The sequence below is a fragment of the Calypte anna genome, chromosome 24 (genome assembly GCF_003957555.1).
Source record: "Calypte anna isolate BGI_N300 chromosome 24, bCalAnn1_v1.p, whole genome shotgun sequence".
Lineage (NCBI taxonomy): Eukaryota > Metazoa > Chordata > Aves > Apodiformes > Trochilidae > Calypte > Calypte anna.
Genome location: NC_044269.1, coordinates 5,396,313 through 5,601,656, shown reverse-complemented (window position 1 = coordinate 5,601,656; position 205,344 = coordinate 5,396,313). Strand labels below are relative to the sequence as shown.

At 53.9% G+C, this 205,344-nt stretch overlaps 14 protein-coding genes and 1 long non-coding RNA gene across 26 annotated transcripts; 4 read left to right on the top strand and 11 right to left on the bottom strand.

Moving 5' to 3' along the window:
- Positions 1–5,931: 5,931 nt before the first annotated feature.
- Positions 5,932–83,594, bottom strand: DSCAML1 (DS cell adhesion molecule like 1). The gene is made up of 33 exons (XM_030464790.1): positions 83,549–83,594; positions 75,947–76,264; positions 73,977–74,123; positions 33,928–34,074; positions 32,442–32,720; positions 31,724–31,999; positions 30,962–31,258; positions 29,382–29,654; positions 26,658–26,936; positions 26,335–26,454; positions 26,060–26,236; positions 22,546–22,745; positions 22,263–22,359; positions 22,020–22,148; positions 21,470–21,637; positions 21,312–21,382; positions 20,187–20,427; positions 19,122–19,268; positions 18,893–19,048; positions 18,013–18,152; positions 16,624–16,777; positions 16,426–16,543; positions 16,185–16,348; positions 16,003–16,101; positions 14,575–14,763; positions 14,204–14,491; positions 13,968–14,123; positions 13,543–13,573; positions 13,170–13,288; positions 12,817–12,969; positions 12,434–12,628; positions 11,970–12,281; positions 5,932–6,389 (listed from the first exon to the last, which is right to left on the bottom strand). Exons 1-33 carry the CDS (start codon positions 83,589–83,591, stop codon positions 5,932–5,934), a joined length of 6,141 nt encoding a protein of 2,046 aa, XP_030320650.1. The 5' UTR covers positions 83,592–83,594.
- A 6,074-nt stretch (positions 83,595–89,668) lies between these two features.
- Positions 89,669–91,788, bottom strand: FXYD2 (FXYD domain containing ion transport regulator 2). Of its 2 annotated transcripts, XM_030464922.1 has the most exons (7): positions 91,737–91,781; positions 91,464–91,511; positions 90,991–91,029; positions 90,811–90,885; positions 90,200–90,233; positions 90,043–90,073; positions 89,669–89,901 (listed from the first exon to the last, which is right to left on the bottom strand). In XM_030464922.1, exons 1-6 carry the CDS (start codon positions 91,744–91,746, stop codon positions 90,049–90,051), a joined length of 231 nt encoding a protein of 76 aa, XP_030320782.1. In that variant the 5' UTR covers positions 91,747–91,781; the 3' UTR covers positions 89,669–89,901; positions 90,043–90,048. The 2 variants fall into 2 exon arrangements, with proteins under 2 accessions (XP_030320782.1, XP_030320783.1); XM_030464923.1 differs by lacking the exon at positions 91,464–91,511 and having other exon boundaries at positions 91,737–91,788.
- A 1,235-nt stretch (positions 91,789–93,023) lies between these two features.
- FXYD6 (FXYD domain containing ion transport regulator 6) lies at positions 93,024–101,127 on the bottom strand. Of its 2 annotated transcripts, none has more exons than XM_030464732.1 (8): positions 101,014–101,127; positions 95,782–95,841; positions 95,573–95,620; positions 95,376–95,450; positions 95,242–95,278; positions 95,027–95,076; positions 94,892–94,934; positions 93,024–94,644 (listed from the first exon to the last, which is right to left on the bottom strand). In XM_030464732.1, the coding sequence occupies exons 2-7, from the start codon at positions 95,837–95,839 to the stop codon at positions 94,906–94,908; spliced, it is 297 nt and encodes a 98-aa protein (XP_030320592.1). In that variant the 5' UTR covers positions 95,840–95,841; positions 101,014–101,127; the 3' UTR covers positions 93,024–94,644; positions 94,892–94,905. The 2 variants fall into 2 exon arrangements, with proteins under 2 accessions (XP_030320592.1, XP_030320593.1); XM_030464733.1 differs by having other exon boundaries at positions 95,782–95,844; positions 101,014–101,086.
- Positions 101,128–103,977: 2,850 nt separating this feature from the next.
- Positions 103,978–118,065, bottom strand: TMPRSS13 (transmembrane serine protease 13). 2 transcript variants are annotated; one of them, XM_030464868.1, is made up of 15 exons: positions 117,455–118,065; positions 116,287–116,494; positions 114,019–115,155; positions 108,841–109,012; positions 108,483–108,584; positions 107,788–107,910; positions 107,567–107,696; positions 107,263–107,355; positions 107,129–107,172; positions 106,449–106,608; positions 106,190–106,362; positions 105,864–105,962; positions 105,506–105,648; positions 105,226–105,378; positions 103,979–105,100 (listed from the first exon to the last, which is right to left on the bottom strand). In XM_030464868.1, the coding sequence occupies exons 3-15, from the start codon at positions 114,037–114,039 to the stop codon at positions 105,086–105,088; spliced, it is 1,428 nt and encodes a 475-aa protein (XP_030320728.1). In that variant the 5' UTR covers positions 114,040–115,155; positions 116,287–116,494; positions 117,455–118,065; the 3' UTR covers positions 103,979–105,085. The 2 variants fall into 2 exon arrangements, with proteins under 2 accessions (XP_030320729.1, XP_030320728.1); XM_030464869.1 differs by lacking the exons at positions 114,019–115,155; positions 116,287–116,494; positions 117,455–118,065 and having other exon boundaries at positions 103,978–105,100; positions 108,853–108,924.
- IL10RA (interleukin 10 receptor subunit alpha) lies at positions 116,978–120,712 on the top strand. Its single transcript, XM_008492429.2, has 7 exons — positions 116,978–117,270; positions 118,060–118,180; positions 118,303–118,481; positions 118,650–118,816; positions 119,129–119,279; positions 119,399–119,520; positions 119,628–120,712. The coding sequence occupies exons 1-7, from the start codon at positions 117,207–117,209 to the stop codon at positions 120,438–120,440; spliced, it is 1,617 nt and encodes a 538-aa protein (XP_008490651.2). The 5' UTR covers positions 116,978–117,206; the 3' UTR covers positions 120,441–120,712.
- An 894-nt stretch (positions 120,713–121,606) lies between these two features.
- Positions 121,607–129,007, bottom strand: LOC115599624. Of its 2 annotated transcripts, XR_003988546.1 has the most exons (8): positions 128,670–129,007; positions 126,780–126,953; positions 125,892–125,972; positions 125,262–125,453; positions 123,642–123,758; positions 123,340–123,373; positions 122,969–123,098; positions 121,607–122,454 (listed from the first exon to the last, which is right to left on the bottom strand). It is a non-coding gene; the product is annotated as an uncharacterized LOC115599624 (long non-coding RNA). The 2 variants fall into 2 exon arrangements; XR_003988547.1 differs by lacking the exon at positions 123,642–123,758.
- TMPRSS4 (transmembrane serine protease 4) lies at positions 127,765–134,625 on the top strand. Its single transcript, XM_030464870.1, has 13 exons — positions 127,765–127,910; positions 130,621–130,651; positions 130,730–130,843; positions 130,936–131,088; positions 131,186–131,315; positions 132,112–132,213; positions 132,320–132,360; positions 132,848–133,010; positions 133,205–133,371; positions 133,475–133,570; positions 133,649–133,788; positions 133,893–134,042; positions 134,188–134,625. Exons 1-13 carry the CDS (start codon positions 127,902–127,904, stop codon positions 134,197–134,199), a joined length of 1,308 nt encoding a protein of 435 aa, XP_030320730.1. The 5' UTR covers positions 127,765–127,901; the 3' UTR covers positions 134,200–134,625.
- Positions 134,626–135,051: 426 nt separating this feature from the next.
- SCN4B (sodium voltage-gated channel beta subunit 4) lies at positions 135,052–142,065 on the bottom strand. 2 transcript variants are annotated; one of them, XM_030464872.1, is made up of 6 exons: positions 141,951–142,041; positions 141,398–141,693; positions 138,429–138,592; positions 138,060–138,285; positions 137,734–137,932; positions 135,052–137,624 (listed from the first exon to the last, which is right to left on the bottom strand). In XM_030464872.1, the coding sequence occupies exons 3-6, from the start codon at positions 138,528–138,530 to the stop codon at positions 137,531–137,533; spliced, it is 621 nt and encodes a 206-aa protein (XP_030320732.1). In that variant the 5' UTR covers positions 138,531–138,592; positions 141,398–141,693; positions 141,951–142,041; the 3' UTR covers positions 135,052–137,530. The 2 variants fall into 2 exon arrangements, with proteins under 2 accessions (XP_030320732.1, XP_030320731.1); XM_030464871.1 differs by lacking the exon at positions 141,398–141,693 and having other exon boundaries at positions 137,734–137,863; positions 141,951–142,065.
- A 4,382-nt stretch (positions 142,066–146,447) lies between these two features.
- On the bottom strand, positions 146,448–151,725 carry SCN2B (sodium voltage-gated channel beta subunit 2). 3 transcript variants are annotated; one of them, XM_008492408.2, is made up of 4 exons: positions 151,461–151,725; positions 148,930–149,096; positions 148,467–148,677; positions 146,448–148,290 (listed from the first exon to the last, which is right to left on the bottom strand). In XM_008492408.2, the coding sequence occupies exons 1-4, from the start codon at positions 151,528–151,530 to the stop codon at positions 148,091–148,093; spliced, it is 648 nt and encodes a 215-aa protein (XP_008490630.1). In that variant the 5' UTR covers positions 151,531–151,725; the 3' UTR covers positions 146,448–148,090. The 3 variants fall into 3 exon arrangements, with proteins under 3 accessions (XP_008490630.1, XP_030320747.1, XP_030320748.1); XM_030464887.1 differs by lacking the exon at positions 151,461–151,725 and adding an exon at positions 150,018–150,115; XM_030464888.1 differs by lacking the exon at positions 151,461–151,725 and adding an exon at positions 149,194–149,244.
- Positions 151,726–153,344: 1,619 nt separating this feature from the next.
- JAML (junction adhesion molecule like) lies at positions 153,345–159,493 on the bottom strand. Its single transcript, XM_030464815.1, has 7 exons — positions 159,456–159,493; positions 155,967–156,130; positions 155,445–155,670; positions 155,008–155,137; positions 154,601–154,661; positions 154,052–154,147; positions 153,345–153,833 (listed from the first exon to the last, which is right to left on the bottom strand). Exons 2-7 carry the CDS (start codon positions 156,012–156,014, stop codon positions 153,654–153,656), a joined length of 741 nt encoding a protein of 246 aa, XP_030320675.1. The 5' UTR covers positions 156,015–156,130; positions 159,456–159,493; the 3' UTR covers positions 153,345–153,653.
- Positions 159,494–161,244: 1,751 nt separating this feature from the next.
- On the bottom strand, positions 161,245–167,490 carry MPZL3 (myelin protein zero like 3). Its single transcript, XM_030464810.1, has 6 exons — positions 167,363–167,490; positions 166,536–166,702; positions 165,364–165,574; positions 164,582–164,747; positions 163,648–163,711; positions 161,245–161,707 (listed from the first exon to the last, which is right to left on the bottom strand). The coding sequence occupies exons 1-6, from the start codon at positions 167,436–167,438 to the stop codon at positions 161,678–161,680; spliced, it is 714 nt and encodes a 237-aa protein (XP_030320670.1). The 5' UTR covers positions 167,439–167,490; the 3' UTR covers positions 161,245–161,677.
- A 211-nt stretch (positions 167,491–167,701) lies between these two features.
- MPZL2 (myelin protein zero like 2) lies at positions 167,702–172,938 on the bottom strand. Of its 2 annotated transcripts, none has more exons than XM_008492409.2 (6): positions 172,664–172,938; positions 170,639–170,805; positions 169,864–170,074; positions 169,487–169,631; positions 168,996–169,083; positions 167,702–168,905 (listed from the first exon to the last, which is right to left on the bottom strand). In XM_008492409.2, the coding sequence occupies exons 1-5, from the start codon at positions 172,716–172,718 to the stop codon at positions 169,023–169,025; spliced, it is 639 nt and encodes a 212-aa protein (XP_008490631.1). In that variant the 5' UTR covers positions 172,719–172,938; the 3' UTR covers positions 167,702–168,905; positions 168,996–169,022. The 2 variants fall into 2 exon arrangements, with proteins under 2 accessions (XP_008490631.1, XP_030320622.1); XM_030464762.1 differs by lacking the exon at positions 167,702–168,905 and adding an exon at positions 168,908–168,926.
- On the top strand, positions 172,523–178,405 carry CD3E (CD3e molecule). 4 transcript variants are annotated; one of them, XM_030464765.1, is made up of 7 exons: positions 172,523–172,949; positions 174,557–174,929; positions 175,744–175,764; positions 176,310–176,507; positions 177,204–177,350; positions 177,744–177,790; positions 178,114–178,405. In XM_030464765.1, the coding sequence occupies exons 2-7, from the start codon at positions 174,881–174,883 to the stop codon at positions 178,168–178,170; spliced, it is 519 nt and encodes a 172-aa protein (XP_030320625.1). In that variant the 5' UTR covers positions 172,523–172,949; positions 174,557–174,880; the 3' UTR covers positions 178,171–178,405. The 4 variants fall into 4 exon arrangements, with proteins under 4 accessions (XP_030320625.1, XP_030320623.1, XP_030320624.1 ...); XM_030464763.1 differs by lacking the exon at positions 178,114–178,405 and having other exon boundaries at positions 177,744–178,097; XM_030464764.1 differs by lacking the exon at positions 178,114–178,405 and having other exon boundaries at positions 174,554–174,929; positions 177,744–178,097.
- Positions 178,406–179,541: 1,136 nt separating this feature from the next.
- On the bottom strand, positions 179,542–182,313 carry LOC103527264 (T-cell surface glycoprotein CD3 delta chain). The gene is made up of 5 exons (XM_008492436.2): positions 181,911–182,313; positions 180,868–181,080; positions 180,494–180,625; positions 180,063–180,106; positions 179,542–179,828 (listed from the first exon to the last, which is right to left on the bottom strand). Exons 1-5 carry the CDS (start codon positions 181,981–181,983, stop codon positions 179,766–179,768), a joined length of 525 nt encoding a protein of 174 aa, XP_008490658.1. The 5' UTR covers positions 181,984–182,313; the 3' UTR covers positions 179,542–179,765.
- Positions 182,314–182,448: 135 nt separating this feature from the next.
- On the top strand, positions 182,449–193,380 carry ZW10 (zw10 kinetochore protein). The gene is made up of 16 exons (XM_030464850.1): positions 182,449–182,572; positions 182,998–183,132; positions 183,847–183,948; positions 184,136–184,213; positions 184,332–184,491; positions 184,809–184,958; positions 185,589–185,780; positions 186,139–186,302; positions 186,509–186,691; positions 186,979–187,214; positions 187,942–188,013; positions 188,627–188,796; positions 189,265–189,395; positions 189,865–189,996; positions 190,726–190,928; positions 191,931–193,380. The coding sequence occupies exons 1-16, from the start codon at positions 182,459–182,461 to the stop codon at positions 192,049–192,051; spliced, it is 2,343 nt and encodes a 780-aa protein (XP_030320710.1). The 5' UTR covers positions 182,449–182,458; the 3' UTR covers positions 192,052–193,380.
- Positions 193,381–205,344: the final 11,964 nt, after the last annotated feature.

Genomic DNA, 205,344 nt, shown 5'->3' with positions numbered 1-205,344 from the left:
AAGTGGTAGGTGGATGTGGATGTGGGGACACGGGGTGACAGTTCTTGCTGTACGTGGTCTGCACTCGTGTGTCTGCCCTCTGGAGAGCTGTGATGGAAACTACTGGAGCAGGGAGGTCTCTGCTGGCACCCCACGGGTCAGATCCCTCACCCCACTCCTGAAGCAGCTCTGTGCAAGAGCAAAGGGTGGCTTGGAGACATCTGAGTCCCCTCTGAGCCTGCTGGGTCCCTGCTGAGCAGCATCCCTGGGCTGAGGAGCAATGCTGGTGGGTCAGGGGGTGCCTGTGTATCTGTGCACCCCCCTGCCTACATCCCTGGAGAAGAGGATTGGCTTTTTCTGGAATGTCAGTACAGCTTGTGTTGGAGACACCGGGCGATTAGGAGAGCAAAAGGACAGCACATGATTACTCTGCCAAGATGAACACCAGCCCTAAGCTCATTAAGGGACTTGGCCTCTGCCCAGTGAAGGGGGGGTCTGCAGTCCCTGGCTGCTGGGAGACTGCCTGGCATTGCTGCAGAGCTTGGACTTCTTGGGAACCCTTCGGAGCCCCCAGCCATGCTGGGCACCCTGATGACAGCCCTGTTCTTTGTGGTGAGAGCTTTTGGACAGGTGAGTCTGGGCTGGCCTGGCAGCAGGGAGGATTTATTTCTTTCCATTGCCTTTCTAGAAGTGTGGGGGTTATCTCACTAGGGCAGGTTGGGAGGGAGTGTGGGTTTGGTTGTTCTTACAGGCTGGGGTTGCCCAGCTCCTGGCCAGAAAGTGCTGCCAAGGTGCACATTGAGCCTCGGAGCTCTTTTGGGTAGGGAGGAAAGAAAACCCTCCTGTCTAGGGCTGTTCTCTGTTGGGGAGCAGAAAACAAGTGGCAATGCCTGCTGGGCTGTGATCACTGGGGATGTGTATGGAGCAGCAGCTCCTTCTGCTTCTCTCCTGTCCTCTGACCTGTTGCAAACCCGTGTGTCCAGCTGGGGAGCAGCCTGTTCCATGAAGAGCCCCTGCCCTACCTGGTGTACCAGCCCCTGCCCTGGCAGATCCAGTGTGTGAGCCAGAGCCGCCGCAGCAGCCGGGACAGCGAGGTGAGGGGGGGCTCCTTGGGGTGCTGTGGGGCTGGGGAGGGGGGAGCAGCATGGGGCTGGCACCCAAAGGGAGGAGAAGGTTCAGGCAAGGGGGACAGGTTGGGGTCTTTCCCTTGAAAGACAGACCTGGCATCCCAGGTGTGACAGTGTCAGGGCAGGTGCTGGAGATGGTGTGAAAGGCAGCCTGGGCCAGTGGTTGCCCTAAGGTGCTACCAGCACACCTCAGATCTGACTTGTGAAACACAGCTCTTTTCTGCTCCTCCTTGGAGGACTTCTCACAGTTGTGAATGAATTGGTCAGTGCTCTGTACTGCTCATCTAGGGAACAATGGGGAACATCTGGAGGTTTCCAAAAGGAGTGGACAGGGGAAAGCTCGGTGAGGCTGGCTGATCCCCTTCAGAGACTCCCAGCCAGGTAAAAGGGACTGTTCTGGACACCTTGGCCTGGTACAGAACTAATTCTGTTGTGGTTTTGTTCTCTACCTTTCTAGAGAGGCAGGAGCTCTCGGCACAACAGCGTCTACTCCATTTCTGGAGAGAAAGGTGAGTGTGGAGCAGGCAGCCCTGCCTGAGGACTTGGGGAAACTCATGGTGGAACAACAGAAAATCTCCTGGCTCTTACCTCCCAGGCTCTGCCTCTCAGCTGCCATCAAGTGCTCAGCAAAGAGGATTTGAGCTCTGCTATTCTCAGTGCAGCCGGGTGACAATTGGATAATGGGGGATGGAGAGATGCTCTGGGGATTGGAGGGATGCTCTGGGAAGTGTAGGGATGCTCCAGTGGGACAGCACAGGGCCAGGCTGGGTGCTGCTGACCAAGGCAGAGTGGACAGGGTGCAAACACACCCGGGATGTGCCTCAGTGGCTTCCCAGCCTCTGTGTTGGGTTTTTGTGTCAGACAGGGCTTATGGGTGATCTTGTATCTTGTTAAGCAGGGCAGGAGGGAGCCAATTCCCCACCAGGACTCTTTGTGGGGTGTTTTTTTTGCAATTTCTTTTAGGATGTGAATGGGAATGGGTTCAGGTGACAGTGGAGAGTTTATCCAGCAGCATCTGGCACCAGGATTTCTGATGGCTGCTCGGGGGGTGCTTAGCAGTGACACAGTCGCTTACAGGAGTGCTGCTGAGTGCTTTGATTCAGCTCCTGTTGAATTTCACAATACTTCCCTAATGCCACATTAAGCGTGGGGTGGGGAGGGCTCCCATTTGTCAGTGTGAGAGCTTTATTGCTGTACAGTGCCGGGCTTCTTTTCTAATCTTATTTGTGTGTGTGAAAGTAAGTGAGTATCATACTTGGTGATTAAACGTGGGGAAGCTGAGGCCTTTGGGGAGGGAAGCTGTGTAAACAGAGGGCTCAGGCTGCCAGGGAGGCTGTGCCTGCCTGTGCCTCCTGCTCCCTCTGCCCTGGGGATGCTCCCTGGGAGCTGGCAGAGTCGTGGTTTCATGCCGTGGCCTCTCCAGCCTCTTTCACCTCTGTAATGTCACGAAGCCCTCCTGTCCATGGGCACATGGGGGTCAGCCTGGACTCCGGGAGGTGAGCAGAGCCCTGTCCTGCTCATGGTCCTCTTGAGGGCCAGAGGCATGGGATGAGCTCCCTGCTATGCTTTGTTCTTATCCCAGGCAATGTGAGCCCCGATGCCAGCAGTGAGAGCAGGTTCTTCAGTGACCCTTCTGAGAAGGCAGCCCTCACCATCCAGACCCACTTCAGGAGATACCAGCAGCAGAAGCAGGAGAAGAAGTAGACACTTTGGCCACTTGTGCCCTGTGCTGTCCCTCTGTGTTGTCTGTCCTGTCCCCGGGCTTTGTGGCCGTGGTGGTGGTGCCCCTGCTCTCTGGTCTGTAGCTCCTGGCACATGTGCAGCTGTAAATCCTCCTCCATGGGTGTTGGTCTCTGCTCAGAGCAGTTTGCAGACCCTCTTGGTCCTGACCCATCTTGGTGAGCTGGGCTCCTTCTGCAGACAGCCCTTGGGGCAGTGTCCCTGCTGCTCCCAGCCTGGCAGGGGCAGCACCCCAAGGTTGCCCCAGGTTTCTGCAGCCCGTTCCCAGTGCTGGCTTTTGGAGGGTGCAGAGGTGTTGAGGAAGAGGGAACATGAGAGCTGTGAGCTCTGGGCCAGCAGAGAAATGGAGGGAGGTTTGCAGTGAGCAGGGAGAGGGTGGATTTCTCTTTGGATTTATGAGCCCAATGGGTTGTTTTTTTTTTCCCCATTTGCTGTTGAAAGCAGCATTTGGCTTGACCTGGCCTCCTTCCTCTGTGCCCTGTTTAGCTGCCATGGGGGGAGGCTGCTGCTGTGGGGAGGGGCAGTGGGCACTGGGAGCTGGGGGATGCCAGGGTCCTGTGCCTGGGAGATGGAAACTTGGAGCATCTTGAACTACACAAAGCCAGGGCTGGTAAGTTCTGGGGAAGGGAGGGTGGAAAATTCTTGCTAAGATGTAGAAGGAAATCTGTACTAGCCAATTACAATAAAGATGTTTTAATCGGTGTTAATCTGTTCCTCTTTTTATCTTACTAATCCACTTACTCTCCCGGCTCAGAACACTCTTGCCTTTTCTTGGCTCTTCTATTTAAAGTCTGGGATTGGTGTTTCTGAGGTGCTGCATGGTTGCCCAGCTGGGTCACTGCTTTGAGGTGGTGGTGGGCACTTGGCTTGGTTTAGCATCTGTGCCATGTAACGTTTTTGAAGTCTAACGTGCACTGAACTGTTTCTGAAATCCATAGAAAAAGGCTTGAGCAGTGCCAGCTGGCTTGTCAGCACCTTCCACTGAGCTCGGGGAGAGGCAGGACTGGCCTGACTGAGTTGAAGGCAACACCAACCAGGGCAAGACTGAGCTGATTTTGGGGATGAGTTGATGCAGGCTGTGATGTCCATCACTGCTGTCTTTTGATAACCTGTTTTAAGGTAAGAAAGCTTGCTCTGCTTCACAGAGGCTCTCTGAGAGCTGCATGACAGGCTCTTCAGTGTTTTGATTGCCTTGCTCATGGTCCTGGTACAAATGCTGCACAAAGTCCATGCACTCTGTGTGCTCCATTGGGAGCTCACCAGGGTTTTGTGTCCAAAACCCTTTTTAAACTGAATCAGTAAGAGAACTCATGCATAGAGGGATTTATATTAAAAAGCCCAAATGCAAATTAAGTGCTGGAGAAGCAGCAGAATGCAGTTGGAGGCTGCCTCCTTGCTCTTCACATGAATTCTCAGCACATTAGACCCAGATCCTCTTGCCTGGCACACAAGAACCAGCTGGCAGTGGCAGAGCTACTCAAGCTGTGATTCAGGCAGAGAAAGGCCATTTTCTGTGTTCTGGCATGGCTCTGGTCACCAAAAAGCATGATGCTCTGTCTCTAAGGAACGCTTTGCAGGCAAATAAGGTGTTGGTGGGTGTGAAAATATAGGTGGAAAAAAAAAACCAAACAACCCTGGCACTTGGGGCATGATCCCTGACACCTTTCCTGCAGCCTTTGTATTAAGTGTACTCCTCTCCACCCAGGATGGCTCGGAGTGTTACAGAATCATTGCCCAAATTGATAAAAAATAGACACAAGAAATTGTGGTAGCAGCTTGTTTCCTGAGCCTCAGGCATCAGCAGCTGCCAGGCTGTTGCCAAGGCACTCTCAGCTCCACTGGGTTAAGGAGGCACAACCAGATGGCACTGGAGGATCTGCTGAGCAGGGTGACAAGGCAGGCAGGTAAGGGAACTGCAAGCCAGGTATGGAAATCACAGGTAATGTCCCCAGGAACACCAATCCCTGTGTTTGCATGTGGTTTGGGTTGTGCATTAAAAAAAAAATAAATTACAAAACCCAAACCTAGGAAAGAGGAGATGGAGCCAGCAGGTAGCAAGCCAACTCCCTGAAAGGAGGTTGTAGCCAGGTGGGGGTTGGTCTCTTTTGCCAGACGACTTTCAACAAGACAAGAGGGCAGGGTCTCAAGTTGTGCCAGGGGAGGTTTAGGTTGGAGATGAGAAAGAATTTCTTTCTGGAGAGGGTGATCAGGCATTGGAATGGGCTGCCCAGGGAAGTAGTGGATTCTCCGTGTCTGGAGATCTTTCCAAAGAGCCTGGATGTGGCACTGAGTGCCATGGGCTGGGAACCACGGGGGGAGTGGATCAAGGGTTGGACTTGATGAGCTCTGAGGTCCCTTCCAACCCAGCCAGTTCTATGATTCTATGGGGAAGTGATAAAAACACTACCTTAGAAATTACAGATGGCAGTGAAATGGAAGTGTGGTGACTTAGGGCTCAAATGGCACCAGAATCTCCTCTGGAAGGTGCAGTTTGGGTAACCAACAGCTCTGTTAATAATAAAAATATCCTTGGTAAGGAAGGCAACTGGAAGCTGCGTCAGGTGGTGGCTGTGGGATGGGTTTGGGGTCTTCCCTGCTGCTGCCCGGCTCGCTCGACAACGCCCGCGTATAAACATAACCTTTATTGCACACAGCGCTGGGTTTTTTTTCATAGAAAAAGGTATTAACACATAAGCATTTGCAAATTGAAGCAACTCCTGTTGTTTTCAGAACAGTAAAACAGCATGCAATGTCTCGGAGACGTTCCTTTTCAAAACCACCAACAAGATCAGGGAGGAAAAAAGAAAAAAAAAAAAAAAAAGAAAAAAAAAGAAGTCGCTGAGTCTTTCCTTGTGCCCCTTTCAAAATGATGTGAAATATATATATATATGCTTACATATATATTATATTTTTAAATCTGTAACATCAAATTCTTTTGTGCCCTGGTTTCTTTTTCTGTTCGGAGAAGAAGAAAATAGCTTCATTTATACAAAAGAGTCCGTTATGTACAAGTTTGTTAATTAAATAGAAATGCCGCAGGGAAACGAGCAGCGTCCGTGGCGGGCGGGCGGGCTCCGCTGCCGCCCTACACCAGCGTGTAGGACTTGGAGTAGGCTCCGGCGCCCTGTTTTTGAGACCGGCCCACGCCCGATGTGCTCATTTCTAGGAGCGAGTCCCTGGAACCCCCAACTTTGGAGTGCGGGGGCACTCGCGCCTCGCCGGCACCCGCGACCTCGGGGGCGGTGGCGGCGGCGGTGGGGTTGGCCGGGGCGGCGTTGGCGGAGGGCGCCGCAGCGGTGCCGGCGGCGCCGGGCATGGGGAGAGTCCTCTGAGGTAAGGTGGTTGCAGCGGAGGCCGGGGGAGGAAGGCCCAGGGGCTTGGAACCGGGCTCCAGCGTCAGGTGTCGGCCGCCGGCGTGGTAGGCGCGGGCCAGGTTGCGGATGGAAGCCTCGCGCGGAGGCACCACCGGGCAGGCCTCGTGCGCCTCGGCCTTGCGGAAGAAGGCGTCGGACTTGACGTAGAGCGGGAGGTTGCAGTAGTCACCTGCGAGAGGAAGGAGAGGAGGGTGAGGAGCTACGAGAAACGAGGCGCCCAAGACAGCCTGGCTGGAATAAACGATATGAATTTAAAAATATATAATTTCTATATAATATAATTTATGTATAGAATGATTTTTTACATATTATATATTTATATATTACATTTAATAAATATTTATTATATATTGTATTTATAAAATTCATTACATAATATATAATATATACATATTATATATATAATACATACAATATATAGCATATATATATTTTATATATATACAGCATTGTATAATATATAGCATATTATATAATATGTATTATATAGCATATTATAGTATACTATATATTATATATAGTATATATACACTATATATACTATATATACTATCTATACATACTATATATACTATATATAATACTATATATAGTATATATATAGCGTATAATATGTATTATATAGCATATTATAGTATACTATATATTATATATAGTATATATACACTATATATACTATATATACTATCTATACATACTATATATACTATATGTAATACTATATAGTATATATATTATATAATATGTATTATATAGCATATTATAGTATACTATATATTATATATAGTATATACACTATATATACTATATATACTATCTATACATACTATATATAATACTATATAGTATATAGTATATGTATATAGTATATATATAGTATTATATATAGTATATATACTATATATTATGTATTATATAATATATGATATATATAATATATATGTAATATGTAATATATAACATATGTAATATAACATCTAATATGTCATATAAAATATATATAATAATACATAGTTTATTATATATTGTATATAATATAACTATATATAAATTATATATCTGTATACTGTAGATAAAAACATAGATAATGGATATTACAAATAAATAAAACCTGGTCAAATCCAAACAGATTTTGCTGACTTGTTCCAGATTCTTATGTAATTGAATATATTTGAATATGTTTGCATAATCCTGACACATTGAAAAAAAAGCTCAGAATAGGCTGTTAGATTCTGCCCAAATTGAACAAAATCGAGCAGAATTAAATGGCTGACAGAAGATGTAGGGTTGGAATTGTTACCAATATCCAGAGTTTGGGTAGGACAGGGCAAGGTGTGGATAAATCAGTAATATTGTGACACATTGAGCCAATTTCTGCCAAATTGTGTCAGCTTGGCTTGCTCTACATATGGCTCATTAGCATGCCTATGAATAATCATGAGTATTGGCAGAATAAATTAGAATATATCAGAATATATTAGCACACATGCACTTGCTTGTGCTGGCACTACAAAGCTAGCTCAGAAATTGGGCAAAATGGTGGTGAGGTTAAGACAGAAAAGTGGTAAAATGGTAAAAAAAAAAAAAAAAAACCAAAACCCAAAGCAGCTGCATAAATTTGCATATATTTACATACATTTACATACATCTACATACACATGGCAAAGCCTGAGAATTGGGTGGGGTTTGCCACACTTATGCACAAGTGTTCTACTCGTTTTGGTTGCATAACAATGGCAAATCTGGCACAATCAGCGACGATGGCTTAACCAAGCCTTAATGTATGCAAATATATGCAAATATATTCAAATACATTCAAATACATTCAAATGAATGCGTGGGGAGCTTGGTGCTTCATTTTGGCATAACACAACCCACACTTTTGCATAACAGTGGCAAATCTGGCACAATTAGCAGTGATGGCACACTCAAGTCTTAATGTATGTAAATATATGCAAATATATTTAAATTTATTCAAATATATTCAAATCATTTTGCCAGGAGTGTGGTAGCTTGTTCTGGTATAATACACTCCACACTTTTGCATAACAGTGGCAAATCTGGCACAAGTAGCAGCGATGGCAAGTACCGTGCTTCAATGTAGGCAAATGTATGCAAATATATGCAAATATATTTAAATTTATTCAAATATAGTCAAACTGAATTGTGGGGAGTGTGGCAACACGTTTTGGTTCATTTCACTCTACGCTTTTGCATAACAGTGGCAAATCTGGCACAATTACCAACAATGGCACAACCAAGTCTCGCTGTATGCAAATATATTTAAATATATGTAAATTTATTCAAATATATTCAAATCAGTTTGTGGGAGTGTGACAACTCATTTTGGTATATTTCACTACACACTTTTGCATAACAGTGGCAAATCTGGCACAGTTACAAGCAATGGCACAACCAAGTCTTAACGTAGGCAAACATATGTAAATATATGCAAATATATTTAAATTTATTCAAATATATTCAGACTGAATTGTGGGGAGTGTGGCAACACGGTTTGGTTTAATTTACTCCACACTTTTGCATAACAGTGGCAAATCTGGCACAACTAGCAGCGAAGGCACAACCAAGTCTCAATGTATGCAAATATATGTAAATATATGCAAACATATTTAAATTTATTCAAATATAGTCAAAGTAAATTGTGGGGAGTATGGCAGCTTGGTTTGGTATAACGTCCTTCACACTTGTGCATAACAGTGGCAAATCTGGCACAATTAGCAGCGATGGTGCACCCATGTCTTAATGTAGGCAAATGTATGTAAATATATGCAAATATATTTAAATTTATTCAAATATATTCAGACTGAATTGTGGGGAGTGTGGCACCTTGTTTTGTTTTAATTCACTCTACACAAACCCAAAAAACACATGCACACACCAGAGTTGCCACACTCCCCACAAAATTGAATGTATTTCAATATATTTGCATAGATTTACATATATTTGCATACATTAACTTGTGGGTGTTTGGCTCTGCCAAGATCAGGTGCTTGGCAATTTTGCCTGCTACAGAACTGGGTGGGTTTGTTATACCAAACCAAGGCACCAAACTCACCACACACTCATTTGAATGTATTTAAATACATTTGCATATATTTGCATATTTGACTCATGTGTGCTTGGCTGTGCCAAAACCACGTGCTTGGAAGTTTTGACAGATTTGCCTCTGTTATACAACCAGGGTGGTGGTGTGTTATATCATATATAATGATATATATATAATATATATATATATAATATATATATATATATATAATGATATATATATAATGATATATATAATATATATATATATAATGATATATATAATTTGCCCCACTGCCCCCTTCCCCCCCTGCATATATTATGATAAATCTGCATACATATAGAGTATGGAAATTTGGCATAGCTCATTGGGATGGTTTTGCATACATTTGCATGTATTTGCATGTATTTGCATATGCTTGAATGCACTGACCAAGACTTGGTTGTGCCAGCACCACACCACTGGCTCAGAAACTGTGCCAGGGTGTGTGTGTGTGTGTGTGTCTGTGCGTGGTTATTATGGCAAAAAACCTCATTTTTTTCCCCCTCCCTAAATAATCTGCATATATTTGCCTATATTTGCTGGAGAAAGTTGGCAGGGAGAGCTCATTTATGTGAATTAGCATTCATCTGCTTGTGCCTGAATACATTTGCATAAATGTGTATTTACAGTCATTAATATGCACTGACGTGGTTGTGCCAGCACCTGGCTCCCACCCTCCTGCCAGATTTTGCCACATCCTTCAGTTCTTTGGCTGCTTGCCTCTCTTGCCAGGTATTTGCTTGATGTTCTGTGCTGGGTTTTGTCATACTCAGAGCAGTAGACTCTGCTCGTGCCAGATTTGGCCCTGTTTATGCACATTTGCTTGGAATCTGGCACTGTTTAAAAATACAGCTAAATATTCATGAGCCGGGCAGAATACACCAATGTGTATTTGAATATATTTGAATTGATTGTGCAGGCACCACTGAGCTGGCTGGTAATTGTGTGGGCTCTGATCCCATTGTGCAAACACACAGCAGCTGTGATTAAAATCTGGCAAAATCTGCATATCCTGCCAGATCTGCCAGACTGTGGTGCTAGGTTCTGACTGCAAAGACCTGACCTGATTCTGGAAGGCTGTGCCAGGTTTGCTTTGAATTTGGCCACATTAGAACACAGCTAAATATTAATGAGTCTGGCAGAATATATGAATATATTTGAATATATTTAATTCACCCTGCCAGGTTTGGCCACGTTTTTCAAGTGTATGTGGGCCCTGATTTAAATTTAGCAATATCTGTACGTATATAAAGAGTATGGAAGAATATACCAGCATTTAGTTGACTATATTAATATATATTTGAATTGACTGGGCTGGCATCGCTCAGCTGCCTGGCAGTTACACTGGGTTTGGCCCTGTTGCATAAGCACCATGCCAGCTGTTGCTGGATTCTGCCAAATTCTTGTGAAGATCTTGGAATACACTTCAATAGTTTGCACAAGATCAAAGTAGACTCTCAGATTCTGCCCCATTCTGGTTAGATTTTAATTGATTCAAATGCATTTGCATAGATTTTGCCATATTCTAATCTATTCTAATAGAAAGTAGTATATCTTAAAACAGGTCACCAGCTCAGACCAGATCTGAATAGGTTCTGCAAGGTTCTGCATGATCTTGGGTAGATTTGAATGGATCTGAGGAGATTCAATAGATTTTGCCAGACTGTAAACCATTCTAATATAATTTATTTGAGCATACATTTCAATAGATCAGTTCTGCCTTATCTTGGACAGATCTGAGGAGATTTGCATAGATTTTTCCCAATTTGAACAGATTGCTTCCATTCAAGTCTTTGTGAAACTAACAGAATAAGGGGGAAGCAAGAGACATGAAAAGGGCAGTTGATAGAACAAAAGGAAGAGAAATAGAAGGAAAGATGTAGAAATTAAAGGTATGGGAGGAAGAGGGAAGAATGGTAAAGGAGAAGGGAAGCAACCAGGGAAGATTAAAATGAGAAGGGGAAGAGGAGAGACATTGGAAAATGGGGGAGTAGAAAAGAAGGCAATGGGAAAAAAGAGGAGATATGGGAAGACAGGAGAAAAAAATGGGAAAGAAAAAGAGAAGACATGGGAAGATGAGGAAGAAGGAGAAGGGAAGAGTCATTAGATAATGGGGGGAGTAGAAGGTAAAAAAATGGGAAAAAAAAAGAGGGAAGACATGGAAAGATGGGGAAGAAGGAGAAGGAAGAGTCATGAGATGATGGGGGGAGTAGAAGGTAAAAAAAATGCGAAAAAAAGAGAAGTGGAATGGGAAGATGGGAAGAGACATGGGAAGAATTAGTGTAGGAAAGAGAAATGGGAGAAACATGGAAGATGTAGAAGGGAATGGGAATATGGAAAAAGGAGAAATCAAGGTAAAATGGAAGAACTTGAAACAAAAGGCAAATGGAGGAGGAAAGAAATGTGAGGAGAGCAGAAGCAAAGAGATGCAAAGCAAGGGGGTAGAAAAGCAAATCAAGGGGAGGGGTAAGAACCTATGCAGTGAACACACACAGAGGCACAGCAGCTGCTACTGAAAGATCACTGCTGTGGAGAGTGCTCCTCTCCAGCCTTGCACAGCGAGTGTCTCCTTCAGCACCTTTATTCTTTTATTTTTCTCCATATTACACAGCACACAGCCCAAGCAGCACACAGCCACACACAATGCCTGCTGGTACATACTTTTGCTGGCCCGGTGCGGGATGGGCACGGCCACGCTCTTGCCCCGCTCGCTGTCCTGGGGCTTAGGGGGGGAGGCAGTGAAGCGACAGATGCCAGGCTCCGAAGGGGTGCTCATGGAGGTCATGCTGTCGGCGTTGTCAGTGGTGCCGGTGGTCATCTGGTCCGAGGAGCTGTCAGAGATGAAGCACTCGGTGATCTCGAACTTGGCGTGCTGCAGCTGCTCCTCCAGCTTGGCGTGCTCATAGGCACGTGCCAGCTCCTCGTATGTAGACGAGGCGCTCTCCGTCGACACCATGCTGTTCCGCCCCTTGTCTGGAGAGGAGAGGACACATCAGAACCCCACGACTGCTCCCTGGCTGAGAAAATCCCACTGACCAACCCTAAACACCCCTTGCGCAGTCACCCAGGGGTGTCACCCACTCCCAGCCCCTGCAGGGCACCCATCCTGCTGCCCTGCTCCGTACCGGTGTCCTGAGAGAGGCTGGCACTGTAGCTGTCGCTCTCGGTGACTGTGATGCCGTGCTGGGACCCCACCGTCCTCCAGTCTGAGGTGAGGGTCCGTGCCGGGGTGGACGCCTGGCATTTGGTGAGGGTCCACTGGCTGGAGTAGCGGTTGCGGGTGCTGTGTGCCGACTTCACGCTCTTCCTTGACACAGGGTCTAAGGCACAAAGGTGACAGAATCATGGCAGGTCCCGACTGCCAGGACACTGCCCTGTATCCCTGCAGCCCTTCCTGCTCTTTCTGCTTTACCAGCACCTCCTCCCAGGCACAGCCTGCACTCACTCCAACCTTGCTGCCAACAGGACCAGCAAACCCACCCCAGCCCTCAGGGCCACAGCCACTCACTGGTGCCGGGGCGGATGTCCGACATGTCGATGAGGGGCCCCGTGTTCTGGATGAGAGCAGGGTGGTGCAGCGAGACCCCCGTGCAGAAGCTCTGAGGGTTCACTGCCTGGCTGAACTCTGTGTCCGTCACCGGCATGGTGGCTTTGTCATCTCCTGTGGGAAGAAGCTGGAGCTCAGACCCCTCCTGTAGCTGTGGGTCCCTGCTAGCCCCTGCCCAGCACACCCATGGAGCCCCTGGGAAAGAAGGGGACAGCCTGGGGACACCACCAGCCTCAAGGACCAGATGGGACGCTGGTCCATATCCCTTTCCCTGGCAGGTGCTGCCCCCCATTGCAAGAGAGCACAGTGCTTACCCAGCTGCTTGATGCCTTCCTTGTCCTCGATAAGGAGCTGTACTCGGGGGATGTCGATGTGTAGGCGAGGGCCCTGCGGGGGCCCCTTCACCGGCGTGTCGAAGCTGCGGTTGTTCTTGCTGCCAGGTGAGAGGGGACGCAGTGCCAGGCATTACCAGAGAGGTCACTCAGCCCCGCAGGCTCCAGCCTGGGTGCTGGCACCCACCTGCCTCAACCCCCCAGCAGCTCCCGAGAGCACCAGGCTGCTGGGCTACAGACAGACTGACAGAACCTTCCCCACTCTGAGCCCAAGGCAGAGCTGAAGCCTGGGTTTTAAAGTATCCAGGACCACCCCCACTGTTCACTGCTAAGTACCCACAGCTGAGACACCCACCTGATCAGCATTTCAGCCAAACTCTTAGCATCTGTGCAGGAGACACAAAAAAGAAAAAAAAAACAAAACAAGGGGGAGGTTTTTTTAACAGCTGTTAAAGGCATAACTGGATGAGGGGAGATTTAGGTTAGACATGAGGAAGGAATTGTTCACTGTGATGGTGGAGAGACACTTAACATACTGTCCAAAGAAGCTGTGGCTGCCCCCTCGCTGGAAATATTCAGGGACAGGTTGGCTGGGGCTTGGAGCAGCCTGGTCTAGTGTGAAGTGTCACTGCCCATGGCAGGGGGTTGTACCAGGATGATCTTTGTACCAGGATGATCTTTAAGGTCCCTTCCAGCCCAAACCATTCTGTCATTCTATGATAAGGAGCTTGTGCAGGAAAGCCCAGATCCCCTGCATTCTCCCTCTGGGTCCCATCTTACCTCGAAGCCTCTTCAGCCGCTTCTCCTTCCTCTTCTTGCGGATGATGAAGAGCAGGGCCACTCCCAGCGTGGCCAGGATGACGGGGCAGGCGATGGTGAAGAGCTTCTTCACGTCGTCCCCTTCCCCCTGGGCAGACTTGATCGGGGGGATGGTGCCTAGGGCAGAGCATGGGTGGGTGTGTGGGTGGATGGTGGGTGCTCTCAGGAGCCCCCCATCCCCGTGTCCCCCCACTCACTGCCATCGTAGTCCAGCGTGGCGAACTGGGCGCTCTCGTTGCCGCAGCCGGCGCTGTTGCAGGCCTTCATGCGGAGCTCGTACCAGGTGGCCTCACGCAGCTCCGTCAGGAAAACCTCGCTGGAGCTGTTGGTGCGGAGGCTCTGCCAGACCCAGTTGCCCTTGGGGCGGTACTCCAGGACGATGGCGGTGATGGGGCAGCCCCCGCTGCTCCAGCCCTGCAGGTTCAGCCTGGCGTGCGTGGAGTTGATGTGGGTGAAGAGGTGCTGGTCCTTGCTGAAGGAGGGCTCTGCGGGAGAGGCTCGTCAGGAGGGTGGCTGCAAGGAGGGGATGTCCCCGTCCCCCAGCGGGGCCCCAGCAGGGCAGGCTCACCTCTGCCATGGGTCTTGGCCTCGATGATCTCGCTGATGCGGCCAGCACCCACGCTGTTCTTGGCCGCCAGCTTCACCTTGTACCAGGTGCCACACTTGAGGCTCTCCAGCTTGAAGGAGCGCTCAGAGGAGCTGATGAACACGTCCTTCCACTCCTCGCTGTTGTCCACCGAGTACTGGAGGACAAAGCCTGCGGGGGAGAGGTCGGGGAGGTCACCACAGGGCAGGGCCAGGAAGGAGGTGACGGCCACACCCAGACCCTGGCAGTACCATGTCCCTTCCCTGCCCACACGTCACCTGTCCCCAGCACTCGGCTTCACACGGGAGTGTGAAATGTGATGGATTGGTGCCAGGCTGTAACGGGAGAGGCAGAACTAACCCGCTCCCTCGGGAGGCTGCAGGGAAGATGCTTCTGTCACTGCACACCATCTCCTCTCCCTTGAACAGGAGTGTGAGGAAGCACACGGTGCCCTGGGTGGACAAACCTGCTATGCTGCTGCCAACAATATGCCCAATGCCAGTTTCCCAGGGTTGCCAAAGCTTTGGGTGAGGGACACAGGAGTCCCCCAGGACAGAACACCTCTGCCCCCACCGTAATTGCAATACAAAGTCCTGAACTTTTGAGATGCATTCCTAGATCTGGCTCTTTTTGCAGGTTTTTTTCCCTGTTTGCACCTGCCCAGCACCAAGGCTTCCCTGTAGCTGGAGCATGGGGACACCTGGAGCATGGGGACCTTCCCAGGGTGGCACAGTTCTGCCCGTGGGCACAGGCTCTCCCAGCCATGCCAGGCCAGCCCGGGCACCCCTGCACCACCCACCGTGCCTGCCAGCCCGGTGTCTGACACCAGTTATTTATTTATTTTGTACATGCAGCATGTTTTTAATATTTCTAATCCAATTATAACCAAATTTATCAACAGAGTCCGCTGGAGTGAAAGGCTGCTGGCTGGGGAGATTTGCTTGTAATTACTTTCAGGCTTTTAATTAATTGTAAGCGAGGTCTCCTTCCCGGCTCCCCGCTCCCCCCTCTGTGTGCAGCTGTTTCAACGTATAATTCATGAGGTGAATCAGAGCAGAAAGGAGGCTCTGGAAAGAAGGGATGCTCCTGGAGCCTGCCTGGACCCCCTGGCCTGCTGGGGACAGGAACAAGTCCTGTAGTGTCACGTTCAGGGTGGCAGTGATGCCAGGAGACCCAGAGCAGCCACTAGGACCTGAGCAATTCATGTGTCTCTTGTCCAAAGCACCAAACAAGCTCCCTGGTTGGGGCTGGCAGCCTTCCTACAAGCTCAGAAGCACCAACCTTACTCTGGTGCATTTCTGAGGATTTTTGGAGAGGGGGAAACTGAGGCACAGAGGCAAAAGTGCAGTGTGCAGGGGTGTGTCTGAAAATACATGCTGGGGCCATCCCCGTTGCTGGCAGCAGCCATACCTCGGATGGAGCTGCCCCCGTTGTCCCCAGGAATCCAAGCCAGCGTGATGGAGGATGCCGAGGTCTTGGAGACAGTCAGGCGAGGCTGGTCCGGGGGCACTGGTGGGGAGGGCACAGGTCAGCACCTTGCACAGGACAGGCCCACAGTGGTGCCTGTGCAGGGGCCCCCGCAGCCCACTCACCTTGCACCAGCAGGTTGATGATGATGGTGTCAAAGCCCCAGGTGTTGGTGGCGGTGCAGGTGTAGTAGCCCGAGTCCTCGGCTTTCACCGAGCGCAGCACCAGCGTGCCATTGGTCTGGATCAGGCGGTGGCCGTCCACTGTCACCGGGATGGCAGAGTCCTCACTGCCAGGGGAGAAGGCATCAGCCAAGGGGGACGTGGACAGCAATAGCACCCCGGCATGGCTGCAGCCCCCTGGTACCTGTCCTTGGTCCACTTGATGGCGGGGACCGGCTCCCCAACCGAGTTGCAGGGCAGCCTGACGTCCTTCATCCACGGGGTGGTGACGGTGCCTCCGAAGGAGATGATCTTGGCAGGGGCTTGGGGGCAAGAGGGGGTCAGCCCAGTGAACAGCCCCTCTGTGTGGACCCCCACCCCGAGCTGCCAGCACCCATTGTACCTTTCCCAGCAGGCTCGATGGTGACTTTCTCACTGATGTTGCCGCGGCCAGCGGAGGTGACGGCGGCCACCCAAAGCATGTACTGCTGCCCGCGGTTCAGGTGGGCGATGCGGTAGAAGAGCTGGTCAGGGCTGGTCTCATACTCACTGGGGGCCTGTGGAGAGGGAGGTGGGAGAAGGTTCAGCCTCGGCTCAGGCACCCTAGGCACTGCGCTGCTGGGGAAATCTGGCAAACCAGAGCAGCTCCTGGGAATCCCCACCAGCACCCCAGTATCCCCAGTCCAGGGCATCCCTTGTGCCTTCAATGCCACCAGCTGGAGCTGGCCAAGGAAGGTCACAGGTCCCCAGCCCAGCTGGAGTGATCCCTGGGGAGCTGCTTTGGCTCTTGGTGGGTCCCCACCCCCCTGGGCACTGTGGGTTTGTTCCCCAGCAGCCATTCCCCTCTGCTCGGCTGTCCTGGCTGCCGGCACAAACCGGATGGTGTCGTGATTTCTCCAGGGAGAAATCGGACGGAGCCCGAGGAACAGATGGCTACGAGGGCAGGATCTGTTCCCAAGAAAGGACGCTTCACTGGCTGCCCCCTGAGCTGCAGTGGGGGCCAGGAGCAGAGGCAAGCCCTGGCTGGGCTGCCAAGACCCCTCTGTGGTCCCCAAAACCCTGCATGGGCTCAGCACCCGCACTGCCCATCCATGGCATTGGGGCCCAAGCTGCTGTAGCCCAGGTTTGCTGTGCAGGGAAGGGCTGTCCTGCATGGCCCCTGCCCTGCCAGGGCTGGACCACCACGCTGGAGCTGAGACCCCCAGTGCCTGGGAGGGATGGGGCATTTCTGTCTGCAAACACACGCAGGTATCCGCCAGCTCACCGACTCCCAACACACACTCTTGTGGGGCCAGCAGATGTAAATGTGCCCCACAAGCAGGCACCTATATGAATATTGTATAGTATACATAATTTTTTTTTTTTACCCAAATGACAGTTTTGACAAGATGCCAAGAAAACAATATCGGATCCCAGCGGTTTTACCAGTTGCTTTGATGAAAAGATTATGTTGCCCTGGAAACCAGAGGCTCAGATAGTGAAATGAGTTTGAGAAGGAGCTTTTGATAAGCACTCGTCTGCAGACCTCCCATCAACCTCTCCCTTGCGAAGAAGGGATGGGGCCAGGTTTGATTCTGTTTTATTTTCAGTCCCCTGCTGGCATCTCTCCCCTTCAGGAGCCGGCGCTGGGCAGGGCTGATACCCGAGGGAGGGGACAGAAAGCTGACGGGATCACCCTGTGGGACCTGGCTAGAGGGACCTTTGCTGCCACCAACACCTGCCAGCAGCCCGCCCTGCTGCTCCTGCCTGGCCAGTTTGGTGTTCCCCCATCACACCCCACAGATCCCCGTACCGGCTGCCCCGAGCCGGGGCTGGAGCAGAAGATGGTGTACTTCCGAATGATGCCGTTGGGCTTGGCCGGTGGCAGCCAGGACACCACCACGCTGCTGGAGGAGGATGGGACAGCTTTGATGCCAGCCGGGGGACCTGGAACTAAATGCAGGAGTGTGGCAGAGCTGGCAGTGGGAGGTCTCTGCCCAGCACCCCACAGCAGTGCTGGCACCCCGACATGCAATGGCTTTTCCACGCCAGCATTGCGCTGAGACAAAGTGGGAACAGTTCTGCAGGGAAGAGGTCACCTCTCTGTCACCAGGACACCTCTCCACGGGTGGCTCTGGTCGCCTGCCGAGCCAGAAGCAGGAGGGTTAATTGCAGCCCAGGCTCTGGTTTAGAAACCGTGATTGGCTTTTAATGGTGTCTCCTTAATCCAGGAGTGGCTCAGCCTTTCCCTGCCAGCTGCCTCCCAAGCATCTGGTGCTCCCGGGTGGGCAGCAGGGCCAGCCCAGGGCCCGGGGAATCGCGCTGATGGCATTAAAGTAGGGCAGGCAGGGGTCTAAATATTTAAATATCTGCACTTAAGGAAAAGAAGAAAAGCCAAGGGGAAATGTCCTGCCCGTGGCTGTACCCAGAGAGTTCCCCCATCCCTCCCAGCCCTTCCCTCACCAGCACAGCAATACAGCGTGCTGTAGGCACCCAGCTGTGGCACTGCCACAACCCTCTGTGAGGGCAGCAACCCCGAGCAGGTGAGGGCTGTGTGGGGCTGGCTCCTTCCCTTAGCCATGGCTCATGGCTCCACCATCTTGCTTCTAATAACAGGTATTGCGGGTGGTTTCTCAGCAGGGTAAGAGGAGAGCACCCCAGCACACCCCCACACCATGGCCACCACCACTTACTGTCCTCCTTGGTCTGGATGTAGAGCACGCTGCTGCGGGCGCCGTCTCCAGCCTGGGTGTAGGCCAGCACCTGCACGCTGTAGTTGGTGAACTTCTCCATGCCCCGCAGCTCCACTCGCTCACGTGTGGTTGTGATGTTCTGCATCTCACCCCACTCTGTGGGGAGACGGGGCCCGTCAGCTGCCACCCAGCTGGGTCCCCTTGTCACCTGCTCTCCACCAGCGCTCACCTCCATCCATGTAGAGGGACCAGAAGATGACCCGGTACCCCTTGAGCACCCCGTTGAGGGTGCTGCGCGGGGGCTCCGACCAGGAGATCACTGCCACGTCCGAGGTGATGGAGATGGCCCGCACGTTCTCGGGGGGCTGGCTGGGAACTGAGGAGGGGATGGATGGGGAGGACGATCAGCAGGAGGATGCAGATGCCAGGCTGAAAGAGCTCCGTCCCACAGGCCAGTTGCCCCAGTGGCATCCACGTGAGACCCCACCACTCTGCTGCCCCCTCTCCTCTGGCTGCTTGACCCCCTGAGCCACCATGTGGAGCACCAGGGCTGGGTGAACGCAGGCGTCTGCCTCCCACACGCAGCTTTGCTCCTCCTGGGGCACTGAGGTGGGTGCAACCCCTGTGCTCCTGTGGGCAAGGAGGGCACTGGGACACACCGTGCTTCCCCACAAGGGGAGAGCTGTCTGGATGCAAGGTAATTAGATCCTGTTGCCCCATAAGAGGTAACTCTAATTTTTATGAGCATTTAAATGATAATACATCACCATAACAATCCTCTTCGAAAATGATTATTGTTTCATATTACTTAGGTGTAAAAATATAAGCACCATGTAATTAGGGACGGAGTATAATAAACTAATACAGATAGTCCGTTTGAACAAAATTAAGGTAATATAATTATGGAAAAGACACTATTGCTAAAACAGGGGCCCCTGAATACCCCAGGAGGAGTGCTAATGCAGCCAGGAAATGATCATGGTTTGACAGGCTAACGAGAGCCTTAATTAAGTAAGAAAAACTGCTGAGCAAACGCACTGCAAAACTTTCTTCTTGTTGTTTTTAAAACAACTGAGGGACCATTGGTGATCTCTGCTGCAAGGAAACCTCCCTGGCACTTCAGCAATGTCTAAATCCACCTTGAGATACTACTAGTCAAGCCCGAAACCCAGCAACAGGGTGTCCTGACCTCCAGCCACATGTGTGCAGCCCGAGGCTGCTGGTGGGCTGCCACCACCCAAGCTGGGAGCCCCCCAAGCAAGGACCTGGCAGGGAGAGCCATGGTCAGCCTTACCATCCTCCAGCGTGGTGGCATTGATCTCGCTGGACGATGGCCCCGTCCCTGCCCGGTTGAAGGCCTGCACCACCACCCCATATTGAGCAAACTTCTTGAGGTTGTCCAGCGTGTAGACCTCGCTGTCCCCCGTGGCCTTCATCTCCACGATGCTGTACTGCCCGTTGCTGCCTGGGCTGTTCTCCCGGTAGCCAATCTGGTAGCCACGGATCACCCCGTTCTGCAGCTCCTTCTTTGGTGCCTAAGGAACGAGGTGTGCAAGACAGGAGGTGTCACATGGGGTTACACCTCACACATTCCACCTCTCCCTCGCAGCTCTTCCCAATGCTTTTCAGTTTTCTCTCCCCACACTCTTGGGCTAAGGATAAAGGATCCAGAAAGCCCTCAGAGGCCCCCAGGGGGGAGGGTGTTGGTGGGACAGCAGGACGTGCCTGCCCAGTGCCATTCCCCACCAGAGCAGCCCAATGGGAGGAGGAAAACCCCCCACATCCAACAGCCTTAAAAACCTGCGGGGCCGAGTTGAGATCAATCTTAACAATATTTCTCTGAAGCATTAAGAAATCAATAGGGTTGATTGCAAATTTATGTTACAAAGCTAGGGCGATCCATCTTACTGAAATACTCTTAAAACGAAGTGACTTATCTTTCAAATGAATCTTATTTTCCATTAATCTGTTTTTCAGTGCTTAAGAGGAGGGGAGAGAAGCAGGAACCCTAAATTTATTGACTCACCAGTTCATTCCAAAGTCCTAACTTTATAATCAATTTTATTTTTCATTATGCACCTTTGGAAAAATAAATCTGGTTCTAAGTTTTATCGATCTTTGCTCAAACACTTTGCAACCCGGCGTCTCAGTTTTTACATATTTATCCTCTCTCCTGTGGCCCCCCACAGACATCCTACGAGATAATGAGCTTGTTATAAAACATGATTAACAAGGACCCCATGCGATGCTGCACGCCCAGCCTTCAGCTTCCCATTTTGACCAGGAAATTCTTCCTGGCCCTCAGACCAGGATAAAACACCATGTCCCCGCACAAGCTGCTGCCACAGAGGCTTGGGACAACGTTTGGCCAAGCCCCAGTGGCCAGAAGAAGCCCGCATGCCACCCTAGCCCTGCTCACCTTCCAGGTGACCTGGATGCTCTGGGATGTCATCGGCTGCAAGGTGACATCCATTGGGGGCCCATCAGGAGCTGCAGGAAAACACACCCAAAGGAGCATTGGTGGGGGCCGCCCCTGCCCGCCAGCCCCCTACCCACACCGCCAGCCGGGAGCGGCACCTGCTTCCTCCGTGCTGATGGTCAGCTCCTTGCTGGGCTCGCTGCGCCCGATCTTGTTGAAGGAGTACATGCGGATGCTGTAGACGGAGGCCGGGTGCAGGTCCACGATGTTCGCCTGGTTGATGGTCGGGGAGATGTTGCGTGTAGACTGCTTAAAATCCCAGGAATCTGGAAGAGCAGTGGAGTGAGAAAGGAGGATCAGCACCCCAATCCCCTCCTGGACTGTGCTGCACCAAAGGCCGTGCTCAGGCAGGCAAAGTCCCTGAGACTCTCAGGCTTTTGTCCCCAGGCCTGTGGAGAGGTGCCACTTCCCCCTTCCTTGCTGTTGTGCAGTCTGGGTTTGGCTTCTTGCAAATATTTTCGCCTTTAATATTCCCTTTCAAATGCTCCCATCCAGCAGAAATTAACATATTTCATTAATGCTGCTCTCTCCTTTCTTCATCAAAGGAACCAGGATGCACAATATTCCCATGGAGACAGCCCCATGCCTCCCTGCAGAGTCCCCAGCCGTGGTGCTCACTGGGAACCACCCTGGTTGGCCATCACCTACCTGACTTGTTCTTGTACTCGATATCGAACCCGGTAATGATGCTGTTGCCATCAAACCGCTGTGTCCACCGCAGGTTCATGCTCCGGGCTTTCACCTCACGGATCTCCAGCTCCGGGGGGTCAGGGGGCTCTTGGGGGACACATGGGCAGGTTGAGGATGGGAGGGAGAAAAGCCCCCCAAAAGCAGGGGGACCCTCATGGTGAGGCTCTGCACCCCAAGGCTCATGCATGGGGGAGCAATTACCTTGAACAGTGAGCTGGATCAAGCCTCTGTCCTCACCATAGGAGTTGATGGCATGGCAGGAGAAGAAGACTGAGTCCCCACGGTCAGCTGGTTTCAGCTACAACAGTTTTGGGGAGAGACAAGGAGCCACTCGAGAGTGAGTGGCCCCAAGCACCGTAGCCCTGCCTTCCCCTGGCATCGCTGCCCATTGCCACGCTGCACCTGGCAGGTCACCCTCATGTGGTTTTGCCACCCAGCAAGAGCCCCATCAGCCTGAGGGTGTCGCAAGACCCTTGTCCCTCACCTTGAGGGTGGAGATGACCTCGTCACCGTTGTCCTTGGTGGTGATGGCATAGCGCATGTTGCGGTCGGGGTCGATGACGGTGTCGCCCTTCTCCCAGCGGATGATGATGGGCCGCTCGCCCCGGGCGGTGCAGTTCAGCTCCTTGCTCTGCCCCTTGATGGCGATGGTGGTGTTGGGGTGGGAGGTGATCATGGCCGGGACTGTGGGGAGGCAGGGGGTCACCCAGGGGACAGGAGGTGACACCTGCGGCTGCCGGCCCTGGCACAGCCTGCAGACCCCGCTGGCAGGGTGGTGGGTGCTGGTCTCAGCCAGAGGCCAGGCAGCCCGGAGCGGAACCGTTTCGCCGCATTATACAGCTCAGGATCATAAAATAATGAAGCAGATAAATTTTATAATGCATAGCATTACACCGGGGTAGACAATAAAACGTGAAAGACAAATAACCAAGCGCACACTATAATGAAGAGAAAGCCTCCAGTCTGAGACGTGCGGGTATGAATTATTGACTAAGGTTTTACACTCCCGAGGATGAGAGGAAGAATGTTTTCCATCACAGATTTGCATAATTCACTCATATAAACCTGGGCAGAACATAGAGTGAGGTTTCACACCACCAAGGCTGCCTTTGCCTTACAGATGCCAGAGATAATTTTTTTTCCCCATAGCCACCTGAAAATGTGAACCAGGATACTCCCAATAAGGCTGCAGCACCCAGGGGGACACAGCCTGAGTCAGGGATGGCCCTGGGGACAGTGTGTCCCTTTATGCTGGTGTCTGCCTGCAGCCCTGGGTGCTCAGGACCATCCAGCACAGCACAGAGGATGGGCAGCACGGTGGCTCTTTTGGCAGCCAAGCCTTGATTTGCTGGGCACATGGGGGGCTCCCTATGCAGTGGGCACAGCAGAGGCTGGGGGGCAGCCTGGGTAAGCAGAAAAAAATGTAATGCATAAACAAACAGCACTGCTGAGTCCCGCAGTAATATATGATAATGGGAATCCGCAAAGGCAACACACACTGCTCTAATGGGACACCAGAGGCTCTAATGAGCTACGACTTCTCGGCTTTCTGTGGCAATGTAATTCAATTAACAGCTAAGGAAACCTTTCCTCCTGAGCTGCTGGTATTTGTGGGGTGCAGGGCAGGTGCCCACGCGGCCAGGACTGAGCCATGCCCAGGACATGACCCAGCACAGGGCCGGCCAAGAGAGGGATGCTCTGACCCGCTGTGCATCACAGTTGGAACCAGTGGTTCAGGGCATGGGAAATGAGGAGCTACATGAATCAGAGCAAGGCTTCTCCCCACTCCCATCCCTGAGGTCTCTGCCTGCAGCCCACCACCACCCCTCTGGCTCCCAGCATGCACAGCACTGTGTCAGGACACCCACAGCCAAGTCAGATCTTGGCACCATTGTGGGACTTTGCTGTCCCCAGCACCTGCCACCAGGACATCAAGAGGCCACTCTACCAACTGGGTGGGCACAGGCAAAGGGTTTGTGCAGGGCAGAGGGGCAGGACAGCCCCACAGGGCTGTGATGGCCCCAGGAGAGGAGATTGGTTTCAGGCTCTGTTGCAGTGAAATGCACTTATTGATGTTTGATTAAAGCAGCTCCTTGGATGTAAACATATCGGCTCTTCTCAACTGCCAGGGTCCCAGGAGGGCGGTGCAGAGCCCAGAGAGGGGAAACAGCAACATCAACCAAAAGCAAACCTTGATGAACCATGCAGGCAGCCATGGTCCCCAGGGCACCGAGGGGACACCTGACACCTGCCCCACAATGGAACCACTGGGGCTGCTCACAGCTGTCCTACGTCCCTGTCCTTGGAGACAGGGACATTGCTGGTGCTGGTTGCTGGTTTCTGCCCAGCACAGCAGCAGCTGGAGCCCTGTGCCAGCCCTGCTCTGCAGACAGCCTTCCCCCCAGGAGAGCTTTGCCTCCGAAGCCTTCTGTGACTGCCTGTCCTGCCTGTGCCCTCTCGTGCTCCCCTCGTCTCCTGTTGTTAACAAGGCCCTGACAAGGGGCTGGTCCAGCTCACTGGGCAGAGATAAGCCTGGGTACAAAGGGGATTGTCAGTCCTGGCTCACTCTGCCGGGCTGGGGCATGAGCTGCTTCGCAGCTACTGGTGACAACTGAATGAGAATGGTGACAAGGGTGACAAGGGCTGTGCCTGCCTCCCCCGCCCCCCTCTCTCTTGTTTAGAGATGGCTCTGTGATGTTAATTTGATTGCACCCATTTCAGCTTCCTTTCTACACTGATTAGCCAAGTTTCACCTGAAGCATGAGATTAATTCAAATTGCATGGAAGCAATCAGTTATGCTCTCGCCACACAGCAGCAGAGTGACTCCCCAGCCCTAGAACCTGCCCATCTCTTTTCTCCCCAAAACCTTTGACCCCCCAGGGCCACCTTCACTGGCCGGTACCAGCCAAGCTGGCTGCTCTCCTTGCCCACCTGGCAAACAGCCCACATCCCCGGGAAGGGATGCTGACTGCTCCCCTCTCCCTGCTGACCCCCTGCACGCTTTGTTTGGGCTCTGATTAACTTCCATTTAGCTCCGTCCGCAGCGTCCTGACTTTCCAGGAAAGCCAGCACTGATCTGGCTTTAATTGGCCTGACATTTCACTAAACAAACAAAAACCCAAATCCGAAACAAAACAAAGAGCCCCATATAATGCTTAATTGGCTGTGGCGCTCTGTCTCCCTATTCATCCAAACCTTTTCAAAGGCTGTGAGGTCTCCGGGAAATGTAGAAGCACATGCATAATAAGGTTATGTGCTATTCAAGTCAGCAAGCAACCTGTCCTGGGATGCAATTACGGCAGAGAGCGGGGACAAGGCAGCAGTTCAGGCTCCCAGACTCCTGCACGCTCACTTGGGATTAATCGCCTCGACTTTGTACCTGCGCCTTATTGAAGTGTCTTGTTTGAAGTCGCTCGCCTCGATTCATCAGTTGGCAGGATAAATTAAACAGATGACAGGGAGGGGGGCAGAAACCCAGGGAAGCAAAGCCTGGCTGGGGAGGGGAGAAGCCCTGAGAGAAATGTCTACTGATGCTGGGGAAATCAAGCACTTGGCTGGGGGGTAGGCAGTGAGGCGCCGCCCAAGCCCAAGATGCTCTCACACAGCCTCGTCCCCCCCCATCTGCGACCCTGCTCCATCTGAGACAGGCAGGAGCTGGTCCCCACTCCACCATCCCCTTTTCAAGATTTGAACACTCACGGCAGTAACAATCAAAATAAAGAGAGAGGAGCTGGAGATTATGCATTCTACTGATAGCAACAGGAGAAGAATCCAATAATAAGCGCAGTTCAAACATGGTGTCTAACAACACTTCCCAGCCCATCCCTGTCAAATTAGCCCAGCTATTTCCTTTCCTCCTGTATGATGTAGATTGATTGCCTGCTCTTATTAAGGACAAAGTGTGTTTAATAGCAAAAAGGAAGCAGGTCTCTAGAGGAGGGGAATCGATGCCCTCCCTGTGCCCCTGCATCGATCCCGCTTGGCCCCGACTACTCACTCTTCACGGTGAGGAACATGGACTTGCTGATGTCTGTGCCCACGCCGTTGCTGGCCTGGCAGAGGTAGTACCCGATGTCCTCCTCCAGCACGTGGCGGATGAGCAAGGAGCTGTTGGGCAGGATCTGGATACGTCCCGTGAGGGGTATGGGGTGGTACTGCTGGGGGTTGCCGCTGCCTGGGAGGGGACACAGGGATGTAGAGCTCAGCCCAGGCAGAGGAGTGCTTGCAAGGCTCCCAGCTGGGCCCCTCCATGACCCCGGGGCTCACCCCTACCTTTTGCATGTTTCCACATGACTTTTGGAGGGGGGTACCCATCGACGGAGCAATTCAGCACCCCGGCTTTACCATAAATGCCATCTTGGTTGTTGGGTTGGACCACGAAGCGAGGAGGCACTGCGTAATGAGAGAGAGACAAGAGGTCACAGCAGGCAAAACCCCATCAGCTCCTTGCAACTGCTCCCTGCTGTGGGCACACTGCTGGCCCTGCTCCTCATCCTCCTACCTGCTTCTGCACCATCCCTGCAGCCAGAGATAGCTTGACCTCATCCCTTTGCTCTGCTCTTTGCTTTCCACCCTCCCAGCCCCATGGCACTCACCCCGCACGATGAGCTGCCGCTCCCGGCTGACGGTGGCAGCGGCGTTGCTGGCAATACAGGTGTAGTTCCCGTTGTGCTTGAGGGAGACACTGGAGATCTGCAGGGAGCTCATGAACTCCTTGCTCTCGATGGTGACTCCGGAGCCGGAGAGGATGACGTGCCCATCCTTCCTCCAGGTGATGTGGATGGGCATGTCCCCAGAGGAGACCACGCAGGGGATGTAGAGGAGCTGCCCGATGGAGGCTGGTGGGAACTCAAAGGGCTGGATCAGCGGAGGGACTGTCAAGGGGAGAGGCAGAATGTGCTGGAGAGTCCCCCTCGGGGAAAGAACTCCCAGGGGTACACGGGCCACAGCGGGGCTTGGGGGAGATGCTGCTCCGGGAGGAGAAGCAGCCCAGAAACCAAGGCCAGCTTTTGTTTTCACCAGTAAAGTGGCAGGGGAGAGCCAGAGATGTTGCTGAGAAGATGACAGTGGGAAGACATCTCCCACCTGGCAGGGCCACTACGCCAAGAGCAGGATGGAGAACTGCCACCCTGCTCCAGGGGAAGCCCCGGCCGCCCCCTGCACGCGTCAGCCGAAATTCCGCCTCAGCATTTATCTGCTGGCACTGAAGCAATTATTAGATGGATGCTTTTCTTAAAGGCACTGGATTCAGAACCAGCCATTATCTTTCTGATAACTTAATTAGGCAACCGCAGCATCTCTGGCGATGTGGGAGGGGGAAGAAAGCGGAGAGAGGGAGACAATTAGCTTAACAAGGCTCAGCACCTGGTAGACGAGATCCTCTTTCTGCAGCCTCCATAATTAAATTAGCAGGCTGCCAATTGTCCCCTCGGCAGAAAGAAGCTGCCCTCCTGTACAGGTGCAGGAGCAGCTCCTGGCATCACCATGCACAGCCCTGGGCTCCCACCTACTCCCTGAGGTCCCCATGCTGGGTCCCAACCTGGCCAACAGCTCCATGGAACAGTGGGTGAGTGGGACCCCTGGGCTACCAGCCGTGGCAGGCAGGTGGGTGCAGGCAGGGCTGGCCTGCCCCTTCATTAGCTACAGCAACGTGGCTTGAGCTGCTGAAGCCATGGAGCCAACACTGCCTGTTTTCCATAATTAATGAATAATTAATTGGGAATGCACTGCAGTCTATTGCAGAGCAGGGATGGGCTTGTGGATCCACGCCTCCCCGAACACGCCCTGCCGGCCGCTACTGAGCTGCCAGGGTAGGGACAGGCTCCCTCGGCACCAGAGCGTGCCCTGCCCGGCTCCCCCCAGCCAGAGCCTGCTCAGCACCTCTCCCCCAACTCATCCCCCAAGTGTCTGTGGAACAAGGAGCTGTCAGGACACTCTGGAGGAGGCTGGATGCTGGACCATGCTGCTGGGAGGCACAGAGAAGTGCTGCTCCTCACTATGGCATGCTACTCACTCTAACCTGTTGTATTTATTCTCTCTGCTCCACTCTGAGGGTCTTCCAGGGCCTCTGCAATCATTTTCCACAGACCCTTCCAAGGGCTGGGTGTAGCTCTGGCACCCATGCCACAAGCAGAATGAAGCCATCTGGCTGCGGCAGAGAATGAGCCACTGGCCCACACCGTACTCCACCCACCCACCTTCCACAGCTTCTCACTGTCCATGAACTGAGTCAGTAAATTCAGATTCAAAGGGTTGGCTAGCTGCTTCCCAGAATATCTGGATCCTCATCTGAACTTCAGCATCCTGCATCCTCCCAGTGCCAACCCTGTTACTTAATGCCACGCATACACTTCCCAATAGGTGCTCTCTCCACACTGCCTGTCCCATTCATCTCAGGGGAAGAGCAGCCTTTACTCAGCTACGGCCTCTTTGCAAGCCCTGGGGTTGCCCATAAACAGGAGTTTGTACAAGGTGAGGAAAGCAGGGGACACAGCAGACCCCAGGAAGAGATGTCCTTCCACACTGCCCTTAGCCAGGTTACCCGCAGCCTGCTCAGAGAGGAGTGTTAGCTAATCAAGTGGCAACATCTCTAATCAGCTTGATGCACTCTCTGCTAACCTGATTCCTAATAAGAAAATGGTGGACAGGAGGGGAGGGAGGGGGGATCAGAGGAAAATCCAGTCCATAAATGCCCAGCTGGGTGAGATGGAGAAAGACAATTGGCCATCTCCATCCCCAGCGCCGCTGTGTTTGTCTAAATGATTTACTGCAAACACAGAGCTGGCGACGGGCAGGGACAACCCCACAACTCTGAGGAGGGGAGGTCCAGGAGTGCTGCACACTCGCTGCACAATCTCAGCGAGGCACTGAGAGGGGATGCATCCGGCTCAATTCATTAGGACTGATAGCTCCCTCAATGGGGCTGAATAATTGATGGACTGGAGAAGCTTTTAAGATGTTCTGTGCGCTCGGAAGACCGGGAGTATTATTTTTTTAAAAGCTAACACACACAGAAAAACATCAGTGAAGGTGATCCGAGCAAAGGTTAGATGTTTTAATATGGTATGTTTACACCGTAAATCCTTGCTCTATGGCTTGTCAGGGGAAATGGATACGGACTGGCTCGGGGTTGGCTGCAGGCACACAGGCAGGACCAGGTCGCTGCTCCTAAGGCTGCCATGCTGGGAGCTGAGCTCCCATGGGCTGCGGAGCACGGTCCCATGCCACACTTCCCTGCCCCTGTCCTGCAGTAGAGATGTCCCCAGCATGACCTACACAGCCTCTCCATCTGCCCCAGGAAAGCCTCTCCACCTGCTTACCTTTGACAGTGACATGGACGCTCTGGCTGATGGAGAGCTGGGGCTGGATCAGCACACTGCACAGATACTCTCCTTCATCCATGCCTTTCTGGACATCCATCAGCTTCAGAGTCCCATTCTCAAAGACCACTTGGCGGTGGTTATCGGGCAGCAGCAAAGAGTCCTTGTACCACTTGATGGAGTAATAAGGGTACCCAATCACCCTGCAGTTGATGAAAGTGTCCCTACCCGCTACCGCTGTTATGTTCTTCATCGCTCTGATGCTGGGGGGACCTACATATTGGGGAGGAAGGAAGAGGCAGGCTAGGTTAATTCTGAAAGGCAGTTTGGTTGCATGCAGATCTGCTGCTAGTTGAGAGCGAGCTTCACAGGCCACGGAGGTAACCAGAGCAGTTGAGACCCAGTTTTGGGCAAGGAGCAGGCATGGGCTCCCCTCCAAACCCATGTGGGAAATTGAGCTCTTAAAAGGCAGCTGCCAGCATCATGCCAAATGCCCTCGACTAGAGCTGCTACAGGAACCTGACTTCCATGGGCAAATGCCCTAAGCCATCCCTTTCCAAGCCTGGCACTGGCAGGAGGAAAGAAACCACCACCTTGCTCTGTAATTCTCTCCTGAGCCTCTCTGAGGGACTTGCTCCACTCCAGGGCAAAAAACCAATCCAGAATCTAGCCCATTAAGAGCTGTGAGAGGGGAGAAGTGAAACAGGAAACATCCTCCTTGAAAACACTGCTCTGGCTTCTCGTGGCTGAGAGATGAACTTGCTCCAAATTCAGCAGGAAACAGCAGCAAAATTCAGACTCTCCTGGGATCCCAGCCAAAAAGCCACCAGATCCAGTGCAAACCTAAAGCCACCAGCAAGCCCAGCCCTCCAACCCTCTCCCTCTCAGCAGACAAATAAATGCTACCTTGTCTCCGTCTCGCTCCCACCTGCAAGCCTGGAAGCTTTAACTGGTGATTATTGATGGGCAGGGGCTTACAGAACACCCCATGCCCAAGAGCGCTCCCCATAAAGCACCGAGTGCCACGCTCCAGCCCTGATAACACGGTGATTAACGCGGCCATGGCTTTTAGCAGACAAAGAAAACACAGACGTGACAAATCAAAGCTCATTTTCCACAATTTCACGTGCTGCCTCATCATCGTTTGTCATGTAGATCCCTGTGCTGGCGGGTGCTGGGGGGGGGGTCACTGGAAGAGCATGGGGGGGCTGGGATACTTCTGCACCCATCACCACCTTCTCCGTGCAGGGTGTCCCTCAGGGTGGGGCACAGACCTTGAGGTGGGGACTCAGCAGGGTGAGTCGACCCTGCTGAGGAGAGTGCTGCCCTTTTTGCCCCCTCCAAGCCAAGTTCCAACTCTCTGAGGCTTTGGGACTGCTTTGTGCTTCTTAAAGTCCTGCTATAAACAGGAGGGGAGGCTCAGCGAGTGAGTGGGGCAGGAGCCAGGGGCTCGGGGAGCAGGGGTGGGGTGGCTGGGGGGGGCAGGAGGGAGAGGTGAGGATCAGCAGTTGGCCAGGGAACAGAACAAAACCAAAAGCCCAGTAAAAGTCCTATTCTGATATTTAAAAGTAGACAGGCACCTCTTACGTTTATTCGCGCTTGGTATTCGGCGCTGCCCACCGAGTTCCGCGCGGTGCACCGGTACACGCCGCCGTCCTTGATCTGCGGGCTGGTGACGTTCATGTGGCTGACAGTGGTGCCATCAGACATGGTGTACTGGTTGGTGCGGTGCCCGCTGTCCCGCGGGATGGGCTCGTCGTCCAGCGCCCAGGTGACAGTCGGTGGGGGGGCCCCCTTGGCGGCACACATCAGGGAGAACTGCTCCCCGGGGTTGACCACCTTCTCGCTGAAGGAGGAGACGATGCGGGGGGTCCCATCTGGGGGGCACCCGGGGGGAGGGGGGTCAGGGAACAGCAGCCACAGGCAGCAGCAGTCACCCGCGGAGACTCCGGCTCAGCCAGAGAAGGGGGAGCACCAGTTGGCAACACCCGCAGAGGACAGATGCTGGTGGGTACCAGCACTGGCTGGAGGGGACAATTGGCTCAGTAGAGCCCAGCCACCCAGCAGCCTGGGTTGGGGAGGGGACTGCTGGTCAATGGCAGTGCCTGGCCAAGGGCTGGGGGAGGCAAGTCAACCCTTATTTTGGTCCTTGCCTATCCTGGCTGTGCTGTGTCCCTGAGCTGCTTGCAGAGCTGGAAGCAGTCTGTCCCAGGACACTCCCCACCCCTACAGGTCTCACTGCCCTCCAGCCATGCACAAAGCATCCTGGCACACCCTGGGGATGCAGCAGCCCAGAGAAGGGCAGAGAAAAGTCCCTGCTAGCTCTGAGGAAGCCAGCTCACCCTCCAGCATGATGATGGAGAAGTCCTGTGCCGTCTGGGACTTGCGGGTGGCAAAGCACTGGTAGGCTCCAGAGTGGCTCTTCTGCGCGGCCGTGATGAGGAGGGTCTCGTTGCTGATCCCCCGGATGGAGATGTAGTCATCCACCACCACCAGGTCTGTGTTGCGGTACCAGCGGATGACGTACTCGGGGGACCCGCTGAGGGCACAGGAGAGGATGACGGTGCTGCCGATGCCCGTTTTGAGCTTCTTTGGTGTGAGGGTCACACGCAGAGGGTCTGTGCGAGAAAGGGCAAGAGTGGGTGAGGCCCCATCGTTCCCGTGTCCTCTCTGCCCCTCCTGCCCTGGAAGCACCAGCCTGACTAGGTGTAAAATGTCACTGCACGAGGCAGGCAGATGCCTACCAGCTGACACTGTCACCTCCAGGATCCCAGGGACAAGAGGAACCCCTGGGAACAACACATATGTGACCTGCCCAGATGGTGTTTGGCTGGAGATTATTTTATGGAAGTCAACAAAACACAGTGCCAAGGCACTGAACCTAAAACTGGCTTTGCCACCTGAGACACCAGGCTTGGAACTGATCCGGCTGCATAAAACCTCTGAGACTTCCTATTTATAAAGGCTTTCCATTTAAGAAGGCTTTATCCAGCCGTGTCCCGGGCAGCAGGACAGAGCTCTCCCCATTGCCGCACCCTCTCCCACCCCGCTGGCTCTCACCGATGACCGTGAGGGTCCCCGTGACCTCTGCGGAGCCGAAGGTGTTGGTCACCTCGCAGATGTAGGTGCCGCTGTCCTCCACGCGCAGGTCGCTGATGGTCAGGCCCGTCACGCGCTTGGCCCAGCGGCCGTCGGCAGGGAGCGGGCGCCCATCCTTGATCCAGCGCACGGCGGGGTTGGGGTATCCCGAGGCGATGCAGGGCAGCTCCACCAGCCCGCCCGCCCGCACCTCCCGTGGCTGGAAGCTGTCTAGCAGCGTGGGGATGGACTCGGCCGGGTCTGTGTTTGAGGAGAAGATGGGTTCATTTGGCAAAGGGGATGTGGTGAGGTTGCTCCCCGTGACACCAGCACCACAATGACCCCTTGGTGCCACTGAGCAGCTCTCCCTGTCCCCTGCTCTGCTGGACAGAAGTGTTGAACACCAGACACCTCCTCCATGCGGTCAGGGCAGGCAGGGGTGGCCTTGTGTCCCCTGGGACAGCCAGCACTGCCATCTGTAATCTGGGCAGCAGGCTTGGTGAGAGGGAAACCCATCTTACTCACTGATGGGACAAATAAACTCTGCACCGGGGGAATTACTCAAGGTGACACCTAATTGGTGCAAAATACACCAATTCTGTGGCACATTTCAAAATTTACCAGCAAAGAGGCCCATCAGGCAGCTGGGAAAGGAGAAAATTAATGACCAGGTCTCAGGCGTGAAATTAAATTCCTGGGGAAAGAAACCTCTTTCCATACTCCCAAGCAGAAGTAAAATACCACGGCAGGTGAATAATGACAGGGACCAGGAGGGGACTGGGCCAGATGGAACATGGTCATGGAGGGGATGTTGGACCCAGTGGCTGCCCATGATCCTCGGGGTCCTGAGATAGGACAGGGACCCTGAAGTCTTCAAGAGGCTCCATCCCGGCCACTCCAGCCCCTTCCCTACCCCGTGGGCTTAATGGAGGGAGCAAGCACGGGAGCACAGCCCCAACCCGGGGATGAAAAAAGCATATGGCAGGGAGCAGGCGCTGCAGCTGCGCGTGGAGTCGAGCGAACTCCTCCCGAGCGGAGTAATTTGGGCAGTCAGTGGAGTCAGGAGCGCCCCGAGACACCCGGCACTCCGGACTGCGCTGCCTGCGCCGCAGTATCGCTTGCGTGTTCGTCACATCGCGTCAGGCTGCTCACATCGCCGGCTGTCACATCCCATTGCCTCCCACCCCATCGCCTCTCGCTTGGGGTGCCGTGTGGCGCTGCCGCTCGCCGCGGACCGCACCAGGGGGACTGAGTGCTGGGGGGCACTGTGGAACCCCCCTGTGCAGCCCCGACGGGAACTCCTACCCCCCAGTGGGATGTCCCCTCTGTCTGGGGAGGTAGCGATGCCATTGCCCCCGCCTGCACCCCGGGGATGGAGGCAGGGTAGAGGGCAGGCAGGCAGCTTTGGGTACCCTGGTGGGCTCAGGCTCCTCTCTGCCAGTGTTGCCAACAGCCACCCTGTGCTCACCTGAGACCGAAAGTCGGGCTCCATTGCTCTGCCGCGTCTCCCCGCTGTACTTGTGCTTGGTGATACACCTGTAGGTGGACAAGGCATCTTCCTTCTGCACGTCCGATATGTACAAACCTCCGTAAGAAGTAATAAAAAACCTATTTTCTGGAGACACAAATAGAGGAGAAGGGTGAGCAAGCCAGCCGTGACTCAATGCAAGATCTCCCAGGCCCTCAACATCCACCCTGCAGCAAACTCACCCACCCAGGCACAAAGGTGGGCTGCTCAGGGTGTCCCTACACACTCCTGCACTCCCTCGGGGTGCAATCCAGGGGATCTAGCTGAGGCAGCCTGCCCACAGCCCTCTCCCCCCTGTCCTGAGCTCTAGAGTGGCTGCAGAGGGCTGGGCAGTGTGTGGCACAATGCTCCAGCAGCACGATGCTCTGTCACACCACCGCATCACCGCGTGCGGCGTAGCAAGGCAGCAATTAAAAGTGAATCCGTCCCGCTGAGTTAATAATTAGCTTAACTTACTTAGAAGCATGTGCAAACAAATAAGGACTTGAGCTGCTATTTTCGTGCTGGGGAAGAAGGCAGGGGAGCAGGCAGGGCAGAGCAGGCAGGGTAGCCCCCCTCATCCCAGCAGATTTTGGAGCCTGGTAGAAACCAGTGCACAGCAGGACAGTCCTCAGGCTGACCCCTGTAATTCCTCATGAATATTAATAGTCATTAACAGGAGGGCAGAAGACCTGTGCCCTTGCACACTGGAGTGGCCCCATGGAAAGCAGGGTGAGGGGAACCCTGGGGAAAAGCTCCCCTGGAAACCTATTTCCTGCCCCGCTGCCAGTGCTCATGGTGACAGGAGCCTTCACCTGCAGAGTCCATGGGGATCATTCCAGCACCAGCCACCACCCAGCCTGAGCAGAGCTGGGGGTGTCCATCTGCTTGGCTGCACCCTGCAGGCACCAAGGGACCTATCCCAGCCCCTGGAAAGAGGAAAGGGAGGGGGGGCAAGTCTTGCCAGCTCAGCTGAAACAACACACAAATCAAGCATTAATTTTTCATCTCCCATCAAACCAGTAAGTGGGGAGTATTGGCTGCACTGGAATTTGAGGAGGAGAGGGGGAGCCCATTTCCATGGTAACGGGGGCTGCATTTTGCAAAGTGCTCAGCAGCCCCTGTGGCATCCCCTTCCCCACACACATGTCCTTTCGTGGTGAACCACAGCCCGGTGTGCAGACACGCCATGCATCTGCTCCCCTGCAAGCACCGGTTCTGGGGATGCCCTCACACCCCACACCAGCTTTCCACTTTGCACCAGTTCTGGGGATGCCCTCACACCCCACACCAGCTTTCCATCCCAGCACAGCAGCTCCCACTCTGCATTCCCACAAGAGGCAAAGGGCTCCACAAAGGAGCTGGGGCAAGAGATGGGGGGATGCAGGGAAGAGGTTGATGGAAATGGCTCCGACAGAGACCTTGTGCAAGTGACTTAGTGCTGAGTCTGCCAGCGAGATTAATGTTGAAGATTGCCAGATAAAATCCGATCTTTTCTGCCCGCCGGAAGGTGCAAAAGCTTTCCGGGAAGCGGAGGATTTAGGATATCCTTGGCCAGATGGAAGCGATGCACTGCTGATAATTCTTCCAGATTGACTCGAGCCACTGCCTTTGGAAAGGACTTGCCAAAGCCCCCCCAGCCCTCTCACTGGCCCCAGGAGAACATGAGAGCAGGGGGCTCAGCATGGCACATGAAATCCTGACCTGCATCCAGCTGCCTGCAGTGCCCGTGGAACTTCCAACACCTGTCCCAAGGGTCTTCCAATTTCACAAGAAAAATGACAGTCAATGCAGGTTACCAGCTCCGGCTCCATCCAATATAGATTTATAACAACAATGGGGTCAGGCCTTCAGGAGAGAGCGCGTTTTATAGTTCATAAGACTAATGAGATAACTTTCCCTTGGCACTGCAGGGCTGATATTTCCTTACGCAGTCTGCTTTAACTGCTGGAGAATCAATAGGTGCCAGCGGTTATGAATTAGCCATACTCTGAGCACATGCATCCCAAGGCATCCCGGACAAATCCAATAACTGTTTGGTGCTATTTCTGGCTGTGTTTACAGTGAAAAACGGCTCCCCGGGGGGAAGGCACAGAGGGGGAAGCCCCAAAGAACAAAGCTGGAGGTTTTCTGCTGCTGCTGTCACGGCACTTGATCCGGGATGCCATTTTCCTGGCACAGGGCTCACTTGGGGACCAGGAGCTCTGCAAACCCGGTGCTGTGGCACGGGCAGGAGCAGGCAGGGGTGCCAGTCCGCTGCCTACTGCTGGAAGCTGCAGAGCCAGAGATGGGGAAGCAGCAGAGGAGGTTGGTGGAAGTCGGGGAGTTGTGACGAGCTGCTCACCCGCCCGCCCTCCCTCCCTAATCTCCTTTATAAGCCCGGCTCCATCTCCTCCCGTTACAGGATTAACGCCCGTCTCTCATTCTCCTCTCCCAACAAGATTTTACTTCTAATTACGCCGTAATAAAACCGGGCGCGCTCCCAGGGCTTCTTCCAAATGACTTGTCGACACTCGGCGAGATTGGATCCCGCTCGGCCCCGTGCCGGCGCCGCTGCCTGCCGCTCATTAGGCATGCATGAGGGAGAGCTTTAGGAATGGAATTGCATTTAAATGGCTTCGCTGAGAGGGAGAGAGGAACAGAAACCCGCCAGAGAGAGAGAGAGAGAGAGAGAGAGAGAGAGGGAGAGAAACAAAACTCAGGCAAGGTTTAAAAGGAGGATGTCATTGTCACCCCCCTGTCACACTGCTGCCTGGCAGCTACAGTGCCAGGTCCCCGCTCCAGGGAAGGGACAAGTCCTCTGCCCCACGGATCAGCCCTCACTTCCTCTGGCAGAGGAACAACAAGCACCGCAGAGCCCATCCCAGCAGGCTGCAGACCGACCCGCAGGACCCCAGCCCACCAGCGACCACTCCACAACCTCCCTGGGTGGGAATCACCCCGCTATAGCCCTTCCGTAGTGCCCCTTGCTCCCCCATCCTAAAGGACACATTATCTCCCAAATCTTCCAGTCCACGGCACAATTAACATCTCTGTCACTTCACTCTCGCAGCGATGGCTTCACCATCTGCATTTCTCTCTCTCCGGGCAACGAAGGCATACGGGAAGTTCCGATTTTGTGCACGGGAAGCTTATTTTTGGGGGAAGGAAAGCCAAAGGCTGAGTTTTCTGAGCTGCAAACGCCACGCAGGTGGGAGCTGAATGAAGCCAGAGCCGGGATCATCATCTCACCTGAGAGGAGGGGAACCCTCGCTATTTCTGCACCATTCCATATGCGCGGTGCTCCCACCACCTTCCTTGGGAAATGACACACTGGAACGAAGGGGGAGGAGGAATTCCCGGGGGCACACAGAGAGCAACCCCCGCTCCCCCCAACAGGCACTATAGAGGAAAGAGGAGGAATTAACCTCCCGAGGTGGTCCGGAGTCATCTAATACCAGCAGAAAATTACCCAACAGGATGAAGAGCATTACCAAATGAATAGGAGGGGACTAGAGATTTCCATGGCTAATCCTGTTAACGAGACAATTTCTTATCAAACTCATTATGTGCCAGCAAGCGGGGTGGGGGGAGGCGGAGAAGGGGGGCAGGAGAAGGGGGGCAGAGGAAGGGCATGCCATGCAAAAGGCATCCCCAGAGAGCCCCGCAGCCCCCGGGGCCAGCCCACCGCACCCTGCCCACCGCTCTGCCCGCAGTCCCAGCACCATTTCCAAGGGGAGCTCCAAATAACTGGAGAGACATTTTCCACAAAACAGTGTCATCTGCTTCAGCCGTAGCATCAAGCCTCTCCAGGCACTGAGCTGAGGCGGGTACAGATTACGGCAGGCATAAAAAAAATATATAAAATCCACCGAGATAACACTCATTTCAAAAAAGGATTTTTCTAGAGTAATTTTTTTTTTTTTTTTTTTAAGTCCGATTACAAGGAGCCTCGTTTTCCAGGAGGTAGAGAGAGGAAAGGCTTCGGTCTACAGGCTGACATGTGTTTGCTGCTGCTCTGGAGGGCTCAGGAGCTGGCACAGGGTCTCTGCTGATGTCCAGCTCCCGTCTGGGCAGAGCGGTTAATTTATTTATTTATTTATAATTTGCTATTTGAAAAACGACGGAACTAGTCAGATTTCATGTTAATGAGAGGAGAATCTGGATCGAGGACTGTGCAAAAATTTGCATCTCAAAGAGGCAAACAGGAAGTCGCTAAGAATGGCAAACCCAGCACCCGGGCAGTAATGAGGCTGCTGATGCCTCGGGTCTGTCACGCGTTTCCCAGCAGCACAGGGGACCGCAGCCTCCTGCTCACCCTGGACAAGGGACATCACGGAGAGCCCGGGAGACTGGCCACACATCTGGAGAGGCTGTGCCAGTGGCCCTGCCAATGCCAAGGGGACACCAAATATTGTAGCTCCTTTCCTGCCACCTCAGCACCCAGCCCAAGGGCATGGTCAGCACACAGCTCTGCCTGGCCATCCAGCAGACACTGGTGGCACAGAGCAAGCAATCGCTGTCCCCTGATTCTAGAGGGGCTAATTTGCTGCATCTTATCCAATTTCACCTTTTTTTTTTTTTCCTTGGGTTTTGCGGTTGCTGTACAAACAACTCTGAATGGCTCTAACCAAGGTGTTTGCTCATAAAAATCCATCACAGACACCAAGAATGACAGAAATGGAAAACGCTTAATGAAAACAAAGGGGAAAACAACAGGTACTTCAGTCCTTTGCCATCCATCAGCAACTTTGGGTTATTAAAAATATGGGAGGGAAAATAATGCTCACATATGCAATCAAATCCTGAGAAAGCTTGAAAAGACAAAAAGCCACATCGGAGGAAATTCTTTGCCCCCACTTCAGACCGTAGGAGTTTGGCCATAATTATAATAAGAGTAAGGCTGCTGGATAACATGAGAATTATTTTCCCCACTTACATTGTCAAATGATCATTTTGCCCTGCAGTGAAATCTCAATAATTATCACGCCAAAGCATGAAAGAACAAAGAAATAAAAAGCATGGTGTTTCCTTCACGGGTGTTGGGGGGGGGGAGACACGGGGGGGGACCTGGGGCTGGAAGTGTGTCCTTTCACTAATTATCTTCTCAGGGGCTGCACATCCCTGTGCCAACCCCCCAACCACCCTGCCAGAGATGGGGATTGAGCGGGTCAGAGCAGGACCCCCTGCCATGGGACAGAGGGAGGACCCAAAGCTGAGCCTTCACCCCCACCCCAACCCTGAGTGCTGGGGGAGTGGGGGGAAATAGGAGAGAAAGGGGTGAGGAAAAAGGAGGGGGGCACAAAGGAGGCGAACAAGAAAAACAAGACGACAGAACGCTTGCTCCACAGCCCTCGGCTAAATTACAAACCAGTTTACTGAGGTGGAAAGCTGCAGTGAGCTGAGGAGGAATATGTGGAAACCATCTGCAGATTTAAAAATAATCTATTTTACGATCACCCTCCAACATATTCTTTTGCAGAAAGCAAATAGGATTTGTTGTTGTTGTTTTGTGCAAACTGTTAGGGAAAAATTACTAGAAACATGCAGGGGGTTTTGCCTTCTTGAGTACTGAGAGGCTAAATATGCCCTTCCTTATGTTTAGAATAGTAACAGTCATCTTAAAATTAACTTGGGCTGCATCAGAGCTCAAAACAGTTGCAATTCCGAGCCCGCAGAAAGCAGGACAAACCTGCACTGGGATATCTAGTGCTTCTAGCTGACAGATGTCTTCCTACATACAGTAAATATAGGTCGTCTTTTCCTACCCGGAGAACCGTAGATCTTAATTAATCAGGCCACTAGCAGCATATGTAATGATTTTTTGCAGCTTGCTAAGTAAACCTCCCTGATTAGGTGGAGGGGAAGGACGATATGTGTTCAGGGGATCCATCTCCTGACCCAATGCCCTGGCTCCAGCCCCAGCAGCCTGTCCAGCCCTTGTGCTGGGACTCCAGTCACTATTCCACGCTAGGATATCTGTCTAACAAGAGGAGAAGGTACAAGGTCCCTCCTTGCCCACCCCAAAGCCTCTCTGGCTGCCTGGCACAGCCCAGAGCTCGGCCTCAGCCCCGGCAGCCAGAGGGGGTCATTAGGCTTTGCAGAGTAAGCTTCACTCCTCCTCGGAAGCCACTTCTAGATTAAATTAACCCCGGGCTGAGCGAGCCAGAGAAAAATGAGCTAATGAGATTCATGCTGCCTGACAATAAAGTCGCACTGAGCCCCTGGCACAAGGGCTGTGGGCGCTGGGGTGGACCAGGGCAAGCAGCACCCATCACTAGCAGAGGACCCCAGGAAAAGGAGTTGACTGAAGAGGCCCTGGGTGTTTTCACCTACAAGATGCTCAGAGAGCCGCTTGTTCCACACCCTGTGAATTTGAGGGAAGGGAACGCAGAGCCCAAGCAGCAGGTCAGGTCCTCTTGCAGACGGAGTTTCTGCAGCCAGAACAGTGCTTGGCTGAGCAGGAGCAGTGTGACCAACCCAAAGCACAAAGGCTGCTGGTGCTGGGATGCTCCAGCTCTGCAGTAAATGGAGGGAGAAGCTTTCTGGAGCCTGCAGGGGAAAGTCTCAAGGCCAGGAAGCTCCCATTGCAACGTGGAAAACTCGAGAGCTGCAAAGCGCTGCCCTGCACTAGGCTGAAACGAGTCCTGCCAAAGCCAGGACCTTGTCTTGATCTGATGGGAAGCCTCAAAAAGGGAACTCCCGTTGCTAAAATCTTGGGAGTGAAGAGGAATGAGCCCACGCTGCCGTTTGCTGCCACTGTCCCACGTGTCCACGCAGGCACGCGCGGTGCATCCCCTCCTCCCCTCCCTGCTCCTCACCAGGGGAAAAAAAAAAATCAGCGAACGCGACTCGAACAAAGAGCAGAACTTCCTCCCTGCTCATTAGTGCTGCAAAAGCAATAGAAAAAAAATCCCCAGGACATAACCTCCTCTGCTGCTCTGAAGTCTGCATGGCTTGGAGAGGGCGGTTGGGTTTATTCTTTGCCTTCCACCTCGCTCAGAGCATTGGGCTGCACGTTTTGATCAAGGCAACAGGGATGGGAGCAAGGCAGAGGAGCAGCCCCCTCCCTGCATGCTGCAGCATCCACCCCATCCTACTGATAATGATTAAGATGAGGCAAATGGGCACTTCCCCAGTTAGAGGCCCAGGAGCAAAGCCAGACCCTGGAAGGAAAGCCATGCCCCTGGAAGGAAAGCCATACCCCTGGGCTAGCTGACCCCGCACCACCAGCAGCCCCTCTGGGTGAGCACAGGGGACTCACTGAGTAACAGCTCACACTTCACAGGCAGCAGGGAAAGACTCTGGATAGTTCAAAGCAGGATCACAGGAATGAGTTAGGGCTGGAGGAATTACTAAGGAGTTGTGGGATGCAGCACAGTCCCTGTGCCCATTGGGAGAGGTGGCCTAGCCACCACAGGCACAGAGAAGAGAGACTCTGTGTCCTCCTGACAGTGGCACAGCAGTGTCCCCAGCTGGGAGCTCAACTTCAGCAAATCCAACCTTGAAATAAGATGCAATTTCCTAGCAACGGGCAATGAGATGCTGGGGCAGCTTACCAGGAGAGCGAGTGGACCCCCTGCCCCTGCAAGGCTTTAAATGTGAGGAGATGCTGCCACAACACGTTCCACCTGCTGGGAGGGGCTGGGCCATGCCCTGCTCCCCTCCCCCTGGCTCCTACAGCCCCTTGGGCTTGGCTTGATGTGAGGGCTCCCAGAAGTGCCCATCCACCTCCCTGCCAGGACACAGCGTGGCTCGGGGGATGAGGCCAGTGTGGATGCTGTGGTCACTGGCCTGCAGGGTCACCTCTGTGGCCCCTGGCCTTCTGCTCAGGGCTCCCTCCTCCTCTGTACGCTTCAGTGGCACCTTCGTGGCACGCACGGTGCCAGGACAGCCCCGGGGCCCAGCTCCAAAAGTGATGAGAGGAGCAAGGAGGGGCAGGAGCAGTGCCTACACACAGCCAAGCAAGGGGGCTCCTGGCCCATGGAGCTCAACTTGCCCAAGCAGAGCAGAGAGCAGGGCTGCTGGGGACCCAGTCCTGCTGCAGAAAGCTGAGCTCTTGCAGGGCAGGTGACAAGAGCAGCACGGGACAGTCCAGCTGTGCTCCTGGCTGCCACGCAGTGCCCGTGGCACAAGCTCCAGCAGCCCAACTCACAAGCCTCTTAACTCTTAAAAACACAGCAAAGTTCATGCACATCCACTAATTACTCAACCTGCTCCTCTGCCAGATGAATATTGAGGGGAAAAATAATCCACAATGGCTGGGCTGCAATGTCACCAGTGCAGTGGCAGAGGACAGACACGTGGGTGTAGGAATGGCCTCAATCAGGGCACCCAAACCTCCTAAAGTGAGCTGCAGGGGACACTGACACCAGATCCCTCAACAGCCACATGGGACAGCACTGGAGCACACACAGCAGGCTCTGCTGCCTCTGCACCCGGTACCCAGGATCCCTCCCCTGTGTCCCCAGCCCCTGCCATCACCCACGCACGGCACAGAGGGTGGCACAGCAAGGTCTTTGCCAGCCTGTGTCCTGCTCACACTTAAGCCCAGGCTTACGTTCAAGCCCAGGAAATGTCCTGCAATTCCCCTTGGATTATTTGTGGGCTCAGCTGCACACCCTGGGTGCTCTGTGGGGCCAGGACACTCCGTGTCACAGCCCAGGGACAAACCCTGCCATGAAGCAGCCAGCTCCACATGGGGACAGTCACCAAGGCTTGAACACTGGTCAAAATCTCACCAAGGCCAGGAAGGGAGAGGGCAGTGCAAACCATCCTGCATGGGAGCACCCTGGCACCTTCTTTTGCCTCTCTCAAAAACCTTCCAACAACTCTGAATTAATTCTCAGCTATTGCTACGAAAGATCTTGGTAGGGCTTTTAGAGCACACAGTCACTGAAAATAACCCCAAACCAAGAGTAAGCTTTCCAAGTGGCTTAGTCTGGAATTATTTTTCAAACCTCCTGATTTTAGAGCATCTGCAAAACCTCCTTCTGCCCTTCCCTGCTGCAGGACTGTAAAGTTTGCAGGAAGCACTTTGGTATCACACCTCTACAGAAAGCCAGGCAGCTGGAAAGTGCCATCCCAAGTGCCACTACCCGGTGCCACCTCCATCACGAGTCCCAGCAGCCACTGCAGAACAGGGCTGCAGCCACTCAGACCAGAGGAGGGATCTCCCCAGCCTGCTGAGCATCACTGGTACTCCCCAAGCCAGAGCCCCTGCCCGTCCTGAGACCCAGCACTGTGGGAGAGGTGCAGACGGTGCCCAACACCATCCCCACCTCCAGCCCTGATCCCACCCCAGCCAGGAGGAGCCTCCGAAGCCCCAAGCAGGGCCCAGCTCAGCAGAGAGCCCCCAGCTGCCATCTGGACGGATCACGGGATTTTTTTTTTTTTCCATGCAGCTATGAAAGAGGGGGTGGGGGAAGGCTGAGGAGAAACGAGGCTGCAGGATGAATTCGGCATCAATTATTCTAAAATATGCGTGTTAATATGGGAAGGGCTCGGCGGCTGCATCCATCTCCACTTCTGCTCATTGCCAGCATCAAAATGTGACCTGGGAAGATGACAGCAGCTCGCGTCTCACTCACACAAACACGCGCTGGGAAAGAGGGATATTAAAAAGGGAGACAATGCTGCATATTAAAATGCCACAGATGGAGCTTTCTGCAGCCCTTGCAGTCCGCCTCAGAGATTATTGCTGGGCCATATTGTATTAAAAATGGGGGGTGGGTGTGTTATTTATTTAATTTTTAAACAAATTCTATCTCCTACTCGTGCCGGATGGATAAAGTGAGCTCTTGAGCTCCAGCCAGCTTTTCCAGCAAACCCACATGAAAAATGCATTTTCATTAATACAAACTGTTTGCAGTAGGTAAATTAATTCGGGAAATGGTTTTCATACATGGCAAATTATACGTTCAGAGAAAACACTAGACGACACTCTCCAGTCATAATAGAAGCCCTGCCTTCGCTGCAAGGGAGTGGGATTGCCAGGTAGAGCACACGAGCTGCAACAATAACCCCACAAATAAATAAGTAGGAAAGAAAAAAGCAAAGGGGGTCAGTGGTGCCGGGAGGCTGCCAGGCTCCCTCGGTGACCCCAGGATGGCAGAGCAGGATCTGGTCCCACAGCCCCTGTCCTTTCCCACCGCTCCAGCATGAGAAGAGAGGGTGCCACCATGGAAAGGAGCGAGAGGACTTGAGGTCTGAGTGCCCAGCAGTGAAGGACTCAGCGTGGCCATGGGGCAGTGACGGGCACCCTCTGCCACAGCCCAAGCACTGAGCTCCCTCCACACAAGTTTCTGTTGCTCTCACATCTCATTATGTCTCTTTTACCAGTCCGGGCTTCTGGGCTCCTGCTCGTGGCAGGGGGAGCGCTTTATAATTGATGAAATGGCGACGTGCTGCAGCCCAGCCAGCCGACAGCTGCTCTGCACGTAGCCGTGCTCAGGTGCTGTCACGCTGCATTTACCGCAGCGTATCAGAGCCCGGCTGCGTGCAGCAGCATGGGGCCAGCCTGTGTCTCTAATGTCACTCGGCACAGGGTGTTGGGAGCTAGCAGGGTGTTGCTGCAGGTAGCTACACCTCTCTGCCATGACCATCCTGCCCTCTCTGCCCTGCGTTCCAGGCTTATTTCTACCAATTTCCTTCCTGCAGCCCCGCTCAGGAGAGTTGCCTGCTGACTGAGTGGCCTTTCCCTCAGCAGTTCTGGCTCTTCGAGCCAGGGCCCAGCAGAAGGCAGGTGCAGGTATAACACCTTGGGAATGGAGGAACCATCTCAGAGTGATTTGAGGAGCAGAGCAAACATCAATCCCCGCATTTGTCACGGGGAGCTGCGAGCCACAGAAGGAGGGGGCAGCATTTCATAACAGCCTGCCGCATCAGAAAACAAAGAATGATAAAGAATCTTTTAGTCACCTCTTAATTACATATTCCAGGTACATTAAGAAAGAAGAAATGCACCTCGGGTCACTGCCTGTCACCATGACAAAGGCCCGTGATGAGCTCTGTATTCAAAATATTTGCACTAATTACCAGCAGAGCTCCCCTTTGAAAGTGCTGGGAGGGGAGGCTGCTGTTCCACCCGCGGGAATCAGCTCACAGCCCGCGCTGCTTTCCCTGCACTACAGATAAATATACTGCTGTGCTCGTGTATTTTTACCAACGTGCCCGCGTGTGTATCCATGGAGAACAACCTATAAATGCCTAACAGTCATCCCGGGGGGCTGGAGAACAGGAGCAGACGCTGGCAGGACCACTGGGTTTCTGGTGGTGGGAGTGGGTGCTGTCACCCCGGGGCTGCCGCTGCAGCCACAGCTTGGTGGAATGGAAACCAACCCTCTGCTGCTGCAGCTGCCCAGGGAAGGAGAGAAATGCACTGAATGCAAATGGTGACTGACCTTTAATTAGCGCCTAAGAGGCACAAGGGGGAAAAAAACCCATCAGAGCTTCCCTAGGCCCATTCTCATTGCCAAGAGCAGCAGGAACCACAGCGTCCCTAACGTCTGGTAGCTCAGGCAGGAGCTCCCCGAAAACATCCACTCCCTCTCTGCACTACTGCTGAGCCCACCTTGCCACCACTGCTAAGGGATGGGCAAACACTGAGATGGCACACAGGCCCACTCTTCTACCTCCCATTGTGGTGCCAGTCTCGTGGGACTCCACGTTATTTCCCTCGTTTATTGCAAGCCAATAACCCACGCAGCCTCCCTGACACACTGCATCTAACCCTTCCATCCACCGTGGAGCAACCTCTGTTCCTCAGCAAGCATTTAATCTGACTGGACAGGAGCAAAACCATGTAGATATAAATGGGGCAAGGAGAAAATAGCATGCTCCAGGTTCCTCAGGAAAGCATATGGGAACAGGAGGCTTATTAATAAATTCTTCTTTGTTCTGTATTGTCTGTGATAAATAGCCACACTCAGCATCAATAACTGCAAACATCCTTGGGAAAGAGAGACATGCAGAAACCCATCACGCTGCTGAAAGCAGAGAATGGATTCAATTTCAGTTTTGAAGGCAAATTTCACAGTCCTAAACCAAATTATCTGAGGGGGCTGCTGTGGCCACACATGCAATAAATGAGAGGTTATGGCTGCTAAACCAGGAGAACGTCTCCCAAGAGTTGTAATATCTTAAGCTAAAGGACAAGAAAGAATAGCCCCCATTCAGGGTGATGCCTTTGGAAAAATAACAGCTATGTTTCCAGATAAAAAATGTTTTTATTAAGGGAACACACTGCTTCTAGAATGTTAAGGCCCTAGAGATTACTCAAACTCCCACCCCTTTGCTGGCATCCGAAAGCAAATTTCCATGAGATTTTAAACACTGCTGAGACCTCAATAATTTGGGGGTAGGAGGGAAAAGAGAGCAGTAGCAAGAGACATTCCTAATGGCGAAGACATGAAAAACGCAGCTTTATTTTTTGATGATTGCATTAGATTTTTTATCACAGAGATGAAAAATGAGCAGCTACCACCTCCTAATTCACTGCCTGGGGACTCGAATCCTCTCCGCCGCCGTACGAGGAGGCGCGGCACTGAAAGCAGCCCCATGCAGGAAGTGAGCTCCAACTCCGTGGGGGGAAAAGCAGCAAAAGGGCAGGGACCGAGGGCAGCCCAGGCCAGTGGGCTCAGCACAGGGACAAAAATCAGCATTTCCAGGGAAATGCCAGGAAAAACACAGCCCCGCCGTGGGGGTGGCAGCACCGAGGACAGCGGCCGGAACTGCGGACAGCGCCTGCCCTGGGCACGGGAGGGGAGCCCGGGGGTCCCTCCCCATCCCCTCTCTTTTCCCTCCCAGCTCCACGGGGGAAGGGGTCAGGGACCAGAGGGTGGGGTTTTTTTGCACTACAGGGGCTCTGAGCGTGCCTGCGGGAAGGTTCAGCTCCTCATCTTCCTTGTGAAAACCTGGCAGCTGCCAGCGTGTATTCCCACCTACAGATGTAGTGGCTTCCCTGGGAAGCTCCGAGGAGTAGGAAGTGCCATCCAAGATGGTCTGAAGAAGAAGTACAGCCAGCCAGCATATGTGCCACGGATGTGAGGAGATACGAGCAAACATTTTCATTCTTCTGAACACTTTCTCCCTTGAGATTTCACCTGGGTATCTGCAGAAGTCTGCCTATGGCCACAAGCCCCAGGCCACCTTTGCATCTGCAGGTACAGAGAAGCTTTTCTCCTGCCCCTTGGTTGTGGGGCTGCCCTGCTTTGAGCCAGGACAGAACCGATTTTCTTTCCAGTAATTTTTACTGCAGTGAGTTTGTGTGCACACCTGGGATTACTGGCCAAATCCAGCTGCAGCAGCTCTTTTCCAACAACGTGAAAAGCTCAGCACTGCTGCTAACGCTCCCTTTGGGCAACGCAAGCAAGTTTCAGGCTGTTGTCACAAAAGTGAACATGTCTTGCTGGAGTTTAACCTGCCTGAAAGGCACACGTGCTAAAGGAAGCATGGCAGCCTTGCAACAGGGCACACTCCTTTTCTGTCCTGCTAATCCTCTGCTCTGTAACCACTTTTTTTGGTCATGCTTTAACTTAAAGCACTGTGAGTGTGAAAGGATAAAATGCATTAAGAGTTTAATGCTGAGAAAGATAGCAGTCTGACATTTTAATAACACTAATGCTCTGGAATTTGCAGAATTATCATAGTAATGCATATCCCAACACCATTCCTCCACTGTGGTTAGTACGAGCCTACAGCGTATTAAACACCATGGGCTTTCCTCTTGCTCAGGGGAAAGAAATCATCCCTTTCTGTGTGCCCGAGACAGACACTGATACTCCAGCATCAGGTAGAGACATTTTGGTGATTACCACCTGCTCCCTGGTCAGGTTGCAGATAACTCTTCTTCACCCTCTCCCTCCTGGAGACCTGAGCCGTGGTGACAACTAAAGCAGTGCTGTAAAGATACAGAAGCTGCTTCTAACAGGCTCGTTTGTCTCACCACAAAACCAAGCCCTCTGGAACACTGCTTTCATCGTCTGCATCTTCCAGAATCATTCACAAGTCACTGCTTATACATCCTACAGTTCACTGCTGTTTGAATTCCTTGGTCCTTTGCCTGTGTCAAGCCTGAAGTGCATCCTAAACCAGTGCATGTAAATCAGCAAGGAGAGGAGGAAGCTCAGATGACGTGGTAAGGGAGAGACAAATAGGAGGGACTCACTTAAAAACAAAGAGGACTCTTCCTGACCACAGAAACAGGATGGAAAGAGATGACACCAGTGAGCTATACTGTGCCAGCTGCTCGAGCATCCAGCATGGCTGCACGACAGGCCCAGGTCACCTGCACGCCCTGACTGCCAGGATGGCTGCAGGAAATTTTGGGAGCTCAGGGAATGGCAGCAGCTGCCCTGTCCCTCTGTGCAGGGGAGCTCTGTGAGCCAGCAGCACCCACAGCTTTGCCCTCCCCCTTGCCTGCTTTCACACCTTACGTCCAGCAAGAGCAGAAGCTGAACCCACGGAAACACAGGGGCAGTGAGGGGAACAGAACTGAAACGTGTCCCCACCTTCATCTTCTGCTGTCTCTGCTCCCACCACAATCAAAGCTCTGGCCACAGAACACCTGCTCAAGCCCCTGGTTCTGCTTCCTCAGAGGAAGCTGAGTCCTTGCCCTTTCTGCCCCTCTTCTTTAACGTCTAACAATCCCTAAATGGGCTGAGAGCACGTCCTGGTTTGGGCAGTGTTAAACCGTGACAGAGCATCAATCAAACTTGATGTAAAAACACAGATGTATTAAAAAGCTGCAAGCCCACAAACCTGTAAAGAGCACAGTTCAAAGGCTGCCAAAGCCAGGGCACTGGGCAAAGGTAAGACCCAGTGATGGGAGGGAAGGATCTGCTTCCCTTTGTCTTTGAAACACACACAGGCTGCTCTGCAATGCCTGATGGCAGCAGGCACCAGGGCACTTTTTTGGCTTCCAAACTCCTCTTCTGCACACGGGGCCCACACACTGTGATTGGGCTTAATGAGCAAGAATTTGAAAGCCAAGTTCAACAGGGGCTAAAAATGAGCTCAAGTTTCACATGCAAAGTCAAATGCAGAAGTAACAAAGTGGCAGGAAGCCCAAAGAGTAAATGAGACTGTTACATCTTGTGTCTAATGAGAGACACCAGGTAACGCTGGCAAATTGCTCACCTAGAGACAGCATCACTGAATTCCTGATGGATGAACAAGCCTTTTTTTTTTCCCCTCATCAGCACACATCACAGTGAATGATGGAGCATGTTTTTCTGATGCTGCTGGAGAGTGTCACAAGCCTTTGCTAAATCCACTTGTGCTAGGGATGTTTCGTCAGGAAAGCAAGCAGCACTCGGTCCAAGCCTCAGCTGACAGAAGCTGGGCCAGATCCCCACAGGGACACAGGGTTGGCTGACACAGGGTTGGCTACTTGCAGATTGGACCCCAGATAAAACCTGCAGCTTTTTGTGGGCACCTCACCCCAAAATCAGAGCACCCGTGTGGTCAGCCCCAAAAGCTCCATCACTTACACCATCGGCGGCTGCCGGCCGGGGCCCAGCGCTGCCCATCACGTGAGGAGACCTCACGGCTGAGCTGCGATGCGTAAAAGGATTTACAGATGTAAAGCCACATCTCGATAACGCTCGGAACAAATCCCTGACATTCTTCACACAGCTCTGCACTAACAGGTTAGGCTCTAGCAGAGTGGAAACGGCAGCTCCCCGCTCGCCCCGCGCCTCCGTCCCCTTAACCGTTTGAGGCCTCGTCCCCTCGGGAGCAAGGTGGAGCTGGCTGGGTGGAGGCAGGACTCAGCGCTGGCAATTATTCTCCATTCAGGACTAGCCATTTGCATGCAGTTCATTTGTGATGCAGAAAAGCTTGAACCTGTCATTATTGCTTGGCATCAGTACAGCGCTGTGAAAAGGCGCCGCTCGGGACATGCGCACAGTGCTGCACCCGATTTTCTTTAATCTAGGCTAAAATGACAAGGAGAGAAAGCAGGAGGGAGGGAGAGACGAAAAAGGAAATGGGGGAAGCATCCTCTCCAGGAATGAGAGTTTGATTCCTTGACTAGCCAGGTGCCAGTATTCCACTCAGGGCTCCCCAGGTTTGGTTGGGGCTGGCAGAGGGCAGGCTGAGTGCGAGGGTTTTGGCCAGGGTGAATGGGCAGTGCGAGCAGATGACACTGGCCTGGTCCCCTCCATGTGGCTGGAATCTGCTCAACACAATCATCCCCTGGAAAGGGCTGCAGGAGCCACCATTTTGCTGTACACACACAGCCTGGTCACGCAGGAGGTGCCCAGAGCTCACACCCAGCATGAGAAGCTGCTCCTGCTCCCAGCACCTCCTTCCCTTTGGTGGAGAACATCACCTCTATGAATGCTGGTGGCAGGAGAGTCCAGACCTCAACCACGAGAGGCATGGAAAAAAAGTTTCTAGCACCAGCACTGCCCTGGAAACCCTGCAGCCCATGCCAAGCACCATGCCAGTGTCCCAGTGCCAGCGGGACGGCCACCTCCAGCCCAGTCCATGCCAGGCAGAGGCAGCACCCTGATGTGCAGGTGACTTAGGAGCTCAGCTCCCCTTACCACTCACTGCCAGCAGGGAACCCAACTCCCTCGTTACTTTGCAAATGAGCAGAGCTACACATGAATATTAAACACCCCCTCGTTCCAGTCCCAGGGAAAAAAACCCATCTTTGAGAGTCCCTCATTAAGATGCGCTGTCCGCCTGGTACAGGGAGCCCGCAAGCCAATTAAGAAGGACTGTAACAACCCCAAAACCAAGCTGCCTGCCGAGCTCAGCTCCCAGCTCCCCACACTGCCTGAGCCCCAGCTGCTCCCAGAGCCTCTCCCAGTCCCTCCCAGCACTGTACATGACACACTATGGAGCTCCCAGGTGACACCTCGCTCCCAGGGATGGGCCTCTTCCCAAGCTCAGCCTCCCTCTGCCAGCCCCTCGCTTCCAGCGGGGAAAAGGGAAGGACCTTCAGCAAAGTTTATTTGCTGACTTTCAGACACCATTACTCCTGTGCCGCATGGTGGGTAACACAATCAGACAGGCCTGACACATCTCCTGACTCTGGAAGGACTCTTCTCATTCCGTGGCTCAGCCTCCTCCTCCCCGCCAACGCTGCCCGCCCCCACTTCAAAATCAATTTCTATATTTCAGATACAAAGATTGTTTTGCTTGAAAAATGAAGCTGCCCTTCACAGAGGTAATAGAGAGATCAATACCAGTTACATCAAGTTTCCCAGCGAGAGCCAGCATTTTTATCTTGATCCACCTGACGGGGCTGTGCCCATGTCCTGGCCCCAGGTGGGTGCTCAGTCAGGGAGCCCCTGCTCCCCTCAGGCCCCAGGGAACAGCTCTGCACAGGTCCCTCTCCTTGCCAGCGACAGGAGGGGGTGGCAGGAAATGGGAGAGAAAATTGTGGGTATAATTTATAATGCCTCATTAATTTGACAAATGCTGCTTCACGCACATGCTCTGTCAGCCCGTCACTGTCCCAGGAGCCACAATATCCCCAGCTACTTCAGATGGAAAAGCTACCTGCACAATTCTGCTGGTCAGAGAAGGGATTAATTGCCACCAACCCACACAGCAGCTGCACAAGGTGCCCTGGCTGGTGGCTGTGCTCACCATGTGGGGAGGGATGCAGATAGAGACAGAGAAGGCAAATATCACAACCAGCTTCCAGAGAAAGCATTTGACCAGCTGTAATATCTTCTTACTCAGGTGGTTGTGTGGAAGCAATCCCATAGGAAATACTTCTTCAGCAAAATGAAGCTTTTGTGGAAATTTCTCATTGCGGTCACGAACTGAATTCAATTTTGTCTTCATTTGAAGGAAAGTTTCCTTTCTCCCCATCTCCTCTCCTTCCTACAGACCATTTGTTTCTCCGCCGATGAGGCAGGCAGATGGAAAGGGAGAAGACACCTTCTAACCCAGGCCAGAGGAGCAGGAGGGCAGATGCTGCCCCACACACCCCATGCCCACCCGGCACTGTGTCCCCATGGACCAGCATCCAGGAGCTCAGTGCCACGAGGCGAGCGAGAGGAGGAGGCTGGAGAAGATGGATGGGCACAAGGCAGCATTAGCACAACTCCACTGGCTGTGCATTAAATAACTCTTCCAGGGCAGGAGTTCAATGGCAGCACAGAGCAATCAGGGGACAATAAATCCCTGGTTATAAATTCTGGACCTGGACTGTCAGATTATCACCCTCAGTCCTGCTGGCTCCAACTACCCCCAGCTCAAGGAGTGGGAGCTTAGGGGCAAGCTCTGGAGGGAGGAACTTCAGGAAGACCCCAACAGCCATCCTCAGATGCTCCCTAGGGTGTTTGGGTACAAACTGGGGGCAATGCTCCTGCTGGGGTGCTCTAGATGCCACTTCCCCAACTGCCTGGGGAGGGGACATGAGCTGCAGGAGCACACGGTGCCATTGCTTCAACCTTGCTGCCTTCCAGCTCTGCTGCTCGAGCTGCTATTTCCTGCAAATATATTGCACTGTGGGATGCCTGCGATATTTTATAAAGTTAATAACTTTTTTTTAATTGGATGAGTTTATAGAATCGTGTGAGCAATTAACAATAATTACGTTTAAGACACTTAAATTCCAGGATGCACCACAAACACTGGAATATTAAGCTATAAAAACCCTCAATTGTACATTCAAATTACATGAAGGGTCTGTTGGAAGGAAGACACTCTCAGTTTCAAGAGCTCCACTCTGTGTGTGTACAGCAAGGTGATACCAGACATTACAGTGCTCCAGCAGCAGCCCTGTCCCCATGCCTGGCTGTGCTGGCTCTTCCAGGGGGGCAGCCTGCTCTCTCTGGACCCACAGTGGGGTTGGGGACAGCATCACATCAGGTGTCACTGCAGCCCCAGCATCACTCCAGGAGGGGAGTTGGGCCAGTGCGTATTTCATTTGAATCACCAGGTGCCAAACTAAATTATTGATGTAGGTTCTCAGTGACAGGTAAGGCATTTTATCACCAAGCCTTTAATAATGCAAGAGCCATGATCCTTCACGCTGAAATGTCAGGCAATTCTCAGGTTACCCTCGCCATGCCAACAACTTCCCCCAATCCTCCCCTCGCTGGCCAGTGCCAAGGGCAGAGAAGGGAAGAGTGGAGCAGGATGTGACCATCCCCAAGAAACAGAGCTCCCAGGCCCAGGTCACATCCCCCCAGACACAGAAACGGGCAGTTTGGGAGCTGTGAAGACACAACTGTGGCTTCCTGGCTCCATTCTGAGCCTCTCCAGACATGCCCAGCCTGGGGAACAGGGAGGTCTCAGCATCAGCAGTGTCCCAGAGGAGACCAGCACCCTTGGCAGGGGCAGCTCAGCACCCACGTGCCAGAAAGCCCACGCAGACCCTCCCTGCTCCCAGCACGGGCTTTGCTCCAGCCTCAGCGTTCCAACGGCACAAACAGCCTGACATTTATAGGGGGAAGTTTTATTCCTGCTGTAAATAACCTATAATAGTGTAGGTCATTACACTAATTACAGAAGATAATTAATTTTCTGATTCTTGTTGGGCCGCTGCATATTCCAAGAAGAGCTCAGTTCATTACTTCCCGTGCAGTTCTGACCTCCCTCCTCCCGCCTGCAGGACTTGAACACTTGGGCAAGTGGTTTGTGGTGCAGCCACCCCGCTGCTGCCAAGCTGAGCAGGCACAGGGCTTCTCTCCTCCTCCCACCCCATTTACAGACACAGGCAGGGCAAAGGAGCACAGAGGACAGAGCAGCCTGGGGCAATGCAGGCAGCAGAAGTGAATCCCCAGCCATTTCTTGCCTGTTTTTGTAGGACAAAGGATTTACTTTCTGCTATGGGGAGATGGCTCTGGCTGGAGGAGCATCCCAGCACCCGGCTCTCCTGCCACCCTGCAAATCCGGGTATCAGACAGGTTTTAGTGGCAATTAATTGTCATAACCAACACATATCCCTTGACCCGATCAGTGGAATATTATGCCTTAAGTCCTGCTGCAGTGAGCAGGGGCAGATGGATGGGGCTCACGCTGCAGTTTCCCATCCCACGAGCAGGTGCTGGGTGCCTGTGGCCACCTTCCTGCTTGCCCTCACCACCCCAGTCTCACGGGGTGACCTGCCTCAGCCCAGCACCCTGACAGGGAAGCACATTTGCAGTCCAGCAACCCACACACTCTCCGTAGTGGGACTCTGGTGGGTCTGAGCATGCAGCCCCAGACCAGAGGGGCCCGGGCATGGCAGCTGCAAACACACACACCTGCTCTGCTAGCAGAGAGAATGAATTTTTAAAAGGCACGTAAACCCCTGATGCTTCAAGGCATCATCTGAACGCTAAGGAGGATTAGGAGGAAATATCTCCTATGGAAAGCTTATTCCACATGAATTCCACTGAAGGGATCCTTTCATCTCCCCCTGGAGCATCTCTTCCCCTGGCCTGATGTGCCTTGGCACTCGCTGAGCTCCTCTGATATATTTGCAGGCGGCGATCCGCCCGCAGAGGTTGACAGCTGTCTCTGCCACCATGCTGCCTCCTGACTGATGGCAACCTGACAGGCAGCATGACAATGGGATGCCTGTATCCCAGCCAGCCCTGGTGGGACAAGTATCGGTCCCTGGCAGGGTGATGGACAATGATCTATCCCTGGTGGGACAATGGCACAGCCACACCTCACCTTGGCTCCAGCCAGGCTTTCCTTCAACAGGGCAAGAAGCAGCCCACACCTCAGAGGAAAGGAAAGGGTTAAAATGAACATCATCTCCCCTCTCCTTTGCATTAAAAACTGGGTTAAAAATGGCTCTGCTCTACCTATCTTATCTTCTTTGTACTAAAAGCCCTCAAAGAGTGGCAGGTTTTCACGCAGAATTTTCCTGTCTAATCCCCTTTTGTTCACTCCGATACTGGCGTTGCAATACAAACCCCGTCCAGGCGATTTAGGAGGGATTACACGCCCTCAATCCTACAGCATGAGGGAGAAAAATGTTTCCTCAAATCAAATTTTACACAAACTGGTATTTGAAAATAATCAAAGCGCAAATCCCCGCTGCGGGGATTTCTGGAGGGAGGCGAGTGGGGGGTGGGAAGCAACAGGAGCCACTGCACCCAGCCCAAAACCCTGCTCTAGTACCCTCAAGCCCCAGAACAAACTCAGAGAAGACCTAAAAAAAAAAAAAACAACCACCAATGCTGCTGCCCCTGACTGGGGTCTTACGGCTGGGGGACAAGAGATGTGCAGAGCCATGAGCTCTTGGAGGGGCTGCTCCTCACCCCTTTCCTGTGCCAGCTGCAGTGGGGCATGGCCAAGTGGTGCCACTAAAGCCAGTCAATAATTCTGTATCTTCCCCAACCCAACGTGCTCTGCACGCGTGCACTGGGCTTGGCTTTCCTGATGAAATACTGCCGGAGCCGCTCCTGTAATATATATGTCACAGATGCAACCTCACTTTATTGATCTCTCCTAGCTGCTGCTGGGATATCCATAGTGGAATTAATACGTCTGTATCGCCACAAAATAAAATAAAAAAAATGATGTAGAGGGAAAAAAAAAAAAAAAAAAAGGTAAAGCCCATCTGACAGTTTCAATTAAGGGAGCGTGAAAAGCGATTTGCGTAGGAGAGCGGGGCTGGCGGGGGAGCGGGGGGCAGCCCGCGGGCAGCACGACTGTACACTCACATCTGGGTAACTGAAGTGATTTCCTACAGGAGGTGATGGAGGCCAGAGCAAAGCCGGGGCTGGGGCTGTCTCTGGCTGACGAGCCCCCCAGCCTGCCTCGTGCTGGCTGCCACGGCCGGCGTCCGACTGGAGCCACGGATGTGGGGCTGGCTGCCACCACCAGCGGGGAAGTCGCAGCCAAACTGAGCTCCAGCAGAGAGGGGGAATCTGTTTCCCTGCAGAGCCCCCCGTGCCCCAGAGGGATCTGCTGGAGGGAGGCAGTGCTGGAGTCTCCCTGCCCTTCCCACCTCAGCAAGGAGCCAGAGGCATCTCAGCACCCAGGAGGCTCACCAGCCATACGTGGCCCCATCCAAACTCCAGTCCCCTCTCCAGATGGACATGGAGATACCACACGGCCTCATTTCTATCCTCTTCCTCCTGATGAGAAGCAATGCTCTCAACTCCACCATAAAACTAAAAGTCATGTGTCCAGCTAAATCAATTAAGACCTTGTTTGCCACACCTACAGATAAAGCCCACCCGATCCTGGGGCTCACCAGCTGGCTGGACATTTGGCTTCCCCTCAGCAGGATGCACAACAACACACCAGTGCTGAAAAACACTCGTCTAGGAGGGAAGTAAAGCCTCTTCCTAATCCACCCCACCACCAGGCTGCTGGGTGGTCTGCAAAGCCCCTCACCCCCAGAGGAGGGGAGGACAGCCTGCTGCCTGCATCAGCCCTGTGAGGAGGAGGAAGAGCAAAAGCTCCTGGGATCCCAGCCTGATTTCCTTGTAGCACTGCAAAGTGCACTGACAAGTATTGATAGACTTGGTTTCAACAGTTTAATCTTCTCCTTCCCTTGCAGCAGGGCTGCCTGCCCTTAAGACCCTCAAGTTTCTGCATTGGACTCCAGGGGGATAAAAAAAAATTTAAAAAAAAGGTAAGGAAAAAGGGTAAAACACAAGCAGAAACCCCCCCACAACAAACTAGATGCCTCCTGGCAAACCCAGAGCACCACTTACACAACATCCTCACTCACTCCATTATTTATTGCTGCCAATAAATAATGCCCTGAAGCCCAGCAGAACCCAGGGAAGGCTCCAATGGGAATATTCCTATAGCCAAACCAGACCTGGCTTTGTAGCATGGAGATGACAAAGTGAAACCATGACTGCAACAGCAGAAATCCTCCTGGAAGAGGTAACTCCGTGATGAATCAATAAGCAGGGCAATGAAATTGCTAGTAATTATGCTTACTGGGAAGTCGTCTGTCCCGCCCAGCACTGCCTCTTTCTTCACTCAAGGAGAAAAAAATGTCACCAGATTAAAACAATTCTCATCTCCAGCACCAGCATGAAAATACAGTTTCAATGCAGAAGTTCCCATCCAAAACCAGCCCACCCTGGCCCCTCCACACGTGTATGGCCAACTAGAGGTGGGTGACAGGTCCCTAACACCCAAGCTCTTACCCCTGGACAAACCCAGGAGCCAGATCCCAGCTCTGCTTCCATAGACACAAACCAAACTCTGTGGGGCAGACTCTGCCCTGCCTGACAGCCTCACGGGACCCAAACACTGCCCCAGCCCCTCTCCCAGACACTTTTATGGATGGAAAAATAACTTCCAAGGGACGGGAAAGCGCAGCTGGGGCTCCCCAGCACCTGATCTCTGGACAAGACCAAATAATTCCTTTTGGATTATTTCTGCCTGACTGGCTCCAGGCCACATGCAGCTAATCAATGCCCATTTATCAATCAAGCCCAATCAATCAGCTCTGCCAGGGAACACAGTGCAGGGAGGCTCAAATCCCACTGCCGGCTCTTGAGTGGGCGAGCACGTGGCCGGATTAAGGAGGGTGTAATCTGCTATTGGGAGCACACAGCACACCAGGCTGGTGCCAAAGCTGGCAGGATGCTGCCCTGCCAGCAAGGACAGAGTGAAAAACGAAATTAAATTCCTGCTGGCCAGGAGCCAGCCCGGTGTGGGCTCAGGGAGGTGCGAGGGATGCCTGGAATGAAGCCCCTGCAGGACAGCAGCTCTGTCCCAGATGGACACAGGGCTGTGCCAAGGTGCCAGGCAGGGTCAGAGCCACATGTCCTGGAGGGACAGTCCCTGCTCCACTCCCGGGACAAGGGCATCCCTGTCCCCATGAGCTGCACTGCCAGCACCCCGTTCCCTGCCATGGCCAGCATCCCAGGAGCAGCAGGACCCACCAGGCTGGAGGGCTCCCCCCCTTTAATGGGATCTGCCGTCTGGCAATCTAATTCGATCTGGGAAACTAATGAAAGCAGGCCCAGGGCTGCATGGGGATTAGCCCCATCAGCCCAGAGTGGCCACTTCATTGTGCAGCTCCCTGGCAGCAGCTGTGCCCCTGTGTCACCAGCCCCCCAGAGCCATCGGGCTGCATCTGCCCCAGCTGTCCGGCCAGAATCACCCCCCTATCACAGCTCTGACCCCCCCTGGCACAGCTCTGAGACCCCCATTACAGTTCTGAGATCCCCATTACAGCTCTGAGACCCCAGCTGTCATGGGCTGGGGGCTTCCTCACCCACCAGTACCCCAGATTCCAGGGCAAAGAACAAGATCACACAAATAGGGAAGCAAGTGACATTAATACACATTTTCATTTCCTTCAGGGGACATCTCCAGGTTACACACAATTCCACTAATTAAGGCTTGCCCAGCACTGCCTGTCTGCATCCTCAAGGTACCTCATTGGTACCAACGGGCAGCTTCTCCCATGACATTACTCATCTGTCCCCTTCATGCCCCCTTGTTTGGTCCTCAGCCTTGGAGGGATGGATCAGCACCCCAGGAGGGATGCAGGAGTACCCCCTGGATCCGGGCAGCCCCCACAAGCAGCAGCCCCTGCCCAGGGGCTGGACACGTGCCCAGCAAAGCTCCACAACTCTGCCACACAGGAAAGGTGCTGAACGTGACGGGTAAATACCTGTATCAGCAGGGATTATCTCCTCCTGCCTGCAAATATTTGCTCACCAGAGCAGATACAGCAGATGCGAGTCAGACCTTCAGCCTTACACACGCAATCACCCGCACTCCTGAAGCTCCATAAATCGCGCAGTGACCAAAGGTTGTCAGATCTGTTTATGGCTCCAACACGTGGGCTCTGCAACTGCCTGGGTGCCACACACCGGATTCAGGACTGTCTGCTCGTGCTCCACTTCACACCCATGGCTGACACCGCCGCTGGCACCCAGGGAAGTTTCAGTATCTGGGTCACCACGGGGCAGCCTGGCACTGCCACCTCTGAGGGTGCTCGAGATGGGTGGCATCAGCACTGGGGCTGGGCAAGACCCCCAGTAAAGGTTTGAGTGGGTGTTCAGACCCATACGATGAAAACACCCCAAAGCAAAGGGGTGGGAGGGTTTTAATGCCACGGAGGAATCTCCAAGCAAAAAGTGCTGGCAAAGAGCTGAAGCTTGAGGAATTACAGCACTGAGCCACCCGGGAGGCATGGGTATTGACTTAGACCCGAGCCTTTAATAAGGCAGCTAACAGCCCTGCTTCCACATTCATCCCTGCTACACGCTGAACATGCCCCACACCACTCAACATTCCTGCTCCAGCACACACCAGGCTCAACCAAGGGATTACCCAGCCTTGTAACTACAGCTTGCCTCTTTTCCCCTTTCTTCCCTTCTTCTGTTCTCCTCAGTGTCAGGTCAAAGCTGCTCTTCCCTCGCCAGGTTCTCTGCTTTGTTGGTGGATCACAGCGTACCTCGGGGTCCCTCCTTCGCTCCCGACTCCAGGCAGATGCCTCCTGCCCTCTCCTTTTGTAGCATCCGAGGAGCTGGGCACCACAGCATTACCCTTTCCAAGTAATTTTAAAGAATTCACCTAAATATCTTTGCCACTAGCAGATGGGGCTGGAAAGCTCCAAAATTCTGCCACCTGCACCCCAGGGACCAAGACCCTGCACGGCTTCCAGATTATCCTCACGGTCACCCCACACAAACCACAGCCACCAAGGGGATGGGGATACTTGGGCAGGCTGGTGGGCACAGGACCCCACCTCCCTGCACCCACCAAGCGTGCGGGGGGACCCATCCTCCACCCCGACCCCACTGCTGGGACCCAGGGGCTCTGGTTCAGGGCGATGGCTCCAGTGCCAGCGGCAGAGCCCGACCTCACAATCCAACAGCTGCGCTGAAATACGGCAGTGGGAAGTCCCCCGCCGCTCCCTGTGTAGCATTTTATCTTAATAACATTTTATCTTGGATGACAAGCCTGTGTAATGTGGTTTAAAAGCCACGGCTGCGCTGACACCGTAGCGGGGAAAGGAAGAAAAGCTCTTTTCTCCTGTCTAATACATTTGCTAAGGTCACAACTTTAAAACCTGGCGCTGTATCTCGCTCGCCATGCTGGGAGGATGCTTTGTAGAGCAGCTCCAAGTAAGCAGTGGGGAGCTCCAAACCTGCTCCTCCCTCCTGCTCAGGGCTCCTGCAAGAAAGGCTCCAGCTCTCATTCCCCCTTCTGCCTTTTTTTTACTGGGGAAGGTCTTTCTCCCCCCACCCCCCCTGCTCTGTGCAGTGCCAGTGGCTTTGAAGGGGTAACCATGAGGCTCTGCTGCATCCCAAGGCTGGTGGGATGCTGAGCCCCACTAGACCTGACCCCCAGGGCTACACAGCAGCCCCAGGGGCTGGCAGAGCTGGGGGTCCCACACCACTAAGTCCTGGGGCCAGGAGGAGGACACAGGAGGGTTATTAATCCCCCCCCCCCAGCAATCTATCCCTCCCCAGAAACTTCTGCTGCGGTAAGCACTGCAGCACTGTGGCACTGCATCGTTAGGGAGAAGCTCTTATCCTCTAATTGCCAGCAGCTCTTCGAAAACGTGACAGCCTCTGCCAGCTCAGAACACACCCGGCTTTGGGTAATCATCCTCAAGGCAAAGGGTGCCCGAAATAAGGCATAAAATAGATATTAAAATAGAGAGGGGAACACAAGCACATGGACGGGGTGACTTGAGGAGAGGTGAGCATCTGACCTGGGAAAGGAGCAATGAGGGTTAAGCTCAGGCAAATCCTACGCACAGATTGTTTTTCACCTAAAACATCCAGATCAGTGGCTCACCCAACACAGCCCAGCAAAAGAAACAGGGCAACCCTGCCCAGGAGTGGGACCAGGGTGAGCAGGCAGAAGCTGAGCCCCACGTGGGGCTCACAGCATGCCAGGAGCCAGCAGCCTCTGCCGAGCCCACCCCACATGTGCCACTCTCTGGTGGTGCCCCAGGAGGGACAGGAATCTCCCCTCACCCCAGCCTGTCACTCTGTCACCTCTGCTTTGCTGTGACACACAGTGGAGCCCCAGCTCTCAGGACCATCAATTATTCACCTCTGCTATTTCTGAATATTGATGTTAAAAGCAAAGCTCCCGCTTGCCTCCCACCTGCATTCCCAATGGGATTTTCATGCCACAGGGACCCCAGCTCCCCAGAAGCCATCAGGCACGTCACCAGGGCAGGGGGATGGTGGGACCCCAGCTGCCACCAGCAGCTTCCCCAACACCAGCACTGGGATGTGCACCCCAGGGTCAGCATCCCCTCCTGCCTGCCCCATTGTGCCCTCCCACTCCCCAGGGTTTCAGCCCAGTTGGGGAGCGGGTTCACAGAGTGGAAGGAGGTGTCTAACGGAGACAAAAGGAGCTCGCTCTCCCCCTCTCCTTTTTCCAAGAAACTATTTGTAAATCACCATGTCCTGCTGCTGTTTATGCACTGCCCAAAGCATCACAGCAGCAGGCTGTGCCCACACCATGACACTGTCCCTCACCAGCACAATCTGACAGAGTTTAGGGGCTGGAGAAGGAAAACAGAGAACAATGCACCACTCTGAGAGCAGCAGAAAGAAAAACAGCACAAGACACAAGCCCAATTTGTCTGGCCACAGCATTCCAGTAATCCCACCACCCCATTTCCACCTCTTGGTGCCCTGGGGCTTGCAGGACCTCACCCACTGGTGTGGGACCCCAACCACAGAGCTCTGGCAGCAAGCTCTGAGCTGAGCTCAGCCCACACCAGAGCCACAATGTGCCAAGAGGTCAGAGGCACAGGGGACAGTGGGTCCTCCTAGCAGGACAAGCCACCACCCCATGCCAGCGATGCTGGGCACGTGGTAGGTGCTGGCTGTGTTATTTAGGATCTGTCCTCATAAACTGACAAGGTAGATGTCAGCTCCACACAGAAATCTCATTTGCAGAGTAATCCTTTGCTATCTTGGGCATTTTTTTTATTTTGCATTTCTGTTTTATATAGCCTTGTTTATTGCACTGATATTTCATCCTGCAGATTCATCTTGGATCATCGTTAAGGTTCCTCCCCAGCTTGCAGAGATGCCTCTGCTCATCATAAAAATCTATGTCGAAATTTCAGATTAATTAAAAGCTGTAAATTGCACAGCCAGATGCGATAACTCACATCTTCACCCTTCCAAAAAACAAATCACAACAAAAATTAAAAAAAAAAAAAAAAAAAAAAGGAAAAAAGGAAGATGAGGAGAACAGGAAGGCCTCTCGTTTTATAGCATGGCCAGTCCCCTCAAGATGTCACACTCGGCCTAGAGCCACCTCACTCCATCCTCACTGTGACCAGCCAGAGCTTCGCTGCCCTCAAGAGCCCCGAGGGGCAACTCACATGTGCCAGGGAGTTGTGCTTAAAAAACCCTCCAAGCTTCCATCTTCCTCGCCAGTAACAAGGACGTGCCTGTCCTGCCAGGATGGAGGAGGAGGATGTACTCCAGCCCCACAGCCACCACACTGAATGCTGTGGGGAGCAGAGCAGCCTTGCTCCCCCAAACCCACCTGACCCTGGGAACCGGGGTGACACTGGTGGGACTGGATCCCACCCCACCGCCTGCACACTGGAAGGGGACAGACGCCACTCCCCCCAACACGGGGACCAGGGACACTGCTTTTTGTGCCCAAGGACATTCAGGCAGCCGTGACCACCATCTGCTCGCTGGCAGAGCACAAGCCAGCTCGGGCTCCGGCGCAACTGCATTGCTGTAGCTCAGCATGAGGGTCGCCCAGCACTCCCTGCACACCCCCAGGCTCACCCCAGCACCATCTGACAGGCTCTCCACCTACACCCCTCTAGAAGGTGATATTCAGTGCCTCCAGTTCCCAGCTGCAGCCACCATCCCTCCTCCAGCTGGTGCTGCCCCCTTCCCATTGCTCCACAGGCATCCCGTGGTTCCTGAGCTCCCACTGGCCACACATCCCTTAATGCATTTCTTGGTCCAGGGTTGGGAGATGAAGTGCACCATGGAGGGCAAGCTGATGGACCTGGATCTGCTGCTCATGCCCAAGTGCCAGCCCTCAGCAGCAGGATGCTGTCTGTACCCATCACTTGGACTGGAGTCACAGTACAGCAAATGTGCTCCTCCTGATGGGGAGCAGGAGACGCTGGGCTGTCAGAAGGTTGAACTCAACTGGCATCATTCTAAAGTGGAAGGTGCAGCAGGCACACAAAACAAGGCACTTCCAGCTTCCCAGGAAGGGAGTTTTGCTTTTCCTTGAAGCAACCACACCAGGAGCCAGCCTCGGGCCCAGCCTCTCCTTCCCCTCTCCTTCCTCCCAGTGCCTGGCTACAAGGATTAAGACTCATTTCCAATGAAGTTTTCATTATTTTCTCCTCTCCTTCTTTATTCCCAAACTCATTTGCATTACAAAAAAATTAAACAAAAGCTGCTTTTTGAGTCTCCACTCATTACTCCCATTACATTTGTTAACATCATTATCGTCAGCTGAAGATGGCAACTATTATCAAATGTTGCAGTGCTTCTGTAGACCTCTTGCTATATTACTCTGGAAAATTGCTTTAATGCTTATGCTTTTAGTGGTTTAAAAAAAACCAGCTATAGCATTAGAAGCCATAAAGAAGATAAAAAAGTGCATCATTTGATAATATGTGCATTTTTCCCCTCTATGCTGAAACATAAATGCATGGTGGTGATGCAGGATGCAAAAGCTTTTCCTCCACTGAGGTGAGCCACCGCGGATCCTCTGACCTGACCCTGGGATCCACCTCAGCAGCTCCCCCCCACCTTCCCAAAAACACTTTTCCTCAGGAAAAAAGTACTGCAAGAAGAGCTGGGATGAGGAGGAGCACCTTCCAACTATGGTACAGTTTGCTTTTGTCCAGAATTCAGTAAAACAGATTTTGTTGGAAAAAAGAGGCTGAAAGGGGAGGAAAAGCCATGGAGCCACTGGGGGAATAAAGCAGTCTGTGATGGCTCTTGCAGAGGGAGGGGGGTGAAAGGGGCTCAGGAACTGGCTGCAAGAGCCCCTGAGGATGCTGGAGCAGCTCCAGAGCCTATTCCATACCCTGCGAGGGGGGTGCTGGGAGTGTTGGGAGCCTTTAGGCAGGAGGGATCAGCACTGGGACAAGAGAGGTTCTGCCAGCTTTGGGACACCAGATCATGGAGCTGAGATGTTCATTTTAATTAAAACTCAAAACCTGGGAATTCAGAGCTCCACCTACAACCTCGGGGATGCACCCAGCTCCCCAGATATGAAGCCACACATTTCTCTGGGCTCTGCTTAAAGCCAGAGAGGGAGAGAGCCCACAGCACACATACGGTGGGACACGAGCTCACCCCTGATCCACCCCGGATCCTGCCGGGTGCACCTCTCCCCCAGGAGGTGCTCAGTGGGGTAACCATAAAGGATGGGGTTCTGGTCTCAGTGCCTCTGGGTTTCCACTGGAAACCAAACTGCTGCCCTGCAGGGTGCTGGTGGCTGAGCACAGATGCTGCTTGCACAGCCCACCCCATGCCCAAGCCCCCACGTCCCAGCACCAGCCCTGGCTGGCAGCGGCTACCCAGGAGGTCAGAGCTCGATGGGCTCCCATCGACCAGCTAATTAATCTGAAGCAAAACAAACTGAACACATGTCAAAATTTACAGCCCACAGATGACACCAGGACCAGCGCATTGTCAGGGCTGAGGTCTCCAGAGGTGCTAAACCCTGCCAGCAAGCAGTGGGCAGCGTGGCTCTCCCCAGGCGCCGGCCATGCTCCACGGGCAGCACGTGAAGCGTGACACCCAAATGACCTGCACTACCCACCCACCCAGGCAGGAATCACACCGGCCTGTGATGGAAGTTCACGCTTGGTCACCCAGCCCATGAGACCCACACAGAGAGATTTAAATTATCGCTTTGTTTTCCATCAAGCTTTTGGTGTTGATTTAAGCTGCCCAAACAAATAATTACGGTCTTATCTCCATCACGCAGCAGCATTAGCTGCAATTCATCATTTTTAGTTTCTTTGTTTCATGCACCATGTATTTATGCAGAAATAGAGAGGAAATGCAGCCATTCGCATTTCGTAGGACGCTGGCATGGCGAGATGCTCTTGGCAGCAGAGTGGGGATGGGCATTTGCTTAAACCTGGTCTCAACTAGAACAAAAACACAACCTCCAAAGAACTCTTCCCTGAAGAAAAAAGAAACCCACGTGTCTTTTTAACAGCTTCTGGAAATCAGATTATTGGATCCACAAAGCTGGAGGTACAGCAGTGATGCTGGATGAGAGAGCACGCAGATGTGGAAAGGGCTGCACCCAGGACACCCCCAGCTGCAAACTGGGCACCCCCAGCACCAGAGGAGCTGAGCTGTGCTCCAGGCTGTGCTGGACAGATTCCTGGAGGAATCCTGACACAGGCACTATAAAACCTCTCCTTCCAGAGGCAGACAGAAGTAACTCTACCTCACACACAGTCACTAGATAAGACACGACAGGTCATGCCAGGGCTCTGCCAGGAAGGATCACAGCGATGGCTCTGAAGTGAATTCTCCACCCCGTCAGCCTGTTGTCCACATGCAGTGGCCGGGGCTCTTGGTTAAAGGTGGGGATGTGCCAGGCTGGCTGAGCCGTGTCCAGCAGCACCAGGCAGGTGTCAGCGGGCCAGAAGCAGAGTGGTTTCACCTGCAGAAGCCACCAATAACCTCCCTGGAAGGAGCTGGGCTCCTTGCACCCCAAGTCTTGACATTGGGCTGGGCACCCATCACCCAGACCACCACCAGCCCTCACCCAGGGGAGAGCTGAGGGACAGGGGGCCATCCCCAGCTGCCTGGGGGTGACAGCAGCAGCAGTGAGCACCACGCTGCAGCTACAGGCACCCACCGAGCACCGTGAAGTTCCCAGCCTGACCCTGCGAGGGAAAGGCAAGAGATGCAAGTCAAAGGGACAGCCAGTGACGTGCACCAAGCAATCTCTGGTGGTGGCACCAGCTTTGCTCGCCTGCAGCACACCGCTCCTCCACAATGCAAATGAGATCTGGTGTGCAGGGAGAAGAAGCTACAAGTAATCAGTCAGGGGCAGAAGCAGGCTCCTGGTGTGGAGCTGCTCACCTCAGCCACGATCACAATTCCCCAGTGATGGGGAAACAAAGACCTCAGCTTCCTCAAAAGCTCTTGGTGCTGCCAGCCCAGGTTGGGTCAGTTCCACGTGCCCAGCTTTGAGTGGAATGAGAGGATTTGACCATCTTCCCAGACAGCCATGACCCCCTTCAGTCATGCCTGGGTGCTTGGTGGCACTACCACAGCCACCCCAAGAACCAGTCTTTGCTTACCCCAGACCCAAAATGACACTTCCAGCACCAGGCTGGCTTGGGCAAGAGGAACCTGAGCTGAGCACTGCCTGGGAGGGACACCCCATGCTGGGGACACCAAGCAGTGAGGGGGCAGAGCAGGGACAGCACCCGAGCAGGCAGGGAACCAGCTGGCTGTGACACACAAACCACAGGTAGAGCTCGGCCATGACACTTCATAGTTTCAGAGCTTCTTTCAGTGGAAAGCCACAGAAACGGGCAACAGAGGCTCTGGAAAGGAATACTAAGCACTGCAGAAATAAAAGGTATTGCTCAAGAGAAAACATAACAAGGCTGAAACCCAGCATGGTGCAGCCTTCAGATGAAATGGAGATGAGCTGCGAATGAATTGCTGCCTCTGAAGGGAATTTCTGGCTTTTTAAGGAGGGAGGGCACACACTTGGCTCCTGCCCTCACCCATCAGCTGGTGGGCACCTGGGCAGGGTGGGACACAGTCCATGGACACGGACCAGGGACCATGCTACGGAGTGAAGGACAAGCAGGTGACCTGCCATCCCCAAGGAAGGACCTCCAGCCACTGCCCCAGCTGTGCAGGGGTCCTGCCACCCCCAGACCTCTGGCACATCCCCTTTCTCAGTGCCATGTGGTTACATGGGAATCTCAGTTTCCAATTAAAAATAGCAGCCAATTCTAGTCCTTGAAGGTGCAGAAAAATGTGACCTCTAAAAATTCAGAAACTGAAAGGCAAAGCAAATGAGTCCCAAATTTGTCTCTGCTATAAACGTCAATTTCTTTTTGAAAGAAATGAATGTTTTTGATGAATGTTTTCTTGAATGCCTGCTTTTGGCAGTGCTGCCATCTGTGAAAAATCTCTGCCACGCTTGCTATTAAGATTTCATTTCCAAGAAGAGTTCATAGCTGCTTTAATAAATGGTTAAAAGATTGCCAGGAGTCCAAAGGGCCAGCAGCCTGCTTACCACAAGTGGCTTTTGTCACCAAGTAAAGCACCTTTGACTGATAAGCTTATAGCCCGCCAGACCACATGCAGCTTCCTCTGCAACCCTCTAACAAGCAACATTTTCAGAAGCACTTTAGCTATGTCGGGCACTTAGGAACCTAATCCCTATCGACTCTGAAGGAGATTTATGTTCCTGAATGGCTGGCTCACTTCTGGAAGAGGTCCCTGGGTCATGTAGAGCCTTTCAGAGATTTCACCCAACAGCCCCAACTCATTTATTAGCCCTGTAATACCATTCATCAACAAAACCCCACTCGCTCTTGCCCTAGCAAGCTCAAGCAGCCCCTGGGGCCACCAAAAGCCTTGGGAAGGTGCTGAGGGCTCAGCAAGGTCTGAGGAGGCTCTGCCAGCCTGCTGGCACCAGGGCTTGGCAACTTGGGACCTGGAGTCCTGAAATGGCTGGTGTATTTGGAGATCTTGTGCGTGACTAAATCAAGGGGAACAATAAGATCTTTTTCCAGATTCGGCAAACATCAGTATAATAAAAAAAAAAAAAAAATAAAAAAAATTAATTATATGCTTGAACACATGCACCAGAGCAATGCCCTGTATTTTCTCCTAATTGTTCTCCAAGCCTTACAGAGCCACATTTAAATAAAAATGAAGCAATTATTTAAACCGCAATTAAAGACGGAGCAATTTATTTTTAAACCAGAACTATCGTCAGCAGCACAGGAGAGGAGGAAGGAAGGGGAGCAGCGCAGCGGCCGCACCCCTCGTGGGGCAGATGCCACCCTCACCAGGGAGGGCACGAGGGGAAGCTGCCAGCAGCACCCAGGGCTTGTTTCCTTCTAACCATGGGGTTCTTCACCCCAACCCCAGCCCTGCTCATCCCTGGGACCTTCCCCCGGGGAGCTCATCCCTGCCCCAGCCAGGTGACCATCGGAGAGGGTCCCGTGCCAGGAGGATGGAGCATCCTTTAGGGAAAAAGGCTGCTGCTACCCAGGGGGAGGAGGGCTGGGGAGAGAGGGAGGAAGAGAAGGAACCACAACAAAAACCCACCCTCTCTTTTCATAAGACAGCAGAATTTATCAGCCCGCAGCCCTTCACATCTGTCTCCTCATACAAAATGAAAGAGGCTTTGAAAAACAGAGGAGATGAAATAAAGGCGCCTGTGTGAGGAAGCTGGCATTTCTGCCACTGTCACTGTCACCATGGCAGGAATAATGACCGTGATTGTTTCTGCATCTGTGTACGCGCAGGGAGGAGGGGGGGAGGAAGCACACACCCGCAACAACACCATCACCATCATCATCACCATCACCACCACGGCCCTGCGGGGGTGAGCCAGCCAGGCACGTGTCAGCCACCCCACCGGACACACTGGTGACAGCAGCACGACGTGGTGATGGCAGCACGCCGTGGCCGTGACTTCAGCCTGGCCACACGCAGCTCGGGCACATCAAAACGTGGGGTTTGAGGAGCAGGTTTGACCTGAACACCTCACACAGCACTTGGCTTGGCTGCAGCCAGCAGCTCCCTGCAGAGACCGGGGGGCAGCAGGAGTGGAGCTGGCACCCGCTTCACTCTGTTATATGATGAGTAAAAAGGAGGAAGAAAAGGAAAAAGGCTAGGGCAGGGTAGAGAACCTGAAGATGAAGCCACCCCTCTCCCTTCAAACAAAGTTCTCAGAGCTGGCTTGAGCATTTTCAAGAGGGTTTTGGTGCTTTCTAAGCCCACTGCATGGTCACAGACCTGTGCCCAGCATTCACACATGGGGTAGTGATCATGGCATGGGCTCAGGCTGTGCTGATACCTGCCAGGAGCTCACACCTCTGAGGATCTCAACTCTCCTCTAGCAGGAAGGTCTTTGAAATGCACAGAAACATCAGGATTTAGCAAACACTTTCCAAGCAGGGAGATGAGCACAGCCCTAGTAATCCAGAAGGACCCGTGCTTGGTCCAAGGATGGGGTTCGGATCCAGCAGTGGGTTCAGGAGGTGTGTGGCACCATGGGTCATGAAACAGCTGGATCCACTGCAGCCTGAGGACTGGTTCCCAACAGAGAAGCCTCTTGCAAGGATGCAGTGCACAGCCCAAACTCTGCGAGCTCCTCCAGGCCAGGAGTTACCTGGGGAGGTTAACTAGGTTAACCAGTCCCTGCTGCACCCTGAACCCCCCAGCCTGGGTTGCTCCCCTTCCCTGCACACCACCAGAGGGCTGCTCCACAGGACCATCTTCTTGTTCCCAAATTCCTCGCGATTTCCTGAAAAATCACAACTTGCAGTTCTGAGCACCCAAACCTGTCCCAGCACACGGAGCGGCCACGGGAATGGGAGAGCCCAGGCAGATGCTGCCCCTGCAGATCCTCCTCTGAACCTTCACTGCCCCCTTCCCGACAGCACTTCTGCTCCTCAGGGCCACCTGAGATTTATACTCCCAGGTACAGGAGGAGACAGCAGCTCCCAGAACTGCTCCTCCTCTCCATCCTGTGCCTCGTGCCGCATCGGGATCGCGCTCCATCGCCCCGCAGGGCTTGGAGCGGGACAAGGGCATCCCGGGGGAGCACTTCTCCTGCCCCTAAACCCTGCTGGGAACACCCACAAAAAGGTTCCACGGGGGTGGGGGCAGCCAGCCCCCTGCCAGCCCCTGCCCGGCCCCCCGCAGCCTCTTATTTACTTGTTGTAGTCCCTTCTCCCGGCGGGTGTGCATGCGTGTGCGAGATTGTCTCCAACGTGACTCTGCATTATCAGGGCTATAATGAGTCCTTGTTAAAGTGGATTTGATGGAATAATTATATTCCAAAAAAACCTGCGGGAAGGCGCTCTCCCCTCTTAAAGGGCAGGATCATCAAACGTTCTTGCCACATTATTTGCAGTCACACCTTCTGCTGCATCTGCTCCTTTTAAAATCTCTAACTCCAATCTGATCTGAATATATAAATCTGAATTATCACAGCAAAAGGAGATGTGCTCACACCTTTTTTTATCTGTTGCCATGGCGATTAGATAAAATTCACGCCAAGTCTCTGGGGAAGGATGAAATGATTTCAGACAGAATCTCACCCCACTTGGTGAGAATAACGCCTGGAGCTACTTCCCTCTGTAACAGGTCTGGGCACATGTCACAGCCAGAGAGGGTGGCAAGGGGTAGGGGAGAAGCCAGGACACCTTTAGAGACTCGGGATGGACAGGAGAAAAGGTTCTGCAGTCCCCCCGGACAGGGGAGGGAAGGACAATGCTCCTTTAAATCACATCAGCCAGCCAGCCCGTCCCAGGCAGAAGCTGCAGGACTCACTGAAAAGGCCAACTCCTCGCCAGCTGCTTGCCCACTGCTCACAGCTCTCCTGAGCCTCTGCAAATGCTCCATGCACACACACAGGCTCTGCTCTGCCCTGGGGGAAGCAGGAGGTCACCAAAAGCCACAGCCCTGTGCTCCACTGCAGGTGACACCCAGGACAGGGCAGCAGGGTGGCTTCATGCCCAACACGCTCCAAGCACAGGCTGCTTGTTCCTGGGCACCTCTCCTGGAACCAGCTGGGGCTATTCCCCATCCAGACAAAACCAAATAAACACCCTGCCCGCCAGTGAGGATCCCACCAAACTCATCTCCTGACCCCAAAACATCTCACTGACAACAAACACCCCACGGAGCAGTGCCTGGCACCTCGCCATGTTTACTGTCCCAGCATCTGCTCTTCTCCAGTGCCAGGAGGTTGGTGTCCCCCAGAGCAGCCCCATTGATGAGAGCACAATGCTGAATTATCCAGGTCCTGGCTCCTCTGCCTCCTGGACCGTCCCTCCAGCCCCTTGGGGTTGCACCCCAAAACTCTGCCCAGCAGCCTGGAGCTGGGGCCCTGGGGGGTTCATGGGGGGGTTGCAGTGGGACTGGTGTGTGGTCACAGCTCAGGTGTTTCTCAGGGAAAGGCACAGCAGAGAAGAGCACGTTTTGGGATAAGCAGCCACATAGAACCAACAAGAAAGCAGCTGCAGTTTTATTTCCCACATCATGAAACAGCTGCTGAAGAATCCAGTGAACAAACTTGGGCACTGCAGAGACGGGGGCAGAAAGGGCTTCTTGGGTCACATTAAGGTCATCCCCGAACCACCACAAAGAAATTAGCTTAGGTGTTTTTTAAACTCCTAAAAGACAACTGCTCACCAAGCACGTACACAAAAACATCTCTAAAGCTTCACGGAACTGATCTCTTTTTCTCCCTGCCCCATCCTTCTGGCAAGCTTTCTGTTTTCCTTTCAAGAGAAAGAGCTTTGTGGATATCCAGCGAGCAGCAAAGTAGATCTGAGTATCTGCAGCCCTCAAAGGACACGTATTGGGGTTGCTGAGAAAAGCAGCACCCTTAGAAATGCCTGCGCCTTGACAAGTGCTGTACTGAGTTCTGCCAACACAGTCTATCGAGCACACGACACTGAGGCACCAAATAGCAGCTCAGCTCAGGGCTTGCCAGTCCAGTAACACTCACTTGTCTCCAAATCCTGGCTCTCCCATGCCACCCCTGTGAGGCACAGAGCTCTGACAGGCTGGGCAAGAGGGGACAATGGACACTGTCACCTGCCCTTGATGCTGGTTACACCCACCAGGGCTTTGGTTCCCCAGGGACACCACAGAGAGCCACCCCTGACAACAAATGCTTGGTGCTCCCAAGTTAACACCCAACTTGCTCAAGTAACTCAGCACGCTCCCAGCCTGGAGACAGCACATCAAAAACATTAACTTCTAAAAAGCCTTTTTCCACCTGAAGTTCTTAAACCTGTTTGTAGCAGGAGCTTCTCCCTCTTTCCCTGCGGAAAAGGCAGGAGGGAGGTCTGTGAAACACTCTGCTCAGCTCACCATCCTCCCCCAACTCAAATGCACACCAAGATTTATCAATAGCAGCAGATTTGGCACCCCAGCCCAGGGGGTGAAGCACAGCCTCACACACAGCCCCCAGGATCCGCCACCATCCTGCCCAGTGTGGATGGACAGGCTGGGAGGAAAGGCAAGAATGATTTTGATGTGAGCACCGGCAAAGCAAATGGGTTTTTGAAAACCCTATAATTTCTCTGCAACCCTTGACTTCACTAAACACACATTTTTAGACTGCAGCACAGATAGGCATTAAACAAAAATGAGCTGCGCTGATGATGATTTATGTGCGGGATAACCTTCCATAAAGAATTTCTCTTTGATTCCAGGGTAAGTTACAGCGTTGCCAAGTTAACCAAATAACACCCCTCAACACCAAAACCAAAGCAGGGCCCCACAGGCAGAGCACATCCCTGCGACTGCTGGGAGAAATCCTCACACTGTTCCCCCATGGCAGGGACTCCCTCCTCCTCCTCCCTTGCCAAGAACCAGGACACAAGCAGAGACTCACCAGAGGTCAAGACAAGACCATGTTTTTGGTAACAGCAAAGCCACTTTTAGCTCTAACACAAGAGCATTTTAAAAAAATAAGCTTCAGGCAGATACTATATTTGTAATCCAACAGCAAAACATGTTTGCTTGTGTTGACTCTGCACTGTAACACAATTTATATGTTCTGTCTTTAGGGTAATTATTGCTTTAGAATGTTAAAATCGTTCCACTCTAATTAAATCATCATATTAAAAAATCCACTGCCACAGCAAACTTGAGAACCAGTCTGGTTAGGATCACGCGAGTGCAGGGATGCTCGGTGCACAAACCTGGAGCTGAGTGAACCAGGTCTGCCAAGAGGGAATGCAGTCAAGACTCTGCTCCATCCTGCAGGATCTGGAGTGGTGGGACAATCACCCCCTTCCCAGAGAGCCCTGCCAGCACCACATGGCACCACCAAGCCCCCAGCACCGCCGAGCCACCAGCACCACAGGCTCTGGTGCTGCTGGACCTCCCCATGCCCTGGGCACTGGCAGGCACACACCTGGGTGGGCAGAGCATCCCCACTGAGCCTCCTGACACCCCAGGAACCAGTGTCCTGCTCACTGCTGCCCCTTGCCACAGGGCTGTGCTGCACCCAGGGGCACCAGCCAGAACCACCACAGAACCAGACACCCCTCCAGGTGAAGCATTTGGATCCTTAAGCCAAAACCATCCCTGCCAGAGGGATGAGAACAGATCCCTCCCTGTGCTCCTGCCCTGCTCCTGCTGGTATCTGCCCTCCAACCCCACGGCACTGCCCACTGAGCAAGGCTGAGGCTGGAGCAGCCCTGGGACTGGCTGAGCTGTGAGCAACCACCACACACAGAGCTCTGACTTCGGGCAAAATCCTTTAATTCTCCTCAGATCCCCCCAGGGAAAGCAGTATTGATTGCTTTACTACCAGCTTACACACACTGCACGGGGCCGCCAGCGCTGCCATCAATACCAGCTCTGAGAAGGGAGCCAGGAGGTCACTTGGGGACATGGGGACACAGGGCTGGACCCTGTTGTGCTCAGCACCTGCCTGCAGCCCCCATGCTGCTCCCAAACCCACGGCTAGCCCAGCAGGAGCCAGAACCTGCAGTCCCAGCACACTACAGCTCCTCTCAAGCCGCACAGACGTGCCCAGGAGGTTGGGTCCCAGCAGGGCTCCAGCCACTGCTTTGCAGGACACGTCCCATGTTCCAGGGCCAGCACAAAAGGCTCAAGCTGCCAGATGCCCAAAGCAAACCAGCTCGAGGCAGGATGGGGCACAGACACTGCCACACTCACACCAGACATCTGGGAGCCCAGAGATATACAAACCACCGACCACGGCACCGAGGAGACCCTGAACACAACACATCTGCTCCCAACACTGGTGCTTTCCAGCCCTGAGATGGTCACCAGTAAAAGCCTTGGCTTGGGCACGGGCAACACAGCAGAAATTGAGTCTCCACGGCACAAGTCCATGCACAGCAAAGCAGCTCGGATTTTCCAAGAGAACAGCAGCTTCTCTCTTACCTGGGATGATAGAAACGGTGTCTTTCTCCCAGGACACAACACTAACGTATTCCTGCACTGAAGAGGGGATGAGGCACTTGAAGACAGCCACGTTTCCACGCATCGACCTTTGGTCCTCCACCCGAACGGTGTACGGTTCCCTGAAAACTGAGGAGAAAAGCAGATGGTTGGTGGCATGACAGTGCTGGAGGAAAACACACTGCCTTTCGCTGTAATCCCACATTTCCCAAACAAACCAGCCCACCCAGCCACAAACTGCTGCCATCCAAAACACCTCCCCACTCTGCCAGGGAGGGCAGCTGCTCTCCTTCAGGGACTGACAGATTTCCAAGCCACGGCACAGTGGGAGCCGTGAGCTGTCCCCAGGATGAGCCCCGTTCCTCACATCCTCACATCTCTGGGACTGGTGACATGGGACTCCCCATGACACAACCCCCCATCAGCACTCGCTGGGTCAGCTGGGTCCACCCCAGCCTCTTCAGAAAGGCAAAAAGGTGTCACCATACCCAGTAACATAGGCATACACCAACTCCTCAACTCCAAACATAAAACTCAGCGAGTGCAGCTGCCTCCTTACTGTGCCTTGTAGGACACAGGCACCTGGGCATGGCTGTCACAAGACATACATGCATTCAATCTGCCATCAAACAGCCCTTGGCCAGGACAAAACAGCTCAACAGAGCTCCCAGGAGAGAGCTCCTGAGCAGCACAAAGGGGAGGTGTTTTCCCAGGGTGGGAAGCACCCACCAGCACCGCAGCACACGAGCAGGGGAGCTGTGGGAGGGTGACACCACTTCCACCTGGGTTTCCTCAGCTTTCAGGGCACCCTGCTCGGCTGCAAGAGGTCAAGACAGCACCAGGGGAGGGGGTGGCATGGTGACGATATGGGGAGAAGCCCACCATGGAAAGGCAAAGCCTCCACAATCACATGGAGCAGGAGGTTTATTTATGGGCTTTAAAGGCCAGCAGAGACTGTGAGGAGCATCCATCCAGTCTGGCCTCCTGCACCCTGGCTGCCACCACCACTGCCCTGCACTCCTGGCCTTGCCCAAGGGATGATTTCCACAAGGGAAATGTACAGCCACAACCTAAAACTTCCCATTAGCAAGAGCTTAGCTCCTAGAGTCAACCACAGGCTTTGCCAAACCTCCCCAAGGAGCCCAGCCTGAGGTCCCCAGCAGGAGGGGGAAGCAGCTCTGGGCTCTACACCCGCATCTCCTGCACCCCATCTGCTGCTGGCCCTCCTCCACCCAGCTGTGGTTTATGGGTAACCTGAGAGTGCTGGTAAATAATTCACTCTGCAGAAGGGGGTTAATACCAATTTACTCTGCAGTACAAGGTATTAAAATAAAAATCCCTGTAGTCACTTCTGTCGTGTTCCCTCTGGTAGCCCCACTTTTAATAGGTTACATAATGAAGCCATTCCTGGGCTATTAGCCCTCCTCAGCCTGGTCAATAATTTACTATAATGGCTTTTGGAATCGGCTCTTTGCCATATTCCTCCCTTTTTCTTTGCTTAATAAGCCTTGGCGCGCTGAGGCTGGATGCTACGGTCGGAACAGGCAGGCTAGAGGAGGATGGGGGTCACAATGGGAGCCTCCCCATCACAGGCAGAGGTGGTCTGGCTCCTCCTGCTGCTGTGAAAGGACTCCAGGGGCATGTGGTTGGGTGAATTCATGGGAGAGGACCTCTCTTGCCCCAAGGCTGCAGCCACACCTGGCCTCTGTGCGCTCACTGGAACCCCCCAGTCTGCACATCCTGAATCCCCCAGCCCAACGAGGTCCAGTGCTGGCTCTGAGCATCCTGCCCTGCCCTCCACCTGCACGGCATCCCTCAATCCCCTTGCAACACCCAACTCTGCTCTGCAGCATCACCATCCTGCACCACGGTGTCCTCAACAGGCCAGCCAGCAGGCCAGGGAGATAAGCCAGCACCTCATCCAAAACCCAGGACCTGCAGAGAGCTCCTACCTGCTTTAACACGGATATTGGGGCTCCGGATCTTGCCAGCAGAGTTCTCCGCCGTGCAGAAGTAGTCGTTGTCGTGGATAAAGCTGTTGAAGGCTGATGGCGAGAAGGGGTAGAGCTGCAAAGTCCCGTTGGCATGGACATGCCTGATGTGGGGCACATCGTAGATGTCGTCACCTGTGGCCAGGTACCACCGAAGGACGGCGCTGGGTGACCCTGCTGCTGGGCAGGGGATCACCACCCCCACTGTGCTGGAGAAGGTGACCTGCTGGATAGAGTCGTTCACAAAGTAGAGGCTGGTTCCAACATCTTCAGCATGTGCTGTGGAGAAAGCAGAGGCCACAAGGGTTGGGGGGGGACGTTAATAAAGAACTCGCCCATCCCCGCTGGCACAGCGAGCCCCCCAGCACAGCTTCCCCCCCAGAGCCCAGCCCTGAGCCCTGCACACATCAGAGCAGAGCAGAGGAGAATCAGAGCATGGGCTGGAAGCATCAAGGCCACCTTCACAGGCCAGCGCTCCTGCTGGCACCGCAGGCACCTCCCCAGGACAACGAGGGGCTGCACAAGCATGGAGGGAGACCCACGGTACCCCCCCGGCTGCCAGACACCTGTTGGCAACACCAACACACCCGGTGCAAGCCTTCCCCAGCCAGGCAGAGATCTTCCCTCTACCCACACGCTACAGAAGCCCCAGAAGAAGGGCAGGAAAAGTGGGAACAGTGCTGCCCCCCACTCCCAGAGGCAGGGGAGCCCAGTGCCCCCTGCCCCTAAGCCCAAGCCGCATCCCCAGAGCGATGAGTTGGGACAGGCAGGGATTGAGGGCAGCACCCGGGAACAGCTCTCTGGGCTCCAGGAGGAAAACACTTCCCTTCTACACCCGGCGGGAGGGGACCTCTCCACCCAACTCCTCCGGCCTCTCCTTCCCGCTCTCCAGGACCACGAGCTCCCCCTTCTCAACCAAAGCAAGCAAGATTGCCTATAAATAAGGACGAGGAGGCCCCAGTCACTCCGAGCCGTTTGCTTTTTTTAGCTGTGCTCTCTCCGAGTGGGCGGAAGGAGGGGATGCAGCGCGGCCCTGGGCGGGTGTATTAATAGCTCCGGCTGAGAGCACCGCTGGCGCGGCCGATGAGCAGATCACTGCCGTGCCGCCGGCTCACAGCCCGTCACGGGGGACCCTCCACGGCCTCGATTCCCTGCCCTGGGGAGGAGGGGTTGGGAGCAGGGGTCAGAAGGAAAGCCTCAGCCATCTGGACTGCCTCGCAGTGCCGTGGTGGCCCTCTGGAGGACTGGCCACACAAAGCTGCCTCCAGCACCGTGCCAGCCTGCTCCACACCATCCCCAACCGGACCATCCCCAGCACACCTCAGCCCTTCCCAGAGCAGAGTCCTCCCCATCCTTCTCACAGCTGGATGGGCAGCCTCATGCCTCTCCCAGCAGCCATGAAATCACAGGCTCTCCTTCTCCACATGCTCTGCATCAAATTGTCACCCAAAACGACAAAGTTCTCTCCTCTGCCTCTGCTGAGCTCTGCTGTCCCATGGCAGGGACCTGCACTGCCTGCCAGAGCTGTCCAGCACACCCATCCACCCAAGGGATGAGCTGTCTGGCAAGGGCCAGCACTGCCACCACGCATGGAACAAGGGACCTACAGGTCATCTATAGGCATCTTCTATAGGCTATATGCCTATAGACATCTTCATCCCTTTCCCCGGCACCACTGGGTCCCATTCCCTGGGTCCGTGCACTGGGAGAAGCAGACAAAGCCACGTGCTTCTCCTTCCCTGCCAAGCACCAGCAGAAGGATGGAGCAGAGGGCTCCGGCGAGCCCCCACGCCACGCTGCCAGGCTTCACAGAGCCATGGGGCCACCACACGGCCCTGCAGGTGTCATTGTGTGACACCTCCAGCCTGGTTTGTCGGCATGAATCAGCATTTCCCTTCGCCGGAGCAGCACGGTGTGTCTCCCAAACACGTGGAAGAGACAAGTGTGCGTTTGCGGGCAGGGGAAGGGAGACAAAGCGTGCCAGCAGCAGAGCTGTTTGTGGCAACGCCTGCCACCCGAGCAGAGCAGAAGATGGCTGGAGCCAGGGCACACAGCGTGGCAAGGAGCACAGCAAAAGCCACCCTTCCTCACCCAAGAGCATCCAGCTGTGATCAGTACCCCGGCATCCACCCGGCTCCATCCAACTTCTCCAGCCCAGACCATGGCTTGAGAAGGTTCCTGCTCTCATTCGGACTGGAGAGCACCCACAGCCTGGAGGCCCCCTTAGAGGTTGGGAGGTGGGTGAGGGGCTGGGAGAAAGAGTGGAAAAATACCTCATAAACAGAGAAATTCAGATTGCCCATAAAGCTTTTTCAGGTCAAAGGGAGAAACGGATTTTCAATAGAAAATGGGGGTTATGGGATTGGCAATAGTAGTGTGACAGACGCATAGAGTTAAATCCGCATAATCTCCTTTACCATTTAGCATTGAGCACACTCCTAATTCCATGTTTCATAAAACTGTCTCCAAATCACCCGGAGAGATTAAAAATTTAGAAATAGCACCGCAATATTTTTAAACCAGAAATCACTGCTCACATCTGGTCAGATGTGCTGACCCTAACCTAAATATCGAGGGCATTAATTCTCATGAACCTGAAAAGAGGAGGCTGGAGGAGTCAAAACAGAACAGATTCTGCCAGGGAAGAGGATGCGACGCAGGCGCACGGCCCCGAGCATGGAGAGCAGCCTGCCAGCAGCTGGAGCCACGCAATGCCCAGCCAGGCACAGGCAAGCTCACTCTGAAAGGTGTGCATTTCAAGTTAGGAGAGAGCAATCTTCTTAAATTGTAGTAAATTACAACCTAGAGGTACTGAAATATTAATATCTCTATCTGAGCGAGACACTTTGCCACCTTCCCCTCGCAATGTTTATCAGTCTCCATGGCTGGACTTGCCAAACTCCCCTGCCTCCCGTGGCACAGGAAGCCCAAGTACAGCCCTGCTCCACGTTGCACCCCACGTGCTCCTTTGCAAGGCCATGAAGTGTCCCCAAGAGCTGCCACCGAGCTGTCTTATTTCTGGGGGTGGCAGCCTCCTGTCCTCCACACCTCACCAGGAACAGCCTGTCCTCTCCTGGGAAGTGGAACACTGCACTGGCAGCACCTTTCCCAGGATCTCCCTCTTAGGCTTGGTGGTCTGATGGCCCAAAGCCCACCTCAGCATCCCCCTGAGGAAAGATGCTGCCCAGGGACCCCCTCAGCCCAAAGCCCACCCACAGGAGCCACCAGGCACCTCCAGTCACCAGCCATATCGGGCTGCAGAGATGCTATGAAGAACAGCAGGCTAATCACCACCTCACCACTCATTTATTATCCTCATTAAGGGTGTTTGACACCTGCCCTGTTCAAGGAGAAAGCGAACCAGAGCCTGGCATGCACTGTGGGGTGGGAATTCCAGGTAGGTGGCAAGTCCTAATCATTCCTCCCTCCTGCCGTATGACACGGCTGTGACTCCATCACACACCACCTGCACATCCCTAACGCTGGAGCATCCTGTGGCCTTCCCTGGTCCCAGCTTCCTTCCAGCCCTCATCTTCAGGAGGCTTTTAACAGCCTTTTTCCTAACTTGGGGAGTGACCTTGGAGCTGTCAGAGTGAGAAGTGACACCCCCAGCACCACAGCAGGGACAAGGAGAGCAGTGATTGGGATGAGGTGAGGAGCACATAAGGTTGGTACCCATTGGAGCAGAGCCCAAGAGGCACAGGGACCCTGCCCGGGGCACAGCCAGGCAGGGTGCCAGCCCACCCTGGTGGTTGCTCAGCCTGAAGGGTTAGAGCACCATTCAAACACACCACTGGCTCCTTAATGCATCTGCATGGAAATGAAGGCCTGAACCACCTCCAGCTATTACGCCAGCACCCAGGCTGAGGCTGTAACCCTTGCTTGGGAAGAAAACCAAACCTCTCCCCACTTATGTGCCCGGCCCCTGAACCTCCCACCTCAGTCTGATGGAGGTACGGGTCTCACCACCCCATTTTCTGTGCTGGCCCTCAGCTGGACATCCCCATCTCTGCCTCATCAATGAGCCCCCCAGCCTGCCCCAGTTCCCCCAGACCCCACTACTCCTGGGGATGAGGAACAAGCACAGGGACCACAGGCAACGGCCTCTCCCCCCCAGCAGCCACCGACACACCGCAGCCATGCGGAACACCAAGTCTGAGGAGCTGCAGCTGAGTCCCAAGGGGACATCTGGTGACAATGCTGAGCCAGGTGACAGCAAGGTGCCCCCCCCCGGGGGAGGCTGGGGTCTCTGCCATCATGCACACCACAGCCCTCATGCCCGTGTCCCCAGGCAGAGATGAGGATCCCACCACAGGGCTGACAGGGAGGAAAAATGAGGGGAACGGATCAACGGAGCCAGTTCTGAACCCTCTTTTGCCTTCTCCTTCCCCCCCAAGCTGTGCCTGCCCCCTTCCCTCCTGGAGAGGAGCCGAGACAGCCCTTTCCAAGAGGCAGCAGCTGGGGCAAGCAGCAAGCGTCAGGAAATGCTTTTCCTAAATATTTGGTACAGCTCTGCTGGCAGCTGATGGCGGCGATACGCAGATTGGATGTGGAGGGGTTTATTTCTCCAGGATCTACAAGCAGGGAGAGGGTAACTCACCAAACCATGATTATGCAAAACCACGGGGCTGGCTACCATCTCGGTTTCAAAGACAAGAAAGCCTCTGCACCCAAACCTGCCACTGCATGAGCCTCTCAGAGAAGCACGCGGTGCAACGACTGCAGCAACCAAAAACCTTCCTCCTTCATGTCCTCCTCAGAACTCGGATTTATTACCAATCTGCTTATTTAGGGGGTGACAGAAGTTCCCATGACCCAAGGCATGGCTCAGAACCTGCATGCTGCCGTGTCAGGAGAATTCCTGCCACAAAAGAAGACGCTTCCAGTTCCATCCTTGCTGCTCAGCTGCCTGGAAGGAGGATGGAGCACTGCCTGGCCCCCCACTCCAGCATCAGCTGGGCCGAGTGCAGGGCTTGAGCCCCCCACCCCAGCAGCCCCAAGAACATCCCTGGCACCCTGGCACAGTTCCTCTGGAGAGCAACCACACCAGCAAATATCAGGGCTGCCTCTATCAATTTCCACAGCCCAAGGCAGGAGCAGCCCTAAGCCCACCCCACGTGCAGGTAAGGGCTCTGGGCAAGTGGCCACCGCGGCTCCCTGTGCCGGGAAATTTTGGCTGGATGCAGGATGAACAAACACGGGGCATGGCGAGGAGTTCAGCACTGCGGGCTTCTCCTCCATGTGTTTAATGAGGTTTCCATGTTTCATTTCAGAGACAAACGAGCTCTGTGCCACGCTGGGGGGGGGGCGAGATGGGGAAAGAGATTAAAACCCACAAGCGGCATAGTTCGCTGCACCCAATCCAGGGATATAATGTAAATATAATGCCAATATAAATCAGGCAGCTGAGGGATCTCCCAGGCCAGAGATGTTTTCCCAGCCCCAAGCCTCTCAATTTTGACCGGTATGCTCTTCATCACACCGCTCACCACTCACCTCCCCTCCTCCTCTGCCTGGCTGCTCTCACTCGCGCTGCCAGACCGTCCTTCTGCTCAACTCCCCGCTCCTGCACTTGCCAACCACCTATTTCTGTTTATTTCCTAAGCAGAGGAGAAAGAAGCAGCTACAGCCCATCGAGGGATTTCTAAACTTCAGTGGTCCCTTGGATAAAATGTTTATTTGCTTTCAGTCTCTACTTGAGCTCTTGTTCCACTGCAGGAACACATTAAAAGGATGTGCTTCAATGCCCAGAAATATTAAGTATCTGAAAGGTTTATCATGCATTAAGCAATTCATTTTTTTTTATCCTATTATTATAATGAAACTCCTATTGTATTGCCATCTTCTCTTTGGAACCATTTCACTTTAACACTTTCCATCACTGAGACTGTTCAACACTGAAGATACATTTTATTTCTTAAAAAAAGAGAAAACGAGGCCACAAGGAGTTGTGCTAATGGAGGCTTTTAATTTGCTCTTCTCGGAAGAGATAGCTCTGTGGGAAGAGATCCCTTTTCCAAGAAGCTGGGGGTGAAGACATGCAAAAGCAACAAACCCAATGCAGCTCCATTATTTTGACTATTGGGGGGAAAAAATTGTAGCGTCCTCGACACTTATTCGTTTTCAGTTTTGGTTTTTTCCTTTTAGCACAGTAAAAAATGCAAATGTAAGCAAAGCAGATGCTGGCACGTTCAGCTGAGCAGATCCCAAACACAATAGCGATTTTGGGTAAAGCTCCCAAATGCAGCTTTTCTCCAGCTTGAATAAAGCAGCGATTCCATAATTAATAATTGATGGAATAATTGATCACCACCACACAACTGGACAGGATGCCCTATAGAGCCTCAGTAAATATTTTTCATCAGATTAACATTCAGAAAAATGGGTAATGTAATAGGCAGCAGGAGAAGTCTTATGAAAGGAGGCAGCTCTCTCCCCTTCCTTCCACTTTCCTCATTTCCTAAAATTTGCCCCTTGCCGTTCGCAAATGTCAAAAAGACAATTAGGGCAAATGTCATTTGACATCCTCCAAGCAGACAATTTCCCAAAAGGTGGGCACTTCCATCACCACATCTGCAGATCAGGTCATGTGCAAAGAGGCAATTTATTACAGAAACATCATCAAAAATTCCCGCAGAATCGGAAACAGGCAATTCCTTTATGTAACATCGATTGATCGCTGTACCAAATGCTCTGTGATTGAACTACCAGTGTTGTGGGCAGCCCTTTGGCTTGTTGTAAATTGCATCTATAGCAGAGACTCGCTTTAGAGTATTACCTCTATATATTCAGGCAGCATTCACTTAATCTCAAACTTCAAATTAATCTCTGATCTTCAAATGTGCATCTCCTTGACAGGCTTGTTTCATTTTTCCCCCAACCCCCACAGTCTGATTTATACCAAGCCGCTGGGTTACACTTCATACAGCACTCCTGGAGGGAAGGATGCGATGGTTAAAGCATCGCTGGATTTATTCCGTTTTATGGGATTAGCCCATTCCGGCTCTAAGTCATCCCGGCAAGTAGGGACGGGGAGCGCAGGTCTCGGCAGTGCCGCTCTAGCCCCGGTCCCGAATCAGAGGCTGCTCAGTGCGGTGCTTCACCCGCCGGCCCCGGGGAGCGGCTGCGGGATGGCTCCGACCCGGCCCCGCTCCACACGGAGCGCTCCCGGAGCCCCGCAGAGCTCCGGGCACCCCGGAGCGGGCGCTCCGACAGCCCGACAGCACGCACCCAGACCTCGTAAGCTCCGTCACGGCTCCCCCAGAGGGACTCACCCGGAGCCCCGCAGCCCGGGAGGGCGCCCCGAAGGCTGCGACCGGAGCCCCGAGGTTGACCCCCCGCAGGAGCGCACCAAAACCCCGCAGCCCCGAGGTCGGCAGCTCCGGGGGATCGTACCACATCCCGCAGCCGGCTTCCTTCGAGGGGCTCGTAACCAGCCGGTGCCCCAGACTCCAGCAGCCCGGAAAGCCCGGCCGGGCACCGCTCGACGGCAGAGAGAGCCCGACGCCCGACGCCCCCCGCCCGGTTCCCGGAGCTTCGCCCGCCGCCCCCGGGGCGACCTACCTTTCCGCAAAGAGTACAGCAGGAAAAAAGTTACCAGCCACATGCCATAAAGAGCACCTGCGGCCCCGGGCTGCGGCGCAATTGCGGGCGGTGCGGTGCCGTGCGGTGCCCCGGGTGCCGCGCTGCCAGCCCGGCCGAGGTGCCCAGAGCCCAGCTCGCAGCCGCTCCTCCTCCTCCTCCTCCCTCCTCCCTTCTCCCGGCGAGTGGCGTCGGGAGGGTGGGCCGGGCTCCCGCGCACTCCCCGCCCCACAGCCCCCGCCGAACCGGGATGCCCTGCCCGGGGTGCTCCTCTTACCCCACACTTTCTCCTCTCGGGGGTGAGCTCCCCACTGCACCCTCCCCCAGCCCGGTGGGCTCGCACCTGGGCAAACATCCGCGGCTGTCCGCAGGTGCCCCCCGGGGGTCAGCGCCAGCCGGACTGTGCCGGACACACTCCATAAAGCCGAGCTTCCAGCTCGGGGGAGGCTGGAGCTCAGCCACCACTTCCCCCACACCTCCATCTCCCGCAGCAAGGCGGATTGTCCCCTGGGTAAGCCGTGTCCTGGCCGCAGTAGCGTGCCACAGCCACCTAAGAGGTGCCACTAGCAGCTTTCCTCCTCCTGGACACCTTCAGCAGCCTGAGGACAGAAATCTGGTCTTGACAACACAAACAGCCCCAAACTGTGCTGCTACCCTGTCAGGGGACATAAGCAGAACAGGGCCTGGCAGTCTTCATTACACATGCATCCCCTTCTATCCAGCAAATAGCAAATAAATACTAGCTAATGCTTCACTTCGGGGTGTTATTTATCTCAGGCTTAATTCGAGCCTAAGATCTTACTCCCCAAGACTTAGTCGCAGCAAAGCTAATTTGTCTGGACCATTAGAGCAGTTCAGAATGTCTTTTCTTCAAGTGATTATAGCAGGTTTTCTTTGCTTTCCAAAACAGCCTTTCCAATCCCAATTTGTTAGAAAATAAACAGAAAGAAAGACTGAAGCATTCCAATTTCCAACAACATAATGAGTGGGGAAAAAAAACCCACCACCAACAAAAAACAAACAAACAAAAAAACCCAACAACAAAACCCATCACATCATGTGCTGATTTTTAAAAATGCACTGTTTAGATCTGGTGGAAATCTATGGCCTTTCCTCCTCCTCCCTCTCCAAGGATGTTGCTTCCCCTGCCTTGGTGCTGCCGAGCTCCATCACCACCGCCTGCTCAGCCGGTTCCCAGGCCGCCTCTTCCAGCTCTGTCACGGTGCGTGGGTGTCCCCAGCACACAGCCCTCCCACCCCTGTCCCCCATCCCCCACCAAACCCCCCGTTGCTGGCTGCTGGCTCGCTTACACCCCGGGCCGTGCCACCGGCATCCCGAGAGGCGACGGAGCAGCAGCTGCTGCACACCCAGCGCCCACGCATCCCTGTAGGAATCGAGGTGCATTTCAACTGCCACCTACGTCCCTGTACAGATGTTAGCTGATACTTAGCAAGGAAATTTGTATTCAGGCCCATACCCAAGGTAACCAGCAAATCCCAGGCTCTGGGGACCCCCAGACACATGCCAGGATCTGTCCCCCTCCTCTCGAGCAGCTGCTGCAGGATGGCAGCACCAGCCAGCCTGCTAACAGAAATGCTCCAGACACGAAAATGCTACACTATTTCGCTGCCCGGCACACAGTGTGCTGGACTCTTGATGGTTTCTGCCCTCCTACACTCAGCAGCAAATAAATCGGGGGGTTAAGGGCTGGCAGGAGGGAGTGGGGTGGCTGGCGGGACACTCCCTGGCACAGCACCCACAGGGCCCCCCAGATCTCCATTTGAGGCATGCGTGCAGGGCGAGTAAATGCTACTCACAGGTTCATTTGTAGCTCCCTTAGCTGTTCAGCATCTCCAGCAAGTTTCCTCATCATCCCCAGCACAGGGACACAGCCTCCACACAGAGCACTAACCTCTGTGGAAGCAGCACACGAGAAGAAAACAACTACAGGCGGTGCATCACCAGCTCTGGCTCACACTCAGGGAGCCACAGCAAGCCTCTGACCTGTTTGTGCTGTTCACTGCAGCCCCTTTTCCTCCCCCATGGATTGCTCAGCCCAGGCCATTTGTCAGCCTTCCATGCCCAGACGTGCTGGTCTGGCAGTGGCAGTCAGGCAGCCAGGCACCCTCTGGTGCTGACTCCTGCCAGCCCACACCTGCAACTTGGCTCCTACCCAGGAACATCAGCCATCCAACATTTGGACATGCACAGGAGGCATTTGTGCACCTCCTTTGCATGAGCTCAGGCAGCTGGTACCCTGCTAGCATCCATCCCATCAGCTCACTGGATCTGTGTCTGGAGCTTCACACAGCTGGGATCATCACATTAAGCATTCGGGCAGCACTGACCTGCACTTGGCACCAGAGAGGAAGCTCCCAAGAAGTGAGGCCAACCCTGGCACTCTGGGAGAACCACATCTCCCACTCCCTGCAGCCACTGACCTGTTCTCAGGGAGTCAGCAACCTCCTAGAGCCAGCAGCACACCCAGCTGCACAGGTTAAGTTCGTAACAAAGAACTATTTCCCTGGCCCAAACACCACCAAAAAACCAGAGGAGACATTACAGTAGCAAACTCAAAGGCACAGTTCTGAGGCTCAACAGCCCTCCCTCTTGGAGAGGCGGGACCCTCCCCTACAGCAGGGTCTTTCCCACAAATAACACAGCACACCCCACTAACCCAGGCTGCCTCCGCTCACCAACCCACCCCGGCATTTATCCTGGCTCCAGGCAGGAGCTCCAGGCCTCCCACCCGAGCTCCGGGGGTTACGGGGGTCCCCCGTGCTCCTGCACCACGCAGCCAGCCAGCTGCTTTTCCCTAAGGACAGGGGAAACGCTTTATTTTACACTAACACGCAGGAAAACGCCTCCCATCCAAGCACGCCGAGGCGCCCTGGGGCAAACGGCCCAAATGGGGGTCCCGGCAGCCCCCCAACTCCAGTGCCTCCTGCCGGGGCACTCCCCATCTCCCACTCGGCACCGTGCCCTCGGCCGCCCCCCCGGACAAGGTCCCCGGAGGCCGCAGCCATTATCCCAGCAGGGCTACTTACCGGCACCATCCGGTCGCCACAGAGCGCTTCCTTCCCACGCGGCCACGGGCTTAACCTCGCAGCACCTCTCCGGGGTGCCCAGCCGGCCCGCCGCGACCCCTTCTTATGGGCTATGGGGCCGCCATGCTGCCTGCCCGACCCCACCTGCCCCTCCGCACAGGAAACGAGGGGCTGGGGAGCAGCTGGGGCTGAGTACGGGAGCTGCACCTGGGGCAGGGCGGGCTCGCCTGCCCCCTGCGCCCCTCCACGGCACCCCCAAGACTGGCCCTGTACCCGAGGGGGCAAACGTCCCCCAACCTTACTGCCACCCCGCTCAGTGCCTCAGTTTCCCCAGTGGCAGCGCGGAGCGAGCGGCTGACCACGTGGCGTAAATGCCCCGACGCTGGCGAGGGGCCGGGTCAAGGGTGCTGGCAAACCTGTGGCCAGGCAGATTCCGGCAGATCAAGGTGTCCCAAAATGGGCCCAGTGGGTGACTGGCGCTGCGTGTCCATAAAGAGCTGGAGAAGGGCTCCAGGTCCCCCAGGGCCAAGCGGGACCTCGTGCCCAGCGTCGCGGCTTGCTGCCGGCGCGGGAAGCCGGGATGCTCCGGGACTAAGGAAAAACTCTTCCCGAGCAGGAAGCTGGATTTTTGCTTCCCCCTAGTGTCGTGTTCAGGGCGGGCGGGAAGCCTGGCTGAGCTGCTGCCGGATCCGTCCCGACCGGCTCCATCATCCCGACACACGGGTACCACGAGGATTCTCAGCTGCCCAAGTGGCTTGGGAGCACAATCTGAGGACACTCGTGGCAGTTTCTCCCGTGACACTGGGCAGTATTTCAGCATCCCGGGCTCTCAAGCCTGGCCTGGCTCTGGGGCAGCCGTCCATCTTACTGCGAGCAGTTCTTTCCTGATAAGTGCTGCTTTGGGGCATGTGGAACATGGAAATGAGGGCTGAAATACTATTTACTTAGGTTGGGAGGATAATATAAGGCCGTGGAGCGCTGCTGTTTTGGCAGACATGTTGCTGTTGATGGATGCACTGCCTTTTCGGGAGCAGAACAAAGGGAGAACGAGGCGTGTGGCTGGCACCCCGCCAGCCAGGCCCCATCTCTCCACATCAAGTGTTCCTCTTTGGCTCCATTAGTCACCATTTGCTGCTCTCCTGTTTTAACTAATGAGGAGACATTTTGCATTCACATTTCCTCCCAGGCCACATGTGTCCCTGGCAGTGCTGGGAGACTGGGCGAACTGAGCACCCTGGCTGCTGCTTCTGCTCCTGCCAGGGTTCCTCATCTCCTACATTCAGTCCTGGATTAAGCACAAGATCTGGCCAAAGCACAGCCCCTCTCCCTCCTACCTGCCTGTCCAGAGACTGGTGAAGCAAACAGGGAATGGCCAGTGCCAAGGGGGAGCTGTTTGGAACTGGAAGTCTGCCCAGAGGAAAGGATGCTCCAGTTGTCCACTGTATTATTTACCCAATCCCTTTTCTTTCACAGGAAAGGTTTACTTGGGGAGGATTAATGGCTCAAGGGGCTGCAAGAGAAATCCTGTGAGGCTGCTGGGTTCAGGGGTGAAGATGAACATCTCAGCACAGACAGGTCACACTTCCCACTCATCACTGGATGTGCTTGTGCCTTTCCCCTGCTCCTGGCTCCATCCTGGAGGGGCACGTAGCTAAGCTGCTCGCTGGTCAGCTCTGATACCAGCCTGGCCTGCAAATGTCACCCCCAGCTGCTGAGCACCCTGACAATGTCCCTGACCCGTGGCTTGGGGTGCACAGGGCTGTGTGGGTGTGTGTGCACACGTGGGTATCCACAAGCCATGCAGAATAATGCTATTAATGCCATCTGGTGCCGAGACAGAGATCCCCCTGCGCAGGGAGCCAGACACAGCTTTTCACTCCCCTTAATCTCCTCCCTGGGAGCTGCAGGGGCTCTGTCTGCAGGGGGACAGGCACCCTGAAGGGCATGGCTGTGCCTTGAGCCCTGGCAAGGCCGGGCACTGGGAAAGAGGTTTTCATTTAATTTCATTCCCTCTCATCTTATTTAATTTAGTTTCATTTTCTGGCTGCCTTCCTGGTTTCTTTAGCTCCTTCTTTAAGGGGACACAATGGCACTGCACCCCTTGCTGTTGAGGACTGGAGTTGGGAGTAGGTAGCAGGCAGAGCTCTGCTGCCAGCAAACCCTGCATCTTGTCTGCACCACTTCCCAGGAGAGCTTCTGCCCCTGCCAAAGGTCTCTGGTTCCTGTTCGAGCTGTGCAAAGCTGCCATGAGTCTCTATTAGTGGGTCAGTGTCAAGTCAGAATGATATTTCCAAATAATCTCCTTACTGGGTTAAATAAGCACCTCCGATTAGACAAATTGCATGGATTTTGTCTAATAACCTTCCTCCAGTTAATCCTATTTTCCTGTCAATGCCTGACCTCGACTGAAGCCCACATGGACCAGGTGAGATGGTTTCTCCTCTGCCAGCAGCACCGGGATGCTCAGGCTTCCAGGACACCAAGCAACACTGGTTTAAGCACTCATGGGGCTGCAGACTCAGAGAGGGCTTCAGGTCCCAAGCAGACCCCCCCACCCCGAGCCAGGCAGGAGACCATCCCCATGGCATCTGGCTATGCTGTGCCCCCTGCTTTGCCTGCTCAGGGTGAGCCCAGACATGCCACGGGTGCAGGGGAAAGGGGCAGGTGGGATTGCCATAGAGTTTTGTTGCTTTGTGGTTATTTTTAAAGGGCTGTTTTCATTTCTAGGCTGAAAAACCACAGAACAAGGTGCAGCATCCCAGCCCCATCCTTGCCCAAGAGGATGCCTGGATAAAGCCATCCCAGAAACCCACACAGCACATGCAGTGGGTGCAGGGCAGGGCAGGGCTGCAGACCCCTCCCTGAGTGCCCCAGGGGAGGGCACGGGTCACAGGATTTGGGCACCCCCAGCCCATATCCAGGCAGGCCCTGGTGCTAACCCCACCCCAACTGCTTGGGGCCATGGGTGGGTGGAGGAGGCAGCGGAAACCTTTCCTGGGTCAGTGCTGGAAGATGGCTGCAGGGCAGAAAAAGTCACTGGTGCCTGGACAGGAGAGTGGGCGACTCAAATGCCTCTGGCACAGAGCATAACCTCTCACAGCTCCAGCTTTATTAGCCAAGAAACTCTTGCAGGATCTAACCAGAGGGGAAAGCATGAGGGCAATTTGTGTTCCAGCCTTGCCTGGGGTGAGCAAGGTAATGGATCCACTGGAGCGAGGTAAGGGGTGGCCCTTAGCAAGGACTCCTCTGCTTGGGATGAAGCTCTGCTTCCACAGTGGCGTGGCAGCTCTGAAACCAGAGGGGGGGGTTACAGAGGCATGGAGGCCAGCACAGACACAGATGCTCTCCTCCTGAGACAAAGCCCCACTGAGATACTTCCCTGAAGTGTGGGTACCTGGAAGCATTGGGGTACATCCTCCTGCACCCTACCTGCAGCTACGGGTCGTCCCCATTTCCTTGCCTGTGGAGCAAAAAGTGAGAACAGAGGTGTTACCCTGGGATGGGAGGGAGTGTGAGCCCAGAACCTGGCCAGCCCTTTCAGCTGGGGAGGAAAGCTGAGCCTGCCTTCACACCGTGCAACACTCACCTCTTCTTCTTCCCTCCACAGTGGAACCGCTGGCCTGGGGGCAAGAGGAGCAACTGAGGTCTTCTGTGTCTGGAGCCTTCCCCTCAACACACCCCATCTCACCCAGCCCCCAGAGCTGCCCTGGCCACAAGAGCCCTCTCAGGTGTCTGTTCTTCTCCTAAAGCTGCTCCCACAACTTTTTTTCTCCTTCTCCCCAAACCCAACATCACTGGATGCAGCTGTGATGCTGTGGCCACCCTGTAGCAATACAGGGAAGGGTCACTCAGCATTGGGTCTCTCCGGGAGCTGCCCAGGTCTGAGGGCTCTGGGAAAGCTGTGCTCTCACCCTGGAAATGTCAGAGTTTTCCCTGCTATTTTTAATTAGTGACCTTCCCTCCAAAGCCCTGGCACTGGCAGGGAAATGCTAAATGTTTACGTGGTCTCCTTCCCAACTCACTCCCTGCTGGGAGCTCGCCTAGAGAGAAGCTTCCCAGGCACCTTGGATGGTGGGGCAAGGTCTGCAGCCTGTAGCCCCACCACCCTGCCTGGGGTGAGGAGGGTGGCAAGCAGAGAAAGGGCCACACAGAGGGGACAGAGCCAAGGGAGGCTTGCAGCCCACCCAGAGCACTTACTGAGGATGACGAGGAGCCCGATGACAAAAGCCACGACAGCGAAGATGAGGCCCCCGTTGCGGATGGTCTCGTAGTCTGGGGAGGAGGAGAGGAGACCCGAGCCAGCATCAGCACAAGGCTGAGCCCCCAGCCTGAAGCCCCCCAGCCCTGCCCATCCCCCTTTCCCCAGCACACGCTCACCATAGCTGAACCTGTCCGGGCCCTGCTCGGGCGCTTGCTCTGGAAAAGAGGAGAAACCCAAGTGAGAACCAGGGTCTGGGCTGGGGGTGGGCACCAGGACGAGGAGATGGGGTGGGATCAGGACAGAAGGCTGCAAGAAAGGACTCTCTGGTTTCTCTACAATGTAGCCGAGACAGTAAAGAATTCCCAGATTTCTGGTTTTCACCCCAGGAGGTTTATAGCATTGGCAGGATGTCTCAGAGCCTCCCAACCTCCCAGTGAAGGTGCAGGCAGGGACCCATCCTGCACTGTCTGCAGCAGCAGGTTGCTGTTTGCCAAGAGCTGCTGTCACCGTGTCCCCAGGAGCTGCTGCTGCCCACAGGGCTCCGCGATGGCTCTGCACAGAGCACTCAGCAACCCCTCCAGCTGACACCATGCCACACCAGCAGCAGCATCCTTCTGACATATGTGTGCCACTGCTCAAGCCACCTTACCTGGACACATGTCCCTCTGCCAGGAGCTGTTTGGAAGCAGAAATCCCCCTGAGAAGCCAAACACCAGCTGGCACCGATGTGCAAGAACCCTGGGTGCCATCCCTGCAGCTCCCGTGACCCTCCCCATCCCCAGCTTCCCCCCCATCCAGGATCCTGCCTGGACCAGTGACCACGGAGATGAACCCGTGAAGGCATCTGCCCCACAAGGAAGCCTCTTTTTGAGGGCTCCCAGCAGGCTGCCTGCTGGCCACCCAGCTCCTGGAGCACCCTTACCGTCACCCATCGTGTTGGCGTTGTTGTCCAGCGGGCTCCTGGCTCTGGGAGTGGGCACCCACAGGAAAGAGCATTAATTGGGAGACAAACCTCATTAAACATTAACAGCCAGGGTGTAATGGTTATCGCAGTCACGAGGGGAGGGAGGCTCAGTGCTCCCGCCCGCCTTTGGGAAGGAGGCCCAGGAGGGGAGGGCAGGCTGGGCACCCACTGTGCCAGCTGGTGGGGAGGGCTGGGCACCCCGGGGCTGTGGGTGTCCCTGTCCCAGCTGGGAGCAGGTGGCACACCCTCCCTTTGTCTCCCAGGCCAACTGGGCTTCACCTCCCACTGTGTGGCAAGCCCGGGGCCAAGGGATGGGCTGGGGGACAGCTGCCACTGCTTTGTGCTGGGGAGCAGTGGGAAACATGCCCCATCCCCAAGACAGCTGGGACAGACCCTCCCAGCTCATAGGCCAGCATCCCAGGGGACTCTGCATCATAGTGATATCCACAGTGCATCCCATCCCAGGCTGGGGTGGGTAGTGGGATGCTGCACGACTGGGGACTGTGCCTGGTGACAAGGCCAGCTGCCAGGGGGGGCTGTTCCACCCAGTTTGCTGTAATCTGTCACACGCCTGAGCCCATCAGCCCTACAGTGACTGGGGGAAGCCAGTCCCAAGAGAGTGATCCCCACACCATTCCCAGGGCTGGCTCCAGGAGCCCTTGGCAGCTCAGCTCTGGCGCCACGGGGTGAAGCCAAGCCCTGGGGGGTGATGCGTGGGGCCATGCTGCTGTCACAGCACTCAGCATCCCCCGCAGCCAGCCTGCCAGCGGCCACCACACAAGGTCCCAAACAGACTGAAGGACAAGGGGGCTCTGTGCTGGCACCCCTTGGGGCTGCAGGGCCGGGCTCACTGCCCAGGTGCTGCCTTCACACCGTCTCTCTCAGGCTTTTGTTGAAACTGCTGCTGGCTGCAGAACAGAGCAGGGCAGGGAGGGGGCTTGGGCTGTCCCTGCTGCCTGCACAAAGCCCATCTGTGCTGCCTGGGGACATGCTGCCCCTGGTCCCCTGTGCCCCAGCCAGCCTGCCAGCACTGCCCAGCACAGAGGGACAGTATATGGGACTCTGCCCTGTCTCACCCAGCAGAATCAGAGCCTGTGGCTCCTGTCCTGCTCCCCGCAGCCTTTCCCCCCTGGAAAGGTCACAGCCCTGGTGACAACACTGCCAGGCACTGAGAAAAACCACGTTTTCCTCCTGTGTCTCTGCAGGTCAGAGCACAGACCACGCAAGCCCTTCAGCACACTCGCCCATTTAAAAGGGAACACAATAGCTCAGTTTATTTTACACCAGTCAGGGTTTGGCCATTTCTACACACCACAGGGGTTTCTTTGTTTTGTGTTAACACCGACAGCACAACTACAGACAGCACGGGCACTGCGACGGGGGACAGGCACAGCACCAACACTCTGGGGCTGGGCTGCCCTCTGCAAGGGCCACCAGGACAGGGAAGGACAGGGGCACCAAGACACGGTCTCTCTACCTCCCACAGATGGGACAAAGCGTGCTTGCCGGGGCCACTGAGGGATGCAAAGCACACAGGGACACAGAGCAGGGTGACCACGGTGGGTGGGCATGGCAGGAGCCCCTCTCAATACCACTCTGGAGCACAAGAACCCCTCCCCAGCTCATGGCCAGAGCTCCAAGGTGTTCTGGAGCAGCCCTGGGCATCCCGCAGTGTGGCCCTGGCTGTCCTTGCCTTGCCAAGTGCCCAAATCAACCACCCATTCCCAGCTGTGGTTTTGTGTCCCCACAGGCTTGGGGCAGGGGACAGACCCACAGGTTTGCCTCTGACCTGTGAGCAGACAGAAGGTGACAACAGACTCCAGGCTCAGCTCCTCTGGAGCTCACAGGTACACAAAGCTCCAGAGCATCGCTGGGGAAAAGGGGTGACAACACGTAACCACCACAGGACAACACACAGCACTGGCACAGGTGGCTGTGTCCCAAACCATGGCACAGGGACAACAAGGCGTTGGGAAGGACAGGGAGCACCAAGAGGAGATGCCACTGCCCCTTCCCTGCTGGAGACAAGCAAGGGCAGGATCTTTATTCCAGCCTCTGCTTCTCTTTAGCCCTTGCAGAGCGTGACCTGCCAGCTCCACAGCTGCCTGGGGGACAGGCAGAGCAGGGCCACAGCTGCATAGCCACCCTCTCTCTCACAGTGTCCCCGTGCCAGGGGATTTCACTTGCTTTTCTGCCACCACAGCATTTCCTCACGTTTGACACAACATCCCACACAGACAGCATGAAGCATCCCACACCTCGGGTGCTGGAGCTGCGGGATGCCCCCCAGCTCGCCCTCCCTGGGGCTGGGGACACACAGGAGGATTATTGCTGAAAGGGCAACGTGTGACCCAGACCCATGCTGGGCAGAACCTGAAAAGCCATGGGGCTGGTCCCCGAGCCCTGCCCAAAGCTGGCCAGGGGGGAAACAGGAGCCTCCAGCTCTGGGGAAGGGTCGGGGGGACATCAGGCTCTGCTGGAGAAGGCTCCCTGCCCTGCAGCCCCCCCACCCTGCCCTCGGGGCTCCCGTTCCTGGGCTCGGGGGTCAGAGGCTGCCGGTTGTACACAGCCCAAACTACACGCACAGCACGAGAAAGGTGAAGAGAAAGTCACTATTACAACATCAGCAAGGACAGGCCCTAGAGGCAACGATCATCTCACATCAAGGTTACACACCACCGGAGGCAGAGAGGACGGTGAGCGGAGTTTAGTCGGGTTAGTACACAGAGAACCGGCGCTGGAGCACAGAGGGCAACACAGACACAGCAGCTTCACATCTCCTCAGAGGGACCTGTTGCTGCCTTCTCAGCTTCCTTGCAGGCCAGCGGCACCTGCGGTCCGAGCATCTGTCCCCGGGTCTCTGGGTCTGCAAGGGAAGGAGAGCAGAGGGTCAGTTCCCCTGCAGCACAGAACCCCCGCAGCACAGAACCCCTGTAAGCACACACCCCATGCCCTCCACCAAGAAAACAGAAGAAAACCCACTGCAATTGAAGGGAAAAGCCAGGCAGGTGTTCACTTTCCCTGCTGAGCTGCCCAGGCTCACAGTCACCCCCATGCACAGCTCTGGCTGTCCCCTGTCCCTGGTGCCACCACCCCACAGCCCATGGACTCACCGCATGGCTCTTACTCAGTTCTCAGCTTTCTGTGCTCCTGTTGCTGCAAAGGGAAGAGCAGAGCAGGTTGCAGCACCTACCTGGAGCTGTAGGCACAGCCACAGAACATGCAGGACGTGGTACAGGCCACCTTACCATTTGAGGTGATCAGGGTCTCAGCCTGAGCCTCCTCCTCTCCTGGAGCTCTGCAAGGAGAAGAAGTGGTCAGTGAGTGGTGGGACCTGCACCCCTCTGTGTGGGGCACCAGGCAGCCCAAAGGGATGCTCCAGGGGTGCAGCCCCTCTGCCAGCTGCTGGAGGGAGCTCAGGAAGAGCTGAGCAGCTCCCAAGGGAGATGTTCCCCACACTCACCTGGGCTTCTGGTTGAAACTGCACCTGCACCTCCTGCCTGCAAGGGGAGAGAAACACCGTGAGTGTGGCCATAGTGGAACGGGAGGGGCCTTTCCCAACAGCCACCCCCAGCACCTGCCTGGTCCCCAGCTTACTCAGTATAAGGAGGATGCCAACAATGAACAGGACCACGGCAAACACCAGCCCACCGATCCTCAGGCTCTGGTAATCTGTGGGGAGGAGACAAGGGCTTAATCCTGCTGGGTCAGGGAAGGGGGCAGCACCCAGGAGCGTGGCACAAGCAGACGTGTCCCTGACAATGCGCCCATCCCCAATGCCCAGCAATGCTCACCATAGTTAAAGGGGTCATCCTCTTCCTCCTCCTTCTCTTGGGTGGCCACTGGAAAGCAGGAGACATGGGGGTGATGGGAGTGAGCCTCCTGACTAAGCCTCCACAGCCCCACACCCTGCTCCAGCCCCTATGGACCAGCAAGGGTCTGTCCCCCAGGGACCCCCAGCCCTCTCCTGTGCCCCCACCCAGGGGAAATGGTTGGTACCTACCATCTGCCAAGGTGGTGGGCACCAGCAGGGAGCACAAGAAGATCAGTGCTGCCTCCATTGCTGCTGCAAGAGAGGGGAGAGGCAGGCTCAGCACCCCAACAGTGATTAAGGGCACAGCCACAGGGCTGGGGTGCATGGGGGGGCTACAAGCAACCCACCCCAAGAGTGTAGGAGGCAGGGCTGCACAGCACCCATGGGAGAAGGAGCCAGGCTGGTCTTGGGAAACAGCTGGTGCTGCCCTGATGAGACAGGATGGATTATGGTGGGAGCAAAGAAGGGAAAGAGTCTGGGTAGACAGAAAAACTTTTAGGGGGTCTGTGGTACATGTTCCACCACCTCTGCACCGCTGGCTCTGCTCCTGGCAGGAATCTGTGTGCAATCTTGAGGTTGCACTGCAGGCAATGGGGCCAATGCAAGGGCTGTGATCTCTCCATCAAGGTCAATACCATGCCCTTCACCCAGAGCATACTTTAATTTGTCCCAATTAGCATAGCAATTACAGCATGTTCCTACAATGAGGCCAGCAGCTCTGGTGGGACATGAGCTCACAGCCACACTTGCCCTCCCTGACTCCCCCTTGGCAGCAGCGAGGAGAGACCACAAAAACCCTCTGGTCCCCCCTCACAGCCTTGTCCCTGCCCCAAAGCACCCGAGGAGCGGGCTGGGTGTCCATACATGGTGCAGGAGCAAGCAGAGGTTGTGCTGGCACGGGAGGGGAAGGGGTTATCAGCACCCTGCACAGCACCGATAGCACCGAGTGCTCCCGAGCTGCTGCAACTGGATTAGTGCTGATAAGGAAGGGGCCCTTGACAGAGCAGGAATTCAGCAGATCCCCAGCGTGCTGCTCTTCACCATCTCCAGAGCCTGACCTGATTTGGATGCAGCCTCCAGCCCAGCACTCGGCTGCACCCAGTCCTGCTGTGCTGGTCCCCAGTGCTGCTGTTGGGATCCAGCTCCCGTCGAAGGTGGGGAGCATGCTTCCCCAGCCCCATTTATTCATGGGAACAAGCCATGTCCCGTGATAATTCCGCTCTTTCCTTTCCCTTCCCTGTCTTGTCACTTTGAAGTGAAGGTGTTTCCTCTGAAGGCAGGAGGGTTTCACCTCCCTAACCCACAGCTGCCGCTGCCACTGTGCAGCGTGGGGCCAGGCTGGAGCTCCCTGTGCCTCCATGAGCCCCCTCATTTACCGAAGCATGTAATTGTGGATAATTAGCAGGTCTTAGAAACATCGACAAAGAACCCAACAGCTGGCGATACAGTAACTTCTAGCTGCACATTTCTCTATTTTTTTAATCTTGCATCCTTTATCTATTTACTGCCGAGGCTGCCAGAGCAAAATCGATGTCGTTACCCAGTATGTGGGAGCTGTATGAGCACAAGGAGATGCAATCCAGCACATGCCATGAGGGATGAACGGCATTAATTGGCTCTTGCAGCATATTAATGATGCCTTTATTTTCGAACAAACCATTCATCAGATTTTTACTGTTATTTTGCCGTTATTTGAATACTATTTTAGCAGCAGCTCACCGGGGAACACACTCAGGGAATTTTGCATTATTCCCACCCATCCCTCAGCCCTGCCACCCCAGTCAAAGCACTGGGAACCTTCTCCCTGCCAGCCACAGCTCCTGGAGCAGCTCTGAAAAGCAGGAGCCATGTTGCTCGCTGCCCGGGCGCGTATGCAGCACAAACAGAGGCAAACATCTCCCAACTCTGACACCCAGGGAGGGCTCTGTTCCCCCTCTCCCCTCGGCAGAGACACCGGGCCAGCCCCGGGGCCCCCTGAGCCCCAGACGTTGTTTCCCATCCTCTGCTGGGTTTTTGGCTTCAGTGCAGCAGCGATCGCTTTTCCGCCAAGCCAAGCACACACATATGTTCTTTGTTTTTCCAACTCGGTTCCTAAGATTCACACACTTCCGCACACTAAAACTTATCTCTGCAGGAGTTAACCATCGGGACTGGCAGCATCCTTGCTCCAAAAACAAACATGGCATTCTGGAGTGCAAATGAGCCCAGCTCTCCTCCAAGGAAGCATATGCTCCGTGAAGCGCCACAGGTTTTTTGGGCTGCTTCAAGCTGGCCCACCCACTTTTCCATGAAGCTGCAATAAAGTGAGGAGAGCAAACATTGCAAAGGGTTTGCTGTCCTCCCTGCTCTCCCTTCCTGCTGGATCCAGCTGTGCCTTTGCACAAAGGCAGCAGAAAAACAACAGCTGCCCAAGGAGAAAAAGCAGCCCTGAGCTGACCACCTCTGCACTGCCCCAAGTTGCCGGGCAGATATTGCCCTGGTTTTTCTCTGATAGGGACACAAAGTTTGCAGCCACCAAAGCACCCGAGCAGCCACCCTCGCTGGCCTGCATTGGGCCCCAGGGTGCCCAACACACTTTGCTCCACGTAGGGCACAGTCACAGCTCTCTCCCAGCCTCCTGCTCCTGCATAATCCCTCCTTGTAATTCTGTGTGTCATTGGGTTAGTGAGCATGCCACGTGTGACAGAGGAGCAGGGGGAAATCCGCTCCCCTCCTGCCCTCCACAAGCTGCCCTCCACAACAGGGCAAATCCCACCACGGCGAGGCAGGTAAATCAACTTTGAATCGCAAAGTCACGTTTTTCTCTTCGTTGCATTCCATGAATCTGCCCTGTCAAGCCTCTGCCATCACAGCATAACACCAGGCAGCTTCCTACTTCCGTCGGGTGTCCTCAGGGCATCTCCTGAAGATCAGACCTAGTTAAAATCTCCAGTTTCTGTGCAAAGCCCCCAAGACCATGACAGCAGCGCTCGGTTGCCTGGAGCGTTTCAGAGCGTGCATGTGTGAATGGACATTTCCAGCTATGCATGGATGTGCTCTTCTGCCATTTCACGTCAGCATCAATCTGGCTATTAATGTGCCTCTTGTTGTGCTTCCTGCTCCTAAATGAGAGAGAAGGAGAGATTTCCAGCCCTCACCATTCTGATATGGACAGCACTCCCCAAATTCGGTTCCAATTCAAAGGCTGACTGGGCAGACAACCAGGTTCAGAGTATGGCCCCAAAGCAGAGGACATTCAAAGGAAACCCTCTCCAGGAGCCCCAGAAACCACAACTTCAGCCCTGCTTCTGCTTAACAAGACTCACTTGGTGATCCACAGGGACCAGCCCTGACTGGGTCGATGCTTGCAACAAGAGGTGATCCTAGGGATTGGCTGAACACGGATAAGTGTTGCTCTCCGTGCACCCTCACCTGCACCCAAGCACAAAACTTTCCTCCTGCAGGGCTTCAGGCAGCCCCAGGCAACTGGTCCTAAAGAATTAAGGAGCCTCATCAACAGCTGCTCAGCCACATCTGGCTCACACGCAGCCCCCCCACCAGCCCAACAACACACATTTCCCCAGATGAGAAGCAGCAGGGATGGAACACCAAGCCAGCTCTTCCTTTGAGGCAAACCTCCAGCATAACAACTGCTGAGCTAATGGCCACCCAGCAGCACTGGGGTGGGGAGAGCAGGCAGGGAGCCCAGCCCTGGGCTGTGGGGAGCAGCAACATCTCTGCCTCCCATCAGGAGGCTGCTGCTCCTCTTCTCTCCTTGTTTACTTAACAGATAATAGGTGCTATAAACCCAATGGGCATCCCTGCCTGGACAGCCCCATCCTCCCACCACACCCAGATCTCTCCAATCCTCACCACACACTGCCTGGACTCAGGGCTCTGCTGGGCATCAGCACAATGGGAATCAAAAGCAGAGGTCACCTGCCAGGTCCTGGTGGTGGCAGAATTCCAGATCACCAGAAAACACTGGAACTGCAGGATGAGAGAAGCTGCTGGGAGCTCCCCAAGTCCTGGGATGCCACGATGTGCTCAGCAGAGCATCAGAGAGAGGACATTTTGTCCGTTCTCTCCTTGGCTGCTGCCATCACCCAGGAGCACTGCTGAGCACGAGCAGCAGTCCCTCACCAGGCACAGCCCTTGTCCCTGCCAGCACCGCTGTGGCCACACAGCATGAGGAGGGACAGCCGGGTGGCACAGCCACTGCCAGCTCTGCCTGCTCCGTGCTTGGGCAGTGACACGACAGCCACAGAGCTCGATGGTCTCTTTATGCTTTGGAGACACAAAAACCAGCCTGAAAGGCAAACACAGGGGAACTAAGGACCCACAGCTGCCAGTTTGCTGCTCTGGGGAGTTGTCCTCAACTCCCAGCAAAAACCACAGGTGCACTGCCCGAGCAGGTAAGTTTCAAGGAGGCAGCTAGAAGCCCCAGGTGACTGTGAAGCAGGAGCAGCATGAGAGGAAGGTGCAGGCAGCCCCACACTTCATGGGCTCAGTGTTCCTTGCTGGCAGGCCCAGGAACACGCTCTAACAAGTGGCCTGGCGCTCAGCCGCCGTGCTTCCCGCTGGCAGCTTTCCCTCCTGCAGTCCCCACCACTCCACCTCGGAGCCACGCTCCTGCTGTGTGCTGGCAGGGGCTCTCACCCAGCAGTGGAACCATCCTGGGTGGCTCAGAAAACCCACCGGCACACACCAGCACCTTGGGCTCTCCAAAATGGTTGCAAAGGATGGCTTCAAGTCCTCATCCCCATGCAGAGGCTGTTCTCTCATGCTGCAGCACTTACTCACATCCACGCAAACCACCTGTCACTTTCCCACTCACAGAAATATTCCTGCAAGATCCGAGTTCCACCACATGGACCCTGATAGCTGTTTCTTCAGGAAGCACTAATTACTCACCCCCAGAGACACACGCTCATCCTCCTGCCTTCCCGGGATAAAGCACTCGGCTGTTTACGTATCGCTACGGTGTTAGTAAAACATTTAACAACAGAAGCCAGGGAGCTGCCAAACGCTCGGAGAGGAGGATTCTGTCCCTGTTCCCCCGACCCCCGCGCACGACAGAGCCCGGGGAGCCAGGGCGTGCCCGCGGTGGGCTCGGCAGCTCCGCCGGGGCATCCTTCCCAGCACGGGGGGCTGGTAACCAGGCAACTGGGGGATGAGGGAAACCATGGTACCCGCCGTTGCCATGGCAGCCGCCAGGGCCGGGGCTGCGGGCGGCCCGAGGCGCGGGGAGTGCCCTGGGGCAGCGGTCCCGGTATCGCGGGGCGGGGGTCGTGCCGCGCCTCGACGGCTTCCCCGGCGGAACCGGGCCGTTGCAGCCGAACTGGGCTTTACCCGCGAGCCGGGCACCCCCGGAGCCGGGGCATCCTCCCCGCAGCCCTCTACCCACCCGCCCCCCCGGGGCTCCCCATCGGCCGGACCCACCTGAGCTGAGCGGGCCGGGCAGGAGCGGAGCGGGCCGGGCTGTCGTGCCCCGCTGCTCCGGGCGGTGCCGGCTGGGAGCGGAGCGGGGCGGAGCGGAGCGGGGCCTCCGCACAAAGAGGAGGGGGCGGGAGGGGGCGGGCCGAGGGGGCGGGGGGCGAGAGAGGCTGGGGCCGCCCCCCACAACCCAGCGGTGCCTGTCCAGAACCCCCCCAAAGGGCCTGGAGCCCCCTAGATACGGGGCAGAGAGTGGGGCGACCCTTTCCGGTGTGCCCGACGGCTCTGCCCCCCGTACCCCCCCTGCCCTGCCCGGGGAGGCTGCTTTGCTCCGAGCCCCCCGCCGCAGCAAGCCGCGATGCACGCACTTACCCCAGGCTTCGAAACATCCCTTCCCGCGGCGGGGAGAGCGCCTGGACTCTGCCCCGTGTCGTGCAGAGGTTGCGGGAACAGCGAGCAAGAAGCAGCCTGGAGGAGCTCCGCTGAGGGGAAGAGAAAATCCAGGGATCAGTCGGTAAACAGCGTCCCTCGCCCACTGCCTCCCAGGGCTGCAAGGAGCAGCTGGGTGCGGGGATACCACCGGGCTTAAGTCCCCTTGCTCAGTCAGAGCATGGGAAGCACAAAAACCGAACCCTTTGGGTCTACGCTAGAGCAGGTCAGAAACCAGCACGTACTTCAGGCAGCGATGGGCAAGTGCTGTCTGAGAGGAGAGGAAGGGCTGGAGCCACTGGAACAAACCTGCTCGGTGGTATCTGTGCACGGTGTCGGATGAGCTGTAGCTGAGTGCCAGGGGGCTCTGCTCCCTTTCAGGCCAGGCTGGCACACCCGAGTCTGCTTGGCTGCTGCTGCTGCCACCCTGGAGAGCCATTTCTTCTTGAACAAGTACGTGAGCAATGCTGTCACCACCGAGCTGCTCTGTCCCCTAAAAATTCAAATGCATCTTAGGTAGAAATCAGATGGCAATGGCACATGGCCATTGTACATTCATTTCCCAGTTTCCAGTAAAGTATAAAAAGAAAATCAACCAACACTGACATTTCAAGGCAATTATTCAGAGGGGTCAAGAGCTACAGACCACCACAGAGGAGCTGGACAACATCAAGTCTCCTTAATGCACAGTGATAAGATGATAAGTTGCCCTGCAGTGAGCCAGGCAGGGATTGAACACTTATAATCAAGTTTGGGGCTCCTCTGACCTTACTCACTCCTCAGCTGTTACCACCCACTGCACAAAGAAAATATTCTGCTGCTGTGGTCATGGCCTGGGAGTGCAGTGAGCTCGGGGACATGCAGTTGGCTGCAGTTGGGCATGCAGCATCCTCTCCTGCCTCCAGTTCTTTATTTACAGGCTTGCAAGGCACTGCTCAAAGCAGGTAGAATCCAAAAAACAGGCACCATAATTTTAATTTTTTTTTTTTCCCCGGAACAAACTCTGTAAATCAGAGGCTCCTCTGCAGAGGTGGGAAGGGAAGGACCTGCTGTGTTACTCCCATGGAAGGAAATGGGCTCCAGCAGCTGCTAATGGTGAACATCTTCCCCACAGAGCTGGGGAGAACTGTGCCAAGAACTGGTCTCTTTTCTGGCAAAATTGGGACAAACCTTTTGCTGGTGTAATGTGGGCTAGCAGCCATGAGGCTGGGCAGGCGATGCTGATTTATGCTAATGAAGGGGCTGGGCTGATCTCCTCATGTAATTTGAGTCAATAGGAGCACTGCCAGGAGATCCAACAAGGGCGTGATTTCATCTCACTATGTGTCGTTTGTCTGACACCCAGGCAAGAGTCTCCCCCCTGTGCTCTCTGGGCAGCAAGGCCCTGGCAGGGGAGCTGCTGGCTCTCTACGATTTTTCTCTCCAAATTTGAGGTGTTTCCCTTCTCTTGCAAACATTTGCAAGCTGCTTGTTCGATGGCAACGCAGCCCTCAGCCTGGTGAGGGGCATGGGAGAGCCAGGCAGTGACAAAAGTTGTGTGGCTGCATCTGAACCCAATAAAATCATCTGGCCTCAGTCATTCCTTGTGCTCCAGAGGGAACAACAAAGCAGAGGGCTCTGCTGGAGCTCCTGAGGAGTATTCCCTGGTTGAGCACAGCCAGCGTGGGCACTGCACAAGTTCAGTGACTCCGTGCCAAGTGATGATGTTACTGACTGTGGAAGGGAACCAATCCGAAACTCTGGGGAAAACATTTTTGTCGAGAAACATCATCTCTCAAACCATATAAACAAATCAGCTTTGACATAGCAGAACAAAGAGCTATAAAAGGAGAGTTTGGGAAAAACACCGCTAATGGGTAGTAATTCACATGGTGCCCGCCAGACTGTGTTTCTGTAATCTGTGTTCCTTGGGGATGTTGGCCTATGATTTCCAAAGCACACAGGGCTATGGAAAGAGGCTGGTCAGATGTGGGGCCACACTCAACACCCCTTGTCTGGCAAGATGCTCCTTAGCAGGAAGCAGTGGTGCAAGCAGGGTGCTGAGCAGAGGGGGCTGCAGGCTAGGGTCTGGGATTGTCACCTGCAGGTTATTTCCCCCTGAACTCACTGGGCAGCAATGACGTGATAAAACAGAGTGAAAACATCCCCACGGCCTCTTCGTGGGAGGCAGTCTCACCTGTGCACATCGTGGGAGGTTTCTGGGCTGCTTCTTTGAAAAGTTATTTGAGGTCAGGCTGACTCAGTGTTTCCCAAAAGGCAGCAACTCTCATTGTTTCGGTGCAGGTCCAGAGCAGCCACCAGCACCACCCCGTGCATTGGCACCTGCTCCCATTCCCTGGGGAGGAGCAGGTGCTTTCTGCACACACAGACCTGGGCTGGACCTGCTGGCCCAACATCCAAACACAAATCATAGCTCCCTGCCCCTGGCTGGGGCTGACTGCCTTCCTCTCCAGCCCGTCCAAAGGAGCCAAAGGCAGAACACTACCAAAACGTTTATTGAGAAGAGCAGGGGGTGGCTGGGCACCCTGGGACCTCTCTACAGCTGAGCACACAGCTTAGGAGAGGAGCACAGCCTGGGCCAAGGGCAGCCAGCCCCGATAGGCACTGCCATGGCCAAGGTGGGGATCTCCCCGAGCACCTCAGAGCATCCTCAGGGAGATCCAGGCACTTGTTTCCCTGTTCCCCTCCTCTGGCATCGAGGTGAGGCTAGCTACAACATCCCTGCCTGCCCAGAGCCGAGAGAGGAGGAAGAGATCCAGCATGGTCACTGCACAAAGAGCTGTGAGATCCAGGGGCTGGCGCTGCCGGGAGGGCTGGCTGCTCTCCATCACGCTGCTCTGCCGTGGCTTTTGGCTGCTGCTGGCTTCTGTCACACCTCCCTCAGCCACCCCTGGAGCACAGACAGGGCCCACGCCGCTGCCCAAATCCTCACCAGGGCAGGGAGGAGGTCTGAGATGAGCAGCACACAGTCCTGGGAGGGAGTGCTTGCTCAGGCTGGAGCCATGGCATGAAAAAATACACCAGGAATTTCTCTTGTGGGATGGAACATCCTCGACGAGGCGCTTCCTAAATGTGCCTGCAACCACCAGAGCAACCACCGCTCCTCCCCGAGGGGGCTGTACCCTCACCTGGCTTTGCTCAGCTCTCCCTGCAGAAATCAGAGAGGTTGGCACCCAGGTGCAGGAGGTGCTGTGGCTGGCACGGCGTGGCACTCAGCCCAGGGCAGCACAGCCATGACCCAGCAGCAGTACACCACGGGGCAGTGCCCTGCTCCTCACTGCCATCCATGACATCCCCCCCAGGTTGGGGAGGTGCCAAGCAGCCCGTCGTGCCGCAGCCCTGCCAGGAAGCACTCGCAACACCCGTCCTCACACCTCTATTTACAGGAGGAACCACAGAGAGGGCGAGGGGCGCCGGCCAGCCGGCACAGGCTGCTGTCCCTTGGGGGTTCTGCCCGGCCACCACCTCCCTGGTGCTGGGCGAGGTCAGAGTCACTTTGGAGGTGCTGTATTGTCAGAGGGGGTCGGCAGCAGGTCCCTGCCTGCACGTACAGTCCAGAGATGGGTGGGGGGATCCGCTGGTAGCATCCTGCCCTGGCAGCAACACAGAGCGGGGGCCGTGCTGGCCCAGGCAAGTGTCCATCCCAGCTTTAGTCATTCTCACTCTGCAAGGGAGAGAGGGGAGAGCAAGGGTGAGGGGCCAGGCTGGAGGGATACAGCCCCTCTCAGTGCAGCTGGGGCCTCCTGATGATCCTCCCTTCCTGAGCACTGCCCTGCCCTGCCACCTCACCTCCATCTTGCTGTATATCCAGCTGAGGAGCTTTGTCACACGTGTGTAAACGCCGGGCTTGTTCCTCTGGCCACATCCTGTCCCCCAGCTCGTCACCCCAGCCACATACCAGCGGCCGTTGTCCTCGCAGACCAAGGGCCCTCCGCTGTCACCCTGGCAGAGAGGGGCAGAATGGTGAGGAAAGGAGGCAGGAGGTGCTTCTCTGCCAGTACCGGGGGACACTGGTGTGCTGGAAAAGCAGGCAGCCCTGCTGGTCCCCTGCTGCCTTGCCCTGGCTCACCTGGCATGCATCCTTCCCTCCCTGCAGGTACCCAGCACACATCATCCGTGGGGTGAGGTAGCCCTCGTACACCTTGTCACTGTTGCAGATCTTGTAGTCAATCAGCTTTACCTCAGCCTCCCGCAGCTTTGGGGATGTGTTATCTGCAAGGCAGGAGGAGCCATGGGGCAGGGTGAGCCTCATCCCCTCCCAGCCACCCCCAGGCCCCTCCGCAGCACCAGGGAGGCAGGGGAGGAGGAGGCTGGTATTTCTCCAAGGGCTTATTTCTGCAGAGCCGCATGCCAGGAGTGGGAACAGTCCTCAAACACAGCAGAAGAGCCCCATGAGCTGCCTGTGGAGAGCCGGTGTCCTCCCTCACCTTCGTTCTCCCGGGTCTTCCCAAAGCCAGTGATGAAGCAGGACCTGCCGGTCTGGAATCGCTGGCCGTGCATGGGGAGGCAGGCTGGGCGAACCTGGGCTGGAGGGACACATGATGAAAACCAGGAGAGGAGAGAGGGATGAGTCACTCAGGAGCAAAACAGCTGCTGCAGTCCCCAGCCCTACAGCCAGGGAGGATGGGGGGAGCCCAGAGAACCTCCCCTTGGTGCCTAGCCAGGCAGGGTCTCTGCCGTAACCCACCCCACGGGCACAGTCTATCTCCCCAAAACCACCATCTCCAGCCCAGCCTGAGGCGAGGGGCCCCACCTGAGAGTGTCAGTGGCCTGGAGAGCTTCATGAGAGCAATGTCATAGTCATCGTGATCATCACTGTAGTTGGAGTTGATGATGACTTGGGAGACGGCGACACCCTCCATGGGCTGCTTCAGATCCGAGACCCCACTGTACACCTTCCAATCATCGAGGATCTTCATGCTGTTCCTGGGCGGGGAGAGGAGGGGACAAGCAGGGTGTGAGGGGCAGGCAGGGGCTGCAGGTGGGGCCCCCAGGCTGCATGCAGCACTCACATGAAGAAGCAGTGAGCTGCCGTGAGGACCCACTGAGCATCGATGATGGTGCCGCCGCAGATGTGGATGGGCCCGTACTGCACGCTGACTTGCCAGGGCCATTTGCTCACTGAGGTTTCCTTCCCTCCAATGATCCGGCCAGAAATCCGCTGCCCACAGCCTGGAGGGGAAAGCAGGGCTGAGGATTGGGCTCAGAGGGGTGAGCCCAGGAGGGGGACATGCAACAAGAGAATCACAGAATCACTCTGGTAGGAAAAGACCTTCAAGACTATCGAGTCCAACCATTAACCCAACTCTCCTGAGTCCAGTGCTAAACTGTGTCCCTGGGCACCACATCTCCATGGCTTTTAAACACCTCCAGGGGTGGTGGTTCAACCACCTCCCTGGGCAGCCTATGCCAGTGCTTGGTAATCCTTCCAGTGAGGAAGTTTCTTCTGAAGTCTAATCTAAACCTCCCCCCGTGCAGCTTGTGGCTGTTTTCTCCCCACCCACAGGCACTGGGAGCCTGTGAGCACTGGGAGCTCAAAGGGGCCCTGGGAACACAATCTTCCCAGATTTTATTACCCAGGGATTTATCTGGGAAACACCCAATTTGCCCATCCCTGTGCAAAGAAAGGAGGGAAACACTCCTGAGTGTGCACCCGCCCTCAGCCCCATGCCCTGCCAGCCAGACCCCTTACTGGTGCATCGGAGGGAGACGTATTTTCCTGTGAGACACAGTGAGCTGCAGGAGAGAAGAGGGAGAATGCAGCCTCAGCCCTTGCCCCACGGCACCAGGGCTGGGGCAGGGACAGGAGGTGACACTGCCCGGTACCTGTTGAGGCTCTGCTGGATGGTGTCTCGCTCCTCAATCACGGTGAGGCTCTTGCCCGGGAAGCGCAAGGGAACGTACTCAGTCTGTGATGCACTGTGAGAGGGGAGAGGCTGTCAGTGTCCCTCAGACTGACCCCCCTGCCCCCTCTGCACCCTGTGCCTGGGGGGACAGACTGAAACGCCCAGAGCCACGCTGGACACACAGCAGAAAAACACAATGCTGGGGGAAAGAGCCCGGTGGACCATGCACCCAGCTAGAGCAACACCCAGCACCCGAGCAGCATGACCCATCCCCAGGGAATTACTTCTGGAACCCCAGCTGCCTGCAGGTCTTCCTGGAGAAGTTATCATCCCAGGCACTGCTGCAGACGGGCAGCCACTGGCTCTCGGTGCTGGAGAAGACGTGCAGCAGGGACTCGTTGGACGTGAAGCGCACTGTGAGGATGGAGCAGGGGGGTTGGTGGTGCCCAGCACCCCGGGGGCCTCCCCACCTTGCTCTCAGCACCCCCAGCTCCTGGTGCCTCACCACAGCCCAGCTCGTCACTCCTCAGGGAGCAGTCGACGATGCCGTCGCAGCGCACGGGGCTGTCCTTGCAGCTCTCAGCAGGCTCCTTGTACACGATGCCAGTCTGTGACCTCCAGAACATAACTGGAAGGAAGAGCAGGCTGGGGTGAGGGCAGGGCTGCTGAGAGGAGGTCGTTGGGGGTAAGGGTGCTGTCACCCTGCCAGATGGAGGAGGGCTGCCATGCACAGGGGCTCTCCCAAACACCAGCCCACTCCTGCAGAAAGATGTCTCCAGCCCACCAGATGCTTCAAGACCACCAAATACAGCAGCTGAACTATGTCCTGAGGATTAAAGCGATTCCCCCTGCTTTCTGTGTCTTATCTGCCTACAGACTGCACTTTCTTTCATGGGTCCTGCCCCTAACCCCACAACCCAGGGAGGGCGAGTATGGGTGCTGCTGGGGGTGCCCCACCAAAGGAAACCCAGGAGATGGAAAGGGGGTGCATCCCTTGGGACCACAGGCTCTCCCTTTGGCAGCCATCCTCCTCCTGCTCATCCATCAGGTGTCAGGAACACGCAGGGAAGGGGAAGAGCACACCCCTGTCTGCTCGCCTCTCAGGTTTCCCGGTAGCACTTCCCAGTGCAGGCTCCCCCAGCCCCTCTGAGGCCTCACCCGAGGAAGCCCTGAGCCAACCCGAGCTGGGATCCCACTCACACAGCAGGATGAGGGCGACGAGCAGCACGATGAGGACAGAGACGCAGAAGATGAGCGCAAGCCGCCGCTGGCTCATGCAGGGAGCTTTGAACATGGAGGATCCTGGCAGCAGGGCAGAGGAAGGGTCAAGGGTCCAAAGGGACCTACAAGATGTCTGGGAGCAGGACCATGTCTCGGTGGCATATCCCCACCCTGCCATGGCCACTGTCCTCTCCCTTGCCCAGGAACCCCCCCACACACCCCGTTACCCTGGTAACTGGTAACACCAGCCTGTGGGCACAGGGACCCATTCCCTCCTCACCCTAGGTGGAACCAGGGCCAGGGCAGCCAGAGCCCACCCTTGGCACCATCCTCTTACGTGTGCTCTCACAGGTCGTGCAGGCAGCCGAGGCTGGGCTGGAATCCGGGCTGTAGGGCTTGAAGCTGACGCCGAGGACGTTTTCTTGAGGCTGGGGAGGTCGGATACCAAAGATGCTGCTGGCCGTGGAGGCATGGAGGCTGGGAGGGATACTGCTGGGTGACGCCGTGGCCTGAAAGCAGAGGTGACCGTTACTGACAGCGACTGTTGCCCACCAGACAAATCCCCACAGCTGCCATCCCCCTGCCCAGGCAGCTGGGGAGGCAGAGGAGCCGAGCTCCCCAGCACAGCTCCCAGCTCAGTCAGCATTTGTCACTGCTGGCAATGCCTCCCCAGTGCCACAAGCTGCACAGCAAGTCACCTCTGCCGTGCCTCTGCCTGGACAGCAAAGCCTGAGCCCTGTCTCATGCAGGACAGGTGAACATTTTTGCTGTGAAGCTCTTCCCCTGGAGGTGGCTGCTGGCCAAACCTCCCAAAACGATGGCTTTGAGCAGAGCCGTCAGCCGGTTATTTGGCATCGGGTCAGCCATGCTGTGGCCCAGTTCCTCAGGGCCAGTGCCCCACTTTATGCATCTATCCTTAATTAGCCATTTGAAAAATACAGTGCAATTTCCAGCTGCTATTTAGTAATACTTAATAATCAGTGTTTTCCAAGCCCTGAAACGTCCTGCACCCTGGAATGCTGTTCTGCAGTTGTGTCACTCCTGATCCATGAATTTGCAGAAGAAAATGTATTTGTTTCCTTTCCTCAAAATAATGCTATTCCAAGCCCTCCATTACCTTCAACCAGACACGGAAACAAGGGCCTCCCATTTTCCTGAGGAGAGGATGGGTGTCTGAAGCCCAGAATAAATAAATGCTGCTTTCTGTGCCTTGTAAAATCTCAAGATACACCTTCAGCAAGAAGAAATGCTGCCATGCCTTACAGGAATTGCCAGAGCATCACCAGCCAGCACCCAGCACTGGCAGCCTGGCCTGGGTTTGCCCTCAGCAGTTCCTTCCCACACCACCTCACTCCTCCTGCCTGCTCCTTCCTGGCAGGGCTCTCAGCACCATGCAGTCATGACCAGCTGTGGTTGCACTCTTTGGACTATTGGGGCTATTTGGACTATTTCTGTCCCTACAGATGTCACTGTCATCCTGTAGCAAGGGTCATCCATGGGAGAATGGGAGCCACCATCCTGTGGCAGCACCCACCCTCCTGGGGACCCCTTAGCAGCCCAGAGGTGGGCTCCAACAATCCCCTCTAGGAATCCATCCTCGATTTTTGGCCCTACAACCAAATACCATCCCCTTTCCCTGCCATGCCAGCAGGCAGCACCAGCTCTGCGATAGGTAGGGGATGGGGACCTTGGTCAGAGCAGGAGCCACTGACTTCTCCCCTTCCCACTGGATTTTCTCACTCCTCCTGCTTCCTGCCGGGAACCGGGAGCCCTAATGAGGACGTCGGGAGCCTGCTCAGGCTCATGCTTTGTAAATCCGGCTGTGCCCTTCCTTGCAATGCGGTGGTGTAACTTCCTGGGCATTATCCCCTGAGTCACGCACGCCGGCGTGGCCACGCACCCTCCCTGCGCAGGGGCTGCCCCAGCCCGCGCCCCAAAACGCTGGGGACACGGCACCCCCGGAGCTGTGCCCCAGGGACCAATGGGTGCCACAGCCGCAAAGCTCTCAGGAGGCACCCGGGGCTCCTGGGAGGCCACCTGGCCACCAGCCCTGGCTAGCAGCGGGGTGCACAGGGCCACCCCCCGGCACAGCCTCCTCCCCTGCCCGCGGGGCCGTGGCACAACCTCCGCTAACGTCCCCCGGCCATCGAGAGCCACCTCCCCGCTCGGTTTCTTGTTTCACGGCATCAGCCATCCCTCCTCGCCAGGCCGCCAGAACGAGTCCAAGTGTACTCAGCCTGCAGCCACTTTTCCCTACGCCTGAATTTGGCAGCAGCCGTGTGAGTGAACCCAGAGGTGCCGAGGAGCCCAAGGGAGCATCTTGGTGTCTGCTATCGGGGCTGGCCTGGCAGAGGAGCTGGGGAGAGCCCCAGCAGTGTCCCCACAATGAGGATGAGCAGTGACACTGGTGGGATTCGAGTTCTCACAGCAAGTATTGCACACACACTGTGAAACACCCCTGGGCATCCACAGAACCCATGAAACATCCCTGGGCATCCTCAGAAAGCACGTGTAATGGGCAAGAGAGCCCAGGCTGCAGCAGGTCCTGCCCCCCTGCTTTGCAGAAACAAAGAGCCCATACCAGGAACCCTTCCTAGGAAAAGAATTTCTCCTGTCCATGTACAAATGAGAGTTTTGTAAATAAATACCCGGGCAGTATCATTTACCTGGGCATTTGTGTGCTAGCTCCACAGGTCTGATGTTTCACCTGCCTCTTTCTGCAGCAAATGTAACCCTTCAGTTATCACAACAGCAGAATTAAAGACAAACCTCTCCATTGCACTGCGAAACAGAGCCCAGCTTCACCAGTAAGCAGATGATGCTGGGTCGCTAAAGGATTTCTACCTCCATCATACAAACATCTCAAATTAACACCTAAAGTCACTATAGGTTGGATTGCTCTTATTCCTTATCAGGAAACACATGACCTTTCTTACACTCCAGTGAACTATTAGCTTCCAATTTCCTTAAAAGTCTGAAGTCCAACCATTTAAATCTCTTTTTCTACCACAGACCAACAAAACTTTTACAACAGGTTCCTGGTAACCATCTGGTTGCTGTTGTGCAGCCGCTGGAGCACAGAGCAAACAGCAGCAGCCTTTCAAAGATGTTTCTGTTAAGGAGTGTGCATTACCCTGGTGAGCAAGCTACAAGTTCTGCCCACAAAACCTTTACTCATCCTTTGCTGGCTTTTGAGTAAAAGTCAGACCTGGAGCCATGCTTATCGCTTATCACTCACGGGTGGCTGTGGTTTGAACTCTTTTTCTAACATCCTCTCTGCAAACCTTCTACCAGCTGTGAGAGCCTCAAGCACACCTGAAAGTCAGTTGTGGGGAGGGGGAGCAGCACCAGATCCTTTCCCTGGCAGGAGGGATGCTGGAGACACACTGGGGACATACTGGGGACACACAGGGACCCCCAGTCAGCTCTGCACACCTTGTGCCCAGCCCAGGATGCTGGAAACAAGTGGATGGTGCCTGTCTGCAAGCCCAGCCCTTTGCTAAACCTGTCATGAGCATCAGCACCACCTCAGTCCTTCTCTGCTCTGGTCTGAGGCTTCGAGGAGAACTGGGGAAAGCACCTCAAGCACAGAGGTTGGGAACCCCATCCCCCCTTGCACCCTGAGCTGCCCCATGCACTGACCTGCAGCTCCACTCCCCGCCGCAGAGGCAAAGCCCCTGGATCCATGCTGGCAGGGGGTAATCCCCAGGGGAAGGCAGTGCAGGCTGGGCCTGAGGCTCGGGATCTGCTGGGATGGGGAGGGAAGGCAGGGAAAGCAGCCAGCAGCCACCCGCAGTTTCAGGGAGGGAGCCAGAGCGGAAGGAGCCGGGCAACACCTGGGGTGTTGCAACCGGACCCGGGGCCCCACGAGTCTTGGGGGAGCAGAGGGACATGGCAGCTGCCCAAAATCTGGAGCATTGAGAGGGGAAGGAAGCAGGCCCTCTTAAATAGGCTGGAAGGAGCTGCTTGATCATCCTTCCCCACACCAGCTGGCCCCACACCTTCCCTCTCAGCTGCTCACAGCAGGAACCAGCTCCAACACCTCCACTGCCCACAGCACATCAGCTCAGCAAGCACACAATGGTGACATTGTCCTCACCTGGGACAAACACTCCTGAGCCTGTGAAAGCCCCTTTCTGTGCAGTGACACCCACCCACAGCAGAGTGTTGGCTCATTGTGAGGGACCCCAAGCCCCCTCCCCAGCTGCTGACAGTGTGGAGCTGGGCAGGGCAGATGGGCAGGAGATACAGGAGATACAGGAGGAGGATGCTGAGATCCAGATGCCATGAAAAAGGGACAACACAGAGGGGAAGTGATGTCCCCAGCCACACACAGGGACCATTTTGCAAGTGCAGGTGACAAACCCTGTTGACTGAGTCAGCCCAATCTGGCTGGGAACAGGTTGCCCTATGCCAGTGTGAGCATAGGCAGAGATCAGAAAATGTTCCAGGGGGTGAGTAATTCCTGCTCAGTCCATTCCATGGAATGGCAAACCAAGGCACAGAAAGATAAAGGGACTCTCCTGCAGGTGCACAGCAGAGGGTGGCACCCAGGACTCCTAATGGCCTATTTAATCCAAGAGACAAAGCCAAGGTAGCCCCACGGTGATGCCCAAGATGAGGCAATTGTCTCCCTATGTGGGCATCTCAGGTCCTGCCCTGCTCTCACCAAAATACAGTGCTACTGCCTGCTTTTGGGACTACCAGGAACTGGAACCACACAGCAAAGCAGTGCTGGCAACAGGCTGCTCTTCCCTGAGGACCCAGCCAGGACCTGGCATGAGCTCCCTCTGCTCCCGAGGCCCTCACACACCAAAGGGCAAGAAGAAGGTGGCTTTTACAACTGTCCCTGCCTCCCCTCAGTCCCCATCCACACCATCACTGCTGGCTTTGTACGTTCTGGACATCACTGGCACAACCAGCAGTGCTGGGCACTGTAATTATCCCCTGCCTTGCCCAGGCAGCCTGAGCCCCTTGCCCAGCTGGGAATGGATGTTTTCCTCATGACAGGATGCTCAGCAGGGCCCACGGATGAGATCAAGCAGGATCTGGTCAACCCAACCCAAAAAGACCAAAGCAGAAAACTGCTCAGTATGCAAGCAAGGGAAAGTAGCAGGGGCTGGGGTCACCAGCACCCCACCACTCCTGGGGACACACTGGCAGGAGGCAGCAGAGGGCTCAGATTGAGCAGCCCCATGGGTACCAAGGGGCACCAGGTCCCACAGCAGTCACAGCCTTTGCAAATCCACTCCCAGGTGGAAAAGGAGTCCCAGGGCCTCCTGTGCCAGCCCGGGGCTGAGCCTGGCGTTACTGGTGTCAGCCCTCCTCCCGCTGTGTCCCAAGGGGTGCTGGAGGCATCAACCCACAGGCAGCAGCCTCAGGTTCTTCTCCCTGCCAGCACCGAGGTGAAGGCGATGCCTCAGGGGCCAAGAGAGAGGTGCCAGACCCCCCCCCAGAACCCTGGGGCAGTGGGGCTGTGTGTCCAAGGAGCAGCCCCCAGTCCCCCCCGCCTTACCGGAGAGGTTTTGCCGTCCATGGGCCGCTGCAGGGCTGTGCTGGGATCAGAGCTCCGGCACAGCCATCCTCCAGGGTGCCGAGCAAAGTCAGGTCCCCAGGGACAGACGGGACAGAAGCTGTTTGGTGAGCGGGGTTGTACGTCAGTGCCAGCGCCGGGCGCGGAGGGAAACCAGTCCAACCTGCCCGGCTCCACTGCTGCCTCTTTCCCAACTGCTGCAGGCACAGCAAGCAAAACACCTGCCTCTGCTTGGGGAAGGATGGGCAGGAGCCCCAGACAAAGGTCCAGGAGATGAAATGGGGAATGAAATGAAGTGAAATGCTGTGTCCAGATGGTTTCTCCCGAGGCTTTGCTGCTCTTCTGCTAACAGAGCGAAGCTTTCGCAGTGTGCAAGGAGACAGCAGTGGTCCCCTCTGAGGGCATGAGCTGGGAGATGCTTTGCTTAAAAGCCAGAAGTCACACTTGGAAGAAACAGGTGTAAATATCCGGACGAAAAGGAGAAAGGCCCAGCTCCATTGTGTGCTTTCCAGTGTCCAGACATCTGGCTTCCCAGAGATGTAGTGCAGCTCCTGGGACACTGCTAGAAACAGCTCCACTCCAGCCTGGCACCCGGCCCTGCAAGGGCAGCACAGGGCTGGGCAGGGACAAGGGTCACACGTCCCATGGTCCAGTCCTGGGAAGCTCTGCCTGGTGGCGTGGTGCCTCCCATGAGCCCCATCCCAACTGTTTTACAGGCACATTTCTCCCAGCATTATTCATAGCATCCATCCCTTATTCATCCAGCTCTCCACCCACACCTGCTCAGCAGGAGACAAGCAGGACCATCCAAGCATGGGGAAACCTGCTTCAAAGACCCCAGGATTCCAAAGCTGAGGAGCCTGGGGTGGATCCTGCTCTCCTCTCCACCCCACCACTGAGCTCTCCATCCCATCCCTTCCCAAGGGGTCAGTCCCTGCCTTTCTCACACACACAGCGTGGATCCAAGCCTGAAGAGCCAGAGAGGAGGATCCAGTTGCTTGGAGGAGACAGATACCCGAGTCCACCTTGATCCTGGTGTTTATTCCTGTTTTTTTCTGGTGAGGTCACTGTGGTGGCAGTTCCAGGAATGGTTGCTTTCTGGTGCTTCTGCAGAGACACCTACAGAAAGCAAGTTACAGACAAACATGTGTCTGGGCTTGACCCCACCACCTGATGTTAAATGTCACACATGAGCACAGCACCTCCCGGGTGAAATCCGTGCAGTTGCTTGCTGCTAACTGCTCCCATGAGCCCTGCTGCATCCTTCCAGACAGCAAGCAGAGGTGTTAATAGCATGTACAGCCAAAGCCAGCACCTCCAGCCCAGCAGCTCCTCTGCTCCATCCCCCAGGGGTCAGGGAATTAGGAAGAGGATAACTCTGCTCTCCCGGGCAAGGTGCAATAGGGCTGTGCTGGCAGAACCAGCCCTCCGGCCCCAGCAGAGGCCAGGCAGAGGGGGAGGATGGAGCCCAGGACCTGCTTTGCCCCCACAGCCCCTTCACAAAGCTGGCAGGGGGATCCCAGAACATGGGCATGAGGCTGGGGGGGCTGTAGCCCCAGTCCTTGCTGTCCCCAAGATGCTGCAGAGGATCTGGGGAAAGACATGCGGTGAGGTTCTGACTCAGATGATTTAGGGTTATTAAATGCACAGCTACCCCTCTACCACGAATAGTCAATTGTTTTGAAGGCAAAAAGGAAACTGGGTAGTGTTCTCCAGAGCTGGTTTGTCCTGGGAACTCAAAACCTTTCCTGCCAACAATGGGAACATGGGACTGCTCTTTTCTCTGATGCTTTGGTTGTAGCTTTGGGAAGTCAGCAACACCCGATGCAAAGCTCATCTCTGGTCATCAAAAGGGCCCCTGCAGGGACCAGGGGTGCCATCACCCCCTTTCCCCACGAGATCCCCACTCTCTGCCGGGGTCCCTCAGTGATGAGCTGGTGGCAGAGAGGGCAGGACAGAGACAAGAGTTCTGCAACCTGGAGGGTGACAAGAGCTGTTCCTTTTGGAAAAAGCACTGACCAGAGAGAGCTCCTGGGTATCATCTGAACTGTGGGCATCATGCAGGGACACCATCTCCTCCCATGGCACCTGGCAGTGCCTGTGCAGCAGCTTGGTGGCAGCAGGGGCACATCGGGGTGGCTGTGACATCAGAGTGTTCAGCAGAACCCAGTTTTCAGTCATTTCTCCTCAGGCTGTTTCGTTTTCTCCTAAACTGCCAACCCTTCCTCCCAAACCTCTGACCCACCTCACCTGCAGGAGCAGCGAGGGGTGTCTGCTCCACAGGGCTTCTCCCTCCTTCCTCATCTCTTCTCCCACTGATTTTTCACTCCTTTACACAGAACAGGAGCTGTGGCTTTGTGTGGGATGAGCCACGCTTCATCTCAGGACTCCCGAGATCAGCAGCGGTCAGATCTGTGTCAGAATCTGAGAGCAGAATGACAGGACACCAAGGGGCCACCTAAAATACAGCCAGGATGAAAGTCCTGGTGTGTGCTCTGCAGTCACCCAGCCTGCCAGAAGCACCACAGAGGACTCACAGTCAGGTCCCAGCATCACCAGCAGAGCACCAGCACCACCACTACCCCCCTCACCACAGAGCTTGTGATGCCACCCGTGTCCATGGGTGTCTGCAGGACACAATCACCCAGAGGTTGTCACTGAGCCCCAGAAATGGGGAAAGGAAAATTACAGCTTGGGTATGAGGCTGGGTTCAACAGAAGGGAAAGCCAGAACCTCCTGAGCTGGCCAGCTTTAGCTGCTGCAAGGACAGGACAGTGGCCCAAGGGACCGTGGTGGCCTCAGAGCTCACCCCCTGCACCGTGCTTCAGCATCACACATAACAACAAAACAGCAAAGTCAGATGTGTTTTGCTCCTATTTTCCCTTTCCATGCAACATGTCATTATGTTCAGGAAAACCCCCAGAGCTCTTCCTTGAAGGCTGCTGGTAGGAAATGCCCAGCCCGGGCTGAGAGATGAGCTGTGCCTGAGTGGGTGGACACGAAAGAAAAGTGGAAGTCACTACACAGCTACTTTCCTCCCACTGCTCTAACGCCTCCAAGACGTCACTGAGCCAGCCCCCAAGGGAAAAACAAGCCTTGGGCAGCCTTCCAGAGCAGAGCCCAGCACCCTGCTCACCCAGCCCAGCACCCGCAGAGGATGCGGAGCTGCCATGGTCCCCCACGCCGCAGCCCTGGCCCTGTGCCTGGCTCTGCTCCTCGCCTGGATGGCCGATGGTGAGTCTCACCCACCCTGATGGTCCTCACTCCCCACACACTGCACTGGGGCCCCACGGCTCCCCACAGGATGCTCTGAGCCCCACGGCTCCCAGGGTACCAACACCAGGCTGGGGACTGAGAAGGGGGAGGCAGGAGCTGAGCTCCTGGGGTTTGGAGCCACAGCTCCCCGGTCACCACTCACCTTTCATTGCTGTCTGGGAGCCTGTGTTAGTCCTCAGGCACCACGAGTGTGGATGGTGCTGGTTTTGGGGTGAAATGGGTCTGAAATGGGTCATGTGATGCTCTGCTGGCTGCCATCCCCCCCAGGCGTGGGTGTGTGCTTGCCAGCAGACAGCACAGAAAGGGTGACAGATGTTACCCACTGAGGTTTTGTTGCCAGGTGACAATATTGAAATTCAGGCAGGAGGTGTGAAAAAGTGCTCCTTCTGCACAGCAGAGGAGCAGAACAGGAAAGCTGGATCCCAACAGAACTGCTGGCAGAGGCAGGGATGCTCAGGGATGCAGACACAGGCTTCTTGCTTGGGACAGAAAGGCACTGAGATCTTCTCAGCTGGGCTGAGCTGGGCTCTCCCCAGACCAGAGAGGAATAAGGATGAACAATTGGAAGTGGGACAGGCCTGGGAAAATCCTTGTGCTTTTCGGATGGGTGGGTGGGTGGTCCTGAACGCGGGGGTCAAACTCCAGAGAAGCCATCGAGGTGACAAACACAAGGAGCTCTGCCCAGCTCCTGTGGCCACCAGCAGGACACTGGGCAGCCTTTCTGAGTGCTCACCTTTGGTCCATCAGGTGAGAAGCTGGGGAGCCCCAGGCATGTGCGTTTTGCTGCAGAGATTGGACATCACCTGCTGTGCTGGGAGCCCGGACACAACAGCCCCAGCAATGTCCAGTATGAAGTGGAGCACAGAGTGTGAGTACAGCCAGGGGGTACAGGGGGGTTCAACCCCTGCCCGGGATCTGACACCGATCACGGTGACAACCACGTCCCTGGCACTTGCCTGCACTGCTGACCCTGGGTGCTCCTCCCTGCAGCTATGGCACAAATTCCTCTTGGACAGCCATCCCAAGCTGCACAAAGATCTCAGAGCTCTTCTGCGACCTCACATACTACACCCTGGCTCCTGCACTGCGCTACTATGCACGGGTCAGGGCTGTGTCTGGAAACCAAACGTCCCCGTGGCAAAGGACCAACTCTTTCTCCCCACAAGAAGGTAGGTGGGTGTCAGGAGGCTCAGAGTGCCAAGCTGCTTGGGAAGAACTTTAGGACAGATGGGAGCAGGGATGTCTCTTCCTCCTTCCTGGAGAACAGCTGTGGGATGGGACAGGAGGAACAAAGAGGAGCAAACCCTAATGCACTCTTCCAACCACCTTGCTTGCAGCCATCCTGCGTCTGTGGGGCCAGAGCCTCTCTGTGATGGGCAACACCATCCACGTGAAGCTGCAGCTGCTCCTCAGGGCAGGGAACATCACCTTGAAATACGACGATGTGCAGAAGCACGCCAGGAGGTACCGGGTGTACGTCAGGAGGGCGCAGGACAACCGGACGGTGAGATAAGTTGCTGGTCCCCTGCTGCCTCTGTCACACTCAGCACTGCTCAAGCTGAAAACCCCATTTCTGAAGTACAGTCTTCTGTAACACTGCATACTGGGCTTTCTCACAGCTGTGACATCACAGAGAGATTTCTCTGTGGGTTTTACTGCTGGTTCCTCAATTCTTCTTGGGACTTTGGGTCTTGCTGCTGTCAGCACAGGGACTTTCCCCAGGGGAGACAGGGCAAGGAAGGGGGAAAGCAGGGTCCCGGCATTCCCAGAGGAGCTGGGGGCTCTCAGGGACCAACCTGTGCTCTGCTCATTGCAGTACCAAGTGATGGAGACCAACACAGAGTTCAACATCAGCAACCTCTTCTGGGGCACAGAGTATTGCATCAGTGTGGAGCCCGAGGTGGTCAGCCGGCCTGCCCGCACCACACGCACCCCTGAGCAGTGCCTCACCACCAGACAGAGAGAGGGTATGTGCTGGGGAGCCAGGGAATGGAGGGACCTGGGGGACCTGGATCCACACCAGGGCAGCTGCTCCATGCTACACTTTGCCTTCCCCCCTCACCGGGTCACATCCTCTCTCTTGCAGGGAGTGCAGAGCTTCTGCTGAGCATCCTCACCTCCTTCATCCCCCTGCTGATCTTGGCCCTCCTGGGAGCTCTGCTGGCATGCACTTACATCAAGAAACCCGTCAGGACGCCATCTGTCCTGGTAAGGAGAGGCACAGGGCACCCTTTGTGGCTTGGGCAGCTGTTGGGAGAGAAGGAAGCAATCATGGATGAAGCACATCTCATTTCTCTCTTTTCTCTCCCTCCCAGAAATCCTTCATCAAGCAGAGCTCCTTCTGGGTGGAGCAGGAGGCAGCCCAGTCCTGGGGCAGCCCAGACTCAGACCCTGTCCAGCAGCTGTTCCTGTGCCAGAAGGAGCCCCAGCAGGACAGCAGCCCCAGCACAGCCCAGCTGCCCCTGGAGAAGGGCTGGAGGCTCCCAGCATGGCCTGAGGACTGCCTGTGCTCCACTGTGGAGAGTGGGGACAGCAGCTGTGCCAGCACAGACAGTGGCATTTGCCTGCACACCTCTGAGCCGAGCTGCTCCGTGGGCCACAAGCCCCAGGGCTACAAGCAGGAGCTGCCCACTGGTGATGACAGTGGCATGGGCTTGGGGACCACCTGCCCGTGCCCCCCGTGCCCCTCCAGCAGCATGGAGCTCAGCCTCTCCTCCCCTCTCCCACAAGCTGTGGAGTTCCGTGGGTACCTGCAGCAGTCCCAGGGCAAGGTGGAGTCCCAGCAGGACCCATCCAAGACAGCGTCCTCCTTGAGCTGCCCAGGCACCATGGACATCATGCTGGGCACAGAGTGCTCTGAGCTGGCTGTGTCCAAAGGGTATTTGAAGCAGTCCTCTCCTGAGCATCTCTGCAGCCACAGACTGGACCTTGCTCCTTGGGGGGCTCTGAGCTGGGGGGCTCTGGGTGCTCCCTTAGCCTCTAAAGCCAGCCCTGAGCTCCTGAAAGCTCCCCTCGATCTGAGCATCTTCAGTACTGACCTCCTGGGGATGCTGCCCCTCGAGTGGCTCCAGCTGCAAACCCAGCCCCTGAGCCTGCCCAGTGGGGACAGCAAGGACAGCCACCTCTGAGCTGGGGACCAGGAGCCCACCAGCTACCTCTTGTACCCACTGCCTGTGGGAGCAACTACTCTGATAAGCTACCACCAACCCCCAAACCTCAGTGCACCAAGAGCAGCCCTGCCCACACTGTGATCCATGTTCTGCCACTATTGCCTACAGATGTTATTTATTCTATTTATTTTGTAAATACAGAAAGGATGTGGTGTTATCTGTTTGGTCTATTCATCTGTACATCCTCTCCTAAGATCAAGCTGTGCTTTCCATTTTTAGATATAGATGTTTCCATCTTTTTTCCTGCAGCAAAGTGCAATGTGCCTTTGCCTCACACGGGGCATTTCCACATCACAACTGGGAAAAAAGGAGAACAAAGGAAGCTCCCCAAGAGCCTGGCATTCATCTGAGGACCAGGGCAGTTGTCCCAGGCAGATGTTGTGTCCTGGGAGCACACACAAGAGGAGCAGCAGGGAAAAGGCCCTGGGCAGCTTGTGGTGATTTCACTGAGCAGCATGGGGGGGATAGGAACCCCTCCAGAGCAGAGCCAACAGGTCAAACCAGGGGGTTTCTGTGATCTGTGAGAATGGAAACAAGCATGAGATGGGAACAACTTACCGTGGGCTATGCTTGAGTATCACCAGATGACTGCACAGTTTTTCCAAAAGTCACTGAGTTTCCAAGAACCTTCACAATGGGACCGTCCCATTAAAAGTGTTGGTGGAAACCCAGCTTGGGGAGTACTTTTTTCAGGTGAAAACACAAACCACTACTGTCAGTAGAAGGGCTGTGGGTGCACACTGCCAGGTTTCCTCCTGGAAGATCTAATGTTGCACTGCCCAGGGTCAACATCTGCCCTGTCCCAAGGAATGCCAACCCTCTGCATCCTCTGCTCCTTTCATTTCCATCTCTTCTGCCCCAGGGTGTTTTGGGGGTGGGAGAGTTGGGGCTGTTTGCTTTCTTCTTTTCAACTTCCTCTGAAAAAGCGTCATCAAAATTGAGTGTGATTTTTTTTTTCCTTTTTTCTTTTAAAAGCTCTGACGTCAGCTCTGCAGCCGGATCCTGTGCAGTGCTGCTGGTTCCACAAAAGCCTCCAGCCCAGGGCAGCATCCCTCCAACCCCTCTACTCCAGCCAGGGCTCTTCCTTCAATGAAACCCAAAGGGGTTTCCCTGAAAGCCACAGAGCTTTGGCTTCAATAGCCAAGAGCACAGACAGTCTCTCTGGCTCCCTGGAAATCCCAGATGCTCACGCTGTCCAGAATTAAGCCACATCCTAACACACAGAGGACGTTCAGCTCTCCTCCTCTGAGCCTCCATCCTCCTCACAAGTTTCCCTGCCCACAGCTGTGTGGTCTCACGAGTTTCTCTTCATTTTCCTTCTGAGAAAAGCTTGCAAAGAAGCAGTCCCCAAGCCCCTGGGCCTCTCCAGCCCCCACTGCTGGGTGGGGTTCCCCTCCAATGGTCACAGCAGCTTCTCCAAGGGCTGCTCCTGGCTCCAGGGAACTTCACAGCTGCTTGGCTCTGCTGAGGTTGAGAAGGTGGCTGGCACAAGGAAGCCCACTGGGGTTTTCTGACGTGTTTGATTGCACGATCAATGCAGAGGATGAATTTCCACATTGGTCCAGATATTTGACCTGGGTGGGAAGTCTGAAGAAGTTTCATTTCCTTTCGGCATTTTCACCTATTGCACAAACCCAGCCACGCAGTCCTATGGCTCATTCCTGTCCTTTTTCACGTTGTTCCCTGCAGTCCCCACTGCCCTGTTCACCAACAGCCTGGTCCAACATCTCCTGGGCACACATTCAGCTGCTCTGAAGGGCTGGGGTGTCCCTGGGCTGTGGTGGGCCATGGGGAAGATGTCTTTTCTCTCTGGGATGCATGTTGATGGAGCCGGGATAAGGCAGCTTCCTTGTCCTCCATCTCAAGCTGGGGGAGGTTGCTCCAGTGCTCTGGCATGGGGACAGCAGGAGGGAGGCCCTGGGCACCTTCCAGCACTGCCCATGGCCAGGGAGGGCCAGCAAGAGAAATGCAGCTGTGGGGAGCAAATGGAGAAGCCCTTTCAAAAACAGAAACTGCACCATTCCATTTTTAGTATAAACCCACTATATTCAGGGGTGGTTTTCTAAAGAAGTAAAAAGAACAGAGGAATTCCCCATGGCTTGTTTCAGTTGCTCTTTCACCCTCGAAGGTGCATGCGAGGCAGCTCAGGGAAGTGGTACCAGGAGCACCTGAGCTGCCTTTGCCCCAGCAACCCCCCCAGTCCCAGCCTGAGGACCATGGGGCACAGTAAAGAAACAGAACCCAAAGCCTGCATGGGGAAGAACAAAACCAGAGTGCAGGGAAAGCACCTGATGCCCCGAAGTCTGGAGAGGACTTTTGCAGGAAAATCCTTGGGACTACCCTGGGGAAAGCTGCCATGACCATAGAGGCTCCCACCCAGCTCCCTGCAGAGGCACCCACTGCTGTGCCCATCATGAGGCTGTGCTGGAGGCACACAGAGCCAGGATCCCCATCAATGGGCAGGGAGGAACAGGGTGATGTCCTACCTGCAAGCCAGCCTGGTTCTTATCTCAAGGCTCCTGGTTGTGGAATGGGATGTAGCTGCTCCCCGCCGGGCTCAGGGAGCCGCTGATGCTGAACGGTGGCACCAGCTCCACAGCCACTGCCCCCAGCCCACTGCAGGGAAGGGGAATGTCAGCAAGCTGCCTGCCCCCCCTCCTCCAGCCCCTGCCTGCCCACAGGGTGGGGGCCATTCCCAGACAGTTGGGGCTCCCCAGGGCATCTGTGTCGCAGGCAGGCAGTGCCTGCTAACAGCAGAGCTGGGCAGGTTTTGGGGGGTAGGGGTTTGTCACACCTCAGCTCTGTGCAAAGGGGGCACCCAGCCCACCCTGGGTCCCACATGGCCTCACTCACTCACCAGGTGTGGTAGAGGTTGAAGACAAAGTCAGGCCCTGAGGAAGGTGGGAAGGAGAGGGTCAGAGCCCTGTAGTGCCATGAACTGGCTGTCACTTTGCTGTGAGTCTGTGCACTGCACAGGGATGGGCAGGACAGCACTGGGACATCCCCGTGCACCCCCCCCACCTCATGTGCCCCCACCCCACAGCAGGCTCCCCCAGCCCCCTGGGAGCAGCAAATGCTGGGTGTGCTCCCCACATCCCAGGCTCTGCCGCCCCTTCATTCGGAACCCCCCCTGCCCTCCCCTGCTCTGCCCACACTCACGGTGCCAGCACCATCCCCTCTGGTACCACCGGACAAAGGCGTAGCCAATAAGCACCAGGACCAGCAAGACCAGCCCCACACCCACGACAATCCCCAGAACGTTGAGGGACTCTTTTCCTGGAAAGCAGAAGGAGGAAGGGCTCACCCAGACCCCAAGCAGCTCTTGGCCAGTCCTGCAGCCCCTCACACTGTGCTGGGGGGCCCTGACCACCCTGACAGTGCCTGTGTCCCCCTCCTCTGTCCACCTGTGCTCCTGTGCACACTCTTCTGGGCTGATGCATCTTTCTCCTCTGCACAGAGCCATCAGCAGGTTCTGGCCGTGCAACCTGGCTGCAGTTTGGGCAGCAAAAGGGCACAGGCCGGGTAGGAAGGGAGCAGAAGCTGCCACCTCCCGCAGCTCTGCTGCCTCTTGCCGGCAGCACCTGGCTGCACATCGCCATTTCTGGGCAGGCAGGTCCCTCTAGAGGATGTGCTTATCAGGGCGAGCAGCCTCCTGCTGCTGCCACCGGGGGCCGAGGACTTTTCTCCATCCCTCCTGTCCCACCGCGGGGTCTAGCACAGCCCAGCTCCAGCCAAGGCTCCCTCCATCACCAAGGGGACACCAGCCCATGAGCAGCCCTTTCTCTGCTGAGTAAACCTTGTGCAATGCACCAGGATGCTCCTCACACCTCTGCAGCTGCCACCAGCTCCTGGTCCCCCAAGATCCTTCACAATTCCTGGACCCTTCTCTGCTGCTGTGGCTGTCAGTAGGAAAACGCAGGCAGGGGTGGTGGTGGGCACAGCTCTGGAGGCTGCTGTGGCCAGGAGAGGACAGCAGGGTTTGGTCACTGCTCCAGAGAACACCAGCCCCACTGCCTGCACCTGGGACAAACGCCAGCCCAGGGACAGGGACAAGGAGCTGTGCCTCGCAGCGTCAGGAAGCGAGGAGGCAGTGGAAAAGGATGACCTAACAGCAGCTAAATTTAGACAGATGCCAATGGAGTGAGAACATTTCCCCTGTGGTCACACTGTTTACATAGTGAGCAACGTCCCAGGTCACCCCACAACCCACTCGCTCTACCTGACAGGACCTGGCAAATGCATGGAAGCCCCGGAGCATCACACTGCCACCCCTGAGTTGTGGGGGCTTTAAGGTGGGGTTTCAGAGGGCAGGACAGGCAGGCAGCCAGTGCACCCTGCTCCTGCTGGGCCAGGGGCAAACTGGGAGCCCCGGAAGCTCAGGTCACAGCAGAGTCTGTGAGGGGTGAGGTCAGGGAGTGGCTCAGGCAGCAGGAGCTGCGGGACAGGAGGAGCGTGGTGCAACAGCCACCCTGAATCAGCCAGAGGCTGCCGAAACTGCCCCGTCCCCACGCCTGCTGCTGGTGGGAGGATGACAGCTTCATGCCCAGTCCCTGCCCCTTGTGTGGGAGGTGCTCCCTGCCCCAACACCCTCGGGAGCAGACATCCTCACAGCCCAGCCAGGTGCCTCCAAGCAGCACAACTCAAGCCTGAGCCCCACCAGAAGCTGAGCCCCAGCTCTGCAGGCAGCAGAGGGGATGGGAAGGTCCCTCAGCCACCCCATAACACGATAAAACATCCCCACCCCTGCTCCTTAAGGAAATAAAATTGCCAAGGACTCACCTGCCTGGGGGTCCATGTCCTGATGTCCAACACCGTGCTGCAGGACCTGCTCCCGGCACAGCCCAGTGTGCACCAGAACCTGGTGGTGCACCACCAGAACGTCCTGCCTGATCCCTCCTCTCCCAGTGACACAGCCTCCTCACTGCCTGTGCCACTGCAAGGCTGGGCACCGGTCCTCGCCCACTGGTTGAACTGGTTCCCAGGGGAGAAAGCAGAGTTGCTCTGGCAGGCACCACTCCCCGTGTATCGGACGGGACACAGTGTGGGACGGCTGCACCCAGCCCAGCCCCACACCCACACCCACACCGGGAAGGTGCAGTGCCTGCCCGTGCCAGCAGCTCTGCCCTCCCGGTGGCACAGGCTGCACTGGTGATGCTGGGAGCCTGAGGGGCAGGAACACTATGGACACAGCAGTGTCCAGCCCTGGAAAGGTGTCTGAGCAGATGTGTCCTCTGACTGCCACCTCCTGGCAAGGAGAAGCAGCCCGGAGCAAGGTCCCACAGAGAGCTGGGGTTTGGGTGTTTGGGGATGGCCACTAAGGCTATGGCTTTGTGCAGGGTGAGGGCAGGACCCCAGGGTGTTCCCCATCACCCACGGCCCCCCAGAAACCTCCCAGTTCAATGCACTTACATCTGTGTTTGATCATTTCAAAGCCTATAGCCACAGGGTTAGGTGTCTGCTTGCCAACAGGGGGGGAACCATCTCCCACAGCTGCAAGAAGAAGGTAGAAAACAGAGATAATCATTAACAGCTTGGAAACAGGGCAGCCAGGAGAAAAATCCCTCCTTCCCCCCCAGAAACCTCCTCTTTGCACACACTTTGCCAGCCATAGCCTCTGAATGTTCTGTGCCCCAGCATGGGGACAGGCAGGACCCAAGCCCCCATACAGCCCTGCACCAATGCCAGGGACACATGGGGATGCTGGTGGGGAAGGGTGGGATGCAGAGCTAGGGAGATGCTGAGGAGATGATGTGCACCCCCCAAGATGCACCCTACCCCAGGGCAGGACAGAGAAGCTGAGACTGCTCCTTGCCAGGCAGTGGAAAGGGACAGGGTGTTTGTGCTTGTGGCTTGGGGAGGCTCACGGCTGCACAAAGCCCTGGGCCAGCCCTGCCTGGCCCCTGCCTGACCCCAGACAGGGTGCCCAGAACCCTGTGTCATGGCTGGGTGACAGACACAAGAGGCCAGAGAAGGGTGACAGTCCGGGAAGGGTGACAGGCTGGAAACACAGCCGCACTCCAGGAAGCAAAGCCCCGCGGGCTGTGACACAACATCTTCAAACCCCAGCTGCTTCCTCAAAGCATTTGCTTAACCTCAAAGAAGGAAGAACCTCTCCCCACCGTGCCACCTCCCACCCCGTGGATGCTGCCATGCTGCTCTCCCTTCCACAGCATCCATGCCATCCTCCTGCCCTCCCTCTCAGGGCATCACATGGACTGTGTGGTCAGGAGCCCAGCCTGCCAGGGTCCTCACACCTCCCGAGGAGGCTGGACCCTCACCAGGGGAGGTGTCCCTTACCTCCAGAGCCACACTTAGCTGCCAACATCCCTGGTCAGGCTGCGGGGTTCCCAGGGCAGGGTCCCTGCTATGGCAGGGCTGGTGGATACAGCAGTGGCACAGCTCCCCAGGACACTTCACAGGCTCCCTGCTGGCACAGCACAGACCTGGCAGCAGCAGCAGCCATTGGGAAAGCTTGATTATACACGGAGGAGAGAGGGTAATTAGCTGCACACCCACCACTTCCAGCATGATCCCGCAGCACAAGGCCAGGCTTTGCTGCCAGCAGGGCCAACTGCAACCACAACCTCCCTGACCCCAACCTTCTCCCCACACACACCTTCACCCAGCTGGACTGAGGGTCTCTAACCTCAAACCCACCCTGCCCCACCTTTGAGCAACAGCAGTGAGCTCCTGCAACCCAGGGCTGCTGCTCTGCCAAGGGATGGGGGATGGCAAGGAGAGAGGCTAGACACCCCTGGGCTGGCCCTGTAGCCCCCTGGCAATCCACAGCATGGTGGATGTGACCCCGAGGTGACATGCCACCACCACCACTGCTCCTTTTCCTTTTAACTTCACCCCGGTGCTGTCTGGAGCACAGGGGGGCTGTGCAAGGACACACAGAGCAGAGTGACCCAAGGGACAGGAGCATATAATGGTCTGGCACCCTCATACATAAGCTCCTCTCCTTTCCTCCTCCACCTACTGCAATCTCAGTTTAAAAACAACGCGGAAGAGAGGGACAAAGAGCGGGATGGCTGTGGTTTCTCTTCTTATCAGGAGAGGAGCATGAATAATCCTGCCCTGTCAGTCAGTTCACTCCTGATAAGCTATTTTGTGACAGCAGCTCTGCAGGTGAGTCACCCCCCAGTGGCAGATGCTCAGGAGATTACTGCAGGTGATGGTGCTGCTGATAGACCGGTGTTATATTACAATACAAATCATAATTCCTGTTTCACAACTCCTCTTGTGGGTTTTAAGGAGCTCTTGGGCGGTTCTGCCCCAGTGTGAGTGCAGCACCCGGCAGAGACACAGTGGGAGCATCGGAGGCTCCCTGACCATCGGGGCACCCTCAGCCCCCTGTGTCCCAAACCGGAGGATATTTCCAAGGTTTCTGCAGGCAGAAGACCACATCAGAGCTGGATGGCCATGGTGAGTTACTGACAGCTTCACCCACAGCTCTGCCCCCCTCTCCCTGCACATCAGCCCCAGAGAGCTGACACCCTGGGCACCCTGCACACCCTGGGAACCCTGCACACCCCGGGAACCCTTTTGCTGGTGATGAGGCAGCCCAGGCTCAGCAGCACTGCTGCTCCCTGGCCCCAGCCCCCTGCAATATCCAGGCAGGGCAGGATTTCACCCATCTCTCTCAAAACCCCACCGTGGCTACCAGATACAGCGCTTGGCTTTTCCCATGAGCGCTGGTCCCACATTTCTCTGTGGCTTGCCTTAGTCCTCTCCCAGAGTGGGAAGCAGACAAGAAAGGCAGCATGCCTTGCAAGTCTGCTAGCCAAAGGCAATGTGCCCTTCTGTGCTCTTGCCTAATGTGCCTGGGCAAGAGCCTGGCACCCCTGCACCCAGCACGGCTCCTGCTGCGGGACTGCTCAGCACAAAGGACACGCTTGACTTGGCTTGGCTTCCCATGGGACCTTTTTCAAGCAAAGCCTTGGCCACCAACCCCCATCCTGGCACACAGTCTCTCCCCAGGAGGAGCAGCCTTCCTTAACAATGGGCAGCCCTGTACAGCCCAGCTCACGGGGCACCATAGAACTCTCCACCAGCCACACACCAGGACATCACTCCCTTCCACACATCCATAGGTTCAGTCCCATGCAGCCAGGCAGTTTGCCCTGGATCCGAGCACCCTGAACCCTTTGAAGCTGAGGCTAGCACAGGAACACCCTACCTCACCTTCCCTTGGTTGGGAGCAGCCAGCACAGCTCCTGGTTCATCACAGCATCTTCCAGCCAGAGACTCTGGAGGGGAACAGCAGGAACCTGGCTGTGTCCTGGTGCCAGGTGGGCTGGCACCTGCAGAGTTGGAGTTCAGGGTGACCAGAGCAGCATCAACGTGGAAACAGATGAGGGAGCTTACAGCAGCCTTGATTCCTCCTAGAAATCATGTGCTTGGAGCTGGAGCAGCTCTTGCCTGGCTTTGAATTTAACCAGTGCAGCTCTTGCTTGTCCGGTGGTTTCCAGAGCAAGAGGCAGTCATGGAGAGGCAGGCCCTGGGACAGCTCTAGGCTGTGAACCTGTTTGAAACGGAGGAGGTTTGTGGACTGAAGAAAATGCAGAAAAAAAGAATACAACAAAAAACCCCAACAATTTCTCAAGGTGGGCAGGTGGGCAGCATCACAGCATCCTCCCTCCCACCTGCATCCACCGCTGACTGTTGGCAAGGACCCCAGTACCAGCCACGGTGATGGGCACAAGTTGGGGGCAGCTCAGGGGCAGGGGGGGTTGCAGTGCCCCTTGGGGCCTGGAGGAGCCACCCTGGACCCAGGGACCGTTCTGCAGGGAACCGTTAGGATCCCATTATCCAGGTCATGCCTGGCCAGGGCCCACAGTGACACAAGAGGTCAGCATGAGGAAGGACTGGCCCCACATGCCCTCGACTGGCTGGGCTGGAGGACGTAGGTGGTGGCTGGGAGCACTCCAGGCTGGCATTACAAAAACTCCCAGGGCTCCTGCAGGATGAACAGCTTGGGAAGGGCAGCCAAGATGTCCAGGAGATACACAACCTCATCTCAACCTGCCCTCTTGCTCCCTGCAGCTCCAATCTGGAGCTGGGCCCCCCCCCTGGCAGCACTGCCCATGGCTTGGCACGGACGCCAGATGAGCCTGGCTGATGGGAGAAAAGCCCCTGGCATTTCCTCAGAAGAGACAGACAGATGTGTGCTGGGGCACAGCCACATGCCCACAGCCCCAGCAGGCAGGATCCCCTCCAGAGGTCACTGCTTGTTCCCAGCCTGGGAGCAGTCAAAACAGGAGCCCAGACCATGCAGCAGGGCTGTGATGGAGAAGCAACCTTCCCCAGCTGGGCGAGGGGCAGCAGCTGCTCCGGGGCTCACCCACCTTTCCTGGGCATCCCTCAGCTGGGAAGTCATTCCAGGAAAACACTTTTGAGGAGATCAAGTGGGATCAGACTCTTATTCATCAGCTGCTCCGGGGCTGTGTTTACAACGTGTCCTAGCAGCAGCACAGCCCTCTCTCCCCGCCCTGAGAGCACATGCTCCCACAGGGAGGGCTGGTTTCTCCAGCAGGCTCTCGGGAAAGATTTGGGCTGTTCCCGTCAGTTCCTGGCCCCACAAAGAATATAACCCACATCCTGACAGGTCTGGGTGGCACAGCCCTGCAGGGATGTGTATTTTGACACCTGGCACATGGGAAAGTGCCTGTTTCATAGCACGTATGAGTTCTGCAGCCCCTGGTGCATCCAGGGCAGTAGCTCTGTAATGTTAATAGCCAGTTATTGGAGCTGTGCAGGGATGGTCCATGGTAACAACACAGCTGGTGATCCCAGGTGACAGCAGAGCCAAGTATTGTGGCAACAGGATGTGCCACCCTCATCCCTAGCAGCTCTGGAGCAACCTGAGCTGGAGGCTGGGGCAGTTTCCCTGCTAATCCTCCTGGCTGGCCTTGTGCAAACCTGAGAGATGGCATTCTCTGTGCCTGTCCGGGCTCAGCTGATGCTCCACTTTGTGGGCTGCCCTCCTTGGTGTGGCTGATCATGTTATCTGTGTGCTCGGCATGGGAATCACCATGGGGCAGGGAACCACTCTGCCACAGACCCCTCCCCACCTGCCAACCACTTTTTGGCAGAAATTTCAGCTCCCTAACTGGTTTTCCCCTCTGATTCACAGGATTTAGCCTTGGAGCGGCTGAATGGCAGAGGTAATGCCCATGGGATCCGGGGGTGTGGGTGCTGCCAGGCTGGGCCTGGTGCTGCAGGACGACCCTGCTGTGTTGCAGGTCCCAGCAGAAGACACAAACCCACCATGGCACAGGAGTCCTTCAAGCGGATCGGCATCCCCGTCCTGGCAGGGCTGCTCTGCATCGCCTTCCTGGTTACCATCGGGTTCTTGGGTACTCCTGCTCCTGTGCTCCTCCTTCCCTCCCTGCCACCTTCTCGCTGAGCTGCCAAGCTCAAGCTCTGAGCCTGCCCCCTCTCCCTCCAGTCAAGGTTTACCTGGATTCCCACTACTTCTTCTGCAGTCAGCCCCTGAAGCTGGTGCCACTGCAGCAGCTGTGTGACGGGCAGGCAGACTGCCTGCATGGTGAGGATGAAGCCAACTGTCCCCAGTGGGTCCTTGAAGGGCCACCAGCCCATGGTGAGTCCAGGACACCCTGCTAGCAGCTGGGCTGCTGCTGAAAGCCTCTGCCTGCTAAAGCCACCCGTGGCAAAGTTGACTTTGTGTCTGTCTCCAGCCCGTGTTTCCAAAGACAGATCCATCCTGCAGGTGCTTAACAGAAACACCAGAGCCTGGTCCTGTGTCTGCCACGACCACTTCAACCTGGAGCTGGCAAAAGCAGCCTGCCAGCAAATGGGCTACCAGAGGTACACGGCTGCTTTCTCCAGGCCTCTCCCACCTGCTTTATCGATCCCTCTCCCATAAAAGCTCTTTCTGAGTGGGGATCTATTTACTTATAAAGTACCAGAGCTCTGCACTAATGGTTTCAGTCCACCCAGAGCACTCAGTGTCCCCAGGAGCCAGCTGGTCTCTGTGCTGCAAAGACTTGGCAGCTTCCCATGTCAGCCCAGCGTCCCCTGCCCTGTCCCCAGCCCACCCTGCCCTGCTCCCACCCCCCAGCAGCACCCACACCCTCACCTCGCTGGAGCAGCCCCTCCGGGGGCACACGCAGAGCTCAGCCCAGGTCCCACCGCCGAGGAGCTCCTCTGAAAAGGGACCCAGGCCCTCACATTCCCCTTTTAAAGCTTCGAGAGAGCAGCAGGTGCCAATCTGTGCAGCTGCCATCAGGCTCCATGTAACCCACCTGTGACCAGCTCCTGTGCTGCCCCCCACGTCCTTCAGGGCTGTGGCACTTCCTTCCCTCTTTTGGTGTCCCAGTGTCCCTGTCCCAAGGAACCCCCTTTTTCCATGGGGTCTTCCTCTTGTTCACTGCTGCAAGGTCCACACTCCATTTCCTCCCTGTCTCACCAGATCTTTGCTGGGGCCACAGGCAAACATTTAGGACCAATTTCTAAAGCTTTGGTCTCTCAACTTTTAGAGCTGGGTTTCCATGCTCCTGGAGATGCTCCAGCACCCTTCCCGTCCCCTCCCAGCACCCGGGTACTGCTCCAGGGCTGCGTGCCCCAGGGCAAAATCCCTGACCCGTGCCCCCATCTCTTCCAGCACTCCCGTTTTCCAGGAGGTGGAGGTGGGTGCAGAGCAGCCCCTGCCTCCCCGTGAGGTCGTGCTGAGCAATGGCAGCCTCCAGGTGCTGGAGCCAGGCAGGTGAGTGGGGGGCTGCACACAGTGCCCACTATGCCCCTCACCCCCTACCTGGCTGCTGAGCCGGAGCATCCACCGAGTCCTGCCCCCTTCTTCCTCCTTCTTCCAGGAAATGCCTCTCTGGACGGGCTGTTTCACTCTTTTGTTCCAGTAAGTACCACGAGGCTGTTTGCATCTCAAAGCACTCCTCCTTCCTGGCATGGCTGCAGCCACCAGAGCTCAGCTCTGGCCCTCCCTGGTTCCTGCACTGCTTGCATGAGAAAATTTGAATTTAATTACCTCTAACCTGCTTATGAAGCCGCTATAAACCTCCTAGAAACGAGAGATTAAGCCTAAGAGAGGCTTAACTATCTGTCTGGGCAGGTTTCATCTTGCTGATGAATTACCCCAGTTAAACCAATCCATCTAGTGGGTTGGGGAAAGCAAGGAATGGAGTGACCCATTCCAGCCAGCCTGGGGACAATGTGCAAGCAGAGGGCAACCAAGAGGGTACCAAGGGGTGACAGACAGTGTCAGGGGGGCGAGGCAGCCCCGGGAGGCTCCATCCCCGAGGATGGAGGAGGGCAGAGCGGGTGCTCTTTCTCTCTCCATCACCACAGCTAACCTGTTGATCTGTTGCTGCTCTCACGCCCGGCAGAAGACTGTGGGGAGAGCACCAGGACAGCTCGTGTGCTGGGGGGGAGCCCAGCTGCCATCGAGTCCTGGCCCTGGCAGGTCAGCTTGCAGTACAAGAGGGAGCACATCTGTGCTGGTAGCATCATCGACCCCAGATGGGTCCTGACAGCAGCCCACTGCTTCAAGTGAGTTGGAGACCCACCCTACCCTGCTGCAGCACCAAGGCTGGGGATGTTCCTCCAGAACAGGCTGAGTCCCACCAGGTTTAAGCCACATGTTTCTTTAACCTCCCACGATGGGACTTTTGCTGCCTGACTCCATGGCAGAGTCTTGGAGTGGGGAAAGAGGTGAGCAGTAACAGACACCTCTCTGTGCACAGGAACAACCCAGTGGTTCAGAGCTGGCGTGTGAAGGCGGGCTCCAACCTCCTCTCAGGCACTGCCACCCTGGATGTGGAGAAAATCTTCCTGGCTGAGGTGACACCCTCATCTCCCAGGGAAAATGACATTGCCCTGGTGAAGCTGCAGACCCCCCTGCGTGTCTCAGGTGAGCATGAAAAGCCCACAGAGGTGCCAGGAGGGCTGTGGGGAGCTGGGTGCCCAGCCAGTGCCTGGCACCTTCCCCCTGGCACCTTGCTGCTCCCTTCCAGCCAACAGCAAGCCCATCTGTCTGCCCTACTTCGACGAGGAGCTGGTGCCCAGAACACCCCTGTGGGTGATTGGCTGGGGCTACACGGAGGAGCACGGTGAGGAGATGGAGTGGGGGACTCCCTGCTCACTCAGGGATGCTGGGGGCACCCCCTGAATGTCCACGTTTCCTGCAGGCAAGCTGTCAGAGACCCTGCAGCAGGCAAAGGTGGAACTCATCGACCAGGAGAGCTGCAACCTGGCTGCCTACCACGGGGAGGTCACCTCCAAGATGCTGTGTGCTGGTCTGCCACAAGGAGGGGTGGACACCTGCCAGGTGGGGGGCTGGGGTCTCCTGGGAGAGGGCTGCAAGCACCAGCACCCACCATGCCAGGTGCCTGGAGGCTCCTCAGCCCCATCTCAGGTGGTTTTTCCTTGCAGGGGGACAGCGGTGGGCCCCTCATGTACTCGGGGGAGCGCTGGCAGGTGGTGGGCATCGTCAGCTGGGGCCAGGGCTGCGGGACCCCCAGCACACCCGGTGTCTACACCAGTGTCCGTGCCTACCTTAACTGGATCTCCACCGTCCGCAGGGTCAGTGCTGTGCCCCCAGCACCCTCTGCTGCACGCACAGGTTTCAGGGGGTGCGGGGAGGGGTTGGCTCTTTCAGGACACAACTGCTTTTCCTCCTGGTTTCATCTGCCCTTTCGAAGCTGATCGATTTCTTCTCTCCTTCCAGTCGGAGCTCTGAGACCTGCCGGGACAGGTCTGCCCCTCTCCCCAAGCCTCCTTCCCTGTCCCTCCAACACGTGGCTGTCTCAGCTCTGGCAGCAGCTGGGAATTGGATCCGCAGGCTCAAGAGTTGAGCGCTGCCTCCCCAACCCTCCTTGTTCAGCTGGGATGCAGCAGCTCAGGGGCAGCCAAGGAGGACAAGGGTGGCTCGGAGTCAATGGCCACCGACAGCGTGAAGGAATCCGACCAGCTCGCACTCCCTTCCGGAAAGACAATAATTTATTGCCCTGTGCTGCCCTTGCTATGGCAGGAAGGCTCCTGTGGGGCTAAGCTGCTGTTTGCTCACTACTGTTATACAGAGAGAAACGATGTATGTGCTGTAGAGTATCCCCATTAAAAGAAAATATTTGTTTTTACACACAGCCTCTGAAGGCTTTGCCCCTCTTCTTTGCAGGGTTTTTCTTTTCCCCCTCTACCCTGCACCACGTGCTGGAGCTGCTTTCCCAACCCCAGGCAGGGTTTATCTGCTGGCTCTTGTGGACAAGCTGTTCCTGTACACAACGAAGAAAGTTCAGCGTGGACCTTGTCCATGACCCCACACAAGCTCATCAGAATTAACTCACTTCCAACTACTGTGAGCCCCAGTAGAAATCAGGCCCGTTCCCATGCAACAGGGCAGGGAGGGATCCTGTTTTCCAGGCAGTGATCCTCTTTTCCAGGCAGGGATCCCCCTGGGGTGAGTAACCGCAGAGGAAGGACACAGCCTGCACTCAGCACCTGTGGGAACCACTGCTGCTTTGTGTGCACCCAGGGGAGCCACGGTAAGCCTGAACAGACACCCACAGCAACCCGAAACCAGATCTAGTTTCTCTAGTAAACATAAAGTTTATTTCATTCAAGGCAAAGCTAACTAAACCTCTACAGTGCAAAAATGTGCTGTCAGTCATCACACAGAATGTCACCCGCACCCTGTGCTTGTTCGCAGGTATCTCCTACATGTATTTACAGATGCTTACACACATACGTGTCTGTCGCAGCACACACCTGCATCACAGCCTTCTCCCTGCATGTCCCAGGAACCCCCCGAAGCCCCCGTGACCATGGGGGACCCCCCAGGAGCCGGCACAGGGTCCCCAACCATCCCGCTCCCCCCGCGCTGCGTGCGGCTCCCGGACACGGATGTATGGAGTCACAGCTCAGAGCTGGTCATGGTGACTCTTCCCAGTAAGCCAGAGGAGTAATCCATGCATAGTAGAGCATTGCATATCCTGTGGTAAGTGGAACGGGGTCCAGATACCGTCTAAAAAAGGCCAACTGCTTAGGATAGCTAAAAATAGTTTTTAAAAAATATCCCTTCCTCCCCTCACTGTCCTCTCCCATGGGAGATCTCCTCCAAGGATGGGCTGGGTGGGGGGTCTTGGGTCTATGGGGAGGTTTCACACCTCCCTGCCCAGACTTTCATGTATGACAATGGGATGTTAACAATACTTTGCATTTCCAGAGTGCCTTTCACCCCAGGAGCACTTCAAAACTGGGTGCAGGCAGCCTCACACCTCCTGTGAAAGAGGTCAGATTTGCTGCCCCCAGGAGAGGGGACTGGGATCCTGAGGACCCGACTCCCACTTGCCCATCTCCCCAGTATCCACAGAAACCTGCCAGGGGTGCGTGCCTGTGCTTGTCTCCTGTCCCAAACACCTGACCACGCTCCAGCGGGTGCCCCCAAACCCAAAGGGAAGCTCCAAGGTGCTCCTGTACTACCAGCCCCACAAACAGGCAGGTGGGATCTGACCTCTCCCACTCTACCAAGAAAGGTAGAACCAAACCTTTCCTCCTCTGCCTTCCCACCAAATCCCCACCTACATTCAGCTCCGTCAGGGTGCAAGCCCCCCCGCAGCCAGGGACATCACTGCTCAGCTTTGATTCCCAATTTCCAGTGGGGATGGGGGAGCTGCACATCCTGCAGCTTCCCTGGCAGTCCCCAAAAATGAAGGAGAAAGAGAGAACAAATCACACTGTGAAGGACACTGCCAATCTCAGTCATAGCTCATTCCCTTCACATCCCACATCCTGCTACAGCCCTTGGGAAGGGGCTGGGTTCCCCCCTGCTGCAAAGACCCTGTGGCTTTCTGTGGCACCCCTCATCCAAAGACCTGAAAGTGCTTCACAAACGTTAGCCAAGGAAGCCTCACAACAACCCCTGTGAGGTAGAGCAGTATTATTATCCCCATTTTACAGATGGGGAAACTGAGGCATGGAGGGGCAGAGCGACTTGCCCAAGGTCACCCAGCGGGACGGTGGCAGGCCTGGGACCATCTGGGACAACCCCAGCCCAGCTCCCTTCCCCAGAGCTTGGCCATGCTCCCCCCTCCCTGCTTTGGGGATGGGGTGCCACGTTTTGCTGTGGGTGAAGGGAGAGGTGCTCAGCTGTTCTCCCACGGGAGCCCAATATAAAACCATCCGTGTAACAAGTTCAGCCTTGTCGAGCCAGCCCTGAAAGCATTGCTGCTCTGAGTGCTGAGCTGGGAAAAGAGGAGAGGGCGAGCAAGAGCAGCAGCACAAACCCTGGGAATGTCTCCCCAAAAGGCTAACAGGAGATGCAGGGGCAAAGCGAGTGTGAAATGTGGAGCTCCACGCTGCCGTGTCCCACCACGGCCAGCACCTGCTCCTGGCCACTGGAGCCCCCAGCCCTGCCACGGGAGGAGCTGTGGCTCCTCAGGGCCAGCCTGCCCCATGGGAGCACAGCACCCAGCTCTGCTGGGATGAAATGACAGCCCCAGCAGCAACGGGCTGTTCACTGGTTTAGTTCTCAAGTGTGCTTAGCAGGAGAGCTGAAGCCAAGCCCCTCCAAGCAGCAGCCCTGCCTCTCTCCTTCCTCCTGCCCCGGAGCCCTGAGGAAGCAGGGAAGACAGGAGCCTCCACCCCAACATCTGCATCCCTGCTCTGCTCCAGAAACCCTCCGTCCCGAGCAGGCAGCTCCTGCCTGCCCCAGCTCAGCATCACCACAGGCAGACAAGACACCATCTGCCCCCCAAGGATGCCAGGACCCCCGGCTGCCCCCCGCCCCCAGAGCAGCTCCCCAGCTTCCCTGCCTGCCCGGCACCCTCTTGCCTTTGCTCAGAGTGGAGCAGGTGGCTCTCCTTGTCCCGGTAGCATCCCAGTCTGAATGCACAAGCAGCTCCCAGTCCTCCTGGCAGCCGAAGTCCTTTCCGAGAAGCAGTGCAGGTTGCAGGCACGTGTGTAATATAGAAACATGTCTCAAGCGTTGGCAGTTTGGAAAGAAAACAAAAGGGGAAGACTCGTCCCCTGCCCACCCTCCCACTCGGGCGGGCTGGGGCTCTGGGGATGCTGTTTCATGCCTTCGAGGGTGCTTTTTCTTCTGCCTTGGAGCCGGCCAAGCCATTCTCGGTGTTGTCGTTGCCTGACGAGCTCACGAGACATTCCTTCCTGGGGGAGAGCACAGGGCCAGCTGACAGCCCCCAGGCCCCCCCAGACCCTCACACCACCACCCCAGCCCCATTCAGCCCCCTCCCGCAGCAGCAGCACCAGCACTCACTTTCCATCCTGGATCTTCTTGATGATAAACAGGACTACCCTCTTGATGAGCATGAAGAGGATGAGGAGGCCGATGAGCCCCCCCACAACACCCACGATGATGAGTGTCACAGTGTTGTCTGTCTCCACCACTGCAGGAGAGAAGCTGCTGAGGGGCCCAGGAATGCAGAGAGACCCTCCACCAGCTGCTGGCCCCCAACCTCCAAGAAGCCAGGACCCCACACACACCATTACCACAACAACGAGCTGAGGTGGGAACAGCAGAGGTTTGCATCCCCATGGTCCCAGTGCCACTCATGGGGCCCCGGGGCCGTGACCAGCACTTACTTTTGTGGACCACCGTGAGGATGATGGTGGCATTGTGCTGCGCGTTCCTCTCCTTGGGGTTCTTGACGTGGCAGGTGTATTTCCCAGCATCACTGAACTCCACACTCCTCAGGACAATGGAGATGTTGTTGTCCTTCCCAGTCGTTGAGCCGACGAATTCGACGCGTGGGTTGCGCCCCACAAGGAAGGGCTCTGAAGATTTGCTCTTTATTCTGCCATGGTAAATCTGCAGCAGCAAGGATGCAGGATGGGGGGGTCAGCTGGGAACCCAACAACCCCAGGCAGGGGGAAGGCTGGGGCTCCCCACCCAGCGCCCTGCCCCATCTCTGCACACAGACACGCGCTGGCAAAGCCCAGGGAGCCACCCACCATCTCTGTTGAGTTGAAAGTCCATGTGAACTGGAGGTCCTGAAAGCCTATGCAGGTGGTGAAGGTACAGGGCAGCAGAACATCAGAGTTATTCAGAGCCATCACAGTGTTGGTCTTCCCCACCGACACCTCCAAGGCCAAGGCGATGGCAAAGATGTGCAAACCTGGCAGGGAGAGAGGGAAGAAGAGTGAGGACACAGCACAGTCCTTCACAGAGCTCTGGCTGCAGATGTGTCCCCTCGAGGCAGAAGGAAATAGGGTGAAGACTGATTCCTGGGACCATTTGTGGCTCAGCCTGTGACTGAAGCATCATCTCCCAGGGGGAAGCAGGACTTTGTCATTGCCCCCCCTGGGTCCTGCTCCCAGCTCTGCCAGGAGCCCACAGCATCCTCCTCCCTACAGTCTCAGCACATGGGCACCAGTTTGCAGAGCCCAGGAGGGGTTTGTTACCCCTCGTCCCCTTTGGCAGGGCAGGCTGCCATGCATGTCCTCAACCCCAGGACAGCTGGGCAGAGACAGGGGACCTGCTCCTGGAGGAAGGGCAGGCACTGTCTGGCACCCACAGAGGCAGTGTGGGTTCATCTTATCACCACGGACAAAGTATGCAAATGAAAACCCTGATTTGCATGTTATCCACAAGGCCTTCAGCTAAACCCCAAAAGGAAGGTGGGGGGAAGCCCAGAGCAAAGCTGAGCTCTGTGTTCTCCAAGCAGGGAGCTGGAGCACTAATGAGCATGGCTCTCCTGGATGCCTGCCACCCTGCTGTCCCCCCCCCAGCCAGGGGCTCCCAGGGCTGCAGCCCCTCACACCGGCCTTACAGAGCATCATCTCCCACTGGAGCTGACAGATGACCTTCAAACTGCAGAACACAGCTCTCCTGCTCCTCACCTCCCTGTTAGCAGGGAGAAATGCACCCAGGAGCAGGTACAGAGCCAGGGGGATGTGTGAAAGGTCCCAAGGTCCCATGCAGGAGATGGGAACTGCACCCCTGTGCACTGGGCTCGACCCACTGCATCCACACAAACCCTTTCCAGAGGACACAAGGATGCTTTGCTCCAGACCTGGGGAGCACCCTCACTCCCCATCCCACTGGGACCCTGTCTCACCTGTGTGGCATGGGACAAGATGTGATACAACAAACAGCAAAGCACTGTCCTAGCCCTTCACAGACCTCAGCCCCTAAAGGGATCCAGCCAGCCCTACAAAGCTTTCTCTGGGCAGTCTGACAACCAAAGTAAGGGGACACAGCTTCTGGCAGAGCTACAAGCTGGTCCTCAGCTCCACTGGCAGCTTAACTTCGGTACCCAGCTCTCAGCTACAGATTTGCGTCTCTCTGCAGCTGCTTCTGCTGCTGATTTATTCTCCCACACATTCCTGTGCTAACAACTCCCCAGGCACGTCGCAGCCCAAGCCAAGCACGAGAGCCCTGCATCCTGGGCTTCGGGCCCTGCTGCAGTGCTGCATTGCAAGCACTGCAGGGAAGGAGTTACTTAACTTTACAAAGAAGCACCATTCATTTTGCCTGAGAGGCTCTGGCTAACCTCAGGGAAGGGTTCCCACCAGATGGAAGTCTCCTGCAGCTCTCAGGCTTAAAGGCCGACCCTGGGGATGCTACAGAGGGGACATCACAGCCAGGCATGTCCCAGGGGAATCATGCTGCTACCTGGAGTATGACTTAGTAGAGGGATGCCTGGCTCTGCAGGTATGGCTGGGCAGGCTGGGTGCTGCAAGGGGACAGCTACTTACAGGAAAGACGATTCCTTGCAGCTTGTAACACTTTCAAGCCTGTCTGCAGGACAGGAGCCTGATCTTGTTCCTGTCATGCTGTGGTTTCAGGAAGGCAGGAGTGATATGTTACCACTAAATAAAGCACAGAGGAAAATACATTGGGAAGCTGGGATGTTACTGACTGAGCCTGCCACACCAGCTGCCACCGTTACTTTTCCACATGCCCAAAGCTGCTGCACTCTGTACCCCAATAGCCCCGACCTTCAGTGCACAGGGCAACCCCTCCCTCCCCAGGGGGCTCCAGGCTACCCCCACACACCTCCAGGCACCCCAGGAGAGAGGGAACAGACCGGGAGCAGCAGCTGATCTTGCTGCTGCCACATCCTTGGCTGCCTGCTTTCTGCAAACCCCCTGAGGAGGGGTCCTGGAGCCCCTGAACTATTTGCACCAGCGCTGGGTGTGCAACCTGTGACCTCAGCAACAGCAGCAATAGCCCTGCAGCCCAGGCCAGGGCCCAGAGCACACTTTTGCCCCACGGGCTGATGGCAGCCCCCTGCTTTTTCTGCAGCCCGTTTGTAATCCGGTCAGGGAACTACAGCCCTGATGGAGAGGGCACAGGGGTTCCACCTGAAAAGCCATGGGAAAGAACTGCACTGGGAAGGCTCAAAGCTTTCCACCTCCAGGCTTTGGACCACAGGCCCCCAAGTGCCCTGGTCACCAGCATCTCCAAGTCTCTCGTCCCATCCCACCACCAGCTCCATGCCTGGAGCAGCTCGGCACTTTCAGCCAGAGACCAGCACCCAAATCCTGCAGGGAGCCGGGTACTTACACGTCTTCTCTTGCCTCCGGCTCACTTAAAAACAACTTCAGAACTATGCCCTCTAAAACGTCTCTCGGGGGAGTGTCCCGACAGCAAGTGCTGCAAAGGCAGCAGTCAGTTTCGGGCTCTCTGTTCCCGTCCACACAAGAACGACTTACAGGCGCAGAAGTGCAGCCGGTGGGCGAGGGCTGATGCAGGGGGCTTGAACCCAGCCCCAGGGGCTGCAGCCAGGAGGGGCCAGGGGCACAACTCCCTCCTCCAGCCTGCAGCTGGGGGTCGCGGGCATCCCTGGGCACGGGGCTGGGTGTCATGCTCCAAGCAGCAGTCCTGAGGGGGAGGAGGAGGGGATGTCGGTCCCCGCGCCGGGCAGAAGCGCATGCGAAAGGCTGTTTTACAAAACGAACTGTAAAAAGAAAACGACCTGTCGGCGGGCGTGCTGGCGGCTGGGCTGAAGCAGTGCATTGCTTCCCTACGGCTATTCCCCCGGCTGGCGTGAGCAGGCAGGTAGCAGCGGTCCCTACTCGCGGAGCAGCAGAGCGGAGCAGAGCAAAGTGGGTGCAGCCGCAGTGCTCCCGGAAGAAAGCGCCGGCGATGTTAGCGGCTGGGGCGGGCAGGGCAGGGGCCGGAGCCGGGGACTTCAGAGTCCGCTCTCGGACTCGGCTGCGAAGTCACCTTGGACAAGTCACTTATCCTCAGTGCTTCGGCAGGACCCTCCGTCTGCGGAGCAGAGATAATTATTGCATTAGCAGCTGTGGACGGGGAAGTCACCAGAGCAGCAGCAGCAGCCGCCGAGCCCCCGGCGGGGCAGATGCAAAGCGGCTTCAGGGGGGCGGCTGAGCGGGGGTCCCGCGCCCCGGGCAAGACGAGGGGGTGGCTGGAATCCGGCGGTGCCACCCCGCCGCGGGGTCCCCAGGGTCCGCGCTGTTAGCAGAGCCGGTCCCCGGGGAGAAGCCGGCCCCCGCAGCCCCCCTTACCCAGGAGCGCTGTTAGTAGGCACGGCACGGCGGCGGGCGAGCCGGGGGCCATGGCGGCGGAGCGGGTCGCTACGGTGCCGGTCCGGTCCGTGCTGGCCCGCAGCGGCGGGGCTCTGGCCGCCCCCGCCGAGGGCGAGCGGCGCCGGGCGGGGCCGCGCCGGGCGGGGCCGAGCTGAGCCCTCCCCCCGACCGCGCATCCTCCCGCGGTGGGCTCAGCACCACCTGCCCCGCCACGGTCCCCCGCACGCTGGCTGCTGGCCTCGCACACCCCGGGCAGCCCCCCCAAGATGCCCCCTTTCTCTGCCCTCCCGGCACCGACGGCGCGGCCGTGGCTGATGACCGCAAGCGGGGCTGCGGGACGAAGTCCCTGCGGGGATCGCCTCTGGGCCAGCTTTGCAAGTGACAAAGTGCCACTGAGGCTGGGGGCTTCCCCCGCTGCTGCCAGCAGGATAACAAAAGAGGCCAAGGCCGGGGTGACCCCCCGGGTGACACCACCAGACTGCCTGCCCTCTGTCCCCCTGTAGCTACCAGCACCCCTCTAACTCCTGGGCAACTCTGCAGCCACAGATGGGGACACAGACAGGCAAGGTTGCAGGGCGAGCCCACCCAGCACCAAAGGGAACAAACACATAAAAAACCTTATTTTTCTCACCGCAAGCTTATTCCGGGATAATTGGCTGCACAAAAGTTCACATCTCCACAACCTTTTCCTCACGGTGCCATCCATTAGAGCTGACCTTCAGCAGACCACATCCCAACCAGCAGTGGCAGGGGCCCTGCTAATGGAAGCCTCTGATGACACAATGTGCAAAGATAGAGCCTTACCTTGGCACCCAGGTCCATCAGGCAGCCAGATCCCTGTGCTGAGCAGCAATTTGCGGGAGGTGACGCTCCCCAAGAACAGGCATGGCGGGAAGGAGGTGCTCCCATCCTCACCCTGTGGGAACAGCACCGACCATCTCCCCATGCTGGCAGTGTCCAGGCAAAGCTCACCTTGCAGGCTGTGTGAGACTGGCTTCCCCAAACAGGACTGCTTCTTTTGGGGGGTAGCTTACCCATAGATGCTGCCTGGAGCCTCGCCAGCCTGTCTGGGGTGCCCTGGCCTGAGAGCTCCAGGACACATTGAGAGACTCGTCAGCCCCACTCCAGCCCCCTTTGTCAGCTTGCTCTCCTTCCCACCTGGCCAGGAGTCTTGGCAGGGGACAGGGGCATCCCAGGGGACCCTGAGAGGGTGCCAGCAGGGCCTGGGGGTTGAGGAGTTAGGGCTGCAGAGCTGGCAAGAGAGACAGGAAAAGTACAGGCAGAGGAGGCTGGGCAGTGCTGGCAGCCGGTGCTGCGGGAGTGTCGTGGAGAGTTCTGCTGATGCAGCAGAAGGTGCCTCAGCAGGAGGCTGTGATGGATACAGAGAGGTGATGGGTACAGAGAGGTGATGGATACAGCAAGGTGATGGATACAGAGAAGTGATGGATACAGAGAAGTGATGGATACAGCGAGGTGATGGATACAGCGAGGTGATGGATACAGAGAAGTGATGGATACAGAGAGGTGATGGGTACAGAGAGGTGATGGATACAGAGAGGTGATAGATATAGTGAGGTGAGCAGAGCTGCAGGCATTGGCAAGCAGGCAATCAGTGTGCTGAGGCAAGAGTAGGAGTGTTGTGTCTGATGGAGCTCTGCTAATGGTCCAGGGAGTGGCACACCTCTGAGGAGCAGCTCAGCAGGGAGGTTGAAAGGGGTCGAGGGATGCCCATCATCCCTTCAAGGTGCCATGATGGCTGCTAGTGTCATGGTGGTCACAGGGAGGTGGGGGAAAATGAGGCTGGCCCTTCCACCATCCAGTGAGCAGGACCACAGAGACCTCCATCACTGGGAACCTGAAAGAGTAACACATGTACCTTGGTGCAGAGAGAGGCCACTATGTGTGGAGGATTCCTTCCTGGGACATTCAGGTCTCTGCCAAGTTTGCTGCCAGAAAGGTGGGTGAAGTTGGGGTGTGTTTTGGCCAAACGGCCATTGGGATTCCCCCCCTAAATCCTTTTGGAGGCAGGGAGGTGGGGAACAGCAGCACTGCCCACCTGGGAGACTTGGCCAGTCATGGCCTCTTGGCCACACGGCCCTGGGGCTCAGAGCAGCACGCTGGCTGTCACCAGAACCTGATGGAGCTGTCACACTTGGCAGCTCTGGACGGTCTCCTCGGCTGATTGATCTCATGAGACATCCGCCACGGGCTTGGGAAGGGCAGCAGCCCAAGAGCAGCTTCTCCTGCAGCCCGGCTGTGGAAGGGAAGGACACGCACGACAGCTGGCCCTGGGATTTTGGCATGATGCTGAGGTGTCCAGCATGGGACCCAGGGATACTGCGGCTCAGCGGAAACTTGTTTTGCTGAGTCCAGCACAAGGATGCCGGGTCTGGTTTCAGGGAAGGCAAGCACCCTCTGCTCAGACACTGTCACCTCCCCAGGGAGACAGGAAGAAGGGCTCAGGGGTCCTGCCAGCTGGCCACAGACTGCCAGGGTGGGGGGAACAGTGGCTGTCAGCCCCCCCATGTCTCTCTCACTCCCTCTCATCTTGCACAAATAGAGCTGGGAGGGTTAAAATGCCAGGCTGCTTCCTGAAGAAGGCTCCTGCTTCCCTCCACGTGGGTACAGAGCAAGATAGGACTGAGCAGAGCAGTTGGGCTGCAGCCTCCCAGCTCAGTGCAGCAGGCACTGCACTGGCCCTGGCTGCCTTGGAGCATCCTGCCAGGGAAAGTGCTGGCCCCAGTCCTGGCAGCAACTTGAAGACAGTCCCAGCCCTTTCCCAAACCTCCCAGAGCCAGAGGGATGCTGAGCTCTCCGACCAGGAGCAGGCAGAGCCCTCCTGCCAATGGAGGAGGTGACAGCGCTGGAACAGATCTTCCCATCAGCACCTTATATTTACTGCAAGGTCCTCTGGCTGTGACCTTTACAAGACAAGGTGGCCCAGCAGCCCAGGAGCTGGCAGAACGCACTCCCAGTGATCAGCCACTCTGCAGAACCATCCTGGCTGGACCAGGCACTCCGGCCAGGAGCTGAGCGAGGGGTCCCGGGCACACAGACTGCAGGTGAGTGCTTGGCTGCCTTTTTCACTCTCAGCTCTCCCTTGCCTGCAGCTCTCTTTGGAACAACGCTTTCCCTTCTCCCTGCCTCCTCCCTGCTCAGAGCTGTCCTGCCTGCTGCACCCTTGGGTCCCACCAGCAGAGCAGGCAATCCAACCCCCCCGGGACAAGCAGATTCCTTGCCTTCCTCATGGGCCCTTCCATACAAGCAGGGAAAGAGAAGCAGTGTCTCCAGGCAGCCACTGCAGATGCATCTGAAAAAACCACTGAGGCAACCCTCCTGTGTCCCAGGAGAAAGTTTCATCCTGACCCAGCACAGCCGGGGGCTCCCCTGCCCGACCCTCCCCAGCCCTGCTCCAGCTCCCCAGTGCTGCCCCTCACATCCCTTGGCTCCCCGCAGCTCATTGCCCAAACCTGTCCTTCTCCCCTGTCCCCCCTCATCGCTCCCCAGCCCCGTGAGCAGGACAGCCAGGCTGAAGGAACATGGGGACAGCAGCCCCAGCCCCCCCCCAAGGCACTCCAGGAGCCTCCCATGATTGCACAGCAGAGGGGTCCCAGCACAGGGGAAGTCCCTTCCGTCTCCTGAGCTGCTCTCTTGCTCTGCAACACCTCAGGTCCCACCCAGTCCAAGGAGATGGAGGGAGTGACTGTCCCCATAGGTGGAGGATCTGTGAAGCCCCAGTGCTGGGGGGCTGCAGTCCCTGCCCTTGGTTCCCTTGCTGTGTCACAAACTCACTCTCGCTGTGTCTCCTCCATGGTCACACAGTGCTCACCAGCCTCTTGCCAGCAGCTCTCCCAGAGGTGTCCTCAAACTGCCAACCTGTGGGTCCCCAATGCCCTCTGCCTGCACTCACCCCTCTGTCAGGCTGCCTCCCCCCCAGGCTGGGTGCAACAGCAGCAGCCCTGCGGGGAGATTTCTGCAGACACGGGGTGAGGTGTGATGGGCACAGCACTGGGGACGGGCAGGCAGCACTTGGGAGGGCTGAGACTGGGGGTGCTGCTCCCCCCTCAGCTGGGTAGGCTGGCAGTGGGTGCAGGGGGCAGCCCTTGTGTGCAGCCATGGGATGTGCAGGAGTTTCCTGTGTGAAGGGCAGCCAGGAGAGGCAGGAGGGAGGGCGGCTGCCAAAGCTCCTTTGTGTCTCTTGGTGGGTCAGTCGATGGCTGTGCCTCTGAGCTCTTGCTAAGTGGGAGAGGAGCCCAGATATTGGTGTCAATCACTTGGAGCATGCCCTGGGCTCCAATACAGCTGCCCACCCCAGCTCCATGCAGAGCAGAACTGGTGCCCCACTGGGACCGAGCTCCAGGCACACACCAGAGGAGCCTTCCAAACCCCCTGGGCAAACCTCATGGGCAGAGCAGGGACAAGGGACCCTGTCCTGCCCCTCCAGCAGGCAGCTGCACAAAAGCATTGAGCACAAAGTTTGCATTTTGTCGTTCTTTTGTTCATTTGACTGTACAAAGAGCAATAAAAACATCCTCCACTCGGCAGCGTTTGGCAGGAGAAGCCCAACCAGAAGGCGCAACCCCAAAACCGTAGTTACAAGCGATACCGGCGCCTCCTGTGTCCACCTGTGTCTAGATATATATATATATATATATTTGTAGAGAACCTCTCTGCTGTGTACAGCTATGTACATACAGATGCATTGGCAAGTTGCAATCCAAGGATAGTGCACAAAAGAAACAAAAGGCAGATGCAAGACTGGGTCATGTGCGACTGTCAGGGGCCTTTGGCTGCAAGGTTGCCAGCTCAGTCCCGCTTCCAGCAGTCCCACAACTGGCACTGCACGGGGAAAGCCCTTCAGCGTGGGCACGGGGGGCAGCCCCATGGTGAGAGACAGAGCATTCCAGCTGAGGAGGGGATGGGGAGCAGCATGGAGCCCAGCGAGGTGCAGAGGGACGGGGAGGGCAGGCAGGGCCGGGCAGAGAGCGATGGGGGCAGAGGAGGGACCCCAGGGCTGTCCCTTTGTTCCCTGGCTCCTGCCTGCCCAGGGCACTGCTGACAGCAGGTAGGGCAGCTCTGGGGGCTGCCACAAGCAGGCATGGGGCCGTGGTGGTGCAGGCTGGCAGTGCTTTGCCCTGGCAGTTACGGGTTGTGCAGTACTCTGCAGGGAGGCTGGAGGTGGCAGTTTCAGCATCATAAGGTTACTCAGGGGTCCCAGAGCCTCTGGGCCCACCATTATGCCCAGTCCTTCCCAGCAAGTGCCCAAAAAACTCCTTTCCCTCTCAGCAGCTTTCCGTCCCTAGCAGCTGCACCCTGCTGTTCCCCATCACCTCGGTTTGGCACGTCAGCAGAATATTTTCCCTTGGTATTACTCTCCCCAAGAAGGAAACAAAAAAAAGTCAGCCCGACACCTTCGGCTGAGATGCTCAGGCCCAAAAATAGCCCGAGAGGCAGAAGGGTACATCCATTACACACCAGGAGCAATTAGCAGCTCCAAAACCCAGAGTGGGCTGATGCTGGTTACCCAGCCACCCACTGCTGGGCAGGCTGGGGCACTCCTTGAGGGGGAGCATGAGCCCCTTCTCATGGCACCCTCAGCACTGGCACACAGGGCTCACAGGGAGGGGACAAGCAGCTCTCAGGGGTCCCTTGGGGATGGGTACACCAGTGCCCATGCCCCAGGCACAGCAGGAGTGCGTCAGGGGTGGGATGTGAACCCCAGGGCAGATGCTGCTGGCCTCTGCTCTCTTCTAGAGGCAGGGGTCTGCCTGGCTCCCTCTGCCATTCCTGGCACCCCCCTGGCTCCAGCCCTCCATCTCTGGGGTTTTCCCACCCCATCACCTCCCCAGGCCCCAATGCAGTGCTCTGGCACTGCAACCAAGCCCAGCCAATCCCTGCTCAGCCCCAGGGGCAGCCCCCTGGCACCCCAGCCCCCTCCCCACCCCAGCCTGCTGTGGCCAGGCTCCAGGGACCATCTCTCTGTGCCCTGCTCCAGGCCAGGTGTGATTTTGGATGGAAGGAGGGATGCTCTGGGGAGACAGGAATCCTCGCTCTGGGAAGCACATCAAGGGGGGGTCACACTGTACAGGGGTGAGGAGGGAGGGGTGGGCAGGGGGGTGTTACTTGGTGCCCTCATCTGGGTTGCCTTCCCCATCTGTCTTCCCTTCCTCCTCTGTCTTCTGGTCGTCCGTGTTCAGCCTCTGCTGCTTTTTCCGGCGCACACATTTCACCACCATCAGCACCAGGATCACCACGGCCAGGAAGCCGCCCACAGAGGCACCCACGATGACAGCCACTGTCGAGTCGTGCTTTGGGGGCTCTGGGAAGATGAGGCATGGGCTCAGGGAACGCAGCCCCTGGAGCAACGGGGGACAGACAGGGCTCACCCCTACCACCAGGGAGCAAACCCTGCATGTGCAACATGGGGTGAGGGCACGAGGGAGAGCCTGGCACCCATAGGTGCCTGACAGCAGAGGGGATCACTCTACCACGTACCTTGGGTAAGTACCTTCAAGCTGATGCTGGCGTGACCCCGCTGACGGTCCGGGGGGTTCAGGACGTAGCAATTGTAGGTGCCCTCATCCTCCAGCTGCACGTTTTTGAGGGTGAAGGACACGTCATACTTGGTGGGATTCCCAGTGAACTCCACCCGGTTCCCAAAGCGGTCCAGCTGCTTGTTCATGATCTTCGTCCGGAACTGCAGGAACTGGGCAGCCCACGTGGGAGAGGAGATGAGGAAGTGTTTGGCACCCCATGCACTCACCCAGCCTGGCCAGGGACCCCCTCCCCTTCCTGTGCTGCCCCGGCTGCACACCCATGCTGCACCTTGAGCTGCTCCATCCCCACTTATCTCCTCTGCCTGTCCTGCCGCACACAGGGAAACCCCAAGGAACACACACGACTACTTCAAGCTGGTCCCGGGACCTCCCAGCAGATCCGTACCCGTGACAGGACTCACCAGCTCCTCAGAGCAGTTTCTGCACTCCTGGTATGTCCAGTTGAGGGAGAACTGCTTGTTTTCCACCTTGTAGCAGGAGTTGAAGGTGCAGGAGAGCTTCACAGAGGAGCCATTCAAGGCATTGATGGTGGCAGGAGCCATGACCTCCATGCCCAGGCCCGTGGGTGCTGCCACAGAGACAGAGAGACAGAGTTAGGAAATGGGCCCAAGCTGAGCCAGGCTCCCCATTCCACCCTGCTCACCAGCTGCCATCACACAGCTCACCCTGGGGCTGTCTTTCAGGCACATCCACCCACAGATCATGCTTGTGGCCAGCCAAGACCAGGGTTTCCCTGCACAGAAGTGACAAGGGACACGGGGAAGGGGAGGGTGAAGGGAGAGGAAGGGGAGCAGCCCCAGCCCTGGCACCATCCCTTGGCCCTGCTCTGCAAGGGCTGATGAGACCATGCCTGGCCTGATTTTGCCTGGTGCCAAATTCTGCTGACTCCAGGCAAGCCCTGCACCCTGCCACTTAAACCAGGTTTTCCTGCTGCAAAATCGATCCCGCTGTGTGAAGGGCTGAATGCAGCATCAGAGTGCAGGGCTCAGCGCCACAGCCGCGGAGAAATTTATGGCTGCGCTCATCAGATTTCCTTCCCAGCAGGACGCACTACGGCTGCGAGGGCTGGGATCTGCCAGGGACAGCCCCCGGGGGCTGCAGCGGGAATGCGGATGCTCCCCCCCTCCCAGCGGTGGCTCACGCAAGGATTCTCCAAGCTGGGAATGACAGGGTCAAGATCTCAGCCAGTGCCGGGGAGGACAAGCCCGGTCCCTGCACCCTGGCCATGGCTGAGGCGGAGAAACGGGGAAATTGCCTGCCCCCAGCAGCCCCCAGAACCCCAGCGCCTGCATCCAGCACCTCCTCCCAGCCTGCAAAGGGGAGGGTGCCCACGCCGAGATGGGCTCCTGTGCAGCCACCTAGCTGCAAACTGCAGGGATGAGCCCCGAGAAGCAGAGGGATGGAGAGCCCTGGAAAGACTGCTGGGAGAAGGCTCGGCACCCGGCAAGGACAGTGACACTGGCAGCAGGTGCTTTTCCCATCACCTCACCTCTCCCCTTGGGCTGCTGCTCTTTGCTCTCAAATCTTCTTGCTGAGGTGCTCCTGACTCCAGCCCTGTGGCCAAGCTGGATGCATGGTCAAGGCTGCTCCGCTGGCTAAGCCGCTCCGCCTGCAAGCAGGGCAGGAAAGGGGCCAGGCTCTGCAGCCAGGGAAAAGAGGCTTTTCCAGGGTGCAGGTACAGCTCCCTCAAGGCACGGGCCTTGCCCTGAGGTGTGAACCCTGAGGCCAGCTCTCTGGGGGCAGAGGACTGCCCCGCAGGGACAGTCAAGCCCTTGGAGAAGGGTCCCTGCTGGTGCTGGCAGAGGGGCCCCAATGAGCACCCTTGGGCCCCAGTGGAGGGTGGGGTCCCCACGGGGTGCTGGAGGCATAAAGATGGGGAGAGCTGGTGCATGGGGACAAATGGCAGCACCCAAAGGAAGGAAGAAGCATCCGGGCCTGAGCTGATGGCACCCCAGGGCTCTGCAGAGGGCTGAGATGCCACCATGACCTCTTCAGGGCTCTGCAGTGATGGGACAGCTCTGCTCAGGACCGTACCACAGCCAGAGGGTCCTCACAGGCAGCTGGCACACTATAGGCAGCACCTATGGACATGGGTCCAAACTCAGCACCAGGGGACAACAGAGGTGGGGAAAGAAACCCTGAAAAACTCTGGGCCCAACAGCCCAGGCTGCAGCCCGAGGTGCTGCGCAGGCTCCCCAGCATTCTGTCACACTACACCCTGCACCCTGAGCTTGGGGGTAAAACGACACGCAGCTTCTAAAGCAAACCTTGCTGGGCTTTTTACCTTCCATTTCCCGGCCTCTCTCCTAAAGCAAAGGCAGCCCACCAGGAGCTCCGGGACAGTGTAAACAGCACTTCAAAGAAGTGATGCGTTCCCCTTTCCAATCAGTATAGACCCAAACCTGCTGACACACGCCACTGGCTCCGGGGCAGGGCAGAAATGCAGAGAGCACAGTTCCCCCCACCCCCTGCACCACCAGCAATCCAGCGCCTGCCACCCCAGAAGCCATCCAGAAGCCAAAGGACAGTCACAAGCCACCTGCAGCCCACCAGCCACAGCACAGCCAGAGCTGTCCCTGCACCCCACTGCAGCCCCCACCTCTGCCTGGCATGCAAACAGCCTGGTGCTTCAACAAAACCTCCAGCAAGCAGGATGCAAGGTGCTATTTTTTCTTTTTTTTTTTTTTAAAGAAGAGGCAGTTGCAACATACCCCCCACCCTACCCAAAAAGCAGGTCACCCTGGCTGGCGTGCACTTCAGCCCACCTCCGCCCCATCCCTGCGGCACAGCATCGCTCGCTGCTTCCCTGGGAACAGGAGGGGGGATTCTCGGGGCTGACATACGGGGAGGGGGCTCCTGGCCAGAGAGGGGGTTTCCCCCCAGCCTGGATGCTCTCCCCTGGCAGCATGCAAGGGGTCAAGTCGACACTTACCCAGTGAGAGGAGCAAGCTGAGGCCAGTGAGGAACAAGGTGGGCTGCGGGAGCCAGGCTTCCAGGCTCATTTTGAAGGACTTTTGTGTAATGGAGAGGACGTGGTGTTGGTGTGGATTTTGGTGGTGGTGGTTTGCTTTTTTCGAACGCCTGGGTTATTTGCAGGTGACATATAACATTAGAGCTGCTTTATTTCTACAGCCGAATATGGCTGGCTGGAGCCGAGCTGCTGGAGGAAGCCTCAATGCTATGGTTGGTGGATTCCAGCAGAGGAAGTGGGAGGGCAGAAAAATTTTCTCCTGAACAGAAAGCTGAAAGCTCCCAGCGCTCCTGCTCGCAAGGCTGCTGCTGAGCTGTGTCCCAGGGCATCACCTGCAGCCCCCCGAGCCCAGCAGCAGGTTTCTGCCAGGATTCCCTCCTGCCCTGCAAAACCTGCCCTTGGAGCAAGCAGTGCCCGTGGATCCTCTTCCCTAGGAGTTCAGGAGCTCAGGGACTTGGCCAGCACCCCACAGCACAAGCCTGAGCCTGGGGGCTCCCAGGGACCCCTGCAGCCCCTGCTTGTGGTGGGACCATGCAGATGTGTCACCTCTGCCACGCTGGAGGATGGCAACCAGCTCTGCTCACACCATTCACAGCAGCACTCCCTGCTCTCAAGAGCCCAGCTGGGCCCAGGAACATCAGAAGAGAGAGAGAAGGGAAGAGAAGAGGGGTCTCCCAAGGAGGCAGCCTCCACAGCCAGCATGCCAGGGGGAGGTTTGGCCACCTGGATGCATCCAACCCTCGAGATGAGGAGGCTCTGCTCAGCAATACAAGGGCTGGAGGTCATTGGTCCCCTTCGCACCATCTGCCAAGGGATCCTTTGGACTATGCACTCCAAGTCTGGATTAAGGCTGCCCAGATGAGTGCAGGAAGTAACCTCATGGAGACCAGAAAGCCAGTGACAGCAGCTGCTCAGCCACCTGGTTCTCATACCCTGGGGTGGTGGACTTTGCTGCAGTAGTGAGGAGAAAGGCAAGGGATGTCCTGGACATCCCAGTTCATGTGCACCAGAGCCCTGGCGAGGAAGGGATGGGGCGAGCGGGAGGCAAGAGGGATGCAGATGTCCTGACCAGCTTCAGAAGGGAAGCTGGGGGAAGCTCGGAAAGAAGGCATCAGAGAAGTGCTGAGATGAACATAGGAAACCCGTGCAGCCAACCCTCCCCGTGCACACAGACACTTCCCAACCACACAGGACACACAGAGCTCACTCTGCTCTGCTGCAACGGGTCCCACGACCCAGCAGAAGCAAGAGAGTCAAATGCATCCCCCCAGTCCCCCCCCAAACCCAGCCCTAGGTGCTCGTTCCTCCTACAACCCCTTTGCTTGGCTTCAGCCAGGAAAAGAGAGGAGGGTGTCAACGTGAAACCAAGGCGTGCAGCGGGCCGGAGCTTGAGCTCGGCAGCAGCGCGGTGGGAGGTGGGCACCGGCCCCCCCTTCCCCGGCACCTGCAGGTGTCAAACATCTATATATAGAGCAAGAACAGGGCTGGCAGCACCGGGGAAAGGGCCCGAGGGGGGGTTGCTGGGCTCCCTCCAGCCAGGGCAGCGATCCCCAGGTGCCGGAGCAAGCAGAGGTGCTGCTGCTCCCACGGGAGACACGAGTGGGCACGGACCCTTCCAGCCCCCACAGAGCCAGGGCAGAGGGGGAGCTCAGCACAGCCCCGGGAGGGTCGTTCCCACTGCAAAGGGACACCCCCCCCTCCCTTGGTGGCCCATTTGGCTCCCTAGAGCCAGTGGGGCAGGAGTGGGTGCCACGTGGGTGCGGGGGCTCCCGGGCCAGGCAGTTTTGGCACACTTGGACATCACACGCTTAAACAGGAGCTCAAAGGAAGCCAGGAACAGGGAAGCCTTCCTGAGCTTTATTAACTTCAGGAGATACCAGTGCCACGGCTGCACAGCTCCCGCTGCATCTCCCCCTGCCAGGCTCTCCTTAGGGATCATTATCTCTCAGGAACTGGAGTTGCACCCACCAGGATCAAAGCTTGGGCTGTGCCCCTCCTCTCCCCTGGTCCCTTGGCAGCCAGCCAGGGTGGGACATTGCCCAGCAGGGACTCTGGCACAGAGCAGGCAGAGAAGTGGCACAGCTGACAGTAGCAGAACGCTGGCCTGTCCCAAAAAACAGAGACAGCTCGCCCACAACCTGCTGGCTAAGGGGCTTACATCCTCCCACACGGCTGTTTTCCCCCCTCCGGAGCCCAAGGAAGTGCCATCTCTCGTCTGCTGCAGGGTTCTTCACTTTGTCCATTGCTCTGTCTCCCCTCTGCCATCCATTCTGCTGGGATCACCCTCCTGGCCAGCTCCACGTAGACACCGTTCTCCCGGAAGGGAGAGGGATGCTGCAAGGAGCACAGGACAGGGCGTGAGCCTCCCCACGGGTATTGGGGCCCATTTGGGAAGGAAGCAAGGGATGTCACTGTCTGGCGTGGGCAGTGAGGGGTCAGGCTCTGGGTGTCATCACCCTGGTCACAGGGGTGACACGGGGGGTCACACCAACCCTAGAGATGCAGCACCTGCCCCTGCCTGCCTCAGCTCAGGCAGCTGCTTGTCTCCTCACCATGGTTATGTAGGTTTCCTCAGCTTTCTTCTTCTTCCCTGCTTTCTGTTCAGCCTTGGGTGCCTCAGGTCCAGGGATTGAGGAGTAAACTGCTTCCTACAAGGGGTAGATCAGGGTACTTGGAACTCAGCCCCAAGTACACGAGGGCCTTCTTAGCCCAATCGAACTGACAGCCACAGCTGGCCAGCAAACAGCCCCTCAGGCCTGACAGGGAGGGATCCCCTTCCTCAGCCCCCCAGCCCGGGACACCCCATGTCAATGACCCTTCTGTGTCCTGAGGACACAGCCTTAGCTAGTGACAGAACAGCAACCAGCTGTGTGAGGACCCCATCCCCCTGCCATCCCCCCCAGGCATCCAGCTGCTGGGCAAGTGTTTGCTCCATCAGCTCCTCCTCTTCACTGGGAGCCACACGAACAGCAGGACCTGGGGATGGTTCCAACCACCCACACAGCTGGTGGCACAGCAAGGAGCCCTCCTGTGCACACCACATCCCTCCCCTTCTCTGGTTCCCACGGTGTGCCCCCACACAGCTCCAACTCAGCTCTCACCTCTGTTTTCATCTTGCTGGCCTGGTTCCCAGTCCTCTCCAGGGCCACGTTGGCTGCAGACCTTGAGGGGAGGCAACAGCAGTGTCAGATTTGGCAAGAAGCATCACCTCCTCTTCCTATCCCTGCCCTGCCTCCCCTGGGACTCTGGAGTCCCTTTGCATGTGCCCCTGCCAGGTCTTCCCTGCTGCTGGCATGATGGGAGCCCCGGGAGGTTTGGGAGCAAAGAAGGGACCAGCCAGGGCAGCATGACAGTAGAGGGCAGCAGGTGCCTGCACCCCGCTGCTGCTGGGGATGATGAACCCTCTGGTTCCCACAGCTCCAGCCTTGCTGGGCCATGGAGAGCAGCACAGGGAGGCTCTGAGAAATGCTTTGCTCAGCCCCACAAACCCACAGCTACTGTTGGTTACCTCCTCCTCAGGCTGAGTCCAGCCAGGAAAGCCAGCACAACAGCCACACAGCTACAGCCCACGGTCACAGGCCAAAACCCAACATCTCCTGGAGCTGCAGCTTCCTGGGCACCTGCAGCTGCTCGTCCTGCTGGGGAGACACCAAGGCAGGGGATGGTACACACAGAGACCCCACTGTCAGAGTGGTTCCAAAGAGTGTTTATCAATATGGTGATAGGCATTTTATATATATCAATATATAGATATTTATATTATGTATCTATATCTATAAAAATAAATTAATATGTATATTTAACATATATATATTTAATGTATATATTCCATCACCACAGTAGAAGAACCATGGTGGCAAGTCTGAGCCTCCTGGAGCCTCTGCAGCCCCTCTGCGTGGGTTGGAACAGTGTGACAGGAGAGGGGAGCAGTGGGAGGACATGTACCTCTCTGTCCCGTGGGGCTGACGTGCAGCACCGTGTGGTTCTTGAAGATGCTGCTGTGCTGGAGCAGTCTGATCTCACAGACGTAGGTGCCACTGTCATTCACCTGCACGTCCTGCAGCTGGATAGAGCCATCCCAGCGGGACATGTCCCCCTGCCACTGCACCCGGCCACGGAAACGGCCCACGGGGATGCTTTGGTCACTGTAGTAATAGAACACCATCTCCTCCTGCCAGGGCACAGACAGCAGCAGGTGAAGGGAGTCCATGGCAACACTGCCCTGTTCCTCACTCCAGAGCCCTCAGATCTCTCACGCCACACACAAGGACCCACGCACTCCCACGCTCACCTGGAAATCCCCAGGACACAACATCCGTGGCTGTGGTTCCCCTGCGATGGGGGAACAGCAGGAGGGGTGGAAGATTCCCACTGCCACGTAAGGGGTACTTCCTCCTCATGGCCTGTGCCAGGCACCCGCGCTTCCCTCCCCTGCCCCACTGCCCACAGCCCCTGGTACCGACCCACCTCCTTCCTGCCGACTCCTGCCACGTGCAGCCAGTCCACTTTGGCCATGGTCCAGCCCTTGGCCACTGGGTCTAGGAAGAGGCACTGGAGCAGGACAGAGTCCCCAGCGCTGGCTCGCAGCTGAGGCTCCGTGAACACCCATCCAGCCGTCCCGCTGCCTCGTTCTGCCGGGGACAAGGACAGCACGATGAGCACGGGGAGGACAGCCAGGTGCAGCCTGCTTGTCCCCATCGATGTCTCCTCTCCAGACACGCCTGGGGCTAGCGGGACCAACCAGCCCAGAGCCCAACGGAGTGGCCCTGCTCCCTGTGCGGGCAAAACCTGGCCCTGACCCCTGCTCTCGACGTGCCGGGGATGCGGGGCAGCACATCCTCTGGGCTCTGCGCTGGCCCAACCAGCCAGGCAGAAGGGAAGTGGGGAAGCACAACCCCAGCCCTCCGCGTCCCCGAGCCAGAGGCTGCAGCAGCTCCTGCAGGGCTGTTCCCGTGAGTCAGGGCTGGCAGAACCAGCACCGCTCTCATCTGCTGCAGGCCGGGGGCGATGCGAGAGCCTCACGCGAATTTCGGTTCCTCCTTCACAACCTGCCCATTTGGCTTCCTCACCCCTTGCTCACAGGCTCCTCACCCTGGGCTGAGGCTCGTCTAGCCACTTAACTACTGCTTGGGGTTTCTAGAGCAGCCGGACAGTGGAAAAAACAAAGCAAACCAGAGGCAGATCACAGAGCTGACACGAAAGGAGGAGGCGGCTGCCTGCACGGTGCCGCACGCACGCGAAGCGCGTGGCAAGAAGGGGAAGGAGCGGGGCAGATAACACCACTGGAGCTCCTTGAGAGGAACCCTGTGCTCCAGAGTCTGTGCTGGAAACACCTCCCAAGAACAGTGGCCGAGGCTCTGGCACTTGTTTGTTGAGAGCCAGGCGAGCTGATTCAGCAGGGAGCTTCTCTCGGTGCCTTACCCTCTCTGCCCAGTCTGCCCACAAGACACTGAGGGCTGGGCCCTGGCAAAGGACCAAGTGCTTGTCTGGTGGCCTGTAAATAATACATGCAAAGTGCTACAGCTTCCCAAACAGGTTTCCCTTGGTCTTGACCAGCTGTGGAGCTGAAAATGACAAATATTTGCCAGCAGAGATGCGCGAGGGAGCCCAGTTGCCTCGGGCAGAGCCAAAATCAATACCTTGAAAAGCTTTCCCTATATTTAGACTTGGCAAAGCAGTTCTACTTTTTCCAAAGCAGCCTTGGAGCCCGGCAGAATAAGTACAGGATTCCAATCCAGGGATGCTGGTGTGATTTGAAGCTTCTGTACACACGTGAGCTGTGCAGGAAGGGAATGTGCAGCACCTGGAGCCCAGAGGAGTGCTGCCAGCAGAACCCCAGGAGGAGAGGAACCAATGTGTCCCTCAGCAAAGGCAGAGAGGAGAGCAAGCAAGGTAAACAAAAACCACCAGGATAACTCACACCTTACCCAGCCATGTCAGCATCAGAGTCAGGCTCAGCAACACCTTCATCTTATCCTGAAAAGAACAGCAGAGCTGGCACCTGAGCGTTGTCCCTGGGTCAGGACACAGACCCAGCTCATCAACTGAGCTGAACTCCAAGGTCACTTCTTTAGAGAGGGACACAATCTTTGCTGCTGCCTGGATCTAAGCCACTATTCCAGCCAGGAACCTCAGTGAAGCACAGATGTCAGATACTTCTCTGGTTTGAGACTTGCTCTGAGCCCTGGAGAGGAAGAGAAAGCGTATGGGGGAGGGCTCTGTCTGAACCACCTTTGCATTTCCCCCTAAGTGATGAATCTTTCCGGTGGTTTGGGGGCTCAAGGCTCTGGCAACTGAATTGAGATGCTCATAGGTGTTAATTCTGCCCAGAAAGCAATGGGATGGTCTTTTCTACTACAAACCCAGAGAAGTTTGGATACAGGCCCTAGAAACACAGACCCCTTGCTCCAGAAATCACCACTTTGCTCCAGAGTGCTGGACACAGCAAACATTCCTGCTGACACATGTTAGGGTCTGTTCAGACAGTGCCACATTTGGTCACCTGCCATACATCTCTCTAAGACCATCTTCAGTAAGGCTTGGAAGAGGAAAAGGTCCCAGATATTTCTAGGACCATGAAAGGAGTTAAAGTAACTGTGAAAAGTGTGGAGCAGGAGTCACAGCAATGGGTCTGAGGTCCTGGGACACCAAGTTCCCAGGGGCAGCACCCATGCCCTTGGCACTCCATGCAGAACCAGTGAGGATCCAGGTGGAAAGGGACATCCTGGGCAGGAGGGAGGTGACAGGGGACATGCCAGCTCTGCACACACACCATGGAGCAGCAGGAACAGCTCCTGTGGCTCTGCAGAGCCTGAGCAGGGAGTGGGCAAGGCTCCTCCCTGCATTTGCTCATCCACCCGGAGAGCTTCCATCTCTGTACGTGGCCAGACATGTTTGCTAATTCCTTTTTCTTTTCAGATGCATTTTTCTCAGCAAAAGAAGATCAAGAACACCCTGGGACAGGCTCAGACAGGGATTACTGGGCCAGAAGTAGCTGCTGACAGACTCATGGGTCTGTTCTGGGCTGAGAAACAGTCACTGTGTCTTTCCAGTCAGTGCCTGGTGATCTTGCCTGCAGTGAACAATGTAAAACCACCTCTGCCCTTCATCAGCCTCCCTTTTCCACAGACAAAATCCTGAGATTGGCAGCAAGCCTTCTGGAATTCTCTCAGATCTGCCTTTCAAGAAACATGACCCATTTGGGGGCTGGTTTTTCTGGAGGTGGAGTGAAGAGCTGTGCAGTTTGTGTGCTGTTTGCAGCTCTGCTGTGACACAGTTTGCTGTGCAACCCATGCTCGTACTCACACGACCTACAAAGGCAGCAAAAAATTCATGCTCAGCTCCAAAGCTCTCAGCTGGTGCAGCAAATCTCAGTGCAGAAGGCCAAAGCATCCTACTTCCCAGCTATGCTGCCAAGAGCTGTAGAGCTCTCACAGAGCTATACCCTCCCAGGACCACCTCCAGGCAGGATCCAAAATTGGAATCACTGAAAAAGAAGTCCTCAGCACACAGAAGGCTGTGTATGGGGGTATCTATACTCAGAACATCAAGATTAGCTGGGTTACTGAGGCTCTGGTCCTTGGTTGCTGTCTAATCCTTCCTGGACTGACTACCCTACTTCTCAGAATAAATTCTGGTCCTGTCTGGGAACACATTTCTGCAGGGTCTCCCTCTGCAACACTTCCCAGGGAGTGGGTGCAGCAGCTGAAGGCAGCACCCACTCAGCCAGGCTGTTATCTGTATTGCAGTGCTGACACATCCAGATCCTTCCACAGGGTACTTGCCTTCACTGAACAGATTGGGGGAAAAAAGAAAATACATAGATACCTTACTGCCTTCACATTTTCTGACCCATGGCATCTGAATCCTCAGCACTCCTGTGTTTCCCTAGTTCTCTCTATTTCAGGAAAAACAAACCAAAAAAAGGTAAATGTTATTGCAAAAAACCCCACTCACCTGGTGTGGCTTGAGGCAGCCAACTTGTCTGAGGCACAAAGGGCTCTTCAGTGGCTAATTTGAAGTATCTGAAAGAATCAGTTGCTAAACCATCTTGAGGGTGGATGTGCAAGAGGTGTCTGACAGCCTCTTCTTCCAGGTTCAGTTAGTTTGGTAATCACCTTCCTCTTGCAAGAGGAAGTGATGAGGGATGGAGAGCCTTTTAGCAAGCAACCTTTTTGCAGCCTGTGCTCCCTCCTGGTTTGTTTTTGAGGATCAGAGGTGGTTGAAGGCCACCCACTCCTGCAGACTGGATCTCATCCCAGTCAGGAACCAGCAGCAAGAGGCACTGGGCAGCTTTGCTGAGCCTTGGCCCTGGTGCTCTCAGGGCCATGGATGAGCAGGCACCGTGCTCTTCACAGCACAGGCAGCTGCTCCCCTTGAAACCCACACCAGATACACAGCAGAGGCTGCTTTCAGTCACTTTGAAAGCATATTTCCATCCTTCCCCTGCAGTGCCACAACAATCACTGTTCTCTGCCCCAGTATCAGTGGTTTTACTGGCATGCAAAGCAACTTCCATACAGCTGGCAAAAGAAGAGAAAAATAGGTCTCACTCAGCAAAGCAGTCGCAGTCGAAACCAAACATTTTGCAGAAAACAAGGGTCATTCATTTTCACAAAGAGCTTGAGCTATGTATTACTGTAAAAAGGAGAACAACAAAGCCACTTCCTCTAGGCTGCATATCCCACCAACATCCTTTCTCAGGGAAGTTTTGGTTGACAGAGAACTTGTGTTATCAGGAAGCACAAGTTTTTAAATATTACTTTACAGTAGACAGAAGACAAATGTATTTCTTTACCTGGAGACACAGATCTCACCTGCTCTGCAGTCAGGAACTTCAACAGCAGCCATCACAGAGCTGCTAAGGGGGGACTTGGTACATGTTCCCTTTTGAGTTGCCTGTTCCCTAAACACCTTCACCCATCACCATGTGACAACTTCTATAGCTAAGCAACAACACTGGATGGCAGCTTTATAAGCTCACCTATATCAAGACATATATAGTCAAATAAAGAAACCCACAGGCCAGAATGAAACAAAGCAATTTATTGGTAATGGCACATCAAAGCCAAGAGTAAACTTACACCACAGAGGGAAAAGGAGGCAATTTGATCAATGCTGCACACAAAAAGGAGGTGGAAGCCAGCAGCTGCTTAGGTACTGAGCAGACATGAATTCCACTGCTCTCTGCCATGCATTATGGGACAAGGCTGGTGGAAGAGAAAGCACTCTTCTTACAGGGCAGTAATGATGCATGTGTGGCTGCTTCCCTAAAACAGTACCTTGAAGCAGAGAGGAAGGACATGACCACACTTCTGAACACAGAACTTTCCTTCGGACACTGCTTGAGTCAACGGTTGAGGTAGATGGGGTTGTGTTTCCCCAGATAGAGTCCCCATTTTCATTTCTGACTTTAAAAAAAAATAGTATTAGATGATTTGTGATTTACTTCTACAAGTAGAAGGAGGTTTAATGCAGCTGCTGGACAAATAATTTAAAAAAAAAAAAAAAAAAAAGGAAGACAAAACTCAGCAATGGAAGGTAACACTACTGTACAGTTGGTGACTTAAAGATATATTCAGAAAACAGTAGGGAAAAAAATGGTGATCCTGCAAGTGGCAGGTTAAAAGAAGAAACAGTTAAAAGCAGTATGTTCTCTTGGCTCCAGGATGCTAAGTATCAACTGTTTTAAGTCCAAAGCAAATACATATAAAAAAAAAAAAAAAAAAAAAGGCAACATTGTCTGCCCAATGATGATCACCTTAGAGAGCTGAGGTCACTCTGGAATAGCCTGTGCTTCAGGCAATTCGAATTCAAGGAGGCAGGAAAGGAGGAATTTCACCCGTAATAAAGGAAACAAGTTGGCAATGATCTAAGAAACACCCACTGTCAGACTGCTGGTAGGAAACAGGCTGCAGAGCTGTAGGCACTGAGGTTTCTGGAGGCACTCGAAAAGTGGGGTGGAGGTATCTTTTTTCCCCAATAAATTAGAAAGACTGCAAAAAACATTATTTTGTTCTTAAATAAAAATGAATTATCCCAATGGCCTAATTCTTCCAGTCTGCCAAGGTTAGAGCAGGTCCTTCAATCTGCACTAGCTACCCAGCAGCCTTCATCCCTCTCTCTAGCCATGATTTTCAGTGCTGTAATTTTGTTCTTTTATCCACAGTTTTGGTCTTTCACCAGTATGAGTCTTCTTCATCCGTGTCCTAAAGGAGTACAGAAAGAGAAATTGAGGCTGTATGTGACGACATGCACCAAGTTGTGTGTTTAACACAGTTTTGAGTCTGCTTTCCAAATGCTGCTGTGTTTGAACCAGCCCACAGGACTTGTGCAAGTACTTGGATCTAAATCTGTTCAACTCATCACAGGTACACAGCCAAATCACCACTGTACACCCAACATGTGAAACATGTTTTAAGAGAATCAGCAACTAAAACTCAAGCAAAAGATAAACCTTGAATCAGGGACAGCCATCCTCTTAAAAAGCACCCTGAATCCCTAACAGAGAAGACTGGGAGCAGCACAAGGTGATGTTTTCCAGCTGTGACCAGTCACATACTTTCAGATCCTCATCACCTATCATTTTAACCACAGTAATTATTTGATGGCATCCCCACCATCCAGCTCTGCAGCTCTCACCCTGAAAGCAACTCAAACACTACAGCTCTATAGGGGAAGTCTCAGTAGCTTTCCAGCTATTTCAAACAGATTTTCACTGGATTTGCAACTTTAACTATTTAGTGACATTAAGCACTAAAATGGACATGACAGACACCTAAAAATATGGAATTAAAGTAATTGAGACAGGATGTAGAGAGATTTGGTGAGCTAAATACAAATAAACCAAGTATCAGAGCAAAATATCAACATACGACTATACACTCAATATGAAAGCAGAAGAACTGTAGCATTCAAAACTGCCTTCTCTCAAAGGACAAGGTATTTTTACATTTTTTAAAATCTCAGACACTCTGACAGCATTTTTCTCACTGAATTTGGGCTCCTCTCCTTTTGCACCTCTCCACCTGCAGTACAGCACTGGTGCCTCCCTGCTCCCCAGCACATCACTTCCAAAACCCTTTCCATCTCCCTTCTGCATAGAGCACTCTCTGCTTTCTGCATCTCTCTCAACTCTTTTCCCTGCTGCTGCTGCACCTTCTGTAGACTGTAAATATTCCATATGTAACTTGCATAATTGCTCATTTTTCATTCTGTATCTAATAAAACATTGAAACCATCAGCACACACTTGAACAAAAGGCTCATGCATTTAGTGTATTTTAAATCACTGGCATCAGAGCAGTGAATCAAGCACCAGACACTTGAATCCTCCTTTGCATACTTCCTGGCCATGTGTTAAGGTGCATTTGAGGTAAGCTTGCTCTGTAGGACATCAAGAAAAAATGAAAACACTCTTAAATTAGGCACATTAGTGACCTTACTCTGGAATGGGCCACACTTAGAGCTGGGGCTGCTAATGCCAGCACACAGAACTTAAGGATACATTTTGCAAAACAAGTACAGCAGGTGGCAAAACCATTCCCTGGTTCCAGCACAACACATCTGGTTTGCAGAAGCTCGCTGAGTGAGTAGCAGGCAAACAAAGAGAATCAGAAGATAACCACCACTTCACAAAACAAAACAAACAAGTAGCTGGAAACAAACAAACCACAAGTGTTTAGCAAGATCAGAGTTGTGACACAACAGGGTGAGGAGGAAGATCTCCAGAAGGAACCAAGGTTTCACACTACCACCTTGGCAAGGAGCACAGTGGATCGAGGTACCATTCCTCACTGTCAAAGCCCAAAGTGGTTCTGAAGGGCCTTTTAAAGGAACTACACAGCACAGTGGCTAGCACCTGAAATTCTGAGTTTTCATCTTAAAACATCAGCTTTGATTTCGATCCAGTCACATGAAAAATCCGTTTGGTGAATCTGGAGACAGCTTCCCCTGGCAGTGCTGCAGTGTGAGCAGCAGCTCCCACCCCACAGAGCCCACGGGTGGGAAACTCTGAGCAGCACCAGCCTGGCCATCAGCTTCCTTTGACATCCAGAGATTCTGTGACAAGCTTTACCTGCTGCTCCCAGCACTTCCTCTGAGCAATGGAATTGACAAAACCACTTATGAAATCAGCAGCTCTCACTCACCACACATTTCAGACACCAGTCTCTGAGTTTCCCCAAGCATTTGTCTGTCTCTGGATGTTCAGGCCTACAGAAAAAGTACAGGATTAGGTTGGATTTCCCCCCCCCAACACAAGTATTAATTCCTCCTATGGAGTGTGAATTCTAGTTCTACCACACTGAGCTGAAGGCTTTTCATCATGAGGAAAAGTCTTTGACTCTGCACAGCAAAATAAAGAATGAAGAATGTCAGGTCTCTTATTTTGAAGGCAGATATTTTGCTCAAGTGCCATAATGAAGACAACAAGAGTTGCTGTTTGGCCAGCAAATCTTATCCAATGATCAAAACACTGTATATAAAGCATTCTGCAAGAAATTGTAGTACTGAATTAATTGCAGTACTGAATTATTTGCAAATCCAGATGCATCTCCTGCAGCAGCAGTTGTTACCTTATTGTTCTCACTACTGAACCTTTCTAGAAAAGAATCCTCTCCAGTTCAGAAGGGAATTCAGTCTCCAAGGCTCATTCAGCACTTGGCATCTCTGCTCAGGCCACCGCAGAGGAACCAGTTAGTATTACTCAGTTTGTTTTGTTGTTATGGATACTTCATACCAAAATGCAACACAAAAGCCCACAAAAGCAAAGCATTTTGCTGATTTAGGTTGAAATAAATCCAGTTACAGAAATGAAAGGCTGCTTAACCCTAAACTGCTTCAGTTCCATGAACTCACACAATAGACAAAAAAGAGGGCTCGGAAAGCATGTTGTTTATGCTGCAACATGAAGGTTTTTCAAAGTTTTCTGACTGTTCACTAAGCTGTGCTCATAGAGAAGTAGATTTCAGTGGCTGAACTCCAGATGCTGAGAGCTATATAATGAAGGAGAGTGGAGAAACTGCCCTATGGCCTGTGTCAACAGAGTAGAAATACAGGCTTTAGCTTGCAGTCAGAACTTACTCATCAGACACTTCGATGGAGGATTTCTTATAGCCAGGTTTTTTTTTCTCTTTTAGGACTCCAAATTTTCTTCCCATCCTTACCAACAGCAGAACTACCACAACGATGGAAGGGAGAAACACTAAAATGGACAGCAGGGTCGCTGAGGTTAGCTGAAAAGAAAGACCTGCAGGAAAGATAAAGAGAAGCCCAGCTGTACCAGTAATAAAATACAGCTCTCCTAAGTCATTATGACAAATGTTCATCCAGGACACAGGTTGTGAGCCTCTTCATAAAGAGCATGGAGCTGGCAGATTTGAAACTGCTTGTCACTGGATCTGTAGGATCCCTACTACATATACAGCACAGCAGAGTGCTTTATATGCAGAAAACCCCAAAGCAAGGCAGGTCATGACACAGTTCTATCAGCACCTCTCAGCTGCAGATTTGGGGCAGGTCTCACACACTGGGCAGATGAGGAAATGAAGTAACACTGACAGTCAGTGTTTATGACATGGCACTTCTTTTTAGGTGAGCACACATTTAGCTTGTCCCACTGCTGCAGCATGTGGGGACCAGAACTCCTGAAGAAATGCACACTCCTGATTTCTGTTACCACATCAGCTTCCTCTGCCCCTTCCTACCCCAAATAAATCAAAATGCTCTCAATGCATCTGCCTCAGAAAGAAGGGCAACTCTTGCTGAAACTCTAATGTGGAACCCGCTTCACAAGTGATGCTTAGGCTTGTAAGATCCTGACAAAGCTGGAAGGCAGCTGTATCACATAGATGAGGGAGACTCACCCCTCTCAGTAACTATCAGCATTGTCTGGGGAATGTTGTGGTACACATCTGGGGGATTCTTCACACTGCAGATTAATGTTCCATTGTCACTCAGCACTGGGCTTTGGAGAACGATGGAAGCATCACCCTCAGCAACGTTTCCAATCCAGGATATTCTGTCTTTGAACTTTCCCATTGTTGTTGGGTATGGAACAGACTGATAATGAAAAATCTAAAAGGAGACAAAGACAGCAATTGCACCAATAAGACACTTGTCTAAGAAGCAAAGCAAACTACTTACTGGGTTGTAAACATAAAGGAATACACATTAAGAAGTCAGAAAAACACTTCTTATGCAGGACACCTTTTTAAGTTCCTATTTGGTAGTTCTGAGTCATTCTCATTTTGTTAGATCTCCAAAGCTTCTACCATCCTCAGCTCAGATTTCACCAGCATCATTCTGACCAACTTGTTCCCTTCTGCAGACCTTCAGCAGAGAAGCAGAGAATGCTTCTTGCCTCATGCAAGACAGAACATCACAGTTCTTCAGGTTTTGCCTCTTGCACTTTTGCCTTTGCTGAGTAGAAGCTTAGCAGACACCACTTCATACAAGTAGCACCCTTTTATTGCAGAAACAAGGACAGTTCAAAGAGTCCAGACTCTTCAGGCAGCAGAAGCACTGTAGAGATGTGCACTTTCTGCTTCCGCCTTGAATGTGACATTTTCAGTGGACTTTAACACTTATGCTTAGATTCAAAAATGTTGGCAACAGAACAGCAAGGAGCAGCTCAGAAACCTGGGAAGCTGTCAACATCACTGTCTTCAGACTGCCATTGCACACACGTACTTGCCACACAGATACAACAGCAGCAGGCTGTACAACAGAACTACAAAGGTACAGCTGCCTTCAGGAAAGCTCTACAGTCATTCCATACATAACTACAGTGCACAATGCAGTGCTGGTGTCAAAACCCAAAGGTTAACTGCTGTAGCATCATTATGCCAGTAGTAGGCACTGGCATAGAATATTACTTGCTCAACACTAAAGCAGTTTCACCTCAAGAAAGACAACAACAGTCTCAAACCCTGCTGAAGCAGCACAGCAAGGCAGACAGAGAAAATACCAACAGATTTTCAGCATGCACAGAGGCCTGGTCAGTCTCCACCAACAAAAGATTCCCTGTTCCACTTACTGTCTCCATCTGACCTCCTGTGAGGGGTCTGTACGTCCAGTCTATCCTCAGGCTCTCAGAGATGGGAGAACTGGATTTGAATGAGCATTTCAGCAACACTTCTTCCCCAACAAAACCTCGCACTTTAGCACTGGCTTTAATTTCCAGGGAAAAAGCATTGTAGACACCTGATGAAACAAGCATAAAAGACAAGGATTAGTTTCTTGTTGCCTGTGAGGCACAGGAGTGATGCTGTCTCACAGGTATTGATGCCTGTGCAGGTAAGCCACAGAATCACTGCCTGCCTCGTAATGAGATGTACACAAAACTGACAACCTCGCTAACCAATTCTCTGGGGGATTAGAACTCGCCCAAATTAAAGTATTTCTCCGGAAAACGCCACCAAGAGCCTACAGATATTAAGATACGGAGACAAAGAGCTGGGGAACACCCGGCTGGCTCTGCCTCTCCTGCTCCGGGTTCCTGAAGGCTGATGATGGCGATGCCGGGGTGTGAAGTTTTGCTCTGCTTTATCCCAGCCGTGCAGGAGGAGCAGGGCACAGGTTTTTATCCCGACTGACACCGCACCCCTGTCCCGCAGAACACCCGGAACATCCCCGTCCCGGTGCCACCCACCCGGTGCTGGGGGGTGGCAGGAGCTCAGGCGAACCCCGCGGAACTGGGACGGAGCTGGGACCCGAAAGCGGGAAGAACACGCAGAGAGGAGCGGCTGCCTCCACATCTCCAGTTCCGCGGGGACCGCACAGCCCCGCAACCACCCGCTGTGGAACGTCCCTTCCCGGAGCCCCCGCATCCCCCCACACACTCCCCGTAACGCCCCCGTTTACCGAGCAGCAGCAGCAGAACCCCTCGCGGGAGGACCGGGAGGCCGGTACCGGCCGGCACCTCCTCGGCACCCCGCATCCCGGCTCCGCTCAGCACCGCAACATGGCGGCTCACCTGCGCAGGTGAGGGCGGGCGCAGCCCAACATGGCCGCCCCGCGTCGCCATGGCAACGGAGCTGCCACGCATCCGGGGCGGCCCCCGAACCCTCCCGGACCGGGCAGAACCCGGTGTGCTCATCCCTTTAATCCCCTTCCCTTGTACTTTTCCCCGGTCAGAAACTCTGTGCTTGGCTTGGAATGCCGAGAGGTCCCGAGTCACCGCCAGTGCCCTCCGCGGGGCGCCTTTATTTACAGGAAATTGGAAAGCAAAACATACAAACAGAGCGAGTGGCCGGGACGCTGCAGGGAAGGGTTATAAAGTCATAAAGATCCTCTTTAAACAAACGGAACGATGTTTGGGTTTGTTGCTGGCTGAGAACCGTAACAGCTCCGCGGTTTGTGGCGGGGGCAGCGCCCGCAAACACCGCGGGGGCGAAACTTCCCGAAGCTGCAAGAAAAACGATCCAAAACATCCCCCCCTCAGTAAATTTTATCCTCAGCACAGCTGCCCACAGCCTAATACGTCCCATCTAATGTAACAAGAAGATTTAAAACACTTGGCAGCAATCGGCTGCTCCTCTGGTCTCGCCCTCAGTCGTTCTTCCTTTTCCTGACATCAGAGGGAGGAAAAATAGGAAAAAGAGGGCAATACAAATCCACCTTGTGCTTCCAAAGGCGCAAAAGTGTGTCTGGTGGCTCAGACACTTTGACAATCCCTGTTCAGTCAGCTGTCTTGCTATATTTTTCAAATCTTTTGGTGTTTTTTCATCTTCAGAGCAGTTTTCTTCACATTGCTTAGGTGTGAAGATTAAGGAGGCTTCCTTGTTCCTTCTGCTTTGCTTCAATGCAGGAAATTGATGAATTATGTTAATTTCATCCTCGTTCTTGCAAGAATTTCAGGTTGAGCAGGGACAGCACACTCACAGCATGAGGCACCTGTAATTCAGCTTTGTTCTAACATCCGAAATTACAAGCTTTCACCATCTGCCTTAGAAGTAGCTAAGAAGTAAGTTTATAAGGAACAAAACAAAACAAAACAAAACACATTTGTTACTCGGGGTTATTGTTGAAAACGAAAATAGCAGAGGCAACTCCTGACCTGAGAAACCCAGCCAGTAAAAATTATGCTGAAATGTTCCATCAAAGCCATCTGGAAATGTTTTCAGTCTTCCTGTAGTACTTTTAGAACAACAAAGATCAAACTCATCAAAAAGCAGATTCAAAACTGGTGGAAGGAAATGGATTCATCCTTCTTCCTCCACAAAGCAGACATGTTGCAGAAAGCAGCTTTCCTACAAATGATCCTCAGTGCTGGGGTGGAGAGGCAGGTAAGAGGCAGTTCTGTCCCCACTGCCCGCTCAGTGTCAGCTTCTCTGAAGGTTACTTGAACAGCAAAGAGTGACTGTGGTCTCAGTTGTCTCTGGTTGTGGCTACCATGGCCTGTTGTCTGGGAACAGAAGTGAAATACCTAGGTAACAATGTTTTAGTAAATCTGTAGTTAAAAAAGACATTAATTAGCAAGTGTTTGAATGCATACCTGCACTGTATATACTATCAAAGACCTCTAGTCTTCTAATGGACTGGCTTCCTCTTCTTCTTTAACCTTCAGATTCTCCTTTTCTTTACTGTCATTAAAAAAAAGACAGAGAAGAAAAAAAAAAAATAAAAGAAAAGAAAAAGAAAGAGGTAGGGAAAAAAAAAGGAAACCCCCCAAATCAGCATCTGGTATCCTGAGCAGCAGAATCATGTTCTAAGTTACACAATGCATACATAATGTATAACAAAAGCTGTATGGTAAGATAATAAGCATGCTACATGCATGGTGACCCCAGTGGCAGGTTCATGGAGGGAAGAACAGGTTATTATTGCTAATTGTGCCTGCAGTTTTGTATTGTAGACACTGTAGGGTCTAAACCAGTGATTCAGAGTAGTTACAGAGATATATTTTATAAAGAAGGGAGATAGATAGATAGATAGAATATATATATGTAGCTTTCCTAGGAGCCTCTCTCCCTCCTCTGTCCTTACAGTTCAGTGTCTGACACCTCAGTCCTCTTCTCTTGTGCTTTCTTCCGACGGTGTCGGCAGATAATCACAACAGTCACCACAATGACCATCAGAACACAGGCAGACCCAATGGCCACTGCCAGGAAATGGATTTCTGAGAACTGCACTGCATGGAGAGAAACAGATACATGAGCAAGAGGGACACACAGAGGGCTCTTGGGATGAGGCTGGGAACTTGTATTCATGAACAGAAGCTTTCCCCAGGCTTCTTTTTCCCTCATACCCACTACCTATCCCCCTGCTTCCTCTTTACAGTTCCTTTTCTTGCATACACATGGAGAATGTGCTTTGCACTGGCTATATCCCCATGACCTCTGCTGGGGTTCTTGGCCTCTCACCTTTCTGCACAACTCTGAGTCTCACTTCACCAATCGCTCCATAAAAATCTGGTGGGTTCATCACCTGGCAGGTGAATGTCCCATTGTCAGTGGGCTGCAAATTCCAGATAACAATGGAAACATCATTACGCTCGATATTCCCATCCCAGGTGACTCTCTCCTTAAACCGTCCAGCAGGCAGCTTGTAGGGCTCCTTCAGGTAATAAAATACCTGGAAGAAAGAGAAGAAGTTGTCATTCCTCTGGACTGGGCAGCCTTTGTGGTGGAAGCAGTACGTGAAAGTGGAGTGGCACCAGACCCAAGCTGCACTGGCCCAGTCACTCTCAGGATATCTCAAAATGCCTTTGGTCTGGCAGCCACATGAGCTCTGTCCTGCTCAGACCAAGGCTCAGCCATCTCCCAGTTCCAGAGCTGAGCTGGCAAGGCAAAACATTCTGTAAGCCACATCAGGTGCAGGATGCCAGCTCAGACACAGGGCTCAGCTGTGCTGAAGAGGTACAGTCTCATCAGGCCACAGATGTTTTAACCCTAATTACCCAAGCCTAAACATAAAAACTGTTTGTTTATCCAGGGTCTGTAAACAAACCTCCTTGCTCAGCATAATCATTCTGAGCAGCAGAGAAAAGGCCCAGGGTGCACATATTTGTGGGCTTCAGGCTGTGCTTGCTCATCCCCACACCTGGAATGGTTGCAGTCACTGGACTCGTTGTCTTTGGGAACAGGTTTGTTAGGGTAGGTGTGCATCAGTGAAATGGAGCACGAAGGTCTCACTCACCGGTTCATGGGAGCTCAGGTCCTTGGGCTGAAAGTTCCAGGTCACAGACAGGTCCGGGCTAATAGGGCTGCTGCTGGAAAAGGTGCATTTCAGCCTCAGGTTAGTGCCATTCACAGCATGAACCTCCTTGGCAGTGTGAACTTCCACGGCTGCTGCAGGACCCAGTGCTGCAGGGAAAACAGCAGGAAAGAAAGCGAGAGTCTGGGGTTAAGCTTATCACCTCTTCTTATCAGCATTTAGTCTGCGCAGGAGCCTGTTTGATCTGTGCCGATGTGATCCCTAAGGGAGGTGATCCCGGCTCTGCAGGATCCAGCAGATCCCCAGTGCTGCGGGGATGCTCCCGGTTCATGTGCGAGCTGCACAGGGCAGCTTGAAAGGGAGTTTGCATTCGTCTGAACGGCTCGCACAGCCCTGTCTCTGTAGTTTTGTGGCTGCACGATGAAACATTTACAGATCTGATAACTGGTTGTGAGAGGACCACTGAGAAGGGCTTGCCCGAGGGGACAATGGAGTTTGCTGGGGAATTGTCTCTCTGCAGGCATGAGCAAATTTGACATGTAGGAGGTGTAAACGCTGTTGTAAATGCCACCCCTCCTTAAAAATATACTTGCTACTGACTGGCACTAAAGATATCACATAACTATTCTCACGTTTGTCCCAGTCGTATTTTCATGAGTGATTACTGCACTCAATCCCCCAAGCAGATTTCTCCAGAAAAGCAGCTCTGCCCTTTCAAGGAAGTGATCCCCAACCAACAAACAACTGCTATTTCCCATGCCAGAACTTCCCCTTGTACACTTTGTGTTACCAGCCCCAGCGTGGTTCACACCATGAGGAGAACTGCCCTTACTGTTGTAAGAAGTGCCTGTCAGAAGGTAGACAGCCCAGCTGGACAGCTACAGTCAGATAGAGTCAGGCTGAGGAACTCTACAGAAAATCCTTAAGGTAAATCTGCAAGCATTTGTTTGTCAAAAAGCATCCTCTGTTAACCACCCCCCCTTAGCTGCTGCTTTAAAAATAACTTTACATTGCTAACTCCATGCTACCCCTCCTGATCAGCAAGAGCTTTGGCTCTCCAAGTCAGTGGGTTAATTTCCACAAAAGAGCAGTACTGAGCTAGAAACCTTGCTGCTGAAAGGGACAGTCCTCCCTCTGCCTGACATCACTTTTCTTTTACACACCAGTCAAATTTAGCCAGCAGAAAAAGAAAATATTAATAATTTCCTGTCACTTTAGGAAGAGGAATTGATTTACCCCGGTGTGATTCAAGCAAACACCAAAAAGCTTATCTGGTGGCTGCAAAATATGACCCTGTAACAAAAACAACCAAATTTCCTGTATTTGAAAATAATGTATAACCAAAGACTCCCTTGCCAAATAATTTCTTTCCTCAAAGGAGAAAATATTTGAAATGCCAAAACATGGAAGGTGTTCACATCTGAAAATCCTCATTGGTAGAGATCATGCATCACAAAGACTCAGTGTCAAACCTTTTAAACTTCTTTAAGAGAACAAGTGTAAAATAGTTCTTTTCAGGGCGAGTTACTGACTGTTTCTCTGTGCCTTTGGGAAAGGAGGACCTGGTGCTCTTGCATTCCAGCTATATTGATCTAAACCATTGGAAATTCAGGCAGGTTTATGGTCTGTCTGCAATCACTGCTGCGTGAAGGATCTAAACCCAGTGCTGATTAACAATCCCTTATTATTTAGTAACAAAGACAGTGGAAAAAAAGCTATCAAGGAGTAAAGTCCAGATTCCTGGCAAGAGAGGAAAAGATGTGTAACGAGAGCTCAGAATGAGATCAGTGTTCTCCTTCCGCTTGAACACACCTAAACCTGTTTGTCAGAGAAATTCAGTAACTTCGTGGCACTCGCAGTGAACCCCGGTCCAAAAGAATCACAAAATTGTGATCACAAGTACCTGAGACTTCTGCAAAGTCCCTGCCTTAATGAGGATGATAATTAAGGGATCAGAAGAGGAAAGTCCAGGAGGAGGTGAGACCAGACAGTCCCAGGTTTCCTTACCTCGGAGCTGTACCCCAAGGAAGAGCAGAGCAGGCAGCCAGCTGGGGCCATCCATCGGGAAGACAAATCCCTGCTCCACGGCTCAGCAGTGCCAGAAAGAGAAATCCCTTTCAGGTTCTCGATGACTGGATGAAAGATGAGTTTCTCAAAGCCTTCCTGGCACAGTACAGCAAATTTCTCTCAGCTTGATTTGCAAGGCGATGGGAACATCCCCTGCCCTTGCACTGAAAGGCAAAGTGCAGCCAGCACAACTCACTTCTGTGTGTAAAACAGGGAGATTTTCAAGGTAAGATTAATTTCTTCTGCCTCCCATATTCCTTTGCTCTTTTGTGTTGCAATCATTCCTCCTCCCAGCTTCCACCTGAAACCACTCCCCTCTTGTGGGAGGTAATGTCGCTCCTAAAAGAAAATTTGCCTTAAGGTGTTTATAGATGGCCTGAAGGAATGAGGGACACTCGTTTGGTAAAAAGCTGTGAACAGTCCATAAAAGCCAGCCCAAAAGAGACAGTCTCTGGTAGCAGTGTGGGCACACACCCAGAGGATGGAAATGTCCTCCTGAAACACAGATTCTTACAGGAAGACATCCCAGGTTATGAGCTTTGGCTGTGGCTGAGGCAGAGCGAAGGCAGGGACAAGGAGGATGCCCCAAGCACTGGGTGTTTTGAAGGGCTCCTTTCAGCTCAGAGCTGTGGAGCAGAGCAAGGGCACCCCTGTTGCTCTGATTGGGGTATTTCGGATTACCTGGGACACACTGAGAGGATGGCAGAACTGTCCAGAACAAGGGGTTTGATGAGAAGACAACAGCAGGGAGAAAGTGAACATCTCTCCTGCCATTTACTCTTGTAACATCCTTGCAGCAACTTCTGAGAACATTTTCAACTTCCAAACTTCAAGTTATCTCTGCTAATTGCTCTGATATACAACGTATCCCTTATATTCTTGGAAACAATCTGGCTCCTGTGTGAACTGGATATCACTACACCTCCTCAGATTGCCACTCAGTTACTATTCCAAAACAGTACTTTTGTTTCTCTCATTTCCACCATAAACATTTACTAGGCCGGGTTCTTTGTTTGTTTTTGCAAGCAGAGGATACTATTTGCCTCTTCTGATTTATTTGGTGTCAAGTATCCACAAGGCAGTCCCTTCCCTGCCACCTCCCAAGATCCTTTCTGTACAGCAGCAGCTTCTGATCCCCAGGCAGCCCATGCAGAGTCCAGGACAAGTGTGTTCGGTGCTGGAACTGCCCTTTGGACACTCCTGGCTCTCACTTTACAGCAGGGGACAGGGAAGAGGCTCTGTGCTGAACTCTTCCTTGCAAACTTTTAATCACTTTCAACACCTTCTTTCAAAACGTGCAGACTCCAGCTCTTAGGAGTCCCCAGCACCATTATTAGTAGCCTGCATTCTCTGGTTAGGATTTTGGAAACGGACGTAAGTAAAAGAAAGACCTGGCAGCTAAAGGGGGCACCTCAGTAAATGAAACGGGGCCCGGCGGACGCCCCGTCGGAGCCTTGCGGATCGGACCCGGCTGGAAGGGGCAGGAGCCCCCTCTAGTGGCCCCTGGCCACCAGCCCAGGGGAAGCCGAGCCCATCTGCTGGAAGGAGCTGGCAACCACGGCTCCTAAAAAGAGGCAGCGGGAATAAACGGGATGCGTTTGAGCAAACCAACTAAAGCAGAGTCTAGATTGCATCACCAGCACCCAAACCCCCGGGCTGGCAGCCTGGTACTTACTGCTCATTGCTGCTGAGCTCCTCCAAGCACTGCTGCCTCCTCGGTTCATCTTCTTGCTGTGTTTAGCTCCTTGCAGTAGTTTGAACTTCAGAAAAGCTCGGTTTGGAAGGCCCTGGTGGCAAAGCCAATGCAGGTTCGTTTCTCTGTCCCTACAGCAGATCCCCAGGAGCCTTGAGCAGTTGCAGAGCAGACACCCCAACACCCCTTGCTGCCTGTGACGTTCCGAGAGGACGTTTTGAGCCTCCGCACTTCCTGAGATGGGCTGGTTCTGCCACCCGTGTCCCATCTCTGCCTGGGCTGCTTGCAGGGTTCAGTGGAAAGGCTGAGTCTCCCCAGCACAGCTCAGTTCATCACCACACATCACAATTCTGGGAAAAAATTCTCGGGCCTCTTTCTTGTAAGCAAGAACTTGAGAAACCAACACGTGTTCTTTCCTCCTTTGGAGCCGCCAAGCTGATGTGGTAGAGAAGAGGAGCTCAAGGATGAGCCTGGAGCTGTCCTTGCCTCTCCTGGGACTGCTGCTGGGTGTGGGTGAGTACAACTGGCCAGGAGCCCTTAGGGACCCTTAGGTGCTACCCAGGAGCAAGCACAGGGGGCTGTGACTGTGCCTGCCGCCACATCTTCTGCAGCTGCTGTGTACAGTGCCTCTGGGGCTGCTGCTTTCCAGAGGGAGCAGTCCCTGCAGAGAGGAGGCAGCAGGGAAAGAGAAATGAGAATCCAACCCCCTCAGGCTAGAGAAAAGAACTTAAAGCCCCTAGTGAATTTTTTCTGGTTCACTCAGACACCTGGACTCCAAACCCCACACAGGTTGGAGCTTGATGCACTGCTTTCTGCACTGTGCCAGGGCCTGTGGTCTTAATTGTTTTTTCTCTGTTTGTGTGCTTTTCTTAAATCCTTTTCTGACCACGGGTAAGTAATTTCAGTTCAGATTTACTGTATCATCATGGGTGTAGCAGCAATTTCCACAGTACCAGTTTGAACTGACCAGAATTTAGAAAGATGGTTTAGGATGAAGTGTAGAGTAGCTGCAAAGACTATTAAGAAGCTGCTAACCCTGAGAGATAAATTTGAAAGATAATTAAAAGACATTTTCTTGCAATAATCCTTTTTCTAAACCAAGTCAGAAAATTATTAAACATTTTCTTTCTGCGTTAGTCTGTTAAAAATGGCTTCCAAGGGAAAAGACTTCATTTCAAACAACATCCTGTCTCAGCTAACAAATACAGCAGTAGAATCATCTCTTTCAAGTAGCTGAGTTCAGAAAGGATATTCTGAAAGAAGTATGATAAACGTGTACAATATCTGTGGCAAAATTACTTACCCCTTATTATTCTTTCTTTTGTAGTTGGCAGCACAGCTCAGCAGGGTAAGTGTATTTTAAAAGCATTCTTAAATCTTAAGTATGATTTAAAGGATCAACTGTGGCTCATGAGTGAGGATTGAAAGCCAAATAGAAGTATTTGTATTCTGCAAATATTATAGGATAGGAAAAATTCCCTGTTCATTAACTCTTGCTGATCTCACCAGTTTGGAAAATTGGCTGCCATGATTTGTACCTAATTATCAGCAGTGATGCCCAAGCAGTGGAAGTTTTCTGAGGGCAAATAATTTTCTAACTCCCCCCATTTTCTAACAGCACCCATCAGTAAGGTACCTTAATGCTGATACTTTAACACCAGCCTCTCCTTTGCAGACAATACTGAAGTACACGAGAGTAAGTGTGTCTTTCCAGCATTCTTAACTATTTAGCATGATGTAAAGACTGCAGATGCTGCCCAGGTGAATTGCATCATAAAATCAGAGATTTTTGCAGTGCAGACTGTCATGGGGGGACAAGGGTGGGCAGGGAAGTCTGCCCAGAAGCTGTTTGTAATGCTGGTTTCCCTTCCCATTGAACCACCCTCACTAAAGAGTTCCTGGTGGAGATTTCTGGAACCACGGTGACAATCACATGTCCCCTGACTGAAGGCAGCATAGCCTGGGAGATAACTGGGATACAACCAGAGAGTAAGGAGAGGAAGTATGTTATTGAGAACCATGACAGCTCCCCAACCAACGTGAGCTGCTCGACAGATGATAAGAAGCATGAAATGTACCTGAATGCCAGAGGTGAGTGAAAAAGCTCTCAGCCTGTGGGCCAAGGATAAAGTCTGCACAGGAGCTGAGACCTGATGTTCATCCTGCTGGTGGATGGACACAACTCTGCTGAGGCACTTCCCACTCTCTTTGGGCAGTAAGAGTCCAAGAGCAAAATTTTGGCAAAGGGAATTCCCCAGCTGCTCTTCAGCCTTCCCCTCTCGCTGTCCTCAAGTGTGTGGCTTTGGGCTGAGATGGTTGAACCATGACATCAGGCTGGCTGCATCTCAACCACTCCCATGAATACTATGTGTGAGCTTTTTATTAATTCAGCTTCTGTCATGCCGTTTGTCACAAAGGCCAGAGCCATTTCTGATCTTGCAGAGTGGAAAACTCCTATATCTGGAGCTTGCAGCTGAGTTTCTTTGACTCATCAACAAGGGGCAGGGGGACTGACCTCTCCTCAGACTGTTTTCAGCCTCTGAGCCACCAGAAATTTGGGCAGCTGCTCTGCATTCAAGAGATAGAGTCCAGCACAGGTGATGTGGAGGAGGCAATGATATAGGAGCTGTTTTATACCCTCTGGCTCAGGCCACACACACAGCAGAGGACAGCAAAGGAGGCTGCATGCACACACTGGTCCCTGGTCTGGGTCTGTTTGCAGACAGAAGTGGTGGGGACCTTCCTAGGATGCCCATCTGAGAACACCTCCATCTCTCCTCCTGGCAGTGTGCACAAACTGTGAGGAGCTGGATGCCTTGGCAGTGACAGGGATCATCGTTGCAGACCTTCTCATCACCTTTGGGGTGCTGATTCTGGTCTATTACTGCGGCAAAAACAGGAAGGGGAAAGGGAGCACTGGCAGCCGGCTGCAAGGTAAGAGCCACGTGGGCACCTCTGCTCTCCATGACGTCTGCTGAGCACTCAGGTAAACACTTGAGTGAGTCCAAGACCTCGCTGAGGAATGCTCCTGCTTGCCAGGCCTGTTGTGCCTTTTTGTTTAGGATGGGTTGTGCCAAAGGCTTCCTGCCCACAGGCAACCATTTCACAGGCTGCTGTGCAGCAGCACTGAGTCTGTGCCGAAGCAAACTCTACATGGGAGATGCTCAGCTTGTGCTGGGTCTTTGAAAGCTTTAAGCTCATAATGAAGCCATGTGGGCTGACCCATCGTATGCATTTCTCTGGGATCACCTCCGTGAAAGTCCTTTGTGCTGTGTTGGATCAATCATCACCAAAGACCACACCACCTCTCTTTGCCCCTGGTTGCAGGTCAGAAGATGCAGCGTCCTCCCCCTGTTCCAAACCCTGACTATGAGGTATGGAGATTCTGCATTTTTTCCACCTCTCTTTGCTGGCTGGGGAGGGATAGCCAGAGCTGAGAATCTGTGGGCTTTATGCTTCTTGCTCCTTTGAAGGAGCATCCAGTCAACCTCCAAAGTTTCCTGGGAATGAAGGAAAAAGGTGGTGGGGGTGGAGCCCTTTCTCCTGCCACAGAGACTCAGGAGCAGACCTGCAGCTACCAGAGCAGCACTGCACCTCCTCTCTGTGCTGCTTTTCTCCTTGTGTCATGTGGACCAAGGCATTGTTTGAGGGTGTATTCATAAGGATTCCTGAAATAACATCTCTGCTGTACCCACAGCCCATCCGGAAAGGCCATCAGGGAGTGTATGCAGGCCTGGAAAAAAGGGGCTCCTGAAATTCCCAGGGATGACAGGCTGGGAAACAGCAACAGAGGGGCTTAAGCGCTTCTGCCCATCTCAGTACCACTTCTCTGCAGCCCCAGACCCCAGGGATTTGGGGTAACACAGAACAAGCACCCTGCTGCCACTGTCCTACCCTGATATCTTCCTTCAGCCTTCAATTTGACATGAGGGAAAAGGAACAAAAGAGCACACTGGCAAGAGAATTTTGCCTTTGCAATAAAGAACTGCAGCCTCACCCATGGCTCCTGGCCTCCTTTCTCCTCACTCCTTTGTTATGCAAAACTTCCTCATGGGGACACCTGAGGATTTAGCCCCTTCCCCAGTCATCAGAAAGCCTCCTATTAAAAAATGTAAGTGCTTGGCTTAAACCTTTGATGCTATTAAATAGTGGGGGTCTTGTATATTTCAGCCAAGACCTGAGCCCCTACTTAGGGAGTGCCTAGAAGGGCAGGGGACAACAGGAGCTGGGGAGTGGGGTCCAGGACTGCTGAGCAGGTGAAATAGCCAAGATCCCATGCACTCAACATACAGTTTTAAATCTGCCTGATTTTTAAAGCTGTGGTTTCCAAAGCAGCAGCTACAGGACAGGGAGTAACTTCAGAAGGACCAAGAGATGCTGTGATACCTGGGAACGTTTCTGTTGCAGCAGTGGCTGAGTGAGCCACATTTCTGTTGTCGGGCAGAGCAACAGCTCTGAAGAAAGGAAACAGCACAGTGATGGGGGCTGGGGGTGGTTTAACCCTTGAGTTTCAGATTGGGGAGAAAACACCCAGCAAGTTCCATGCTTTGGATTGCTGTGCTCACCCTGCAGGATGTGGTTTCAAAGGCAGCACAGCTGAGTTTACCATACAAGGTATGAGAGATCTAGAGAGGAGACTGCAAGAAAACAGAGAGCACTTACCCCAGAGCAGCTCTAAAACCACTTTGGGTGATGTTCTCAGCTTCTGCAAAGTGTCAGTGCTCCAGGGACACCTCCTCAGCCCAACCATACCACCCAGCTGGATCCTGTCAGTTATCCTGCCTCCTGTTTTGGCCATCACCAGACCACAGGAGCTCTTTCTGTTCAGAGTCAGGGAACAGGGACTTTGCCATCCTCCTGACCTCCCTCCTGCCAGCCTCTCAGCTCTGTCCTGGGCACTGAGGCTTTTCAGGGGTGACACAGAGCCTGCCAAGTGTCCCTGTGCTCCTGGCATCCCTGGCTGCCCATTCTGGAAGGGGAATCAAAGGAGACAAAGCTTCTGCTACTGCCAGTGGTAGCCCTCTCCCTTCACAGCATCTCCTCTCCCCAGCTTCAGAGAAGGGCACAGAGAGGGGCTCCCCCCACACCCCTCACCACAACCGATGGAGCAGGGAGGCTCTGGGATGGACTCATCTTTAATGAGAGGGATAGAGGAGAGCAGGAGGTCAGGACAAGAGCAGAGTGCTACAAGCAGTCCACCTTGGCAAAGAGCTGGTGGGCTATCCAGGCAGAACCCCACGCTGCCTTCTGCCAGCAGGGAACTGATGAAGGCAGCAGTGGGGCAGGGTGATGGCTGTGGCTTTTCTGTAACCTGTGGGAAGGAGTCAAGGGCCTCAGCATCTTCCCACTTCACTTGTAGGCTTTGGCAGGTGCCAGCAGGCTGTACTGTCCATCACCCCGCTCACCCAGAGGCTAGGAAGAAAAAAAAATCCAAGATGAGCTATAACTGTGTCTGTCCAGCCCTGTGAGGGAAGACACAGGGGAAGCTGAGCCAGCTCTCCCTTTCCAAGCTTTTAGCATGATTTCCCTCCCTGCACACAGAGCTTAGCAACCCCAGAGAGGCAAAGGGAAGCTGAGCTGGTCCCATTTTCTGGGTCACTCAGCAGAGTGATGCCCACAAACACACCTCTGCATGCCTGTGCTTACCTGGTAGAGCTGCTCATTGGCGATGAGGTTCTGCCTGTCAGAAGCTAAATGAAGAAAAAAGGTGGTCAAGGATCAGGGCAGACATGGACAGCGTGGTGAACAACTGCAAACAAACCCAAATGGCTCCCTGCTTTCCACCCTGTGTGTTTACATCCTCTGGGAGGCTCAGTGGAAAGCTTCTGCATGGCCTTAGAGGTTCCTGTGCCAGCAGCTGCTGTCTCTAGGATGAAATTTTGGTGAACCTTGTGCATTTGGTGGCTTTGCTTGGGAAGCTGAGGTAGGGACAGGGAGGGTGCTCACACAGACACGCTGCGTGCTGGCTCTGCCTGCACCTTGCAGTGATGAGAAACCCCCAGGTACCACCATCTCCTGGAGATGCTCAGGCACTTCCAGTCCCCACCCTCGGGCAGCCAGCAGGGCCCTCCCCTTACCTCTTGACAGGCGTCCCTTGTCCTGGTCAGTGATGCAATACACAGCAACTGCCAGGAAAATGGTGGCAACAACATCTGCAATCACAATCCCCGAGATGGTGGGAGCATCCACTTCAATGCAGTTCTGGCACACTGGAAGCCCAAAAGAACACAAATGCTGAAAGCAGAACCGTATCCAGGACTTGTCAGGTCCAGGCACGAGATGCAGGGGAATGTGCAGCCCAAGGACAACCTAACACAGGAGGTGTCAGGACTCCCACAAACCATTAGAACCACCCTCAAAGACTCTGGGAAATTAGTAGCTCCCTCAAAAAATTACTTGGGTGAAAACTCCGAGGAGTTCTGGCTCTGGAAAATGGGTTTTCAACACTTACTTCGATAGTGCACCTGGAGAGGGCTGCTCATCTCTCCATTTCCTGTTTCACATGTGTAGCTGCCTCTGGGATCATCATAAGCTGAACCCAAGTCCAGCTGTGTCATGTTTCCTATCACAGTCCCATCCTTCCGCCATCTGACTTGGTCTGGGCTGCTTAACACACACTGCAGGAACACCTTCCCACTGGCTTCTTTCACAACTACTTTCTGTCCTGTAAAACAAAAAAAAGGAGAGCAAAAAGCTTCACAGCCAAGTTCTCAGCCCTCAGAGATCTCCTTCCTGGGGAGGGATGCTGTGGAGGGCAACCCCATTCGTCTGATCCCTGAGCAGCAGAAACACCACCACTAACAAAAAACTGCAAAAAGAGAATTACTGTGTCCAGTTCTGGGCCTCTCAGTTCAGGAAGGATATCGAGGTCCTGGAGCAGGTCCAAAGGAGGGCAACCAGGCTGGTGAAGGGACTCGAGCACAGACCCTATGAGGAGAGGCTGGGAGAGCTGTGGGTGTTCAGGCTGGAGAAGAGGAGGCTCAGGGGAGACCTCATCACTCTCTACAACTCCCTGAAAGGAGGTTGGAGCCAGGGGGGGGGTTGGGCAACTCTCAGCAAGACAAGAGGGCAGGGTCTCAAGTTGTGCCAGGGGAGGTTTAGGTTGGAGATGAGAAAGAATTTCTTTCTGGAGAGGGTGATCAGGCATTGGAATGGGCTGCCCAGGGAAGTAGTGGATTCTCCGTGTCTGGAGATCTTTCCAAAGAGCCTGGATGTGGCACTGAGTGCCATGGGCTGGGAACCACGGGGGGAGTGGATCAAGGGTTGGACTTGATGATCTCTGAGGTCCCTTCCAACCCAGCCAGTTGTATGATTCTATGATTCCCAGTAGAAAAGGAACCCAGTGTCTAACTGGTGGTTACAGTAATGCAGCTCTGCGTAGTTTAGAGATCAAAAAGAGTGAAAACTAGTCCTGGACTCAGGACCTCCAGGGACCACCACCCCCAACCCCATTTCAGCCATGGGTTCAGCAGCGAGCCACAGCTGGGGACCTACCTCGGACGTTCCAGCTGGCCATGGCCAGGCAGGCAAGGAGAGCCCAGGTACCCAGGATCTGTCTCCTCCTCATGGCACAGAGCGGTGTCAGCTCTTTCCCCTTCTCGGAGGATGTGGACAGATCGCAGTCACCCCGAGACCTTTGTCAGGTACCGGATGCCGGGGCTGGAGCATCCCCTCCATCCCTCCCCCAGCAGCCGGGGGGTGGCTCAGTGCTCTGAGCCTGCCCCCTCACCGCGCTAGTCACCGAAATAAGTGAAATTCGCGGGGAAATTGCTCACATCAGAGCAAACGAAGAGACGGGCAGAATAAAAACAGAGCCACCCTAACACCGGGGCAGCAAGAGAAAAAAAACCACGGACTGTGGGACAACAACAGCACCCACGGAAGAGCAGGGGAGAACAACTAGACACCCGCCCACCCCCCCGCAGCCACATGTCACCGCGTACCCCCCCCATGTCCCCCGCATCCCCCGCGGCCGCCGTAGCGGTTCCGTCCCGCCCCGTCCCGTGGTGCCGAGCGGCGGCGGGCGGGGCGGTAGCGCGGCCATGGCGGCAGAAGGATCGCTGGTGGCTGCGGTGCTGGCCAGCTCGGGCCGCCTGAGCAAGGAGGACCTGGGCACCCGCATCGGGCGGCTCTCCCACCGCGTGGAGGAGCTGAAGGTAGGGCCGGCAATGGGGGGGAGGCTGGGGGGCTGCACCCCTCCTGGGCCCAGTGGAGCACCCGTCCCGGGCTGTGCGGTGCAGCCGTCCCGGGATGTGCGGATTCCGGGCTGTGCGGTGCAGCCGTCCCGGGATGTGCGGAGTCTCCATCCCGGGCTGTGCGGTGCAGCCGTTCCCGGCTGTGCGGTGCAGCCGTCCCGGGATGTGCGGAGCCTCCGTCCCGGTCTGTGCGGTGCAGCCGTTCCCGGCTGTGCGGGTTCCGGGCTGTGCGAAGCATCCGTGCCGGGCTGCGGTCCATTCCCGGTGCTGCTCAGGGCGGGGAGAAGCATCGGGAGTGTCACCGGGATCTGCAGGGTCTCTGACCGGCGCTCCCGAGGACCGATCGGGGAGGAGGGGTGGGTGTCCCAGCGCTGCCTCTTCCGCAGGGAGAAGTCTGCACCATGATCAACAAGAAGTACAGCGAGTTCCTGCCCAGCATGCAGAGTGCCGAGGACCTGGTGTCCCAGGTGGAGGAGCTGACCAACAACATCGACCTGCTGAGAGCTGGGATTGAGAACGAGGTGACAGCTCCATTCGGTGTCATCCCAAACACACACACACCCGGATTAAAGGGGCAGGGAAGGAGGACTCCTGGCTGAGAACCCGGGATGCCCTCATCCTGCAAAAATGCCTTCCAGTGACACAGGCTGCAGAGGTGTGTAAGGAAGGAGCTGTCACTAAGGGCTTGCCCTCTGTTGGACAGCTGGAAAAGCACCACATGTCTCCAGAAAAAAAGGATGTGAAACGTGGGATTTGTGCATTGCAGTGAGGTGTGACACAGACTGGCTGAGGGTTGGTCCCACAGTGATTTGGGACAGAACAGGAACCTAAATCATCACTGTGCACATTCACCAAAGCCTTGAAGGAGAATGTGAGAAGGTCCTGCAGGCCAGATTGCAGAGCCACTCTGGGGTTCTGAACAGAGAATTACCTTTTAGTACAGGTTACATGTCCTTGCAGTTTATGTTGCTGTGTGAAATGAAAACTGAACTCCTTTTGAGACCAAGTTTCTTCACAGTCCCTTAAAAAAACCTGTAATGTAACAAGGGAATTTTATGAGTGTTTCCAGTGCTTATAAAGATCTGTCTAACAAGCAGTAATATGCATTGAACCTTTTTCCTTCTCACCAAATTATTCTACTGACAGAAACACCTGAAATCTCATGTTGTTCTAACTTTCAGTGTGTCTGACAACATTTGCTTGCTGTAAATTCACTGAAAATTTTGTTATTTTAGGTCCAGAGAGATCTAAATATCGCTGTTGCTGAATTTACTGAATTGAAGCAGCAGCTGGAGCGAGACACATTGGTTCTGAGTATTCTGAAAAAGCTACAGGAGGTGAGGAGGGGGAGCAGCTTAAAATGATGAAGGGCGAGTCTGCCTTGCTGGTGCTCTGTCTGTGGCATTACTCTGGGCTTTTCTTTTGAGCAGCTGTCTGTAGCTCCCCTGTCTCTAGCTGTGTTGTTTTAACAATTGTAGTCCAATAACAGACACATAATGACATGAATGTGTTTGATCACTGCAGTTTGATACAGCTATTAAAGAGTACAACACTGCATTGCTGGAGAAGAAGTATGTTGCAGCAGCTCAGCACCTGAAAGAGGTAATAATGACTCCTTACTCTTGTACTGTTCATCTGGACTTCCAATACATTTCTCAAGATGCTTTTTCTTAGCAGGGGCATCAGTAACCAAGGTTTTGGGTTCTGTCTTTACCACCAGGCACACAGCAGCCTGAAAATGCTGAAATCCCGCAAGGGCTTTGAGCTGAAGATCCTGAAAGCACTTGGCACAGAGCTGACAGTGCAGACACAGAACATGCTCTATCATCTAGGAGAAGAATGGCAGAAATTGGCTGTATGGAAGCTTCCACCTTCAAAAGGTACTCACCAGCCCTGAATGGTTCCACTGGTTTGGCTTCACTATTTGAAATACCTGGTTTTAAGCAAGAGAAAAGATACAGTAATTTATTTATTTATTATTATGGATCACTGTAAGAGACTGATTCTCATTCCATTGTCCTGAATTCTAACACAAGGAGCTCTGTACCCTCTGACACTCTTTAACAAGAGCTGTGTTTTGTGGAAATGGGGAGAGGTAAAATATTGCTTTAGCTGCCAGCTGAGTAGTGCAGTAGCTTCTCAGATCTGCAGTATCTCAGACCACACTGACAGAGGGATGGTTCTTCTTTTTCTTTAGAAAGCAGCAGCCTGGAATCAGTGATGCATTCAGAACTGCACTTACACACAGTGCCATCAAAAGAGGAGGAGATTGCTGGCCCCCCTGTGGCTTCTGTGCTGCAGGCATTTGCTGTCCTAGGAGAACTGCACACCAAGCTTAAAATTTTTGGTAAGGCTCTGAATCCAGATAAACATAGTAGCCCAAGTGGGTAAGAGTTCAGACTTGGTTTAAGGGGAATATCAAGATCAAACATTTCAGCAGTGCCTCTTTCTCTCAACTTGGGTTTAGCACTGAGCATGAGGTGAATGTTGTTGTGAACAGAAAATTATTTATCCTTTCCTGACAGTTTGCTCCTTTATACTGCTCTGATCTGTGGGTATGGGGTTTGATGGTCTGAAGAGTTTTTACCAGTTACAGCCTCTTCATCTACTAAGAGGAAGACTGCTGGCTTCAGGCAGCCTCTGGGCTTCAGCATCCTCAGGTGCTGATAAGAGGAATCATGGCAGATCCAGGACAGGGTTTCATGTTCCAGCAGTTTGAGGTGGTTCTCATTTTACATTAAAGATGCTGCTTTTTGTTAGGCCTCCAAATGTGCTTTACTTCAGTAAAATGGTCATCAGTGAAACCAAAGCAAGCATTTTACCTCATTAGCTGTGTCCTGATACAGCAAATTGATAGAGCTTTTCTTTCACTTTGTGTGAAGAACCTCTACATCCAAAACAGTCATGGCTGGGCCTCCCTGGAGCAAGCTGCCTGCTTCCTGCAGCTGGAAAACAATTCTTTTTGTGTGTTTCTCAGGTCAGTTGTTGCTGAAATACATCCTCAAGCCACTGATTTCATACCCATCTCTTCAGCCATTCACAGAGGAACAGTCAGATGTCTTCATCCTACGTTTTAAGTCTGAGGAGCCTAGCTTGGATCATTCCTCTCCTATGGAAGTTTTTTACAAAATCAAGCTTGTTTTTGAAGTTCTCCACAAATACCTGCTGAGTAGGTAGCTTTTCCCTTTTAAAATTAAACTGTGATCACTACCTTGTTCATGTAAGTGGAGCACAAGTGTTCTGGAATATCTGGCTGTTAAGCAGCACTGAATTCTGTGGCTTTGCATCTCATGATATATAAATGTGCTGGGAAAGTGTGCTCAGTGTGCACATAAATCCAAGTGTCTTCTGGTTGGTTGGGCAGTTCCACAGGCCCAGCACATGGCCTGGATAAGAAGACACCTCCATTATGAGATTATGGAACACTTGATAGATGCTGTTTTGACAGGAATGATTGAATGAGCTGGTGAAGTGTCTGGTCCAGGAAGCAAGTGTATTAAAATCCTTTCCTGTTCTCTTGAACTCAGATATGTCTCTTGAGCAGCCTGCAGAAGATGGAAAAGATTGCAGAGTTACACTTGCAGAACTGCTGGGTGAGATGATATGGGGAGAGTTATCAGATTGCCTCATTCAGAACTGCCTGGTGAATTCAATCCCAACCAATAGCAGCAAACTGGAGCAATATATAGAGGTAGGTCTCAAAAATCTTTCAGATCCACTATGTGGAGATGCCAGATGGCCAGCCTGAACAAAATGGTTGTTTCACTCATCTAGAGTTGTGCAATTCTCTTAGTTAAGTTGTGGCTTGTGTTTCTGGTCAGCTGAGTTGAAGAGTTTATACCCAATTTTAATTTTAGGAAGCCATCTTAATGTAGAATATGTGTCTGCTTTCCTCAGGTGATTAAATCCACAGAGGAATTTGAAACAGCCTTGAAGACCATGCAGTTTTTGAAAGGAGACACAACTGATTTACTGAAATATGCCCGTAATGTCAATTCCCATTTTGCTAACAAGAAGTGCCAGGATGTGATTGTGGCAGCCAGAAACCTGATGACCTCAGAAATACACAACACTGTAAAGGTGACTGTTGATGAAATACATCATTTTTCTATTTGGCAAAGTAGCTGAGCTATTGAAGACAACTTGTCTAGAACAGTCTGGTCGGTTTTATGGAGCATTGAGTATTCTTAATTATTTGGGAATCTTGGCAAACCAAAACTTAAACCCTTTTTTAACAGTATTTCACTAACAAGATATTCCTTAAAATACTTGAAGTTTGGTTGTGTAGACTTTTCTGGCTCGTGTATGTGCATAAGAGGAGATGTAGGCTTTAAATGTTATTATACCTGTCTCTTGTTTTCCCTTAGATCTCACCTGATTCCTGTGTAGCCCTACCAAAGCTTCCTGATCCTGGGGCAGGCCACCTAAAAGCACAAAAAACTTCTCAGCTCCTGCACAACGACACAGGACATTTGGGGAATGAGACTAAGCTCAGCCAGCACACCTTTTCCTTGCCCGCGTGCCGCATCAGCTCATCAGTGGAGAAGCTGATGGAGCTGGCTTATCAGACACTGGTGGAGGCTACAGCCAGCACAGATCAGTGGTAGGAACTGGTTATCTGGGGTGTCAGATAACTTGCTGCTTTTGGCAGCACCAGACATCTGCTAATAGGCTAAAAGAACTTTAAAGGAAAAGAATTGGTCTGTTAAAGTTACTGTTGTTTGGCTGGAGGATGCATCCCTGAGCTTGGCACAGCTGGAACAGCTGCAGACTGTTCCCTGGAATACTGAAGGTTAAGCAGCCTTCTGAATCTCTCTTTCAAACCAAATTACAAAGCAGTGGCATTAATTCAGAGATGGGTTCTTGCTTGAAAGCAAAGAGCTTCAGCCGTGTGTCTGGCAGAGCTCTTCAGAGTGTTTTGAGGAACCCATATACTGCTTTAAAAAGTCTGCTTTAAGAAAGTGGCAACCACAACTCTAAAGTAGAGTTCCCTCAGTCCTGAGTGTCCTTCAGTGCTCTGTGTCAGTGATTATTTCCACACACATGGTGCAGAAGGGCCACTGTCCCCTTTGTTCCTGGTGTTTTATATCTCTCCCTTCTGACACATGGTCTGAAGCTTGTTTTCCACACCAAAACTACAAGGTCATCACAGCTTTAGTGAATTTTTCAGAACATTGCCTTTGTTGGCATTACAGCTGAACCTGACAGCCTCCTCTTTGTGGCAATGCTTTACTACTAAAGAAACCTTGTTTTGGAGAAGGTTGAGAATCATTTGTGAACAAGATGTTAATTCCACTGACAAGCTAACATAAACCTTATTTTTCTTGTAGCTGTATACAGCTCTTCTACTCTGTGAGGAATATATTCCAGCTGTTCTATGATGTAGTGCCAACATATCACAAGTAAGTGTGTGTGTGTATTTCCTAAGGCCTGTTTTGGAGAGAGAGCAATGCTACTGAACAGCCCCACGTGTCCCCAGTTTGTCTACCACCACCAGAGAATTTCCAAGGGCTTCCTCCAGTGCTCTTAATCTATTATTAAATTGTACCTGCAGTGAAACAGGTGCTTGAGAGTTCCTGAGTCAGCAGTCTTATGACCAAGCAGGTTGTTGTAGTTCTTGTAAAAGCTGAGTCCAGCCATGTAGCTCTGACCTCAGGTCTGGGGCAGGGATTTTTCCTGTAAAAAAGAGCAGCAATTGAGTGGAAGCACATACTGGACTTGTCTCTTTTCCTCACTGTAACTTTGCTCTGAGGGCATCTTCCTGTTTGAAAGTCCATTACTAGAAACACTATGGATATAACACATGGTTTGAAGGCAGATGTACTGTTTCACTACCCACAAAACTCCTTCCCTACAAGCTACAGTGTGGATGTGACAGGAGGTTAAACACCTTCATTCCATCAGGCGTCGCCCACAGTTTTGAGGCAGGCCATGAATGTCTTTAGGGTAGGGCTTTTTAACAGAGCCAGGTGGAGATAAATAAATGTCTTCCCTTTCTCTTCCTCCATGGGACAGGGAGAACCTTCAGAAATTACCTCAGCTGGCAGCCATTCACCACAACAACTGCATGTACATTGCTCACCACTTGCTCACCCTGGGACACCAGTTCCGGTACCGCCTGACCAGCATCCCCTGTGATGGAGCAGCCACTTTTGTAGATCTAGTGCCTGGTTTTAGGAGACTTGGTAATTTTACCTTTCAGTATTGCAACATATCCTGGGTAGTATTTGAACCCCAGCTCTTCTTGTCCAACACATAGTTACAAGAACCAGTTTGTTATCCAGCAACGTGTCGTGACACTTGGCTATTCTGGAATCTGCTGCTCAGTCCTTTGGTGTTTTCTTCAGCTTAATCCATTGAAACAAATTCTGAGATAAGTTTCCATGAGCCTAACAGGAGCCTGTCATCCATAACTAATTCTGCTACCCAGCTCTTTTACAAAAGCATCAGAGCAACTCAAGCTGTGCAAGAACTAACCAGCTGTGACTAGGCCAGGTTAAATTTGCTCCACAAGACTGTTTAGAGACTGGAAATTCCTTGAAAACTAAAACTGTATAGAAAGTTCATAATTCAGCACTTACAGTCTGCAAATCAGCAGAGCAAATTTAGTAATTGTTTAATTGCTTCTCTGTGCTTGTTTTTTCCTCCTAAAGGGATGGAGTGTTTTCTGGCCCAGATGCGAGTGCAGAAAGGGGAAATCCTGGAGAGGCTGTCAAGTGCCAGGAATTTTTCTAATATGGATGATGAGGAAAATTACTGTGCAGCAAACAAGGCAATAAGGCAGGTAAGCAATCAATCAGAGACAAACATCTCTCCTGTCTGTAGCTGCTGTCCTGGGGAAGGTGCACAGTCCTGAGAACCATGCAGTGTTTCAGCAGAGTGGACTTTTTCTAAGGAGTTTTCTGGCATGATTTGTATTTTTTTCCTGGCTTGTGTCTTTTGGTAAAACTGAAGTATGCCACGTTCAGTTGCTCCAAGTTGAAATGAAAAGCTTCTCAACCTTGGAACTTTTGTGAGTAGTACCTTCATGGTGTTTTTCATTTTTCAAGGAAAAGACCTACCACACTCTTCATGAGCCTTTCTGTAAATGAAAAATATTGCAGTTTTTCCCAGGAATGTTACTCCATGCAACAACTCATTGCCTTTTGCTTCTTTCCAACTGGTTTCTGACTTTATGTAGTCAAATTATCACGTGGTGCCTCTCAATGTTCTTTTTGCTAACAGATAGATAACACATCACTGTTACCTTACAGGTATTGCATCAGTTGAAAAGACTGGGAAAGGTCTGGCAAGATGTGCTTCCAGTCAATGTATACTGCAAGGCTATGGGGACTTTACTGAACACAGCTCTCTCAGAGATTGTCACCAGGATTGCTGCCTTAGAGGTAATTGCACAGGACATGCCAGGCATTGGGTGGTGTCAACACCTTGCATTTGTGACCTTCATCTCTTCTGATACATCTTCTGCCTGTCCATCTCTTGTGAACCTCCCCATCCTATCTAGGCACGAGATACCAAAATACCTGTGGCATTTCATAGTAAAATTCTTACCTCTTTAAATCTCCATTTAGCTCCCCACTACTGTGTATAAGTGATTGTATAAGTTACCTTGGGTCAGGTACAACTATCCTATTCCAATTCTTAATTAAAATACATTTTTACAGTAAACAACAGAAATATGATAGTGCATCTGTTCTAGCTGTAGTCTACATCCAAAGAGCCTTCCCACTGTGCAGCAGGCCAGCAAGTCCTATTTTCCTGTAGCAGCTGCTTTACAGGACACTTGTTCAGGCTGTGCCTGCCAATAAACTTGGCTTTCATCTTTGGGCTGGCAATACCTGAGCAAGTCCTTATAAACTGTTCAGACCTTTGTCATAACATCTCTGCTTCACAACAAAATGCTTTTGCACTAAGAATCAGTGCTCAGAAGCACAACCTGAGGCAATCACTGAGAACTTCCTGACACAGGAGTTCATCAAATAAGTTATACTAGCTCAAGAATGTTAAATGTGATCTAAACCACTTTCACCTTCATGCACACAGCCACCTGTTTTTCAATTCATTTACTGCTTGCCACTCCAAAAATCTAACTGTTAACATGTGTTCAATCCCAGGATATCTCTACAGAAGATGCAGATAGGTTGTACTCCCTCTGCAGGACCATGGTGGAGGAAGGACCCCAAGTTTTCACCCCACTACCTGAAGATGACAAAAATAAGAAGTACCAAGAGGAAGTTCCAGTCTATGTGCAGAAATGGATGACCTTCAAAGAGCTGATGATCATCTTGCAAGCCAACCTCCAAGAAATAGTAGACCAGTAGGTGTCTTCCTTTCTTTCTTTTCAGTTAGCTCTTCACCACAATAAGAAGGAGCTGGGAAGTGGTTTGACATCAGCAGGGCACTGTGCTTAGGGGACTGTTCAGATGAAAGGCAATCACCCATAACAAGGATCAGACAACTGCTCCCAGGCTGTTTCTGGCCATGTGTTTCTAGTCCATTCAAGCTTGCTCACATATTCAGCTGCCTCCTGCAAAGGAAAAGTCAGTGAGTAAATGGAAAAAGACCAAGTGCCATGGGACAGCCAGCAGCAGAGTGATTGTGCATCCCCCTCAGCTCTCCAGGTTCAGGAGTATTTCATGGTAAGCAGCCTGGCATCTTGCCTGCTGCTTTTAATGTTAGCTGTGCCTTGCTGCTGCAGTTGTTCCACATCATCAGCTCCTGCTTCTTTAGATGCTGGGTCTTGCTTCTTGTAACTTGCAAGAGGGATTAATCTGAATAATACATGAGGATTTGCATAATTACTTCTATCACTTTAGCTGCCATGAATTGTGAGAAGCTAGACATCCCCTCTTCACAGCTGCCTCACACATACACCTCCATGGCAAGCATCCTGTCCTCAGCAGGCTGAATCCCAAAGGTTCCAGCCCTGGAGAAAACACACAGAGAAAGCAACTCCTGCCCCCTGCTCATGGAACCATGCGAGACACCCAAGGTTCTCTTCTCCACTTCCACCAGGGAAAACCTGCTTTTTATTCTGTTGCTGGGAAGGTGAATGGGAGTTTTCCAGGCAGGATTTAATCTTATTTTGGAGAAGGGAAAGGTACAGTTCATAATGAGGGCAAAAATCACCCCTGCACCCTGTTGCTTTATAATATACCTCACTGAACAATGCTGGACTCAAGTTGCAGACAGCTGACAGACTGCTAATTGGATTTGGTTTGCCTTTAGACTGACTACTGTAATGAGTGCCCCAAAGGCTTGCTCTCACCTGACATTTCTTTGCAGTTTGGTTAAATTGAGGTCTTTCTCTCCCTTGTAGGTGGGCTGATGGGAAGGGGCCTCTTGCAGCTGAGTTCTCTGCAGCTGAAGTGAAGAGTCTGATCCGAGCCCTGTTCCAGAACACAGAAAGGAGAGCAGCAGCACTGGCCAAAATTAAGTAATTCTGTGTTTACACCCTCACAGTGCATCTTCTGACAAAGCAGGAGCAAACAGCCTTCCAATTTTTTTAAAATTTTACCCTTATTTATACTGGTATAAAAAAACCAGAAGAGTGAAGGTGGGTAACACTCATTGCTTATGCTCCATCTGCCAGGCAGGTGGAGTTTGGGCTTGACAATTCAGCCTCCTGCCATGCTCCCCTAGAGGTGTTCAAAGCTTTCCTTCACGAGCTGGGGGCTGTACAGTCCTGCTGAGGAGGAGATGCTTTTTGTGATGTTTGGTAATTCCCATTCTCTAGGATTTCATTGTCCTGTTAAGCCCAGAGTAGGGAAACAACTTTTTGAATCCAACATCTCTTGGTGAGAACAGGCACCCCTGCCAGGGGGACCTCTCGTTCAAGGTGCTGTACAATGTCATCTCAAGCTTCCTTAAGGGTCTTGTAGAGGGATTTTTGTTTCTCAGTAGTGAGTCTTATCTATGCAGTTTTACATCAGTGGGCACATAGCCCCTTTGTGTCTTACCTCTTCTGTCCCAGCAAACTACACGTGAAACCCACACACTTTGATAGCTTTTGATATCCACCTAAGAATGCTGAAGTGCCAAACTTTGCTTTTTTCCACCTCGGGTTTCCCTGAGGAGCAGACCTCAAGAGAGTGAAAGTTTAGGGAGGAGTTCCTGTTCCCAGAGAACTCTTTACCCAGTCAGAATTTTACATAAGTAGCAAAATTCCTCATGGCTTTATTTCTCATGGAAAATACTTTAAAATCAACTTAAGAGTTCTTCAGCCTTTTCCAGCTGTAGAAGCCAGTTCAGCTCCTTCCTTTACCTTTTTGTTGTTTTGAACTAGTTAAGTCTGGCATCTGATGTATTTCTGGCAGTAATTTTTCTGTCCTTTAGGAATAATGAGAAACGTAAATGAATAAAAAAGGGGACAAAGTGTGCACCCATAGCATTATCTTTTAAATTAGAAAAGCCTGTGTTTGGAGACTGAGAAATGCACATTTCTTAACGGAAAAACTCAGCAAGAGCATTCATTAAAAAAAAAAACATAGCCCAGAGATAGGTCAGTTGCTGCAGACATGGCACTAAGTCCTTCCTACAGTGCTTAAAACCTGCTTACAAAAGTTTTCATCACAGACCTCAATGTTTTAATCTCTTATCTACCTGTTGAACCCTTTTTGTTTGTGCTTTTGTCTGCCTTCTGTTCATTCTGAAGCATTTGTGCAGGGCCTGAAGCACAGCTAGGAACTAAGTCATTGCAGAACTGAGTCCCATCAAGTTGTCAGTCAGGCTGAGTCCAGTGCATGGGAATGCAGCAAGGAAATATTGAATCCGAATCAGACTGCACTTAAAACTCCAGCATTTTCTTTTCTTCCCCTCCAAGTAACTTATCTAAAGGCTGAGAGTGTTCCCTTAATGCTGAGTCTCATGGGATCCCCTGTCCCTTTACACATAGCAATCCAAAAACCCACATCTTTTGGAGAAGACTCCTTCTCTCATGTGGATTGTTACAGAAATGTAATTTGGTATTTTCTTTAATAAACTATTTATACTGAGCATGTTTTCTGCTATTATCTGGGGGTTCTGTTAGGGTTATAGCAACACAAAATGTCCTGGACTGTTAGCAGCCTTATTTCCCTTCCTGGAAAGAGAGAAGGCTGAGGACCCATTCCAGCCTGTCCTAAAACCAAAAGGCAGCTGAAGCAGACTGAAACTGCCTAATGAAAGAGGTTTCTTATTTACATACTTCTCCACACCCAGAAGATACAGCTGATGGCTTGTTGCTCAAAATATCAATGAATTTTTAATGCCATTTACTCGAGGAAACTCCTCTGAATATTTCATGGCATCCCAGTGTTGCAGGTTTCAGCTGAAGCCTGTGTTGTGCCACAGAGCTGAGCTGGGCAGTGGGTGCAGCTCTCAGCTCCCTGGGGACAGACACCCCCAGCACCACAGGAACCAGGACATGAGGTGCCTGGTACAAATTACTGAGGTCAGGCTCCTTTTACAGCCTGGCACCTTGCAGCCAGTCAGCTGGTGTGAAAACTGGGGTGGGGTTGTTTGGTTTGGATTTTTAAAATTTTTTTTTTATTTATTTCATTTATCGATTAGTCCAGAGAGCAGAGAGACAATGGATGAGGCTGCAAATACCCCCACAGCCCAATCTTGCCTCAGCAGCTGCCCTTTTACTGGTGGCACTGGAGCATCTCAGCCTAGAGAGGACTGTAGATGGTGCTGGAGGGCTTGGGAGCAGCAGTGGGAGGCAAGAGGGGAGCTGCAAGGAGCATCCTGAGAAGCCTTTGCTGGCATCTGCCTCTGAGCTCAGAGAGAGGAAGGACTCACCTGTCAGAAATCTGACCTTTGCAGAAGTTAAATGAAGATGCAGGATGTGACCAGAGCCAGAGAAAGGCAGGCACCTTCCCTGCAGGCAATAAAACACAGTGAGCAACTCTCAGTCTGTGCAGGGCAGGGGATAAAACAGCAAAGCTCAAAAAGATGTATTGGTAGCAGTTAAAAAAAAAAAAAAAAAAAGACACATCAGTCTGTGCTACCTCACTATGCTGAGTCACACTCATTTTTTCTTTTAAAACTCATTAGAAGCTGATCAATATTCCCATCAATTCTGCTTGCCTGCAATAAGAAAGCAGTGACTAGAACAAGAGAGCCTTCAAAATTAAACATTGACGCATAGATGTAAAAGGTCAGGAGGAAAAGAGCACTGCAGCTTTTTTCCTCCTAGTTTTCATAATTCCTCTGTAGTTCCTTAGAAAAATTAAAAAAAAAAAAAAAAAAAAAAAAAAAAGGTAATGATTGCAGGCACTGACAGTCACTGAAGTGCCCATGTGGTACATCAGTACTTGACAGGTGGCAGAGGTGCTGTGAGGCATAAGACATTTCCTTTGTCATTTTTCTAAATTATTCCCATTGGAACAGGCTTCTCTTTCCCACTGACAGTGGTAAGCAGAGCAGCCAGCCAGATGTTGGCTCTGGCTGCTGTAACAGTCATGGCTAGGTGCACAGCAGCCAAGAACACCTGGCCTAGAGTTTGTCAAAATGATGTATTTTGAATTTGTGCCCTTTTGTGCTGGGTGCAGGACAAAGTTAATTGCTTGGTTTAGCTTGTGCTCAGATTGCTCCATCCTCCCCCATACAAAGTCTGAGTTCTTCCTTAATGATGGAGCCAGCACCCTAAGCCTCCAGAACAGTGCTAGAAAAAAAACCTATCATTTCACTCATCAGGATTTACAGCATCTCTCATGTTGATAAAGGTTCTGCCCCATGTCTCAAGGAGACATTTTAAAATCCTTCCTGCAGTCTGAGCTCTCCCTTTCAGACTGTCACAGCCAGTCAGCCCTGGTAGAAACAAAGCTGTATTTTGGTTATAATTAGGGCTGGGAGCTCCCAGCAATATTTACTGGATCCCAAGCCCCAGACCTGCATCCCAGCTGAGGTGTCTGCTGCTTCCCAGGTGCCAAGTGAGCTCGGCTGCTGAAAAAACAATATGTGAGCTCCTGTTTTGTACTTACAGTGTTTAAGTTCTTAGATATGAGTCACTGAAGTATGAAGTTGCAAACTACCAATGCAAAACCCTGGAAGCCTGAAAAATCCTTGTACTTACCCCAGAGGAACTCGAAGAGAAGGCCCAATAAAAAGCAGCCAAGTAAACGTGAAGCAAGCAGAATTAATTTGATCCAGGACAAAAGCACATTCAGTCTCACACACACCTGAGCTGCTAAAGCAAAAAGCTCTACAGCAGCTGGGGGCAGGGGCAGTAAGAAGCCAGATTTTATTTGATCCAGGGGCTGAAGAGTCCAAAGCTTTCACCCATCCTCCTCAGGACATCACTTTGTCCTCATCTCTTGCTCTCTATTGCATCATTTTCTCCCTTGCTTTATTTCTCTCTTTAGTCTCCTGTCTAATTAAAGTGCATCTCCCCAAAATAAGGCAGGTTCTCTAAGCCTGTAATAAACAAAATGGCCAAAAAGATAAAGCCTAAACCTGCCTACTCCTGGCAGCAGTCTGCCAGATCTCATAATGGGTAACGAGTCCTGGTGGTCTGATTCTGCTTTCCCAGCAGTGATGCTGTGGTCAAAATAAAAAAACCAATAATAAACTCCTAGTCTTCCAATTCTCACACTCCTCAAGTGTTTCCTAACCCCTTCTCACCTCTCTCTGCCTGTCCCCATCCCTATTTATTACCATCTCCAGCAGGATTTAGCTGTCTCTGGAGGAGACTGAACCAGCTTGCCCTGGATCTGCCCCTGCAGTGGTGCAGAGTTTAATCTCAGACCTGTGAAACATCCCACTCACATCACAAAAACCAAGAGCTGCCAGACCAGACCTGACTGACCATCCCTCTCACCTTGCATCTCCAAGAGAGGCCAACATCCCAAACCTCATCATGGGAAATCATTCACCAAGACCTCAGGTGATGGGATGTACTGCCAGGAAGGAAGGCAGGTTACATCCTGTAGGCATTTTCAGGCACAGCTTTATATATTTCACATAAGTATCCAGCCCTTTTTGGGCATTTCCACAGAGCAGAAAGTTGTTCTCCTACACCCAGCATGTCAGTGCCTTGTTCAGTCTCAGGGTTTATGCTCTGGACCTCCTTGCCTGGAGGTTCAGCTCTGCTCTGAAAGCCAGCTTGGAGCAGGCAAGGAGCAGAAACCAACCACTGATCAGCCTCTGTCCCCAGGCAATTTGCTGTGTAACAATTACAGAGGTGAGGGAAGGCAATTTCAGAAAAACGAGTTTCTCTGTAGAAGGAATTGAGTAGGGGAGGCATTGTAATAACCTGATACACTCATTTATTTAAAAAGCAGCTGGCAGGGTATGAAACAAACAGAGACAATTTAGAGGTAATTCTCTGCAGAGCCTGCACCACCCCAGCCTGGGGCAAGGGCAGATGCTGTGCCCTGCCCAGAGGCTCCTGCTCCAGGTGAGCAAGTAGCAAAACTTGTAAAAGAAAAGGTGAAAATTCCCTGGTCCTGTGAACATACATCCACCTCCCCATGCCTTGGGAAACACGAGGTCTCCTGACTGTCACCTCATGCTTCCTGAATCAGAACAGATAACCTGCTGGATTATAAAGCAAAAAGCAAGAGTCTAAGCTCAATTAAAACCTGGGCAGGAAAAGTAACTATTAGAGCACAGACGTGCAATGAGCCAGTCAGTCCTCTGGTTTCTCACTGCCTGTTTCAGAGGATTGGAGAAACCTGTCAGGACCACAAGAACCTGAGGGAAACTCTCAGAGCAGACCTCGAGCCTTTCTTTGCCTTTCTGTGCCTTCCAGTTTGTGACTGCCATCCTCACAGGTGGCTTGTACAACCCAGTGCTCTTCAATACATGGGTTTTTTGTGCTTCTTCAGTGGACTGATGGGAGAGGACTGGGCCCTGGATTCTCATCAATCACCTAATAAATGTAGAATTTAAGGATGTCAGGGACAAAACGGTTTCATTATCTGTATCATGTTCCAGTGCAAAGATACCCCGAGGGACTTCTTAGAGACAAACCAAAGAAGAATAATTGTTGAGGAGCAATTAATACTACGTTCATTCTCTTCCACTGCAGAACATAGTTCATTTTGTCATTGTCAGCTGACCCTCCTTGCCTTTGCAGGTAGCTGAGGACCTACCAAATCCCAGGGAGAAAACAAGGAAAGATTCCTTCAGGAGTCTTGGTGACATGTTTTCCCTGAGTCTCATCCATACACCCCACAGTAAATCACAGCTCCAGGGAAGTTCCCCACAGGACAAACCCTGTAGCATCACATCTGCTGCCTGCAGAGAGGAATGCTCCAGAGCCCAGGATGACAGATCCATGGAACCACTGCCCAAGCATCCTTTTAGCTCAGCCAGGCACATCAGAGACCATTTCTCTCAGTTCCTCACCTTCACAGGGACACAGCCCAGCACACCACAACGATTCCCATCTGCAAGCTGGAGCAATTTGCAGCTGAAAATGACACAGAGAGAGGACTAGAGGAGGCTGGGCAGAGACAAGCTGTGTGACCCAGGCTGGCCTGGTGTCCCAGCCAGTGGCTGCAGACTGGCAGCCTGCCACCCTCCTGCTGAAATACGATGCCCATGTGCTCCCTGCCTGCAGCACAGATGAAGTCAGCAGCTGATGTAATGATGGCTTCAGGGCTGCTGGGTCCTGCCTGCTGCAGCACTGTCACTGTCTGGCTTGCAGCAGCGACCTAAACCTGCTCTGTCCAACCCTTTCCCCATTAAAAAAAACCCAAAACAGAAAACACCCCAGTTCTGAAGTTTCAATAATTCCATAGGCAGTCCTGAAACACTCCAGGGGAACATTCAGGTAACCCTCATGCTCTGTAGGAGGAAAGAGCACCTTCTGTATGTTCAGGTGCAGTCCTGCCTTATCTCTGCTAAGTATCATCTTATCCTCTTTGTTACTTTATCAAAGACCACCTTTAAATTGTTAGACTAATGACTCCCAACACTTCAAGTTAAGCTGCAGCAGACCCTCAGAGTTCTGCTGGTTCATAACCTCCTTATTTGCTTCTCTCATACACTTTATACTGGAGTGTACTTGTGTCAGCACAGCTTTTACCTTCAGGGAGTTTCTCCTTTGCCAAGCTCCTTTTACAGAGCTTGTTCTTCTCCTTCTACTCCTTTTTAAGTGCATTTATAACCTGCAATCATTTCTCCTCTCAGCCTGCATTTTACTTAATTTTCATGCAGGCTGAGCCTGGGCTTCAGTTCCTCACCATGCATTGAGTGGTGCTGGCTCCTGGTTCCTGCTCTGGTGGCTCCCAAGCTTTACAGACTTGCCTGTTTTGTGAGATTTCCTTTGCAGCAGTCAGCCCAAGAAGCTCCAGGAGAAGGGAAGAACAACTCAAGCACTCAGGGAATGAGCCCCACAGAAAGCAAAGGAGAGGAAGGTGGAGGCAGTGACCACACTGAGTCCTGCAGCACCCAAAGTCAGGTGCAGGACCCAGGCCAGGGAGAGCAGCTCTGCCCAAGCCATCCCTGAAGGCAGGCAGAGATCTCACAACCTCTGCATCCTGCACTCTTTCCCCTGCAGGGAAATCCAGCAGCAAGGCATCCTCCTGACCTGCAGAGCCCTCAACCTTCTGGCACAGAGTTTTCCACTCCATTAGCTTCTCTTCTCCCCGAGGGGCACGGGAGAGGCAAGGGTCAGCAAGATCTTAATCGGCTGTCATGAGCCTGCAGGTCCAGCAGATGCTTTTACTGAGCCTCTGCCCCTGCTCTCCTGCCTTCATTTTGATCTGCAGAGGCTGAGCTGAGGATGCTGCTCCCAGGATTTCATCCCAGTTTCCAGCAGCACACATTAGTAAGACAGGATTCCCTCTAGAAATAGCTTGCTAACATGGGGCTTGTTTGGAAGAGAAGCATTTGGAGGATGGTGAGCACTGCCCATCTGTGAGCCACAGGGCTCCCCAGAGCCAGGCTGTGCCCACCCCACCTTCCTCTTCCCTTGCAACATCCCCAAGGGCTGATGCTGCTCCTGCCTCTATCTGTGGGACATGGCCTTATCTGCAGCTGCCCAAAAATCTTCCTCTGTTCTGCTGTTCAACTCTCTGAGTGATCACTGGACTCCATGCCAGGGGCAGCAGAATTTTCCATTGCTGGTTCTCTCTCAAGACCAAGGAGGGGAATGTTGCTATTGCAGAACGCCTTTGCATCACATGCTTCCCAGGGGAAACAGCCTTGGCAGGGCTTTGGGTCTGTAAGGTATAAAATCAAGTTGCAATCAAGGTCCTGCCAGGAAGTTATCCACCTGTAAAGATATACAGGTCTCTTGGTTATCATTAGAGCCTGCTAAATACCCAATAAAATTAACTCTGTGCACTCAAGAGAAGCTTTCCCCTTTTCTCTGCAGTTAGCTGAAGAGTGTTCCATGTAAATCTGTCATTGTTCAGCTCAGCAAGAGAAAAAGCTGTATCCAGCAGTAGGAGGATGTTCCTGCCAGCCTTGCCTTCAAGATGCACTAAACCCCAGTTCCTTCCAAGGGAAAGGAAGCTTCCCCCAGCAGGCAGCATCATTCTTCCACTCCACAACAGAGGGTAACAGCCATGACTATCACTGTTGACCAAAACCATCTGCCTTGAAGCTCACTCATACAGCCTATTTTTTAGTCCACGTTATGGATCCTAATCCACTAATTATACATTTTAATTAGTTGTCATTACAATCCCTATTTATCTAAATACACATGCAGACTGTAATAACAAAATTATGAAAAGCTGTCAATAAATGTAGGTGTAGTTAAAGAGAAAACCACTTCAGAGAGCTTCTACCCAGGTCCAAGCTGCCTTGGGCTGAGCCTGTGAGAATTCCTGGGGGAGACAGAAAATCTGGCAAGATCTGGTCTGACAGAATCAATCACAGGAATTTGCCTGTGCTAATAACAGCCTCTGGGACCAAGTAAGAATTTGTTCATCTGTCCCACAGAGCACTGACAGAGGCGTTTCTGTCCCTGTGCTGGAAGGGCCAGAGCAGGTCCCACACAGAGCTGCAAAGGCAAAGCTACAGCAGCACAGCCTTTAAATCCCAGATTATTGTCAGGCATGGGCTCATTGCCCTGACACAGTGCTGCAGACATCCCTACATGTCTCAGATCCTTTTGTCTCAAATCCCTGGAGCAGCCTGCAGGCACACCTTGCCCACTCTCACCTCACCCTCTCCATCCATTCACCCACCTGGACCTGTTCTGCGTTTCTCCAGGCTGCAGTGTGAGAAATGTCTTCTGCCTCCAGACACACAAATGAGCTCCCTCTTAGGCCAGTATTTACCAATACTATGGCCAGCAGCAGTGCTCCAGGGCATGGTATTTATATTTTCGTTCAGCTTTATATACTTCCTCTCGTAAATCGATACGAGGTGGTTACTGAGCATTTTGTTCTAAAGCAATGGCCTTGATTCCTCCCCAAAGGATCACCTAAAACTCAAACAAAACATTTCCCTTGCCACTTGCTATTTTCTTTCTGCATGCAAGCAGTTTGGCAAATGGAGCCTTCCTCAGGGCACACGAGCTTTCTGCTGCAGCTCGGGAATTATCAGGTTTGCAGAGCAGTGGGTGCCACCTGGGAAAGGGGAGGGGGGAAGGAAAAAAACCACAAAAAACAGAAAAAAAAAGGGGGGGGTTCACTTAGGAAGTGCTACAGTGCCTCATTAATAAAGGTAGGAATAGTCAAGATGCAGATGGCTAAATATTAGCGTTAAACTTCACCCCTGGATAAACAATGAGCAACTTCCCTCTCCCCCCCCCCACCCCGACATAACGTGTTCATCACTCTCAGAAGTGCCTCGGGATCGAAACATTCCCCCCCCCCCACACACACACACCCGAGGCTCCATCTTATCTCGATCACCGCTGCTTATCTTCCCACTCATCTTTCCACCGCGGGAACCCCAGCCCAGAGAGCATCACCCCCTCAGCATCACCCCCTCAGCATCACCCCAGCAAAGCACACTTATGGTGGCATCAACAGCAGCACAAGTGTGGAAAACCGGGCCGCTGGTTCCACCCTGTTTCCACCATGGGGAATCAGAACGTTTGTTTCACTCGGAGATATTTGTTAACAAAGCTTTGCAAATGGACTAAAGTTAGGAAGTTACTCGTAATTAGAGTTTCAGGCTGCCTCTCCCCGAGCCTGAGCTGCCAGCCAGAGAAGGATGCTCAGCACAAGTAACAGTTAATTTTTAAATGACTGCATGAATGTCAAATGAAAAATATCTTCCAACGTTTCCAAGTTCACCCATCCCCACGGTCAGTCAAGATTGGAGTTTTGCTTCTTGAAGCCATTTGAGATCCAATTAGCCAAGACTACATCAGGATGACTGAAAGGACAAGTCTCAGGTTTTAGGTACCACGTACACAAAGGACTGCATTTAGTAGGAAAAGCAAAATGTCCAGGGTTTATTGAGAGGACTATAGCACGTTATTCCCCAGCCTTTCCTCACACCGCTTTCTAATGAGGAAAGGGAATGCATCACCTCATATAATTGCTGATATTTCCACAATGGATATTTGACATTTTCCACAAGTATTGGTAATGGCAGCACAATTATAAAAAACAACTCTGGCGGGTTTTATTATTAACAAATAATTATTATATAATTGTTCTGAAGAGAACTGAGCTAAGAAGGAAAGCAAACTACATCTGTAAGCATCGACAATTCCCCTCTTATTTTCTCCTGTTTGTTTGACATAACAAAGGAACAAATTATCCTAAACGGGAGCCCAGGGGCATCACTAAGTACCGCTAGATTGAGTAACCCTTTGTGGCAGAGAAGAGCTTTTGGCAGTGCCAGCAGAGAGCTTGGCTTGACACCCAGGATTTTGCCACTTTGGCTCCTTTTTGGCGTCGCACCAGCCCAAAATCCCCACCCGTTTTAGCCAAGTCACAGCAATCCGGATATTTTCTACTTTTGAGCCAAAAATTCGCATCTGCCCCGGCCACCCCCACCCCGAGCCGGTGCCACCACCCGCTGTCCCCCTCTGTCCCCATCGCTGCGCTGCAGAGGTGTCACAGCCAACACTCCGCGACCGGGGATGGGGCTCAATAAAACTCCATCAGGAATCCCCAGCGCGTGTGGATGCTGATTATCAGTAAGCACTAATGAACCGGGCTGGGGGGGCAAAGCCTTCAGGCGGCAGCACTGCCCGGAACGGGTTTTCCTGCTGCAAACACACAGAGACCCCTGAGCAGCATCCTCCTTCTCCACGGGATTTATCGCCTCCAGTTCCGTGGCCTTTCAGCTAAAACAAGGACGAGCCCTCACGGGGGGTATTCGGTATTTTGACAGCTTCACAGACACATCTGCTGCTGGTTCCGACACCCAGGGAAGGGAATGGGGGGGCTCCTCGCCTGGCACAGCTGGCATCGCTCGCATATTTAACTCCCTCGCTAAGTTTTGCGAAGCATCTTGCCAATAAATCAGCCCTGACACAAGCACTGGAGTGAATCTGCTGCTGTTTCAACCTAAAATTGTTTTCCTTACGGAATTCCCCAGCATTACAAAGAGACGGTTTGCACATGCAAGAAAACAGCATTTTCCCCAACGCCAGAGAAAATTTTGCTTCTGTCATCTGCGGGATCATGAGTCAGCCCCATGCTCACAGGCAAGGAAGGAGAGAGAGGGGGGAAAAAAAAAAAAGCAAAAGAAGAGAAGCCTTTATCTGCACTTAAAAATACTTTTGGGAGCTGCTCTTTCCTGCAGGAATGTGCAGCTGCAGAGGTGAATTTCAGGTACCCCTTTGCCACACAACATAACTGTTCCAGAGACAGCTTTGATGTTTTACTTCGTGTTCAGCCAGGTTTCACCACCACAGTTCAGAGCTGCTTTTAGTCATAAACAGCTTTTCCCCCTTCCTTTTCACTCTAGCAAGATTTGTTAACACTTGTGAAATTAAAGCGAGGCAACGAACAAAAACTTCTGACATTTTGTCATGTTTTCCACAGACCAAAGCTGGTTATTGTCTCAGGCACCCCCTGGAAAGGTCTAGCAGCTGCTGTTACAAGAACACTGTTATTTTCACCCTTTGGAAACAGTCATTACCAGAAGGCCAAAACCACAGCAAGTACAACTACGTATTTCTGCAAAGCCAGTTTCACCTCCTGACATGAAGGTATTTCTCTGTTAATGATTCACCTCGTGCCTTTCTTTTCCTTTTAGCACCTATTACACCTACTGAGCACATCCCCACCAGGGCTCTGGCTGACCCCCAGCCCAGAAAAGCCCACAGCTCCCAAGGGCTCCGTGACACAGGGACCCCTCAGCCCAGCCCCCTTGGATCGAGCTGAGGACCCCATAACAGCCCTGCAGAGCCCACACCCCCACTGCTCTCCCCTCCTCTCATACCTGGAGGAGAGGAACTGCTTCCCTGTGGCCTTTTATAGGGCCCTGGACCAGCCCCTGCCCCATCTGAGGGCACTGAGCATCCCAGCAGCCCCACCACCCGCAGGCAGCAGCAGCTCCCTTCTGCCTGGCTTCCCTTCACAAGGCAAACCTGCTCCACAATGTCCTGCCAATAACACACAGATCTCCTGGGCAAGGTGTGGGGAGCTCTAGTGATGATTTTACCCCCTTCACCTCGCAAAGGGAATTTTGTCTTTGGCCCTCCCAGTGCTAGGAGCAAGGCTGTGGGATGCTGCCTTGAGCCCACGACTGCCCACGTCCTGTGACATCTCCTCAGGAGCACTGTTCCCTCACACATCTCTCCAGTGTGTTTATGTCCCAGGTAAAGACAGGTTCCCCCATCCAGAGGTCCCATGCACAGCCCTGAACCTGCAAATCTTCTTCCCCTGCCTCCTGCAAGACTTCTCCTGATAGCAGGCTTGTGACTTCCTGCTGGCAATTCCAAAGGTGCTAATCTAATGAGTCACTAAAGACAAATAAAAAATAGGAGAAAGAAATTGACTTAGCACTTCTTGCCAAAAAATACTGTAACTGGAGAATTTTAAATAGAGCAAACCAGAGCAATTTTAATAATACCAAGCTTAAACTGACAGCGAAATGAGGGAATACACAAAAGCAACAAACCCCAATATATATATAAACCAGAAGGCATTGTGAAAAGAATATGATTAAGCTTTCAAAGTTATACATTCAAAATTTAGACAGTGCTAGGAATGAGGTCTTTTTCTTCTCTGCTTAAGATATACCCTACCATATAATCAGCTAACAAAGACTATATAATAATTCATACAAAGGGAGCTGGTGCTTGTGAGCTCCCTGCTGGCTCCCATCTGTTCTCCAGTGCCCAGCCCTGCAGCTCTACCTTTGCCATGACCTCTGCCTTTCTGTGCACACATGTCACCTCACACAGGCTTCGTGTGTCACATGTGTCACCTCACACAGGCTCCGTGTGTCACACAGCTGGCAGGACACCTGGCTCAGGGACTGCAGAGTCACTTCTGCTGCTGGCAGCAGGAATGCTTCATGTGCAGAGGGCACTGCCAGACCCCAAAGGGTTTAAACCTTTCTGGGTACACCTAAGCCCCTACTCTGCTACCATCCTCATGGGTAATTACCCACACAAACGTTTTGCTGCCTCTCGATTTTAACTCCTTTAAGCCCCCAGAAGCAACTCATCAGACTGGGAATAATCAAAATGGCACTGGTGCCCCTTCTGTCTTAACTGGAGGAAGAGAGAGATCCATTCACCAGGCTCATATGAGTGGCAGGTTCTCAGCTGCAGAGGCTCTGGGTGTCTTGGCTCCTCTCTTGCAGCCTCAGGTAGAAAGCACAGGTTTCACTGTAAAAATAAGTATGAAAATCCCTGTGTGCATCCCCTGCCT

What these genes read in the sequence shown, in the direction of transcription:
- DSCAML1 (XM_030464790.1), bottom strand. Translation starts at nt 83,591, where the DNA reads ATGTGGCTGGTAACTTTTTTCCTGCTGTACTCTTTGCGGAAAG. An exon ending in CGAGTACAAGAACAAGTCAG is followed by an intron (nt 21,638 to 22,019) that starts GTAGGTGATGGC and finishes CTGCTCTTCCAG; the next exon opens with ATTCCTGGGATTTTAAGCAG. An exon ending in GGCCAAGACCCATGGCAGAG is followed by an intron (nt 14,492 to 14,574) that starts GTGAGCCTGCCC and finishes CCTCTCCCGCAG; the next exon opens with AGCCCTCCTTCAGCAAGGAC.
- FXYD2 (XM_030464922.1), bottom strand. An exon ending in GCAGAGGGACATGTGTCCAG is followed by an intron (nt 91,030 to 91,463) that starts GTAAGGTGGCTT and finishes CCTCTTTTCCAG; the next exon opens with AGCAAGCGCCCGAGCAGGGC. An exon ending in CCCGGACAGGTTCAGCTATG is followed by an intron (nt 90,886 to 90,990) that starts GTGAGCGTGTGC and finishes CCTCCTCCCCAG; the next exon opens with ACTACGAGACCATCCGCAAC.
- FXYD6 (XM_030464732.1), bottom strand. Translation starts at nt 95,839, where the DNA reads ATGGAGGCAGCACTGATCTTCTTGTGCTCCCTGCTGGTGCCCACCACC. An exon ending in AGTTTCAACCAGAAGCCCAG is followed by an intron (nt 95,077 to 95,241) that starts GTGAGTGTGGGG and finishes TTCTCCTTGCAG; the next exon opens with AGCTCCAGGAGAGGAGGAGG. An exon ending in GACCCTGATCACCTCAAATG is followed by an intron (nt 94,935 to 95,026) that starts GTAAGGTGGCCT and finishes TTCCCTTTGCAG; the next exon opens with CAACAGGAGCACAGAAAGCT.
- TMPRSS13 (XM_030464868.1), bottom strand. Translation starts at nt 114,039, where the DNA reads ATGGACGGCAAAACCTCTCCG. An exon ending in TGGACGGCAAAACCTCTCCG is followed by an intron (nt 109,013 to 114,018) that starts GTAAGGCGGGGG and finishes CTCTGCTTTCAG; the next exon opens with GCCACGGCGTCACCCAGCAG. An exon ending in CGTCTCCCTCCGATGCACCA is followed by an intron (nt 106,609 to 107,128) that starts GTAAGGGGTCTG and finishes TTTCCCCTCCAG; the next exon opens with GCTGTGGGCAGCGGATTTCT.
- IL10RA (XM_008492429.2), top strand. Translation starts at nt 117,207, where the DNA reads ATGGTCCCCCACGCCGCAGCCCTGGCCCTGTGCCTGGCTCTGCTCCTC. An exon ending in CCTCGCCTGGATGGCCGATG is followed by an intron (nt 117,271 to 118,059) that starts GTGAGTCTCACC and finishes TTGGTCCATCAG; the next exon opens with GTGAGAAGCTGGGGAGCCCC. An exon ending in CACCACCAGACAGAGAGAGG is followed by an intron (nt 119,280 to 119,398) that starts GTATGTGCTGGG and finishes TCTCTCTTGCAG; the next exon opens with GGAGTGCAGAGCTTCTGCTG.
- TMPRSS4 (XM_030464870.1), top strand. An exon ending in CAGCAAATGGGCTACCAGAG is followed by an intron (nt 131,316 to 132,111) that starts GTACACGGCTGC and finishes CATCTCTTCCAG; the next exon opens with CACTCCCGTTTTCCAGGAGG. An exon ending in TGTTTCACTCTTTTGTTCCA is followed by an intron (nt 132,361 to 132,847) that starts GTAAGTACCACG and finishes CACGCCCGGCAG; the next exon opens with AAGACTGTGGGGAGAGCACC.
- SCN4B (XM_030464871.1), bottom strand. Translation starts at nt 142,002, where the DNA reads ATGGCCCCCGGCTCGCCCGCCGCCGTGCCGTGCCTACTAACAGCGCTC. An exon ending in CTTTCAACTCAACAGAGATG is followed by an intron (nt 138,286 to 138,428) that starts GTGGGTGGCTCC and finishes TTGCTGCTGCAG; the next exon opens with ATTTACCATGGCAGAATAAA. An exon ending in CCTCACGGTGGTCCACAAAA is followed by an intron (nt 137,864 to 138,059) that starts GTAAGTGCTGGT and finishes TCTCTCCTGCAG; the next exon opens with TGGTGGAGACAGACAACACT.
- SCN2B (XM_008492408.2), bottom strand. Translation starts at nt 151,530, where the DNA reads ATGAGCCTGGAAGCCTGGCTCCCGCAGCCCACCTTGTTCCTCACTGGC. An exon ending in CAGCTTGCTCCTCTCACTGG is followed by an intron (nt 149,097 to 151,460) that starts GTAAGTGTCGAC and finishes TCTCTGTGGCAG; the next exon opens with CACCCACGGGCCTGGGCATG. An exon ending in GAAACTGCTCTGAGGAGCTG is followed by an intron (nt 148,678 to 148,929) that starts GTGAGTCCTGTC and finishes TGGGCTGCCCAG; the next exon opens with TTCCTGCAGTTCCGGACGAA.
- JAML (XM_030464815.1), bottom strand. Translation starts at nt 156,014, where the DNA reads ATGGCCAAAGTGGACTGGCTGCACGTGGCAGGAGTCGGCAGGAAGGAG. An exon ending in CAGCCCCACGGGACAGAGAG is followed by an intron (nt 155,138 to 155,444) that starts GTACATGTCCTC and finishes GTGTCTCCCCAG; the next exon opens with CAGGACGAGCAGCTGCAGGT. An exon ending in CCAGCAAGATGAAAACAGAG is followed by an intron (nt 154,148 to 154,600) that starts GTGAGAGCTGAG and finishes TACCCCTTGTAG; the next exon opens with GAAGCAGTTTACTCCTCAAT.
- MPZL3 (XM_030464810.1), bottom strand. Translation starts at nt 167,438, where the DNA reads ATGCGGGGTGCCGAGGAGGTGCCGGCCGGTACCGGCCTCCCGGTCCTC. An exon ending in CAGGAGGTCAGATGGAGACA is followed by an intron (nt 165,575 to 166,535) that starts GTAAGTGGAACA and finishes GTCTCCTTTTAG; the next exon opens with ATTTTTCATTATCAGTCTGT. An exon ending in ACTGGTGTCTGAAATGTGTG is followed by an intron (nt 161,708 to 163,647) that starts GTGAGTGAGAGC and finishes GTACTCCTTTAG; the next exon opens with GACACGGATGAAGAAGACTC.
- MPZL2 (XM_008492409.2), bottom strand. Translation starts at nt 172,718, where the DNA reads ATGGATGGCCCCAGCTGGCTGCCTGCTCTGCTCTTCCTTGGGGTACAG. An exon ending in CCTTGGGGTACAGCTCCGAG is followed by an intron (nt 170,806 to 172,663) that starts GTAAGGAAACCT and finishes TTTTCCCTGCAG; the next exon opens with CACTGGGTCCTGCAGCAGCC. An exon ending in ACTCAGAGTTGTGCAGAAAG is followed by an intron (nt 169,632 to 169,863) that starts GTGAGAGGCCAA and finishes CTCTCCATGCAG; the next exon opens with TGCAGTTCTCAGAAATCCAT.
- CD3E (XM_030464763.1), top strand. Translation starts at nt 174,881, where the DNA reads ATGAGCCTGGAGCTGTCCTTGCCTCTCCTGGGACTGCTGCTGGGTGTG. An exon ending in TGGCAGCACAGCTCAGCAGG is followed by an intron (nt 175,765 to 176,309) that starts GTAAGTGTATTT and finishes CCCTCACTAAAG; the next exon opens with AGTTCCTGGTGGAGATTTCT. An exon ending in AATGTACCTGAATGCCAGAG is followed by an intron (nt 176,508 to 177,203) that starts GTGAGTGAAAAA and finishes TCCTCCTGGCAG; the next exon opens with TGTGCACAAACTGTGAGGAG.
- LOC103527264 (XM_008492436.2), bottom strand. Translation starts at nt 181,983, where the DNA reads ATGAGGAGGAGACAGATCCTGGGTACCTGGGCTCTCCTTGCCTGCCTG. An exon ending in TCTCCAGGTGCACTATCGAA is followed by an intron (nt 180,626 to 180,867) that starts GTAAGTGTTGAA and finishes TTGGGCTTCCAG; the next exon opens with TGTGCCAGAACTGCATTGAA. An exon ending in CAAGGGACGCCTGTCAAGAG is followed by an intron (nt 180,107 to 180,493) that starts GTAAGGGGAGGG and finishes TTCTTCATTTAG; the next exon opens with CTTCTGACAGGCAGAACCTC.
- ZW10 (XM_030464850.1), top strand. Translation starts at nt 182,459, where the DNA reads ATGGCGGCAGAAGGATCGCTGGTGGCTGCGGTGCTGGCCAGCTCGGGC. An exon ending in ACAGCCAGCACAGATCAGTG is followed by an intron (nt 187,215 to 187,941) that starts GTAGGAACTGGT and finishes TTTTTCTTGTAG; the next exon opens with CTGTATACAGCTCTTCTACT. An exon ending in GCCTGGTTTTAGGAGACTTG is followed by an intron (nt 188,797 to 189,264) that starts GTAATTTTACCT and finishes TTCCTCCTAAAG; the next exon opens with GGATGGAGTGTTTTCTGGCC.